The 228,970-nt window shown below is 43.2% G+C and overlaps 1 protein-coding gene across 5 annotated transcripts; it reads left to right on the forward strand.

Annotated features, from left to right (window-relative positions):
• Positions 1-37,091: 37,091 nt before the first annotated feature.
• ZNF827 (zinc finger protein 827) lies at positions 37,092-217,979 on the forward strand. 5 transcript variants are annotated; one of them, XM_033857323.2, is made up of 15 exons: positions 37,094-37,644; positions 74,421-75,446; positions 85,464-85,636; positions 91,098-91,578; positions 108,512-108,745; positions 133,103-133,342; positions 135,776-135,833; positions 152,874-152,977; positions 195,452-195,589; positions 199,597-199,768; positions 200,645-200,811; positions 209,833-210,024; positions 210,386-210,563; positions 212,554-212,586; positions 214,036-214,165. In XM_033857323.2, the coding sequence occupies exons 1-14, from the start codon at positions 37,602-37,604 to the stop codon at positions 212,567-212,569; spliced, it is 3,222 nt and encodes a 1,073-aa protein (XP_033713214.1). In that variant the 5' UTR covers positions 37,094-37,601; the 3' UTR covers positions 212,570-212,586; positions 214,036-214,165. The 5 variants fall into 5 exon arrangements, with proteins under 5 accessions (XP_033713213.1, XP_073661621.1, XP_033713214.1 ...); XM_073805521.1 differs by having other exon boundaries at positions 210,386-210,576; positions 214,036-214,126; XM_033857322.2 differs by lacking the exon at positions 212,554-212,586 and having other exon boundaries at positions 37,092-37,644; positions 214,036-217,979.
• The last annotated feature ends 10,991 nt before the right edge of the window (positions 217,980-228,970 follow it).

A 228,970-nucleotide genomic window follows, 5' to 3' on the forward strand; every position in this document is an offset into this window, starting at 1 on the left:
TGTTAGGTGCCAACGAACATGTGCCATGGACTCACCCTTGTCTTGTTGAACTGACTCTGCTTCCGGACCTGTTCTGCCCAAGACAGAGCCATCTTTTATGAAATACATCACCACCAGAGTGCTTTGTTCTGATAATGTATTACTCTAATACATCTGTTGCTTTAATGATACAGTGATGTAACACATTATCAGAGCAAGGACAACTGATGATATATGATGAGAAGAATGGTGCAATTCAGAAAATGAAGGATTCAAGAAAAGATTCATTAGAATTACAGGATAATAGCCAACACGTGGCGACTCTGGAAACTGTAATCTTGGTCTGTTTCCTACAGTTAGATATACATCTCCCTAGCTCTGCATCCCATCAGGCACCAAATTCCATAAAATATTGGTTGCTACATATTTTATAAAGTCTTTATACATACTAACAATATCTCCCATGAACCTTGGGTCACTGCAGGCTCACTGTATCCAGTTACATTGTTTTTACTAGAAAGTCCTCCTTATTTACCCCTAACCATAGGAAACCAAGTCACATTGACCTCTGGACAGTCAGAACATCTCTCATTACATCATATCATCTCTCATTACAAAAATCTGAACTCCAATCATTGTTCAACATTAATTATTGCCAAGGCTATAGCGTTTTCTTGCTACTTGACAGTTGATCTTCATCCTATCATTAACCTGAGGTCAATTTAATCCCAACCGCCATTTTCAGCACCATACAAACAATTTATTTTTGCATTTTTTCAACCACACAAAGACAAACAATGTCAGACTGCTCCACATTGTTTTACGTGTGACGAAGATTAAACATTTTTAAAGACATTCAGACATCAGAGTTTGGAAAGCACCAGTCGATGGGAGCTCTGGAAATGAGATGTCGTGGTGATAGGTTTTCCTGTAGGAGAATTACATAAGAAAGGATTCAGAGAGAGTATGAGTTGAGGACTTAAAATACATTTTATTTTAGAATTTTTATTTGGCTCTGTAGAAGCCAAGAAGAATTATAGCTAGCCTCTACTATACAAAACTATCCGCTGTGGCATAGAATACCATACGTTTAGTGTTCTTAAAGCCATGAGCAGAAATGATAGAAGAATTCAGAAATTTTATCTGCCTAGAAGATTTCCCTTTTTCCTCCTGGAAATCAGAAGTCTGAACATATAGGAGAAAGGAAGCTGGAATTCCTGCTGAGAAATTTATTTGGTGTTCTCTATTCTTCCTGACCTCATGCTTATATTGAAATGCCAGAAATAACAGTTTGACACAGCAAGGGCCATTGAAACAATAGTATTTAATGCATTTAACTGAAGAGAAAGTAAGCATTGTAAATGTAATCACAGCCAATTGCAAGTTCAACAATGCTTTGCAGAACTTTGTTGAATTCTCCTCTGCTGAATAAAATAGAAAACTTACAAAGAAAAACTGCTAAAAAACATAAAACTCAGGAAAGCATCCATTTAAAATTTTCCAGAGAATAAACACTTTCACATACAAAAATAGGTGGCTTTATATCCACGTATAAAATATTATATATGAAAAATGGTTGAAGTCAAAGAAGTAAACAAAATAAACATAAACCCCAAAACCCCCTCTGTAGCTGTATACATTAATATATCTCTATTTGGGTTATAAGTATTTATGTAGCTTACCAAGCAGTTAAGATAAAAATCCAATGTTCTCTGTTACGACTTTTCCTGGTGACAGAGTAATGACATTAAGTATAGTTGTTTAACGATGGTCCAGGCTGAATACCAGCACTTCCTTTGTCTCTTGCTGTATCCACCAGAAAGGAGAAACTGAAATGCCTTAACGTTGGCAGGAAGAGTGAAATGTTTACCTTCTCCAAAACTATTTACTTGAGCAGGATTGAAAAATATGGCATCCCAAATGTGAGATTCTGACTTGTTTCTCTATGACTATTAATGCAGAATGTGGGGTTGAGGGTACTTCACACGTGCAGCTGGCATTGACGTCAGCTATTGCTGTTCTCCTGACCTTGCACAATAAGGGACTAGTTTCAAATCTGCCTCAGTGCCTCAGAGTGATTCCCAGGGAAAGCTCTCGGTCACCCACTACACCTTGAGTGATCACGAGACTCAAGGGAAGCCGGGCTCCTCTTGTCCTAATGCCAACGGCTTTCTCACTTCCAGGAAGGAATGCGGTGCACGCACGGAGTGAAAGTTCCCCTTTGTTGCTGAACTTCGGAGTTGACAACAAAAACAGGTGGGTGATAGAAATCTTAATAGAAGTCTCCCTGCCTTTCTGGCAGGCTAACATTCTGCATTGTGACCCGGTAGACAGATCTGCCTGCCGTTCTGTGGGAACTCAAGGACAAAGGGACACAAGGCCAAGGCTTCCTGGAGCCCTCAAGTGTCTGGAATGGGGAGTTAAACTTGAAATTACCCCTTGGCCTTGGGAGAAAAGGGCTCTGTACACTAAGGCCTAGAAGTAACTGGAGACCAGAAGGGTCATCTTGTCACTCTATCATTAATTCTTAGAAAATACAAATTTTAGCAGGAAAGGAGTTAGAATTACACTTTAAACACTGAGTGTAAATTGAACTCCACCAACTCACCTTTATGCTGATGTTTGGCAGGGGTCTTCTTGGAACTTTTATTTCAAAACCATTGTAGGTAAAATTATTGTCGGGCTTCCCTGGTGGCACAGTGGTAGAGAGTCCGCCTGCCGATGCAGGGGACAGGGGTTCGTGCGCCGGTCCGGGAAGATCCCACGTGCCGCGGAGCGGCTGGGCCCGTGAGCCATGGCCGCTGAGCCTGCGTGTCCGGAGCCTGTGCTCCGCAACGGGAGAGGCCACAGCAGCGAGAGGCCCGCGTACCGCAAAAAAAAAAAAAATCATTGTCTTCTTTTCCTTACTCCTCTTCCCAAATTCTCCTCAATCCCCCAATCTAACTGGCTTTTTTTGTAACATAAAGACATGGGAATCTTGATGAAAAAAGAAGTACGTGTATGGGATCTCTAGTGGCGTTTAGCAAAGTATTATTTAGTATAGATCATGCAAACCTGCCAGAGGCAGCTGGCATTTCTCATGACAGATCTTGGTAAAGATTTCATTGGAATCTCAGAAACCTAATCAAAAATCTGAGTCAGTTAATACTGAATTTTTAAGTTATTTTAAGTAATTTCACGGTCACATACTGAGTTCTTCTACTCAGTGATGACTTCCACATTGTTTTACAAACATCTAAATTTAATATGTCAAACAGAAAATGTTATTACCATGCATTTGTATGTCTGCATACCCAGAAGGATGGGGATTTCAAGTTAGATTTGTCTCACTTCTGGCAAACCACATGTAAAGATGGCATCTGGCCGAACTTGTCTGTAATGAGGAAGCAGAATCTTGGCATTCACCAATCTCCACTGCTGCCTTGGGAACAACAGTCCTAAAGTAAACAAGGAATGATCTACACCTTGCTGGGTGCACAAGAACGTGTGATGACAAATTCTTTCCAAAATCAGGGACCACCTTTCTGCAATTCTGTAAAAGGTTGCCGAGAATCAGGTCATAAGACCTGATCTAGTTATAAGATAACTAGATCTGTCTTCTATAAGATCTATCTTCTAGTTATAAGATAAATAAGTTCTTGGGATATAATGCACAGGATGATGACTATAGTTTACAATACTGTATTGTACATTTGAAAGTTGCTGAGAGTAAATGTCAAAAGTTCTTATCACGAGAAAAAAAATTGTAACTATGTGCGGTGATGGATGGTAACTAAACTTATCGTGATGATCATTTTGCAGTATATGCATATATCAAATCATCATGTCGTCCACCTAAAAGGAATCAGTGTTACATGTCAATTTTATCTCAGTAAAACTGGAAGAAAAAAAAAGATCTACCATATTAACCCGGAAGGACAAACACATGATCTCATTCTTGGAAGACTTTGTAAGTGAAAATCCCACAGAAGCAAGATGGTGTAGGTGGAATACCATAAAATACGTGGAAGCAAGAGTTGAACAGGAGAGGAGTGCTTAAGCCTATAGCATTGAAGAAATAGTCTACTTCACAGCCTTCTCTCCAGCTGCTGACAAAGAGCCAGTGTCGAAGGAAAGAGACGGGCCTTTTGCACGGTGGGTAAGGTGCTGAGGTCTGGCTGCCCGTGAAAGTGAGTTGAGCCAGACCAAGAAAACTCTGGGATGATGAAATTTCACTCAAGAGTGGACATAATAAAACCTCAACCTCTCATCAGTGCCCTTTCCCCAAGTTTGCCTTCAATCATCACATCCTAAAGCTCACATTGGACACCTGTATTCACAGGCCAACTTGAGCACAGAGCTCCATTTTCATGCGATCTAGATTCAGTTGCCCAAACTGCATGCACACATTTATCCTGCTCTCGCAAATGTTGTTTTATTCATTAAAACATAAGCTCAATATGCCATACACAGTAAGGCCAGTTAAACAGAAAAGCGTGAAAGGATACGATGTATAAACTGTAAACAACAGTCGTCCCTCAGTGTCAGAGGAGGATTGGTTCCAGGAACCCCTCGGATACCAAAACCCATAGACGCTCATTTCTTTTATATAAAATGAGATAATATTTGCACATAACCTATACACGTCCTCCTGTATACTTTAAATCAACTCTAGGTTACTTATAATATCCAATGCAATGTAAATAGTGTCCACACAGCAAATTCAAGTTTTGCTTTTTGGAACATTCCAGAATTTTTTTCAAATATTTTGAATCCCTGGTTGGTTGAATCCGTGGATACAGAGGGCCAAGTGTAATTTCTCAACAAGCTTTCATTGAGTACCAACTGTGTGACCAGCTCAAAGAAGACTCAAATTAAATTCAAAATGAAGTTATGGGCCATTAAGGTTCTTGATATATACACACTTCCAAATTGCTTTCTAAAAGGAGTCAGACAATTGGCACTCCCACAAGCACTGGAAGAAAATTCCTGTCTCACTCTATGTTTTGCATTAAAATGACAAACTTAAGTAAAGAGAGTGTGTCACACAAATTGTATATTATATAAACCCAGAGTCCTGTAGTTTTCAATATCTGACACTTTAGATATCAGAGGATCTAGCTTGTAGCCTAGAGGATGGAGCTTCACATTTTAAAACCATAGGCACTAGTTAGGGGAGCAGTAAACAGAACTGTTTGGGTTATTTTTACACAGAAACCAAGGTGCTTATGACCACCTTTCATTTATCTCCAAAATCTATGGATTTGAAAATTTCCTTACACATCCATGATTTTCATGCAATGATAATCATTATCTCCCCTCCCATATTTAGAGATCCTAGATCCACCCATACCTTGATGAAGTAAGTCTATGTGCCCCTGTTTTTATTAGGTGACCCCAACTCCATGGCCGAACCTGATTGGACAAAGAGAGAATACCGAACCCAAGCTGAGCCAATCTGATTCCCCCTATTAAATATTGGAACACTTTAAGAATAAGTCTCTGATCAGCAGGAATCAGTCAGATGGAGTCCAAATTTGGCACCATGAAAAGTCAAAGCTGAAATGATGGGCGGGCAGAAATTCGGAGTGGTAAATGGGAAGGTCGGCAGAAAGAACTAGAGAGACATGCAGAGAGAAGACCTCACCAGCACTTGAGTCTTACTGCCCAGTGACTGCCTGGTTCTTATGAAGTCTTCCTGTACTTCCTGCCACCGGGTTCTAGGAGATCTTTCTATGTCCTTAAAATTTATGCTATTTTGTAGTTGAACCAATTTGGTAAGAACAAACTCTCTCCAAGAATTGATTTTTCTACCCCCATTTTAAGATGCATCTCTCCTTCCTTCTCCCTGCCACTTAACAAAATTTCTAAAATAAGGATTTATCATAAAATCCAATGCATATTAAATGTAATGGGGGTGTTTCCCCTTGAAAAGTTACTAGATTGATGGTACATCTTGCATGTGATGGCATCTCAGAACTGGAGTCTATAGAACATCAATGAAGGCAACCAGATAGGTTGGCCAGAGGCATGCTATTTACCCCCATGTCCACAGGTTAAGAGGGTCCTAATATATGGGTCTAGGCAGAGACATCTAGACAGCTAGACATGTAGACTGTGTGTGTGTGTGTGTGTGTGTGTGTGTGTGTGTGTGTGTATATATAACAAATTCAAATTTGGGGGTAACTTAAAAAAAACAAATTAGGAGACAAGGCTTATTATATGTTTCTGAGTTCAACATTTTTAAACCAGTAAGCCCACTTGTCACCAAAAGGTCTATATACAGATTGTCCCATCTGAAACATAATTAGGGATTAACACCACCATCCCCAATTACACATAATGAATTTTTTAAAACCCTGTTTCTAGATTTCGAGAAATTGAAACTTTCTACCAACTCTATCCAATAGAAAACAATGAAATGAAGAAACAGAGTTTGCTAACTTTGACCATCCCCAGAATTTGACTTAGCAACTTACGGCTTTCTCCGTAGATGGACAAGGGACCTGATTTAGGAATTGAGTGTCACTCCCTGATGACTACAAAAGCCGCAGCCTCTCACGCCCCGGTCCTCTTTTCAGCCCATCTCCCTCTTACCCACTGCAGGAAGGAAAAGAGCCTGCTTTCGTCTAAGGAATCTGAGAATTGGACACACAGATAGGACTGTCAGAAGCACAGAGAACACCCCACAGAAGACGGTTCTTAAAGGGAACCACATGTGTCTGGCATCTGTTTGCCATCCCTGTGCTGGTGGCTGGCTTTTATGAGTTCTAATTTCTGACGGGAGCAAACAGAACTATGAATGCATCCAGGGAATACACGTGGTGAGTACTTTTGTCGTTTCTGCATTTCTATCCGTCTGCTTGTTGTGCTTGTTAATTTCTCAAACCCTCTAAAAATGTGTTGTGAGAGAACATAATTCAAATCCAAAAAAATTAGCAAAAAATAAACATTCACACAGGATTGGTGGAATCACGCAAATCCTCTTGCTCATTTCTATGGGAGCCAAAGTTTGATATTGACTCAGATAACCAAAAAGGCTTTTTAATTATTGTAACAGAAACATGTTTGCTGCCCCGCCGGATGGGAATAATCATATACAGAGATAATGCTTCTTCATCTGCTTTCTCTCTGTCCAAAGGCCGGCAGACCTGAAACAGAAATGGAATTAGCCAACACCAAAATTAAGAAAAAGCTCACATTCTCCTTCACAACTCACCAAAAGGCATAATTAGGCAAAATCTGCCATCCAGGCCAAATGTTTAGGATCACCACTTTCCCAAAGAAGATGAAAGAAATTTTCAAAGTAGTCTTCCCTCTGGAAGTTTCCTCTAAAAGATGTATGATCTGGGATGTTCCGTATTATACCTTTGGAATTCCTCAATGTTCCAGGTAAGGAGCAAATCACTTCTGAACCCCTATCTAGTGTTTCCCAATATCTGTGTAGACTTCCCTCCGTAGAATTTAGGTTGGTGCCACAGTTCTTGCTGAGACGCCCATAGAATTGAGCAACACGCAGCAGAAACCTCAGGATGATGTGATTAGTGCTATTTTCGGGTGATGAACGGAGGCTTGAAGAGGGAGAAGTCAGGAAGGGCTTCAAAAGAGATGAGTGTTGAAAGATCCAACTCAGGTGAAGGTGTGAAGTCCACGTGGATGGCTTCGTGATGAGCTGCAGATGAAGTTCCCCACCTAATGGATGCACGTCCCCCCTTTTAGCGGGGAGACAGGCAAAATATTCTGGGGGCCAGGTTCAGTGTGTGGGCCTTCCAATTCATGCCCCCTACTTTAAAGGTGGCACAGGAAGCATTTTAGGGAGTGGGACAACATCCATAAAAACACAAAGTCAAGGATGGGCAGGTATGTCTAGAGAAGGTACAGAAGTATGGGTAGCTGGCGGCAGTGTTTCAGGAGGGATAGGAGAGAAGATGACTGTGGTTGGTTGGGATTGACAAAGGCTTGGAAAACTACTCTACTAATGTTAGGTTTTATCCTGAAAGCCCTTGCCAGCCAGATGATGTTTCTAAGCAGTGGGATGACATGAAAAGATTCCCTTTTAGTACGATCATTGCCAGCAGGGCTGTGGAAGAGAGAGGCTGGAAGCAGGAAGACTGGTGGGTGATGTCAGGGACAAAGAAGGAGGCCAAGGTAGTGGTAATGGGGGTGGAAAAGATCAGTTCAAATTGAGGGATATTTCCGAGGCAGAAGAGATAAAGCTTGGATGTGGGAGTGAGAGAGAAGGAGACGTTAGGAATGATTCCAAGGTTCCCAGCTTTAGTAAACACTTAGGTAAAAATACCCATAACCAAAATTGAGAATTGAGGAAAGGAACAAACTGGAAGAGTGGTCATTTCTATTTGAGATAAATGCAATTTTAAATACCTGGGGTTGAAGCAGGTGGCAATATTTTTCTTTCTCTCTCTTTATTGTTTTAATTTTGAAACATCCCGAACATACAGAAAAGCTGTAATTACAATACAAGTGAAAAAATCCTTTTACCCCTTTAACCCTACTAATGATGTCTAAGTGGCTGATCTGATGCCCCATCACCTTACGTAAAGAATACATAATTCTTTAGTAGGTATTGCCTACAAACAGGAACATTCTCCCACATAAGCAGAGGATAACCACAAAAATAGGAAATTAACTTGCAACACTACTACCATCTATTCCTCCACTCTCAGCAAAGTTTTGCCAAATGTCCCATCAATCGTTTTTAGCAAAAGAATCCTGTCCAGAATCCTGGGCTACATTTAGTTGTCAGGCATCCTTCAGCCTGGAACTGGGCCTCATTCTTTCCTGGACTTCTTGTCCTTGACTCTTTTGAAGATTCCAGGTTAGTTATTTTGCTGTGTGTCCCACAATTTGGGTTTGTCTGTTATTCCCTCGTGATTAGATTCAGGTTATGCGTCTTTGGCGGGAAAATCACTGTGATGTTACCTTCTTCTTATTGCCTCTTATCAGGCGGTACATGATTTCAGTTTATCCCATTACTGGTGTTGTTTGCTTTGATCGCTTGATTAAGGTGGTATCTGTCAGTTTTCTTCACTTTAAAGTTACTCTTTTCCCCTATGGAATGAATAAGTACACTTGCTATTTCTCATCAAACTTTCAATTTCTTCATTCATTAGTTTATATCAGAATGGATTCATGATTTCTTTACCCAGTTGGTTATAATCCATTACTGTTATTATTTATGGATGTGCTTAAACCATCTCAGATTTGGCCAGTGGCAGCCCCTTCAGGCTAATTTCTGTATCTTTTGGACAAGGATGTGTCATTCTTGAAACACCTCCTTGATTTCTGACATAAATTAAGATATCCCAGACTCATCTTGTACTTTCCCTACCAGCCCTGAAATCGGTCATTTCTCTAAGGATCCTTGGTCCCTTTTTGTGGAGAATAATATTTAGAAGCTACATCCTGGGGGCTAGATGTGCTCTTGTTATTGGAGTGTTCTAGGCCCTCTCAGTGTACAGAACTAGGGAATATATTTGTGCATTGTGCGTATCGGTCTACACACACACACACACACAAACATATATACATTCTCACACACATTTGTATCTCTACTTTTAATTTAATTTAATTTTATTTTATTTATTTTTGGCCTCACCGCGTGACTTGTGGCATCTTAGTTCCCCGACCAGGGATTGAACCCACGCCACGGCAGTGAGAGTTCTGAGTCCTAACCACTGGACCACCAGGGAATTCTCTGTATCTCTACTTTGTTAATCTATTCACATTTTTTGACACATATTGATACTGCTGATTCCAGTGTAATGGCACTGGGTTCCTTCTAATTTTCTCCTTTTCCACATCTGTAAGTCCATTATCCAAAAGTAAAAAACCTGGCTCTCTGGTTACCTTTGGTCAGTCTACCATGTGTAACCCAAACCCCAGCTCTCCTATTGTCCCCTCCCCTGCACGGGTGTCCTCCTCACCTGGCTCAGTCTATGACACTGGCTGCAGGCTGCCCCCATGAGTACCCTGCTCAGGCTCCTGTAGCCCATTCTGGGGCACACACACACCCCCTACCTTAGGTTCAGACACCTACCTTGTTCTGCCCCACCTAACAGCTTTAGGACCAAATTGTTCAGGAAAACAAAGGAAGAGAAAAGAAGAGCATAGAAAAGAAGGGAACAGAGGGGAAGGGAAGAGAAAGAAAAAGAGGAATGTAAAATACAGGCTTAGCTTAAAGGGGAAAGGAATTCACAGACAGAAGAGGTCCTCTCAAAGTTAAGGGAAGGGGATTTCCCTGGGCCAAAAGAGATCCCCCCAGGGCACAGGGAAAGAAAGAAGTAGAAACCACTAAATGTCATCTGGAATAGCCCTCCATGAACCTCACATAACCCACCCAATAATTAGCTTTTGATGCATTTCATGGACTTGTATATTTACAGTTAAAGAGAAGCTTGCTACAAAGTAATGATATGATTGTTATTTCTGGTGTCATGACAGGACATGGCATCTCCTTGACATTTCAGTCAACAAATCATTTGAAGACCATTTGAGGAAGAAATACAAGCCCTTAGAATTGTCAAAAAACCTTCCATTGATACTTTCTGGTAAGATCAATAATATGTCAGCATCGAAACTTGCAGAGTGGCTGTCATTGTCTTGGAAAAAAATACAGAGACAATAGTGGAACTCTCTCTCTCTTAAAAATTGCTACATCACCAATGCTGGGGATAACACAGAGGAAGATTTTGTGTGGCAAACCATAGGTATCAATGACTCTGCTTTGAAAAGTGATTCAGAAAATTCAGACACTATTGTAGTCAAGTGCCCTTACTAATAGATGCACGAGAGTGATACATAATAAAAACTATGCCTAAGTCTAGAAAAGCTCTTTCAATAAATATTAAAAAATTTTCTAAGCCGTAAGAACTCACTGTGCTGTTGTTTAATTGGCATCGTTATTTTCCCTAGTGGTTGTAAAATGATGATGTATTTTACAATCAATATCCTCTTTTTTCAGTAGCATGGTAAGAAATAGAGAAAGTGGCATTAGTGAGTTAGACTGAGAAAAGAGCCTTGCAAGGTACAGAATGAGAACTAGAGCTGAAAGAATAGGAGATTGTAGTCTAAAAAGAGAACAGTGGTGTTTCAGAGGTGGGGTGATCCTTGACGCTAATGAAGTCCAGAAGATGGTCTTGGTAAAAATTTGGGGAGAGAGAGACCAAGGTCACTGGCCTACAAGAGATTAAGGAGCTGTGAGGTAGGGTGTTTAATGGATCCTCACCTGGTCAGTGACGTAACCCATGCTGATGGCAGGAATTGGGATGGAGAGCAAAACAGCAAATAGGACTTCCAATTGCTCCACAAAAGCAGGAGGCTCACTTGGACATTGGAAGATTGCACCAAACAATAATGGGAAGAGGAGGCAAAGTTGTTACAAATTTTTTTATGAATCTTCAGATTCTTAGGAGAAAGTTTTAAAACTGTCTGTCTTATGGTAGACTAAATGCACTGCAATGAGAAAAGTTTAGTCTAACTTTCTGACAGTCATTCATTTTGATACCAAATGAGATTCCTATGGAATATGATCTTGATAGAGAGTCATGGATTAAACTGAATACACTTATGCAAATATCTGAATTTGGGTATTTTGAAACTCCATACAATTAATGTCTTGAACTGATTTTCTGTGTAAATGTGGAATTCAACAAATAACCCAGTAGCTTGACTTAATCTATGGCCATCGAAATGCCCATTTCATTGGAGACACATTTGCATATTGAATAATAATGCCAAATAGTGGCTTATTGACTTGATGGTTGATATTTAAAGCCATAGGAAGAAAGATAAATGTAGCACTTGAAAGCCTAAGACCATTCTGTACTTACATACTATTCCCTTGCCACTTTGCAAAATGAAACCACTGTGGGCTGGTAAGGAGATAAGTTAGTTGGGCCATGTCATAAATTAACTTCAAACAGCAAAGCCAAATAAGTAAACTCAACTTCAGAAATGATCTCTAGGCTTAGACTTCAATAAACAGAGAGATGGCAGAGGGTTAATCCTTTGCTTGTTGGAGGCCAAAGACAGCGATGCGGTCCTGATTGTTCCAGAAATCGTATGAGAAAGTGTGCTTGTGTGAAGGTATTCGTAATAAATAAATGGTGCAGTCATGGTCAGGAGAATAGGGACAAATGAAATTACAGCATGAGAACCAAAGCAATAGTTTTAGGAAATCTAGTATTTATGAGAATCATCACAACCACTCAAAGTGTACTCAGAGTTGGGACAGTGGTGCTTAACAGCTGTTGAACCTAAACCCTCCTCTTCCTAGGACAGCACTGGCTACAGGACAGACTACAAGGCAGATGACCTTTGGGAGGATCTAACCATGGTGTGCCCTTAGCATCTAGGGAAAGATGGTCAAAAGAGAGATTTTTTGCCTCTCCAGAAAGAATGCTGCCCAGGAATAAAAGTTGAAAACGGCACTCCATGTGGTAAATGAATATTAAAGAAGAACCATTGATGCCACATACTTTAACCATTATAGGAATAGTCAAGGTGGGGAGATTTTTTTTTCCCTTACAAGAGTAATAAAGGGTCCACTAAAAAAAATCATTACTGGCTGCATGGAAATGAAAACACTATCACTATTAATTTCTTTTTCTGAGAGAGAGGAAGACAAAGCATTCAACTTCCAAGCTTTTAAAGGAATAGTGAGTTCGATAAATACAAGTCATAAGACTAATGGCTTTAAAACTGCCCCTATTATGGTCAGTGGAGGGAAAAAGAAGGGACATGAGAAAGTTGAGGAAATGAACGAAAGTAGAGAAAATAAGATGATTATATTCGGTCCATGGCTTTTCTTCCCAGGCTCTGCTCCCTGCTCCGCCCACATGTGAAGGCCTGCGGGGGTCTCCCTTTTCTACCTACCCCACAAACAGCCCCAGTTCCCTCCTCTGCCACCCACCATCACACGTGGGTTAATAAAACGAAGTCATTCCAGGGGACTTCCCTGGTGGTCCGGTGGTTAAGACTCTGTGATTCCATTACCGGGGACACGGGTTCGACCCCTGGTTGGTGAACTAGGATTCCACATGCCTTGCGTCGGAAAAAAAAAAAATGAAGTCCTTGCAAACCCTCTTCAGGGGCCTTCAGTTCCCAGTGTCACCTAAGTGTGAACAAACAACACTTTTTTTTAACTTTCCTGAGAACTTCAAAGTGGTTAGATTTAAACGGCCCCCCATTAACGTGCCCCACTTCAGTATGTTTTCCTCTCTTCTTTTTTCCCCCTATCTCAGGAAAGATGGTGCCCTTTCCTGTGTTCCAGCCTCACCCGTCCCCCTTGATTCTGAAGACTTTCTCTGTGGCTCTGTCCTTTCCACTAGCTCCTTTCCCTCTAGAAATTCATATTCTGTAATAGAGGCAACAATAAGAAATAACATCGGTATGGAATTTTTAGTATACAAAATGCTCTTGTGTACATAATTTCCTTTGACTCCTTGCAATCTAAAAAAATAGGTATTATTGTTTTCCCACTTTTAAATCTCTGAGAGGTAAGGGGACTTGCCCACGCTCACAAGTGATGAGTGGCTGAGTAAGGACTCTAATGGAAGTCTTCCAATTTCAGCCCCATCCTGCCAGCCAGCCGCCTCCTCCTTGGAATTGCTGTTAGCAGGGCTATCCGCCTGTTGAGCGCAGACACGCTTTCCTTGCTCAGCTGGTAGGTCCCTGTGACCCTCCCAGGGGTCCTGCAAGACTGAGAAGCTGAGAGTCCCCAGGTCATCTCCTGCCAAGGCTGGTCTCACCCATCAACTCCAGGATGCTTTAAAAAGATAACCATTTTCCACGTGTCATGACTTGACAAGGTTGGGAAGTGCTAGGATGACCCATCACCCTGGTTTGCCCAGTTTTAGCACTGAGAGTTTGACACTTGGGCCTACAGGGAAGGTTAGCCACTCTGAGAAAGCTCTAACCGGCTCTGTGCCCCTCAGACCGACGGTGTTTCTTATACACTGTCTTTTATGACTAGGTTTCAGATTCACTCAATAAACATTCCTTGAGAGCCCTGCTGGAGTCAAGAGTACTACACTAGCCCTGGTACACAAAAATGAACATTCGGTGTCTCTGCTGCAAGGGGCTTGCAGTCAAGGCGGGGAAGTTGGTATGTATTCAAATGAGCACGTGAAGTGGAGTGTCACTGTAAAAACAAAAGGCAAAACAAAAATAACTCTGAGCATTACGACAGCCACAAGAAAAGAGGATTTCGGGAAGGGGAGGGTGACCAGTAGAATCAACGCTAATGAAAGGATGAGGCCTAAGAGGAGCCCACTGGATTTGGTGGCTAGAGCTGATGAGAAAGTAATTCAACCAGCACAGCCAGGGCAGAAAATAGCAGGTAGTGAGAACAACAGTCAGAGCCATCCTCTAAAATTTAAGCCACAAGACTTCCACTTTTGAGCATGAAGGGGTAACTGGTCACCAGACTAGCCCTCCCACCATAAACAACTAGAAAACTGGACGAAACGTATGAATCAACATCAGTTGGACACTGGGCAACTGCCATCCCTAAGAGGAGTAAGCCCAATGGAGCCCAAGCTTTCTGCCTGGAGATATTTACTGGACCCTGGTTCTGGCGGGAAACCCAAGCAAAACACTGAGCTGAGGAGACAGACTCAGGGCTCACAGAGGCAAACTCCTGACCTCTCTGCCTTAACTCTGCTTTTCTTACAAAGCGCAAGTCACCACCTGTCATTATAAGTTTTCTTTTTTTCATTGTTGTTATTTTCTGTCTCCTTGTGACTCCCTCTTCAAGAATGTAATCTTCATAAGGGCTGCGCAGAGATACTATCTATTTTATTCGCTGTTATATCCCTAAAACAGTGTGTGTAGTAGGTGCTCAGTAAGTATTTTTGAAAGATTGAAACAAAAAGGAAGTATGTGATGAGGAAATAATGTTAGGAAACAGACAACTCTTTCAAGAAATGTGTTGATGAGGGAAAAGGAGAGATACGTTGGAGCCACAACAGTCATAGAGTTTCAGGAAGGACTCTAAGGACTGGCAGTTGAGATGTTCCATAGGAATGAAACTGAGGGAGAGTTGGGGGGTTAGAATATGACTAGAGAGAAATTTCACAATTCAAGATGGTGTGGGTTGTCTATTGCTACATAACAAATCACTCCTTAAAAAGAAAACCAGGGCTTCCCTGGTGGCGCAGTGGTTGAGAGTCCGCCTGCTGATGCAGGGGACACGGGTTCGTGCCCCGGTCCGGGAAGATCCCACATGCCGCGGAGCGGCTGAGCCCGTGAGCCATGGCCGCTGAGCCTGCACATCCGGAGCCTGTGCTCCGCGAGAGAGGCCACAACAGTGAGAGGCCCGCGTACCGCAAAAATAAAGAGAAAACCAAAGGCCCAAAATGGAGTCAGTTATGCTCGGCCATGCCACCAAACTGGGGCTTCATACCTAACCTCACTGAAACTTCAACCTCCCCCCAGAAATGCAGTCTTACTGCTCAGTCAGGAATTTTCTGGTCAGCACCAATGAAGTAATCTGTCACATGGCATTCTCCAGCCCCCAAAGGAGGATGAGGTCATCTGCCACATAGTCCCCTTCTGTTCCCTGTAGGTAAGTTACCTAAGCCTGAAATTATCTTTTTTGTTTAGGACTTCTTTGTGTTGCCTTTAAAAACCTCTCCTTTTCTGTAACCCTTTGGAGCTCCTCTCTACTTGCTAGATGGGGTGTTGCCCAAGTCATGAATTGTGCAAAAAAAAACCCAACTCAATCCTTAAAATTTACTCCATCGAATTTGTTTTTTTAGCACATCCCCCACTTTAGTGGCTTTAACCATAACAGTATATCATTTCTCACGCTTCCGTAATTTGGGTTGGGGAAGTGTCCACGGTGGTTTCTTCACCAACATGTCTGGAGCCTCAGCTGGGATGGCTGGAACAGCTGGGGACTGGCCCAGCCTCTCTCTCTCCACATGGGCTCTCACATAGTTAGCTTGAGCTCCCCCACAACATACTTGTCTCAGAGTAATCAGACTTCTTGCTGATTCCCTGAAGGGAGGAAGTAGTAGCTGCCAGGTGTCTTAAGGCCTGGGTTTAGAAGATGCCGATGTCTCCTCGGCCACACTCTATTTACCAAAATGAGTTTCAATGCCACCTCAGATTCCAGGGAAGGAGAACTAAATTATACTTCTTGTGTGTAAGTCAGCCTGAACCTACGGGGAAGAGAAGCTTATTGGGAGCCATTTTTGGAGGCTAGCTATCATGAAGGCTTAGAAAGGAACATCCTACATGACAATGAAGTCCAAGGTTAAGGTGAGACCACATCAGTGGCCGAGTGGAGATTATCATCCCCAGAGCCTAAGAGGTCAAGAGCCTGAAGGGTTTTGTCTTCATTAACGCGAATACCAGAATGCCAATGGATGTTGGTATTCCATGGAACACAGATCTGAAGTCGCTGGGGAAGAAGGAAGCTTTCTCTAAGATGAGACATGATGGCAGAAAGGATGGAGAGAGGCTGGCATAAGTGAATGGTAGACTTCAGAAGAGAAAGCAGTGGAACTGAGTGCAATTAGCAGAGTTCAGGGAGGGGATCCCCTCTTCTCAGCCCATGAGCAAGAAAAGTGGCTTCAGCTGGAGAAATTTAGTAAGAGAATTGCATCATGACAGAAACCCAGGTTTTGGTTGCATTGATGAATAAGGGACCAAATTAAAAATGTAAACAAAATAGAGGGATTCCCCATGGCAAAAGACAGATGGCAGAAAGATGCCGTTGGGTAAACAGTAGTACTGAAATCCTGCTAATGGAGGTGGGAATAGAGATTTGCTGGGAGAGTGTTGTCTAGGGCGATATAAGAGGGATACCAGGAGGGAAGAAGTTGAACATTAGCAAGTAAGATGGAACTATTGCTCTTGCTTGCATTCATCCACTCAAGGGGGGAGAGATGGTGGATGTTATCTGATCCAGATTGGTGTCAAGATTTTACATCCTGGGGGACTTCCTTGGTGGTCCAGTAGTTAGGACTCTCAGCTTCCACTGTAGGGGGCACAGGTTCAATCCCTGGTCGGGGAACGAAGATCCTGCATGCTGCGTGGTGCAACCATGCTCGCTCGCTCTCTCTCTTTTAAGTAAAGGAAGGAGGTATAAGAAGTAAGACATTCTGCGACATTTTTGTTGGCCAAAACAAAACAGAACTAACACCGTGTTATTTCAGAGGTTTACGGGTTCGTTTGTTTGTTTGGGTTACACACCTGAGCCCAAGGATTACCAAGTATTTTACACACACTCAGCTCTCTTACTCTATGACATAGGTCAGCAGAAAGCACAGCTCCTAACCTGGTACCTCACCCCCACCCCACTCTCTAAAAGGAACACACTTACTGATTTTTAGTTTTTGCTGCTTTTACAATATTTTAACTTTGGAACAGAAAGTACACTTTTCTTTTTCATTAGGAAAAAAAGAGGACAGCAAGGAAATAGGGTGGTTGCAATCTGAATTGAATTAAATATTTTCTTATTTATTTTCTTTTGTGTTTTTCTTTCTCCTCCTAAGAGGCAAAATACACCAATTATGGTTCAATAGAACTTGTTACTCAGTGGGAACAACGATTCACAGTGTTGAAGAGAAGAACACGGGCACGTCTATCTGCTCAATCTGGTCTTCAGTGGCCTTCTCCCTTAGAGCAGGCGGAGAGGTGAGTGGACCTCTCAATTCTGTGCAGCCTATGAGCCGACGTACTTCCCAGAAACATGAACATTCTTGCCCCTCTGGTTCCAGCACCATAAAACTGGAAGAAGGCAGGTTTGCTTGTGTGAGTGGGCTGTGGCTACGAGGGGGCCTAGGTGAACATCTGTCTCCTCTCTTTACTAAATAAGACGTAATAAAATAAGACGTCTGAATGGATAAGGAAGATGTGGTACATATATACAATGGAATATGACTCAGCCATAAAAAGAAATGAAATATGCCATTTGCAGCAACACAGATGGATTTAGAGATTATCATACTAAGTGAAGTAAGTCAGACAGAGAAAGACAAATATCATATGCTATCACTCATATGTGGAATCTAAAAAAAAAAAATGATACAAATGACCTTATATATAAAACAGAAATAGACCCACAGACATAGAAAACAAACTTCCAGTTACCAAAGGGGAAAGGGAGGGAGGGATAAATTAGGAGTTTAGGATTAACATATACACACTACTATATATAAAATAGATAAACAATAAGGTCCTATGGTATAGCACAGGAAACTGTATTCAATATTTATAATAACCTATAAAGGAAAAGAATCTGAAAAAAGATAGATAGGTAGAACTGAATCACTTTGCTGTACACCTGGAACAACTATATTTCAATTTCAAAAAAATAAATAAAATAAGACATCTACCAAACTCTCTTGCCTAACACTTAAGCCTAGGCAGAAAGTTATCTGGCATTGACCCAACCTCTCTAAGGCATGGATATGACTTACTTAAGATAATCCGGTCAGAAGCAGCTGTAGAAAAACCACCTACGCCGTCTATACAGCAGCTTTCCCCGGGGAAAGATTCCTTCCCTTCCATGAAGAAAGGTAATTCACTCCCCATTCACACCCACACCCAAGTCTCAAGGTCGAAGCCGGGTTAAAACAAAATTAATGTCTTGTGTGTGTGTGTGTGCGTGTGTGTGTGTGTGTGTGTGTGTGTGTGTGAAATGTTTCAGTAAAATGAACCTCTACCTCTTCATTCCTTAGATCATAAGAATTGTTTATATAACAGGGTGCAGGAATTGTGAGGAAGGGAATCTACTTTTCCTCCACAATTGCTAATGATCTTTTCTCATTGTCCCAGGGGATTCCAATACTGCGAATACTTCCCTGCAGCTTCTTAGTTCAAGTCCTGACCTTTGATGCCAAACCAATCCATTACACTTTCTTTCTGGAGCCAAGAGTAGTGGACATTTGTTTTTTGGCCACTCAGCGTCCATACACCCTACTTCCTGTAACTGCGGTTTGGGGAGCCCCAGTGCACTCATCCCTGCTCCCTGTGGCTCCAGGGGCACTCCTACCACCCTCCCCCACACCACGGGTCACTCCACAAGGTGACCCAGGCCTAAGGACATCAGCACACTCCTCCAAGGCACTGTGATTGGCCAAAGGTAAGTAAATGGCCAAACCAAAGGCAATGAAATACAGTGAGACCTCGGGGATAACTTCTGAGAAAAAGCCCCTCCTATTTCCCATGCTGGATTTGAGAGGACAAAAAGGTTGGAGCAGTGCCTCCATTTTACTGCAATCTGGAGGCTGCCGTGAAACCACTCCAGTAGGAGGAGGGGCTGGGAAAAGACAGCAGCACAGCCCAGCGAGCTGGCAGACCTCAGAATCCAGGAAGCCGGAAGTAAACCTATCCTCGGACTTTTCAAAGAACCACGAAGTCTCCTTTTTCCTTAAGAGAGAATTTTGCAACCAAAAGAGTCATACCTGCTACTCTGAGCATCATTCCAGAGACCTGTTTCTAGATATCTGTGATATTTATAAGCTCTCTTTTTTTTGCACACTAAATGATTCTCGCATCCGCCAACAAATGTCCCCATTTTCTTGAAGCCATCTTCGTTAATTCTGTGCAATCTAATGTTACAGCATGAGCATAAGCAAGCATAAGCTCTTTACACTTTTACAGAATCTTCTGTATCTTTCTCTCCTTTGTGTTCATTCACTTTTAATTCAGCAACAATTTATTGAGTGCTCAGTACTCAATAAATTGAGTACTGAGAAGAAGAAGAAGTCATAAGGTGCCCAGGAAAGGGAGCAAGCAACAAAGTGAAAAAGCAACCAATGGAATGAGAGAAAATATTTTCCAACTGTCCGAAAGGGATTAATGTCCAAAATATATAAAGAATTCCTACAACTCAGGAGCAAAAAAACCAATAGCCCAGATAAAAAATAAACTAAATACTTAAACAGACACTTCTCCAAAAAGACATAAAAATGGCCAGCAGATACATGTAAAGACTCTCATTGTCACTAATTATCTGGGAAATGCAAATCCAAACCACCATGAGCTATCATCTCACACCTTTCAGAAGGGCTATTTTCAAAAAAAAGCAAAAGATGACAAGTGTTGGCAAGGATGTAGAGAAACTGGAACCCCTGAAAGCTGGTGGTGGGATTGCAAAATGGTGTTGCCAGAATGGCAAATAGTATGGCATTTCCTCACGAAATTAAAAATAGAACTACCATATGATCCAGCAGCCCCACTTCTAGGTATATATCCAAAAGAATTGAAAATAATATCTCAGAGAAGTATTTGTACACACTCATGTTCATTGCAGCGTGATTTATAATAGCCAAGACGTGGGAGAAAACTAAAAGCCCATCAACAGATGAATGGATAAAGCAAGTGTATATACACATGCAATGGAATATTATTCAGTCTTAAAAGAAGAAAGAACTTCTGGGGAATTCCCTGGCAGTCCAATGGGTAGGTCTCAGTGCTTTCACTGCCGTGGCTGGGTTCAATCCCTGGTCAGGGAACTAAGATCCCACAAACCAAATGGTGTGGCAAAAAAAAAAAAAAAAAAAAAAAAAAAAAAAAAAAAAACCGGAGAGAAGGAAATTCTGCAATATGCAACAACACAGATGAACCTTGAGGTTGTTATGCTGAGTGAAATAAACCAGTCACAGAAGGACAAATATTGCATGATTCTACTTATATGAGGGTCTAAAATAGGCAAATGTATAGATGGTGGTTGCTAGAATCTGGGAGTGGAGGAAGGACAGAAATGGGGAATGATTAATCCATGGGCATAAATTTTCAGTTAAGAAAGATGAATAAGTTCTAGAAACCTGCTGTACAACATTGCACTTATAGTTAATAATACTGTATTATACACTTGAAAATTCATTGAGGGTAGATCTCATGTTAAGTATTTTTACCACAATAAAATGCAATTGAATAAGGAGGAGGAGAAGGAGGAGAAGGGGAAGAGGAAGAGGAAGAAGAAGAGGAAGAAGAAGAAGAAGAAGGAGAAGGAGAAGGAGAGGAAGAGGAAGGAGAAGGAGGAGAAGGAGAAGAAGAAGAAGAAGAAGAAGAAGAGGAAGGAGAGCAGGAGGGGGAGGAGGGGAGGAGGAGGCGGCATGAGGGATGAAAACCTCAGCTTCAGCAACCATGCATAATTACAGAACAAGGTGGTGTGATCGGGAGAGGGAAATGTACAAGGCTATGGAGAGCCCAGAGCAGAGGGCCTGCGTGGAAGAGCTGGGCGATCCCAGCACGTGCCCAGCTTTTCTAAGATCTTCTGTAAGGTTGGATATTTGATCAAGAAAGCCTTTTCCTTCTCCTTTCATGCTCACTATTAATTTTCTTTCTGTATTGGACGACAAAGTGTTTGAAATCAAGAAGGCACAAATTCATTCAACATAGACAAACATTTCTGGGTATCGGCTGTGTGCCTGGCACGGTGCTAGGCCCTGGGAACAGAATACCTAGCGTCACACAATTTACATTCTAGTGGGGGATACAGACCACAAACAAGTAAAACATAAATAAATATCTAATATGTTGTCAGATGCTTATAAGAAAAGTAGAGCAGAGTTGAAGCATGGAGATGATCGGCAGAAGTTGAGGTGTGGGGTCTGCTCTAGGTGAGGTGATGAGAGAAAGCCTCTCTGAAAAAATGTCATTTTTGCAGAAACATGAATGCAACTGAGGTTATATGCTGTGTGACTGTCCAGAGGAACAGCATTTCAAGCAGAGGGAACAGCAAATGCAAAGACCTTGACAAGGATGACTTCTCCATCAGACCCAGTAGACACAGGGACACAATACTTTTAGGGGCCCGTGAAAATGTCTTAATTCCTTTTAAAATCAGAAGGAAAAAATAAACTTTCAGATCAAAGGAACTATTTTAATGTATAACATTGTACATTCATCCTTCTACCAACACAATCATAAAATATAATCTGAATTTTTTTTTAATGGAAGAACGTGCCCACAAAAGTCATGATGCAACCTTAGGCCCTGAAGAAGGAAAGAGCTGGGCTTGTTGGAAGAGAAGCAAGACTATGTGACCAGACATGTCTGAGCGGAGGGAGGGGGACCAGAAGTGAGTTCAGAGAGGTAGGTTAGGTCAATAGGCAGGGAGAGTTTCGAGTCCTGGCTTGAAGTTGGGAGTTGCAGAGTGAATGGCTAAAAGGGAAAGGAGAGGCAAAGCAAAAACTCCAACGCTCAAATTTTTGACACTTTGTTGAAGTCTGCAATTGCAACATTGAACATTTCTGGCCATTTCAAGCAAGCTGCTCTCATTGACTTTTTAACTTTTCACCAACGACTTCTTGTGGGCTACCAACTCCACCTGAATCTTGAGATCAGCCTCTGCTACGTCTAAGCTTGGTATTTTCCTTCTGCCCTTGTACCGGCTTCATTGTGGGGTAGAATAACTTAGAATGACGTTGAAGTACTTTGCAATATTCAAATGCCATAAAGACGTGTCTTGCTGTCATTAGAGTGAATAATAAGAAGTAATAATGCCTCTGCCCAGGGATGGACTTTGGCTGAGAGACAAATGACCTTTCTTGCTGGCTCATCTGTGTTGCGTCCGTACCCAGCACATTCAGGAATCCCTCAGCCACAACCAATATTTCAAGAAGGATTTGTCACAGTGTGTTGTGAACCCATAAAGTTTATGACACTGCTTGTAGCTGCTCATTTACTAATACCAGTGATATTTAAAGCTCTTCATAGCGAAGGCCTGGGCCACTTGCTGCCTCGCCCCTGTGCTGTCCTACATCCTGTTGAGACAATTGAGGTCACCTCCCTTCTCTCGTGTGCACACTCACATTGAACATGACCTAGTGGAACCGGAGCCTGAGCTGGCCAGCTGGGAACTCCCAGCATCCCCCAGACCTTTCAAGGTCCTTTGCAAAGCGGGCTGTGGGTGAGCGAGGAAGCCTTTTTTCCGCCTTTCTTCTTAGAAGGAAATACATTGAGATGCCTTAAAGTCTGTGAGGTCAAAAGGGCTCACGGATTTTGTCAGAGCGTCTTTAGAAAGTCACTTTTTATTACGTTCTCCTGGATGGGCAAATAGCAAATTAGAAATAATATTTTAAAAGTCACTGTATTCTAGGGTTAGGGAGGGTTTTACAAGAAGGATGACAATTGGTTTTATTGAGACCGAAGGGGAGGAGGAGGCCTGTTAGAAATTTCAACTTTTAAACTTGCAAGACTGCCTTTATCTTTCAGTACTGAAAGTGCCAGGAAAGGGGGTGGCAAGGTGTAGAGGGAAAAACAAATTTTGTTGTGGCATCTTTCAGTGTCCCTCCTCTTGGAGGCTCATCTGGTCGCTGATGGACACAGCTTCTAGAAAGCAAAGTCCACGGATGACCCAGAAAGCCCCCTTTGGGGCCTTTTTCAACTGCAAGTTAATTTGCAGTGAAAATGCAAATCCATCCAAGCTGCAGTCCCAGAATTCAGAAACAAATTAAAGTATTGCTTATACATGGGCTTTGAAAATGTCTGATCAGGGAATAACAGTCCTGGATGTCTCCTTTTCTCTGCTTCTTCCCTTCGAGGTTAGCCAGCATCTGCAAATAAGTGAGCCAACTTCCAAGGCCCAAAAGAAAATGAAATAAAACCTAAATCACTTGAGTCATGTAATCAGAGGCAGCCTCCCAGAGACTGCAATAGATCAGGGGTGGTAATCTTCCTGCCCCCCGTCCCCTCCCCGCTCCACCTTTTACACACGCACTAGGTTCTGGCCTGGGTGCAGGGCCCAGAGAGACTGGAAGGGCTCCAGGGGAAAGTAGCAAAGATGTAAAAAGGGAATCTGGGAAGAACCAGGGCGGCTCTCTGCCAATATTTGGAGAATAGTCGTGTAAAAGGGCAGACCTGTGCAGTATGGCTTCAGAGGGCAGAAGAAAGAACAGGGAGTGGAAATGCTAGGTTTCTTTTCACATTTTTTACTGTAGTAAAATGTATACAACATAAAATTTACCATCGTAACTGATTTTAGGTGTACCGTTCAGTGGTATTAAGTACATTCACGTTGTTGTGCATATCGTCCATGATCCATCTCCAGAAATTTTTCATCCTCCCAAATTGAAAGGCTGTACCCAGGAAACAACATCCTCCCCACAATCCCTGGCATTCACTATTCTGTTTTCTGTATCTATGAATTGATTACTCTAGGAATCCCATATGAGGAGAAGCATACGATATATACCCCTTTGTGTCAGGCTTATTTCACTTAGCATAATGTCTTTAAGGTTCTTCCATGTTGTAGCATGTGTCAGAGTGTCCTTCCTCTTTAAGGCTGAGTAATATGCCATTTGTATGTATACACTGCCATTTAACCATCAGGGGAAATTTGGATTGTTTCCACTTTTTGGCCACTGTGAATAATGTTGCTATGAACCTGTGTGTACAAATAGCTGAGTCTCTGCTTTCAATTGTTCGGGGTATGTACCCAGGAGTGGGATTGCTGGATCAAATGCCAATTCTATATTTAATTATTTGAGGAACCGCCATATTGTTTTTCACAGTGGCTGCATGTTCACACCAGAGTTCCAATTTCTCCACTTCCTCACCATTACTTATTATTTTGTTTGTTTGATAATAACCATCCTAATGAGTGTGAGCGAAATGCTAGATATTGACTGACTCTACAAAAGAACTATCTCACAGTAAGTTTTGTCCAGTTAGATAGAGTCTTCCTCATTGTTTGGGATGATCAAATCAGAAGTTAGGCTAGGTGAGTGCTAACCCACTCCCCATGTGGAGAGTGTATAAATCTGTGATCCACCATGGTATTTGAGGGCCTTATTTATTTTTTGGTCTGATGTACATAAGATAAGAACAATGTATGAGCTGCAATGATTTATTGAGAGTTATGTATGTATAAAGGGGAGATTGAAAACTGGTGATTCACAGATTTGACCTACGATGTAATTTGTTTGGTATCTATGTCCCCCTGCTTAGAGATTTCACAACAAAATTTAGATTTCCTGCTTCTCTTAAAAGATGTGAAGACATGTGAGAGAGGGTCCATAGTCCCTGGAGTGGAGAAACAGGAGGTGGCCTCACTGCTCTGTTCAACTGTGTGCAACCCACTCCCCACCCCCAGACCCTGCTGTTCGTTTAGACAACCTCTCAATTATAAATGGACTGTGAATTTAGGTGATTTATGTACTTAAAGAACTTTCAATAAGATACAAGCTCTTTGACCAAAGCATCTGAAATAAGAGATTTTATCACATTTATCATTTTTCCTGAGGTTCATACATTCAATTATTTTCTTTTGTTGATTTTTTTTTTTTTTTTTTTTTTTTTGCGGTACGCGGGCCTCTCACTGTTGTGGCCTCTCCCGTTGCGGAGCACTGGCTCTGGATGCGCAGGCTCAGCGGCCATGGCTCACGGGCCCAGCCGCTCCGCGGCATGTGGGATCTTCCCGGACCGGGGCACGAACCCGTGTCCCCGGCATCGGCAGGCGGACTCTCAACCACTGCGCCACCAGGGAAGCCCTGTTTTGTTGATTTTTAAACAAAAGTAACTGGATTAAAACCTAAGGTGTTACCATTAGAGCTTTTTTATTAAAAGGACAGTAACTTGTCATTATATTTGTTTCATGACAGCAGGGACCATGGTTCCTTTATCATACTGTATACCCAAAGCATAGGTGGCCTAGGATGATATTAGCCATTACTCTGCATTCAATGTTATTATTATTAATTATTGCATATGTTTTGTGGCGAGTTGAATGCTTTGTAACTAATAGAGTGACACAGGTACTTGAAATAGTGTATAATTAAAAGCATTCATTCATTCAAAGCACATGGAGACAACTGGACTTGTCTTGTGCCCTTAGTTCTTTCAAGAATAAGATTCCAACCTAAGACTTGGTTAAACATTATCAAACTTTGTATATGTGGGCTTTGTTTTGTTTGGGTTTGGGAAGGTTTTCTGGTATAACATTCCTTCTCTGAATTCAGAGAAAGTCCAGGTTTATAAAATAAATTTTATTTTTGATATTATATTTTTAGATTTTGTTTGCCTACCTGTTTTAGACAAAGAGAAGTGTTAAAAGGGAAAGGGTAGTCCTCATTCAGAAATATACTTTTTCCATAGAACTATAACATAGACTTGTAAGTAATCCAATGTGGGTTATGATTTATGTCAGATGAATGCCAAATAATACTGGGTCATTTATTTTGTTTCGGGCACAACGATGGGGGTGGAAGAGGGAGAATAGGTTGGTTTAAAACAAATCAAATCTTTTATTGAAAACCTCAATAAATTTTTTTTTCCTCAATAAATGTTTTATAAGTGAAATTTATAACTGAATGAATGCCACAATGCCTAAAATTCCTGCTATTAAAGTTGCTGCTCTGGGATAAAGCATGGGAAGTCTAGAAAGCAGAGGTAATATATTCAAACTTTTCCTCTAGTAGCCAAAGAAAACGAAAACTCATCCTCCGGGAATCTAGGGATAGAGCCTGAAGAGGTTTCCGGGAAACATTTCTTTGAGACCTCGCATTTTCACTTAAAATGCACTTAGAGTTTGGACCTCATAGCATAGTCTGTGCCATCAGGAACAGTTACTGTGCTTAGGGCTTCACACACTGGATTCATTTAAATCCCAATGTCCTAGGGTAAGGACAATGCTGTCATTACCCCCACTTTCCAGGAGAAAAACCAAGGCACCTGGTATATCCAAATATATCTTAATAAAAGTATGCTTTAAATTATTTAAAAGTTAAATTACATAACTCTCCGCCAACAAATATTTGAGTGAAAGGAGCATTCCAGAAAAACAGACATGTTTATTCTGTGCTATCTTGTACTTTCAGACTACTTTATGTGTATCCCTATTGGAAAAAACACAAGTAAAAGCTATTTGTACTGCTGAAGACACTGGCATAGAGTAGCTAATATACTTAACTGTTCAAAATTTTTAAATTTTAAATTCAAAAAAATCTTTAATTATGACAATATATTTTAATCATGCAGACAGTAAAAAAGAAAAAAATGAACAGCTCTCATTATTCCATTGGCTATCATTTTGGGGGGAATAAAAACATGAAGACACCTTGGGAGGTGGGGGAAAAAAGGAGCAGGTATATTTTGAATGAGAAAAGACTATGGGCTCCACCTGTCAGGGGAGGGTAGGTTTTGGGACTTCTCTGGCAGTCCAGTGGTTAGGACTCTGTGCTTCCACTGCAGGGGGCACGGGTTCAATCCCTGGTCAGGGATCTAAGATCTGGAATGCTCATTGGGTGGCCAAAAAAACAAAAAAAGTAGAGGGTAGGTTTGGTGGGCAGTGCAATCGGTACTCCTGGGTGCTAAAGGGAGCAGCACTGCTGAGAGGGTAAATGGGCACCAAATATGTGGAAGTGGGGGTGGGAGAAAAGACAGAAGATGTAAGGAATGGGTCCTGGAGAAAAACATCACCCACTTGGCAGTTTTGTTTAGGTCACCCCAAATTTATTCAGAGAGTGGAACTGAGATGGTCCTAGAGCGTGAGGGCAAAAGACTTTTCTTTGGGCAACTGATTCTGCTTTCTTTCTTTTCTTTTTTTTTTTTTTTTCCATCTACTATATTAGTCAGCTGAGATGGCCATAACAACATACCATACACCGGGTGACTTCAATAACAGTTTATTTTCTCACAGTTCTTGAGGCTGGGAAGTCTGAGATGAGGATGCCAGCATGCTCAGGTTCTGGTGAGGACTCTCTTCCTGGCTTGCAGAAGTCTGTCATCTTGTTGTGTCCTCACATGGCCTTTCCTAAGAAGGAGAGAGAGAGAGACAGAGAGAGAAAATGAGAGCTTTTTGGTGTCTCTACTTATAAGGGCACTAATCCCATCATGAGTACCCCACCCTCCTGAACTTATATAAACCTAATTACCTCCTAAAGGCACCATCTCCCAATATCATCACATTGTGTGTTAGGGCTTCAACATAGGAACTTCAGGCAGACAAAATTCAGTCCATAGCATTTACTAATTATGTGTCTAATATTGGGTCAAGGCTTATTATTACCTCTCACATAGCTTTGTTCCCTGTTCTCAGAGTTCTTGGCTGGCCTGGAGAATTTCTATACTTTAAAGAAAAAAAAAACTCCTCCTAGTTTCATGGGAAATAACAAAGAAGTGTTAACTAAAATAAGCCCTGGAGTTCTGCAAACTCTACACTGTCAAGGATAATATCTCTTTTTGCTCACTATGGCATTCCCGGTGGCTTGTTCAGTGTCTGGCACAGAGAAGCGCTCATTAAATATTTGGCGAATGAATGAAAGGAGCTTGGATCAGTCTACGTTTGGGCCGTGAGCAAAATTCACCTCAGATGATTCAAATGAAGAGCCCTTAACCAAGGGACTACTTATTGGGGTGTGGGTGAGGTCATGGGAATAATGAGGGCTGATGAGGCATCCGGAGACTGGCAATGATGGAAAGCCATTACCACATCTAAGGCTGAAAAAACAAGGGGAGGAAATAGTGTATCCCAAGTCCGGTGATGTCTGAGCTATGCTCAGAAGCTGTATTCATGGAGGGACAGAGTCACAGCCAGAGACAAAGCATCAAAGCAGGGAGGGGGAACGAAGAAATATCCCTACCCCTCTGCCCTCCTACTCTTTTCCCTCCCACAAGTACCTCCTGTTGGTTGGCCCAGCTGTACATCAAGCCAGCCAGAGAGCTTGGCTGATGCAGTCACTAGAGGTCAGTTCCTAGGGCTCAGAATAGGGCAGGGAGGGAGGAGAATGGAGGAGGCAAAGGTGGAAGAGCCAGCGCAGTGCGACCTCAACAAGGCACAGTGAAGGCACTGCTTGTCTCCATTCTGGTTACTTGCAGAGATGACTTTGCTCTCTTTAATAATGTAACAATGGATGTCTACGTGGGAGCTCATACTTGTCTTTCAGGAAACCGGAAGCAACATTTCCTGGAGAGAGTACCAGGGCATCTGTTTTACCCCTTCTCTCCTAGACAAAAAGCCAGAGTCTCTTACATATAGAATGGATGGACAACAAGGTGCTCCTGTAGAGCACAGGGAACTATATTCAATATCCTAGGATAAACCATAATGGAAAAGAATATAAAGAATAATGTATATATATGTATAACTGAGTCACTTTGCTGTACAGCAGAAATTAACACAACATCGTAAATCAACTATACTTCAATTAAAAAAAAAAAAAAGCCGGAGTCTCTTGGCTTCTAGGGCATGACGCCTAGCCCATCTGTTCCTCGGGTTTCTGCTGGATTGATGGAGGGAGATAACTGGGGCTGAAGGAGAACACTAGTCATCGAATTATAATGTCCATAGCCCCAGGTGAAAGGGGCCTTGAGCAGGGTCTTAACTGGGTGTGCCTCAGTTTCCCCAGCCATTAAGTGAAAAAAGAAGTGGGTCAAAGACCTCGCCATATGTCACTGTGTTGATCTCAGACAGAAATACTGCTGGACAGAACATTTACATTATGCAAAATGCACAACAAATCTTCTCATGGACACCCTACAAAGAAGCAAATTCTCCAAGGAGTTGGAATCTGTTAAAAAAAAAAAAAGCCATCAACAACCTAACCTTTCTCTCAAACAACCTGGCACAAACAGAGCTTGCACCTCCCGGGGTGCAAATTTCTAGAGGCATGACCTTTGGAAATTCAGTAATTCCTGCGATGCCTGTAGTCTGTTTTTCAGGACATCTTTGCCAGGAGCTGTATGGCAGCCAGTTCCCTGAGTCCCTGGCTTTCCCACAATACAATGTCCCGGTGCAGCTCCTCCGTCAGAGTGTAACTCCACACGAACTTGTTAATCCATTCACCAGAGTCTGTTTACTGAGAGGACACTTGCTGAACCAGTTGAGCTTCAGATGTCAGGACAAGTGTGTGTATTGTGGTTTAGGCTTTCTGTTTCTTCCTGTTGTTTTGAGCAATTAGTAGGTATTTTTCTGGTCCTGAAGTTCCACTTTCCCCATTGTCCTTGAATGCAATGTGGAGGGAGGATGAGGTTTCAGAAGCTGCTGCTGTAAGAGAACCTGTTCTTCCAATGTGAAAGCGACCCTTTGACCTGCCGTTAGGGTGCTGGGTTGGTGACTCATGGTTTCTGCTTTTAGGGTAATAGATTTGCACTGGTACACTGACCTCCTTCCAAGATACCTGTGACCCTCACTGAAAGACTTCTGTAAGACAATTAGCCAAGGCCAAGTGTACCACGGGCTAACACTGGAATGGGATCTGAAGTTGGGCTTCATAAGCACTCTTTTCATGAAGGTATAAACATTTGATTTTGAAATGTCTGCAATGTTTATGCTTAGAAGTGTAATACTTCTTATGCTCTGCTTTTATTTTGAAGATTTCCAATTTTTTATCAACAGTATATTCTCAATGGAGTCTATCTCTACAATTTGTGAATTTTTCTTTGTAATTTAAAAAAGTTTCTTGTAGTCCCCATAACTACCCTTTATTCATATTTAAAAGAACCTTCCAGAAGCTAGTAAACTAATATCAAACCTACGCTGAGTTTTCCAGGTCCAATATTTAAAGGCACTCAGTTCTCTCATTTTGTATGTTGCTAAATCAAATGTTTCTAAGTTCTGGTAGGTTTACTTAAATCCAATAGAATGCACAAATATACCTTCACATTATCCTATGTTTGAGCTCTAATTTTCTGGAATAGCAGTCACTAGTGAGAACTCAGCTAGAAGAATCACCCAACGTTTCAGTCCCTCTAGTTCTTCGTCTGTGAAATACCAGGACTAAACTAAGTGATCTGCAAGGTACCTTCTGACCATAAAGTTCTGTGATTCTAATTTGAAGCTTTATTTTTCCCTCTTTATTAAAAATATTAAAGTACAAGATTAAGTGATGTAAGAGGGGGAGCATCCAATAGCTAATTCCCATGGCATTATCATTTGCTGTTTTATATAAAAGGACTTGTAATCCAATGAAAAGGCATAGCCAACTGCTCAATAACCATGAAGACACAGTTGGAGCTCAGGGTAACTTGGTCTTTCCTCTCATGAGATATCTAACTACATAAAATCTGGGGAAAAAAATGGATGGAGGCAGATTGGTGTGACTACAGACCACAGAGATAGGAATCATGGAGGAAAGAGTATAGGGAAATCCACAGAAAGCTTTTTGATAGGTTTCTGTTCCTATTTTATTTGCTGATCACCGGTAGTCATGAATCGGGGTGTGTTGTTATCATTCTGGTTTTGGTAATTCTTGTAGCCACACAGCACTATAATCTAAAGAGGGAGTTGCTTGACCTGTGAGTTGGATAAACAACCTTACCAAGATGCCCTGGGTGGGTGTCCCATAGTGGGAGAAGAAGATGGGGAGCAGAATCAAGAAAGGGAAAGACAGACATTGTAGAGACACTGAATCAGAGCCAGAGAGGGGCCGTGAGAGAAGCCACAAGGCATGAGGGGTCTTGCAAGAAGAGAGCAGTATGATTTGAGGCAGGTCAGAGGGTGACTGAGTCAGGCAGCAAAGAAGTACATTAAGAGACCAGACAAAATCAGTTGGAAAAATGCATGAAAGTGGGAGCTGCCGCTTAGGGGAGTTTTTCATCCATGTAGATAAAAAAACAAGGCCCGGGGAAGCTACACTGATAGAGATGTTAAGAATACCAGCAAATGAGGCTTGGGAGACAGGAGCTTAGGACTCAGTTGGGGTTCAAGTTTGGAATAAATAAGGAGGGACTGAGTGAGCCAATCATTTCAGCTGACAGGAAGGTGAGGGAAACATAGATCGTAGAGATTGGAGATCAGGAACTTACCCAATCTAAATACCACCTGTACTCCGAGATGGTGTCGAGACGAAGAGCTATGGGGGAGAAATTTAAGGGAAAGATCCCAAGCACAAGGGTTTGGATGGAAGACCTCCAAAATGCCCAGAAACGTTACCTCTGCCAGGGTCTCTGTCAGGTCACAAGCTTGTCCATCCGCAACTTTTGAAATCATGGTTAATCCAAGTTGTGAAAAAACTTGCAGATCCCAGCCAGGCCCTGGCCTCCTAAGAACACATGTACAGATGACAGCAAAAGCCTCCCCGCCTCCGTACATGATGGCTGGTCATCGTCACCAGATACTGATTTACAACACATGAGGTCCAGGCCGGGAGAGATGGCAGACCCATATCTCTGCCTTGGGACAGGCACTCATTATTTAAAATGTCAGACGTGGAGGGCTTTGGGAGTTAAGAGCGTCCCTGTTTTAACTCTCGAGGCTAATAGCTCAGGCCCCGGGAAAGAGAGAGAGCTGGTCTTATTGTTCTAAGGGGTCTGAGGTCAGAAGAGGGTTGGGCCCTCTGGTCAGAGGAACTAGCCTCTCCACGTGGCTGGACAGCCTGTACCAAGAGCACTTGGTGAATATCCTACTTGCCCTCTGTGACAGTTCATTTTATGCGTCAATATGACTGGGCTAAGGGATGCCCAGATAGCTGGTATTATTTCTGGGTGTGTTTGTAAGGGTGTTTCCAGAAGAGATGAGCATCTGAATCTGTGGGCTGAGTAGAGAAGATTGTTCTCGCCAGTGAAGGTGGGCATTGTCTAATCCACAGTGGGCCCGAATAGAAAAGGTGGAGGAAGGGCAAATTTCACTCTCTCTCCTTGAACTCTCCTCTTTTCCTGATCTTGGACACTGGAGCTCCTGGTTTTGGGGCTTTTGGACTCAGACCAGGACTGACACCATTAGCCGCCCCCAGTTCTCAGGCCTTTTGACTTGGACTGAACTACACTCTTGGCTTTCCTGGTTCTCTGTCTGACAGTTGGCAGGTCATGGGACTTCTTGGCCTCTATACCCTGATGAGCCAATCCTTATAGTAAATAAGTAAATAAATGAATGAATAATATTTATTTCTCTGAAGAACCCTGAATAATACATCCTCTCTGCATCTCATAAGGAATCTCATCAGAGAAGCCAATCTTGGGACACACAAAACCAACTCTCCGTTCCTGGAGATAAGTGGGCTTCATTTTTTGAGAAGTGTACCAATATTTACAATTGGATTTCGAGACTAGTAAAACACCCATAGAAGTTCTTTTTTCTCTTTATTTCTAGGGCAGTGTGGTTCTCAAGCTTTTTGGAATCAGGACTCCTTATACTCTTAAAATTATTGAAGTCCCCAAAGAACTTTTGTTTATGTGGGTTACGACTTGATGTTTACTGCATTACACCTTACAACTGTGGAATTTCTAAAATATTTATTTATTAATTCCTATATAAATAACAATAATGAATACAAGTTAACACATTTTTATGAAAAATAATTATATTTTTCAAAACAAAAACTTTAGTGAAAAGAGTGGCATTGGGTTACATTTCTGCAAACCTCTACGATGTCTGGCTTACTAGAAGACAAGCTGGATTCTCATACCTGCTTCTGCTTTCCATCTGTTGTGATATGTTGCTTTGGTTAAAGACATACAGAAAGAAAATCAAGCCTCACACAGATATGTAGCTGAAAGAAGGGAGGAACATTTTAGTAGCCTTTTCAGATAATTGTAGATATTTTTCTCTGACATACCACCAAAACTTGGTGAGTGCTAATTTCTTAAAAGTTACTGACAGTGTGGAATTTGAAACCACGTCAATGACTTTTTACACTCTTACATTAAAATCCACTGGTTTATCTTGTACTTTAAGTAGATGTTTACTACAGCATGATTTTGTAACATCATGTATTGGTCATTTGGAAAATATTGAGCTCCATAGTTCTTCCAAAACATCAGCACAATATCAAAAAGTCACATTCATTAATATCACTATGAATCTCATCAGAAACATATGTAAGTATCAGGACGCTGTTAAAGTCACAAGTGATGGATACAAGTTATCTAAAATTCTAATTTTCACTTCTAACTACAAATATTATCATTGCCAAAAAATACCACCAATTGTTTTCTTGGAAGTTCCAGGCTCACTTCATTCATTTTTGGAGAAATACCCAAGTCTGAATAATCATAGTTTGCGTGTCAGTCTTTCTTTCAAGTAAAAATAATATTCCATGGAAAAAGCAGCTATATCAAACCATCTCACGAGAGATTTTCCTTAAGATAACGAAGTACTTCAGTATGCAGCAGAAGTACTTTCTATGTACCTAACATTTTGTCACGAAGAATATTTAAAAGTCTTGCACTCAAGGGTAGAGATTTAATAAAATTAATAATTTTTACTGCTCCATCAAGGATATCCTTAAATGAATCTTTCTTTCTTTAAGCGAAGATGAGAATGACTACTAATACTTTTTTTTTGGTGTCATTGCCTTGATCTGAGCTGCTAAGTTGCCACCATTTTATTCCCATTGCTTTTAATCATCAGTGCAGTGTCAACACAGATAAAAGAGCAAATAATATTTTGAAAAGACTTTGACCTCAAGGACCCCTCTAGAGCCCACACGATTCTAGGGGGGGCGGGGTTCCCCTGTCTACCACCCTTAGTGGTACTTGGGAAAGGATAGAATTAATCCTGTGAGAGTGAGGGTTTATGACACATCGTCTTAGAATATATAATTTTGAGAAAATCTATCTTAATCTTACATTTGAGAGGTGACGGAGATGGAGGTGGAGAGAGTACTATAATTATTAAGATAAAATATGCTTTCAAAAGCTTGGGCCATGGGGGTGAATCAAATAGAATATTCCACAATAATGACTACGGTCAACAGTAATCCAAGTTCATGGGTACGTGCATCCAAATGGCACGCATTCCCCAAATCATTTATCCACTCGATTTTGAAATCCATTGTAGCAACCTCCAGCTATTTATCTTCCTAATATTTTAGGTTAGTCTAGCATTAAAATTAGCTTGTGTTCCCTAAACTTCTAGGCATCAAGGGTGAGATGCCAGTGCCCTCGAAGAGTGCTTTGTAGCAGAGAGAGATACCAAGCTGAGATTGAAACAGAAGTTGTTCTGTCCTTATTTCCATTTTCTCTTGTTGTGTACTACTTCAAATAATTTTTGGAAAGACGTAGAGGTATGAACAAATTCAATTAAAAATGCTTTTGGCTGTTGATAGAACACCTGTATAATTAAACGTCGACAGCATTTGCCTGCGTGCCTTTAAAAGGTTTCAGGAAATGTACTCTACTTTGAAGAAAGCCTTAAAGTGTGTTTTCAATTATAGTGTACTAAGCACTGGAAAGAGTCAGTAATTCAGGAAAAGGTAGTGGTGTATCTGTGCAGAGTAATAGTTCTCCATATCCCAGCTAAAGGCTCTGAGGGAGCGATGGTGAAGTGTTGTGGCCGTTCTGTTGACCTTGTGTTAGGTTTAAAGATGCTACACACTCAGGGCAATGACTCTGTTTAGAATGGTAGGCTCTGATTTATCATTCATACACTAATTTCACGTCCAATGCTACTGACAGTAGTCAAAATCATGCCACCAGTTGAGTTTGATCTGAGTTGGAAGGTAGTTCTATTTCAAATTAGAACTCGGGGAAACTTAACTACCAGTTTACTTAAGCCAATTTTCAAGGAAGAGTTGGTTTAAGCGTGATGCTCCATTTCAAACTTGACTGCTCTCTGTTTGGTTTTAGATTGAATTCAAGCAGGTGTTTCAAAACCTGCGTCAGATAGCATTACCTGTCACTGGGAAGCTAGATCCTTCCGGGGAGTGGCACAGAGGGTTTCACCCTGAGATTTCACTATCAATGAAAAACATCTTTTGGGAGATATAACACTCTTTAAGCTTCTCCAATGAAAGTGTGCAATGCGAAAGCTTATTGTTATTTTTGAAGGGGGTGTGTAGGGATTTAACCCCCATGACTGTCTTGAACACCACTCCAGGTGTGATAATTCAGTCAGAACCTCAAAGAGGCGTTAGCTACCCGTGTAAGCGTACGGAGTGTCATTTTAATGTTCTGTATCTCTGCCGTGCCTCCACCTTCTTTGATGAAAAAGTCTATTTTAAAATTTCTAAGAAAATATTTAACATAATAAGATGATGAGTCAGAGGTCTGAAAAAGCTAAAAAGGGAAGATGTAGTTAAATAATGCACCTTTTTTATTTTTTAGCTACATCTGACTCATGACATATAATGTATGCGGCTAAGTTCAAAGTTTTCTCTTACAAAGAGAGTTTTATGAAACAACTCTTCTTCAGACTGGTTTTTACTTCAATTATAGTAGCAGGTTTTGGAGTTTAAATCATTAACAACCTCTGAGTGAACTTTTATCCAAATGACTGCAAGTCACAAAGAGAACAGTCCTCTTTCACCAAGTACCTTTTGTGCTGGAGTGAGACCCGTCCTTTTCTATTTTTCCCCTTTATGTCTCTCTTTGAAGAAAGATGTGTGATTTGTAAAGTAATGAAAGTATGTATCAGTTAATGAAAACTGCTATATTGAACTCACAATGCAAACTGGAATTGCTTCAGGGTAAGCTTCACATACCTGCATTAAAGCAGGGAAAAAAGTAAATTTCAGAAGTCAAGATTGCCGAAGGAGTATCATGTAGCAGTTAAATCGACCATCAGGGGTGACCTAATCTTATTTTTCCCCCTTTGTCAAGGAGCTGTAATTTTCATTTAGGCAGCCTTTTCCAGTTTTAACTCCACTGGACACTCCAAAACGGGGCACTTATTCCATCAACCTAGTTATTGATGTCACCATATGTTATTTTTTAATTTTTATTTTTGTTATTTTTATTGTAATGTTTTTGGAGAGTGCGTGGAAGACTGTCACCTCCACAGACTTAAGGTGAATGTGTGAGAGAGTAATTCTCTGAGTGCCAAAACCCTGAAGAATTTATGTAGTTTAATCAACAAAAGAAAGTTACGAGAGAAACCTATTTTCTCTCGAAAAATCAGTAAGAATAATGAAATAATCGTTGTTTCAAGAGTGGGAAAAACTTTTTTCCCCCTTAGATCTGGCGAATAGCGGGATAAATTTGAAGAAGTCCATCCCACCCCCGCACGCGCGCCCCCCATTCTTTCCAGACAGAGAGGTTGCAAATCCCAGCCTGAGTCCGCCCTGTGAGCCTTAGGGCACCTTCCTCTTTGCTGTGTGTGTGTGTGTGTGTGTGTGTGTGTGTGTGTGTGTGTGTGTATGTGTGTGTGTGTGTGTGTCTAGCTCTCGCTCTTTCCTTCAGTCTGTGCCTCTGTGTGTGTGTGTGTGTGTGACAGAGAGAGAGAGAGAGAGAGAGAGAGAGAGAGAGAGCGCGAGAGGAGAGAGAGAGAGAGCGAGAAAGAGAGCGAGAGAGAGAGAGAGAGAGAGAGCGAGAGAGCAAGAGAGCGAGCTGTGAGCTGTGCTGCCGCCGCCGCTGCCCTTTGATCCCGACATTAGTGTTAGGGGCTCGGAGACACAGAGCGCGGCCATAGACACCGACGCACCGGCACTCATTTATTTATACCTCCCATCACACACGCGAGCATAGGACACACACACACTCACACCTATTAGATCCGTTTCCATTGAAGAATATTACGCTCGGGGACAAGCCAGGTGCACGACCAAAAAATTAAAAAAAAAAAAAAAGGAAAAAAAAAAAGAAAGGAAAGAAAAGAAGAAAACCCCTCTTCTGGCTCCAGGAAACAAGCTTCAACCCATTGCACACACCGGAGAGAAGGGGTTTCCCCCTGCCCGCCCGCGCGCCCCCCAACTACCTCCCCGCTCCTGCCAGTGTCTGCCTCTCTGCCCCCACGGGGGTTTATTTGATCTCACATTAACCAAGGAGGAGAATGTGAGAAAAGGGGGAAAATGCCCAGGAGGAAGCAGGAGCAGCCCAAGCGCCTTCCCTCACGTAAGTCATCCCTTCTCCACCTCCTCTCGTGCCATTTTCTCGCCCTCCCTCTCCTCTTTCCCCTCCGCAGCCTCCTCCGTTGTTTTCTGCATTAGTTTAGGGTTACAGAGGTGAAACTGACAAAGACACAGCCCGGGTTACTCCTCGTTTAGGTCTATGCTGAGGCAGCCATGTTGGTGATGATCAGCCCCGTGCCCTTTCTATTCTCTCTCTCTTTTTCTTTCTTTCTCTCACCCCCCCCCCCCTTTTTTTTCCTTGAGATCGGGCTTTTTTCCCTTTTCCCTCCCCCTCCCCCTCCTCACTCCGGGTTGCTGGGGGGAGGGGGCAAAAGAAGGGAGGAGGGGAGTAGTGTGGATGCCGGGGTTTTTTTAATCGGGAGTGGAGGGGAGGTGGGAGAGGTTGGAATCTTTTTAAACAAGAAATTCCTTGCGGATCCCGGTGCCTGAGGGTGCGGGGGTCGGGGCGCGCGGAGGGCTGGGGGCCGTGACATGGCGTTTGGGGGTGTCGGGGCGAGGGCGCGCGGCCGCCTGCCGAGTACGGGATCCAGGGAGAGGTCCGTCTCCGGCTAAAGGTTGCGCCGGGGCTGGTCGGGCCCGGAGCCGCCGGCGGCAGCGGCGGCGGCAGGAGCAGGAGGCGGAGGTGGAGGAGGCGGCGGCGGAGGAGGGGAGTCGGGGGCGGGCGAGGCGGGAGCGGCTGGGAGGGTGTGGGGGCACCGCACACAAACACACGGGTACACACGCGCCGCCGGGCGGCTGCTCCCGGGGCGCCGGGGCGAGGGGGCGCGCCGGGGCGCGGGGGCGCGGGGCGGCCGGGCTGGGGGCGAGGCCCGGCAGCGGCGGGCGGATGTGGGGTGCGGGAGCTGCGCCGAGGCGGAGGCAGGAGGCAGGGCGGCTCGCGGCGCGCGAGGTCCCTGCAGAGCCGAGGGGAGGGAGGAGCAGGGCTCCTGGCCGCAATAAAATGCGGGGTCAGTCGGAGCAGACGGAGCCGGGCGAGACTCGGGCTCTCAGACCCCCCTCCCCGGCGAGCCTGAGCAGAGTCCAGGACTAAAGTGCATCACAGCCCTCCCCGGCTGCAGCCACACACCAACTGGAGACACACACCGCCGGCACGGCCCGGTCCCCTTCCCCTCCTCCACCCGCGCCCCTGGTCCCTCTCCGCCCTCCCTCCGGCTTTTCTTTGCGAGACTCTTAACTTTTCCCCCACTCCCTCTCCAGCTCACACCCCCCCCCCCCCCAATCTTTCTCCGCTTTGAGTGTTCCGAGATGCTGCTAAAGCTAAAAGTGAAGGAGAAAGAAGCAACTAAAAATATCCCCCGGGGCCGCCCGGCTCCTTGAATGCAGGGAGGAGGGGGCAGGGGAGAAGGCGTGGGGCGGGGTGACGGGGAGGAGGGGACGCCGGAGGCGCCGGAGGGAGGGGTCGGGGGAGACGGAGGGTCAATTTCTCTTCTCTCCCCCCGCACTGCTCCTCTCTCCCGGCGGTTTGGCGCTGCTTGGAGCCCGATCCTGCAAAACCCGGGCTGGGGGCGGGAGCGGAGCCGGAGCGCCCGCCCGCCCGGGTGTCAGGCCGACGTGGTCGGTCACCTGAAGTTCACGGAGGGTGGGGGAAGGGTTAAGGTTATGGTGTCTCGGGCTGGGGTTGTGTGTGAGCGTGTGCGTTTCCGCTGCAGACAGGCAGCGCGATCGATCTCCCCCTCGCGAAATCTCCGCGGCTGTGCCTGCCCGGGGGACGGGCAGGGGGCGCGGGTGGCTCGGGCCGGGCGCCCCCGTGCCTCCGTGTCACCCGGGCCGCGGTCGAAGTGGCGAGCAAGGGCACTCGCAGGCAGCCCGCTCCGCAAACATTCCTCTTTCTTTCCCCTTCCCGGTACGCAGGAGTCGACGCACAGGGCTTGGGTTGTGCTTTTTTTCCCCTTCCTTTAAAAAAAAAAAAAAAAATGCCCCTGTGCAGTCCTTTCTTCGCCTGCCCGCTAGAGGTTCTGAGGATAATATCACATATGTAATATATATGCACATAAAATCATTCGCAGGCGCCTGGGTGTGTAGGGAAATTTTGTGCGAGGAAGGAGAAGGCGGCGGAGTCGGGGAGGGCGAGTTGGGAGGCTCCGCGCTGCGATTCACAGAAAACTCGCAGCAGTTGGTGGAAGTGTGTGCGTGCACATGGCCGGCCGGCCGCAGTTCCCAGCTCTTTTCGGGGGCGTTTGGGGGCAGGGAGAGGAGGCAGGAATCCTGGGGGGGCGTCGGGGGAGGTTTGCCCTGCTCGGACAAAATGGGCTTCAGTGTTCTCTGCGAACTTGCCCTTAGATGGCAACTTTGGGCGCTGATGAGCTTGTGTGCGAAAACCAGGGCGGTGAGGTTATTTGGTCATTTTCCTTTCTTCTTAAAAAAAAATCTTGGCGGGGTGAGAGGGAGGGTAGGAGGGGAGAAGGGATTTATCTGCTCGGTTGTGACGGAGATGGAACGCCTTCCCTCCCGTTGTGGGTAGTGCAGTCGGGCAGCTGCAGCCTGCCCTGCTGCTGACCTTGACCCTGACCTCGTGCGACTACCCTCTCCGTCTGAGAGGAAATTCAGGCTCCATTTTAGCTCGTGTGTTTTGGTGGGCCTCTCCAGTGCGCTGGGGCCTGGTGATTAAGTTATATTTTGAGAGTGGTCTCTCCCACCCTGTTCTCTAATTGAATACTGTTATCCACTCAAGTTAAAAAAAAAAAAAAAAAGAGAAAGAAAAAATCAACTCTTTCTCTCATTCACATAAAGCCACTTTTACTGAAGTAAAAAGCAATAACCTTTTGGAAACACCGTAAAAGTCCCTCCGGTTTTTAAAGAGAAGCCTAATTTGTGAAGCTTTCTCCACTTACCTTTGGTTTGAATGGATTTTTGTGGATGTGTGCTGCCTGTTTTAAGCATAGTTTACACATGTTTTGTGAGCAGTTTGCATTTGAGCTAAGAGCAATTTCTGGGCAAATGGTGTATTTTGCAATTCAGACATAGTAACCCAAGGCTTGCTAAGTGCTGAGTGAGTCTTGAAAGAACTTGCAGTGGGGTGGACTTTGGTCAAATTAGTGTTAATTTGTATTTAATGTAGAATATAATTGTAGCCCTAAATTCCAGTTTTAATGCTAAGTTCTTTGTTTATTTGTTTGTTTATTTGTGTGCGGTGGGGGGGGGGCGGCCGGATTTTTCTTTCCCTGGAGAACCGTTTTGTATCAAAGTTAAAATATAGAGCGTTGGGAGTTGATTGCTGTGATAGACTGTCATCCTGAGTTTTTAAGAAGTTATATAGGGGCCGACTTAACATTTCTCCATAAAAGAAAGGAGTGATATGCGTGGGTTTCAGGGTGGGAAAGGTGGGAGGGGGAATGAGATGGGGAGCATTGCTTTTGAAACCAAAAAGCCTTCTGAGTAAACACAAGTACTTAAGAGCCACTATTGATGTAACGTTTTTAGAATTTAGAGAACCTGTAAACCCATTTAAGAAGTTCAAATTAGAATACAAGAAAAGAAACTTGTGATAACTGCATCTCTAGAAAATTTAGGATGCTTTCCACTTCCTCTTAGGTCCCCCCCCTTGCCTGTGTACCCCTCCCCCCATAAACCATTGCTACTAATAAACTCTATGTGTTATTAAATATGATACTAGCCAGCCACAGTGGGGAACCTCCAAAGCCCACAGTCCTCCCACCCTATAGCACAGACACCAGGGAACCTGGAAGTTCCACCCTCCAGTAGATTAGTCCTGGAAATCCAGACTAGCACTTGGTATTATCTGATACCAAGTCTGGGGTGAGCCTCAGCCCCTGGCACGGAGTCCCAGCAATTCCCCAGGCTGGGCTTCGTTCTGCTAAGGTTTCCTAGCTCCTTCTGTTCAACTAGACACCCATGGGACTGTTCAGAACCGAATTAGCTTTGGGGATGGGCGAGCCTTTAACCTGACACTACTAACCTAAGCGTTAGATTTCTGATTTAAAATTCTACACAGTCCTTTCCTCCTGGGCCTCTGAAGTAAGTGTGTGTGTGTTTGTTTTTGTTATGTGGGCCTCATACATATGCAGAAAAACAAATGGACTGTCCTATAGAATTGAATGGTGATCCTACTGGCTGCCAATCAAAAAGGCGAGCGGCGCTAGCTTTCGGAGGTGACCCCCAACCAAGGGTGTTAAACCTAAACTATTTTTGAGAAGTGGATTTCAAAATTATTATTCGAACTAAAGCCTTTATTTCTTGGCCTAGAGCAGTAATTATCATTTTGGGATTTAAATACGACTCTGCTGCAATTGATGGCTCTTTTACAAAAGTTCTTTCCACTAACGGGGTCCGATACCATGTTCCAAAAAAATGTCCTAGAGGTCCTTGGAGCTATACGATGTGCTTATCTTTAGCAGAATCCCGAACTGCAGAGTTTAAAAATGTTTGTCAGCCTGAGAAAGAGGAAGAGAGGGAAACTGATACGGTGACTGTTTGCCAGGCCCGGGGCTCGGCCCTTTGTGAACATCGTTCCATTTGGGATCACAGACTGGAGAGGGAAAGGGGTGTGTTTGTTGCATCTGTAAAACCTTTGACCATCGGTACCATCAGCACTTTTAAGATTTCCTCATTAGCTTCAACTTACCCCTAAACGGGTATGAGTTTAGATTCGCTTCTGTTTATCATTGGAAAGCTGCCCGATGCCTATTCCCGAGGGGGAGCACAAAGGAAAAGTTCATAAAACAGTTGTTTTGTTATTCCAGTATTTTCACTGTTTACTCAGTTGCGGGTCAAGACCAGAACAGGTTATTGTGTTCGGCATGAACAAAACTTTAAAAATTCTTTCTTGCTTTCTAGTAAAATTGGGAAACAAGATGACTGAAAAGAGACAGGATCCCTTATTTTTATATTTTTATGGGTCTTTCTATGTCTATTGAAAGACAGAAGGTAGAAGATTGAACCCTTTCCCTTACTTATTCTTATTAAAGTTTTTCAGTGACCAGACAGTACCTCCTGACTAGGACAGGAACCATGGGGAAGTTTTTAAAATCTGAAATAGAAAAGTATTTCACTTCGGATGGTTCTGGGGTACCACAAAGCTTGATGCTGGGCAGAAGTGTCTATCTGTTCTCCTGAAAGAAATCCATGTATTCCTAATACAGTAAGTAGGGTCCACTGAGCTTTGCTGTTAAAATAAGGAAGATAGCTCAAAATCGCCTTCCTTCTAATGCTGCAAAATAGTTTGTAATAAAAAAATTGATTTTTAATTTGTCTACGTGTTGCCATCTCGCTCTGGGGATGACACAGCTGGTGTGAACTGACAAGTCTCCTGCACCAGGTGTTAATAAATCACGTTGGGGAAGTAGAAATTGGACAGCTTTCGGCCAGTGTTAGAGCTTGCTGTGCATTTGAGTTTTCAGAGTCTTTGAATGGCCTGTTAGGAGAGTTCCTAGGGAGGTGTGGAAAGTCTTGATCTCGCGAGGCTTATAAAATTAGATGGACAAAAAGGCTGTGGAAACAGCCAAGGGATCTTGTCGTACTGATGGAGTAACCAGGCAGGCTTCTCCTGGGGTCACAAGTTGGTTTACAATACAAGGATTAATTAATTAATGTCAAGATGTCCTTGTAGGAAAGACCAGATTCGAAGTGTGTAGGTAAAGCAGTTTATTTAGTAATCCCGGTAGTTCAGATTGTGTCTGAATGACTTCGTTTCCCCGGAAGAGAAAAACTCGTCCGGTAGCACTAACCCTGGTCACTTCGTGCAGAGTGGTGTCTTTGGACTCAAAAGATGGTAAGGTGCGAAGGAAATGATGGTGGAGCCCAGATTGTCAGAGTGGAAAAAGCTCTCTTGGTTTCCGTGACTGGTCAGTAATGCCCTCTGTGAAAGCTGAGGGCAGCTTAGTCTTGGGAGGAGGTTAATATATCCTTTCGCTTTCCTCGTTTGAAGTTGCCTCGTCTCTCCTCCACTCTTCCTTTTTAAATATCTGCTGGAGTATTAGGACAGGAGGACCGAAAAACAAACACAACAGGCTGGAGCTCATCTCTCTATTCTGAGTGATGTGTTAGTAATTTTCTATAATTTAATCAGACTGATCGCAGAACAAGATAATGAGAGTGTGACCTACAAAATAGGACTTTTGGGGGCGTGAAAGGCTTTCTAGCAGAAGGTTTTTACAAGACCATGAGCTTTGTGGTGAAGGAGTAGATTTTGAGTTTCCTCTTATCTGAAAGAAATCCAGACCAGGCCTAGTGATGGGAAGGCGTGTGGGGGGGTTTTGTTTTTTGGTTTTTTATCCATCAGATTTCGTTACTGCTTTGGCCTCAGTAAAGGCACTCTAGAATCACATTTTAGAGATGCAGATTGTCAGGGAAGATGCTGTGTCCTGTTTCTGATGGGCTCTTTTCTATTTCCTACTTTCTAGGTGTAGCTCAGTAATGCACACCATCTAGGGCCATGTGTACAAAATACTTTATGGTTTATGGTAGCTGAAATGTCTTTCGTCATATTTTATAAGAAACTAATGTGCAAAGCACAAACCTTAGAAATAGGTAAGAGATTTCATGGGCTGAAGTTTCTAGCTGCTTTCCCCCTTCTGTTTAGGAGCAAGTTTTGTATTTCTCTCCTCCATCTGTACATTACATTTTTATGATATTAGAGAATAGTATATATGTCTAGGTGCTGAAGCAGGGGCCTCTCAGACGGCTTTATCATTCCCCAAGGACCCACCTTGGGATAGAATCACTGTAGCTACAAGGTAGTTTCATAAATTAAAATCAGACCGGCTTGATACTAATCTTTAGCTGCATGGGTGCATATCGTTGTTTATTTTATAAAAGTCAGCCTCACTGCCTGTGTACACACACACACACAGACACACACACACACATACACAGAAGCTGCCCTGTAGCTAATTTTATAAAATGTACAGTGATACACGCCCACGGTCTGAAATCAGCATGAGGCCTTTAGCCACTCTGTTTTTCACAGACTGACCCAGAGTTATAGTAAATGCAGCAGATTCTGTGTGCCTAAAAAGGATATTGTTTCCAGCCTTCCCTTCCCTTCTTGTTAAAAAACTTCTACCACTGAAGCTCCCTCGAGTTCTTAAGTGACTAAGGCTTAGGTACTCTTGCTTCTGTTTTTAAGAAATTCCAAATTCAGCCAAGTTCTATCTCCCAGCAAGGAAGGAATGTGTGGACCTTCTCCGAGGCTTGCGCCTGAAAAAGCCAACCCCAAAATAATCCCTCTCTCTCTCTCTCCCTCTTTCCTGTAATTTCTCCATGGGTCAGAAAAGTGGTTAGAGCCCCATTAGAAGTGAGCTGTGAAGGGAAAAAGACGGAGGGTGAGAGAAATGTGCGTCTCGGGATGAATCGTTTGGAGTGCTCTGAAGAGGTTGGCTTTCAAAGGGGAACGGAGAAGCCCAGGGAAGATGGTCTTTTCCACGACAGATCAGCAGCAGCCTGCTTATCTGTGCTTTTGAAACAAGCTGCTGTACTTGAGGAGGGGGAGAGATTTTTCTAAAGTTACGTAGTGCCAGTGTCTTGGGTTGTCTGGTGGTATATTTTATTTATTGACTTGTTTTTATTATTATTGGAGTATAATTGCTTTACAATTTTGTGTGAGTTTCTGCGGTACAGTAAAGTGAATCAGTTATATGGATACCTATATCCCCTCCCTCTTGGACCTCCCTCCTATCCACCCCCCATCCCACCCATCTAGGTGGTCACAGAGCACCGGGCTGAGCTTCCTGTGCTTTATAGCATGTTCCCACTAGCTATTTTACGCATGGTAGTGTATATACGTCATTCCTAATCTCCCAATTCGTCCCACCCTCCCCTTCCCCACTCTGTGTCCACAGGTCCGTTCTCTACGTCTGTGTCTCTGTTCCTGCCCTACAAATAGGTTCATCTGTACCATTTTTCTAGATTCCACATATATGTGTCAATATACAATATTTGTTTTTCTCTTTCTGACTTACTTCACTCTGTATGACAGACTCTAGGTCCCTCCACATCTGTACAAATGACCCAATTTCGTCCCTTTTTATGGCTGAGTAATATTCTATTGTATATATGTGCCACATCTTCTTTATCCATTCATCTGTCGTTGGACATTTAGGTTGTTTCCATGTCCTGGCTATTGTAAATAGTGCTGCAATGAACATTTTGGTACATGACTCTTTTTGAATTATGGTTTTATCTGGGTATATGCCCAGTAGTGGGATTGCTGGGTCATATGGTAGTTCTATTTTTAGTTTTTTAAGGAACCTCCATACTGTTCTCCACTGAGGCTGTATCAGTTTACATTCCCACAACAGTGCAAGAGGGTTCCCTTTTCTCCACACCCTCTCCAGCATTTACTGTTTGTATATTTTTTGATGATGGCCATTCTGACCAGTGTGAGGTGATACCTCATTGTAGTTTTGATTTGCATTTCTCTAATGATTAGTGATGTTGAGCATCCTTTCATGTGCCTCTTGGCCATCTGTATGTCTTCTTTGGTGAAATGTCTATTTAGGTCTTCCACCCGTGTTTTAATTGAGATTTTTGGGTTTTTTTGATATTGAGCTCCATGAGCTGTTTGTATATTTTGGAGATTAATCCTTTGTCCGTTGCTTTATTTGCAAATATTTTCTCCCTTTCTGAGGGTCGTCTTTTTGTCTTGCTTATGGTTTCCTTTGGTGGTGTATTTTTAAAAGTTTTTGTTGTTGTTTTGTAACGAGAGAGAGAAAATATCATGTGATTTTTGCCCTCTTTTCACTATGTCTACTGTATACAGTACATCTTAAGTAAAAAATGGAGACCGTACATGCTTTTTAAGGTCATAGAGTAGTGGTCCAGTGTACAGGCTCTGCTGCCAAGCTGTTTAGATCTGAGCTCTGACACTAACTAGCTGTGTGACCTTGGGCAAATTACTTAACTTCCCTGTTCTCTGGTTTCCTCATCTTTCAATAGTGATAACAGTCCCTATATCATAGGGATATTGTACGTATTAATTGAATACCTATATAAATGTCAATATTATGTACACACACAAAGCCATACCTAATTAGTGGCTGCTTTGTAGAAAGAGCTCAAGAAAGATTAGCTATTATTAAGTATACGAAATGTTTCCATTTGCTTAGTTTGTGATTACACTGTAGGCATATCTGCCTCAGAACTTTTTGGTGATGTCTGTGTTTATTATTATTTAAAAAGAATTTCCATGTATCTCATAGAGTAATAATACGATATGGTAAAATTCTTTTATAAGGCTATATAATAGGGCTTGACAAGTACTTGTTTCATAGGCCAACAATATTACTTTAGACTTTTACTAGAGGAACAAGTTCCTCTGTGTGTATGATTTGACTGAATTATATCTAAATTGTGTAATAATCATATGAATTTTGACTGGGTTTTACTGTAAAGTGATGATAGTAAATCCACATTCCCAGACTTTCACTGAGATTCAAATGAGAAAATAAGTGTTTAATAAAAGTTTATTTATTCATTGATTTACCAGTCAGTCAGTCCACTGATTAAAATTACCCAGGGGAAATTTCCATTGGGTTTTCTATGTGTTCCATAGGTAATAGTTCACATTTTGCACAGAAAGAAGGAAAGACAGGGTCTGCTGTTTCTAATTGCAGAGGACCAAACCAAGAGAACATTAGCTGATTTAGGGTTCTTTTTAATTTTAATTTTATATTGGAGCATAGTTGATTAACAGTGTTGTGTTAGGTTCAGGTGTACAGCAAAGTGATTCCGTTATACATATAGATGTATCTATTTTTCAAGAATTTTAAAAGAAGGATTGGGGTATGTGTGTGTTGTATGTGTGTGTTGTGTGTGTGTTGTGGATGATATTAGAAGTCACAAGCTAGTGGCCCACTGATATGTTTTGCCCCATACAGTATGTTTAAAAACTCGAGACAGCATTTGGAAGTGGTCGGTTTCACATACAAATCCAGATTTCCAGCTTCTTCTGAAAACTTGGACGAGCAAGCAGCACCAGGCCACCTCCCCACATGGCAACAATCTGCTGCCGTCGGTGGCGGCTGTCTCCCTTCCCTGGCATGTGCTCGTCAGTCTGCCACAGTTCCTGCCACTGGGCTGCCGTGTCCCCGTCTGCATGTACATCTGTCCACCCCCGTGAAGTGTCTTATCTCCCAGCCCCCACAGGCGTTTGGATTAGAAACTGTTCTATATTCCCCAATATTCTGTAATCTTTTAATTCATCACTGAAGCTAGGGCACTATAAACCACATCCTATGACAGTATCAGGAATCTGTCTGCGGTCGGGATTAAGATCCTGGTGCTAGACACGTGAGTTCGATCCTGGCTGTCCCACATTTTGGCTGTGACCTTGGCACGTTTCTACAGTTTGCCTGTTTTCTCATCTGTAAATTGGGAAAACGTCGTAGGTCCTATGGGGACAAAGTGAGTTCATACGTGTAGATATTTTGATTCGTGTCTGGCACATAGTATATGCACAGTAAATGCTGGCCACGTGAAGACACCCGAGGTGTGAATTTCTTTCTTTTCTTTTTTTTTTTTTTGGGAATTTCTTTCAACTAAGGATCCCAGTACGATTGCTTTAACTGTGCTGTGTAATCAGTCAGTGACAACTATTGTTGCCTCTCAGTTTCTGATCATAATCTGCCAACCCAGTGGTTCTCTACCCTGGTAGCCCATTATAATCACCTGGGAGATTTTAAAAATGCAAACACCCCCCAGATATTTAAACTTAATTGGCCCAGAGTGGAGTCTGGGCATGGACATCCTTTAAAAGCTCCCCAGGTGATACAAATGGGTAGCAAGAGTTGAGGACCCTTGAACTAACCAGAACTCCCACTCTGGGCTGATGCCATGTCAGCCAAAAATAAAGGTATGATTTTGAGTCTGGGCGGCTTATTGATGAGAATCTGTTAAACTCTTAAAACCTTTAAAAATAGCTCATGGATCTGAATAATTGACTCCAACTCCTCCGGATCAGAAACCAGAGGTTCAGGGAAGGACCTGTACTAAGCAGGAGACACAGATTCTAGTCTTCTCTGTCACCTTCTCCCACCACAATCACCAGGGTTTCTCACTAGCGTTGTGACCTTGGGTAAGTCACTTGGCCTCTCTGTACTTGGCGGAGTGCCGTCTTGTAAAATGGGTAACAGTACATTAGCCACACCTTCTTTTTATATAATGCTTATATAAACATTTTCGTCGATACCATCTGCCTGTGAGGCAGGCAGGGAAGAGCCCCTCCTCTTACCAATTGGACAGACCTGGAAACTGGGCCACAGGGAGGAAGAAACCAGCTTGAGAGGTCACCGGCGCGAGTACTATGAAAGGCTGGAGCCCTGTGAAGGGCGGGTCTCTGGGCTCAGAGCTGCTCTGAGGTCTGTGAAACCGTCACGGGGTCTCAAGCTTGAAGGATATACCTTCACCACCTGCACCTCCTCTCAGACCCTCCACTGCAGGAGGCCCCCTAGGTGCTGATGGAACACATACGTTGCCCTGTGATTCACAAAAACTTGTGCCACCAATCATATTTCTTTCCTCAGAGATTTATTTTGACCTTAGACTAAGCAGAGGGTCATAGAATAGAGTCACATGCAGTGATGTACTTTCTGGGGTCTGAATTATGTGCTCCACGTGGAGAACATTGCCTTCATGTAATGGCCTAGAATTGTGAGTTGTTTTCTATTCTGTGCTTGTTTGGCCCTACTTGTTAACCCAACAATCCTCTCTGGAGCATGAAACACAGCTGTATTTGGAAGGAAACAGAGTGTGGGACACCCTATGCTTCAGGAAATTTTCCGGAAATGTGCTATAGGATTTCTCCCTTCTAGGGGAAAGCAAAACTCCAATAATAACTTACTGGGTTTTAATCTGACCTTAAGAAAGAGGGAAATCAAATTATAGTGAACTGCTTTCTGACATTTATAGGAAGAGAGGAATTTCATAATCTAGAAGTAGGGCTTGGGTTGGCTGGATGGCTAGATCACAGTTAGAAGTGCTGTGTACCAGTGGCTACTCAAATACACGTTGATAGATGAGAAATATATACAAAAGAGAAGAAAAAAATACATGTATTTTATTTTATTTTTTTTCCTTTCTTTTTTTATTAATTTTTATTGGAGTATAGTTGCTTTACAATGTTGTGTTAGTTTCTGCTGTACATTAAAGTGCATCAGCTATACGTATACATATATCCCCTCGTTTTTTGGGTTTCCTTCCCATTTAGGTCACCACAGAGCATTGAGTAGAGTTCCCTGTGCTATACAGTAGGTTCTTATTAGTCATCTATTTTATACGTAGTAGAGAGTACACATATTTTAAATATGACTTGTGTACTCCATGAGACTGGAACCATGGAAATCACAGATATTAACTGTTTATTAATTTATTCTTAAAAATCTATATTGGCTTTTAATGACAAAAGGAGTGCATGTTTAGTATAAATAATTAAAGCAATGCAGGAATATTTATAGTAAGATGTGAAAGTCTCGTTTCCCAACTTACACCCCCAGAGATAACTGCTATTAATCAACAAACAATATTTAAAATTCAGCCATCATTTGAAAAATGGATGCATTTCAGCAGAGTTGGCTACATTAATGTAAGTACTGAATTCAGGACAAGGGTGATAACATTGGCCTTGTGAACTGATTAGATCACATGCATAATAGTGAATCCCAGATTGAGTGCCCTGATTTAAAGGGGGACATTGATAAACTGCTCACCAGAAGGGAGGCAACTAGAATGTTGCAGGCTCTTGAAATCATCATGTGAGGAATTTACTATTGAGGCAATTGGGAGTACTTAATTCGAAGAAAAAAGTGAGGGTGGATAAAAATTGTGCATGGTAGCTACATTGAAATATATGAAGTTCTGTCAAGTGAAAAAGGGAGTAAACTTACTCTGAATTGTCACTCATCCTAAATTCTCACCTTGTGTCTGCTAACTGATACTTGATTCATCCATCCACCCATCCATCCATCCATTCATTCATTCAGGCAGCAGTAACAGTTTCTGTGCCAGGGATTAAGGATCTGTGGAGCTGAACGGAGCATGGTCCCGGCTCACAAGGATCTCAGAGCCAAGCAGGCAGAGAAGGAGATGGAAACAAATAACTAAAATTCAGCTTGAAAAGTATTTTCATAGATTTCTGAAATGCTGAGCAGAAAACAGAGACTAGGACCCACAGGGTAGAAGTTATAGGGAAGATAACTTTGGTTTCTTAAGATAAGGGCCTGTTGAATAAATAAAACTGCCCACAAATGAAACAGAAGATCTTGTGTTTACAAAGAAGCTGGTTCCACCAGCTGTCAAGGGTGATGTTTTTAAGGACTGCAAGTAAAGAGGGGGTGAGACGGGGTGCAGAAATGTTGAGAATTCTATCGAGCAAATGCTTCTTTGCTTGGTTTCTCTTATAAAACAGGAAAGCTGCTCCTACAGCGGGGAGAGAACATCTTTCAGTATGGTGAGTTGAAAGCCTTTTGGGAATAAGGATACGTGGATGTCGACACACATTAGAGCAGCGAGGATTTGTTCAGCTGAGGGTTGGAGTCCCTACTTGGTGCTCATTCATTAAGAAAAAGTTTTGAGCATTTACCCGGCTCATAAAAGTTGTCTAGAATGCAGTCTGTGCTGACAGTTCTTTCAAATGTTGACACGAAACAATCACAGAGGATAAGTACAAATCAATATGCCAACAGGTACAAGACAATAATATATGAATTAGGTGTGTAAATGTTTGAGGAAACTCAGAGGAAGAGTGATGGGTAGAAGATTCTTGGAGAGGATTGGTACCTAAAGCATCCTCAAGGATGTGATGGATTTAGATCTTGAGACGAGAGAAGAACGTTCCAAGCAGAAGAAATAACATTAGCCAAAAGAGGTTGAAATAAACCAGAAGTAGGCAGGAGACACTAAGGAACTTCGTTCAGCCGGAGCGGGCATATTGGTGATGTAAGGATAGGAAGTAGGAAAAATGTAGTAGGAGCTGGCCCAGGTGATAAGAGATTCTGCTGGTTACGTTCAGTGTTTTGGATACAGCACAAAATCAACAGTGAAATTTGGTAGTTTTTCATTGTGCTGTAGATGGAGATGGAGGATGATGGCCTGAAGGAAGAAATGGCCCTTTTAAGTAGGGAGGGCTATTGAAAAACCAAAGTAGATGGATGGCAGTGGCTGTGACCACTGAAGGTGCCCGAGAAGAGACCTGCCCCAGTGATGGGGTTCTCTGGGGCCGGTGCTGCAGACCCTCCGCCAGGGCTTAGTCCCTGCCCCTCCTCCAACCACCCCTTCCGTACGTCTTTGGTTTCCTTTGGCAAAGAAAGCTCTAATGCAGCGTCTCCCTTTGGAGGTTGCAAAGTATGTGCCATTTACAAAAAATAATGTAGCTAACATTCATACATCTATAATGAAGCATTATGGTTAAACGAACATTAATAAACCTACTGCCCAATCTAACGGATTTCAACGCTAGCAAATTTCTCCCGCTACCTGTTCCCATTTTCCTAAATTTTCTGTTGATCATTCCTCTAGCTTTTTCTCTATAGCTTTACCGTATTTAGTTTCGCTTGTCTTTGAAATTTATAAAATATAAATGTATTAAAAAGTTGGCAAATAACACGCATTCCGCACCTTGGATTTTCATCCAACTGTTACCTTTGTGCGATGTATTCATGTTGATGCATTTAGCCGTGGTGCATTCATTTTCACTGCTCCCTAGTATTGTACTGTAGAAACATACCACAGGGTGTGTGGTTTGTTTCTACTTTTTGCTGTTAGAAGAGTGCTGCTGTGAGCATACAAGTATATATCTCTTTGGCCTGAGTGAAAATTTCTCTAAGACACTGGTTCTCAAATATTTTGGTCTTGGGACCTCCTAAAAGTTATTGAGGACTTCGAAGAGCTTTTGTGTATATGCATTGTATCCATCTCTATATAGCATAACAGAGATTAAAATTGAGAAATTAGGGCTTCCCTGGTGGCGCAGTGGTTGAGAGTCCACCTGCCGGGGCAGGGGACACGGGTTCGTGCCCCGGTCCGGGAAGATCCCACATGCTGCGGAGCGGCTAGGCCCGTGAGCCATGGCCGCTGAGCCTGCGCATCCGGAGCCTGTGCTCCGCAACGGGAGAGCCCGCAACAGTGAGAGGCTCGCGTACCGAAAAAAAAAAAAAAAAAAGAAATTAAATATTTTTATTGTTAAAAATAATGGTTATAACCCATTATCTGTTCATTATAAATAGGATATTTTTATGAAAAATACCTTTTTCCAAAAAACTTTAGTGAGAAGAGTGGTATCATTTCATAATTTTACAAATCTCTTTAACGTCTGACAAGATGATCATATCTGCTGCTGCATTCAGTCAATTGCAGCGTGTTGTTTTGGATGGAATATAGGAAGAAAATCTGGCTTCACACAGATGTGTAATAGCCTTTTCAGATAATTACGGCTATTCTTTGGTACTTTGCCAAGACTCAAAAAGAGGGAGCTTCTTAAAGCTATCCCTTAGCTTAGTTCATTGTAATGTGGAATCTGAAACCATTTCCATGAATTTTTTGTATTCAGTTTCATTAAAACCTACTGGTCTATACTGCAGTTTGAATGGATCATCATGTATGTACCATCACACGTGAGTTATTTGCAAAGGATTGTTTCACTAAGTTCTGTAGCTCTACCAAATGTTGAAACATTTCATTATACAGTATAAAAAATTTATTAATGTCAACACTGGTCTTATTTGAAAAGTCTATTGGGAAACTGTCAAGTTCACAGTGTAGGGTACGGGTTTTCCAAAATTTTAATTCTTGCTTGAAAGCTTGAATTTTATCGTTGGCTACAAATGCTGTCAGCTTTTCCTTGAAGTATCAACCTTACTTCATTCATTTCCAAGAAACTGCCTGCCACATACCCAAATTTGAATGACCAAAGTTTGTCAGTTAAAAGTGATATTCCAGGGCTTCCCTGGTGGCGCAGTGGTTGAGAGTCCGCCTGCCGATGCAGGGGAGACGGGTTCGTGCCCCTGTCCGGGAAGATCCCACATGCCGCGGAGCGGCTGGGCCCGTGAGCCATGGCCGCTGAGCCTGCGCGTCCGGAGCCTGTGCTCCGCAACGGGAGAGGCCACAGCAGTGAGAGGCCCGCGTACCGCAAAAAAAAAAAAAAGTGATATTCCAAGAAAAAAGTTGCTGGTTCTGCTCCCAACTCAATCACACACGTACTTTTCCTAGATACAGCCATCGTACTTCAGTCGTGGCAGAAGTGCTTTTTGCACACATTTCATTACATTTAATATTTTTTAAAAGTTTACTCAAGGGTCAATCTTTAATAAAATTAATAATTTCTACTGCTGCTTCATCAAAGATACTCTTTTTTTATATATATAATTTTTTTTTTTTTTGCGGTACGCGGGCCTCTCACTGCTGTGGCCTCTCCCGTTGTGGAGCACAGGCTCCGGACGCGCAGGCTCAGCGGCCATGGCTCACGGGCCCAGCCGCTTCCGCGGCATGTGGGATCTTCCCGGACCGGGGCACGAACCCGTGTTCCCTGCATCGGCAGGCGGACTCTCAACCACTGCGCCACCAGGGAAGCCCTAATTTTTTTCTTTTTGACCACTCTGCACGGCTTGTGAGATCCTAGGTCCATGAGCAGGGATCAAACCCACACCCCCTGCATTGGAAGCTCAGAGTCTTAACCACTGGACCGCCAGGGAAGTCCCCCACCAAAGACATTCTTAAGTGAAACTGGCAGGGTTGTTTTGTTTTCTGTGTGTGTGCGTGTGTGTGTGTGTGTGTGTGTGTGTGTTTACTGTGAGTGTGTGGTGGTGAAGAGGGCAGTGATTATTAGGATGCTTTGGTGCCACTGCCTCTATTCGAGCTAAGGTGCCAGCATTTTACCCGCCATTGCTTTTGTGTCATCAGCGCAAATGTTAACAGAGTGAAAAGGGCAGATAATATCTTGGTATTGCTATGAAAACAGTTTTGATCTTGAGGATCCCTGAGAGGGTCTCAGAGACCCCTGGGGGTCCACAGACCACACTTTGAGAACCACCTCTCCAAGGTGCCTGCACGGGAACGGGAATGCCAAGTCTCCGTGTTTCTGCTTCCTCAGCTTTGCTTGATAATGTTACAATGTAGCACTTTGTGGCTGTTTGCACTGAAGAACCCCAAAGGCAGGGGACCCTTCTCTCGCAAGGGTTCTCAGCCTCTAGGAGGTTTCTTTGAAGTATCTTCAAAGTCTTTTGTTCCATCTGCAAATTTGGATGAAAATAGGCATTTTACTCTATAACATGTGTTGTTTTAAAATAATGTTTTAAATAAACTTAGCAGTTAAATTACTTTTCTTCCCCACAAATACATATGTCCAAACGTTGATCTATGAAGATGCTCCGTGTTCATCCTGTGACCTCCCGGTACCCCCTTAGAGAAGGAGAACTCCTGTGGATACCACGGGTTCAGCATGATTTATTGTGGAGAGTGTATTGTTGCGTACGGAGATGCCTGAGATTTTCAGGCCTGGGGAGCTGGGAGGATTTCTGGTCTTCTTGTGATCCCTTTCTGGGCTGCTGTCCCCACCATTCATGAACCCACCGACCCAAGTCAGAAACCTGGGTGTAATCCTGCATGCGACCCATTTCCTTTCCTCCCACATCAAATGGACCACCAAGTCTTTTAATTCTACTTCCAAAATATCTCTAGCATTCATCACGCACCCTCCCCACCACTGCTTTCATTTACGTTGTTATCTTCTCCCCTAAGAATTAACATCTTTTTTGCCTCAGTCTCATCTCCTCTTCCCCTACCCCAGCCTCTGTATAATCCAGTCTTTACACTGTAGACTTTCTAAAAGACTCATGTAATCCAGATAATCCTCATTTAGGATCTTTTAGGCATTCCCTGAAAGGATAAAGTTTGCTATTCTTAGCAAAGTATAGAAGATGCTTCATCTTTTGAGCCCCCTTTCTTCTGCCCTCCTGTATATCCCTCCTGTATGCCCTCCTGTATATCCCTTATTTCAGTCATATCGAGTGATCTCTTTTGCAGACCGCCATGCTTCTATCTCCTTACCTTGGCATATTCTTTTCCCTACTTCTGGGATGTCTTCAACCCATCTGATTGGCCTGATAACCTTCTTCTTATCCTTCAACACTCAGTCCTCTGAGAAACCTTCCCTGCCTCCCCTCCGCCCATCATTGTCCCACCTCCCAGCCAGAATTAGGCATATTAGGCATCCCCTCCCATGTTTCCCATGGATCTCTCATAATACCTCCCATGTCACATTATAATTGCTTATTCGTCTATGTCCTTATTGACTATAAGCTTGGGGCATGGATTATTTCTTACTCGTTTTTGTACATCCTTGCACATAACAGTACTTGGTATATAGTAAGTGGTCAGTGAATATTGTTGAATAAGTGAATGAAAGGAGAGGTTAAGAACAGGTCACAGAATCAAAGATAAGAGGTGTTCTATATACATTATTGAATATATGAATGAGTGAATGAATGCATGAATGAATGAAAGAATGGGTCACAGAATCCAAGACATAGGAGGTGTTCCATCAACATTGTTGAATGAACGAATGGAGAAGTTAAGAATGGGTCACAGAATCAAAGGGTTATAGGGGTAGAAAGGACTTGGGGGACTATCTCCTGCTATCTTCCTCTCTCAGAAATGAGAAAACGATTTGCCTGAATTGTTTAACTGGGCTGGGTGGAGGTGATGAACAGTGCCACGAACCTTCCCATGGATGTGGCCTAGCGATGACTGGAGAAAGTCATGTGCTTCTGGAGGAGACTTGCCGACAAGAACAGGGGCCATGGCCTGCACCACAGGGGGGTACCACAATCTGAGTGCCAGAGAGCACTTTTGTGGTTGGAAGTTTGTGGCATTCCAGACTGTAGAGTCTCCCCTCTGTTACTGGCTGCTGCTCTCCATCTCTGTCCTCAATCTGTGCCAAGACTGTAAGATTTTCCTGATGACGGGGCATATTCTGCATCTGGATTCCATGGTCATAACAACCAGAAGTTTCCTGCCCTTTTTGGTTGAGGTGATTATGATATAGAGCTGGGTAGTAATAGCAACAATTTTGAGGTAAGCTCTGCTATTTAAAATACACTGTTCTGTCATCTGAGATTTCTAGGTGCCTGGGAGGGAGAGAAAGGGAAAACTATATTCACTACGTGCTAACTCTATATGCCAAATACTTTACTTACATAATTCTGATTTACCTTGACAATGACCCTATGAAATTGCAGGTATTAATATCCTGTTCTACACATGAGACAGTGGGCCCGTAGATGTTGGTAGGGTCTAGTAGGAGGCACAGTGGGATTCGAGTGGCATTTTCTGGTGCCAAGGCTTGTGCCCTTTCTGTTTTGCCATGCTGCTTCATGTTCTAGAAATGTTGTGGTTTTTTTGGTTAGGCAAAACCTATTGTCACCTCATTTTATCAGCTGGGTGAATTCTTGAAGTTTCATATATGTTATGTACTTAAAAGGAGGAGAATCTGTAGTTGTCTAGTTCAGTGTTGTCTGTGCTTGGCGGTTTGCACAAGCCTTGCCATCTCTGCAGGACCACGGGGCCTGGGAGAGGGAGCAGGTGTTATTATCCTACTTTACAGACAAGGGATCTGAGTAATGGGAGGGAGTGTCCCATAACTGTCTGGTTCATCTCTGTGGTCATAACATCCAGTCTATGGATTGGTATTTAGTAGGCCGTCCAGTTTTTGTTAAATAAACATCAGGAGTTACATACCTGGTAAGTTCCAAATTCAACCTGGAACCCAGGTCTCCGGATCTGAGCTCAGTGCTCTGTCCGCTGCTAAACCATCCTGCTTTTTCCCAGAGCCCTAAGCAGAGAGATACAAGAGTGAACTCTCATTGGCCTGCCTGGCATTTGGGAACCCTCTGATAAGGCTATCTGGTGGATTTCCACAAATATAAATAAGCACATCTGGCCCCTTAGAATAAGATCTCTTTCTTGTTTTTGTTGCTTTTCCTTTAAATACTTCAATATAGGGTTTTAAATCATTTCCTATCATAAATTTGGTAAAGTAGCAGGATACAAAATTAATGCACAGAAATCTCTTGCATTCTTATACACTAATGATGAAATATCTGAAAGAGAAATTAAGGAAACACTCCCATTTACCACTGCAACAAAAAGAATAAAATACCTAGGAATAAACCTACCTAAGGAGACAAAAGACCTGTACGCAGAAAACTATAAGACACTGATGAAAGAAGTTAAAGATGACACAAACAGATGGAGAGATATACCATGTTCTTGGATTGGAAGAATCAACATTGTGAAAATGACTATACTACCCAAAGCAATCTACAGATTCAATGCAATCCCTATCAAACTACCACTGGCATGTTTCACAGAACTAGAACAAAAAATTTCACAATTTGTATGGAAACACAAAAGATCCCGAATAGCCAAAGCAATCTTGAGAAAGAAAAACGGAGCTGGAGGAATCAGGCTCCCTGACTTCAGACTATACTACAAAGCTACAGTAATCAAGACAGTATAGTACTGGCACAAAAACAGAAATATAGGTCAATGGTACAGGATAGAAAGCCCAGAGGTAAACCCATGCACATATGGTCACCTTATTTTTGATAAAGGAGGCAAGAATATACAATGGAGAAAAGACAGCCTCTTCAATAAGTGGTGCTGGCAAAACTGGACAGCTACATGTAAAAGAATGAAATTAGAACACTCCCTAACACCATACACAAAAATAAACTCAAAATGGATTAAAGACCTAAATGTAAGACTGTAAAACTCTTAGAGGAAAACATAGGCAGAACACTCTATGATGTAAATCACAGGAAGATCCCTTTTTGACCCACCTCCTAGAGAAATGGAAATAAAAACAAAAATAAACAAATCAGACCTAATGAAATTTAAAAGTTTTTGCACAGCAGAGGAAACAATAAACAAGACAAAAAGACAGCCTTCAGAATGGGAGAAAATATTTGCAAGTGAAGCAACTGACAAAGGATTAATCTCCAAAATTTACAAGCAGCTCATGCAGCTCAATATCAAAAAAACAAACAACCCAATCCCAAAATGGGCAGAAGACCTAAATACACATTTCTCCAAAGAAGATATACAGATCGCCAACAAACACATGAAAGGATGCTCAACATCACTAATCATTAGAGAAATGCAAATCAAAACCACAATGAGGTATCACCTCACACTGGTCAGAATGGCCATCATCAAAAAATATACAAACAGTAAATGCTGGAGAGGGTGTGGAGAAAAGGGAACCCTCTTGCACTGTTGTGGGAATGTAAATTGATACAGCCACTATGGAGAACAGTATGGAGGTTCCTTAAAAAACTAAAAATAGAACTACCATATGACCCAGCAATCCCACTACTGGGCATATACCCCGAGAAAACCATAATTCAAAAAGAGTCATGTACCACAGTGTTCACTGCAGCTCTATTTACAATAGCCAGGACATGGAAGCAACCTAAAGTGTCCATCAACAGATGAATGGATAAAGAAGATGTGGCACATATATAGAATGGAATATTACTCAGCCATAAAAAGAAATGAAATTGAGTTATAGGTAGTGAGGTGTATAGATCTAGAGTCTGTCCTACAGAGTGAAGTAAGTCAGAAAGAGAAAAACAAATACTGTGTGCTCACACATGTATATGGAATCTAAAAAAAAATAAAATATTGTTCTGAAGAACGTAGGGGCAGGACAGGAATAAAGACGCAGATGTAGAGAATGGATTTGAGGACACGGGAGGGCAAAGGGTAAGCTGGGACGAAGTGAGAGAGTGGCATGGACATATATAACACTTCCAAATGTAAAATAGATAGCTAGTGGGAAGCAGCCACATAGCACAGGGAGATCAGCTCGGTGCTTTGTGACCATCTAGAGGCGTGGGGTAGGGAGGGTGGGAGGGAGACGCAAGAGGGAGGAGATATGGTGATATATGTATATGTATGGCTGATTCACTTTGTAATAAAGCAGAAACTAACACACCACTGTAGAGCAATTATACTCCAATAAAGATATTTAAAAAAAATCATTTCCTATCTACCTGACATTTCTCAATACAATGATTGGAAAAGGATCGATTATCCAATAATAGACTCGTGGAGGATGCACACCAGGAAGATCCCCAAGATCATCTAATGCAGTGTTTTTAAAACTAAAAAGAAAAAAATTAGTGAACCCTTGTCTTTAAGGAGAGCACTCCTGTATAGATAAGATCAAAGTTGGGCTGCAGGTTAGCTGTGTGCTGAGGTGAAAGATAAATGGATGCACACAACCGTGACCTTCCCTGGAGTCCTAGGGTTTTTGAGGATATGGTTTATAAATCACTGATCTATTCTAAACCCCCTTATAGATGAAGAAACTGAGGCACCAAGGTCCTTAGTGACTCACAGAAGTGGCTGGATCAAGAAGATGGTGATGAAACTTGTTGCCATCTGTCCGAATTTCCAGTATTGTTTTAAGCACCATTCTGCTTTGACTATAAAGAAAAATTACCTGTTTTTCTGCCTGTTTCTGTGCAGCCGCTTGAGCTAAGAATGGTTTTACGTTTTAAAGCGTTGTTTAAAAAAAAATAAGCAATGGCAAAAAAAAAAAAAAAACAAAGAATATGGGACAGAGACCGTATGTGCACCACAAAGCCTAAAATATTTACTGTCTGGCCGTTCACAGAAAAAGATTGCTGACCCTGCTTTACAGGATTCACTACTATTGACGTTAGTGTGGAAATACCAAAAGAATTTGGCTTTCTTCTAAGGAGCTTCAAACCACGTAGATTGAAAACAAAGCCTGAGTCGTTGAGAATATTTATATCAAAAAGCTTTTCAAATGAAAGCTTTAAATGGCCCTATAGCTTTTCATCCTCCTTTTCAAATACCAGTTATTGGTGGAGGATAAGCTAGGTAACTAAGTTCTTATAACATGTGGGAGAATATTGCAGCCAGAGGGCTGCAGAGAGTTCTAAGTTCTAGAAGATGAAAAAGAAGTGGTGTGGTTCTTCAAATAGAGAATTGGGGCATCTTACAGACTCCCAAAAGTTTAACAACGAGAGGAGCTGACATACGAATAATGTCAGAGGTCACTCCTGGGAAATGGCCAGGATCATTTTGGGGCCATACATCTTTGCGTCAGAGGGATTTATTACTGTTGTTGAGCACTTACCTTGGGGTTGAACCTTCATCTGAAGCAACAGTAGACATATTCCCTGACCTCAGCCTTATCACTCGATGCATTTCCAGAAGGACTGAGCTTTGTTGGGAAGTGGAATGGATGTTTTCTTCTCTGGAGCATTGCTCCTGGTGACAGACAACTAGAAAACAGTGCCAGGTTTCTTTCAGATGAAAGACTTAGCAAAGTTTTCTTAGTGAAACCCTGAGTGGGCATGCCTGAGGAAAGCCCGAGAAGAAAGGAAATCACCCCTGGAATTCTTCAAACAGAATTAAGTGGACGAAACCGGTGGACTCCGGGTTGTTAAGGGGCTTTTAATCCAGCTCCAGGGTATTCTGGCCCTTGGAATTGCCCTGGTTTGTTGGTTGCTTGTAGATTTTGTTGTATCCACTGTCTTTTGCCCTTCTATCATTGACTTCGTATGTGTATGCCAGAAGGTGGGCAGGGAAAAGAAAGGGAGAGAACAAATAAGAGAACATTTGACCCCTAGATAGCAGCCCTGGCACAAAGCCTGGTTCCAGTAAAGGTTAAAATTGTTGGCCTAAGCCAGTGTTTAAAGTTGACTTTTGAGTTAGGGTTGTCCTTGTGAGTGGTGTTCTTTGGTGTCATGGATTCTCATGCATAACCCAAAGAAATATTCTCCCACAGTTCCATAGCACCATCTCCTTTTGTGAGTACGTGGGAGCTAGGAGCTGCTTCCTCTGCAGCTTTTGTTTTATGTGTATTTAATCACTAAATAAAAAGCAATTTCCTCTCCCTTGCTAAATCTCTTATCCCCTAAGGCTCTTTTCCTTCTGGATATACATGTATTTTTAGTCAATAAAGGGCTTACTGTGTGAACTTTTCTGTGGCAGTCAGAACAATTATGACTGTGATATGTTTCATTCCAAGGTGCCTGCTGTCGACACTTGGTAAATGTGCCCACAAAGAAATGTATCATTTTATGTATAAGCTAAGATTTTACTAAGTAGCCATTTATCTCTCTATAGAGGGCTCTTCTTAGACTACAGAGTGCATTATTATGTTATTACGGCTTTTTGTTGTTATTAAGTTCTTTTTTGATCTATTAAGAATTTCCTGGTGATTTCAGTAGTTTGGTAATTTATCGTTCATCTTAGAACAGGTATTGGTAACGTTGGGATGAAAACATTTATGCAAGAGGAAATAAAAGTCAAGGAAGCAGATGAGCAACCTATTTATCAGCCTTAGCAGACAATTTTTCTGGTAACACCATGGTAGCCATGGTAAATTTACTATTACTACTGATTGCTTGAGGGGACAAATTCTATACATGGAGGTGCCTGAAAGGGTTAACCATCAAGGAATCAATCTGTGGACTAACCAGTCCTGTTTGGGTCTCTCGATTGGCTTCCTGGCCAGTGGGTTCATACTCTATTTTCAAGTATCCCCTCTTTTTTAATTTGCTACAACATATGTGGTGATGAGTACATATATACACATATAGATAGATAGATAGATGATAGATAGATAGATAGATAGATAGATAGATAGATAGATTTGTTTGTTTGTTTGGAGATTTCTAAGTTGCTCTAATAATAAAAAGACTTCTCTCGCTTAATGTCTTTTTCAAAATCTTACATTTGACAGAAATTTGGCTAAAGTTTAGAGAGAAGCAAAAATAACCTTTTAGTCTGTAATCTCTGCAGCCTCAGGCGACTTCACACTGAGTGGCAGGGTGGTCAGTTTTGTGCAATAAACCCAGCTTATACAAAAACTACAGTACCAGCTGAGGCTATGGTTTAGAATTCAGAGGTGAACAACCCCAGAAAAAAGTCTCAGGCCTTCATTCAAACGTAAGTGTATTTGTTTTCTAGAGCTGCCATTACAAAGTACCACCAATTGGATGGCTTCAATGACAGAAAAAAATTTCTTCTAATAATTATTCTTCATCGATAAACTCCTATGACAATTATATGCAATAATTTAATACAAGCAAAGCAAATAGATAGTGTATTCCCATGATTCAAAAGAAGGTCAAACGAAAGTAATGTATTGTCTCACTGTTCTGGAGGCCAAAAGTCCAAGATCAGGGTGTCAGCAGGGCCATGCTCCTTCTGAAGGTGCTAGGGAAGTATCTGTTGTGGGTCTCTCTCCCAGCTTCTGGTAGTTTCTTGACTTGTGGCAGCACAACTGCAGTCTTCACATGGCTTGTCTGTCTCTGTGTGCAAATTTCCCCTTTTTGTAAGGACACCAGTCATATTGGATTAGGGCCCACCCTAATGACCTCATCTCAACTTGATCACCTACAAAGATCCTATTTCTAAAATCGATGACATTCACAGGTACTGGGGGTCTTTTGGGGGGATACAATTCAACCTATGACACTTGGTTTTCATCTTCAGTGTGCACAGTTTTAATAAGGCTGGTGATTGTTTTTTCAGTTATGGCAGACAAAAAAGCTTCAAATTTAGAAGGAAGGGACTCTGTGTAGGGCATAACAGAAAAAAAAAAAGAAGTCAAAAGACTATTAAAGTAGGAATAGTAACTTAAAATACCATTGCTTGGGGCTATCTAATATGGAGGCAAGCTGCTGAAAGTTTCTGAGTTTCTGAGACACATCTCAGAACATAATAATCATGTTACAAACATAGTGATTATGTTTCACACATCCTGTTTGAGTATGTATGCATTTTTAAATCCCATCAAAACAAAATAAAAATATGCTGACTACATCAAGGTACTTCGGTACTTTTTGATTACCTGAAATATGACTTTTTTGTCAGGTTACTCATATTCCGAAGGTATGAGTTTGAACCTCGCTTTGTCACTAAGTGTGTATATTAAGTAAGCCTTTTGGAAACTTGGTTTCCTGGTCTGTAAAGCGAAGAGAGTACAGTCTACCACGTAAAATTACTGTGAGGATCAAATTTGCTGGTGAATATTAAAACACCCGATATAGAAACAGGTACCTTTCCAGTGCTTTATACATGGTTGTTTACTCGTTCAACAAATGTTTATTGGGAACCTGCAGTGTTCCAGGCTTCATTCTAGGATTCATTCAGTCACTCAGCGATGATCACTTAGCGATTTAGTAGTAGAGGCACTGACCTCTGCATTGGGACATCTGAGCTCAAGTCCCGTCTTTTTTGTGAATCAGTATGGGACCTCGGACATATCACCAGCTCTCTCTAGGCCTCTGCCTAGAGGCTAGACCTATGAACTCGACCTCCAAGGCTTTTCCATCTCTAAAATAAAACCTATAACAAAATTCAGTTTCAACAAATAGAGTTGTAGTTCTTGATATCCTACGGGTCCATTGTATCATCCCGGGAAGTTACCTTCTGGGCTTCTGCTTTGCTCTCTGAAGTGGGGCGTACCAGGATGAGTGCTGTTTTCTGATAGCAATAATAGTAACACTGACAGCCACCCCTTACTGAGCTCTTGACAGTATGCTACATACTTTTCATACATTCTTGCTTCTCCAAATAGGGTACATGTTTCTCCAAAGCAGGTGGGTATCCAGAGGGAAATGGTGCACCTTCCAGGAGAATAAATGTTTCTGGATGGTTTGTGAGAAATACCCCCATATTATTAAGTAAGGACAAGCACAGCCATAGTATAGGGTGCAGAATTCACTTGAAATGTTAAGCTAAAACTCAAAGAAATTTGGGGCTTCCTGGGGGGGGGCATCAGCTTCAGTCCCCCGTTTCCCTAGGCTACTGTTGTCTTTTCTTGGCCACCAGGGAGGCTCTGGTGGAAAAGTTTGCAAAACAGGCTCTTTTCCCTATTCTGTGTTTGACTCACATGAGAAAAATAGAATTGTCATTTGTAATTTGGAAAACAGTTCTCATTTCCAGTACAGACATGGGCTACCTTTCTGATTATTAAGCCCATTCTTCCTTCTTTTTTAAAATATTTATTTATTTATTTTTGGCTGTGTTGGGTCTGCGTTGCTGCTCACGGGCTTTCTCTAGTTGTGGCGAGTGGGGGCTAGTCTTCGCTGTGGTGCGTGGGCTTCTCATTGTGGTGGCTTCTCTTGTTGCGGAGCACGGGCTCTAGGTGCGCAGGCTTCAGTAGTTGTGGCTCATGGGCTCTAGAGCACAGGCTCAGTAGTTGTGGTACACGGGCTTAGTTGCTCCACGGCATGTGGGATCTTCCCAGACCAGGGTTCGAACCTGTGTCCCCTGCATTGGCAGGTGGATTCTTAACCACTGCGCCACCAGGGAAGTCCCAAGCCCATTCTTCTTTCTCATTCATACATGTGGCAAATATTTGAACATGTGCTCCAGTGAGTACCATTCTAAGTGCTGAGGGTACAGCAGCAAGCAAAACAAAGCCTTCTCCCTTATGGAGTTTCTATTCTAATAAACAGTTATGTTTGAGGGGAGACCTGAGGAAGTAAGGGAATCATCCATGTGGCTCTTTTGGGGGGAAAAGGCTTTCAGGCAAAGAGAATAGCAAGTGCAAAGGCCCTGAGGCAGGAGCCTACTTTATTAACAAGGCAGAGTGGTAGCAGATGAAGCCAGAGGGATACAGATTATGTAGGGCCTTGAGGTCAAGGTAAGGGTTTTGGATTTTATTCTGAGAAATGTGAGAGGCCATTGTGGAGGCTTTGTGGATGGAGTAGTGGAATTGGAGATATTTTTAAAAGCTTAACTCTGGCTGCTGGCTAAGAATAGTGGGGCAAGAATTGGAAGTAAGGCAACCAGTCAGAAGGCTACTGCCAATCTCCAAAATATACAAGCAGCTCATGCAGCTCAGTATCAAAAAAACAAACAACCCAATCCAAAAATGGGAGGAAGACCTAAATAGACATTTCTCCAAAGAAGATATACAGATTGCCAACAAACACATGAAAAAATGCTCAATATCACTAATCATTAGAGAAATGCAAATCAAAACTACAATGAGATATCACCTCACACCAGTCAGAATGGCCATCATCAAAAAATTTAGAAACAATAAATGCTGGAGAGGGTGTGGAGAAAAGGGAACCCTCCTGCACTGCTGGTGGGAATGTAAATTGATACAGCCACTATGGAGAACAGGAACAGTATGGAGGTTCCTTAAAAAACTAAAAGTAGAACTACCATTCGACCCAGCAATCCCTCTACTGGGCATATACCCTGAGAAAACCATAATTCAAAGAGTCATGTACCACAATGTTCATTGCAGCTCTATTTACAATAGCCAGGACATGGAAGCAACCTAAATGTCCATCGACAGACGAATGGATAAAGAAGATGTGGCACATATATACAATGGAAGATTACTCAGCCATAAAAAGAAACGAAATTGAGTTATTTGTAGTGAGGTGGATGGACCTAGAGTCTGTCCTACAGAGTGAAGTAAGTCAGAAAGAGAAAAACAAATACTGAATGCTAAAGCATATCTATGGAATCTAGAAAAATGATACTGATGAACCTATGGTAGGGCAGGAATAAAGATGCAGACGTTGAGAATGGACTTGAGGACACGGGGGAAGGAGAGGCTAGGATGTAGTGAGAGAGTAGCATCGACATATATACACTACCAAATGTAAAATGGATAGCTGGTGGGAAGCAGCTGCATAGCACAGGGAGATCAGCTCGGTGCTTTGTGACCACCTAGAGGGGTGGGATAGGGAGGGTGGGAGGGAGACGCAAGAGGGAGGGGATATGGGGATATATGTATATGTATAGCTGATTCACTTTGTTATACAGCAGAAACTAACACACCATTGTAAAGCAATTATACTCCAATAAAGACGTATAAAGAAAAAAGAAAGGCTACTTCCATAGTCCAGGCAAAGGGTGCAGTGCTGTATACGAGGGTGGGAGTTGTAGTAATGGTGAAAAGTGGCAACATTTGGGATGTATGTTGAAAGTAGAACCAAGAGAATCCACAAATGAATTAGACGGGGGGTGGTGGTGAGAGAAAGAGGATAGAGGAGACTGGCTGTGGCGTTTTGGTCTAAGCAGCTGCAGGGATGGAGTAGTTGCCATTCACGTTGAGATGAGTTTGATGGAGGAGATTGGGTAGTTCCTCGGTCACTGGAAGACCTGGCCACTTTATATGAGAATATTGAAACTGGCTTAGATACTGTTTGGAACTCACTCTGAAGATAAGGAGCGATGTGTTAATTTGTGATACCTTTGTTTTCCTCGTGGACACTTCCAACAACAATTTGCAAACACGGCTGTGGGCAAAATGCTCATTTTGACCCAGGAGGCCGCTCTGCTATCTCAGTCTGCGGACGCTTATCCTCTCCAGACTTCCTCTCACTTCCCCATGCCCTCACGTCACCTTTTCCTCAGCTGGACTGGTGACAGGGATCTGGTTGTCTTCTCCACCCTGGCAGTTTAAAATAACTAGCAATTCTTACATTTTATTCTTGGCCACGCTGACAGCGGATGGGTGCCCCCGGGCATCGGTGTCCTGTAACTACGGTCTCCGCGGCTTGGCCCTGCAGAGCCGATTACCTGTCCATGCCTGTCACTCAGACTGTGGACTTGGAGCCCCGAACCCCTGAAAGATCTCTTTGTTGAGGGCAGAACCGGTGTGGGGGGATGTGCTGAGGCTTTCAGGCTACAAAGGGACAACTGAAAAATTGGCAAGTAAATCGGCCTAAAGGAGGATATAGTTTATGCTCAGAATCACAAAACGGGTTCCAAACCGCCTGACGTGCAGCATACTAAACCTTTATGAAACATTACAGAGGTCACTGCTTTTGTCCTCCTGGTGCCTCTTTCCTCTCGCTTCTTCTGTGACCCACATTGAGCCATTGCTAAGCCTGCCCTCTAGCTTCAGCGATAGGTCCAGGGAGTGGCACATGACCTGCAGCAGTCAATCAGAGGAGGAAAGACCTTTCTCCCATGGTACGTCATTGAGAGTGAGAACCCAGAACCTGCGCGGCCAGGGTTTTAGCCTCCTGGGAAAGGTGGCCCGAGAGGAGGATGTTAATCTCCGAGAAGAGACTAGAGGCCAATGAGAGGGAGCCCTCCCTCTCATTTCCACACCCTCTCTGGTGCTAGCAACATTGTGTCCCTCTCAGTGATGTAGGGACCAAGAATATTACCTATGGCTTCCTGCAGTCCCGGTTGTCATTTACAACCAGAGAAGCCCTACTACCTACCCCTACTACGGGCAGGGCTTGGAGGGGAAATACAAAAGTGACTTGATCACAGTCCTGCCCCAGGAATGTACAACCTAACAGTTTGATTTCAAAAGTAGTGGGGACTTCCCTGGTGGTGCAGTGGTTAAGAATCCGCCTGCCGATGCAGGGGACTCGGGTTCGATCCCTGGTCCGGGAAGATCCCACATGCTGCCGAGCAACCAGGCTGGTGCGCCACAACTACTGAGCCTGCGCTCTAGAGCCCGTGCTCCGCAGCGAGAGAAGTCACCGCAGTGAGAAGCCAGTGTACCGCAAAGAGTAGCCCCCGCTTGCCACAGCTAGAGAAAACCCACATCTGGCAACGAAGACCCAATGCAGCCAAAAATAAATAAACAAGTAAGTAAGTAAATAAATAAATAAAACAAAAAAAACCCCAAAGTAGTGAGTAGGGTAGGTAGTTGGTCAAATCTGCCCTTATCAAATCAATAGACGGTGAGTTTTTAAAATGTGAAGAATCTGGAAACATTTTCCTTAGGTGAGTTTATCTAACATTGGTCACCAGAATATTAGCTTACTCCACAACTGGGCTGTTTCCTGTTTGATAGCTGGCAGAGGAGTGGGCCCTCTTATGAGTGAATTTCCAGCATCGTCTGTTGAAATCCTTTTCATCCTCTGAGGTCCATTTCCAAAGCCACCTGCGCAATTGGAATGATTTGCTCTCTTACGCACACACGACTCTTGCTTGATGGTGCTAGTCATTGTGTTTCATAGGATTGTGCATTCCTGGCTTCCCTGTTGATTACAAACTGTTGGCCTAGAAATTCGAGGCGCCCCGTTGCAGAGAACAGTTCCCTGAACATGGTAAATGCTCAGTAAATGTTGAATTAAACCAATTATCAGCATTGGTTTTATTAATAACTTTTGTACACGGCTCCATAAACTTTGCAAACTGCTTTTGTATACAGTTACAAGGAAAAGTCTGTTGTATGATTTAAGGTTTGTATCCAGGTATAACTGATAATAGTGATAGTGATGTGTGGCCTTTAGCTACGGATGTGCATTAGGTGGAAAGTGAAAACGTGGAAGATTTGTAGATGAAAATCAACCAGAAGGTTAGGGACCAGGTGAACACACCTGTGGTCACAAGAAGAGGGTGTTGGCTGCCAGAGGACTGACCATGAGTCAGCTCCATCCAGGCGAGTCCTGAGAGCTTAATCCTCGTTCTCTTCAATACCTGCTGGTGAGATTCATGTGGACTGACTGGTGGGAATGGTTTGTGGGTAGATTTAGAAGTGAGGCTTTTCGGCTTCCATCTCCACTTTGCTTTCACCTCAGCCAAAAGGCGTGAAAATTAATAGGCGACTCCTTATATATTTTTTTCTCTCTCCTACCGATCTTTCTGAATGAGGACCTTCTGAGTTGACTATCAGTCCAATTAAATGCATCTGATTAAAACCGTCAAACTGAAAGGGAAGTGAGTTGAAAAAAATGCAGCGAGAGTTGTGGCTCTCAAGTTCCCCAGTTTCTCAGCTTGAGGACTGAATTGTAAATAAATGTGTTAGGTAGTGAAATTTGGTTTTGTTTTCCCCAAAGGAGAAGTATTTGCCACATGGAAACAAAATGTATTCAGCATAATCTCATTCTGTAATTGCACCGTTTCTATTCTTAATTCTTCGAGTTTCTGATTTAAAGGGAAAAACACCAAAACAGACTGTTGTGTAAAATTGACAGGAATGAGTGTGAACCTGGCTGTCAGAGACATAGCAATGGAAATAGCTTCCTGTTCTGGAGGTTAAAAATAATGGATCTAGGAAGGAGTTATTTACACGGGCAGTTCGGAGGCTTCCCCAGGAGCCTCAGTCAGGAGAGCTGTTAGATCCACGGTGGAGGCTGGATGTGCGGGGAGCGTCTGCAGGAGAGTGGCCTGTACGCTGCCCTGTGATTACGTGCCACTGTTCCCTGCTGGTGACAGACCAGGAAACAGAACAGCCTCGCAGCCCCGGGTGGGGCTGGGGGATGGGGTGTGTGCGTGGGGGGAGCCTCAGGTTGGGAAAGAGCGTCAAAAGTCAAGCCTCACTTGTTCTGAAGTTCGTGATGTCCGGCAGATTAATCCCCTAGATTGCAGGAATGCTACTGGAGCATCCCAGCGAGAGAACCTTTTCTCATCATGCGGTGTGAAAGGCTTGGGGCGGGGGGTGGGGGTGGGGGGCTTGGGGGTGGCCGTGCAGACCCCGCTGAAGCGGAGCTCCCCGCAACTGGACCAGGGAGAATGAAACTGAATGTGAAAATAGAACAGCCCAGAAGAAGGGAAACAAAATTAATATTTGTGGGAGAAAAATCCTTGTTGCCGCCGTTTTATGAACTGAAAGCCTATTTATCGAAGCCTGTCAGGATTTTTCTCTAAACCTCTGCAGGTCCCAACTTCTCTTGCATTCATTTCTCTGCGTGCATCTCCCACCTTTTGCTTGAACTCAGGTGATGACAGAATAATTCCGGACATGTTTCTCCTCGGGTCTCTGGTCTGGCTCCTTCTAGGTCATGCCTTACAATTGTTTGCTGGTTTCTTACTTGAATAACCTCGATTTCAGGAGCAGCATTTTTGGAAAAGTGATTAATAGAATATTACGAGTTTTAAAATATTCTTTAGGTAGCCGAGTTTCCTTGCAGTGCACAAGAGAGTGTATGTATCTCAGTGAGCGTGTCTGCAAAGCAGGGAGAAATGAATGGTTAAGAAATATCCCGGGGTTTTAAAGGACATAAATTGGTCTGTTTAAGAAATGCTTTGTTTGATTGTTTGCTTTTTCTGGGCTGTGTTTTGGTGAGGTTGAGGAAGTTGCTTTAAAAGTGGATATCAACTGTTTGTATCACTCTTTTTTTTTTTTTTTTTTTACTTTTTAGTTTATGTTGGAGTAAAGCTGATTAACAATGCTGTGATAGTTTCAGGTGCACAGCAGAGGGACTCAGCCATACATATACAGGTATCCATTCTCCCCCAAACTCCCCTCCTATCCAGGCTGCCACATAACATTGAGCAGAGTTCCCTGTGCTATACAGTAGGTCCTTGTTGTTGTTTTTTTAACACTCTTGAACGTTTGGATCTCCTTATCACTGCTTGATGGGATTAGAGCCTGAATTCTTTAGTTTTTGACCCACTCACCGGCTTCAGCACTTTTGGAGGGGGAATATTCTTACTCAGTTAGGGTCTGGAGGGGGCAGGAAATTAAACTTTGCCTTTGGGGCTTTGCCAATAGATGTGTTGAATTCTTCAGGCGTTCGAAGTCAATTTTTGACGACAGCAACAGAGAAGAGGCAGAGAGGGAATGGAGAGATCAGAGTATAGGAATAATGGATGTTTACCTCTTAATGGTTTATCTTAAAATAAAGAGTAAATACAGTCCTTATCACTGAGAATTCTCTTGCTGATTTCTGTTTCCAGAGGGTGGAAGGATAGCTGGCTGGGGGTGGGAGGACAGCTGCTCAGAGCTTTCTAGAAGTTGCTATTCAGAAGGCATCTGGCAGGGGCTTTGAAAAGGAGCCTTGGACCGGGTGTTGAGAGATTTGGGTTTTGGGTTCCAGTGTTAGCAGTAGGTTAGCTGTGTGCCTTTGATGCAACCAGGTAACCTTTACAGTATTTAATAGTCTCAGTAAAATGACAAGACTGGACACGGATGTGGTTGTAATTCTTTGTGGTTCTCAAAACCCCGATTTTCTGTACCTTGTTAATTGCCTCATACTACAAAGTTCTGGACCAGTCTTGACTATCTGTAGCTACTCTAGTTTGACAAAAAACGTAATCTACAAGTGTTGCTTTTTGAAACATACATTTTCCTATGTTAGTTCATATAGTGAGTGTTAATAAAGATCAAAGGAGAGATCCTTGAACAAGATCTTCAACGATTCTTACTGGAGTGATGTTTAAATCTTTTAGCTCTCTTACTATTTATAAGATGGTTCCCATGTGATTTTTATGAAGGATGAGGTATTTAATCGGAAATCAAGACAGGGGCTTTGCCAAAGGAACGTAAAATTAGCCCTGTTGTTGAAATGGATGTTGACTGTTTGGTAAAAGCGTCCCTACGAGAAGCCGTGGGGGAGATGGGTCGTTCTGTGTCCCGCCACTTCCAGGAAAGATAAAAAATGTTGAAATCAAATGGGAAGAAGGAAATGTGGCAAATCACAAGGAGCCGGACTGTTCTTAACAGAGAAAACTCAATTTTGTCTGCTTTTTTCCAGCAAATTCCATTTGATATTTTATATCTTCTTGATAACTTAATAAGGAATCTCAGGAAGGAGTTGCAGAACTTTAACTTAGTGAAAGAGAATTTGTCATTTGTGACATTTCTCCTCTAAAGAGCAGGGGAAGATCAGTGTATTAGCTTGTAGTTGCAGCTATTTCTATTGGGAAAGGAAACAGCATGTTATACAGCAAAGCTTGGCACAGTGGGGCATTTTGCCTCGATCCCTAAACCTTCACGGAACTCTGCTAGGGACCAGGCATTGTGCTAGGCATAGGTGGGATCTGTACATAATAAGAATATCCCCGCCTTCAAGGAACACCACCCCTTAATTTTTTAGAAGATAGGTTCGTAGCAGACAGTTCATTTAGAGTAATATAACACCAATATTTAAAAAATGGGAGTGTTGGGTCTGCATTCAAAATATGCACAGAATCCGGCTACTTCTCCCCACCTGCGATCACCTTGAGCTGGCCTCCCCGTTCCCACCTTGTACCTGCGCTCTCTTCCACATGCGGCCAGAACAAACCTTTGAAAACCGGAGTCACAGCATGTCACTGCCCTGCCCCTCCCCCTCCAGTGGTTCCCAGTTGCACCAGATGCAAAAGACCTTTCAGTTGTTTACAATGTGCTACTGATTGATAGGCATGGCCTCCCTCCTTTATAACTTACACACTCTCTCCCTCTCTCTCTCTGTGTCTCTGTCTCTGTCTCTGTCTCTGTCTCTGTCTCTCTCTCTCTCATTATTTCTCTTTCTGTCCTACTGCTCTGACACTCACTCACTCCACTCTCCCCACGCTGGCTTCCTTGCTGGTCCATGCACATACCAGGCAAGTTCCCACATCAGGGCGTTTACAGTGACCCCCTCTGCCTGGGCCCCTCTCCCAGAGATGGCTGCCTGACCAGCTGCTGGCGTCTTTCAAGTCTTTGCTCAAATGTCACCACCGCCTCAGTGAAGCCTCACCCCAACTACCTTATTTAACACGACAACTCACCTCCTGCCCCTTACCTCCAACCCTCCTTGTTCTGCTCTGTATCTTTTCCCATAACACTTACCACCCTCTGGCTTACTGTAGGATTTACTCATTTATTCATTTTGTTTAACATCTGTCTTTCTCCACTGGAATGTAAGCTCCAAGAAGGCAGGATCTTTGTTTAGTTCAACGTTGTTCAGTCTAGAACAATCTAGAACAACGCCTGACATGCAGCAGGCACTCCCCTCATTATTTGTTGAATGAGTGAGTGAATGAATGAGAAGGAGAGACTAATGCTGACTGAGAGTTCTAGGCAGAATCAAGAGGAAGAATCCTTTGAGCTGGCTGTTGAAGGATGGGCAGAGTTGGACCATCGGGTTTTCTGGGGAAAGACATTCCAGATCAAAGGCATATTTTGAACAAAGGCAGAAAAGTGGCAGAGCTCACCTGTGCTCCTGGAACGGCAAAGTGTCCCAAGTAACCGGTGCCGGAGGCCAGTGAGAGCAGTAAGGGTGGATAGATAAACTAATGGATAGAAAAATAACGAAAGGGGACTGTGGGTGGAGTGAGGGAACAAATTACTAATCACTGTCCATGTTGAGAGGGCAGGCGAGTCGGGGGTTGGAATCTCAAACAAGCAGCATGTGTTGTCCCTTTAAGAAATCAGGGAGAGATTGTCCCTTTTAAGAAATCAGGAATGTGAATAGTGTTTGCTAATGAGATCTCATCTTTATATAGTACTTGACTGTTTTCAAAACATGGTCACATGTTTATTATGATGGAGGCTTCAGAACAACTATGTGAAGTTGGTATAATAGCTAATAGGCAGGTTTTTATTTACATGATTTGATCAACTTAAAGTTAATTGCATTTTACTGTATCAAGCCAGCGAAGTGATTCGTAGTTAGAAAGTGGAGAAGCGGCTTCCCACTGCCTTGGGTCTCATCACACTGTGTTTCTCCTTCTGCCAGTCTGCCTCTTTCATTCCCACGCAATCCTAAAGATGTCATGCTGGGATTTTTCACCAGGGTACAAGCTTCTTCCCATTTCCCCCATCATTGAAAGTAGCGGTTTCTTCTTTACCAGATCCATTTTTCTCTTTCCTCCGTTTCCATTTCACTTTATCTGGAATAATTATGAGAACGATGAACACATGTAGAAGGTGGGTGTGTTTTTACCTTGGCCTGTTCAGCATCCTTTCAGGCTTAGGCCGAGACGGTCTGACCCAGCACCTGACGTGCTCTAAAATTGTGTCTGTCTTTCGTGTGGTTCGTGGGTGGAAGGGCAGAGGAAGCATGTCCACGACTCCGTGTGAGTGTCTTCAGGCTTGCTTGTTGCTCGCTTTGGGAGTAAACCTGATCTTCTTAATTCCCCCAGATATTAGTAGGCAGGACGAGGCGGAGGGAGAACTCAGTGAAGGAGAACACTGGTATGGGAACTCTTCAGAGACGCCGTCGGAAGCATCCTATGGAGAAGTCCAGGAGAACTATAAGCTGTCCCTGGAGGACCGGATCCAGGAGCAGTCCACTTCCCCCGACACCTCCTTGGGAAGTGGGACCCCCAGCAGTCACACGTTGGAGCTGGTGGCCCTTGACGGTGAGGTCCTGCGAGACCCACTGCAGTGTCCGGATCACCTCTCCCCCGGCGTGTCTTCTTTGTGTGATGACGATCCCGCGGGCTCCACCAAGCCCTTGAGCAGCAACTTGAGGCGGCTGCTAGAGGCCGGGTCCCTCAAACTCGATGCCACGGCCACGGCCAACGGCAGGGTGGAGTCCCCTGTCAACGTCGGCTCGAATCTCTCCTTTTCCCCACCGTCCCACCATGCCCAACAGCTCAGCGTGCTGGCCAGGAAGTTGGCAGAGAAGCAGGAACAGAATGACCAATACACTCCAAGTAACCGTTTCATATGGAATCAAGGTAAGTGGTTGCCAAACTCAACCACCACCTGCGGCTTGTCCCCGGATTCAGCCATCCTCAAACTGAAAGCTGCAGCCAATGCTGTCCTGCAGGACAAATCGCTGACCAGGACGGAGGAGACCATGCGATTTGAGTCCTTTTCCTCCCCTTTCAGCTCCCAGTCTGCCAGCTCCACCTTGGCAGCTTTATCCAAGAAAGTCAGCGAGAGAAGCTTGACTCCTGGCCAGGAACACCCGCCCCCGGCCAGCTCTTTCCTTTCCCTGGCTTCCATGACCTCCTCGGCGGCCCTTCTGAAAGAGGTCGCAGCAAGGGCTGCCGGGACCCTTCTGGCTGAGAAATCATCACTGGTGCCTGAGGACCCTCTCCCGCCACCGCCTTCAGAGAAGAAGCAAGACAAAGTGACCCCGCCGCCACCTCCGCCACAATCCTTGGAATTATTGTTACTCCCAGTTCCTAAGGGAAGAGTGTCTAAACCCTCCAACTCAGGTATGGATGCTTTCATTTCCATCATCTTGTCAGTCTTTTTTTTTTTTTTACCTGTCAGTTGCAACGTCTAATTCATTGCCTTCTTCACTTGGGTTCCCCATCGGATCTGAGGCAGGAAGAAAAAAGCAGGAATACTTTAAGTAAGCAGCCTAGGGGGTTCTTTCATGTATGTGTGACACAAAAAACTTCACCAATAGCTTTAGTTTTGAAAGGTAATGAATAATCTTAGAGACATACGGTACTCCTCCGTTGCATAGAAATGATTTTTTTTTTTCTTACCAAGTTCAGGCTAGGTCCACACAAGATGTATTTAATAGGGGAAGATCAAAGCACCTTTGTCATGGAGTGCATGGCATCCCTGAACAGAGGGGAGAAGAAAAACTCACTGCTTTTGAAACAGTTGACAAGACAGAGCTTACCGTCCTACTGCCTCCATGACAAATGGACTTTTGTATCATCAGTAGCTATTCTGCCCTAATTTACCACACTGTATACTTTCATGTTAGTATTTATATTAATTTTTCGTGGAACGTAAGCCTTTACTTATCGTGTTCTTCCATAATATCTTGTCACACAAGAACTCTAAAGAGTATTGTCATTCAGATGTAATCAAAGCATTTCCTGCAAATGCTTTATTTTATTCCAGTCCAATCAGATTCTGAAGGAATGTGCATGTGGAAAATGTGAATCATGGGTTTTTCTTGTGGAGACGGTCTTTCCAAAGGAGAAGTGGCCGTTTTATAGAGCCTTGACATTCACAGTTATTCATCTGAGGGAGAAACTTAGTCACTTGAGTCCTCACAGTGGAAACATCATTTCTTGTACTGCTTTGTTTCTAAATTATGCCCATGGTAAGTACAGGGCCCCAGAGATGGATATATGGAGTTTCGGATGTCTCTTGAGGATATCCTGCCAGACTGGAACAGGAAGTGGGCCATGTGTGTCCTCATCAGTAGAAACGCTGCCATTGTGTGCGTCTAGCCAACTTTTGATTATTTGCAGCCATGTTGATGACAGGGGCTTAGAATGGCAAATAATTGACTGAACAATCACAGCTAACATCAGTTTGATGCATTTATGACAAATTTCCATTTAAATTGCTGAGTGAGCTATATGCACTCATTATAATTACTGGAAAACTTGTGTAAACAGCAGAACAGAACTAGGCAAATGGATATGTGGAACTTTTATGACTCTTTAAGTGATCCAAACTGCTCAGTCCAGGGTTTCTGAAGTGTCAGTAAAATCCTGGAATGTTGATCAATTCTGAGTTTCCCTACTCTTCACTTCTCACTCGCCATCTGGGGAAATAAAGAGAAAAATGGCTAAAATTAGGAAAAGGGGGACAAGCAGAGGGAGTGGGGTAATTTTGCAAGGGAATAAATCACTCCTGGTTTATAGAAATTTCATTTGGGGTAGCAGCAGAAAGAGAGGTATGGCTATCTGTGTAAAATGTCACTTTATAAGTATTCTCCATCTGGTTATTAAATAACTGTATTAATGATGTTTCTCCTGTAAATTCACCTGGACATTAGTTACTAGGAAAAGCTTACACAAATTTAGTAATAAACTTTAGTTGGCTAAAGGCTTGGAAAGAGGGAACTGATAAAACTGTCTCCTGACGGCAGACTCTAATGGCTTTGTCATTTTCAAGTGTCTTGGGTGTAACCAGCAATAGTTGTGAAGTGTGATCTTTTCACTCAAGTGACTAGATGCACGTGAAGATGGGAGAAAGGTCATGAGCTTCCAGGGTGGGCGACAGACTGTTTGCCTGTTTCGTTGTAGGATCTACACTCTAGGGATGAGATGTGCTCCCTTTTTGGTTTAAATGCACTTAATCCATGCCCATACCTCCACAGGCTTCTCAGCGGAATTGAATATGGAGATCTATACGAAATTGATTTTTTCTTTTTTCTTTACTGAATTTATTCTGTTGCTGAAACACTTAATATTTGAATCAATGAACATGTTCCAACTGAAAGAGGAGGGAAAAGAACTTCTCAGAATGGGGCTCTGCCACCCCTTTTGCTGATGGACAGGGACCTGTGTCCCCTGTTTTCCACATGCCTCTGTTCACAGTCCAAGACTTGGCAAAGTGGCTCCATTGACTGAGTGATTGCATTAAAAAACAAAACAAAACAAAACATTCATTTTGTAAAACTCACGCAAGAGAAAAGATCGCTGCAAAGAGAAACACGAGGGCTCTTGAAATGATCCCCTGTGTGTCCATGTGGGCGCATCCTAAATTCAAGTTATGTTTCTTTAAAACTTTTATTTATTAAACCATAGTTGCTTTACAATATTGTGTTAGTTTCAGGTGTACAGCTTCAGAGTCTTTTCCATTATAGGTTATTACAAGATGTTGAATATAGTTCCCTGTGCTACACAGTAAATCCCTGTCGTTTATCTATTTTATATATAGTGATGTGTATCTATAAATCCTTTACTCCTAATTAATCCTTCCATTCCTTTCCCCTTTGGTAACCATAAGTTTGTTTTCTATGTCTGTGAGTCTATTTGTTTTGTAAATAAGTTAGATTCCACATATAAACGATATCATGTGATACTTGTCTTTCTGTCTGACTTTCTTTACCTAGTATGATAATCTCTAGGTCCACCCGTGTTGCTGCCAATGGCATTATTTCGTTCTTTTTAATGGCTGAGTAATATTCCATTGTGTGTGTGTGTGTGTGTGTGTGTGTGTGTGTGTGTGTGTGTGTGTGTGTGTGTGTATATATATATACATACACCACATCTTCTTTATCCATTCATCAGTTGATGGACATTTAGGTTGGTGGACAAGTTCTGTACCTTATTGCATGGACTGGAAATAGGAGAGGGGGTGCCTCTGTGCACTTTTCACTTAAAGTGAATGTCATCGCCTCCCAGCATCCTAACTGGATTATGGGTTAAGAAGTTGATAGAATATCTGACTTTGTTATTTACTTTGTACCATGGAGAGATAATTTGGCTGGGGTCACTTGAATCACTGGTTTTTGAATCTGAGGAGTGGAAGGGAAGGTGGGTCTTCTCTGTCTGCCGCCTCCTCTCCCTTTCTCCACACGGTACTGTTGGTTTCAGGGCCACCTGGGGGCTGGATTTGGATGTGACTTGACTTTACCTAAAAAGCATTATGGGAATGCAGTGAGAGCTGTCACCCATGCTTCTAAACAGTTCTCGTGATTATTTTTTTCCTTTACTTCAGAAAGAAATCTTAGTTTAATTCAAAATAGGCAGGTGGACCGACTTCTCACAGCAGGGAAAGGGTTCCTGTTGCCTACTACTTAAATAAACAAATAATAACCACAGAAATTAGTTACACACCATTCCGATTTCAAGTGGGGCTTTACATTTTAAAGCTGTTTCTCAGAATGTTGCAGAAAGGGCACATAAAGTTGATTCTGGAGTTACAAAGGGAGATACGCTAGAAAAGCCAGTCCTGTCTTGAGTCATTTAGACACTAGCATTTCTTTAACCTTCTTTAGGTCAAGGGAAGTCCAAACCATGAAAAAAAGAAAGTGTCTTTTAGGTCTGCCCTTATTTGTCTTTTTTGAACAGGATTCGGTTGTTGCCAGGTCATGGTGTATTTAATTCCTTAAAGAGTCCACCACTCGATAGCCTTTCCCCCTGCAAGGAGAGGTGACACTGGAGGAGGAGGTTTCTTTCATGTGACCCTGTGCCCCGGCACATGTGACACTGCTCCTCTGAAAGGGGACACGATAGACAGAAGATCATGTCCATTTGCTCTAAAGATAAATGTCACACATTGACTCAATTCTCTTTGAAGCTACTGTTCTGTTGCAGCTCAGAACAAAATAAATGGTTTTTATTTTAAAGACAAAGTTTCTTGTAGAAGCCCGACAAGATTCCCAGGATGCCAGGCTCCTGGTTAAAAGAAATCATTAGGCGAGTTTCCGAGAGAGTGTCTCCAAGCATCTTATTTTCCTGAGTAAAATTTAAATATGCTTAGAAGCAAGCTGGTCTCATATAGCTGAGAGCTAAGAATATTTCCTGGGTCAATAGATACGGTTTTCTGGCTGCTGTTTTTATCCCTGTTTATGAGATGTTATTAACATTATTGCAAAAGCAGAGAAAGTCCAGAAAGTCAGGTCACCTCTTCTGATACTCCCCTTAGGTCCATCGTTATTAGAGCCGTAATCTGGGGATGATGGCATAGAGGGACTTCCTTAGAAAATTCACTTTTTAATCAAGATTCAGAACTATCTGTCACCGATCTCACTTATATTTCCCCAGTGATTTAAACTTAGACTGCTTCAAGATATCAGACTTCTCTCTTAGTTTTACTGAATGCTTACCAGTTGTTAAAATATGCATCGATTATCTTGATGTCAGTAACAGCAGAAAGACCCAGTGACATCCATTGCCAACATAGGTTTTGTTTCCCTGAAATAGGAGTTGAGAGACATGCCCAAGAAATTCCATGGAAAGATGTTAAATCCATGTATATTGCTAGGAAGGAGGATGATGGCTCATCCTACGGAGATACGCACTAGTAGGTTAGTGGGCCTAGAGTGGGGACGGATGGTGCAGGGATTAAACACACCCAGGGCCACCTGGCGTCTTAAACTCCTTCGATGTGTATGGAAAGGTCTGTTTGCGGAAACGACCCACTTGCAAATTATCTTGCCACTTAGGATGTAACAAGGCAAAGTTTGATTTCAAAGCCTACAAAACAATTACATTTGTTTAAAAAATTACCTACCTTGAGTTACAGCGATTTAGTTAAAACCCTCCATGATTTTTTTTTTTTTAACCCAATGAAGTTTTTATGTATAGACAATGGGGCAGAGCACCAACCGGACATGAAGAGATTGGCTGTCATCCCCACCCTTCCACTAATGAGCAGAGGGACCATACTAAGCATAAATCTCAGTTCAGTTTCCTCAACTGTACACTGAACTGCTCGGAATTTATCCTCCAAGACTGTTCCCCGCTTTAAAATTCCTTGCTCTTACTTTCTTTATTTGTCTATCAACTCAAAATAAAACTTTTTCTGTTTTTGAATGAAATATGTTGCTTCTTAAAATTCCCTGTCAAACCTTCTGCAAGATTGTCTCTCTGCCTTGGACAGATCCTGTCCATTGTAAACAGATGACACATATCATTGTACTTTATTAATGAGGTAGTCACACTCCATGCATTGTTAACATTAGTTGCTCCATAATTCATTTTGAAAATAAGTGAGCTATGAGTATGTGAACATCTCTATAAGTATGTGATCATCATGGTTTATATACTCATTCTTTCAAGATGTGTATGGGCATACTCTGTGAAAAGCATGTGCTCTCGGGTTAACATACTTCCGCTGGGACTTACTGGCAGCTTCCTGGACCTTTTTCTTCCATTTCCAGCCCGTGTTTCATTTTCTGATACTCTCTCGACCCAGCCCCTTCCACTTAAGTTCATTATGGCCCAACACACAATGACTGAATTGTACTTGGTCCCCAGCATTGTTTTGGATGCTAGAGACACTAGGTAAGGACTTCCAGCTCTGCCCTAGCCAGTTCCTGCCTCCACTCCCTTCTTCTTTTCTCCTTCCATCTTTTCCATCTTTCTGTTTCCCCTGCTGAGCTGAATTTGGCCATCAGAGTTCTGCACAGGCTGAGCTGGACCTACCTGAATAGCACAGTGGATTGCTGCTGAATTTTATTTCCTCTTGGCTCCAGGAATAATCTGCCATGTTGGGCCAAGCCCTGAGCTACATATTTCTCATGTGATGTTAATTGTTTAAATTTACATCTGCTTGGGGGCTTCCCTGGTGGCGCAGTGGTTAAGAATCCGCCTGCCAATGCAGGGGACACGGGTTTGAGCCCTGGTCTGGGAAGATCCCACATGCCGCGGAGTAACTAAGCCCGTGTGCCACAACTACTGAGCCTGCACTCTGGAGCCCGCAAGCCACAACTACTGAGCCCTTGCACCACAACTACTGAAGCCCGTGAGCCCTAGAGCCCGTGCTCTGCAACAAGAGAAGCCACCGCATTGAGAAGCCCGCGCACCGCAACAAAGAGTAGCCCCCGCTCGCCGCAACTAGAGAAAGCCCGCGCGCAGCAACGAAGACCCAGCACAGCCAAAAATAAATAAATTAATTAATTAATTAAAAAAAATTTACATCTGCTGTGGTGGTAAGCGTTCTGCTTTGGAGGGAAGAGTTTATTGTCACTACTATTCTTACCATAGCTACTACGGATAGCCTCCATTTACTGCATGACAGGCCTTTTACACACATTTAGTATTGCTTTTTATTCCAATAATATTATTGCTTATAAAGAGAAAATGTTTTCTCCAAGGGAGCAAATTAGCAGCTATCCATCCCACCAGGTCTAGTAGCATTTGGTGGAATTTAGTTTTGTTTGCAGTGGTACTGACTAGTGGTGTATCTGGGGGAAGTTGTTCATCGGACAGTTGTAAACTAGGTAAAATTATGAACACTTCAATCCTGTTGCCTCGAGAATGTGTGGTTCATTCTGAGGAAGTGGTCCTATTTCCTTAGGCTCGAAATTTGAGTGAAATTTACAGCTATCCGTTCCTTGAAAATATTTTGGCATACAAAATAGAGTCCATCCTTACTTCGCCTTTCTCTAAAGCAGTTAACAACATCGTATACGTGTGGAGGGCATCCTACTAAAATATGAATTTTTTTAATAAATAAAAATGCAAATATTACCAGGGGAAGTTACTGGCCAATTTTTAAACTTGATCTTTGTATTCTGGTTACTTTGATCATTGGCTTCTGTCTTCCTTTCCCGCAGCGATCAGTTAAAAATGTCAAACAGTTACAGTAGTGTAGCTATTTGACCACCTATCTTGCTGTTAGTTTCTCTTCAGTATGAGTATTTGAATTCTTTTTTCCCAGTCAATCCAAGGACACCCTAATTTGTGCACGATGCATATATATTTTGATATTAATTAAAGCTCAGGAAGCATAGCTCCCAAATAAAATATATTTATATGAAATATGAATATGCAGGGTTCAATGTAGTGTATGTAGTCTGTGATCCATTTGCTATGTCGAATAGGTGATTAGGGTAGGGGCTGGGAGGGCATCAGAAAAAATAGGAAGCCTATAGATCACATTAGGCAAAGCAAGTTGTCTGGGGGAAGCCAGCAGCGTTCCTCTTGTCAGTAAATGGCCTTTGATGGCCTCCTATGATGTGCAAGGAAATCTCAGGTCAGTGGAGGACATCTCAGTTTTTCTCTCCTCTCCCAGACAATCGTGTAAAATTAGGCCATTTAGGGTTTAGACGGTAGGAAATACTTCCTGAAGATGGGAATTAGTGGAAGCCTACTTTGATGTTCTTACAACCCCAAGTAGACATCGTCATCATTTCCCCCCCTCTGGCTTATGACACTAATCTCACCTAGGGGCCTGATTCAGTCTTTTCTCTCAAATCTGTTGGTCAACATGTCATCTTTGTGATCAGGATATCAGAGCAGAGGGAATGACAATGCAGGATAGAAAATGAGAGGCCGAATTAGGGATAGGTCAGGAGAGGTCAGCAGAGGCAAGCAACAACGAGACACAGCAGGAAAGCTCGTGTGGGTTTATAAAAAGCGTGTTTATAGACCTCTGCAAAGTGTGCTTTTCCTAAAGTAAAAGGAAATCCTCAGTCCCCACCTCATCCCCCAATCAAAAAAAGGAAATACTTGTGATGGAACACATCACAAGGAGAATTTCCAGACTTGAAGGTTATATTTTGAGGTAGAGGATTCTCTTTCCAGGTGCTTGGTTGAGCTAACCAATATTGCTTACACCTGTAAAAACGGCATCTTGGGAGTGCCCTGACTTTATTCCAGAACTCTTCTGATTCCATCCATTTTAAGTGGCTCTTTGCATGTGGAGATTCAGTTGACTCCATGAATACATTTTATGATTATTTTAAAGTTTACACTTGGGAATATTTCCTTTTAAAATTATGAAAGTAATGTGTATATTAAAAAATTCAAATGGTACAGACGAATATACAATGAAAACAAAAGTTTCCCACCGTGACCCCTTCCCTTTAATCCACAGTGCTTTAAAATGAACTGCTTAATGTTTTCCTGGGTACGCTTCTAGACAATTCTCATACAAATAAAATATCATTTTTTAAAAATAAGATATCATTTCTTTCGTTTCATTTATTCATCCCATTCTTCCTATTCCCCTCTTTTTTTTCTTTTTGTGCTCAAGTATTTAAAAGCAAATCCCAGACCTCATATTCATTTGCTTGTAAATATTTACATATATATAAGGGCTTTAAAAACAAATAGCCTCGATAACTATTACAACATTTAAGAGGATCAACAATTGCTACATGATATTATGGAACACCCGGGCTATAATCAGTATTTTCTTAATTATCTCAAAAGTGTCTTTTTATAATGCTTTGTTCAAATCAGGAGCAAGATAAGCTTCACACCTTGCATTTGCTTTATATGTCTCTTAAGTGTCTTTTCATCTATAACCTCTTCCCTTCTTAAAATGCCAGTTACTTGTTGAAGAAACTGGGTCATCTGTCCTACAGAACGTCCCACATTCTGAATTTGTCTGATTCCATCCCTCTTGGTGTGTTTAACATTTCTAAAAAACAACCTGTATTTCCAGTAAATTTACTAGTTATGTCGAAGCTTGATTAAATATTTTGTAAGAATATTTCATAGATGGCACACAATGTCTGTCCCATTTTTAGTGCTGTTGAGATGAATGGTTTTAGGTGTTGTCAGCTTGATTCATCCTTTAGAAAGTCCCCTACCAACCTTTCACCTAATGGTCTGAGAAGCAATTGATTCCCATTTTTTAGAAAATAAAAATAGAATCTCCCTAGATACATAGTTTCAATTCTTGCTTTATCCACTAAGTGTAATAGCTTGGACATGTTTCTATATTAGCATCTATAGATCTAGTTCATTTTAAAAAATGGTTTCTCATGTTCTATTTCATGGGTGTATTACAACTTATTTAATCAGTTTGGAAATATTCCTGATTCCTCATGATTAAGAACAGACAGTCTGTGTCCTTAACTCTACTCGTTTTCCTATATCCCTAAATCGCAGAGGCTAGTGTGGCCCTGAGCAGTATAAGTTGATAGACTAGATGTGTAGCAACACAGTGTCACAATGGACACCCTCCCCTTGGGGGCTGGTGGAGGAGAGAGTGATCTCTGCTTTCCTTGGAGGAAGTAGTTGGTTTGTTGGATTTCCTGAAAAATGGAAGCATTGGCAGCTGCCCGGTTGTAGCTCTTCCCAAAGTGAGTGGTGGGGCCCAGTCTCTGTGCAGAGGAGGGCAGTGCATCTGAGTGGCCACCCGAGGGACAGAAATAAGAGGGTGACAACCCCTGACCTTAAGACCCCCTGATGGCCAAATTGGCAGCAGAATCTGCTGGAGCCGAAACTAAACAAGTCAGCAGTAGGAGCCTGAAATTTGTCTCCACTGGAGCTGGGCTTGTGAGGTTTATGACGGCTGTTTGGTTTTCACTGTGGTGTTGTTCTCCGTCCCATTTGACTTGTCTTTATTTCTTACCCTTTTCCAAGTTCAGGAATTCAGATGTGAACTTGAGTCTGGCAGTTTCCTTCAGGAAACAAAGGCTCTGAAGCCAGTCTTCTCTGGGCTGAGCTGGGACAGATGCCCTCCGAAGTGTGGGATGGCCTCTGGAAGCAGGGCTTTCCCCAGGCAGGTTGATCAGATTCTAAAAAAATGGAACCCAGATGGACGTAATGAGGTGAACGTGGGTTTCTACCTGAAGAAAAGCAGTAATAAAGCTTCCTCATAGATATAAAGTCTTGGAATGGCAAAAAACAAAACAAGATGAAGCAAAAACAAACAAACAAAAAAACCCAAAACCCCACAGAACCCCAAAACCCAAAAAACCCAAAATACCCCAAAACCAAACAAAAAACCCCCTCAAGCCCCCCAGTTCCTTCTTAGTGTTCTTTATAGAGCAATGCATGTGAATTAGCGCTGGACGCAATGTGCCTGTTTGTTTTCCTTAATTTTCCTGTCTTTCTCCTTCTTCCAAGCTTCAGAAGAGGAAAGCGGAAAACCTTTCCAGTGCCCCATATGTGGTTTGGTTATAAAAAGGAAGAGTTACTGGAAGCGGCACATGGTGATTCACACGGGTTTAAAAAGCCATCAGTGTCCGCTCTGTCCATTCCGGTGTGCTCGCAAGGACAATCTCAAATCCCACATGAAGGTAAGCCACCTGTGGATGGGCCTCACGGAGAGGCAGGTACAGCCCGGGCCCTTGCTCAAATCCATGCCCAGAGCTCCGTGTTGAAAGGTAGATTGCAATGCAAATGAAGCCCATTGCAAAGGATCTTGTAAAGGATTTCATTATAAGCATCTTCAAGTCCATCTGACAACCCAGAACTTAAAGCAGAGAGCAGCTTCAGTATCCAAATAATATACGTAGTGTAGAACCGTCCTTTCCTATTGGGAAGCAACAGCCTAACTGGCCTTGCACGGTGATGCATTTTGGGGCACTAGGAGGAAAAGTTGGGGAAGAGCAAGAAGCAGGGAAAGACGGGCTCAGGAAGGATTGCTGGACCTGCCCCCCTTCCTGGAAGGAATGCCCTCTTCTGCTGTTGCTTTGCCGTCCAGCTTACACACCCAGAGACATCTTATAGGGAGCGTGAGGACATTGAAAGACACCTGGGCTTTAACTTTCACCCTGTGGGAGGCTTGAGGGCCACTCCTGACAAACTGAGTCCCCTTGAGGCTGACAATGTTTGAGCCGTCATAATTCCCGGGATCACACTTAGCAAACATCTAAAGACGTTGTTTTCAGTGTCCTATTAGGAGCAACTGGGGGGCTTGCGCCTGTAATGAGCATATAGGGAATTGACTAGACTATGTGTCACTCTTATGTGAGCTGGGGGGAAACTTAGTCATCTAGCAGTCTTTTTAGCAGACCCTATTAATGCTAAGGAATGCAAAGAGGAAACCCAAGAGATCAAAAAAGCATGGCTTCTGAATTTGACAGGCTTGCCTTTAAATCTTATTGTATAACTTACTAGCTAAGTGGTGAGCAAATGAGTCTTTAGACTTAATTTTCTCATCTGTTAAGTGGGAATGATTATGTTCATCTGGAAGGGATATCATTAATATTTAAGGAGGTATTAGCAAAGTATCTGACACAGAAGTGTTCAGTGGTGGTTATTTCATTTCAATAGCTATTGTTGAACACCTTAATAATAATAACCATCATTTTCACTGATGTTTGCAATATTGTCTCACTGTTGACATTACTTATAAAGCGTTTACTTTCCTGCCGTAAGAGCATGTGTACATAATTGAGGTATTTGCTTTTTTCAAAATGTTGCAGTCTTATCCTTCTGAATAGATCAGTAATCACTGTTTAGAATTGTGGATCTAAAAATGTATGATCAGACAGAACCTCTACTGACTTTAGGAAATTGCTTGGAAAATTAAAAAAATAAATTAAAGCCATGATATAATTTGTTTTCTACCATTTGCCTTTGTCTCCAGGGAGTAGCAGGCCCTTCATTTTCAGAATCCATTTAACCAGGGGTTCTGGTTGGTTGAATTTTACTGAGCTGACTCAGTGTTTTACTTGCATCCCTCTCATCCTCTGTCAACTCTTCCCAGCGTAAAATCTTGTATTTTACACCTGCAAAGTGGATTTGATTAGCAGGATGAGCCTTCCAAAGAAATGCCTTTAAAACTAAAATTTGTTTTTGTTACCGTGTCCTACTCTGTGTTTAGAAATCAGTTCTGGCAAATTTAAAGCTTCAGTGAGCAGAAAACTTGCATCTGGCCTGACACCTTGTAAGCCTGTTTTCAGCTCAGGGTCACTTAAAACAACCTATTTATAAACCCATGGGAAAAAAACAAACAAACTGGGTTTTCAATAGCAAGAACTACTGACCCTGAAACTACAGGGAGATGAGTTGGGTGCCTTGATGATACAGACCGTCGGCCATGACAGCGTTGCAGATGAGAGCAGCCAGGGCTCTGTGGGTCGTGGGGTCTTAGAATGCTTTCAGAACAAATCAATAACCAGTACAATAAAGCAGTGGTGTGAAATGACTACTTTCTTCAAACTCATGGTGTCCTAACCTGTTGAGCTTTTGAGGAGGGGAGTGTGAGAGGGGCTTATGCAAGTTTAATTTCATCAGATGGTGTCCGCTTTCTTTTCTGTTCTCCACCTCATTTATGGGCCCGTGTTTCTTGCTTTGATCAAAGAATTCATGATTTAATTTTGATGAGGCATACTTTCATTTTGGTAGATTTTGAGAACATAGTCTACAGAGAAACATAATAGCTGTGGCCTTAGGAACACATATTCTTTGCTCTGTGCACCAGAGGCTACGAGATGGATAGATTTTCTAAAACAAGTCCTACCTCAGAAGTAGGGACAGTATAGCCTATAGATTAGGATCTCAAACTGTGTGGTAAAAAAAAAAACACCTCAGTTAGAATCTCGGTTCCATGACTTTCAGTAGCTGCGGAGCTTTGGGTGAATCATTTAACCTCTCCAAGGCTCCGTTTCTGCTCGTGGAGATAATAATCATACGATCTATCTCACGGACTTGTTATAAGGGTTAAATGAGATAACAGATACAAAGCACTTAATATGATGCCCAGCATGGAGAAACACGCAATAAATGCAGCTACTGTAGTAATTATTATCCGAAAGCCATCTGAATATATATTTACATTTAGAAATAAATCGATGACATGGCATGAAAGAATTACTCTAAATTTTATTGCTTTTCTCTCTTCATGACATAGCTTTCGTGTTGAGAATTTAGAAAAACTGATAAAAAGAATCTGAAACTGGCCCTTAATCCCATCACGCAGAAATAACCATTATCATCCTAATCTGTATCCTTCTATATTGATTACATAAAGCTACCTAAGGAAGAACGGGATTCTACTTTATTTGTTCAACAACTACAGTACTTACTGGGTTCAGGCACTGTACAATTTTCTGAAAGCCTGCCTTTCCTCCTCCATATATCACGCAAATGTTTTTATGGCTTGTTGCGGAAGGAGCTTGTAAATGCCTCCAGCTTCCTCGGGGTTATCTTAGATTTCCATTAAGTCTTTTACAACTTTCCTGGATGAGCGAGCGTACAGGAATTAAATGCGGAATTCATAAGCTAAAATTGAACAGAGAAGGTGAGGAGGGCTGAGATCGGGAACATGGGTGAAGAAACGGCAAGAAATAGGCAAGGGTCAGGGCGCCGACTTTTTCTAGTCTCAGGCCTGCCAGCTAAGGAGCTGACTCCTAGGTAAGCCCCCTCCCGGCCTGCCTTGTCCCCTCAGTGAGGTGGAGATGTTTCCCGAAGTGTCCTCGTGTTTGTCCAGCTGCTACCAGGAGGTAGACCCAGTGATGCAGTAGCCCTTATACTTCCCACCTCTTGGGGTGGTGACAGGCTCTCTCTGTGAAGGATGACCTGCAGAAAGCAGGTCTCTATGGGACCTGGAAAGAATGACACGCTTTAGTCAAGTGTTTCTTGACAGTAGCCGACCAAGAGGGGATTTTAAGCTGATGTCGGGCTAAAGAGAGTACAGATGATCCCTTTCTGTCGGGAGAGCAGGGGAGAGCCTTCCCTCCAAGGCCAAATGCGAGCTTTCGCCCCTCCGGGAAGGTCTAGCTCTAATAAAATTCTAAATGTGACCGTCAACACTTCATCCACTGTTTTTCTTTTCAACGGTCACTCATTTTTCTGCCACTAAATACAGCCAGGCCAGTATCGGGTGGAAGAGGAACCGCATACAGGACTTGGGCACAGACGCTTTTGAATCCAGGGCTCCCTGTTTGATTTTAGAACATGGGCTCTGTCCTTTTCCTTTTTCCAGAAGCTGCTTCCGGAGCTTCTGTTCTTGGATTAGCTCCTGTCCTCTCCCGGGGCAATAGATGTCAGGACACTCCTGAAATGGAATCTGCCCCACCGCACTGCTCCCAGGGACGCCGGAAGCTTTCAGCCTCATGACCTTTGCCACCTGGTTCCGGGGCGAGCTGTGGCTGGCACCTGTCAGGGTCCCCTGGGGCTGTGACCTGAGGCCCCCCCGCAAGGTGCTTGCTCCTGTGTGAACTGGTTGGAGGAGAGGGTGGGGAATCTTCCCGATTCTGTGAGTGAGAAAGTAAATGAATTGCTCCGCTCCAGAGTGAAGTCCCTTTGTTGAGAAAGAACAGAGACAGTTAACAGCTGGTGACCAAGACTGTGTGTCCCCCCATTCCAGCCCCTCCCGAGGTTGCAGAGGGGAAGCCTTTTAATGAGCACGGCTTTGCTGTAACTGAATTTAAGTGTATACGGTTATTTCTGTGGAGAAATTCAGGCTTTGGGGGACCCAGAATCTCTTCTGTTGTTTTTTTCAAAAAGCCACAGTGGGGTGCTGTAGCGACAGGATCTCACCATTAACTTTTAATTTCTTTGCTTTTGTTGGTCACTCAACATTATTTAAAAGTATGTTTTGGCTGGTGAATAATGCTTTTGGATTGCACTCAGAACGCATAAACGGCTGTAGTAAAACTTGCACTCTTGGAAAGGAAGCCCGCGCAGAGGGGCCAGGTGGCCCAGTGGATTAAGGAATCTTTAACCTTTAACCTTCCTTAGACCTGGATTCAAATCCTGCCTAGATCACCGCTCAAAGATGAGAGGTCGGTTTGACTTGGGTTTTGAATTCCAACCACTCGTTTGTCCAAAATCACACAACTCCCCAAATCTCTTGGCCCAAATCTCCACCATTGGCAGTTTCTACTCAAGGGAGGGCCAGTCCTGAAATAGCAGGGTGGAGCAGGTCAGCCCTGAAGTACACTGGCAGAGATGAATGGGGAAGTTACAAGCTTATGAGCACCTGCCAGCTCGGGCCAATGCAATGATTTCCTCACTTTTTCAAGCACTAAATTTGATTGTGACAGGAAGTAAAAAAAAGGTTTCTAGCCATTTTTACAGGTACTGTGCAGGCCAGGCTGGAACTGTGTTTAAAAGTCTGCATTCTTTCATTGCAGACAGAACCACGTTTGGAAACACTGGTTCCATCTTGCTGAGACAGCTTGGTGGGCATCAACCCCTGGTTTTTGTCCCCCTCTGCTTCCTTTATATGTCATTTTGCTCTAGCCACGTGCTTTGGGGTCTCAGTTTCTCTGTCTGTGAAATGGGAATACCCTGGAGGCATTATTTTCCACATTCTTAATTACCTGGAGAAGCATTTTTGAAAATGGAAATTATGTTTGCAAAATGTAACTAATTCTCTGGGTGGTAATAATTGGGTCCCTGCAGTGTATTTATATTACTTGACAGGTTACCTCTGTTGACCCCCAACTAGTAAGTATGTAAGTTCAAATCGTGCTGGGTTTATAATGTTTTCTCTGAAGACATCAACCGAGATGGGATGACTAGAATATTAGGAGGATTCTACCCCAGACGGCCTCCATTGGCAGACAGCATCCTCAGTCGTGAGTATGGCTTTACTAATGGATTCTTAACCAACGTGGACCTGCTTTGTGTTCAGGGATGGCCCTCACGACCTGAAGCACATAATGAAGTGCTCCTCTAGCGATGAGATTCCCTGGGCCGGCCCTTTGTACCGTGAGGAAATTGTTGCTGAGTAGCGCGGATGTACAGCAGGGCGTTTTGCATCAGCACACGGTGGCTAGCTCACTCTCCTTGCTTCTCCGCCAGGTTCATCAGCACCAGGACCGGGGAGAGACCTTTCAGTGCCAGCTCTGCCCTTTCACTTCCTCCCGTCACTTCAGCCTGAAACTCCACATGCGTTGCCATCAGCACTTCCTGAGGACAGAAGCCAAGGTGAAGGAGGAGATCCCAGACCCCGATGTCAAGGGATCTCCCCACCTCAGTGACAGTGCCTGCCTGGGGCAGCAAAGGGAAGGAGGAGGGACAGAGCTAGTGGGGACCATGATGACGTCCAGCACTCCAGAGAGGACTAGCCAGGGTGGGGCTGGCGTCTCGCCTTTGCTGGTGAAGGAGGAGCCCAAGGAAGATAATGGCCTGCCAACCTCCTTTACTCTGAATGCTACCGACAGGCCGGCCAACCACACGAAGCTGAGAGAGCCCTCCGAGTATGCAGCCAACAGTGCGTCCGCATTGTTCAGCCAGGACATCTCTGTTAAGATGGCGTCTGATTTTCTCATGAAGCTGTCAGGTACTTGAAGAGGGTTGTCCTCTCTCTCTCTCTCTTCTCTATCCCTCTACCAGTATTCTCATCTATAGAATGAGCTGGTAGGACTAAGTGATTTCAAGATCGCTTGAGATTCCAGTTGTCTGCACGCTCATACATTTTCTCCTTGAGACTTGTTTTTTGCAGTCCTTTGGAAGTAGGCGTGGCTGTGGTTTGGGTCTGAAAACAACGGGGATTGTTGATTTCTTTCTGGTTTTCCCCCTTTATGAGTTCTTGTTGTGGGGGACAGGCCACAGCGTGAGCCAGGTTGGTGACAGTTCTTGGTGTGACCTTGAGTCATTTTAACTTGTCTCTCCGTTGGGTTCTTTAAAGTGCTTGTACGGGTCATCTTGCTTTGTGTTATTCGAGTTCTTTATTGCCTTGCTTTAAAAGATTTTTAAAGGACGTGTACACAGAGACTACTATTAGGAATTATAGAGTTTTAAAATTTGAGCAACTGATAAAATTATCTTTAAATTTTGTTTTTTCTAATGGAAAGTTTTTTTATCACGGTAAAATATACCTAACATGAAATGTATCGTTTGAACCATTTTTAAGTATACAGTTCTTTGGCATTCAGTACATTCACATTGCTGTGTAATCATCACCACCATTCATCTCTGGAACTTTTTCATCCTCCCAAACTGAAACCTTGTACCCATTAACCAAGAATTCCCCATTCCACCCTCCCCTCTGCCCCTGGTAACCATTATTCTATTTTCTGTCTCTATGAACATAAGTACTCCAGGTACCTCATGTAAAGTGTAATTAAAAAAAAAAATTTTTTTTTAAACATTCTTTTGCAACTGCCCCAGTGCCTTTTAGAAAAACGATGGAGTATGTTTTCAAAACTTATTACTAATTGATATCACTTTCACCATCAAATTATGCATGATGTTTCTTTTAGTTTTTTTCTTTTTTTTCCCCTCAATTCCTTAAGTTGTGGAGTTGAATGAGGGGGGTGTAGAGATGCTGAGGGAGCGCTGTTTTCCCTGACGTTTTGGAATGAGAAAACATGTTGTGGGTCTGTGCTGCTACTCATTATATTTTTTAATGTCTGATTTTAAATTTTAAAAGAGATGTGGAGGGTGGGGAAAGGTCGGCTGAGAATTGGTTCTATCTTTCAGTGAAGATGGCAGTCCCCAGGATGATTTCCAAATGCCATTTCAGCTCTTTGGAGATTGACAATACCCTTTTAAATGGAGAATAATTGGTCACCACCTTCCTTTAAATGGACTGTGAATTGCATTTCACTAAATGTCATCGCCAGGTGAATTCGAGGTTCTGCTTCACTCTGAAGTCCCTTTGCTCAGTGACACTTCAGTCAGGTCTTCTGGAATGTCCCCATCACCCCAGGTCTTTGCCCCTCAGGAGTGCACAGCGCTGGTTGGGAGAAATGAGGAAAGGCAGGGGATGGAAATGAGGCACCGCAGAAAGAACTGAGATGGAAATGTTACAGGGAGGCATCCCACCCTGCAAGATGAGTGAGCTCGTCCTACACCGGAAATGATCGGGTGTCAGAAATTCAACCGTGGCAGTGAAGAATGGTCTTCCCTTGTCTTCTCCTCTTGTATCCCAACCTAGGGGGACGTGTGATCTTTGAGACTCTGCTTTTTGTATTTAAACATTTTTGAAAATGTGGGGGAAATTCAGGCTTCTGGTTTTCCTTTCGCTGCTGATCCTTTAGTTTTCACTTCTGGGAGATCTCTGGTTCTTCTTTGATGGTCTCTCCCACCAATGTCAGAGCAAAAAGGGCCCTTTTTCTGGGCTCTTCTAGCACTTTCCCAAGGAATGCAATAGCATATTCACTTAGCATAGCTTAGAAACAAACGGGGACATTTCCTTACTTAGCAGACAGGGGAAACTCAGGATGGGGTTAGTAACTCTTAGGAAGAGGGTACTCCCTTTACTCCAGGACTCCAGAAAGTTTTTAATCCTGAGGAAGGTGAGTGGGGGTGGAGGAAGGTTTGATGGGACACAATTCCTGCTGAGCTCAGCTGTGAGTGCCCGGCATCAGGCTGTAATTAGCCCCAGACCCAGTCTCAGGGAGCACAAGATAAGGCCTGTGGCTTCTGGGAGCCAGGCTTGCAGACAGGAAAAACACAAGAGGAGAAGCCAGTCGGTACGTTGGGGTGAAAAACTGTGCACCCAGGCCTTATACTGTGATCTGTTTTCTCAGTCGGCTATTGATGGGGACTTGTTTACGGGTTTGGCAGTCGCAGTATTTACTGACTGATCAGTTGGCATAAGAAAACAGATAACAAATGCATGCTGTTTATGCAGAAGGCCCGCGCAGCTATTTTATGGTGGCTTACTAGAGGTCCTGAAACCTGACTTGTGTGCACTGTTACCTAGCAACCTGTTACAAAGTCACCGGGGAGTGAGATGCATTGGTAATTTTTTTGTGTGTGTGCATATTTGGATGTAAATGTAAACTTGGTGACAGTGGCAACGCAGCCCACGGGAAAAGGAAAGGAATACATTTTCCAGAGGTGGGGAGGCATTATTTATTTCTTTTTCTTCCACTCACTCTCTCGTTGGTCAGGCTCTAGAATTGATAGCTCCCGTCATTGTGGTGTTCTACCTGGCTGTGTCTGTGACTGTGATCCCGGGACCACAAGGCCAGATCCCGGGGAGCTGTGCCTGAGTTTCTAGCTCTTTCCCTTATCAGATGTCGGGTTAGCATCAGGCCTTGTCCCTAGGCATCATAACGGCGCCATTGTTCTTGCCATGAATTTTTGAGCTGGGCTCTGTGTGTGCACCTGCTGGGACTCTAGGGTGCAGCTGTTTGTGGACACGGGGGCTGGGAGTCTCTGTGCCAGCCACATCACAGTCTGCAGAACCGGAGCACAGTGGCAAATTCAAGCGTGTCCATACCTTCTTGTTTCCAAAAGAGAGATGGAAAACACTTGATTCTTTCTTGCTTGGTGATTAAGGGGAGTCTTTCTTGCTCCCACTGGATTAAAAATCACTGGTGGAATCCTCTTTTTTTTTTTTAAACCTTATAAATGTGTAAAGGATGCTTACTATTTTTTTTTTTAATTTATTTTATTTATTTATGGCTGCGTTGGGTCTTTGTTGCTGTGCGCAGACTTTCTCTAGTTGCGGCGAGAGGGGGCTACCCTTCGTTGCGGTGCGCGGGCTTCTCACTGCGGTGGCTTCTCTTGCTGAGGAGCAGAGGCTCTAGGTGCACGGGCTTCAGTCGTTGTGGCACGCGGGCTCTAGAGCGCAGGCTCAGTAGTTGTGGCGCACGGGCTTAGTTGCTCCACAGCATGTGGGATCCTCCCAGCAGAGGGCTCAAACCCTCGTCCCCTGCATTGGCAGGCAGATTCTTAACCACTGCGCCACCAGGGAAGCCCTGGAATCTTCTTTTAAAAGGACTCTAAATCCTTCCCTCCCTACCCCCGTTTTGAGGTTTCCTAGTGTCTGTGATTGTGAAATCAAACCCCTTCCCCGAACCGTCTACTCTTCTTCTGCCTGAGCCCACACTTAACATTCCTTCGTCCTTCAAGATTAGCCTTGTTCCCTAGGACCAAGGTTTTCCAGGCTCAGCACCATAATTGATTCAGGGAAGAGGATGGGACAGTCCCTGCTGCTGGCTTTCTGGGCTGTTGGAAAAGATAATTTTGCAAACTCTGCTCCAAGTTTCAGCCTAGGAGGCAGGCCTTTGAGGGCTGCAGCCCTGCATATTTGCATCGATCTTTCTTGAGAGCCAAAAGGCAGATGCAGACTGTCGCATGTCAGGGCAAGGGATTCAGTAGCCGCGTGACTGGGGCTATGCAGGGGAGAGGAGATTAAATTCCTACTGTTTCTGTGCCTTCTCTCCTTTATCCAGTAGCAGTTCTCACCTTGACTAACATTAGACTTACCTGGGGAGTTTTTTTTTTTTTTTAAATGCCAGGGTCCAACCCCACTGCCAGAAATTATGATTCAATTGGTCTAGGATAGGACCTAGACCTAGACATTGGTGTTTTCTTTTTCTTTTCTTTTTTTTTTGGCCACACTGCGTGACATGCGGGATCTTAGTTCCCCAACCGGGGATTGAACCTGCGCCCCCTGCAGTGAAAGTCTTAACCACTGGACCACCAGGGAAGTCCCTAGACATTGGTGTTTTCTTTAAAATCCTCAAACGATTCTAAAATGCAGCCAGGACTAAGGACCACTGATGTGGAAGATAAATTTGGTACCTGTTTTTGTGTTTGTTGTTTTTTCAGTGCACCTATAGTTTTTCAGTGCAACTCTCTTCCCTCACTTTCTATCCAAGACCATGAAAAGGTGCCTGGTGGTTTGGGATGGGTCTGAGGCATTCACTATAGGTCAAGGTTAACATGAACTGGAGGCCTGGGTGAGTCATGGTCATTCAGCCCCATGTTTTCCCTCGTGGAGCCACATGACAGGAGAATTAAAAGAAGCATCTTGATGTTCTCCAGTTAGAATTAGAAAGTCTCGAGACTCATCTAGAACATCTAGGAACTGGGAGTATCATCATTAGACGCCTGATTAAAAGTTGCCTGCTGTGGGCTTACATCATTTCTCTTTCTGAAAACTACACTTTTCAAGATATCACATTTAAGTCTAACTCTCCAAATTAGAACCAAGCAGTTGACAGAAACTTGGCACCTCAGTTGTTGGCTGGGAATATCTTTTTATCTTTTTGTACTTGGTTTTTTGAAAATAAAAGATACAAGTCATTTCAACTATTTTTAGTTTGGAAACTGGCCCAAAAAATGTATCCTGTCTCCCATATTCTATTAATTTCATAAAATTGGGGCCGAAACATCTTAACCGTGAGAGGTGGACTTCGGAAAACAGTGACTTGCAAATGGGTCCAAGCTGAATTGTTTCGAATGTGTTAGGAGCTCAGCGGTAAAATGGCAAAGGTTCTCTTGAATAAACGAAGGGGAGCTGGTGCATGTTTGTGTTGTATCTTGCGGTTTCCCGTGGGCCTTTGTTCTGCCACCTTCATCTCTTTCCCATAATGTTATGCATCTGTAGTTACGGTTTGTCTGTAAAGGGCAGCTCCTTATCCTGTGATACCTTTGTTTGTGCTGCTGAAGAAGGAGGGGGCCGGGAGACGCCCGTTAACTAGGCATCCTTATTACCGGATGGCTCTGATTGGCTTTCTGTCAGACATCTTAGCATCCTTCTACCAAGGAAGTGCTGGCCTTCCGCCATTCACGCCCTCAGGCTTTGGTGCCATTAGCTGGGGCCCTCCCCACGCCCAAGTGTGCCTTCCCCCAGTGGGTTTATTTTTGGCAGTCTTCCTCTGTATCTTCAGTTGGGCCCTCTTCTAACCCTGCCTGGCTTTTCTCATGATGGGCACTCACTGATCACTTGACTAAAATTCCTGGTGTCAGAAGCCACGTTGTGGGCCCTCATGTGTGCAGGCAGCCCGAATGTCCTATTGAAATCCTGGATTTACCGAACCTGGTGGGTGATCCGTAGGAGAGGGAGAGTGTGACTCTTTCCTGTTTTTCAGTGACTTGCTACTCCACGGGCTGAGGGCTGATCTGAGTCACAGAAGGGAGCAGGTGGCGTAACAAGAAAGTGGGACCTGGAGTGACACACTCACGTGCTCAGGCCTCCAGGGATGGAGACTTTGTGACACTGACTCATTGTTTATGATTTTTCCTTAACAATCACTTACATAGTGCCTGCTCCTTGCTGTTTAACCCGTTTGAACTTCATAACAACCCGAGAGGAAGATACTGTTGGTATTCCCATTGCACAGATGAAAACAGAGAGGTTAAGAAACTTGCCCACGTTTACACAGCTAATAATGGTGGGACTGGGATTCTAATCCAGGCAGCCAGGCTCCAGCATCCCCTCCCCCAAATCACAAAGTAAGGAAGTGGTGAAACTGGAAGTTAGCTCTGTTCTCTGCCCTTGTTTTTGTAGAGTCAGAGTCCCCAGCAAGGGAGCCATTCTCTGAACGTCGTATGTTAGATGCCACCGGAAGTTGTGCTCATACTTGTGGGCTTTTCAGGCATTGCTTAGTGCAGATAGAGTAGTAACAGTAAAGCCAGTTACCGTGTGTCTTCAATGGCTCGTAACAAGCATGTAGTTGAGGAAACCAAGACTGGAAGTCAGTAGTGTTAGAAGGGTTGCCACTGGAATCCAGACGTTTCTTTCCTCACCGTGCTGGATTGAGCTCATCTCATTCCAGAATTGTCCGCACAGTGGTTGTTTAATCTTGATAGACTCTTGGGAAAATGGTTCAAACTCTATGTTTCTGCACAACTGAATCCAGGTCATTTTCTTCCTTCCCTCAGAAGTACATTTTCTTCCACTCACTACTGTTGTTACTGCTGTTACAACTTCTACTATTGTTATCCTGAGCCTTACCTTATTACTAATCAAATGGGTTTCCAGTGAGCCAGGGGCGGTGCCAACAACTTGATGTAATTTCTCAGTTAACCCTCCCAACAGCCCTGTTAATGTTAAACCTATTTCATAGATGAGGAAGCTGAGGCTTAGTAGGTTTCGGCGACCGAGGGGTAGAGCAGAGATTCAGCGCTGCCTAACTGTGAATCTTGGCTCCTAACCACTTAATAAGCTATTACCTAATATTTTTTTTTTTTTGTCAATTGAGTGAACTGTCTTTTGACCTCCGTCTGCTTCACTGTTTATTTTCCTTGGCTTCAAACCATGACATCGTTTTTAATGCATGCTAATTCAGTCACTAATCTGGTTAAATTTTTGTGTGTCTTCAAAATACACCCACAATCCATCCCTCGAGGGCGGCCTTTCCTGGCCCACCAGCTCTCTCCCGGATGCTTCCTCCACCCCAGGACCCTCCCTCCCCTCCGCCAGGCTTCCAAGGTGTAAATGGACTCTTCTGATACCTCTGGCATCAGGTTGTGCTCCTGCCTGGCTTCCTTCTCCTGAGTAATGGTATCCCCACTCCTCTCAAGAAAAATGCTGAGTCTTCACCAGCTGGTACTCACTCCCCCTGCCCCCCATTTCCATTTACCTGCCTTCCCTCATGTTCCAGGAGTCCGGTCACTGGAACCATGGAGTTCCATAAATCTTCCTCCTGTTAGGTAAAATGGGGGAGGGGGGTTCTAAAAAGAATTAATAATGTTATTTAAACCAAAATAACTAGGGACTTCCCTGGCGGTCCAGTGGTTAGGACTCTGCGCTTCCGCTGCAGAGGGCACAGGTTCGATCTCTGGTCGGGGAACGAAGATACCTCATGCTGTGCGGTGTGGCCCAAAAAACCCCACAAAATAACTAGTTTAATGCACCTCTGACCCCCAGTGGTTCTGTATCTTTGTAGAGAATTTCTAGCAACATTGCCCCTTATTGCTGTGATATCCACTGCTACTGCCTGCTCCAGTGATACTTAGAATCTTAACATCCACGTTGATCCTTGCATTACTGCTCGTGTCTTAGCCTTGCCTCTTCAACTATGTTTCAGATTGCTAAGGGGGGGGGGGAGGGGCAGCGGCAGGGGATGATGTTTCCTTTATAATGTCCTTATCTTTGTATCATCCACAATGTATTCTGTGGTAGATGATAAGAAAGGTATTCCATTAGTCATATACACTCTGGGAGGCAGGTTTTCAGAGGATGTGGTATTACTTCACTTAAAAAAGATTTAAAGGGCTTCCCTGGTGGTGCAGTGGTTGAGAATCTGCCTGCCAATGCAGGGGACATGGGTTCGAGCTCTGGTCTGGGAAGATCCCACATGCCGCGGAGCAACTGGGCCCGTGAGCTACAACTGCTGAGCCTGTGCTCCGCAACAAGAGAGGCCGCGATAGTGAGAGGCCCGCGCACCGCGATGAAGAGTGGCCCCCGCTTGCCGCAACTAGAGAAAGTCCTCGCACAGAAACCAAGACCCAACGCAGCCAAAAATAAATAAATAAAGATTTAACTTTAAAAAAAAAGATTTACAAAGTCACAACCAGCTCCTAGTGCCATAAAGAGTACGGAAGAAAGAGGTGGTCCATGGGAAGAAAACAGGCTGTTCAAAGGGAGCCTCAAAGGGTGTGAGCACCTTGGCGTTGGCCGGGACCTCAGCTTCTGGGGCCAAATCTAGGAACTAGAGTCGGTCACACAGGGAGTTAAGTAACAAACCGGTCCACAGTTTAGCAGCTCAACACAATAGCCATTTACTTAGCTTACGAGTTTGGGGACTGGCAGTTGGGCATGGCTGACTGGTGTGCTTTTCCTGGTCTCTTCTGGGCTGACTCATCCATCTGCAGCACCTTGCCAGGTTGCCAGGGCATGGCTGGTCTACGTGGGTCCCAGCTGGGAGGGCTTCTTTCTGTCCCCCAGGGTGTCCCATCCTTCAGTGTGTTAGCCTGGGCTCGCCCACATGGCAGCTGGCTTCCAAAGGAGAGAGCAGAAGTGCTCCAGGAGGCTGGGCTCAAAGCTGGTCCAGCGGCATCACTTCCACCACCTTCCAGTGACCAAATCCAGCCACTTCAACCCAGATTCAAAGGGTGGGATAATCTGCTCCACCTCTTGATGGGAAAAGCCGTGGAGTCACATGGCAAAAGGGGTGGGTTTGCAGGCAGAAGGGACCATGAGGACCATTTTGCAGTCTCCTTGCAACGCCCAGAGTGCCTCAGACTCACTGGGTGCTCCACAAAGACAAAAACACATTAAAATACCAATGTATGAACCAGAATGTCAGTACAGTCATTTAAAATGACAAGTGTAACGATCAAGAGCAGATGTCATTTGGGGCAGATGGTCACTGACTTCCCTGAAGAGTGTTGGAAATATATGATCCAATCTTTAGGCTTTCTTTTTTTCCAGTCTCAAGTCACCTCAAGCTGTTCTTACATGCAAATCACTCCACGGCTGTTCCTACAGCTCATTCTTTGGATGTGTTAATAGCGTGAATTTCAAATGCAGTTTTCTCTCCCCTCTCCTCCCGGCTAGAGGCTTGATCGGTTTTCCAGGACTGGTCCTTCCTGCTTTTGACAAGGGAGATATCCTGTCTGTTAAGTGGATTCCAGCAGATAGCTGCTCTTGCTTATTATGTGCGGCTTCTAGTAGTTTCGTTCACGGAGAAAAGCCTTATTTATTTATTTTAAAGTTCGGTGGCGCTGCTTATCGTTATTACCCTCCCTGCTCCAAAGGCTCTTTTGTCTTCCCTTTGTCGCTCTGTCTATAATCTCAGTAGCTGTCACAGGGGACCTGCGCGGCCCTAGTCTGCAGACACAGACACTGAAATGTGACCAAGGATTAGCTCAGGTGCGGATGAAAGATATAATGAAATATAATGAGAAATATAAGATGGTTAAAACTCCGCTAAACACTAAGTATAAAACTACTTAAGGCCAATTAAGTAGTTTACCTTATGAGAGAGCAAGGTTTGAAAATATTTAGCTAATGTTTTAAACTTTCTATTTGAATATAATAGGCTTCACTGTTATTAATTATTATTTAATGAAATCTCGACTTTCCTTATGATTTCTGAAGGCAATTTATTTTCTTCTCACCCAAAGTGCATCAAGTTGTCAAAAAAATCCCAGGTCCCCAGACGGATCATACATCCTTACATACACTTACAAGGGACCTTGGGTAGTTATAACAGCCCTGGTTTGTAATCTGGAGAGTTGAGCTCTGACTCTGATTCTATCATGAATGAGCTGTGTGGTTTTAGAAAGGTCATATCATTCTCCGAGACTGTGTTTTCTTATTGTAAAATAAGGGAGTGGAAAACAGTAATGGTTTTCATTTTGTTGGTTGGTTTTCAAACATGAAACCCATTTTTTCCCAAACAAAATCTTAAGGGCAGACTCAATATACAAAACACGAAGAAGATGTAGTTTAATGTATTTTTAAATTTAACTTTAGTTTTTAGGTTCTCATGTATTATATTTATTTATTTTAAAAGTCCAGCGATTAGAAAAAAGTTGCTAAGTGATACTCCCACACACATGAAATTAGTGTTATGCTAAGATGAGGTCTTACAGCAGTATAAGCATCTAGTGTATTTCTAAATTTATTTTGCTGATTGCAGCTTCAAGAAATACCATTTACACAGGGACATTGTGGCAAATGAGATAAGATTTTTAACAATTCACCTTGTAATCTCAGGATCCCTTTAGTTAAATGTATTCAGCTGCTTGAAAGAAGAGTACAATAATAAAAAGTTTTTGCTTCAAAGCTGACAACATTTAGCAATTGCCCTTATTCCTTATCATAATAAAGGGCAGACAAAAGCACCCCAAACTTTCAGCAGGTACTAAAGCCATCGATAATTCTATTTTAGCTACTTGGTTATCACTCAGTTAACCGTTATTTGGAAGTTTATTTAATCTTGCTAGTTTCAGATTCTTCACCCACAAGATGGAGATAATGATAGTAACTACTTCAGAGGGTCGTTGAGAGGATCAGATAAATTAATCCAAGGAAACAGCATACTCCCTGGCCCATATTTTGTGCTCTATAAATAACAGAACCAAATATGTGTCTATCTACATATTTCTGTGTGGCTGTTAGCCACGATCAGAAGCTTCACCAAAGCAGATACGCTTGAAACTACCCTGGCACCTAATTTAAGGCAGTGGTCCTCAACCAGAGGCGTGCTCAGGGGAGAGTAAGGCAATGTCTAGAGAAACTTTTGTTTCCACGACTGGGAAGTGCTGTTGGCATCTAGTAGGTAGAGACCAGGGATGCTCCTAAGCGTCCTACCGTTTGCAGGACGGTCACCCACAGCAAATTACCCAGCCTAGAATGTCAGTGGTGCTGAGGTTGAGAAAGCCTGATTTGAGGCATACCTATAGACTCTAGTCGTACCATAACTGTACAGTTTTAACATGCACAGTCCTGAATTTTTGGAAAGATTAGTGTATAGCCAAGCACTTCCTTATTAATGACACATTACTAGAACTCTGTCACTCCTAAGAGGCAGGGAGAACTGCATCACAAGTGATACACAAAACTGAATTAACTTGTTAACTCAAGTTAACCCATCAGTGGTTTCCAGTGAGTTGACATTTTATATATAACAGAGCTGAGGGTCCACATTTTAAAGTTTTAAATTAGTTTCAATAATTTTAAAAGCTTACATTGGAAACCGACATTTATTGGAACCCCAGAAACTTATCCTAGGGTTGGTTCCTTGGGACACTGTTTGAAAACCACCAAATCTGCGGTCCGTTCCAGGTCCAAGGGTCATTGGCTCTGCTTTAGGGGGAGCTAGTAAGTAAAATTCTCAATGGCCTAGCTTTTTCATGTACCAGTTCAGCAGACTCTGAACTGAAAGAGAGCTCGGTCTTATTAAACTCAAGGAAAGTGTCGTTTTCCTTCCCCAGAGGAAACAGACAAAGCAGAACAGTCATGTCGCAGTCCCTTCTTTCTCTTCCACCCTCTTAGATCTTCATAAAATTCTTCCCTACCAGAAAACATGCCTTTCCTTCAGGTTACACGCCACCCTTCCTCATTTCTCGTTCACGATACTTAGTTCACACCGTATCACTTCTGCCCAGAGTCCACAGTGCAACTGCTTGAGTTAGTTTCCTTCTTAAAGGCGCTTGGACTATCTTGGAGAGAAAGGAGAGCGCTTGGGTGCGTTTTCAGCCAGAAACCCTGAAGTCCAGTGTCTCTGATTTGGAGAAGTCAGTCTGTTAACCTCTTGGGACCTTAGTTCCTTCTCCTGCAAGATGAAGGTAGTAACAATGCCTGTCTCCTGTGGTTGATGGAAGGATCAATTCCTGTATAACTATTCAAATGCTAGTTGTGTGCGTTATTGAAGCAAATAATGGTCTTTAAGGAAGTTATACAGCATTGTCCTGGGGGTGGGGATGAGAGGGGCTTAGACAGAATCTCGAAGTGTACTGAGGACACCTCGCCGGAAAGACGGGTTCCTTTTACAACTCATTAATGCTGGCCTATTAGAATTAGAAACTTGGAATCATTTTATCCCAGTGGCTTTCCCGTTCCTTTCGCATATTAGCCTTTGTCTTGAATCCTTTCTAAATCCTGATTTAGAAAAAGCTGATTTGTTTCCTTTCAATGGCAGCCCAACTCCATCGAGCACATGGACTTACAGATGTACATAATTTTTAATCGTAATTTTCTCAGGTCGCAAAATGTTTGAACAGTGAGAGAAGGGACCTCTTGGTTAGTGGGACTTCCTCACTGAGTTAAGTGGAGTGTCTGGAAGCTTGACGATACATAAACGGAAGTCAAGGTACTTGCTGTGAAAAGTCCTTTACAAACTGAATTCCATACGTGCACAGATCTTCTTGTTAGTGGTAAGAATGAAGTAAAGACCAGGCAGTGAGTCATAAATTACTGCTTTTCTCTTAGCAATTTCCCCAAAGAGAAAACAACTTTAGTTTCACCTTTCCCTGTAGAAAAACAATTTTTTTAATTAAGATAAATTAAAAAAGATGGCAATTATGCAGTCATATTAATTTTAAAATATAGGGCTTTATGCACTATTCTCAGTGTAAATATTTCTGGTAATTGAAAAAAAGCAGGGTAGCCTTCTTATTGCTATTTTTACATCATCTATTTAGATCCAAATGTTTGGAAACTAAAACTTGGACAAATGAGTGTTTCCCAGATATTTTTTGATATGTCATTAGCCATATTTACATTTCCCTAGCACATTACTAGTTTTATGCCATTCTTGACATTGTCAGAATGAAAACCAGGTATGAAGTACCTTGCAAATTTATAAAACAGCAACATACAGCTTGCCTATTATTTTTTAAAAGTGTCTTATTACAGTTCTGTTAAATCTGGGTTGTACTAATAATGCCAAATATCTTTTTTTTTTTTCTTAAGTCTTATGTAGCACATATTCTGACTAATGCCCCCAGAAGCTACTTATATCTTCAGAGAGCATTGGCTTCATGGTTGCCCTCTCCAGCAGTTAGGATTTGCTTCCAGGGCCTCAGTAGTTTCTTATCTCTTTCCTAGGCTCACCTTAGAATTTTTTAAAGTTTCAAAAATAAAAGATGCAAGCCTGAAGCATTTTTAAAAATATATAACCATTCACTTTATATTGTTCCTACCCAAAGAATCAAAATTAAAGACTTAATAGAAAGCACACCATTTTTTTTATTATTATTATTTTTTAAAATTTTCTTTATTTTTTTGGCTGCGTTGGGTCTTAGTTGCAGCATGCGGGATCTTTCATTGTGGCGCACAGGCGTCTCTCTAGTTGTGGTGTGCAGGTTTTCTCTCTCTAGTTATGGCGCACGGGTTCCAGAGAGCGTGGGCTCTGTAGTTTGTGGCATGCAGGCTCTCTAGTTGAGGCACACGAGCTCAGTAGTTGTGGTACGTGAGCATAGTTGCCCCGCAGCATGTGGGATCTTGGTTCCTCGACCAGGGATGGAACCTGTGTCCCTGCATTGGAAGGCAGATCCTTTACCACTGGACCGCCATGGAAGTCCCCGACAGCACACCATTTAATTACTCTATCGTGACTAACTTAGGATGCTCTTGGAAAGGGTTTTATGAAGGATTCTGGAAGAAAGGCTTAGGGTGAGAACAGCTTTAGGAGGTGGACAGCAACGACTCCCTCCCTCTGGAAGTGGTTGAAAGGGGAGAAATGTGCTAGATAAACAGAATCCTCTTGGGAGCTACCTTCTGCAGAGGCCCAAAATACCTGCTTGAAGATTGCTCTAGACACTGTCTTTGTTCCCTTGGGCTCAGATGCCAATGGCACTGTCCCCAGAGGGCTAGATTTTCAGCACTTTCCTTGAGATTTTTCTGGGTTCCTCCTTTAGTAATGCCAGAGTCCAAGTGATCATTCAGAGACACCTCAGTAAGCGCTGTGGTGTAGTAGCAGAGCTTTTAACTTTATCTGGAAGGTCTTATCCCCAATCTCATGATCAGACTTGAGGAAAGCACTTCCGATTGCCTTTGGTGGAATATTTTGGGATTTGTAGCTTTTGTTTACCACAGGTAATAATGGAGTGCCAACAGATGTCACTGATTTGTGACCAACCTATTTTATTTATTCAACAAATATATGTTGAGCTCCTGCTACGTGCCAGGCCCAGTTCTAGGGACTCGAGACACATCAGAGTTAAAACAGAGATTATTGCCTTCATGAAGCCTACCTTTGAGTTGAAGGAATAGACCATAACATAATAAATAAGAAAATTATGTAGTATGCATTAGTCTTTGGGGCTGTCGTAGCGAAATACCACAGACTGGGTGGCTTAAACAATAGAAATGTATTTCTCACCGTTCTGGAGGCTGGAGGTCCAAGATCAAGGTGCTGACAGGTTTGGTTTCTCCTGAGGCCTCTCCTTGGCTTGAAGATGGCTTCCTTCTTGCTCTGTCCCCACATGGTCTTTCCTCTGTGTTTGCACATCCTCTGTGTCTCTCTTATTCTCAGGACACCAGTCATATTGGATTAGGGCCACACCCTGATGGCCTCGTTTAACCTAATTTTCTCCCTATCTCCAAATACAGTCCCAGTGAGGGTTAGGGCTTCAACATTTGTATTTGGGGAGGTGGGGCAGACACAATTCAATCCATAACAAGACGTTTTCTGGTGATAAGTATTTTGGATAAAAAGGAAAATTACGGACTTCCCCGGCAGTCCAGTGGTTAAGACTTTGCCTTCCGATGCAGGGGACACAGGTTCGATCCCTGGTCAGGGAACTGAGATCCCACACGTCGCAGGGCAACTAAGACGCGCACCACAACTACTGAGCCCACGTGCTCCGGAGCCACGTGCCACACCTAGAGAGCCTACGCTCAGCATCGAAAGACCCCGCATGCCGCAACAAAGACCCGATGCAGCCAAATAAATAAATGAATAAATAAAAAAAAAAAAAGGAAAATTAGAGTAGGGTAAGAGAGTTTGGGGGACTGCGGGTACTGTGGGGTGGGCGTCGCAGTTTTGATCAGGATGGTCGCGGTCTTCATTGAGAAGGTGGTATTTTAGCAAAGACTTGAAGGTGAAGTTCCATTCAGGTGTTGTTATAACACAGGGACCAGAGATGGAGGAGTGGTGTAGTGGAGCTAGGCAGGGGACACAGGGTGGGCAGCCTGTGCACGTGGGTTCTAGTCTCAGCTCTTCATCTTTCTGGTAGTAAAACGACCAAGTGTCACGTTAGCCCTCTGGGGTCCAGTTCCCAAATATGCTGGTCTGTGTGAACTTGTGACTCCAGCAGGGATATCCTTAGAAGGGCGTAAGGTATAAAGAAAGGACTTTGTGTCTATGTATTGGCTGGAGGTAGATGGTGGGCAGGGGGTTGATAGGCATACCCTTTGGGGCTTTATTTTCATCCTTTTTGTCGTTGTTGTTGTTAAGCAAGAGTGGGCTTAAGGCTCATTCTTTTTTTTATATATAAATTTATTTATTTATTTTTATTTGTTTATTTTTGGCTGCACTGGGTCTCTGTTGCTGTGCGCGGGCTTTTCTCTAGTTGCAGCGAGCAGGGGCTACTCTTCATTGCGGTGCGCAGGCTTCTCGTTGTGGTGGCTTCTCTTGTTGCGGAGCACGGGCTCTAGGCGTGGGATCTTCAGTAGTTGTGACGTGAGGGCTCAGTAGTTGTGGCTCATGGGCTCTAGGGCGCAGGCTCAGTAGTTGTGGCGCGCGGGCTTAGTTGCTCCATGGCATGTGGGATCTTCCCGGACCAGGGCTCGAACCCTTGTCCCCTGCATTGGCAGGCGGATTCTTAACCACTGCGCCACCAGGGAAGCCCAAGGCTCATTCTAAGAAGCTTTTCTAAGAACTCTGTATTAGGATGAGATCTTGTTTCTTAAAATACCAGCACACCTAAATTAACCAACTTAAAGGTCCTACTATGTGGCCCTTTAAAGGGGCAAGATGGCTGTGAAAGTGCAAGTGGGAAAAGCGGCTGCTAGTCTTCCTTCTTGGTTTTTCCCAAGAAAGACCAGGAAGTAGTATGTAGCTCAGTGAGTGAAGGCCTGGTAAGGTGTAGCCAAGCCACAGAAAGAATCTATCCCATAATAGGCCAGTTAGCTCTGCCCTGACCACACACTCCACACCAGCCAACCATGCTAGAAATGGAAAAAGGACATTAGTGGAAAAACTGGTGAAATCTGAATAAAATTTGGATCTTAGATCATAGTAATGTGAATTTCTTCATTCTGACACATGCTCCATGTGTTACGTAAGGTGTTAACTTTAGGGACCACTGAGTAAAGGGTGTATGGGAACTCTCTGACCCCTCTTTGCAACTTCTCTGCAAATCTAAAATTATTCCAAAATAAAATTTTTTTCTCTTAAAAACGCCCATTGTGGACTCGGAGATAACTTGGGCTACAGATAGTGACCAGAAAGACGATGACAGGTGCATGCCCCACTGTTTGTGGGACAGTGGCATCAGCTTATAATAAGGCAAAAGTGTTATATCTCCATTCTGAGCTTTTCTCTTTGGCAAATTCTCCATCCTCACCTGACCACCGCATTCTAGGTTTTTGCTTTGGTTTTTGCCCCTGACTCATGTGTATATTCGATATTTTATGGCAGAATAACTGTCTGAAAGCATTATTCTATAATAGGATTAGGTAGGGAGAGTGCTAATAGGTCAGAGAGGCAGCAGCGTATACAGGAAAGAAGACACTGGAAACCACAGAGAAAATGCCCAAACACTTTGTAGAGGCAGCACTTCCTAAAATATGATAGGTTCCGAAGATTCAGAAGCCCGCACTCTTCTAAGTCCCACGCTCATGGAGTGACTTGTATTTTTGTGCTCAGGGCTCAGCCTATTTTGATTGGGTTGTGGTCCCTCCTGTGTTAGCAAGATATGATCATGCATTACATACTTCATTAAGTTGGGAGCAGCTAAGAGTGGGACTGGCCTTTCATACAGGTATATGTGGGACTGGCCTTTCATACAGGTATATGTGGGACTGGCCTTTCATACAGGTATATGTGGGACTGGCCTTTCATACAGGTATATGTGGGACTGGCCTTTCATACAGGTATATGTGTGTAATCCTTTTCTTCTTTTGACAGCTGCAAATCAGAAGGAACCCATGAATCTTAATTTTAAAGTGAAAGAGGAGCCTAAGGAAGAGGAGGCTCTAAGTGCCACGTTGCCTCGGTCCAACTATGTGTTCAGCCCCGAGTCTGAAGTACCAGCCCCGAGCATCTCTGAGGACACACTTAAGCCCCAGGAAGCAAAGGGCAACGTACTAAGGCGGGATATGTCAGTCAAAGCAGCATCTGAACTTCTCATGAAACTATCAGGTACTTGATTTCTTCTAAAATATTCACATTCTGATACCGTCACTTGCAAGCCACCTGGGCTGCTTCCTGCATGGGTTATAATCAGCCTGATGGCGGCAAAATCACATTATTGCAGTGAATTCAGGAATGATTGGATTACTTGGCTAAAATTCCTGTGTTGTGTGTGAGTTTGTTTGCGGATGTTAGCCGTGTACCTGTCTTATTAAATACACTCCCCCTTTCCTGATTATGCCTGCAAATTGTTGGAAAACAGTGCTGTTTTCTAAGATGCTGTAGGTCATAATTTTAAATGGGTTCTAATGACATTCAAAGCACTTCTGTTAATTGATCGAAATAGCCATTCTTTCCTAATAGAGGACCTTGCACTGTTTGGTGTTTTTGTACTATATTCTTTAAGAACCATTAAAAATATTTTTCTGTACCAATAGAATAGCAATAAGATTTTAGAAATAGAAAAATCTCATAATGGAATGTTACAGTAATTAATCTAAGTTCTTAAGGCAAACAAATAATTTGTATTAGTATCCAAATGTCATTTCAGCCTATCAAATGTTGGCAAAATGGGTTATAATTTGAAATTCATGTATTTTGTATTTTTTCCCACCCAGTCTCCTATCTGCCCCATGCCCTTCAGAACAGATAGAAATTTAGTGTGTTTTAAAATTCAAAGGTATGACTTTAAGAACATGGAAAGAAAGAAAAAAAAAAGAACATGGAAAGAAAAGTTATGTAAATAATAGTACTTACCAAGTCATATCCCATCCTTAGTTCGCTGCTGCTTAAAAATAATTTTTAGAGACTCTACTCAAAATACTAATATGAATCAAAAGCTGTTTTCAGTTCTGTAACTTGGTGTGCTTGGAGGATGAAAGCAAGATATGTATTAGGGAGACCCCTTCCCAGTGTAATTTCATCAGCAATTCTGTGTTTCTGGTTGACCAGTAGGTTGGAAAGTAAGAAATTAATAATTATTTACTTAGGGTTGTTGTATTAGAACAGTTGAAATTCCTGTATTTGCCATTTGGTGGGGTGAAGAATTCTTTCCTTTGACGTTAATTTAAAATACACTGGAACCTCCGGGGGACATGATTTGTTACAGATAAAGCATAATACAGTTGTTACCTTGTCGCCCCATTTTTCTAAACTTCGCAGTGATAACGCAGCTTCTCCTATGTAAATGGGAGTTTTAGCAAGATTGTGCTAATTGCTAAAAGCTGCAAGTTGAAAAAAATGACGTTCGAGCCCACATACTTTGAACCCTCCCCCTGTGTCAAAAGGTCTCGGTGACATACAGTAATCTGTCTGTTGGTTTTCCAGTCAATTCAGAGAGGTTACACAGCTCTCTAAGGCTTCTCCCATAACATAGACTTTCACGCTCTTCCAACAGTGACTCCTATCCCCTCCTGGTGGTAAGATTCCAGTGTGCAGTATTTCTATTTCAGAGTTTACTGTGCAGCCAGCATGGTGAGCAGAGGAAACTAGGGTGGCACCAAAAGATAATATGCAATAATGAGATTTCAGGAAAGATGTTCTCGAAGGAAAACATTTTATCTTGGTTCTTTTGGATGATGCAGTTTGAGACAATGAAGTATGAAATCATTTCCTAGGTAATAAGAGATTCCCAAAATAGAATATAGCTAAGCAGCCATGCACATTTAATGATATTTGTGGTCAGCAATGGCTCTTCTAAATGCTTATGTTGGGTGTTAGTGAGTACACGTGCTGTGGGGTTCAACCGTAGTTGAATCTGGAATTCCCTGGTCGTCCGGTGGTTAGGACACCACGCTTTCACTGCCGAGGGCACGGATTCCATCCCTGGTCAGGGAACTAAGAACCTGCAAGGTGTGTGGCGTGACCAAAAATTAGAAAAACAAAACACAAAAACAAAACAAGAAAGGCAATAGTTGAATGGATGACATGGTCGTGTTTCCAAAGGGCATCTGCCCTGCTTCATGCTGTGGAAATGAAAAGTTGTTTGAAGACCTAGATAATTATTGTTTTGCCCTGAAAAAATTTTCCAGTATTCCGTATGCTTTGACTTAGGTCAAAGAAATATGCATCACAGACCCTACCTTCTAGATGCTTGTGGTCTAGTCAGAAGTCATCCAGGGCAATGGAATTCATTCAATCAGTGCTTTGCCCTTGGAACTTCATACTTCGACAGTCTAGCAGACTGTGGTCACTAAACTGCGAAGAAGTTTCCAAGTCAGCCCTAAAAATAGGAATGTGACTTAAAAAAAAAACAAATGTCTTTTCATTCTGAAGCCGCAAGGTAAAAGGGGACTCACCCTTTATTAGGTTTAAAGTGGATATTAGGGTTTCTAATCACGGGTGGATCGGTGCTCTTGGAAGAAGGAAGATGTTAGGAAAAAACCACCTATGCTGTCTTTCCTCAAGTTATAATTTTAACAATTTCCATGTTTATGCCCTGAAAGCCATCTGAGGAAAGGACCTGTCAGTGTCTTGAAGCCCCCCTTTCCATGCTATTTCCTGTCTCTGTATAGACAAGAGTAGTCATGCGTTTCTCAAAGCATCTGTACAGGTAGTCAGGGCTGCTCCCCATCTAATACCCCAAAGCCCTGATGCAGGTATTCCTGTGGGTGGAAGTCCCTGCCTTGCTAATTTTCATTTATGGTCTTCTGTCCTGCTGGGGAAAATCCATATGGTTAGGAAGAGCTAGGTGAGAAAAGTATGTCCCATGTATTCTCATACATTTTTCTTCCTTCTTTCAGTTTTGACCCAAAGAATAGCTACCATGTGGAATAAGAGGATTTTTCATCTCTCTTACTTATTTCCTTGAGATTCAATGCTACGACCTGTCGTAGTTTAGGCCCTTTCAGTCTTTTCCTTGAATTAACAAGAGGAAACTAGTCAACAACTTGGCTGCCTCATTTCCGGTTTAAAATTCATTTATGTTAACTCCTTCACGATGGATGTTGGGCACATGGCCAGGTCAAATATCAGGTGAAACTTTCCTAGGTGGAGAAGCCTCTGTAGGCATATTGTTTTCCGAATTAACATTTATGTTTTATGGGGAAAACACAGATGCGTTAACAACCAGGTGAAATTTTTCATTAACTGTGTGTTTAGGAAAATCTGAGGTTTCTTCCTTCCTATTTCCAGTTGTCAGTTGGGCAGTCAAGTGCTTGACAGCTGGGCCAAGTAAATTGATTACCATAAAGAAAGCAACCCACTCTAAGGAAACCACTGGGTGTCTGGGACTACCTGTTGTTACTTGACATGAGAAAGCCAAGATAATCAGACTTTTCTGCTAAGTGTATATTTGCCAAAGATAATTCCCAGAAGGCTTGATTTAAGGAGGCCAAGATTCTGAAGTCCAATAGAGAGGCTAGGTAACATCAGACAGACTAAGAGAATCACGTCAGTCTTAATCTCTGGTTTTGCAACGTCTAGTGACTTTGAAAACTTATAGAACAAATGTGTGATCACAGATGTGACGTAATGCTCGAAGTGACCCAGAGTTTTATCTGCTCTGTCTCTGTTGTGCTTTAAAAGAAGTAGCTATATTGTAAATTGACTATACCTCAATAAAGAAAAAAAGAGAAGTAGCTACGCTCAAAGAAACAAAGAAATGCCCTCTTCTACCTCGGTCATGCATGTATAAAATGTACCACATGTATGGTTGAACCAAGAAGTAGTAGATAAGAATGCTATTTAAAAAGATGAATCCCACAAAACATAAGTAGCTGGAAAGCTGGAGCTATTCAGAAACATTAATGAAAAATTAAACATTTAAATTGATCGAACATGGTAAATAAAACCTCACATTAGACCTTGATTCAAAACACATCTATGCGTTTTCCTTTTTCTGTGCTCGCAGAGGGAAAGTGCATCGATTTATATTCATTGCTGATTTATATTCATTTATCCCCACCTAGTCTTGGAGAGAAATATAAATTATAATTGCCTCTTGTAGAGGAATCCAGGCAGGTCCTGGATTTGAAATACATAGTGATGTAGGGTTCAGGGAATCACCTACGTAAGAAAGGGCTTTAGTGCAGAGATATTTAGAAGCAGGTAACTTGGCTAGGATGAAGTTTTAAGGTGAATTCAGTCTCCGAGGTGAACTGAAGCAGAGAGGAAAGGTACCCAGAGAATGACTTTGTTAACAGTTTTAATTAGGGCCCTTTTGGTTGTAAGTAACACATCCTCTCCAGCTAGTTTAGGCAGGAAAGAGGAATTTAATAGAAGGTGCAGGTTTGGGGTTAACTTCTGGAATGAACGCATAGGTAAGGATGCAGCAGGGTGTCAGGCCTCCACTGAAGCCAGGGACTGGAAGACCGAATGGAGCCCAGGAGGTCCCTGCTCATCCCTGCTTCTCTGCACATACAGATGGACGTTTTCTGATATCCAGCCCACATGGTGGAACATGACAGTTGCCATCGGCTTCTGAGTATACCCCCTGTTCAAAAGAGCAGCTAAACAGAAATGTCTTTTTTTTTTTTAAGATTTTTTTGATGTGGACCATTTTTAAAGTCGTTATTGAATTTGTTACAATACTGCTTCTGTTTTATGTTTCGCTTTTTTGGCCGTGAGACGTGTGGGATCTTAGCTCCCTGAGCAGGGATCAAACCTGCACCCCCTGCATTGGAAGGCGAAATCTTAACCACTGGACCGCCAAGGAAGTCCCTAAACAGAAATTTCTTAGTCCCAATCCCAAATTCCAGCTGATTGCCTCAGCTCCAATTGTGGCCTACCAGTGGAAACTTCCACTGTATCTACGAATAAGGGCATGTTGAGCAGACGTGGCTGCTGTCATGTAGGATTGCTGGGAGGAGAAGAATCCCCAGAAACACACCTTGGATGGGCAAGAGTGACGGTAGTGTGAGACCAGGAAGATAAGCAATATGTCCTAACCCCAAAAGTTCGAGGAGGAGATTATGGTCATTGCTGTTATTTAAATATTGAATGTAAATGTGTTTAGGCCTTTGGGTGATGCTTGCCTTTCCTTTCTGGTGGAGAAGACTGCCCAGCCAGGACTCAGCCTACCCAGCAGCAACTCTGTATGTGCTGAGGCCCTGCTTCTAAGTGTGGTCCCCAGACCAGCAGAATCAGCATGAGTTGGAGAAGATAGGGAAGTGATAGAGATGCAAATTCTTGAGGTTTACTGTGGACCCAGCTGAAACTCTCGAGTTCTTTATAACCCTACAAGTGATTCTGAAAGCTAAGTTTTGAGAAGCATTGTGCTGAGGAAATGGTTAATTGGAGAAATAAGTTTGGTCCATCCAAAAAAGAGTGCCTTGGGTTGAAACTGACAGAGAAGAAAGCTCTCTTAAATGCACATTTTGCCTTTTAAAAAGAATCATCTGTCTTCAGTGGAGATTCTTTTTCATTTATTAGGAAATAATGGTATCTGGGAACCTTTTTTAGAAGGGCACATGTACCTAATAAATCAAGATAGCGATGGTTGTTAGCCTCAGATAATGCTGCTTTTTTCCCATGTGCTTTGCTGTTAAATTTCAGGATTATTCCTGGGCAACGTGTGCATTCCTTTAGGAGGGACAAGCTCCCCGCCCTCAGCCCCAACAAGAGACTCTGCTATTCTAAAGAATTCCTTGAGATAAAGTAGGGATTTTAGCTAAATAAGTTCTCAGGGCACAAACTATTCACTGTTCTATTTGATACTTCTCCCTTGGAAAATCGTAGTCTATCAAACTTTATAAGCTATGACTTCAGTAATTATCTGCAAGGATGGAAAATAGGTGTCTTCAGTTTATATTCATGTCATCTCTCGTTTCCCTGCTTCACACTTACGGGTTATTTAATTGGACGGTGGAAGGAACATGGGAGGCCTAGTTTTACCTAGTTCCTGTGATTCTCCTTGCTTAGCACACTCCTAAAGTGAACAGGTGGACACGTTAGCCAACTATAAAAGAGTTAAAGAGTAATTTAGAAGCATCAGTTAAAAAAGTGTTTTATTTAATTAATATTGTCTATTTATCCCATTGTCAAATAGGTGGTGCTGAGGAATTTGAAAGCATGAAAATGTCAAAATGGCCTAGTCTAATCAGTCTGCAATTGAAAAATGCTTTTCTTCACTTCAGCTTTTTTTGAGCACCTGGAGAAACCTACTGAACCCAGTACTCTAATTTTCTAATGATGTATATATATATATACACATATCTCAGATTGTTATGTCTCAGAGGGGACTTCTAGACTGCTTTTTTAAATACCATCCCACTTTCTCAACATCCTTATTGAGATATAATTCACATACCATAAAATTTACCTATTTAAAGTGTGCAGTTCAGTGGTTTTTAGTATATTGACAGAGTTGTGCAAACATCACCACATCTAATTACAGAACATTTCATCCCCCGCAAAAAGAAACTTTATACCCATTAGCACTCACTCTTTACCTCCCATCTACACCAAATACTCTCCCAGCTCCTAATCTACTGCCTCTCAATAGATTTTCGTATTGTAGACATTCCATATGAATGTAATTACCCAAGAAGTCTCTTCTTCCACTTAGCATAATGTTTTCAAAGCTCCTCTATGTTGTAACATGCATCAGTACTTTATTCCTTTTTAAGGCTGAATAATATTCCATCGGATATTATTGGAATGGATATACCAATAATGCAATACTAATTTTATACATGGTATAAAATGAATATACCACATGTTGTTTATCCATTCATCCATTGTTGAACATTCGGGTTGTTGCCCAACTTTTGCTGATAAGGACATCTGAAGTTTTTGTGTAGACATATGTTTTGTTTCTCTTGGGTATATACCTCAAAGTGGAATTCCTGGGTCAAATGGTAACTCTACGTTTAACATTTTGAGGAACTGCCAAGCTGTTTCGCAAAGCAGCTGCACCATTTTATATCCCCACAGCAATGGACGGGAGTTTGAATTCTTCCACATCCTTGCCAAAAGTTGTTATTGTCTGTCTTTTTTATTATAGCCATCATGCTGGGTGTGAGCTAGTATCTCATTGTGATTTTGATTTACATTTCCCTGATGACTAATGACGGTGAGCATACTTTCATGTGCTTATTGGCCATTTGTATATATTTCCTGGAGAGATGTTTACTCAAGTTCTTTTCCAACTTTTTAATTGAGTTATTTGTCTTTTTACTCTTGAGTTGTAAAAGTTCCTTATATATTCCGGATGTAAGTCTCTCATCGGATGTACGATTTGCAAATATTATACTTTCGCTCATTCTGCTGGTTGTCTTTTCACTTTCTTGATGGTATTTGCAGCTCAAAAGGTTTTAATTTATCTCTCTTTCCTTTTGTTGCTTGTTGCTTGTGATAATTAAGGAATTATCGCATTTCCATAATTCCAAAAATTGGGTAAAAAATGAAGACTTGTTTAATATTAACATGAAAACCTGTCTTTATGTATATTAGCACCATATTTAGTTTTCAGATATAAAGCCTATGAAAGCTAACTTGACCTCCCTGATTTCTGTTTTTGCTATAGCATTCTGTACTTCAGCTGATGGCAAAGGATATCCATATGTCCACTTTTTAAATGACTTTTAATGAATATAACCAACAGTGGTCTTACAGCTAATGAGGAGATCACTTTGTCATTGCCATATATATCCTAAGCTACTCTCAGGATATACGTGTGTGTGTGTGCGTGCACACACACACACACACACACACACACACACACACAGCAACCCATAACTGGGGGAGTTAAATCATAAATAAGCAATTAGGCTCTTTTTTTTAGCGCTTGAAAACTCAGTGAGAATTGCAGATGTTTGGAGTGCAGAAACTCTTACATAAACGGAATAGATCACTTTAATAAGATAAAAATGTAACCTGTGTATATATCCAGAGAATTCCTTTCTTGAAGGTCTAGATTTTGTTAAGCTCAGAGGGTATACCTTGGTGTTATTTATCTGGTTGTTTAGACAGGACAGAGTGGGAAATAGCTGTATGCAGCTCTGGAAGGGCCATTCTCTTCCCAGCAAGAAGAGGGGACTTGCTTCTAACAGAAGCTCCCACCATAACTGGTGTTACCTTCACTCCTTGACTAGTAAGCCCCCTTCTACTTATTTTGGGATTCCACACACAGCTTCCGAATCCCCGAGCCCATATACCTGAGTGGCGGCTTCTGCTTCCCGCACCTCCCGGGGAGCTCTCTGGGCTCACACCCCAGGCCAGCGCCTCTGTGCCTCCTTTTCCCCTTAGAGCCCTCACCCTTTGGCCACCCTTTTGCTTTCTTGACCTGGCTTCCTTCACCTCCCACAATGAGGCCTGGGCCTCAGAAAGGCCGGACTCAAAAGGGCTCTTGTTTTACTATCATCTCCCCGGTGCAGAGCACATAGGTTAATATAGCTACAAAAATTTGTATTGGCCTGTGTTTCAGAAACCAGGCAAAAGCTCAGAAAGGAATTTCATAGGCTCCAGCTTCATTACAGATGCCGTTTCTGTTTGGCTGGACTGGGGCATGGAAGGCTGTAAGGCAAGGGGTGCAAGGTGGGGTTGGGCGTGGTGAAGGGGTTCCAGATCCTTTACAATACTGAGCAAAATAACTGAGAATGGCACCTAGGAGATGTGATCGCAGTTGGCCTAGCGTGCCCGTCTCCTGTATTCCTGTGTCATTTTCTGATAGAAATAAAAAAAACATTTCTACAGACATGACACAAACAGTAGCACAGAGAGGCCATTAGTAAGTACTATTTGATGGTGACAACTCTTAACAAGAAGCTTTATTTTCTGAGGGAGCCGATTGCAGTGTGAATGCAAATATTTGTGTAACCAGTCAAACATTCTGTTCCATTTTTCTCTCAGAGGACAAATTTCCCTGCCAGGTAGAAGCTGTGCATCTTGTCACTGCATTAGAATCTCTTACACCACTCTTTGCTTTTTATGGCTCCTACCCTACCCTCAGACTCTTTGGCTATATATTACCACAGTTACGGTCTTGTGAGGGAGAGCACGGTCATTATTTTCCTCAGTGAGAGATCTAAAACATTCTCATTCCACGATGGTTTTTCTTCTCATTGCCATATTAACCTTTAACTTATCCATGTCAAAGAAGGGGAACATTTGCATGTATAATTAAACCCCATGGTTTCTGTGCCCATCTGGCTACAGGCTGGTATCACAGCCCTACCTCTGGAGAAGGGAATCCTCTGTCTGCTGCTGAGTGGCCACATCCCACCTGGAGCCCAACTGGGTGATGGTACTCGGGCCCATCAGCCACATTGAGCACTGGAAGATACACACAGGGTGAGACTGATGGAACCCATTTCCATTGGGCCGGGGAGTGTCTATATTAGCCCAAGAATGGAAAACTTTCCTGAAGAGAACTATTTCTCCCTTTTGACTTCTGTTACTCTGATAGGAAGATGGAGGCTTGAAGAGTGGTATTTTCTCATTATCAAAGTGTGAGGACCTATGACATTCTTGGTCTTCTTCCTAATAAGTCTTCTATTTACTCCACCCATGTATCCATTTCCCCATCTTGAGGCCATCTTGAGTTCGTGCTGTGAGTTGATTTACTTCCTGTTTTCTAAATATGGGATTGCAGTTGGATTCGAGCACATTTCCTGGTTTCTCATGGCTTCCACATGCTTGTATCACTTATCTCCACAGCTGGAGACGTGGGGGGCAATGTTAGAATATTCGTGTGACCCACCATCTCTTATCTTATGTCCAGAATCAAGTGGTGAGGATCACTCTTTAAAGAATACATCACGATTGTGTTTCCTTATGTCCTCTGACTGCCAACCTTAGCCCCGTAAACCCAGCTACACGCACACACACACATACACACACACACACACTTGCTTCTCTCCTGTCGCTACCAAAACTCTTCCTACTGTTTTGGAGTCGGAGCAATCCGGGGGACAGCCTTTCTGGAGGCTTCCTGTGGTCCACGTCCACGTTGCCAAATGTATATTTAATCGCCCTCTGGTCGAGAGGGAGAGAGACCCTTAGCAGAGCTGAAGGATTAATGGGACTAAAGGTGAAATGGCAGTGATTTGTGGGACTTACCATGGAAGCAGAATCATTGTGCCTCACTCCACCTTTAAATAGTGGCAGAAATCTTCACTTGGGATTCATCAGTGCTTACATAGCCAACCTACTGTGTGTTATGTAGATAATTTTCTTCTGCACTTATTTTTTTTTTTTTGTGGTACGCGGGCCTCTCACTGTTGTGGTCTCTCCCGTTGCGGAGCACAGGCTCCGGACGCACAGGCTCATCGGCCATGGCTCACGGGCCCAGCCGCTCCGTGGCATGTGGGATCTTCCCGGACCGGGGTACGAACCCGTGTCCCCTGCATCGGCAGGCGGACTCTCAACCACTGCGCCACCAGGGAAGCCCCGTCTGCACTTATTTTTTGAAAGCTGTAGAATAAAGAAGAAAACTGGGGACTCGGAATAATTTAATCGAGACAGATGGTTGTCTCCTTTCAATCACTTGTATTAAAACCTTTATTTTGGGGACTTTCCTGGTGGCGCAGTGGTTGAGAATCCGCCTACCAATGCAGGGAACACGGGTTCTATCCCTGGTCCGGGAAGATCCCACATGCCGCAGAGCAACTAAGCCCGTGTGCCACAACTACTGAGCCTATGTGCCACAGCTACTGAAGCCCACGCACCTAGAGCCCGTGCTCTGCAGCAAGAGAAGCCCCCACTCGCCGCAACTACAGAAAGCCCGCGTGCAGTACCGAAGACCCAATGCAACCAAAGATAAATAAATAAATAAAATTGATTCTTTAAAAAAAAAAAAACTTAATTTTTAAATTTACCTTTATTTAAAAATTTTTTTTTCAAAACAAAACGTTTTATTGAAGTATAGTTGATTTACAATGTTGTGTTAGTTTCAGGTGTACAACAAAGTGATTCGGTTATACACATATATATGTACATCTATTCTTTTTTTGTTTTGTTTTTTTGTTTTTTTGTTTTTTTTTGCGGTACGCGGGCCTCTCACTGCTGTGGCCTCTTTCCCGTTGCGGAGCACAGGCTCCGGACGCGCAGGCTCAGCGGCCATGGCTCACGGGCCCAGCGGCTCCACGGCACGTGGGATCTTCCCGGACCGGGGCATGAACCCGTGTCCCCTGCATTGGCAGGCGGACTCTCAACCACTGCACCACCAGGGAAGCCCTATTCTTTTTTCGATTCTTTTCCATTATAGATTATTGCAAGATATTGAGTAAAGTTCCCTCTGCTATACAGTAAGTCCTTGCTGGTTATCTATTTTATACATTGTAGTGTGTATGTTTATTCCACCCTAATACTGTATAACATAGTTTCACCTACAAAACGTTGTTCATGTTAGACAGATTTTCCTACGTGACTCCTCAGCTTTCTTGGAGATGCCCAGGGCTGAAGTCCTCAGCCCATGTGTAACAGGGAGAGATCAAGCATGAGGGCCTACTTCTCACTTAGGGGTCCCGCCTTCTTGTCCCCATGCTCCTGGTTCACTGTTTGTCACTCTTCACCACCTGCACTAGAGACGACACAGGAACAGAGAGAGGAAGGGACATTGAGATGAGTCACTTACGTTACTTGCAAGTAGCTTTGATTTTTCAAACATTTGGAAACATTCGGAGACTATCCGTGTACTCCATGTCTCCAAGAAGTATGAGGAATTAGAGCCCAGAGGGAACGTTTCCCACCGTCACATGGTCTGGTCCCCACTCCAAGGTTTCCCACAGGCATGGTACCAAGGATGTTGCCCCATCGTAAGCAGAGGCTCATGTATCATTGGCCATGAGGGCTTTGATTTTTGGCAAAAGTTTGTAAAGGGGGTTAAATGAACTCTGTACCTTAGCTCTTCTCTACTTCTCATCATAGCTTTTCTTTTCTTCTTTATGGTCTTTCTTTTTGTTGTTGTTGTTTTCGTTCATGTACTCATTCATTCAGCACTATTTATTGAGCCCCTACTATTTTCTAAGCCCCATTTGGGGCACTAGGGACACCAAGGTGAACAAGACAGTGTCCTCTCCTGCGTGAGCCTGCGTTCTCTTCCCACCCCATCCACGGCTGCCCGTGCTTACTCTGGGTCGTGCCTGGGTCCCAGTCTCTGTTATTATGCAGTGTTCTGCTCTCTGCACCATCTTACCAGCCCTTCCCTGCCTGCTGGAAACACTGACCGATGGAAGAAAAGCAGTCAGGGCTTCTCAACAGAGATATCCTTGGGACACGATTCAGTAATATTTAGCACCACCTAAGAAAAGCATTTTAAACTTGTCTGCATATACTAAAGCCCTTTTACCATCTGTTAGTGGAAAATATTTAAAAGTCTGGTAAAACTCTCAGTTATTGAAATAAAACTCTTCATTTGCTCCTTCCTTTCCTTGGGCATTAAAGACTCCCTCTTCCTCCCTGAGTATCAAGCAATGGCCAACCCATCACCGGACAGAGATGGATCCTGCTTTTTGGTCATTTTTTTATGTCAGCAGGAATTCTGCTGAATCTTTCAGAAGTTCTGTTTAAAATCTACATGCACACACACCCCCCACCCTTCCTGCATTCAAGTTCATAGAAAGATATATAAAGGCCTATTAATCACAACAGATGAGGTGGACAGGACTTAGATTTATTAAATGGCAAAGGATAATGATGTTAAATCGCTTTAGGCTTAGATCAGATACTTTAATTGACCCTTTTTCTTTCTTTTTTTCTTTTTTTAATGTGAGACAAGAAGAGTATATTCTGGACGTTAGATGAAAAATAGGTTAATTTTTTAAAAATGAGATCATTTGGAACGTTACCAAATGGCAGACCTACAGTTTAAATGCACATCTTTAGCTAATTCCTCGTGAAATCATCAAATGAAAAGAAAACAAGACGATTGGGAGAGATTTTACTTTAACACCGGGACACTCAGAGTTCAACAGATAATGACTGGACCCCTCCACGTCGTCTGCTGGTTGGAGAAGCTGATCTCCCGGAGCCCCCAGTGACTCAAGGATTTTAATTCTTGTCCTTGGGACAAAAGTGAAATTGAAGGCAGCGTTTGTTATGTGTGATGGACGTATTCTGACTTGTGATCACCTTCCCCATGGCCGGTCTGAGGGACCTTCCTTTACGTCAGGGAGCCCCCTGTGTAGTTTAACCCTGGGCAGTGTCATACCCTGAATCAATTCCAGAACTTGTGCTGCAGCTCTGGGTCCCGTTTTATGGCCAGTCTGAAAACACTGGCAAACGCCCAGCTGAGTTATCTCAGACGAGGACCTCTTACGTTGCTTGCTGATGTCAGGGAGGTGAAGACTAATTGAAGAATGCTCAGAAGAATAAACTTCAAGTGCTTTGCTCTGATGGAAAATGATATGTTTCTTGGATCCCTGAAAGTGAACTTCCAGGTCTCACTCACTCTTTATGATCTTTAAAGTTTGAGTTCTGTTGTTTTTTGTTTGTTTGTTTTAGGGCAGATTTTTCCTTGCAGACACAGAACAACTAATAAAATGGAACACTGGGTGTTCCTTAGTTTGTCTTTCTGGGTTGACCTCCTGCTTACCCCTGTCCACTTAATTGTGAATTCTAGTGTGCACAGCTCACTCTTCAGACATTTGTTAATTCTCCTTCCTAAGTTGCCAGGTAGTGTACTGATAAAGAGGGGAAATGCAAGTTCTCTTATGGTTTTGCTGATCCAATTCAAAGGGCCAATTCTGATAAAATGTCTTTGAAATTGTTATAGGAATAAAAAATGTGGGGTGTGTGCGTGTGTGTGTGTGTGTGTGTGTGTGTGAGAGAGAGAGAGAGAGAGAGAGAGAGAAAGAGAGAGAGAGAAAGAGAAAGAGAAGAAGGAAGAAGCATACAAAAAACCTAGACCCATGGTTTCATCATTTTAAACAAGATTCTCCTAATGTTTAGATTACTGTGCAGATTGGTTTCACCACCTGGGAAAGATGGTCTGATTTAATTAATCAATTAATTATCTAATGAATTATTTAAGTTTGTGTAGAGCTTTGAGTGTTTTCCTCATAGATACTGGCTTGGTCTCATGATTTGCTCAGTTCCTTCTGTGCAGTTCTGGGTGAAATGTGTGTGTGTGCGTGTGCGTGTGCGTGTGCGTGTGTGTGTGTGTGTGTGTGTGTGTGTGTGTGTGTAGTGGAGGTCATTGTAAGGTTCTTCTGTTGAAAAATACTGTTTTTTCCTTTTTTTTTTTAATTGAGGGGGAAAAATTCAATTCCCTACCTCACACCATTTAGCAGCTGTGCCCTCAGCTGTGCCTGTTACCCTCAAGTCCGGAGACCATGCATTTTATTCATTCCGGAGAATGTCTCCCATTGTGCTGTTCCAAGAAGAGGCAGTGGAATGCTGTTCTTGAAAGTTCTTGTGTATTAGGAAAACTAGAGAAAAACTGCTGCACCACTGTTTTCTTTTGTGGAGAGCGTTTCTTCTCTTTTTCCCCAGGAACAGATGACCGATGTGTCCAATAGGGACAGTAGGAGCCTGTGTTGCCTCTCCTGGAATGTGGCAGCTGCCGTGGATAAGCCCCAGGCATGGGTTTCCTTCCTTCCTTTTACCTCCCCAAGGACCACTGCAGAGACAAATGAAGTTTATTTTTTTTAATTGAAGTATAGTTGATTTACAATGTGTTAATTACTGTTGTACAGCAAAGGGATTCAGTTATACATACATATACATTCTTTTTTCTATATTCTTTTCCATTATGGTTTATCACAGGATAATGAATATAGTTCCCTGTGCTGTACAGTAGGACTTTGCTGTTTATCCATCTATATATAATAGTTTGCATCTGCTCACCCCAGCCTCCTTCTCCATTCCTCAGCCCCCTCCCCCGGCAACCACAAGTCTGTTCTCTATGCCCGTTATTCTGTTTCTGTTCATTTGTGAACAGATAGGTTCATCTGTGTCTTTAGATCTCACATATAAGTGATATCATATGGTGTTTGTCTTTCTCTTTCTGACTTACTTCACATAGTATGATGATCTCTAGTTGTATCCATGTTGCTGCAAATGGCATTAATTCATTCTCTTTTATGGCTGAGTAGTATTCCATTGTATATATGTACCACATCTCCTTTATCCATTCAGACAAATGAAGTTTAATATATAACTTCCCATGCAGAAGCATGTACCAATCTAGTCCTCTAAAGAACTCCAGACCTGTCTCAATGTGCATGTCCTTCTGTTCCATGTGATGGCTCCTGAAGAGAGACAGCGTAGGAGAAGAGAGAGGGAAGGAAGAATCCCACTCAGCATCTATGCATCAGGTTCCTAATTCTCATAACAAGAACGGAGCTGTGTTTATGTGCCTTGCACTGGGGACGCAGCCCCAGTTATAGGGTGAGGGCGTGGCTGCCCAGAGGCTGTTTCACCCCCACCTTGCTGCTCTCTGAGAATGCAAAGCATGATGGAGAGCATGAGACTTCTGGGAAATAACATTTCCATTTCTGCTCGAGCAGGGCTGGGGCTCGGTCTTTTCCCTGTGCCACCCAGGAAACCCAGCCCAACTCTTCATGCGCTCTTTGTCCGAAGGGTATTTATTTTTTTTTTTTTTAATTTTTATTTCCTATTGGAGTCTAGTTGATTTACAATGTTCTGTTGGTTTCATGTGTACAGCAAAGTGATTCGGCTATACCTATGCATATATCCATTGTTTTTCAGATTCTTTTCCCATATAGGTTATTACAGAGTATGGAGCAGCTGTTTTTAGCAAGGACAAAGTTAAGTAAGAGAAAGCAAAGGGAGACAGCAGCTCGCCTTCATCAGATTCCAGCGGTGAGCCAAGCACTGCCATGGCTGGTGTTACCATGCAGTCTCTTTTCTTGTTCCTGGTCATCTGTTTCCCTTTACTTGGTCTTTTGACCTGCATTGCCATTCACAAAGTGTTAAGTAATGAACCCGACACCTCCAGGAATCTTTTTTTTTTTTTACCTGGACCATGTGTTTGTGCCCAACCCAGAACTTTGTATCTTTCAGGATGGCAAGTTGGAGATAAAAGATTTTTAATTTATCTGATTGACAGGGGTATCACTCTAGAAAGTGAATTGTTTCCAGATGGCATCGTTGGCATTGCTTCTAGAGGCTCTTTTAAGCTTCTTGTTATTCAGAAACACCAGCTCAGGATCATGATGGCAGTTCAGAGAGAGAATGGCCAATGTTTGTTTTTTATTTCAGTGCCACTGCCAATGCTGCATCCTTTCGTATTTTGTTTCAAGTTCATAGCATACGTGAGTGTCTGCAGCAGACAGAGTGTCTCCGGCAGTCAGGGAAGGGAGAGGAGCATTGCACACCTACTGTGTGTTCTGACTCAGGTGATGCATGTGACAAACAGCTATTAATCGCATCAAATGTGCAAAGTCTGGGGATGAAAGATGAATCACAACCAGGCTGTCACTGAGCATTCGGTCCACAGGGGAAATGAAATCTGTAGACAGTAACCACAGCGCAGTACAATGTTGGCAAGATCTGAGCAATCCAGAGGTAGGACCGAGGAGGGAAAGGGGTCATCTGATGAAAATAAAGGAAGGCTGCTCAGAGAGGAGACGTCTAAGTTATTTTGAAATCTATATAGGGAATTATCCGGGTATTTAAGAGGGAATAAGGTGAGGAATGGCCGGGCGTATTCGGGCAGCTGGCGTAGTTCAGTATTGCAGGGAGAGTGGGGCTGGGGCTTTTACAAAGGGCAGAAACTAAGGAATCACTGTATGGGTGCAGGAGCCCAGGGGCAGGAGTGGGTCGTGCCTCTGCCCTCACCCCCCTTCTCTCTGGCTTTCTATGCACACGGCTGCTGTGCTGGACCACTCCCTCTCCGCTTCTTCTCGCTTCTTTTTAATTAAAAAAAATTTGTTTTTCTTTTTGGGCTGCGTCGGGTCTTCGTTGCTGTGCGCGGGCTTTCTCTAGTTGCGGCGAGCGGGGGCTACTCTTCGTTGCAGTGCGCAGACTTCTCATTGCGGTGGCTTCTCTTGTTGCGGAGCATGGGCTCTAAGTGCGTGGGCTCAGTAGTTGCGGCACACGGGCTCTAGAGCACAGCCTCAGTAGTTGTGGCGCACGGGCTCAGTAGTTGTGGCACACGGACTCTAGAGCACAGGCTCAGTAGTTGTGGCGCACAGGCTTAGTTGCTCTGTGGCATGTGGGATCTTCCCGGACCAGGGCTCGAACCCGTGTCCCCTGCATTGGCAGGCGGATTCTTAACCACTGCGCCACCAAGGAAGTCCCTGTCCTTGCTTCTTTTCTTCTTCCTCCTCTGTAGGAGTAAATGGTAACATTTCCTCCCCATCCACCGCTCTCTACTCAACCTCCCTTGCTGATCTCACCCAGTCCCTTGGATTCAGATGACTTCCAATCTGTCTGTCACTAGTGATTCTTATCTTACTGCCTCTAAGCCATCATGACCTCTACTTCCTGCAGGAATTACAGATACTTAGCCAAAATAGATATGAAAATCTTCCTTCATGTTTCTCCCCGACCGAACTTTTCTGTTTTTCTACTCTTATTGATAGCATTTTCCAAATCTCAGAGGCTTAAAAGTCAGAGAATTGTTATTTTCCTTTAATATCACCTCTCCCTTGTCCAGATCATACGCAAGGTTTCTTCACAATTACTCTCACATTGGTCTCTTCATTCCTGATTCAGACTCTTATTCGGTCCACCACCAGTGCCTCTGCATTCAACCTCTGGAATATCTTGTGAGTCTTTTCTACCCTCATGACGTTTAGTTCAGGCTCTCAGCACCTCGTTGCTTGGATTACTACAAGTCCCCATCAACGGCCCCGTTTCCGTTTCCTCCAGTCCCTTCATCCCGTACAAGTGCCCCTGCCAGATTGTCCTTCTGAAATGTAATCTGATCATGCTGCTTCTCCAAGCAAACCCCCCCCAAAGGCTGGGTCCCCGCCGGCTCCCCATTCAGGACAGGCTTCTGGACCCAGCATCTTAGTTTCCATATTCTGCCCTTACCTACCTCTCCAGTGTAATTTCTCTGGAATATAATCTGACGCTCTTTGTTAAACAGTATGTTAAATGGAAGATCTGGCTTCGGCACCAAGGTTACTGCATGAAGAATATTTTTAAAAATACGAAAACTCCTGGCCTAGAGTCAGAAAGTAGAATGGTGGTTGCCAGAGGCTGAGAGAGGGGGGAAATGGGGAGTTAGTGTTTAACGGGTAAAGTTTCAGTTGGGGAAGATGAAAAATTCTGGAGAAGGTTGCACAACAATGTGAATTACTTAATGCCACTGAACAGTGTGCTGAAAAATGGTTAAAAAGATACATCTTATGTTATATAGATTTGAACACACACACACACACACACACACACACACCTCTTGGACCTCGTGGTCAAATGGAGAGAGTATAAAAGTGAGAGGTTATTGAAGATTGGGCAAGGGGATTTTTGGAGAGAACTGGTCTGTGATTCCCCCACTGCAGGGTACTGGGGATGGAGGAAAGGGTACCAGTCTCTCATCGCAAATCTAGAGAGCGTGGCTTGAGGGACATCATCCGGGAAGTTTGTCCCATGTTTTCCTCAGTTGGGAGCCTGGTGGCCTGGTGCCTGATGTCAGCCTGGGGAATCGAGAGGGCAAATTGCCTTGGTGTCTGAGTGGAAGAGAGAGGCTGCTGGGCTGCATGGGACCTGAACTCCCCCTTTTTGTGTGATCAAATAAGGAGGCCCCAGTGTGGACCAGATTCTCACAGGAGGGTCAACAGGGGTGTTGTCTTAAATGCTGTCTTGGGGTGCTGCATAGAGAGTTGAGGGTACCCTTGCCTGCCTTGAGATGGAGGCCCACAGGTGGATCCCCACAGGCGGTGGAGGAAATCAGTGAGCCCAGGCTAGAGGCCGGTCAGCCAGGTAAAGGAAGCGCAGGGAGAGATCACCGCCAGGTTAAAGGTCTCTGAAGACCCGATGGGAGAATCCCATGAGAGAAATGTCTGCTTGCCTCCAGAGGGTAAAACCACTCTAGATCAGGTCAGCAAGGGAAGAGCTTTGCCTCCCCTCCCCTCTCCTGCTTCTCCAGCTGTAGGTTCAGGAAGGGCAGCTAGAGTGCTGGGGAGGGTGTGAGAAAACAGGGAGAGGGTGCAGAACCCACTGTTTCCCCCCAGTCACAGGCGACCTGTGGGCCCTGCCAGGGAAGAGCTGGGATCACCTTTGCGGAAAGGCTGAACTGGGGCTTAACCTGTGGGGTTGGGCCTTCCGGATTCCGAATCAAGACCGTTCCTTTGCTGTTTAAAGGGCTGTAAGGCTTTGTATTACCTAAGAATTATCGGGTTATGGCCTGACTGACATTTCACCCAGGACCAGGCGAGGAACATTTGTCTCTGAATCCCATGAATCATCTATCATAGTTCTGAGTACATAGTAGACGTTGATAAAAGATTACACCTAGGGACAGGACAGGAATAAAGACGCAGACGTAGAGAATGGACTTGAGGACACAGGGAGGGGGAAGGGTAAGCTGGGACGAAGTGAGAGAGCGGCATGGACATATATGCACTACCAAATGTAAAATAGATAGCTAGCGGGAAGCAGCCGCATAGCACAGGGAGATCAGCTCAGTGCTTTGTGACCACCTAGAGGGGTGGGATAGGGAGGATGGGAGGGAGACGCAAGAGGCAGGGGGTATGGGGATATATGTATATGTATAGCTGATTCACTTTGTTATACAGCAGAAACTAGCACACCATTGTAAAACAATTATACTCCAGTAAAAATGTTAAAAAAAGAAAAAAAAAAGAAAAAAGATTACAGAATGGCCAAGTGACTGATGAATGAAATAATCCAGTTTGATAGCTAATATATATTGTGTTTATGAAGGCAGGAAAGAAAACAGTATTATGGCATTCCTGTTGCTTTCTTCCCCTTCTGTTGCCAAGCAGAGTTTGAATAGGGCTTGTTGGAGCCACGAACCAACTCTTCCAATGCTACCAGACATGCACACTGTTCTGTACACTTCCAAAGAGGAAAGAGCATCTTTTTATGGGTGTATGTGTTTTCCATTTTAAAAAAAAATTAGGTGAATGACAAGATATCCATATTCATCACAGAAAAATTACAGAAGACAAATAAGCGTTGAAGTAAACAGTCACCTACACCCCCTCCCAGGCATCAGGCACTGTTAACACTCTCATCTCTTCCCACATGCCAGGTTCTCTCTTGAAGTAGCAGTAGAGCCCACTGGAGTTGAATTCGTATTTGTGGCCTGGGAGTCAAAGCTAAGAGCGAGTGGAGTGAGGTATTCAACCATTGCTATGTTAGGACGTCCCAGGCAACAGGGAGCGAGCTGGCCTGGGGACCAAGTGGGATCTGTAGCAGAAACTCTGTTCCCAAGTCAGCTGCCTCCCGCATCCTCAGCCAGCTGGCCTGAGATGGTGATCAACCAAGTTGGAACTTAGGAGGAGCTGCCTCTTTCTGCTTTGCCTTGGGTCCTGATTAATTGGGGGCGGGAAGAGGAGAAGGGGTGAAAACAAGAGTGTGGCAAAAACTTTACAGCTGTGGTTTTGCCCTCCAGAGGACATTGGAGATGTCTGGAGTTACTTGTAGTTGTCACAGCTAGGGGGCTGGCACTCCTCGTTTGTAGAGAGTAGAGACCAGAGATGTGCTAAACACGCTACAGTGCACAGCACAACCTCCCACAGCAAAGAAGTATCTGGCTTCAAATGTCCATAGGGCTGAGGCTGAGAAACCTGCTTTTTTAAAAAAGACAAGAAAACACTTGGCAATGATGCTATTGCATACAAGAGCAAGGACTATAAAAATATTTATTGAATCATGTCTCACTTGCCCATTGAGATGTCAGTTTGAAAAGTCTTCTCGGTGAGTCTGGAGTCTGTCGGGTAGATTACAAATGCTAAAGGGTTTGGGGGGTTTTTTAAGCATCTTTATTGGAGTATAATTGCTTTACAATGGTGTGTTAGTTTCTGCTGTATAACAAAGTGAATCAGCTATACATATACATATATCCCCATATCTCCTCCCTCTTGCGTTTCCCTCCCACCTTCCCTCTCCCACCTCTCTAGGTGGACACAAAGCACCGAGCTGATCTCCCTGTGCTATGCGGCTGCTTCCCACTAGCTATCTATTTTACATTTTGTAGTATATATATGTCCGTGCCACTCTCTCACTTCGTCCCAGCTTACCCTTCCCCCTCCCCATATCCTCAAGTCCATTCTCTACGTCTGCGTCTTTATTCCTGTCCTGCCCCTAGGTTCTTCAGAACTTTTTTTTTTTTTAGATTCCATATATATGTGTTAGCATGTGGTATTTGTTTTTCTCTTTCTGACTTACTTCACTCAGTGATCAGTGTTTTGTGCATAGTTGAAAAGTCAAGAGTTGTCATAAGGAAGAGCAGAAAGCACTTCATGGAAAGTCATATTTGAAATTATCCCAAGTAGCTTTTAAAAACAGATTTCATTAAATCCGGTGGCACAAATAGCCAGGTGGGTTTTTTGGTTTTGGGTTTTTTTTAATTAATTTATTAATGTATTTATTTTTGGCTGCCTTGGGTCTTCGTTGCTGCACGCGGGCTCTCTCTAGTTGCGGAGAGTGGGGGCTACTCTTCCTTGCGGTGTGCGGGCTTCTCATTGCGGTGGCTTGTCTCGTTGTGGAGCACAGGCTGTAGACGTGCAGGCTTAAGTAGTTGTGGCATGTGGGCTCAGTAGTTGTGGCTCGCGGGCTCTAGAACACAGGCTCAGTAGTTGTGGCGCACAGCTTAGTTGCTCCGCGGCATGTGGGATCTTCCCAGACCAGGGCTCGAACCCGTGTTCCCTGCATTGGTAGGCAGATTCTTAACCCCTGTGCCACCAGGGAGCCAGGTGGTGTTTAATCCAGGGGCAAAGCTGGGGGAAAGGGGGTTTGGGGGATATAAATAATGGAGCTTCTTTCTAGCTTTGCTCTTTTTATGTTGTTGAGATTTTTATTTTTTTAACAAAATGAATCTCTTTCTAGTATCCCTTTGTGTTTGTCTTCAGGCCTTGGAATGACTTGCAAGGTTCAGAGACATCATTATGTACCTGTGACAGTGACTCCACTGTTTATTTTCCAAATCCTAAGTAGCTTGAGGGGACACAAACAGGGCACTGTGTGGGGTGACTGTACCTATGGGTGATCTAAGGGAAGGTCAGGATGGCTGTCAGGTCCCCAAATCCCTAAGTGGACAGGGAGTGTCGTCAGTACTCAGGAAAGAATCAGGGACTAGAAATAAAGGCAAAGAAGCCAGGCATGTAACTTGGAAAGCTTTATATTCTTCTTTTTTTTTTTTTTTTTTTTTAGCATGATTGAATCAATGGACTTGGTTTTTCTGAGCTTCACAGACATGCAGAGAAAAAAGAAGAAAACAGCTTGGCAGGAATACAGGAGGGGGGAAAGGATTTAAATTAAATATAACAGTTGCCTGAAGTTTAGTTGCTGACAAAAAACAAGTCGTTTTCTCTGAGAAGCATGTGTAATATGTCAGGAAGAAAAAAAGCACAATTAACACACTTCTTACATGAGATCTTATGGATAGCACCACATTAATTTTAATCATTTAATTTAAAGTACTCCACTGTCTTCTTTATTGCAAATCAATAAAGTACGCATGTACTTGACTTTCACCTGTCTCATCCTTGGCAAGGAGAGCGTAGCTTTCTCTGACTACCCAGCTTACAGCAATGAGATTTCCCCTGTCGTATCTCCTAACTGTCCCAAGATCAACACCTGCTTTATGTTGCCTCTTATAGTTAGTTATATCTGTCTGTCTATCCATCCATCCGTCACAAATTACCACAAACTCCGTAGCTTAAAACAACAGAAATGGGGGCCAGGAGTCTGAAATCTGAAGGTTCTAGGGGAGTATCTTTCCCTACTCCCTCCAGTTTCTGGTGACACCAGGCAATCCTTAGCTTGTGGCAGCAAAACTCCAGTCTCTCTTAGTCCGTTCCAGCTGCTGTAACAGAACATCACAGACTGGGTAGCTTGTAAACAACAGACAGGTATTTCTCACAGTTCTGGCATCTGGAAGTCGAGGGTCAGGGTGCCAGCACGGTCAGGTGAGAGCCCTCTTCCTGGTTCATTGTCAGGCATCTCTGCACTGAGTCCTCACATGCAGGGAGGGGTGAGGGAGCTGTCCGGGATCTTCTTTATAAGGGCATTAACCCCCATCCTTGAGGACGCCTCCCTCATGACCTAATCACCTCCCAAAGGCCCCACTTCCAAATATCGTCACATTGGTGATTAGGTTTCAGTATATTAATTTGGAGGGGAGACACAGAGAGTCAGTCTGACAGCACTGTCTCTGTCCTCACGTGGCCTTTTCCACTGTGTCTGTGTCTTGTCCTCTTCTGTCTATTATATGGACACTTGTCATTGGATTTAGGGCCCACCTGGATAATCCAGGATCATCTTATCTTGAGATGCTTAATCACATCTACAAATACCTTTTTTCCATATAAGGTCACATTCACAAGTTCCTGGGGTTATGACATAGTCATATCGTTTTGGGGGGCCACGATTCAACCCACTACCCTATCTATCTATCTGTCTGTCTTGTCCATCTATCAGATCCTTTTTGGTTTCTGTGTTTTCCAGAACGCTGAGGACACAGTAATAACTAATAATTGCTTACCAATTTGAAAGTGTGGCCTTATTTTAAAGTGACCCAAATTAATGCGCTAATTGTCCCACCTTGTTTCCAAGATGTTCTCCCATTAGCTCTAAGGAACGTATGAACATAAAGACACTCCAGCCTTGCAAAGTAAACGTATGTTTCAAACTAAAGACCAAACGTTCAATGGCCACACCTAAAGCCAGAGCAGTCAGTAAGTTGAACAGTTATTATAACTTGTAAGATCGCTGTTTTTCTAAGTGTTAATCCTTGCGCTGCAATTAACATCCTAGGTGGTCTTGAGGATTACTAGCTCCCAGCAAGGTGTAAATGTCTCAGTTGAATCAACCCTATTTATCCTTTATTAATTTAGGTGCCCTAGAAGAGAAAGAAAAAACATTGATCAGAGCTTTCAAAATAGAGGGAGAAAATCATAGTATGAATATGCTGGCTCTTAAATGATTCACTGAAATTGAGTACATTATAAAACAAGGACAGATATTCGTTGTGTTCTCTGTAAGTCCTGGAGGCATCGTGGCAGAGAGGAAGGAGTGTGTGGGAGTGACTGGGAGACTTTGGTCAAGAAACCTGGTTCTAGATCTGTAGCAGCAGGCCTGGTTCTGTTGCCATTTGTGTGGCCTTGGGCAAGTCCCCTGATTTCTCTGAGCTTCAGGTTCCTTCCTTTTCTGGAAACCAGATCGATTAAAGTAGAAGTTTTTCAAACTGTGTTCCAGTGTGCCACGGCGCTGTCTTCTAAACTGCTCCCTGACTCAAGCCTCGTAGCTCTCTCTGTGATTAGAAACTGGGTTTGGTTCAGAATTAAGAAACTCTGGCGTTTTTGTTCTTCATTCACCTGTTTGCAGCGGAAAGCTACAAGGACACTCAGATGGTGAAGATCAAAGAGGAACCCATGGAGGTGGACATCCAGGACTCGCAGGCCTCAATATCACCCAGCCGCAGTGTCGGCTATAGCACTTTAATTGGGCGAGAGAAAACTGAACCCTTACAGAAGATGCCAGAAAGCAGAGTCCCCCCAGAGAGAAACCTCTTCAGTCAGGACATCTCTGTGAAGATGGCTTCCGAGCTTCTTTTTCAACTGTCAGGTACGTTTCCTCGAGGAAAAAAAAAAAAAAAGTCAATAATGGGGACTAATTGGAGGGAAAGCCACTCTAACGAAGTGAAAACACCAGCATTATAGGATTTTTTAGACAGAAATCCATTTTGTTACTTTAACGTGTATACGACCTCTCAAACGAAGAGTTCATCAAAGGCTGCCAGGTAGGACTCCTGCCAGACTTTCTTTAGTAAATAGTTAAGAATCATTTGAAACTGGAACCTATTCAACTGCGTGCAAATGATCCCTGTTGCCTGGACTAAACGTCTCACCTCTAATTTTGTTTAGGCAGTTGATCTGATTAACGGCCTTTTTTTTGTTTTCCTAATGTGCAAAAGATAAACTTCAGTTTACTCCAACAGTGACTGAGTTACCGTGAATTCCAAATTAGTGTGGTCGGAATTAATGAGATGTTACGGTAGCTTGCCAAAAAAAAAAAATCAAGGCAAGGGGAAGGCAAAAGATGAAACTGTGAGGGCTCTTTTCCAGCTATAACATAGTAGGACATTTCCTGTAAACCAACTTTTTCTACTTCAAATACTCAGAAGTCAACGTTTAGGAATCAGCTAAGTGATCACCTATTAAAAAGCTAAGGAATCACCTATTCCAGCTCAGCTAAGTGTCTTGATGGAATAGGTGAGGGTTCTAGAACCTAAGTTGTTCTCTTTATCACCTCATTCAAGCTGCAGGCTCTTTGTCAAATTTAATGTGCCGTTATTGCTTGAATGTGATTGAAATGGATGAAAGAGACTCATATAAGATTCAGACTTATATAGAAATACAGATACTTTGTCCTTGGTCAAGCATTGGCCTACATACTGAAGTTCAGGCATCCGTAGAGTTTGTTACTATTATTTGATAAACTCTGTTTTGTTATGGCTAACAGATTTAAAACACCCATTAAATGCCTCATTATTTAAGTATTGACTTTTCTCCCCTAAGAAAAATACCAGAAAAGAGGAAAGAAGCTAGAATCTGCAAGGCATCGTGATAGCTCACCTTCTCGTTGGCCTCATGACACGCCCCCATAGCTGTAAAGTTATCAGTCGGTGCCGAAAATGGCAGCCTCGGAGTTCTCAAACAAGGACCGTGTTTGTGCAGAGCTCAGAGAGGTGGAAACAGTTAAGTCAGTAAACTGAATAGGCCACATAGATCTTTGCAAGTTCCAAAAAAACTCCAAACATGCAAGATGCTTTGCTTTAAAAAAAAAAAAAAAAAAAACAGGCTGAAAGCATCTCTAAAAACAATATAACTTTGAAAATGATTTAGCAGTTCAAATCTGCAAGAGTGAGGCCAGTGTGATTCTTTGAAAAACGTCTCTGTCTCTAGCAGTACATTATCATGGTCTACTATCAGCTAAAAACTTTGTGTCTGAGAGTTCTCACCCTGGCGCTGTCACTGACTGCCTGGGTGACCTCAAGCAAGTCATTTAGCCCCGATTTCCTGCTCTCTGAAAGAACACTGCCTGTGAATCCAGATTCACCCTCATTGTCACTGTTGAACGGACAGAAAGGAATTGTCCACGCAAATATGCACACAGCAGCTTCAGACCAGTGTTAAAAAACACGGGACAGCGTATATCTTTGTTTAAAATTGTCCCCCAAATCCGTAAGATTAGGAGTTTTTCACTTGCCCTGCTGTTGAAATCTGAAACCCTTGTAGAGGTGGCCAGGTTTCCTCTGGAGACTTAAAAGAAGCCACCCAGAGCTGTGAACGTCAGGGCAGAATCCTAACATTTGAACTGGACGGGGAAGACCAGAGGTCAACTTTTGTGTTCCTGAAAGCTAATTTAATAATTTCTGACAGCTGGTAGATTCAGACCTCAAGACAGAGTTTACCTCCTCTTGTCTAATGATACTTTTTGTCCCCTGTGACATTTATCAGAATGTGCACTCGATGACTCTCGCACCCAGAGGTCTTACGTTTGTTTTTAGATCCCGTCTCACAAAGGGGCCTGACAATACAGAATGCTTAAAGGTTGTCATCCAAGTCAGAAGCGGAACAGTTGCAACAACTGCAGTTTTCATGCTGAATCAGAGAAAAGCAGACATTTTCAGCTGGGGAAAAATATAAGAGAAATAACTATCTTTATGCACATCTCTCTGTGTGTGTGTGTGTGTGTGTGTGTGTGGACATGTACTTACTGAGGCCTGATGAAAATCAGACAACACAGTTGTACTTTGTTAGTAATTCTTTCCCTTTGATTGGTTTTTAATAAACTATTTTGGTGGATGCTATCGACATGCTTTTGTTGCCTGTCTTTACCAGTAAGACAGGAATGGTTTGAATGTTTAAAAAAGAAACCAAAAGAAAACCACAACAGAGAAAGAGGAATGTGGAGGATGTTTCTGCTTCAGTCTTAAACACACAAATCGAGTCAGAACAACCTAAGAGGTGTCTGTTTCATCCTTTCTCTTTACAGAGAAGGTGAGCAAAGAGCACACTCACACGAAAGAAAACACCATCCGGACGACCACCAGGTAGGCCACTGTGGAGTCCCCTCGGAAGACTCCCTCTGGGGACCTTGAGGCCCACGTCACAGTTTGAGCAACATTCCTCAAACCGTTCTCTCCCACTGGGTTCAAAAGTCACCCCTTTATCATCATTTTGTGTTTGAACTTTGGTTGGTGGAAACAACACAAAACGCAAAGGACACCAAGGGGGAAGGCCATTCACAGTTATTAAACATCTAAATGTATCACTTTGCTGGAGAGTTTTCCTTATGCTATTATTGTTTATTCCTTACAATGATTGTGTGAAGTAGACAATATTATCCTCTTGACAGAAGTTTCCTGACCGGAGGGTTGAAGTGGGTGGCTGTATTTGGGAGCTGGGTCTGTATCTCAGGAAAGCCTCAGTCGGTGGGTAGACCGAGGTTGAACTGTGTTCCTAAGTAGCTTTGCAGCTGTGGACTGATAACTTGTCACCAGGGACATCCCAGCTTTTTAACTCACTGCATTGTTAGGAGGGCAAAAATGTAAAAAGCAGAAGAAAGACAATGCTTTCAGAAATTGCAGGAAAGCTGACATCACTAACAACTGTAGGTTAAGGAAGCTTTCCATTTGCCAAAGGCAGTTTAAGAGAAGGTCAGCCAGGGTGGGCTGCCCATCAGTCTGCCGCCTGAAAGGAAAAGAACGGGTCAGTACTGCCACCCATCCTGAGGCTCGTAACCACCCAGACCTGAACTGTTGCAGGCAGGTGCCAACAAGTGCAGACCCACTTGTTGGAAAGGGAGCTCAGGGGAGAGGCAGTGGAAAGGGAGCTCAGGGGAGAGGCAGTCTCCCCCTTGGCAGGCTTTAAGTCAAGGAACTTCACTTTCCTGAGCAAACTTAGATTCTTCCTCCTGGGAGCCGTTGCTTGGTTTTGTGATTTAATTCTTGCGACGGAAGATCAACAGTGTTTTTCCTTTGGATGTGATATGAGTCGACCTCGTACCATCACCGGGCACATGAACGGTGTTCATTTGAACACTGTTAACGCGAGTCTTTGCTTCTTTTTAACTCTGTGAATCGGCGTTTGGGACTATCAAATATTAAACAGTAATTAAAACAGAGTCGCACAGGGTTCATATAGTGTTAGGGACAGAACCTGACTCTAACCCAAGCATGGTGTTAGGCTTGCCTCCGTGTACAAGTACGCAGATGGGGAATGAGTCTTTCCATCTGGTCTGTGCGTTGTGTTGGGAAATGGGTCTGGGGGATGGAGAGGGGACTTTGTTCAGTTGGATGCCCAAATAGGAGATGTGAGCTACTATAGATTCCAGCAGCCTTCTCCATGTAATCCTAAGGCTATTTTTTTTTTTGGTATCTATGCTTATGTTTGTGAGTCTAAACACATGAAATGGGCCAGATTGGTAGACATCGAAAGACGGCAGATTAAAAATAAGAGGTGTCCATTTTAAGTTGCTTCCCTAGGCTTCCTGAAGTGTCACAGGTCAGGTTCCCTAGAAGCAGAGCCCGAGACAGGGATCCCTGTGCCGGTGTGTTATGGAGGGCGTGCTCTCAGAGGGACCTGCAGGGATGGGATGGGGCTGGAGAGGGAAGGGGAGCTGAGCAAGGATTCTAGGGGTGGTTGTCTCCCGCAGAGAATTCTGGAGAATGAATTGCACCACAGAGTAAATCCTGCCTTGAGGTAAGGGGGCCCCCTCATTATCCACTAACTTCATCAGGGGATGTGTAGCCTGCCAGGTGACGGGGGGGGCTCCAACGGGGAGGGCAGTTCTCACTACGAGCAGCCGGCACCCCTGGGGATGCAGGGTGAGTGCACCAGTGCGGTAAAGGGGATCTGGGCAGGACCCCAGCCCCATCTCCTATGGAGGCTTTCTGCCGGATCTTTAAGATTACACGATCATATTTACCTAGCAGAAAGGTATGCTGCGAGACCCTGTTATTATGCTTTTCAGGGGACGAGGTTCTCTGGGACGAGGTAAGAGGAGGTTTGAACTAGCCCCAAACAAGTGAAATGTACAATACCTCCTAGCCTCGGTTGCCTTGGCTGGAGCTGAAGCATAATTACAGGGTAGAAGAGAGGGTTTTTTTTTAGCCATTTGGCAAAAAACGAAGCAATCCTTAAATTCTCCTGTTGCTGGGAGATTATGCGTAAGAAGAGATCCAAATCAGATCTTTTGCCCAATGCGACACAAGAGGTGCTTCCTATGAGCTTCCCCACCCCTACAGTGTGGTGTGCAGAAATCCGTGTTATAGGTTTCTTGGTTTATTTTTCTTCTACAAAATCCTTGGTGTGTTTTTATTTTCCCTTTGAGTGGGCAACTTGCCCAATTAGCCTCTCCTCAAAGGGATCTCTTTTTACCTTCTCACCTCATTACTTCAGGTGGAATAGAATCAAGCTGCCTTGTGCCAGGACATCCTCTTTAACCCGAGTTAACCGATAGCAGAAATAAGGGAAAAAACACCAACTCTCTTCTTTTTTGATTCCCGTTTCGGAAGAAACTCTTATTTTTGGAAGAGGTCTGCCCAAGGTCAGCTAATGGGGTTATGTTTTAAGGTATGATCTGTGATACTTTCCAGAAAGATTTACATCGCGCCTCCAACTTCCCATACCTCCAGATTTTTTAAGTCCTTAGTGGGATGTTTGGTTCGTTATCAGATCTCCCACGTTTCATTTCCTGGAAGAAGCTGACTGTCCAGAGCGATGGCTCATCATGGGAATCAAAGTTCGGAATTGTCCATGTTTCAGAGTTGCTGGGCACATTTAAGACAGTTGACTTGTGAAGGGCAGCCTTGGACGCCGGCCTCAGCGCAGTATTGAGATCAGGCGCTTCCAAATGCTGATGGGTGCCTGAGCCCTTCCACTCAGTGAGATCTGCCTCTGGGATTTGGAGATCCAGGGGAACCAGAGGAGAAAAGAGATGTGCAATGCTGAAAAAAGAAACTGATTCTCTCCAATTCTCTCTCTGTCCTTTATCAACCCACAACTTTCCCCACTGTTGTTAATCATTATTAATCTTGACTCTTATGCCAAACACAAGAATGAAGAAAAAGTGTAGCAACCCAAGTGTGAAACACTCTGTCTCTGGCAGTTCCAATATGTGCTTACCAATGAGATATGGGGGTGCTGGTTTCCATGCCCGGGCACCAAGGCAACAGGAAGCCCATGGATGTGCGTACAGGTAACTCCCCATCCCATAAGGGCTGATGACTGCACCTCTGTCGTCATCCAGTCCTCCCTCGTCACAGCTGTCCATTGGCCATTCTGCTGTTTGTTAATTCCTCGATTATAAGATGGGGAGACATGGAAAGAGAAAATGATGTTGACTCCTTGTTAGCCATTTTTTTTTTTTTTTTTTGTGGTACGCGGGCCTCTCACTGCTGTGGCCTCTCCCATTGCGGAGCACAGGCTCCGGACGCGCAGGCTCAGTGGCCATGGCTCACGGGCCCAGCCGCTCCGCGGCATGTGGGATCTTCCCGGACCGGGGCACGAACCCGCGTCCCCTGCATCGGCAGGCGAACTCTCAACCACTGCGCCACCAGGGAAGCCCCGTTAGCCATTTTTTAAAAGAAGTTCTAGGTAAAGCTAAGGGTTGAAACTAATAACTAGCAAGTTTCTGGATCATTGGCTCTTGACCTCATTTTTCAAAAACTCTTACAATGGAAAATTTCAAACAGATACAAGAATAGAGAATGTACCCATGATCAAGTTTAAATAATTATCAATTCATGTTTCATCCATCCCTTCCTTTTGTTCTTCTTCCCCGTAGATTATTTTGAAGCAAATCCTAGACATCATTGGAAGCACTGGTTTGAGAACGCCTTTTTAAAAAATTATCCTAAGAGCTTAGACTCAGCTGCTTCAGTTAGGATCATCTTCCCAAAAGTAAAGGAGAAAACCATCCACCAGGGTATCCCATGTGGCCAGGCAGAGAAATCAATCTACTTAGCAGCCGGGATGATTGGGTCCCATGGTCCTGCTCACCAATGCCTTGACCTTTCCCTTCCTTCCACCCTTGTCTGTGCCCTCCTAGGAGCACCTCCACTGAATCAGTCCTTCAGATGGAGCTTCACTGTAAATGCTAAACGGCAGTTCGTCTGCCTGTTTAACCTTAGAGTCTAGAAAATTCAACCTAAGTGTAAAGAAGTCTGTGCATCCCCTTTGAGATAGCCGGTGGCATTCTTAATGCCATTCTACCTGACAAATGAGATGGGGAGAAGGTCCGCCCAGTCCCATGAGAACAGAAGGACTGAATGCTTAAGAGACTAATGCAATCTTGATTTTTCGATTTCCTTTCCCAGCACAACCCTAGGTTCTGCTGGGAGCAGATAACCAGCTAATATGATCACTTGTAGATGAAAATATATGAGGCATGCTATCATAACCAGATCCCAAAGTTTAATGGAATAAAAAGAAGATCTACATCTTCTGACATGGACCATCACCCAGTCAGATGCTGGATAAGATCGAAATAGGAAAATGGAACCCTAGAGTAAGAATCAGATGGCTCCTGGCAGGTGAATTGGACATGCTCGATGTTGTGTAACACCATGAACTTCAAGCAGTGGCTGCCAGGAACCCTCTCTTGGTTATTTGTTCTCTCTCTTCCCCATTAATAATTCAGCGTCCATGGGGCTATAAGATTGCAGGCCTATAAGAAAAACTTCTCACACCTGGCTTGCTCTATTCCAAAAGCAAGGAAGTCTTTACCTGAATTGGTTTTTTTCTCCATTACTAGACAGAAAGCAGAAGTGGGAAAATCAGAAAGGTAGAGTCCTATCGTGCTGTGCCGACCCACATTTAATTTGCCCAATTTTCAGAATTTGAAATGTGGGCTATTTTTCTGTGATTTAGATAATGGCACTTACAGAGTTTACTAAAAGACATACATACTTGGAGGTGTCCAATATAGAATTTTCCAGTGTGATTGTTTGGGTGCCTGTCCTTAAATATTTATGAGTCGGTAATAGAAATTGCACAAATTTGTACGAGCGTGATGTGCGGCTTCAATCTGTGCAATTTCCCCTTTTCATTTTTTAGAAGGCGTAAGAGAACCATACTCCATTACCTTAAGAAGTAAAAGATTACACATAAAGAACACTGGATTAGATGGAAGCAATTAAGAAAATAAACAGGAAACAGAGCAAATGAAATTGGTGATTTTGGAGTAGCTCTCCCTATAGTCTCTTTACCCTTTATATTTTCTTTTTTTTTTTTCTTTATATTTTCTAACGTTAAAATTAAAGGCACAGAATTTTGTTTCTAAAAAATGGAAATTGCTACTAATTTCATGGAATCCCTCCAGTTAGGACATTCAGTGCTTTTTTGGTGAAGTCAAAGCTGGTTGGTGGGCCATTGAAAAGTTTTAAAAGCGCCTTTGCTCAAGACACTGCCATCTACTGGAATACTGACATAATAAATATGTAAATCTTTGTTGTCTGTGATGTTAAGTACCCACGCCCCCCACCCACCCAGTAAGGTACCTTTGTGCAGTGCACAGCCTGCACCACTGTATGTAGCTGCCCTGACACAAGTGTTGACTGGAGAGTTTTTCACTGGCAGTCAATCCTTCTCAACTTATCTTTGAGTTTTCAAAGAAGTTAAAACTCATCCTTTAAACAGTGGATCTTTTTTTTTTTTTTAAATACATATAGCCTCAAACTACTTTGTGCATTGCTGCCATTTGAGGTTTCTTCCTTCTTATCACACCAAACTTTCCTCGGTACTTTTCTCTATTTCTATACGCCATTGTCCTGTAGGTGTCACGCTCTGCCGTTTTTCCTCCCACCCATGACCTCTATGTTGAACGGTTATAGTTGAGACACTGTGCTTCCGGAACTCTTTAATACGGTGTCACTGTGAAGAGTTTAAATCTTCTTTTCAAGGATCTAAAGAGGGCTGTGCCTTTCTTTTCTTCATTTCCCTGGGTTCTCCCACCTTTATTTCTGCTGGCTTACAACTGTGTTCCATCTGTTTGTGCAGCTCAGAACAGTCAGGAACGAGGTAGAAATGTGTAAGCCTCTGTAAGTAGACATCCTCCTTTGACAGGTCATGCACAGGTGACGTGTGACATGTGGCTCAGATGCCAGCTTCTTCTAATCTGGGATTTTCTCTCAAGGGTGTCTCCATGGTTGTTACTAGAAATATCTCCAATATTCCAGGGTTGACCTCTGTTTAGCAGGGAAAGCCCTGGTGGATGATGCAGCAGGCCAGGGCCCATCCACATTTCACTGGGGTCACCTTCAACTTCCACTGGACAAAGGGTCTCGCATCGCTGCAGAGAAGACTGAGTTAGTTCATCTGTGCTCTGCTCGCCTCGGCAGAAGCCCATTGTCCTTGTTTATGTACAAAGTCAGATTCCTGCGGGAGATCCAGGTCCCTCCGCGAGCTGACATTTCACGGATCCTGACGTGCAGGTTCACTTCCGCGGCTGCGCCTGGCTCCAGCTCCCCGAGGTCTGGCCTCCCGGCCGCAGCCGCCCTCGACAAGACCTGGCATTGTGCTACTTGTCCTGAGAAGTTTCCTGGCTCCGCGGTGGATGAATGCTCGAGCCGCAGCAACAGGAATTGTTCCTTGAAAACGTGGTGTTAGGTTGTACGGATTGGCCTGCCTCTAGGACAGCCCTAAATAGAAGGCATCTGTACTTTTCAGAGAAGAAAATTTAAAAACATTACCCAAATGAATTCTCCCTAAAATGTTCTACTTTTCTTCTACAGTATTTTAAACAGCGTTTTTCTTCCGTGGCTCTCAGCCTTCTGCAACTGAAGTTGACTGATATGAATGGGATCAGAATTTAGATACAGTTGCCCCCGCCTGTGTCTTTTACAACTGCCTTCAATTATATCATCCTTCAGATTACTCTTTAAAAGACTAAGAGTCTCTTTAAAAAATAAAGGATACTGAACAGTAAATCTTAATCATTTGTTTTAAGTTTAAAAAGTAACTTTTAGGGCTTCCCTGGTGGCGCAGTGGTTGAGAATCTGCCTGCCGATGCAGGGGACACGTGTTCGTGCCCCGGTCCGGGAAGATCCCACATGCCGCGGAGCGGCTGGGCCCGTGAGCCATGGCCGCTGAGCCTGTGCGTCCGGAGCCTGTGCTCCGCAACGGGAGAGGCCACAACAGTGAGAGCCCCGCGTACCGCAAACAACCAAACAAACTTTTATTTTCAGAGAATATAGGAGAACATAAAGAAGAAAAAATACCCACTTATAATCAATCCTGCTACCTAGAAGCAGCCACTGCTAAGTTGGTGATGTGTATCCTGGCTGAATTTTTATCTATTTATAGATGTATCCTTTCCTATCAAAACTGGATCCTACTATATATACAGTTTTATAATGTTCTCTTTTACCTAGTAATATATTAAGAATTTCTTTCCATGTCAGTAAACATAACCCAATATTATTCTTTTCATATTTGCATGTCATCATTTATTTAATACGTCTCCTATTATTGGATGTCAAGGGTTTGGTTTGGTTTGGTTTTTCAAGTTGTTGCTAATTCTGGGATAAATTGACTCAAGAAAGCATTCACAGGTTTCAGGCATTTGCTATGAATTGTCTAACTGACTTTCAAAAAGGTTGAATCTACAATTTTACCAGAAGCTAATGAGAGAATATTTTAAAGGTCTCTGTGCTTTATCATTAAAAAAATTTTTTTTTTACCGATTGGGAGGTTAAAATGTATATCTTATAGTTAAAACCTTTTCATTTATTGATTCCTGGTGATATCAAGCATTTTATTCATGAAGAGACATTTTTATTTGTTCTTTTTGGGGGTTTTTTTTTTTTGGTTTCTTTTTTGGTTTTCTCGCGGTACGTGGGCCTCTCACTGTTGTGGCCTCTCCCGTTGCGGAGCACAGCCTCTGGACGTGCAGGCTCAGCGGCCATGGCTCACGGGCCCAGCCGCTCCGCGGCATGTGGGATCTTCCCAGACCGGGGCACGAACCCGTGTCCCCTGCATCAGCAGGCGGACTCTCAATCACTGCGCCACCAGGGAAGCCCCTTATATTTTTTTTAATCGTCACTTATTATTCTGTCTGGTGGTTTGTCTGGGTTGAACTTCTTATTTGATTGTTGATATTGATTTTTTTATTACGAAAAATTTTAAAACAAAGTGAAAGGAATAATGCAATAAGCCACCATATTCCCACCACCCAGACTGAACAAATGTTTGCTACACTTATTTCACCAATCTTTTCTTCCTTATATTTTAGATCACATCCCTGACATGACACTCACTCCCACATTCTTTGATATATATCTCTCTAAAAAATAAGGACATTTTCTGCAATACCATTGTATACCTTACAAATTAACAACACATTCGATTGGTTTTTAATTGCTAAGAAGGTTCTGTTTGATAAGTGTACAGCCTTGTCAATGAGGAGGAGAAGCACATCTTGGCTTTCTTATGACCTCCAAACATTAAAGAAAATCTGGTGCCTATATGCGCAGCCGAATGATGGAGTGACCTTGGTTCTCCATCTGCCCACAAGCCCCATTTAGAAACCCACTGAATCTGCAATGCCAAGTCTCAATTTGTAGATAAATGCCCCGGCTGAAGCTTGCCAGTGTATAACGATTCATTCAAGCTTTACCCACTACAGTCCTTCTTTCTTTGAAAATGTGTGTCCCCAACATGATGGATGACTGGGTTTCCAGGCCTAGCCCCCTGGGGTCATGAGAGGGCTTCTCTGTTGTGTCCCTTTTAAGCTTGAATAGGGAACTTGCTGTTTCAGATGCTCAGAGTTGTCCTCAGGTCAGGGACTCGCAGTTGTTTTTAATCTCGAGCACTCTGCTCCACCGCCACATCCCCTGAGCTGCCACCCAGGGTTCTTTTATTAAAATAAGTAAATAGGGCTTCCCTGGTGGCACAGTTGTTGAGAGTCCGCCTGCCGATGCAGGGGACGTAGGTTCGTGTCCCGGTCTGGGAAGATCCCACATGCCGTGGAGCGGCTGGGCCCGTGAGCCATGGTCGCTGAGCCTGCGCGTCTGGAGCCTGTGCTCCGCAACGGGAGAGGCCACAAGAGTGAGAGGCCCGCGTACCGCAAAATAAAAATTAAAAAAAAAAAGTAAATAAATAAAATCATTCAAGAGTAGGGGTCCTCGGGAGGGACAGTATACATGAGCGCCACTAAAGCTGTGTTTTCTTTCATTATAGATCACCTTTTTAACTGACTGCAAGAAAGTTAACAGGGAAACTGGCACTGACTTTTATATCTAAAATGTTGATATCTGGGCCCGTTTCAGAAGAAGCAGCTACCCAATGTCATCCAAAATGAAATGAGGGCCCAAGCGGGCAGGTAGGATGACCACCTGCTGTCTGCAGTGACACATAGAGATCGCTATACTGGAGCAAAAGGACCTTACCCGGGTTGCAAAGAGAGCTCAAAATCCTTTTACAAAAATCGGTAGACCTAAGCAGTTAATGTATTTCAAATACGATGATTTATAAATATGTTTCAGAACATACAGATATGTAAATATATACAAAAGAAAGAGTCAGCATCCATTATTCTATTACAAATTATTAGCAAATACCCAAGGACAGTAACATTTGAGAAAAAAATAAGCACCACCTAAAGAAAATTGCATTAATCGTGAAAATTAACTTGAAATAATGTTATTTGATCTTTTTTAAAAAATGGAATATCTAAAAATAAAGTGTGTTTGTTTTTCAGTTGTGAGCATATTTTCATGCAAGCTAGTACAGCTTCTCAGAAAGTTTCTTCTGACCTTAAAGTACTTGAAGAAATTTTGAGAAGATAGTTATAACTAATCCAAATATTTCCCCTGTTCCTTATTTTCGAACAATCCTATCTGGATATGTTTGAAAAGCTTTAAAAAAAAAAAGGAAACCGCAACGCTTTGTGTTCTGTGTCAAGGACTATAACCTGTTATTGTTAGCAAGGTGTAGTTTTGTTCAAAGACAATGTTTCCAGTTTGTTCTCATTTCCTTTGGTTGCAAGATGTATACCTGGAGATCCCATGTGGAAGTTACCTGTATCCATTTCAATCTGCAACATTCGTATAACATGTAGTCAGAAAGTCTTGGGACTAGAGTGAGATTTATTCTTGGAAGAATTTAGTCTGTCGCCTGTCTCTGCTTGAGGCTTTTGGCGGCATAGAGGATTGTTTTCTTGACTAACGCCTCTTGCTTATTTCAAAATGTTAATGCAATGTGTCACTCCTGGGTCTAAGTGATTCAGAGGTCAGTACAATGGTTGTTGATAAATGTATGGAATTTCAGTTCTTAAAAAAATTAACCTGATACATCCATACAGAAAACAATTATTTCAGTGTCCTGACTTGAGAGCTGGGGCTAAGTAGAGATTGAGGCAGTCCTGTTACCAGGACGGACAGATGGCCATCTGGTGCGGTGGCCCAGGGGCTGGGGTCTGCTGGGAGGCAGGTAGCGGCTGCAGAGGGAAAACATTGGCTTCCACAGAACTTTCCCACCCCAGAAGGGGGCTCTGGCTCTCCTTCCGCAATATATAGCTTCTCCGAAACATCTAAGTCAGATAATTTGGTCTTAAAATTTCCTTAAAATAAAAAGAAATGAAATAAAAATTAACCAACATTCTTTTGGACGTATTTAACCAGCTCTTAGAAAAAAATCCAGAAGCCCTGTTATGTTATATGATACATAGCTGAATAAATAATTAAGTACTTTTACTTGAAAAAAACACCATCTTTTTTACTGATTAAAGAAAATTTTGTCTATGTGCGGATTGAAGTCAGAATATCACTTCAGGATGATTTGCCCGAAACGCTTATATTTAATAGAATTTCATTCTACTCTGAAATATGAAGATCTTTCTAGAGTCTGAGGACAAATTCATTGCAGAGCAAAGTCTTTTTGTCTTATTTAATCTTTCTTTTCTATTTGCCATCCCCAAGTTCAGTCCTAAAAGTTATTGTCTTTTAGAAGGAAAAAAAAAATGATTTCTTCTTTGGTGTTCCTTTTAAATTATAGTGCCACTACTAAGCATAAAGTTGTTTTTTCTTAACTTTCTCTTACATACTATATCCACCTTATTCTTTTCCTTTTTTGTCTTGTTCTGCTTTGCTATTGCCATCAAAACAAGAATTCCCGTAACGTGTTGGTTTCAGTGGTGGCACCCCGGGGGGGATGGTTTGTAAGTAGATGGGCCTTCTGTTTTTCACGAAGCCGAACTCCCTGTCGTCACGCAGATGTTAAAGGTGGAAATGTTTGTGCCACAGTCAGCAGTTAGCAAAATGTATCCCTATTTAGAGCCATAATCTTTTATGGACTCTTATTATTTATTGTAAATCTTTTCTTTCTGCAGCGCTGAGCTGTTGACCTCACAGCGCATGCCATCTAATGCCTGGAATTGTCCAGTCACTGTGACACCAGTGCCCCTTCATATTTTAACCCTTAGATTTTCTGCAGGAGAAAAATCAAAATATGCATTCATTGTCCGTTTCATTTTTATTCAGAAAAGAAACTCGAATAAATAAACATTTTGTCTTTTCCAAGTAACAAAAGGCAGGAAAAGTAATGGGGGTGTTTGGCAGTTCGAAGTCTACACCAACATCTTCCAGATGCTGTGTCTGAGTATTTATCGATTATACGAGTTAGCTAGTCTTCAGGTGGCCTGTCGTTGTACAGGACCAAAGGGGAGCCACTGTGGTAGGTGGTGATTTTGTTAAATGAGAATAAGTGACAGTCCCTTCCGCCATTAGCTATTAGTCAACCTGCTTCTCTACCAACTTTTTTTTTTTTTTTTCTCTTTTTTTTTTTTTTTTCTTTTTTTTTCTACCAACTTTTTACCGAAAACTGTGGACTAGAAATAAATCATTTTCTGGACAGATTTTGCCTTTTCCACTTCCTAAGCTCTCTTTCTGGTGGAGGGGCTTCTTCACACTAAAATGACTAAATTGAGTCAGGGAGCACGAACCACGCGGCATTCGCAAACTTGCTCCTTTTTTCCTGGAAGAATTGGTGACTATCTAAGCAGTTGAAGGACGGTACACACACGCTTCAGAGTCTAGTACGTCGTAAAATCTGCAGTTCATTGACTCTTTTCCTCCCTGAAAAGTGCAGACCCGCTTCATCCTGAATCGGGTACCTCCGGGGCCTCCCCTCTCTGCCCGCCACCCTCTCCCATCACCCACAGTCCCTGTGGCCTGAACGAGGGGCCGGTTTGTTCACCACAGAGCTGGACGTCCTCTGAGAGCAGATGGGCTTCTGCACTTCACAGACCCTGTGAGGCACAGGAAAAGAAAGGGGACCTAAGGATGACCGTCTCCACATTCTGAGAATGACAGTGCTTGGGGCCAAGTTATAAGTACAGCATCTTCTGTTCTCAGAACACAGGCAGAAAGTTAAAGATAACCAAATCATTTTTCACATGTTCTATTTCTCAATTGAAAAAGCCTTTCTTTGGTGACCTAGGATCCTGCGTACTGAAACAGTACTCCCACCCCACTTCCCTCCCTTCTTCCACTGTCTCTTCCTTTTGTTCTGTCAGTTCCAAGAAGGATCCATGACTTTGTATTGTCCATGTGTTCCCTAGATGTTAAGAGACCAAGCAAAAGGCAGTGTAGCTTAGCTTAATGGGCAAGGGTGCAAAATGCGATGCCAGCATGCCTGGGTTCAAATCCTGTCTCAGCCCACGGGCATGGACAACTACTCACCTTCTCTGTACCTGAGTCTCTTCATCTGTAACATATGGATGATAATAGTAATTGTCGACACCCTATAGAGGGTCCTTGTGAGGATCCAATGGAGTTAATATACACAAAGCCCTTTAGAGCAGGGCCAGATACTTAGTAAGCAATACACGTGTTTGTTGCCATTTTTATTGAGCATGTATGATGTACTAAGAACTTTAACATGAAATATCTTATTTAACCCTTTAGAGCTCCCCTATAAAGATGGTATTTTATTTATTTATTTTTAAAGGTGGTATTTTAAAAGCTTTTTTCCAATGATGAAACAGGCTAGGGAGGTTGTTGACAAAGATCACTTCACCATTAACTGGCCAATATGGAATTCAGACTCAGATCCTTCTGACTCCAAACTCAGTGCTAAACCCCTGCACTCTCACTTCCCAGCGTGAATGGATCCGAACGCGGAGCATCGCCCCGGGCTGTCTGGTCTGAGACATGCTCTGTTAACGTAGTGTCTTCTCTTTATAGATAAGAACTTACACCGGTCTTAAGCTGCTTTGACTTGTCAAAGTTTCTCCATTGACTCTTTGCCCCTAACATTGCCAGTCCTTTTGTGCTTTTCTAGTATCCAGCCTGATTCCCTTCTAATTCTCCACTTCTTCAGGAGAAATCTTTTCTTTTCTATACAGGAGAAAGCTGGCCTCCAGGGTAGAAAATTATTTGCAATGTTGTTTCCCTCAGCGATTGCCTCCGTTTCTTCTGAGCGGCTAGATGGTTATAGGGCTTCACTCCGCATGTGCGTGAAAACCTGTTGAAGAGAACACGTGACGATGCAGAGCTAGCAAAACCTAGGGTGCTCTTCCCAGCACGTAGCGTGGCCGCCTCTGCCTGGTTCACCTGGAAACCTTCGGGTTGGTTGGAAATATACCTGTGGTCTTTACCTGCCCTATTTCTTAAACTATTTTTCAATCTGCCTGTGTCGCTGCCGCTTTGCAGTGTTGGCCACCAGAGTCACCACGTCCCATATGGACTGCTGCTCTGGCCACCTGCCTTGGGTTCTCCAACCCACCGGGCAGAGCTTCCTGAAACTGAAATCATACTGCGTCCCCGCCTTACTGAACACACCGCCGGGCTTTCCAGGACTGTTAGGGCAAAGCCGGGATCCCTGCACTCGGTATGCCCACCCTGCCCGGCACTCCAGCCTCATCCAGCTCTGCAGACTGGCTGTGTCCTCTCACTGTGCAGGGGACACTTCCCCCAGCCCCTGGGAACCCTGACAACCCTGCTCTCCATTCAGGTCTCAGCTCAGCTGTGGTTTCTGCAGGAAAAGCCGCTCCTGGCCAGGCCCGCGCTGTGACCCCACTCCCCTCTCTTCCACAGCGTTAGTCTAGCTGTGGTAGCCACGCAGGTCTTTGAGCCCTCTTAACATTTGCAGCCGTAGCCAGTTTTGCTGACCTTATGTTCCCAGTGCCTAGCATGCCCAAGCACTCACTAAATGGTTACTGCGAAACTGAGGGAAGGAGGGCAGTGCACACCTTTCTCTGTGGCAAGAAGGGTGATATTCCTAGGTACCTTAGGGGGCCTCTCTAGGGGATCTGGGTGTCCCCAAAGGAAGTCTCCACATTTCAGACCAAACAGTTCCATGAGCTTCCTGAACTCTCAGATTCTAGCGTCATTCCAGGGTAACCGAAGGCCCATTGCCTGACGTTTACCCTGTGCCCTTGGGCCAGCAGGTGGTGGTTCCCATGTGAACTGTCCACTCAAACACGAGGATGTCATTGTCACCTTGTATAGATGCTTCAGAGCTAAGGAGGTGGGATTCGAGAAATCTCACACTCTGGGTCTGACCAACAATCCTCCAAGGGCTCTACCTCCTTAGAAGTTCTTTGATTCTAAACAGTTTTCTTTGTGGAAGAGTTAGAAATTAACCGAATCTCTCCAGCAGTCAACGGACCCTTCAATATCAGAGTGACCTTTTCTTCATGCATTTTCTGCAAGGAAACTCTATCCTTTTTGTCGACTCGTGAGGAAAGGTTGATTAATTTATGCTCCCTTTTGAGCTAGACAGAGATACAGATAAAAACAGCTTACGCTGATTGAGCGCTTACTGGTTGCCAGACACTGTGAAAAGCACGTTCCATGAACCATCTTACTCAGTCCTCCTAGAGGGGGTATAGATGCTATTAACGTCCCGCTTTATAGACAAGAAATGAAGGCTCAGAAAAGTTAAGCGATTTGTGCAAGGTCACACAGCCGTAAGTGGTGGAGCTGGAGTTTGGACCTAGAACTGCCCACTCTCAAGTGCACTCTCTTAGCCTCCATGCTGCCTTGCCTTATCCTTTCAGGAGTTTTGTATCACTTGCAGGTTTTGAGTTGTTTGGCACAAAACAACGTGTCTCCCCACTCCCCATCGCTGACTAGCCTACAGCCAGTTCACTTTTTAAGCCTGTTTAAATTGTTTTATGTTTAAGATACAAATAAAAAGCATGCCACACATTTTCAAAACTCTGATGGAAAACTGATGAATTCATAAAGGTGCTAACAAAAGATCAAGATAAAAAAAATGAATTACATGGGACTGAGTGAACTGATGAGGATGATTATAATTTTTGTGACTTTCTGTTTGAATTAAAAAAAAAAACCCACAAGGACTCAGAGGCAAAAAATATACAAATCAGTTTTCACTGCAAAGTAAAGGAGCTGTTGCAGTGGAGGATTACTGGACTGAATGTCAATATTATGACATAGTATGGGTGTGTTTCGTGTTTGGTAATTGCAATCATTGTTGCTTCTGTTGTGGTCGTCCATTTACAATGCTTGGTGTCAGTTTATTTATCTCTTGTAAAAATAAAATACAGTGTGTGTGTGTGAAAAAAAAGAGATAAAACAGTCTGAGGAAAGGGTAATGATTAAAATTTTATTATCAGAAACAACACGAAAAAAAAATCCAGAAAGCATGCCACACAAAGTTGCATCGAACCTAGCCTGAGTCATGTGAAACTATACTGTTAACTGTGTGTCTTATTTTTAAAAGATGGATATGTCTTCCATTTTTATCGTAATCTTTCCTTTTTAATATTTAATAACAGTAACCGGTAGCCTCTTGGCATGTTTAGAAAAGCAGCACCAGTCATGGGAGTCCTAGTTTCGCGTGACCCCAGATCTGTTCCTTCCCCCATCTGCAGTTTTGCAGGAGCCGATCCGGCAGGCTGTACGTCTCTGACTTCCGGGAAGGTTCAGCCAATCAGAGCCTTTGATGTCGTGGGGGTGGGGCTTAAGAAAGAGGCGGGGTATTTCCCTCCTTCCCTGCCCTTTCTGTCTGCCTCCTGCTGGGGCTGCACCTCTGTGGTCCCAGCTCCCTGCTGGGCAGGCTCACCTTGCCTCCAGCTTCCACCAGGTGACCTCAGTTCCCTGGGCTCCATTTACCTCTGCCTTTTGTCTCTCCAGCCTCAGCTTGCTGGTGGCTTCCTGCTAGCTCTGGGCTGCACTGCTGGCGCCTATGAACCTTCCACCACCTGTGCACCGAGTGAAATTTGCTCTGTTGTACAGTAATAGGGCTTCCCGTGCTCCATGTTGGACTCTGTTGTGTATTCCAGTATTCTCACACGTGATCGCAATATAGTTTTCTTTAGAGGCATGGGAGATGGAGGCTATGACTGGGTTAAAATCCGCTGATTAAAAGCAGCCTAAGTGTTTGTGTTCACTATGGCTGTGGTATAAGGGGAAAACCCTGCCTGGGTGTCTGGTGTCTAGTTCTCACTGAGTCACTAGGGGAGCTTAGAATCACTCAAGTCAAAGCCTCAGTTTCTTGAAAAATGAAAGTGCTCCCCGGGGTCCCTTCTGGCAGCCCCATTAGCTGGCTTTAACTCCTTCCAAACCAAGACAGTTGTAGGATGCAGACTCAGTTCCTGTGGGGACCAGCGAGTTGTCTCCATCGGCTCGGCGGACCCTGACTCCAGCCATCTGCCCTTCGGAGGGGTGCCATTGGTCCCTGAGGGGTCAGGTGACACAGTGTGGGCGAGCTGGGGCAAACCTGTCACCACTCTGGAAAGACCTCCAAAACAGGCTTTTCTGATCTGACACATGTGCTTGGTCTTCATTCAGGCACAACTCCCTCCCAGATCATACAGTGCAAAAGTAAAATTTACTGCTCAGCTGTCCTGACAGTGGGTTCAACAACGTATCAAAGATGTTGTTTCATCTGTTCACCTTAAGTATACAACCAATCGGCAGAATGTGCAGATGGTACTTGTCTGATGTAATATAGTCTCTCTTTCTCCATTTTAAGCACAATCTTATAGTCTCTAAACAGCATTTTAAAAATACGTTGACCCACATGTTGTTTGTGTATACGTATGTATTTGGGGCCAGATGCTCTGGGTATCTTAAATAACTTTGATTTACTAAACTTCCCTCCTCCTTCCCCACCCCCAGCCCTTTCTTTTCAGAAGATACCTTTAGACAATCACCATTCACCTCCAACTCAAAAGACCTGCTGCCCAGTGAATCTGTGCTTCACGGAAGAATATCAGCTCCAGGTATGGAAACATTGTCGATTTTGCTTCTACTAATGGTTGCTTAAAAATTACTTTTCTGGAATGCGTGGATTCTCAGGTACTGTTGGTTCAGTTTACAGGCTGAAGTTACTCATCTGAAGCTAGGCTTTTGAGAAGAGAGAGAATTTAAATAGCCACAAAAGTTTGTTAAAAGAAAAAGCAGACAGTAAGAAAGCTCTCCGCTGCAGGGGGCTTATTGTTCTTTATCGGCTGATGTTTCATTCGCAGAGTGAATTCCTTTGAAATAGCGAAGTATAACCTGGAAATAATTTGCTTTCCACGTTGTCAGTATTTTAGGCAGGCAGCCAGGAAGATGTAGGAGGGCGGTGGCAAGACCGCTAGTCGCAGACCGGGAAGATCATGACCCTGGGGGTGGGCCACCACAAAGAGCACTTCGGTTTCCATGGCAGCAACACAGCTTGTTACGACAGTCTTGCCACCCAGACATCACCTCTGTTCTGAGAGGATCCGCATAGATCCATCTACCACTTCCTTTTGCCACGTCAGCCTCAATGTACAATTCCCTATCCATGCTTCCTTTTTCGTTGCTCCCTTCCCGAGCAGAAAGAAAGACGTGCCTGCTGTCCCCTTACCAACAGCATGGCCATCCCTCAGGACTTAACATGTGCATCTCAGAGTGGTCATGAAATGAGAACGTTTGAGAACCCCTGCCCTGGAGTCTCTCCTCCCTTCCCACCCCTCCCCCACCCCAGTGCCACCCGTCCAGCTGCCAGGAAGCTTTCAGCTCCCAGTCACTAAGAGAATTTCAGAGGCTCCTGGTGGCCTCCACACCCGTGCACGTGTCCAGGAGAGACCAAGGCCACATGTGTGCACGAGGGGCTCACAGCAGGGTTGTTGGCCAGGAATTCCTGCAAGAATAAAGTCCAGTGTCCCCCTCACACGCAAGGAGCCCGTGTCACAGATGCAAACGGCTGCAGAGCTGAGTGTTTTACGATTCAGAAAGAGCCAAGGAGCATCTTCTGAGATACCGGCTTGTGGATGTCACAGGTCGTTGGAAGTGGTCCGTGACAGACAGTGGGGAAGAGGCCACTCTTTGTCGTTCTTTAGTCTTGTGATGGCAGATCCATTTCTTCTCATCTCCAAAGAGTCCAGGTACCTGCAGCCTTGTTAGCCTGGCAGGGCTTTTCTATTCAAACCCCATCAATAACATGCTTACACAAAAACACGTTACATAATACCTGGTTCTGGAGGTGGAAAGAAATTCTGGTTAGTTGATGCCTTCATTCTCAAACAGGGGCTATTGGAACTGCTGTTTACTTCCCACAGTGTCTTTTTGAATAACCATCTCCCTGTTCCCCAAATTATCACCCTGCTGTTAAGTTGATGGATTGTGACTTTCTAATGTCAAAATAACTGCCTAGTAATTGCCTGTCAGAATGCTGTGACCCATACAGCCAAGCATCCCGTGATGTATATAGAAACCCTGCATTGCTGGCTTAATGTGCAGCTTGGCTATATTTTACGAAGGGTTTATTGGTCAAGTTACAGCTCGCCCTCAAAAAGTAATATGTTTAACTATGTGTGTTGTGTTGTCGGGTGGGGAACTTGCTATGATGCGCTTCACAGACTTTTATTACAAATTAGATAAACTCACCCTTAAAAAGTTAACTCTTATTTTGGGGGGAGAAGTCAGCATGACCGGGATTTTTTTTTAATGTAAATGCACCATTCTTGAGGGGTGATCAGTCTCTGTTCTTGAAAAAGCCTTTCTTTAGGCAGAGGATAGGCAAAATGACTATATTTAAATTTTGCCAAAATAGACAACTAAAAAGGGCCTATTTAAAGCAAGCAAGGTAAAAATGCTTTAGAAATGGAGTTAAAATTAGAAAAATTAAAAGCGGTAAGGACAATCTGGTGATCACAAAGTTCTCGTAATCCGAAGATATATTTTGTAAGGAAAACCTTGATAATTTGGACGAATTGTGGAGAAGACCAATCTGAACTAACAAAAGACTGCAGTACGGAGACTTTTCAAGAAAACATGTGTTTGACGTGTTAATGGCAGTGATAAATGGCCATGGTGTACTACCTACTCAAACTCCCCAATCCTTTACCCACAATCCTGAAACCCATAATTTTTTGAATAAGTTGTTTGGTGGCAAAACCTAATGGGAGGCTATTTATAGCCTTTATGTATTACGCCAAGGATGAAATCCATACATTTTTGTTGCAGAAATATCAATGTGCTTGATTACGAAGACCCATCGGAGTGTTACATCAAATAATACCTTATGCACCATATTATCATCTGAAATCAGAAAAGTATGAATCCCAAAATACATCAGGCCCCAGGGGTCTTAGATAGATACGGTGAACATACGTCCGTTCCAGGACTCTGCTAAATGCAGCGCTGGGAACAAAGAAATTTTGAAGCCAAAGATCTTAAGATTCTAGGGTATAAGAATCATAAATTCCTATAGAAGATTTCGGAAGACCAAGTGGGCAGCAGATTTCTGAATCATTGACGATGTGGCAAGAACGAGTTGTCCGAGGCAGATGCTCTCGTACTACGACAGCATCGTTAATGAGGGCCTGGATTCGAGAAAAGGAGGACGGGGATAGGACAGGCAGGAAATGGGCTAGTTGACTAGTTTGGTTAGCTTTGTCATCAGCAGGTTGAAGTAGGGACCTATGGTGGCTGTGCAGAAATGGGGAAGCCAGGAAGGAGATAGCTGGCTTTAGTGACTAGGCAGAAAATCATTTGTTGTTAGTATATAAATAAAAGCGTCAGCATCCTTAGACATCTTCTCTTGGGTAATTTAAATGTCACCATTAAAATATTATTTCCATTCTTTATTTACTTAGCAAACTTCTTGCCACACATCATGTCAGGATAAATGTCAGCCTGGAGAATGATCTCAGAGTCCCAACTAGTGGAGACCATAATTAATGAGGTTTAATGTGCCTAGTTACGATCCAAGAAAGCCCTTGCAAATGCTGAGAACCCACAGCATTAATTCAACAATAGATATTGGTATCTATTTATACACCTCTATCAGTGGGATGAAATTCTCTCCCGTTCGCCTTTGGAGTGAGACCACGGGGCAGGGGAGCGTACCACGTGAGAGTATCGTTGAAGGCCTGGCAGCTCCAGGCCAAAGCGACGCTCGCGGTGGGTTGTGATTGTGTTTCAGGCCTGTGGAGCACGAAGCGAGCGGTGTGGGAGAGAGCAAAATGGGGAGAGGTGGTAGCACCACGGATCATGGAAAAATTGAGAATAGCACTGTTAACTAGGCATTTGCCTTCGGCAGATGGTCTCTAAGACACACAGCTGCCACCATCCCAGAGAAACAGAATAAACACAGAGCTTCGCAGTGTCCTGGACCCGGTTGTTGCCACTATTTCTAGACTGACTTTCCTGTGAACCAAAAAATGCTCACGAGCCAAGACCTAACATTTTTACTTGCTGTGAATGTCTTAGGCGGAGGTAACACCAGGAATCCTTAATAAAACAATGAGTTAAAAGCTGCTGTCATCGTCTGCTGGAGGGATGTGAGGACAAAATAACCTGAAGGCCGTGAATAGATGACTGAGTGCACCCTGGCTAGTGCCGGGGCTGGTGGGTGATTGTACAAAAGAAATAAAAGAGATTTCCTATTATGGGGGAGATAAAATTACAGACTCTGTGTAATTTAATGTACTTTGTCTAATTTATAGTTGTCTCACTTTGTAAAAGATTTATACTGATAGAGGAGAGATTCTGAGGTCAGGTGTGTTTCAGGGCACGAAGGGCAGTTCTGTATAAGCAGTAGACCCATTGCCATGTACCTGCAGCTATTTCTGTTTTCCCGTCGTCTTTCCGAAGCAAAGGCTTTTAAGAGAAGGATTTACGTCTCGGCACTGCTTTTAAGCAGTGTGGAGCTTCAATTCTGTTTTATTATGATTTGAAGTCACAGTATGTTTGCTCTGTATTAAGCCAAAACACAAAAACACAAGCAGAGCGGGTGTGAAGGAAAATGCAGGTCTCCGTGGAACTCTTTCACGGTGTTTGGAGTCACCGATGCTTCTGTTATTTCAGATGGAGCTTAGAGTCAGACAATGTAAAACATATCAGCAATTGTATTTGTAAATCCCTTCACCCATTACTTGCTAAACTCCCTTTAAAAAAAGAAACTCTTTTTGCTGTTATTGTTCATAACATCCAAACAAGAAGAACATGGGCAAAATTTAGTTCAAGACTTGATTTGCCAATCAGGTTTGATGTTAAATAAAAAGGCACGTTTAGAATGGTCTGCCTTGTCCCCAGGCCAATTCTTGATCCATTTTCCTCTATCTGTTCTGCCAATCACTCTAATACAAGTGGTACCATGTCATATACACTTTTCTGAAATCTAAATTAATGGTGCCTTGCATTAGAGTGCCACCAGTGACTAACTCTTGGCCTGCCGTGCAGCTGCCCAGATAGGAATGACCTCTTTCAGGCAGTGGGTTTAAAAGATGTGCATGTCACCTTTGTTTATGTTAAGACTTCCCGACTCATATCTCGAGAGAGAGACATATCAAGCTTTCCTGGATTACAGCAAAGTGTTTTCTTCAATCCTTTTTCAAACACAGCAGATTCTTTTAAAATTCAGACTAAGTCATGGATAAACAGTAGAACATTGGGTGTTGTTTGGTGTGTATCATTTTGTGGCTTAAGCTCCTTTTTGATTAAACAGATTCATCCTGTACAGAGGAGGAAGTTAATAGTTATCAAGGACCTGCTAAATTGTCAGGCCCGGGATCTGTGTCATCTCATTTAATTTTGAAAACAACCCGTTGAGACATAGGAATTATGCTCAATTTACAGGAGACTAAATGGAGGTTCAGAGAGATTTAATACCCTTTTTCCAGTTTTATTGAGATATAATTGACGTATAACATTGTATTCGTTTAAAATGTACAACCTAATGATTTGATATACGTATTTTGCAGAATGATCACTGCAATAAGTCTAGTTAACATCCATCACCTCACATTGTTACAAATTTTTTTTCTTGTGAGAACCTTTAAGATCTGTTCTCTTAGCAGCTTTCAAACCTGCAATGTGGTATTGTTAACTACAGTCACCGTGCTGTACATTTCATCCCCAGAATTTATTTATCTTATAACTGGAAGTTTGTACCTTTTGCGGAGACATTGCAGATTTCACGGGTTCAGAGATATTGTGGGTTCAGTTCCAGGCCACCACAATAAAGCAAATATTACCGTAAAGTGAGTCACACAAATTTTTTGGTTTCCCGGTACATACAAAAGTTATGTTTACACCATACTGTAGTCTATTAAGTAAGCATTATGTCTAAAAAACAACATGCATGCCTTAGTTAAGAGATATTTTATTGCTAAAAAATGCTAACCATCATCTGACAAGGCATAGTTGCCACAAACCTTCGATTTGTTAAAAAAAAAAAAAAGCAATATCTGCGAAGCACAATAAAGCAAGATATGCCTGTAATAACTTGTTCAGAATCATCCAGTTGGTGAGTGGCAGCCCGTGAATTCAAACCCAGAACTCCATGGTGCATTTTCTCTCTTTCTGCCCTGTCACACTGCCTCCTAAGTCAGATATGCGTCACCAGCAAAGCAGCACATCTCTCCAGGGTTTGCCCATACGTACTCCCAGTTGACATTTGACGTATTACTGATGGATGGCCTTCTTTTAGTTAGGAATAAAAAGTAGTCCTTTAAATAAGATATTTCAAAGCAGTGACAAGATAAGAATGTACTGTTTATTAATATAATGCTAATTTTGTCCTCTTCCCTTTTAATTCTTTTCTTTCTTCCCTTAATGCCTCGATATCTAGTAATCATAGTCACTTGGAATGTTTCTTTCAGTCAAGAAACTTAAAGAAACAATGTTTCTTTTCAGTAACCTTTTTTTTGCGGTATGCGGGCCTCTCACTGTTGTGGCCTCTCCCGTTGCGGAGCACAGGCTCCGGACACGCAGGCTCAGCGGCCATGGCTCACGGGCCCAGCTGCTCCGTGGCATGTGGGATCTTCCCGGACCGGGGTACGAACCGTGTCCCCTGCATCGGCAGGCGAACTCTCAACCACTGCGCCACCAGAGAAGCCCCTCTTTTTCTTTCTTTCTTTTTTTTTTTTTTTTTTTGTGGTACGCGGGCCTCTCACTGTTGCGGCCTCCGTTGCGGAGCACAGGCTCCGGACGTGCAGGCTCAGCGGCCATGGCTCAAGGGACCAGCCGCTCCGCGGCATGTGGGATCCTCCCGGACCGGGGCACGAACCCGTGTCCCCTGCATCGGCAGGCGGACTCTCAACCACTGTGCCACCAGGGAAGCCCGCTTTTCAGTAACCTTTAATGGATTGTCTGAGCTGTAGAAATAGTTTCATGAACCTGGTTAAAACCTCCTGGTTAAATAAGACACATAACACTGAAGTGAGTGGTGATCTGATCAGCGATGCAAAAGGAAAAGTTCTCCACTGGGAATCAGGAGAACCCGGGTTCAGCCCTAGCTAAGCTTCCAGTAGAAAGAGAATAGACGAGCTTCAAGCTTCTTCCACATCCCCTCTTTTTCAAAAACTGCCGTCTGTAGTGGTACTGTGACCTCAACTCAGGTTTCTTTATTTTCCTTGTGGAGCTAAAACTATATGCTGGTATGCGGAACAGCAGTTTAGTCTACTAGAAATTCTACCACACCCACTAAGAGTTGGGGAAGGGACATAATCCTCGAAGGACAGTACTGGGGATGGTAGTGACTGAGAAGTGGGCACAAGAAGGGCATCTGGGAAGATGGACCATTTCATTTCTTGATCTGGCTGCTGATTACATGCATGGGTAATTCTGTGGAAATTCATCAAGCTGTGTTAGGGCTAACTGTCTTATTCACAAATAGGTGGGTCTTGATGCCACGTGGCCACCTCCAGGTGGCCTGCATCTTCACTTCAGAGACCGAAAGTGATGATGACGCCAGCTGTCTTTCAAGTAGACAATTTTTAGTTTATAGGAACATTTCCATTCGTAGCACAAAACTGCCCCGAATTAAGTGACATATAGGTTGATATCTCTGATTCCCGTTCTGTTTCAAATTGGGAAAGTATTCTGCACTGCTTATAGCATTTCTCTGATGTACTTACAAAAGGTGAGCTATGTAGTCTGTCCAGCTGTTTACTAGAGGGAGAAGTTTTTGTTGTTACACAGCTTCCTGACCCAGATAATGTTATTTAAGGCTAAAAATGATGTGCTCGCAACTAGTTCCATCTGTCCCTCAGCAGACTAGTTTGGTCTCAGTCAGAGTGTAGGTGAATTCCAAAGGGGAGCTGTTGACTCCATTAAAAATTCTTTGAAGAGAAAGGTCTTCGTGTCCGAGTTAGTCCTTCTCAAAAATGTGACTAATCAGGTCTCTGCAGACCAGCGGTTGTGGTGTTCACATACTGAAGGGGTTTAATTGTGGTAACCTTTCCAAAGGAGAAATTTATCTCCAGTTTAGATGCCTCACCTGAGCTATCTGTGGAAAGCCACGAAGACAGAGGACAAAACTGTGGTCGCTGTGCTAAGTCCCTTTATCTATGCCCAGATAGCACCGGGGTTGAGTCACTTGGTATTGAAGATAATCATCAACTCTTTCGTGTTTGTACTTTGCGGGAAATGGTGACATCCAAAAGCCCTTTTAAAAACCCAGTTTTTTGGGCTTCCCTGCTGGCACAGTGGTTAAGAATCTGCCTGCCAATGCAGGGGGCACCGGTTCGAGCTCTGGTCCGGGAAGATCCCACATGCCGCGGAGCAACTAAGCCTGTGCGCCACAACTACTGAGCCTGCGCTCTAGAGCACACGAGCCACAACTACTGAAGCCGCGTGCCTATGCTCCGCAACAAGAGAAGCCACCGCAATGAGAAGCCCGCACACCGCAACGAAGAGTAGCCCCCGCTTGCCACAACTAGAGAAAGCCGGCACACAGCAATGAAGACCCAATGCAGCCAAAAATAAATAAATAAAATAAATTAGTTTTTTTTTTAAGCCAGTTTTTGTTATGTAAATTAGTTCATTTGTGTCATATTTTAGATCCCATGTATAAGTGATATACGATATTCATCTTCCTCTGAATGAGTTACTTCATTTAGTATGATACTCTCTAGGTCCATCCATGTTGCTGCCAATGGCATTGTTTCATTCTTTTTTATGGCTAAGTAAACATACTTGTGCTTACGAAAGGGGAAGGGGGGTGGAATTAGGAGTTTGAGATTAGCAGATACACACTACTATATATAAAATAGATAAACAGCAAGGACTTACTCTATAGCACAGGGAACTATATTCAATATCTTGTAATAAAATATACAGGAAAAGAAAAACTCCAGTTTGAGGACTGTGTTTCTCAGGTGTTTCTCAGGTTAGGTCCCTGAGGCTGTGACCACTTCGGCCCTGGCCTGATATCTTCCTGTGAGCAGAACATAAAATTTTCTGCACGCCATTTATAAGGCCTCTGCGGTGCCTGTGGTTGTGTTTTTACTTTTGCAGAGACCATTGAGATGCCTGGAGAATGAATAGTGCTGTAAAAGGTCAAATTCTTGAGTATGTGTAATGGATGATGGAGAATATTTGTTTGAAAATTGCCATGTGGTGACCCTGGCTTCAGTTTGGGACCGGCTAATTCAAACTACAAGGCCTTTTCTGTATATACAATACGTTCTTCCATTCCTTTGCTATCAAAGATACATATTTTCATTTCATGCAATTTCTTCTTTGTGTTTATTCCTTTGCAGGGCAGCAACTGCCCTCCGGTAACCAGTGTAGAAAAAAGAAAAGCCATTCCGCTTACAGACTAGACCATCTATTTTTCATTCAAACGGATCCATTCTGTATTCCCACATGTAGGCCCAACGGGGACCTCTCTGCAGTGAGAGAGACACCCCTGCCCCACGTCACACCACAGCCCTTCCTCCATGTGGTTGTTGGAATGACTGTCAGGGCTTCAGCTAGGGGCTGTTCTCTCTCATGCAGTGTGTTTCCTTTAGCAAAGTCCTTACCATTTCTCTTCTCCATCTATCATCCAGAAAAGGAAGGTGTGAATTAGAAGCGCAAAAGTATGGACAGTCTTTGCACTGGCTTCATGAGATCCCTGGTTCCTCACGTCCTCCTCTGGAGTTCTACTGAGACGTCCCGCACAGGGGTCTCGCAAGTTCTCTGAATTCAACAGGTCCCAAACTAAACATATTCCCCACCCGACCCCTGCTGTCTCCATCCCTCCCCTCCCCAAATAATTAAAACTGATTAAAACCCTCTGCTCTGTCTTTTTTTCCTACCTTGCTGAGTAGCATCATCGCCTCCCATGGCACAAATCATAAGGTTCGATACCATTTGTTTGCATTCCTCCAGAAACAGACCCCAAGGCAAGGATTTACGCAAGGAGTTTTGTAGGAAGCAAGACCAGGAAAGCTTGGGAGAGGGACGGGAAAGCGGGCCAGGGAACGGCAGGCAGTCAACAAAAGGTTCCTTCTCAAACAGGTTACCTATGTAGACAACTGGAGATTAATGTCACTGGGGGACTCTGGGAAGCCATGGAGGACACACACCTCAGAACTTTCTACTGGAGGGACTGAGAGAGGTGAGATTCAAGCTTCTCCCAGGAGAGTCAATTCCCCAACACCCTGGTCTTACTACACAGGTGGTCAAAGCAGGCTCCCATGGCCAGAGGAAGCCCTTGGCAAATGTTGGCACATGCTGGCAGTGGGAAGGCAGGTGCTGAAGTGATAAAGGCAAGGCGATGGTGGGAGAGGGGGCAGGAATGACAGTATTTGCTGCATCGTTTTCCATTACTGCCTCTTCTCCACCTTCCACTTCTAACCAGTTACCCTGCACGATTCTTCCTCTTACCTCTCTCCTAAATGCACGTTTTCCTTTCTTTCCCAACTGCCAATAAGCTTGTTCGAGTCTCCATCATTAGTCCTCTGGGTTACAACAGTGGCCTCTCTCAGGTCTTCCTGTCTCCAGTGTCACCCCTGATGGTCCCGTCTTCCCATCCTGCAGCCGTAATCTTTCTAGAAGGCATATCTCATCATCTCACTCTCAGGCCTAGTGGCTTCCCATTACCCTCAGGATAAAGTTTAACTGACACCTGCAGTCTTTCCCTATAGGTTTGTTTTTCTGTTTTCTTTTTTAATAGCCTCTGCATTCCCCTTCCACTCCAAAACTGGATTAGGTGCTGCTTCCTTTGATCTCCTGGGGTATTTAGAATTTCCTGTTTATTTAAGCATCAGCCTTCTCCCTTAGCTGTAAACTCCTTGGTGGGCATAAGCTGCCTTGTTGACCATGGTATCTCCCAGAAGCCACCACCAAGTGTAATCGCTCATCAATCTTGGATGAAGGCATATTGTTGAACAACTATGTTGTTTGTAGAGCTAGTGTTAAATGTTCTAAGAGATATCTGATGAGACTTTGATTATGACACAGATCCGATTTTGACTGTAGGTTAAAATGGACCTCTTTATAAATGTAAGGTGTGCAATAAAGCTTTTTTCAAATACAGTTGGTCTCCCTAGCTAATGTGGGTAACTGCCGTGACATAATTGTCTTTTTAGAATTAAACGGTTAAGCTTGACAGGAGAAAGATTGCAGGGCTATTGTGTTCATTTTTTTCACCTTAGGTATAGATCTAACTGCCACAAATTTCTGAGGGCAGAGAGTGGAAGGTGGAGGTCCAAGAAGACTAGATGGTTTGATGTGAAAGGTTAACACGGGAATTAATGTGAAAACCCAATACTGATTTTCATGCATAATAATAAAACTTCCCAGGCATAAAATTCCCTACGTCATTAGTCTCATATTAAAAAGTTTGGAATTATTTCAGATAGAATTGTTTTCCCATCCGTGAGCCAACCGCTTTATGAGATAAGCTTCTCTTTTAATGTAAATTATTTTATTGAGAGACAGTGTTATATTTTGATCCAAATAGGGCAAAAGTTCACATAAGAGTCTTTCATTCATACTAAGGGGAAACTGTGTGCGACAGATTTGAATTCAGGCCTGACGCTCTCTGGAATTTGGGCAGCCCATGAAAGGGAATTTTTTTTTCTTGCAAATTATTAAAAAATGATACATGGCTTTTTCCTCTTGCTTGGGAAATGTCCCCCAAATTTTCTGACACTTCCTCAGTTGTTTCTTACACCTGAAGAGAGAAACAGTTTTCTACAGCTGTCGGGCTACACCCCTCCCTACTCTTACACCTTTCTCCTCACCTCTGCAAGAATCAACTGAGATGAGCCCCCTGGAGTTGGAGATTCCCACACATACACAGCCGTTTCTGCCCTCAGCTACCTGTCTTCTCCAGGGCACTCTGTCTCATCCCCATCTTTTCCTTCTCTTTTTCTATCGTGAGCCATTGTGGGGTTTACATGAGGCAAGCCCTATGTTAAATATTCTACTAAAGATGTCAATAAGAAATGAATTCTCTAAGTTACAGAGAAATACAGTGCTCCCTGTTATTTTGTGAACTTTAACCTTCACGTCCCATTCTAGGAATTTAATCTACCAATAAACTTGAGCAAGCAACACTAAGGTGTATGGACAAGGCTGTGCTCTCCACATAAATATATGAAAACAAATTAAATGTTCATAGGTAGGGAACTGGTGAAATGAACCATAGGACATTCGCTGGAAAATTCCAGAGCTATTAAAAAAGGGTAAAGGAGATCTTTGAGAATTTATATGAAATGATGTCTAAGATATATTGTTAGATTTTAAAAAACAAAAAGCTGGCTACAGACAATATGTGTGACATGATCCCATTTATATATTTTTTAAAGAGGTGGTATATATATATATATATATATATATTTTTTTTTTTTTTTTTTTTTTTTTTTTTGGGTACACGGGCCTCTCACTGTTGTGGCCTCTCCCGTTGCAGAGCACAGGCTCTGGACGCGCAGGCTCAGCGGCCATGGCTCACGGGCCCAGCCGCTCTGCGGCATGTGGGATCTTCCCGGACCGGGGCACGAACCCGCGTCCCCTGAATCGGCAGCATCAGCAGGCGGACTGTCAACCACTGCGCCACCAGGGTAGCCAGAGGTGGTACATTTTAGGTGCACATAAAATGCTTGCATGTGTGGAGATAATTTCCCCACAGATAAATTCTGAACGGTGATTAGCACAGGAGTGAAAAGGACTGAGAGAAGAGGGATAGTAAGTGAGAGGCGTTCTTTCATTTTTCAGTTTGTATCCTTTGTTCTATTTTTTTTTACCATTATTTACACTTTTATAATTTTTTAAAGTTATCAAAAGTAAAGTGAGATACTTATGTGTTCAAATCAATTTTTTTTTTTAGAATCCATCGTTCTATGATTCATAGGATGACTTGGAGCCCTAATGAATAATCTCTAAATTAAGTGAACTGCTAAAAATACGGATAAAGCAATGATTCTTAGCCATCTTCCCTCGGTGAACTCCCCCAGCTAGAGGCCAGAGTTAAATGAGTGTTTCATACAGTTCATGAGAATGTAAATCAAGTTACAAATCTGCATGAATGGTGTGACCGCATGGTTTGTAAAACTGTGTGCATACAGGGGAAAGATCAAGAAGGATAGAAATGTTAACTGTTGTCTCAGGGTAATTAGGATTTCAAGTGACTTTTACTTATATTTTATGGACTTCCATTTTTACCATAAACATGCATTATTTTTATCATCAGACACATCATTTGAACAAAGGTGAAGCTATCTTGTTTGTTCTGATACTGAATGCTTGACACCACTTGGAAGTTTTTATCATGAGGTTAATGCCTGGAGCTTTGGACAAGGAGACCAACTTCAACAGAACCATGTTCAGATGTGACCCCAGAAAAAATGGTAGACCTACAAAAGTGAACGGAGATATTTTCAGCTGCAAGAGATGAAAATGTTGGAAAAAGTCTTGTAAGGGATGTTTGGAACGTAGAACCTATCTTAAGGTATCAAAGCACTTCAGACTAAGGGATACCAGCCATTCGCACGTCTTGCGCTGATTGGCAACTACTGCCTTCATGATTTCCTCATCCTCTGTTACATTCACCCTTGGGTACCTTCTTCCCAAGGTAGATGCAGGGCTTTCCAGTCAAAATGACTCATCCATCTGCAAATTCTAGGTCCTTGCCTTAAGTATCCAGGAATGAGTCACTCAGATCAGTTGCTTCTCTTTTAACTTGAATGGAATTAGACTCTGGGATGTTCAGTTGAAAGATTCATGAATGAGTAGGTCCCAGGAAAAGCAGTGGTGAGGTTATCAGGGAAATCAGCTCTATTATAGGAACAGGAAACAGAATAATTAGGGAGTCAGATAACCCAGAGGTAGAATGATATACAAATAAATTAATTAATTAATTAAAAAGATTAGGTCCAAACTCTGGTTGTCAATCTTTGCTGGAGTGTGGAGGCAGGAATTAATGGGTTATGCGGATTTGAGGTAACTATTTTGTCTTAAAGGCAAGATGACTCATACAAATTACTTTTTTTGCTCACTAATTTTGTATGTACTGTGTAGGTACTTGCCAAAAGAAAAGCAGGGGAAAATTTTACTCAGGAAAAAAAAAAATGTGTACTCTTGCAAATGCTTTTAACATGTAGGCATGCTTTCGGTATGTGAAAGTTATTTTTGACACTATTTTTGGCCAAATTGTTTTTCATTTTTATGAAAAATGTTAATTTTTAAAGCACTCCGGTCTATCTCCCAACTGTTACTTTTATCACTCGAAAATGTGGTATTTTAAAAATATCATCACTGGTGTCATACTAAGACTTGCCTTGGATTACAAGCCTTTCATAGTAATTAATGTCTTTTTTTAAAGGCATTTGGACATGAAAAAGGAATAAAATGAAAGTTCACCAAAATGTTCATAGCAGTTGTCTTTGGGTAATGATGGGAACTGTCGTTGTGGTTTGGGGTTTTTTTTTCCCCCACTTGTCTGTGTTCTTCTAGTTTTCTATAATGAGCATGGAACACTTATAAAGAAAAAATCAAATTTATTAGAGGGAGTAAGTTTGTTAAGGGAGAAAGATAAGAGTCATGTTGCTTTGAGTTGCACTATAGTCATTCTCATGGTCACACACAAGATGGGCCTTTGTCCAAGGCTCCCAAACATCTTGTGTTACAATGAATAAATATTGGTAGAGTTGTTTCAAAAATTTTAAATTACGTATCCAGTAAATTATTAACAAAGGGCTGTGAAATCCTCATATGAGATACAAATATGACCGTAGTCTTTTAAGTAAATATTTCAGTTTGGCTACTTACTAAGTTCACTTGAGGAATGATTGAAGTTTGAGGATCGTTCCTTATTTTCAACCTTACAAGGGAGATTAATGAATTAAATTTATCTTAGGGCACCAGCTGTTGGAGAAGAAGTGCACACCATCTTATTTAACTGGTCGCTGAAAACGGTGTTTAATAGAACAGCCCTTTGTACGTTACATTGCACTATTGGTCTCATAAATATCATTCACTTAGGTATAATTAACAAAATAATAGCTGCTGATGGAGAATGTTTTCAGTAGTTTTATCAAGAAGTAAAATGAGTGTTCACATTTTTGTTGCATCTGTTTAGTTTCCTAACAGAAGAGGTCAATTAGAAAAACGATCTTCATGGCTACAGATTCACTGCCCCTTAGATAATTTTCATTCTTCTCCATTAGCGTCAGAGGACATTGAGATCCTATGAAATGGGGATTAAATATAAAAGGATCTGAGAGCATTAAGTATTTGATGAGCAGTCTGAGGAGCTATTATGAGGTGTATGTACCCCTGGGGTAAAAAGAAAGTTTATGTATTCATTCAACAAACACTTATGAAGCAGCTATGATACGCTGAGTACCTTTTAGGTCTGGGGAACAACAGCGAACAGAACAAAGTCCTTGTCCTTATGGGGCTTATGTGCTAGAGATAGAGACAGATGATATACAAATAATTATACAGTGTGTATATAATATATACACACATATAATAACATTGTAGAAGTATATAATATATATTTTTATGGAATATATAATTTTATTTCTATATTATTTAATAACATGAAAAAACTAAGCTATGTAAGGGGGGTTGGAAAGGGACCATCAAAGGTAGGATGGTCAGAGAAAGTTCTCCCTGAGAAGGTGCAGTTCTGGGTAAAGGGAGCAGTTACTACAAGCCCCAGAGGGGAGGATGGGCTTGGCTTGGGGAAGTGACAGCAGGAAGAGTGGCTGGCTGGAGGGGAGGGAGGGAGAAGAGCTTACAGAGGCTGGAGGAGACTAGCAAGGGCTTGGGCCTTCCTGCAAGTATCCTAGGAACCACTGGAATGTTTGGAGCAGAGAAATGACAGAATCTCACTTCCATTTTAAAAAGTTAATCTGACTTCTTGTTTAATCTTTAAAGCCTTAATAAGGTCCCCTGAAAGGCTTAATGGAAACAGAGAGGCCCTGAATCAAGATAAGAGAGGCAGAGAAAGTTAATTTAATTTGCTGGATATTCTTTTTATAGTGGATGGAATCTGTGCAATCCCTGTAATAATTAATTATTGGTGGTGAATATTGCCCAATGTTTATCTCATTTCATTTTTCTTACTATTAAGTTATGAAAGAGAGATTGTATAGCACAGGAAACTATACTCAGTATTTTCCAATAACCTATAAAGGAAAAGAATCTGAAAAAGAATATATATTTGTGTGTGTGTGTGTGTATAAAACTGAATCACTGTGTGTGTGTGTGTGTGTGTGTGTGTGTGTGTGTATAAAACTGAATCACTGTGCTGTTCACCTGAAACTAACACGATATGGTAAATCAACTATACTGCAATAAAAAATAAAATAAAAATTTGTTAAAACTAAAATAAATTTTTAATTAAAAACTCAAAAATATATATATATATTTTTATATATATAAATTTATTTATTTATTTTTGGCTGTGTTGGGTCTTCGTTTCTGGGCGAGGGCTTTCTCTAGTTGTGGCGAGCGGGGGCCCCTCTTCATCGCGGTGCGCGGGCCTCTCACTGTCGCGGCCTCTCTTGTTGCGGAGCACAGGCTCCAGACGCGCAGGCTCAGTAGTTGTGGCTCACGAGCCCAGTTGCTCCGCGGCACGTGGGATCTTCCCAGACCAGGGCTCGAACCCGTGTCCCCTGCATCGGCAGGCAGATTCTCAACCACTGCGCCACCAGGGAAGCCCAAAATATTTTTATTTTATTATGTTTAGTTGAATGTTTTGGGTTTTTTCTTAATCAGTTAAAATGACTATCTAGATAGTTAACTGGATATTTATGGAAAAAAGTCTACAAAACTCAATAATAATAAAACGCTTGGAAACTCACAGAATTTGAGATCAGAATTCTTTTTTAAAATGACAAGACAAATCCATTATTTAGAATTCATTGTAGAAAAGAGAATGCCTTCATAAGAAAGAGGAATTTAGCTTCACCAAGAATTGCTCCAGCATTATTTATAAAGAGCTATGTCAGGGAACTGTGAATTCACCAATAAAAACTGCAAATTACTCAAACAGATGCTCACAAAGCATGCCTAGAGGCTATTGTATGTGTGTGTCTTGCCAGTTCTGCCATTGGAGAGGTGATGTACAGTCGTAAAACCACTAATGATGGTTCTTTACAAATGTTATACCAAATTATATTGTGTAAGACAATAACATCCGTTATTTACAACAGAAATCCTAAATGTTTGTTACCTACATACATTACTGACAAGCAGAAGAGCTTATATTTGCTAGTACATAATATGACTCTTTCGGTGTGTGTGTGGAGCAGGGAGGGTGCCTTTCCCCATTCAAGGAAATAGCACTTAATAAGGAAATTTCTCAGAAACACGACCAAGTACTAAACCATCAAAAACTCAGGTTCGGGCTTCCCTGGTGGCGCAGTGGTTGAGAATCTGCCTGCTAATGCAGGGGACACGGGTTCGAGCCCTGGTCTGGGAAGATCCCACACGCCGCGGAGCAACTAGGCCCGTGAGCCACAACTACTGAGCCTGCGTGTCTGGAGCCTGTGCTCCGCAACAAGAGAGGCCGTGACAGTGAGAGGCCCGTGCAACGCAATGAAGAGTGGCCCCCGCTCGCCGCAACTAGAGTAAGCCCTTGCCCAGAAACGAAGACCCAACACAGCCAAAAATAAACAAATAACTAAATAAATAATAAAAATAAAGGAATTCCCTTTAAAAAAAAAAAAAGCTCAGGTTCGAGATGACCTTCCCGCTAAATATGTGCCTCTTCCCACCTCTCTCCAGCAATCCTCAAATGTTGAAATCCCTTTTTAACAATATTTTGTCATCTGTAATATCTGAGGCAATGGAGATTCTTCCTAGACTTTTTGAGACTTGCATCATATAAACACATTGTTTGGCTAAATTTTTGTTTTAAGTGCTTTCCAACCACCAGAATAGAGTAGATGATTGTCTAGACTGGACCTGTTACCATACAATTTTTCAGCCGAGTCGTTCAGAGACAGTTTGCTGAGATAGGGAATGAGATAATAAGATTCAGTGATAGAAAAGCAGTCCACTTCTTGCTGGCAAGCTGTGAGGTTGACTACTTAATATTGAGCTGAAGAGTGAGTCTGAATTACAGTTTCCTCCAGGGTGATGCAGGCTTCAGAATTCACTGGGGGAAGGGTTGAGGGTGGAGACAAGAGAAACCTTTACAAGCGGTCCGTTTACATCTGTTTACACTCATGAGTGTGTGTGTGTTCATTTTCTTTTGGCGTGTGGGAAGAAACTGGTCAAAATCTCTAAAAGGGCTTTGCTACTTTACTTTTTTAAAGCATTGTTTTTTTATTGAAATATAGTTGCTGTACAATATTATATAAGTTACAGGTGTACAATACAGTGATCCACAATCTTTAAAGGTTATACTCCATTTATAGTTATCATAAAATATTGGCTCTATTCCCCATGCTGTACAGTACATCCTTATAGCTTATTTTATACTTAGTAGTTGGTACCTCTTAATTTCCACTCTTACGTTGCCCCTCCACACACACACTGGCAACCACTAGTTTGTTCTCTATGTCTGTGAGTCTGCTTCTTTTTTGTTATAGTCACTGTTTGTTGTATTCTTTACATTCTACATATAAGTGATATCATACCGTATTTGTCTTTCTCCATCTGACTTAAGGGCTTTGCTCTTTTAAATAGAAATGTCCACTTAAGAGATTTCATAGTTAGAAGGTTCTTAATTGACTCATTGTTCCCTAGCCATGGTGGCCCCTTTTCAGGGTAGCACACCATAGGTTAGAACAAGTAATAACAAAGGGAAATGAATTTGAGAAAAACTGCATACATTTTGAGAAACTGGATTGTTTTGTGTGTGTGCATCAATAACCCAACCAGGATGTTCCTGTGTGCTTAGCGCACTGAATACATTTAAGTCATTTTCATTTTACTCGGGAGCTGGGATAAAGCTGCAGTTAGACCTTTGGGAAATCATTACTGGCTCAAGCTAAATGATATTGCTGTCTCTATTACAGTCTTGGAGTCTTGGGGAGTAATATACACTGATTCATAAGGATTCCTTTGATCAACTGGAAAAACTTCTCTCTACTCGGAAGGAGGACAGAGAGGTCTCATAGGTCAGATTGTGTGGTTGACATTCTCAAGGTGATGCTATCAACTCCTCTCGGATTAGATCCATGACGCTTTCTAAATCCTTTTGCAAACAGCTGAATTCCAACACGACTACCTTTATTTGTGCAATTGAAGAACGAGAGTGATCCCAGTACACCGCTAGCAAAGAAGTGATTATCTTACCCTCTTGAAGGTGATAACCAGCTCGGACTCTTTTTTGTTTTGTTTTCCAATAGCTCAGGTTGATGGGATTAAAGAGATTTTTAAAGAAAGAATTTTAAATATGCACGAGGTATGATATGTGCAGCTATGTTATGTATTGGTTTTAATAGACTTCGACTCTTAAAATGCTTGATCATAACAAAATAGGTGGAAACGTGTACTGAGTTGGTGGCCTTCAAACTTTTGGACAAAAACCCAGAGTAAGTTTCATGTGTTTACAAACATGCATGTATATGTGTGTGTTAAATGACAGTGTAAAATATATAGAGATAGGTTGGTTGATCGATTAAGATAGGTAAATGACACAATGTTCACCATGTACCATGTCTGGTATTTTCTAGTCTATCCTATTTTATTTCACCTTTTTTTTTTTTTAAAGTGCTGATTGAGCCCAGTTCATTTCATGATCTGCTGGTGGGTCACACCCAGCAATTTTATCATCACTGGGCTAACCGATAAGGATAACGGGAGTGTTCTCCTCCTTTGAGTTCCCTTCTGGCAAAGTCAAGAAGGACTAACTAGGTGCCAACTCCTTTAGTCTTTTTTTTTTTTTGGCTGCCTTGGGTCTTAGTTGAGGCACGTAGGCTCTTTGTTGCCGTGCGTAGGCTTCTCTCTAGTTGTGGCACACGGGCTCAGCTGCCCCGCGGCACATGGGATCTTAGTTCCCCGACCAGGGATCGAACCAGCGTCCTCTGCATTGCAAGACTGACTCTTAACCACTGGTCCACCAGGGAAGTCCCAAATCCTTTGGTCTTGACTCAACAGGCTGGTTTGTGCCAAACAGTTTGCAGATCCAAACTCCCATCCTATTGAGATGATTGGATCACTCCTGAACCAGACCTTTGAAGCTGTGCCCCACTGTACTAAAAACAAACAAAACAGAAGAGAAACCAAACCTTTCCCAGAGTGGTCTGGTGCTATTGGTCTTTGTATCTCAGTAGGAACTGGAAAGTAATGATGTTTTGCATGTGAGTGAATCTCATTGAATAACAAATGTCTCTAGATTGCTTTTCAAAATTTTAAAATAATGGCAAAGTGAACTTAAGTGGGAGGAAAAGGATAGAAGAAAAATTTTGAATTCTGCATTTAGCCATTAATTGAATCTAGTCCTTAGTATCTGAAACCAGTCTTTGGTTTTGTACCTTCTTGCATATAAGTAGCTATGACAGTGTCCATCCTTGATTCTTATTCAGTGTGTTAGACAGGGGCTGAATGACCCCCCTCTCCGCAGTATGTTGCCTTTAGTTCCCATTTTTAAAAATAATTTCCTATGAATAGCAGATCACCCTTCCTGCCTTCCCCCCACTCCTCCGCCTCCCCCATGAATGGTAAAAGACTCAGATTGAAATAATGGAGTTTTTCGGTTGCTGGAAATGATGGATTACAGTAATCAGCTAAGCTTTTTAAAGCATGTGTATTGAAAGGGAGAAAAAGATATGTCTTGGATTCCACCCACTCCAGGAATCAGCAAAGAGAGAATTCTCTCAATTAAAACAATGAAATTTCATCCCACCCTTGGGGTATTACTTCTGCTCTGTTGATGATAATGAACATCAAGTTGATTGGCTTCCCACGCCCTGACAATCATTAGTTATGCCAAAGGTGCTGGGGACCTTCCTAATGAGTGCAGTGATCTGAAAGAAATGTAAGGTGACAGCATTTTCCTCACCTCACCCCCGAAGCCCCATCTCAGGACAGGTGACGGGCCTGACGTATCTTTTTACAGTACACTTCCTTCTCACTCTCTCTAATAGGAAAGAGATTTTGAAGATATTATTTGCTTGGAATGAGCTGATTCCGTGGAACATAGAAAAGTTTCTATTTGTCACCTACTGTATAGCACAGGGAGCTGTACTCAATATTTTGTAATAACCTATAAGGGAAAAAAAACTGAAAAAGAATAGATACAACACCTGAAACTAACACAACATTGTAAAGCAACTCTACTTCAATGAAAAATAAAATAAAATTAAAAATAGATCCATATGTATGTGAAGTATTGCGAAGGCTATTAAGGTAGAAGAACTTGACTGGTAGGGCTAAAAAGGCTTACATATTTGAAGATACCTGCAAATAATTCTCACTTATTACACATATTCAGTGTCCAAATGTCTGAAAAATATGGTGCCACAACATAGAAAGGCTAAAGGAATTGGAAGTTTAATAGGGCAATGTTCTCCATTCTGAAAGGGTCAAATTTTCTTCTGTCATTAGAGTTTCTACAAAAGAATCCCATTCAGACATGGAGGATTTTTTTTTTTTTTTTTTTTACTTCACATAGGCAATTATTTCCATCTTAACCTTGGATAGAGGAAGTTGGACTAATAGTTAAGTGTGATTGGAATTATGCCTATGACTTTTTTTACTGCCTTGTGAATTTTCTTATCGAAAGCTCAGAGAACTTCTTAATTCAAAACTTAAGAATCAGCTCGTGCTCCTTGCCCCTGGTAATCACCAGGGTACCACTATCATTGAAGGTATATTAAGGACCTACCTGTCTGTGTCCCAGCTAGAATTTAAAGTCCTAGTCTGCTTTCTCAAAATCTGCAACCTAGGCTGGATGAGATCTGCGGTTCTCAACTGGGGTTGATTTGTCCCCTGCAGGAGACGTTTAGCAGTGCCTGGTGATATTTTTAATTGCCACTGGTACCTATTATCTAGAAGCCAGGGATGCTACCAAGTATCCTGCAATGCACAGAACAGGCCCAGCAACGAAGTATTTTCTGGGCCAGATGTCAGTAGTGCTGAGGTTGAGAAACCCCACCTTAGCTGTACCTAAAGGGCATGTTGAAAACTAAAAGTCATAGACCAGATATACAAATTAAGTGGTATTGCTTCAACTGTGTATAAACACAGACTTCTGGAAATTTTTCAAGTTTCTAAGCTGGGGTTTTGTTGTTTAATAGCTCTATGATTAACACTTGCACTTGTTTCATAGTAGACAACTGGGCAACGGTGACACTCTTTCATTATAACAGTGGCCTGAAAAACAAGCATCAAACGTGAACAGAACCTTGCTCATGAATTCTTAAAATCTCAGGAAATGGAGGATATGCATTATGGGACGGGAGTCCTATTCCCTGTGAAGTACCTGAGCCTACTTTAAATGATAAAAAAAATTACATGGATCAGTTAGGATGAAGTTTTGATGGCTGTAAAAAAAGGCCAAAGGAACAGCGGCTTAAATAAGGTAGAAGTTTATTTCTCTCTGATATGTCAGCCGGAGTGTGAGCAATCTGGGGCTGTTATTGTGGCCCCAGGGTGGCCAGGTTCCTTCTGTCTTGTTCTGCCAACCTTGGTATATAGCTTCCATTTCACCACCTAGGATGGCGGCTCCATCTCCCACCATCACGCCCACATCCTCAACGGCAGGAAGGCAAGAAGAAAGTCAAGGGCATGGCCCTCCTTTTAAGGGCATGACCTAGAGGTTGTGCACATCACTTCTGCTCATCTCATTGTCTAGAACTTAGTCACATGGCTACATGTAGCTGTTAGGGAGACTGACAAAGTTTTTTTGTTGGGCAGACATGTGCCCAGCAAAACCTCAGGGGTTCCTTTATTAAAGGAAGAAGAAAAGCATGCATGTGGGAAGACAGCTAGCAGCCTCTGCTTCAGATATCTTGTCTTCGGTTAATTCAAGGTCAAGGAACCCAAAGACTGCTTAATGATTCCAGCTGGCCTTTGGTCAGGATAGAGGGCACAGACTGTGATGATGTCTACAATGGCTCGTTATTTCACTCTGTTACATCAATCCTCAATCTCACGTAGGGCAGTACTAGCTGAGGAGCTGAACTGCCACGGTTCAAATCTTAGCTCCGCCACTTGCCAGCTGAGTCGATTTTAGCAAGCTTCCTTCCACTCTTTGTGCCTGGATTTCCTCCTCTGTAAATTGTTGATGGTAGTAATACCTAACTCACAGGCTTGGGGTGAGGTTTAGCGAAGTCATACACATAAGGCACTCAGACCAGTGCCCAGAGTGACCTACTAAGATTTCTACACATTGTTATCATTGTGGTGGATCCCTGCTCCCGACTAGCTGATTTCCTATCTGCTGATTTGAACCTTAACTTTGTAAACACATACATGTCTGTCAATTTCATTTGGTTTTAAAATCCTAATACAGATTTGTTGCTTTGACCTAATTTTGAGTCGTAGCTCCCACCCCCAATAAAGTTATCAAAACGTGGGATTTGATTGGGGATGAAAATAAAGCTGACCAGGATTGATGTGGGCTTGAGCCAGCTCATGAACTAGTAGACTGCCGGCACTTTACATCGGAGTCACATCGGTGGACAAGCTAGAAATTCAGAGTAGACAACTAATGTTCTGCGGCTTTGTCAACTACCTGTGGATTTCTCCGCAGATGTCAGAGATTTCTGCTTTGATCCGATCAATTTCATTAAACTCGAGGTAATTCTTCTCAGTAAAGGAATTCACGAACTCACAGCAAAAACATTGCAACTCAGAAGATCTACAAATGGCAGTAATTATCATGCTTTCTACAGTATTTCATGTGTCAACATCGTACAGCAGATATCCGTCCCTGAATTCTGAGCAGATCACTAAAATTAAGGTTAGAACATTTTGAAAGCTGATGAATATACATACGTATCTGTGTGTGTATTAGAGAAAATCCTCTGCAGGTGATAATATAGTTTGGCCCCTACGACACACATGTTCTTTGTTAGGTCATTTCCTACTTTTTACTAGTATAAATTTTGGAAGTAGATTAGTATTTTACCTCTATATGAAGTAATAGAAATGCAAATCATGTATATTGTTTATGGAATGCAGGGTGTATTTTCTATAGGCTCTAACATACTCTGATGTGAATATAGAGTTAGTGGGGGCAGCCATACTCCAGTACACAAACATTTGTCTTGATTTTCTTCTCAAAGTCCCTTTGGTCCTTACAACATAAATGTAATGGATGATTCTACATCCATTTACTCTTAAATTCAGTGAGGAAGAATGATGGTGACTCATTATAGCAATTCTTATTATCGTATCAACAGAAAATGGTAAAGAAAACAATTTCACCCAATCGCATGGAAATGGAAGTTATTTATTTTTTAAGGTTTTTCAGTTTGTTTGTTTTTTGGCTGCGTTGGGTCTTTGTTGCTGCACAGGGGCTTTCTCTAGTTGCAGTGAGCGGGGGCTACTCTTCATTGCAGTGTGTGGGCTTCTCATTCTTGTTGCGGAGCACGGGCTCTAGGTGCTTGGGCTCAGTAGTTGTGGCTCGTGGGCTCTAGAGCACAGGCTCAGTAGTTGTGGTGCATGGGCTTAGTTGATCCGCAGCATGTGGGATCTTCCCAGACCAGGGCTCCAACCCGTGTCCCCTGCATTGGCAGGTAGATTCTTAACCACTGCGCCACCAGGGAAGTCTGAAATGGAAGTTATTTAGACTGACCTGTATCAAAATATTTACTAGGCAGGCTAAAACTTTAAGCACTCAAGAGGGCATGTGGGTTTAACAATGTGAATATACAACAGCTAATGATGCCCAACCCTAAAAAAAAAAAAAAAATACAACAACGATTTCCAGAATAAATCATTTCCATTTCTGCCATAGAAGTTTTGGTTTCTTAAAACTCAGCATATTACAGTATAACGCTTTTAAAAATTATTCAGGACTTAAGGAAGCAAGCCCTAGAGTGCGGGTTCCTCCAAACAGAAGGATTCCGCTCTTTTTCTCTTTCTTTTTAAAATAAATGAATACAGGAAACAGAAAGGCATAGAAGGAACATGGGAGAATGAGGGCTAATAGCCTTACTGGTGAACAAGCTCCAGAGAAAAAGGGGACAAAGAACTTCTCCTGTGATGCAGCATTTTGGGGCAGGGGTAGCCACTGTGAATCTCTTAAAGTTCAAGGACTTCACAAACCTCTCCTTGGCCAACTGGAACGAAGCATAGACTCATGTGAGTCACTAGGTGAACAGTTGTAACTTGATAAAAAGATAATCCTCTGGCTATTATTATATCAAAGCAGTAGACGGAGTGTCTGTAAAGGTCAAATGTGAAGCTTTCCACAATAATTTTACCTAAAGGCAAAGAGTTTACCTTTAAAAGCAAGATCTGTACTTTGGTCTGTAGGGTCTCTGTTATCCAGTACAGAGATCGTACCCAGCACACCGTGGCTTGAGCCAGATATAGTTGGTTTGTGGGATACTCTTCAAGACATTTGGGTTTTGTTTTGAGCTATTATATAAGGATTCCATTGATTAATAATTGTTGCAAATGTGGTCCCAGAATTGTGTGACTCAGGGCCACTGCCCCTAAGAGACCAAAATTCTTGATCAAACACTACACGGTTCCTGCCTTTTGACCTTGCCCTGACTTGGGAGGACACCCCCAGAATGCGTGGTTTGGTTCAGTATCTGTGAAAAGGGGACAGAACCTACCACAGAGGCTGTTGGGAGGAGCCAATGATATAATTTACTTCAGGTACTTTACAGAGCGCCTGATGCCTTGCTAGCTCTCAGTAGCAAATTTTATTATTGGTGCTGCCGCCATATTTCCTGCCCAGGTGTTAAGAGGGTAAACGGAGACATGATATTAAATGTTCACAGTTGGGGCTTCCCTGGTGGCGCAGTGGTTGGGAGTCCGCCTGCCGATGCAGGGGACATGGGTTCGTGCCCCGGTCCGGGAGGGTCCCACATGCCGCGGAGTGGCTGGGCCCGTGAGCCATGGCCGCTTGGCCTGCGCGTCCGGAGCCTGTGCTCCGCAACGGGAGAGGCCACAACAGTGAGAGGCCTGCGTACCGCAAAAAAAAAAAAAAAAAAAAAAAATGTTCACAGTTGGTTAGAAATTCGATTTGCCACTGATGAAATAAGGTATCCCCCCACCCTTCTCCCCACCACCACTTCACTACTCCCTGCTCCTGCCCTCTCCCTCTTCTCCCCCTCCTTCCCCCTTCTCCGCCACTCAACCAGTGTTACCAGTTCCATGGGCATCCCTCCAGAGATACTATACGCACAGACAAGTGAAAATGTATCTGTATATCTGCGTGTATCCATATTTATTTTTGGAACATTTATTCTTGAACAGCCCTCCACTTGAAAGGATAAAGAACCTCCTTTCAAGCTGATAATTGAAGTAGGGAAACGAAGTTAAGAGTCTCTTCCCTGCATGGTTGCAAATGGCAAGTTTTTCTACCCTGTGGAATCCAGTGGTTACATCCTTCTTGATTTAACAAGATAAAGAGGACATTGGATATAGAGGATCCTTTTGACAGGGTAGACACTGAGGCCCCAAAGGGTGGTTCACACTGGAGCTTAGTACCGCATTCAGCAGGCCATTTTATGTCCACATAGAGACATGATCATTTAAGCATGTGGGCCAAATATGTGGGTGCCCAGAATCAACAACCAATTCTCTTTTACATATTTTTATATGCTTTGTTAGCTGACTGGCTCCAAATTACACTGACGGGGAATTAGAAGCCTTAGTGGAGGAGTCAGTGGTGTAAGACACCCTACTCTAGCTAAGCAGATAGAGCAAAGAATTTCAGAAGAATGACAGTTGCTTCCACTTCCCTTCTTTCAATCGTTCCCATTGCCCCCCACACATGAACCTAGTCAAATCAGATTTAACTCTTCCACATTCCATCAATTAGGGCAAAAATGATTGGGTTAAAAGGGCATACTTCTGATTATCCTGGTGCCTAAGTAATAGGGTTATGTTATCTATAAGTAACACAGAGAGAGAAGCAGACGCAGTCACTCCCCATAAGCAGTGATTCTGACATCCTTTGACACGCACAGATGGTGAGTAGGCTTAGTCTAGGTATCAGAGTTTGCCATTTTGGTTAAACCTTTACTTTGAAGAGGAAAGAGGTGTGCCGTTCCATTTGAAAGCCTTTGGAAACTCGCTTTTTACCCATGGTTACCCGCCAGACCAGTATTTGGGATTTGACATTTTTCAGTGCTCTGTTCTCCTGGAGATATTACTGGTTTCCTTAACGGTAGAAATAGTTCTGTGAATTGGGTCTTGACAGGTAAAGAGCTTTCCCATTGGCCTTTATGGGTTTGGGGTATGTGTACGTTTTTTAAATGAGAAATGTAGATCTCTAGGAGTTTCACCTGACATTATGTCCTGTGAGATTAGACTGTGACCACATTTTCATCTCAGACAACACCGAAAGGACCTTGAGGCAAATCATATGCTCGTACACTGTTGAAATCAGAATATGGCGGCATTCCGATGGGAGGAGCATTTGTGAGTTCCCATATTAAGATTAAATGTAAGAATCTTTGTTCATGCAACGTTAAGGTTACAGATGCGCGTATGCCGAAACTGGGAAATAGAAAATGATATTATCATGGTGACGTCTGTTCTCCACTGTAGTATGTGTTCTATAGGGCAGTGTACAGGTTGAAGACTGATTAGTTATGCAAAGCCATTGGTAGGTAGTGTGATTAAGCACTTGAACTTCAGCCTGTGGGGAGGCAGGGAGAGGAGGTGAGGAGAGCACTGAGCTAAGACTGGTTCACTCCCAATCTGGATTTTACTGTATGACTCCAGGCAGGCAATTAGCTGGCCCACACCTCAGGTTCTCTATAAATTAGAAGCAGTAATAGAAGCCTTCTCCCAGTTCTCCCTGGTTCACAGAAGGTGAGGCCAAGATTCTTCTGAGGCGAAGTCTCCAAAGAAAGTTGAACCTCCATCATCATAGTTTGAGGTAGTAACTTTCTGTTATGGGGTAGGCAGTGGTGCAACATGGGACAGGCTAGGACTTCTCAGCCTTATCTATTTGCAAGTGGTTTACATTAATTTACATATATCATGCATCAATGCTTTTCTCTCCTTTGCCTATAATTAGTGAAATTTTAATCAAATCAACCAATATTTATTGATTGTCTATTATATTTAAGATCTATGTAAAACAAGAAGCTAGGAAGAGATGCTTCTTGACCAAGTCAGGGACTTCCCCGGAGGTTCAGTGATTAAGACTCCATGCTTCCAATACAAGGGGCACAAGTTCGAGCCCTGGTCGGGGAACTAAGATCCCACATGTCGTGTGGCACGACCAAATAAAAAAAAATAAAAAAAAATTAAAGAATAAAAAAAAGATGACCAAGTCAGAATATATGAGAAAGATACATACATACAACCTTCAGTAATACAGGACATATAGTTAAAATATATTGCATTTCCATTATGGACTAAGGTTGTGCCTCCACACTTCCAAATTTATTATTTGATCTTTCTCTATTTTGATTTGTAACCAAAATATTGCACTGATATTTTTGTATTTAATTTATTTGATTTCCTTTTCAGTTTGAAAATTGAAATGGAAGGAAAACATCTTTTTTTTTTAGATTTCTCCTCCTCTCGCTCAGCTACTTTGGAGTTGTATCCCTGAGTATTTACTGTTCCTTAACACATCCTTAGGCTACTGGATATTTGCATTTTTTGGTTTGTAAGCTGAAAATCCTCTATTTGCTCTAACCTTAAATGATTAAATAGAAGTGGTTTCGAGTTTTCATTTAGTTATATTGATAATAGTAATGCCTTAACTTTCATATTCAAGTTCAATTCTTCAGACTCCTTGTCCATAGGATATGTGTTTGGAGTAGGATTAAACTTACATTAAACCTTCCGTGCTGTAGCTACCTTCTGTTCTTTAACAGGGACATGTGTGTTTAAGGCAGCTGATAAGGTTGTACTTTCATCTGAAACCATAAAATGCAGCGACACTTGCCATCTAGGAAAGAGAAAAATTAAACACACAACTTTGGCCTCCTTAGGACCCAGTCCAAAATCCGCTATCAGCCTTTTTCTACTTTGACACAGAGATTAAAGATCCTTCACAAAAAAGGGGTGACGCATCCCATGGACACACCAAGTGTTACGTGCAGTATGAGGAAAGCCAGTGTACGTATTCTTCCAGGTTGGGGATACTGGGTTCAGATCTCAGCTCCACCTCTTACCAGCTGTGTGAGAACAGGCTGATTCCTTAAGCGTCTTGAGCATTGATTTTTCTCATCGGTACAATAAGGATAACAGTGAGACCAACCTTAATGTGTTGCTTTGAGGATTAAATGATATAATATAAGTAAAGGACTTAGCCACAGTGCCTAGAACAACATAAGTGCTAAGTAAATCTTAACTGGTTGTATGTATAATTCCTCTTTCAGCTACATCTAAATCCACAGGTTTCTCCCCCATTAAAGAAAGTACATGGATATTCAAATAATTGACAATAATATTATTGTGGAGATGGCCTGTTTTATTTATTTTAAAAATAAAATGTTTGGCAGCTGTGTTACTTATTATTGTTGTTAACAAATTATCAGTGTTGCCAATCATTCAGACACACTTTCATAGGAAAATATTAACAAGGTATGTCCCAAACCCATGTTGGTGTGCCCTACCTGGGGAAAAATAATTAAAGAAACCAACAAGCAGAAATCTTCACCATATAAAAACATACAGCTCAGCTTAATCAAATAGATAGTATTTCTGGGTCCAGGAGAAAAATATTTGTGATGAGTGTTGCCTTCAAATGTTAAATCTACCATCAACTATTGCAAATTTTATAATGTGCTAAGACCCAAGGTCAAGAGAAAGGCAAACTGGAAGAGTTATATTTTCTGTTAATACAGAATTCAATAGATTAGGAAACAGAGAGAGAAGACCGAAAATTTGAAACTGGATGTAGTCACTCAAGAATACTGCAGTGTCTGGGAGCTGATAAGGGCTTTAAGGAAATTTAGAAATCTTTAAAGGAATGGATGATATGATCAAGGCTTGTCCATAAGAAAAGAGAACTAGAATAATTGAGAATACCAACGGATTCCAATTCAGTGAAGGGAACTACAGAATCCCTAGGGGCTTACTTGAATAATATTTGGAAATGACTGTGACTTGAATTTTAAAAGAAACATATTAAATATTTTAAAAATACTCTATAGGTGTGGTGCATAGCACATCATATAATATTAGAAGTAAATGAACATCAACATTTTTAGTATTTTAGAAGTTAGTTTACAAGGTCTGAATTTTCACAGTCTAGAATATTTTATAAAGTTTAAATTTTTTAACAATGGTGATTTGCTTTTAGTTTATTCATCCCCTCCTTTATTCACTAAATAAATATGGAGCACCGAGTTCAGCAATTTACAAGGAGAAAAAGAGAGAATTCTCCCATTTGCCCAAGGAGTGTTTTCCCTCAAGGTGTTTTCATATGTGCCCATACTTTATGATAATTTGTAGAAGAAAATTTTTTTGATTTAAAGATTCACCATTACCTAATACAGTCATGGGGTAGCTCCACACTTGAATGCCTGTTCTTTTACTTCGCTGGGACAAGTTGAAAGAACAGTCATTAGAGGGGCTTATTCTAAGACCAATGAAAGCTGACCTGAAAGGATTTAATTAAAATTTACATAACTGGTGCTCAGATTTTTGATATCCAGCAACCCATCAGCGTAAAAACCTAGGAGGAGACCCGAGAGGAATCAGGCAAGAGAAGGGAGTTGGCGGGCTCCAAATTCCACCATTCTCTCTCCATCTAGGTCCTGGGGTAGGCATTTGGGTCGCCCCAGTAAAGCCTCCTTTAAATTTATGCAATCACGGATGCTTCTTCTTCATGGCTGGTGAATATAGGAAAATTTAAATTGGAACAAATCGAGATTGTAGCAGATAAATTTGTCTTTGGTGAGATAAATCCGAACTCTTGGATTTTCTTCTTTGATCTTGTACAGTAGTATCATGTAACGAATGGTTAAGGGTTTGGGCTTTGGAGTCAGACTTGGGTTTGGGATAGACTGTCACTTACCAGTTGCGTGACCTTGAATTCATTGTTCAGCCTCCCTGAGCCTGATACATCTTTTTTTGTAAAATGGAAAAGGTAATAGTATCTAACCATAGTGCCATTATACGTTTCAATATAATATGTGTACATGCATAATAGAGTACCTGGCACAATGGTAAATCCTCTGTACCTGTAGCCTATGGTTTTAATTATGCATTATCTCCTTAATATACTTTTTAAAATTAAATTTTATTGGAGTATGGTTGCTTTACAATGTTGTGTTAGCCTCCACTGCACAACAAAATGAATCAGCCATACACATACAGATATCCCCTCCCTTCTGAACGTCCCTCCCATTTAGATCACTACAGTGCATTAGGTAGAGTTCCCTGTGCTGTACAGTATGTTCCCATCACTTGACTATTTTATATATAGTATCAATAATGTATATGTGTCAATCCCAGTCTCCCAATTCCTCCTTCCCCAGCCCTTTCCCCCTTGGTATCCATACATTTGTTCTCTATGTCTTTGTCTCTATTTCTGCTTTGCAAATAAAATCATCTATACCATTTTTCTAGATTCCACATATATGCGTTATTATACGATACTTGCTTTTCTCTTTCTGACTTAGTTCAGTCTGTATGACACTCCCTAGGTCCATCCATGTCTCTACAAATGACCCAATTTCATTCCTTTTTTATGGCTGAGTAATATTCCATTGTATATATGTACCACATCTTCTTTATCCATTCCTCTGTTGATGGACATTTAGGTTGCTTCCATGTCCTGGCTGTTGTAAATAGTGCTACAATGAACATTGGGGTGCATGTGTTTTTTTGAATTATGGTTTTCTCAGGGTATGTGACCAGTAGTGGGATTGCTGGGTCATATGGTAGTTCTGTTTTTAGTTTTTTAAGGAACCTCCATACTGTTTTCCATAGTGGCTGTATCAATTTACATTCCCACCAACAGTGCAAGAGGGTTCCCTTTTCTCCACACCCTCTCCAGCATTTATTGTTTGTAGAATTTTTGATGATGGCCATTCTGACCAGTGTGAGGTGGTACCTCATTGTAGTTTTGATTTGCATTTCTCTAATGATTAGTGATGTTGAGCATTCTTTCATGTGTTTGTTGGCCATCTGTATGTCTTCTTTGGAGAAATGTCTATTTAGGTCTTCTGCCCATTTTTTGATTGGTTTGTTTGTTTTTCTGATATTGAGCTGTATGAGCTGCTTGTATATTTTGGAGATTAATCCTTTGTCAGTTGCTTCGTTTGCAAATATTTTCTCCCATTCTGAGGGCTGTCTAAATGGAATCCAAATTGGCAAAGAAGAAGTAAAACTGTCACTGTTTTCAGATGACATGATGCTATACATAGAAAATCCTAAAGATGCCACCAGAAAACTACTAGAGCTAATTGATGAATTTGGTAAAGTTGCAGGATACAGTATTAATACACAGAAATCTCTTGCATTCCTATACACTAACAGTGAAAGATCAGAAAGAGAAATTAAGGAAACAATCCCATTTACCATTGCAACAAAAAGTATAAAATACCTAGGAATAAACCTACCTAAGGAGGCAAAAGACCTGTATGCAGAAGACTATAAGATACTGATGAAAGAAATCAAAGATGACACAAACAGGTGGAGAGATATACTATGTACTTGGATTGGAAGAATCAATATTGTGAAAATGACTGTACTACCCAAAGCAATCTACAGATTCAGTGCAATCTGTATCAAATTACCAGTGGCATTTTTCACAGAACTAGAACAAAAAATGTTACAGTTTGTATGGAAACACAAAAGACCTCAAATAGCAAAAGCGATCTTGAGGGAAAAAAAAAAAAAAAAAGGAGCTGGAGGAATCAGGCCTCCCTGACTTCAGACTATACTACAAAGCTACAGTAATCCAGAAAGTATGGTACTGGCACAAAAACATAAATATAGATCAGTGGAACAGGATAGAAAGCCCAGAGATAAACCCACACACCTACGGTCACCTAATGTATGACAAAGGAGGCCAGAATATACAATGGAGCAAAGACAGCCTCTTCAATAAGTGATGCTGGGAAAAACTGGACAGCTACACGTAAAAGAATGAAATTAGAACACCCCCTAACACCATGCACAAAAATAAATTCAAAATGGATTAAAGATCTAAATGTAAGACCAGACACTATAAAACTCTTAGAGGAAAACATAGGCTGAGCACTTTTTGACATAAATCACAGCAACATCTTTTTTGACCCTCCTCCTAGAATAATGAAAATTAAAAATAAACAAATGGGACCTAATTAAACTTAAATCATTAATATACTTTTAAGAAACTCTGATATTGTTTTGCATAATGGAGATATGCTGCCCAAATGGGGTGAATCTCATTGGCCAGAACTATGTTTCAGGGCAAGGCCCTAACAGCAGTGGAAGTTGTGAAGGGAAGTGCATGATTTTTAACAAGGCACAGTGCTACCCTAAAGAAAAAAGTTGTCACTCTGTTGGATATTGAGTAAGTAATCAGCAGTGTCTGCCACAAAGACATAAGAATGACACAGCTCCCAGGCCTAATGGTTTTCTAACAAAGATTTATAAATGTTCTCAACATTGGGACATTCTGAGGGCATTTGCTAAGACTTTACATCTTACCATCATCATTAAGAAGAGAAGTGGTTACCGGTGTATGTAAGTGGCAAGATAATAACCAAAGCCCTGTAGATGTCACTCCTGAATCAATATTGTCAGTTTGCTTCCCTGTTGCAATGTAAAATTTGGTTGCCATTTAGTTCACCAATCATGATCTTGGTGATGTGACTGTCTCATTTATTCAGTAAGCATTTATTGAAGGTCCACTGATCTTGGAAACACAAGTAGAGGGAAAATATAGAAGCAACATCCAAATTCCCAATGGATTTCTTGTTAAGCTGAAGTTATACAGAGATGACAGACATCTATTGGCTAAACTCTGCCAGTGACTCTCTCTTTGGATGCTTACAGAAGTTCCCTAAGATGCTCATGTGATCAGCCTCACTGGAATTAGGGGTACCAAGTCCTAGCCATTTTCCATTACCAGAGGAATCCAGGTTCTGTTTTCTTCTATTGATTTTAAATGAAAAAAAGCAGGTGTAGAAAACATTTATGGTTCTTTACCGAATTAAAAGTCCATTAGTAAGGATTCTTTGAGGCTAACTCTTGCCCAGAATTATGCAAAAAATGCCATAAGACTTTTTCTAAGTTGATCCCAGGATGTTTACTAATAACCAATTCCACAAACCCATGTTGGTTGTAGACGTTGGCATAAGTCTTATGGTTGAGAGGAGCTTGAGTGAGCCTGTGGGACAGTTACTTCCATTCTCTGGACCTTGGTTTCCTTATATGTATTGAATAAGAAGAGACCATTGAACAAGATAATTGTTAAGGTTCCTCCCTGAAGTGAGATTTGGGGCAGGATGGAGATGTAGTTACTCTGGAGACCTTGACTCTGTTACTCAACCCTGTGTAAGTTTTAAGTTGTGGGGTGCATTGCGGTGAGAGAGGTCCTCGAATTTTATGCCTTGGTTTCATCTTCATGGAAGGGAAGCACTTAGGGTTAAAGAAAGACGAGTCCTCTCCTGGATCCAATGTTCTGTCAAGTAGAGTTTAATAGAGTTCCCTCCCAAATTCTACCAGATGGATTTATTTCATGAAAACTTTTGGAGAAATACTTCTTGGACATATGCATGGACTTTAATGCTTAAGTATGTTAAGCATTAAAGTTTGAAATGAGGCCAAAAAAGATCAAGGCTGTGAACTCTTTTATGCCTAAAAATCTCTACCCACTATTTTTAATTGAGCACAGATTGACTCTTACTAAAATCTGCGATCTTAGCTGTTCCTTGATCTGACATCTTAACCAGCAGAAAATCCTATATTTTGGCAGAGTGTTTGGAATGGTCTTTAAAGGGGAATTTGGTTGCACTAAGACCTGCAGAGAGGTGGTCATAGGGAACCTAAGAGTTGTGTTAGAACCTGCCATATTCCCCTAAGTTGAAGTGACCCTTAAAAAGAAAAGGAATTTGTAAAGGATCTAGAACCGCAAACACTAGAGCAAAGATATTAACCCCCAAAGAGTCCTAAACCACAGCTGACTCCTTAACTCACAAGCAGCCCTCAGAGGGTGGCAGCTTGTCTTAAGCCCCTAAAACCAAAGGATAGAGCCAGCAGGGAAAGGACTAACCAGAGAAATCACACGCCCTGCCTGGAAATGATTGGATAGGTTTTAACCCTATAGAAGAATACTGACTCTAAATGCCGAGGGTTTCAGAAGTTCATTTGCGATACGCCTCGAAACTCTCCAGGCTTGATGATGAAAGAAGGAAAGATTCAAAATACCATCTGTCATAATGGAAAACCCATGTGGCCCCAGAGCCTCTTCCTCCTTGAGCAGCTGATGCAGATTAGTCAATCTGGACAGTTATTTATGTGTTGAGGTCACATTTTGGCCAATCTTTTGCTTATGGCTTTAACCAAATAAAGCCTTCTCTCTCCACGTTTCTCTTGCCAAAGTCAGGTTGAGCGATGATTCTTTGAGAGGATTATTTTGGCAGGAGATACAGGGATCTTCTCACACAGCAAAACACAGCGACAAAGCCAGATGATATACCAGTCAGGGAGCTAAAAGATGTTAAAACCGGAAGAAGCAAATTCAAGTCCTTTCCTTTGCCCCTCGTTTTGTTTGTTTGTTTGTTTAACAAAAATGTTCCCCAAATGTCAATGAAAGGCCCAAGGGAACTTTCTGTAGTAATAACTAGTTTACCTCGGAGGGGCTTGGCTTTTAGGATTTTCCCGTTTGATCTTCCTCTTGTTCCTTCCTTATTCTACTTCATGACATATTACAGTTTCTAATTTCTCTGTGGCTGGAAATACTCTAGGCTGACACCTTCAAGAAGAGAGACGGAAAGAAATTCTAGTGTCTGTGAATTTTTGCTAAATCTACACATGTCCACTTGTCACCAAGAAATTAAACTCAGGGCCAAAACACAAGAGGAGAAAGAAAAGTCCCTTCCTTGTTTGTGGTCACCTTTGGCAGTGATCCCATATGGCTTGGAGGAGCGTCAGTGAGACCCATGGTCTGCTCCCTCCTCTCCCAGCGTCACTAGCCAGGTTACCTGGGCCATCAGTTCAGTCCTCTGGGTCTCGGTTTCCTTATATGTAGGAAGAGAACATTGAACAAGACGATCCTTCGGGTTCCTCCCTGAACTAAGGTTTGGGGCAGGAGGGAGCCTTCGTGACTCTGGAAACCTTGATTCTATTATTCAATTCTGTACAGGTTGTGGGGTGCACTGAGGTGGAAGAGGTCCTGGAATTTTATACCTCAGTTTCATCCTTATGGAAATGAAGGAGTTGGATTCAAAAAAAAAGCTGAGTCCTCTACTGGATCCAATGTTCTGTCACGTAGAGTTTGATGGAGCTCCCTCCGCAAATGTACCAGATGGGTTTCTTTCATGGAAGTTTTTGGAGAAATACTTGATGGATGGGTTTCATCTTCCCAGGATCTGTGCATGAAATGAGACCTTTCCCCTTGGATGACTAGGTCACAAGAGGAGGAGTTTGGCATCCTGTCTCTTGGCTATTGGGCCTCACCATTATGAATGAGGGGCCTCAGTTCACCAAAAAGGGGAGGAGCTAAGAGCCTTGCATTGGGACCACTAAGATGAGGTGACTTTCCAAATGCGCTGGTCCCATATTCCCGACTGTACTGTAGGGGATAAAAGTGCTTGCACCTGGGGCTTCCCTGGTGGCGCAGTGGTTGAGGGTCTGCCTGCCGATGCAGGGGACACGGGTTCGTGCCCCGGTCCGGGAAGATCCCACGTGCCGTGGAGCGGCTGGGCCCGTGAGCCATGGCCGCTGAGCCTGCGCGTCTGGAGCCTGTGCTCTGCAACGGGAGAGGCCACAACAGTGAGAGGCCCGCGTACTGCAAAAAAAAAAAAAAAAGTGCTTGCTCCTGCACACCTATTTACTTCGTTTAAAACAAAAATGTATTTAAAGAAGAGGCAAAGACCCAAATGGCATTCAAAGCAAAGACCGTGAGTGGAAAAGTAGAGAGAAAAACATCTAATGAAATAGTACCAAGTAGCGAGGAATTTATGGGAAAAATTTATGGCTATCTCAGGAATCAGAGTATAGGAGGATAAAGGGAAATCAAATGCTTTGTAGGAGACAGAATCCTCTGAGACACTGTATAAAAAATATATAATCATTAAATAAGTATTTTGCTATAAAAGAAATGAAGAAAATCATTTGCATCTTTTTAAGATAATGAAACAAATATTAAAGGATATGGGAATAAAGATGAAGAAGAGCAAATTTTTTTTCTTTTTTTTTTTTTTGCGGTACGCGGGCCTCTCACTGTTGTGGCCTTTCGCGTTGCAGAGCACAGGCTCCAGACGCGCAGGCTCAGCGGCCATGGCTCACGGACCCAGCCGATCCGCGGCCTGCGGGATCTTCCCGGACCGGGGCACGAACCCGCGTCCCCTGCATCGGCAGGCGGACTCCCAACCACTGCGCCACCAGGGAAGCCCAAGAAGAGCAAATTAAAAAAAATAATACCTATATTCCAAAATTTTTTGTGACTTTGGACTGATTGAAAAGGAGTTAGTGTTATGTGAATTTTTCTGTGATGTGTTATGCTTCAATCAGAAGTTTTTAAAAAGTATATTCCTTAATAATTTAAAAGAAACTTCTTAAGTTTTTTGAGCGGAACAAAAGAAGACAATTAAGATGGAAATGGGCTCAGATGTCTGTAAACTTATTGCTGTTGACACTGAACATGGAGAGTTCTTCACAGGATGCAGGTGTTTTGGAATAAAGCTTGTCAAAGGCCAGACCTAACTTCCAAAGTTCCAAGACCAAGAGTAACCATAGGAGGGTTTCAATTAAGAATGTCATAAGTTAGAGAAAACCCAATTAACAGTGGCTGAAAGAAACAGGGGTTTATTTTCCTCGCATAAGAAGTAAGTCCAGAGCGGTAGTTTCTGCCATTTTTTCAGCTACTGGAAGATGCCATCAAGGACCCAGACTTTTCCCATCTTTCCCTTCCTCCATCCTTGGCAGGTTGCTTTTCATCCTCAGGTCTCATATGCACAAAATGGCTTCCATAATCCCAGGCATTTCCTCTGTGATCAAGGCAAGAAAAAGAGAGAAGAGGGCCAACACCAAGCCTACATTTCTCTTTGTCAGGAAAGCAAAAGCCTTCTCATTGGCCAGAAGTTTAGCACATGACCACCCCAGCTGCCTGTACAGTGGGAATAGACAGGGGAGAAGGAAAGTTGAGAATAACTATTGGGTTAATGAAAACACAGCATCTGCCACAGAATTTGTCTTGAAGAGAATAATCCGTGGCTTGTTATTGGGAGGAAGTAAGGACAGAAGACCTCTGAGGATACGGCTCAGGACTGCAAACATTTCCACTAATAAAATCATAAAATCACCATTCTTGGGTTGAGTTAAGACACCATTCAGAAGGCAAGCAGCCTTATTTTTCACCCTGAATTGGCCATTAGCCTTAACCAATGGTATTTCCAGGCCTCAGTCTTTCCCACTATAAAATAAGAATCATGTTTATTCCCTGCCTCACTTGGGTCCTTTCATTCAGTCATTCATTTCTTCAGCAACTATCTACTACCCACCTGCTATGTATCAGGCACTGTGCCCATACCGAGGATGCACAAATAAATCCTGCAGAACCCCCTCCTTCAATGAGTCACCTTCGAACAGGCAGAGGAGGCCAGCGAACATCGTTACTGAGCACCACCGCATGTTGGACTTGCTGGGTACTCCGTATTAAAAAGATGCATATAGGGCTTCCCTGGTGGCGCAGTGGTTGAGAGTCCGCCTGCCGATGCAGGGGACACGGGTTCGTGCCCCGGTCCGGGAAGATCCCACATGCCGTGGAGCAGCTGGGCCCGTGAGCCATGGCCGCTGAGCCTGCACGTCCGGAGCCTGTGCTCCGCAACGGGAGAGGCCAAAACAGTGAGAGGCCCACGTACTGGAAAAAAAAAAAAAAAAAAAAAAAATGCATATAATATAGAAGATACGTAAATAAATAATATAACAGGTAAAGTGGTGCAATAGAGTATTCATAAAAGTGCTCTGGGACAGAGAATGGGAAACGACTCCTTACCTGGGGAACTGGGGAAGGCTTTACCGAGGAGATGCAGTCTGAGATAGTGCTTGAAAATGAGCTGGAGTTTGTGTGCAGAAAGAGGTGCCAAGGTGGGGAGTGGCTGCTGGCGGGGGGGGCATAGTTGGTTCAAAAGCACTGACGTCTCCAAAGGCACTAGCTTGTTCCCGAAAAGGCGAGTCGCTCGCTCCGCGGAGCCCTTGGATGGTGGGAGGTGAAGTGGGGAGCTGAAGCGGGGAGATGGTTGGAGCCAGAGTATGAAGGACCTCAGGCTCCATGCACAGGAGTTTGGCCTGGGGAAGCCATTAGAACACAGGACGAGACATAACCTGACCTGGGCCTCAGAAAGATCATTCTGGAACCCGTGAGGAGGGGCTGTTGGAATTGAGAGAGGGGCTGTTGGAATGGTACCCATGAGGCTCTTTAGGAGGCTTTCGCAAGTCCTGGTGAGTGATGATGACTCAGTTAAGGCAGTGGGATTCCAGAAAGATCTTTGAGGTCTTTGTGGTTTTTTGTTGTTGTTTTATTTTTTTTTTTTTTTGGTTTCCGAAGTTTATCAAAAATCAAAGAACAGGAAACCTTTACATTAAAATATGGCAATTTTAGCTTTCACAGTGTCCACACACACACAAATCAACTCGTGATATCTTTTTGTTAAACCTGTAGCATGTGACCGCAGAGGGAACCAGGCCAGTTCATTCGGTTCCTCCGAGACGGAGATGGAGAACAGTACCTGTGACTATGAATTGAGCTTTAAGATGCACACCCTGGGGACACTCGCCACTGTCCGTGCAGTGATTTGCTTAATGTAGGCTTAGTCTGTATTGCTAACGCCTAGAGATTAGTACAGGCCTACGCATCTGTTTTTATAAACATTTATCAATAGGTTCACAATTTAAATAGTTTTCAGTATTTTTGGCAACTTTCGATCCTCAAGAGCTGCAGACAGAGTGCGCTGCTGTCTTCCAGAACGCTTCCTGGAGAGCCGGTATCCCGGCTGGCAGCCCTCCACGGTGATGGGGCCAGTCCAGCTTCCACAAGGCAGGCTGTGGTCGTTCTAAAGCCTGGCCTTGCTGGGTGTCCATCACATTCAGATATCACTCTGGAACCAGATGGACAGCTTTTGGTGGTACATACACAGAGACAGGAAGAATCAAAAAATTCTGTGTTTTTCTCCCATGGCATGTGGCTGACACCATCTCCAGGAAATGTGGGAGAACGTAGCATCTGCTGAGCTCCATTTCAGCTCCAGGAAAAGAAGAGCAGGCCTTTTACTTTAGTACTTGTTTAGGCAGTAATAATTCCCCTCTCGCCCCTGCACCTCCACCTCCAGCCTCACCCCACTGTGGTTTCAAGGTCGTGTTCTGGGATGAGGCACCTATGGCCGGGTTGCCTTGCTCCTGCGTGTGAAATGACAACGGGCGGCCGTAGCAAATGCAGACAGCAAGCGGGGTGAGCCTTGGGGTCCAGGCCCCAGGGGTGTGGCTGACCAAGCCTGGCCACCCCCGTGGTGCCTCTCCTGCCTCCGCGGCTGCAGGTGGGCCTTCTGCTTGCCCACAGCACAGCCTTCATGGTTCGAACCATTTTCTAGGCCACTGGAGGGAATTGGACTTTTCACGATGCTTCAATGTCTCAAGCGTGTGACTAATATTATTAAGAGATGTCTTTCTTTTTAATTGCATCTACTTGTTCAGTCTGTGACCCAATTAGTTCATTCTTGTTGTGAATGTATTGGAAGACCCTGTACCCTCTTGATCTCTCCTTATAATTATTACTATCATCCTCCTTTGAAGCACTGTTTTGATTACACACTTCAAAGGAGCTGCTAAAATACCCTCTTGCGCCATGGTGGAAATGCCCATGGCTTGGACTCAAGGGCAGTCGTCTGAGAGTGGTTCCTGTCCGCACATCTCAGAGCCCTGTACCTCCCTTTTCACCTTCCTTCCCCCAGAATTCCGCCCCTTCCCCTGAAGACGTTTGTAGTCACACATTCCTACTCTAATAAGACTAGCTCTTCTCTCTGAGGCCCAAAAAGCTACGTTTAACAAACACAGGTAAATCGATAAATGTGTCTTATCAGTGTTAGGATTGCTGGCAGGTGCCTCACAGCAAACATTGTTGCAATTTCATCATCAATCCCCCACCCCGTGCCAAACACACATTCGTATTTACTTCTTTCCTGAGATCACACTATCTGGCAAGCCTGAATTCAAATGAAAATTGATCCAGTTGACTCACCCAGATCCAGGTGGAAGCCTGTATTTGTATATGGGAAGCAGTTTTAACCAAATTGTGTGAAATCAAATTCTTTGTTCTGATGCTGTCTCTGCCCAGTGGTCTGAATGTTTTCATCTGCTTGGTTTTTATGAAAAGTTCTTTCCACGTGGTATCCGGTTCTATAAAGCACTACCGTGCTGTAGGAACATTCACAAGAATTTACTGAGGCAAAGGACAAGATATTGACTCCGTAAGTTATTTGTCTTTCTCTTCAGAGTTGAGGCCAAAAGCCCTATTAGTGGCCCAGACAAGTGTCCTCGTGGAAGTGTCCCCTTCCCTCTTTTTGGTAGTCTGTCATCTCTCTCCTTATCTTACTGTAGAAGGAATGTTTGTAGAATCCATTACAGTTCGGGGAGAAGAAATAAGCGTGAGAAAATTAAAGGTAACTCAATGAATGATGACAAGAAAATAAAAACTTTTTAAGATGACAGGAGAAGGTATTAACGCCCACTTAGAGCATTCATGGCTATGAATTAGGTACAGAAGACCTTGTGGTTCTCGTCATTTTCCCTAATATGATGAGACTTTGGGGGAAATTCTGGTTGTGTACTCTTGCATTAGGGAGTTTTATGTGGAGTAGTGTCTGAGTCCGTTCAGGCTGCTGTAACAAAATACCATAGACTGGGTAGCTTATAAACAACACAAATGTATTGCCCACAGTTCTAGAGGCTGGAAGCCCTAGATCAGAGTGCCAGCATGGTCGGGTGAGGGCCCTCTTCCACGACACAAACTGCCTACACCTTGCTGTGTCCTCACATGGCAAAGGGGCTAGGGAGCCCCATGAGGCCTCTTTTTTAAGGGCACTAATTCCACTCATGAGGATCCACCCTCATGACCTAATCACCTCGCAGAGACTCGACCTCTAAAAACCACAGCCTTGAGCACTAGGGTCTCGATATATGAATTCAGAGGGATACACACATTCAGACCATAGCCAGCAGTACGCAGTTGTCATCCCTGAGTCTGTGTAACATTAAGTTCCTCATTAAGGATTCTGCACAACCCAGAAAATAGGGCAATGCCTGTTTTCATAAAGGGCAGTGAAAGTGTATTTCCTTTCAAGGATGGAACCATCTATTTTTACATCAGAATCTAAGCTTCGGCCCCCTTGATTTACTGTCTGGTGGCGAGAGTCTGCATTTCTGGAATGTTAACCTGCAACTCAACCATTCACTCATTCAGCACCTATTTATGGAGTGCCAACTGTATACCGAGCACAGTGCTAAACCAAGCTGTCAACCTGCTGGAGGTCCACTAACCTTTAGTGAGGAAGGAGAGAAACCACGGGAGACTTGACTAAAATTGGAATCCATGTGCCACCACAGCTTTCAAGAATGGCCTTCTTAGAGACAAGAGCTGAGCGTGAAGACCAGAGGTTACTTGGACTTATCAATACTTGCAGTTTACCGGTCACATTCTTCAGAAGGAAGTCTTTGCTTAAGTCCTGAATGTTGACTAAACTGAAATGTGTTCACGTTGCCTTGTTTATTCCTCATGCTGCTTTGTTCTTTTGGCCCAGAAACAGAAAAGATAGTCCTCGAGGCAGGAAATGGGTTGCCCTCTTGGAAATTCAACGACCAGCTTTTTCCCTGTGACGTGTGTGGGAAAGTATTTGGCCGACAGCAGACATTGTCCCGACATCTGTCTCTGCACACAGGTGAGTCAGGGTCTCCCTGCCGGGCCTTCCTTCCCTGGACCACCAGCTTCTCCATGAGCAGGAAGCTGTGTCTCTAAGAGAATTAAATCAGGAAGTGGTAGAAATGTTTTTATCCGGACCTTTTCAAGCCATTTTACCTGGCATGTTCAAATAAGGCTCTGGAAAGGGTTTTTTATTTGTATTGAAAGGGTCCATTGAGTTCAAGGATGATGGATGAGAAAAGCTACACATGTTTAGGTGTGTTCAGGTGAAATTTCTGAACTCTGAGGAGTTTATTGCTGTCACCTTGAGGGTGCAGGGCATGGGGCTGCACCCCATCTTATTGGCTTCATCTCATTGCGGTAGGTGGAAGCAGAGGGGAAAAGAGCACCTTGATGGAGAAACAGTCTCTGCCTTTATTTACATATAATAATGGAGAAATGTGGTTGATTCTGAGTGCTGGGAAGCGGAAACCCGAATAAATAGTAACTTAATCAATGCAGCAATAATAAGCAAGGACAATAAGAAGTGAGGTAAAATCAATAGCAAACAAAAAGCAAGATGGAAAATAAAAAATGAACTATTTCAATTTTTACACCGTAGATCAGCCTTGTTAAAAATTCAAATGTGTCTTATTTACAGGAAACACAAAACAAAGTGGTAAAGAAAATAAAAGTTTTGTATCTCACACAAAGTTAAAAAAAGCAAGACAGTATTAGTATGGCAAGATTAATTTCTTTTTATATATATATATTTTTTTAATATTTTTAATCTTAACTATTAAACCACTAAAGACAAAATTTAGTCATATACTTAACCACAAAGAAAACTTTCACATGTTAAAAAAAGTAGAGGGGGCTTCCCTGGTGGCACAGTGGTTGAGAGTCCGCCTGCCGATGCAGGGGACACAGGTTTGTGCCCCGGTCCGGGAAGATCCCACATGCCGCGGAGCGTCTGGGCCCGTGAGCCATGGCCGCTGAGCCTGCGCGTCCGGAGCCTGTGCTCCGCAACGGAAGAGGCCACAACAGTGAGAGGCCCGCATACCGCAAAAAATAATAATAATAATAAATAAATAAAAAGTAGGGACTTCCCTGGTGGCGCAGTGGTTGAGAGTCCGCCTGTTGATGCAGGGGACATGGGTTCGTGCCCCGGTCCGGGAAGATCCCACATGCCGCGGAGCGGCTGGGCCCGTGAGCCATGGCCGCTGAGCCTGCGCGTCCGGAGCCTGTGCTCCGCAACGGGAGAGGTCACAACAGTGAGAGGGCCGCGTACCGCAAAAAAATAAATAAATAAATAAATAAAAAGTAGAGGTTCTATAAGCCACATTCTCTGAGCATACTTAAATGAAATTTAAAATAACCAAGGAGCCATAAAATGTCCTAATTGTATCAAAGGAAAGGATCACAAATTCTAGACATCTAAGAGGAATGAAAGGGGAACATTCATCCTTAACCTGGAATGAATAGCTACAGCTCTGGTCCACGGGACGTTTATAGACTTAAACATTTTAATTGGAAGGGAAGAAAAACAAAAATAAAGGAACTTAGCACTCATATTAAAGAATTAGTAGAAGAACAAAATCTAGGAAGAAGACCATAAAATAGATAAATCACTTTAAGTCTGATTAAGAAAGGAAAAAGAGGGCTTCCCTGGTGATGCAGTGGTTGAGAGTCCGCCTGCCGATGCAGGGGACACAGGTTCGTGCCCCGGCCCGGGAAGATCCCACATGCCGTGGAGCGGCTGGGCCTATGAGCCATGGCCGCTGAGCCTGTGCATCCGGAGCCTGTGCTCCGCAACAGGAGAGGCCACAACAGTGAGAGGCCCACGTACAGCAAAAAAACAAAAAAAAGGGAAATGAAAAGAAGGCTGAAATATTCAAAATTAGCAATGAAAAAGGAAGCCTAATTCTTTTTATACAATGTTTAAAGATTACTTTCCATTTACAGTTATTACCAAATATTGGCTCTATTCCCTGTGCTGTACAGTACATCCCTGAGCCCATCTTACACCCAGCAGCTTGCACCTCCCCCTCCGTCTCCCCCTCCCCGTATTGCCCCTCCCCGCTCACACTGGTAACCACTAGTTTGTTCTCTATATCTGTGAGCCTGCTTCTTTTCTGATATATTCACTAGTTTGCTGTATTTTTTAGAGTCCACATATAAGTGATATCATACAGTATTTGTCTTTCTCTGTCTGACTTATTTCACTAAGCATAATGCCCTCCAAGTCCACCCATGTGGCTGCAAATGGCAAGATTTCATTCTTTTTTATGGCTGAGTAGTATTCCATTGTATATATGTATCACATCTTCATTATCCATTCACCTGTTGATGGACATTTAGGTTGGGAAGGCTTATTCTTAATACAGATGCTGTTAAAGAATTATTGGAGAATAAGGGCAACTCTATGGCAAAAAAAACAAAAACTGAAAACTTTAGAAGACATAGATAATTTAAGCAAAATTTCCAAAATTGACCCAAGCTGGGTAGGGGGGAGGTGGTGGTACTTAAGTAAATCAGTTACCAAAGGGGAATTTGGAAAGATGATGGAGATACTATTAATAAAAGCATCAGGTCCAGAAACTTTCCCAGCTGGGTTCTTTTTTTTTTTTTTTAATGTCAGTTCATTGGTTTGTTTTTTTATTTATTTATTTTTGGCTGTGTTGGGTCTTCGTTTCTGTGCGAGGGCTTTCTCCAGTTGCGGCAAGCGGGGGCCACTCTTCATCGCGGTGTGCGGGCCTCTCACTATCACGGCCTCTCTTGTTGCGGAGCACAGGCTCCAGACACGCAGGCTCAGTAGTTGTGGCTCACGGGCCTAGTTGCTCCACGGCATGTGGGATCTTCCCAGACCAGGGCTCGAATCCGTGTCCCCTGCATCGGCAGGCAGATTCTCAACCACCGCGCCACCAGGGAAGCCCCCAACTGGGTTCTTTTTAACTTGTTGAGACTAGGAAATTCTGATATTATTAAACTTTTCCAAATGATAGGAAAAGAAAGCTCAACAATTCACTTTATGAAGAAATCATAACCTTAACACCAAAACTTAACAACCTCACTTATTAATACAAATGCACAAATTCTAAAGAAAAGACTCTCTTCTATCTGTACCGTAGGGCTCCTCCCCAACCCCGCAAAGCCCAGGTCACCAGCACCTTGGATGCTGGGGACCACCTATAACAATAATGATGCCTTACATTTTGTTGCAGACAAATTTTTTTCCACACTCTTTCCCGTGAAGTAGATAAGACAGGTGTTTTCTTTAAGGTGAGCCCACTATTACAAATTCAGAACTAAGGATAGAAAAGGAAGTTGTTCTTTCCTTCCTCTGCTACCATCTGTTACCTTGATCTGTACCTAAAAGCAAAGCCTGCTCCTTTAATTTCCTTAATTAATCAAATGAATTCAGAATGCCACTCTGGAAACAGCCCTGAAACATCGTCAGTTTTATGAAAGGGTTTCTATTAAGAAATCAACTAAAGTTTTTTTATTTTATTTCTGTAGCATGAAAATTTCCAATTAAGTTACGTCATCTGGAGTCCCTTTAACGTCATTAGTGTTTATTTCTTGGCTAACTCAGGCCTGGAGCTTAGGAAAAATGAGGGGCTTCTCTTACACACCAGTCCTGGGAAGGCTGATCACATCCCCTTCCTCAGCTCAGCACCCACCCTGGACTGACACATGTCAGGGCTTGGACACACACACACACACACACACACACACACACACAAATTATTCTTGTAGCCTGCATGGAGCTCACGTTATCAGGAAGAGGGGCCTATAGGTACCCAGGAAAAAAGCAGGTGGTCCAGTTGCCCCGGAACTTTCTTTCATCTTTGAAAGTCTGAAAGCAGAAGCGACCTGCCACGTGAAGACTTTTTAGATATTTAAAATTCCAAAGTGTTCCCTTTGTCCCCATTGGAAATGAGATTTGAACCCTCCTTTCCTGATACCCTTAAGTGGTCTTTGGCAAGGTGTTGGGATTTCATTTCTGAGAGTGGTTTGGGTTTTCTCCTGTCCCTTCTCCCCCAGAGGAAAGAAAATACAAATGCCACTTGTGCCCGTATGCTGCTAAGTGCCGCGCAAACCTGAACCAGCACCTGACCGTCCATTCGGTGAAGCTGGTGAGTACGGACACCGAGGACATCGTCAGCGCCGTCACCTCTGAAGGCAGTGATGGGAAGAAACACCCTTATTATTACAGGTGAGCGCGCCAGTGGAACCTGCTGGTCCAGGCTGCCCAGAATTTCTTGAACACTCCCTGCCCATCTGCGAGGGCACACGTGACAAAGTGTCTTTTCCCAGTCACAGGGCTGAGCTTCCTTTCAATATTGGCTTTGCTTGGATTGAACCCTGTGTTGCACTGACTCCTTCCTGGCTTGGGTGGCCCTGGGAGAGTTAATTAAAAGGGTGGAGGTCTTAGAGGTGGCTTTGTGGAGCGGAGTCCAGAGAGTGGCAGGGCTCAGGGGTGATGAGCTGTGAGGTCTGGGCAGCTGGGAAGCTCCCACCTTTGTCACTGAGCACCTCGCTGCTTCCTGAGAATTATCCTAAGGAGAAATGAATCTGAGAACCCTGAGGGAATAGCCCTGGAAGTATTGCATACTTTCCCCTGGCTGTGCTATCCTTTAGTACCTGGAATGGTATGTTTCTCTTCCATATTCAACCGTGAATCAATATTTGGTTTGTTTGCTATAAAATCCCGAGTTTTCAGGCTTGCTCTCGAATCCTGCCCGAGTGTATCAGCGCACCAGCTCCGCTGATATCTTGGCAAGGCTGCCCCGCATCTCTTGGCCCGAAGGAGTCAGTTAGGTTAATGTACAACATCTGGAATCTGTAATTTTTAATTAACTTTATGATTATTTAGCATAGTTATAGCATGAATGGGATTGTTACATCATGCTGGCACTCAGCCTGTCTGGCACAGTGACCACTTCGGAGGTGTCCCAGAAAGTGAAGGAATTTTCTAACGCAAAGCCTTTTGGTGGGAGGAAGACACGTGTCAAGGTCCAGATTTCGGAGTGTACCGCGTGCAACGGGGTAGCCTCCATTTAGAAGCTCACTCTTCTCTCGTCCCGTACAGCTGTCACGTGTGCGGATTTGAGACGGAGCTCAACGTCCAGTTTGTCAGCCACATGTCACTCCATGTGGACAAGGAACAGTGGATGTTTTCCATCTGCTGTACGGCCTGCGACTTCGTCACCATGGAGGAGACGGAGATCAAGGCGCACATCGGCACCAAGCACACAGGTGACCCTCCCTGTCTGCCCTTCTCACCCGTCTCTCCTCCATCCCCCGCCGCCCCACCTGGCATGGGCGTCCTCATCGCCATGCGACGCTGACACTTCCTTCCCGAAGGAGGGACTTTCTCAGGGTAGCAGAGCCACATCCCTCTGTATCCACAAGGCCACTGCCTGGCCCGGCTTACGCCTCGCCCATCTGACAGGTTCACCGGCTCAGGTGCGGTGGAGAGGCGAGGGCTGTTTGCTTGTTCCTCATCCTGATATCATCATTGTAGGTAACAGTCATGGAGCTTTTATGATGCCCCAGGCTTGCACCTTTGTGCCCCAGATCTCATTGAAGTCTTAGAACAACCCTCTGGGGTCAGTACCATCGTGGGCATACCATATAGGTGAGAGACGGAAGCTTAACAGAGGTCAGGTATTCTCTCCAAGGTCTACAACCAGGAAGTGACTCCAGATACTCAGACCAGAACACTTTCATGCTAGAGCCACTCTCTGTGACCCTGCTGTTCTGACAGCCCCAGGCAACCCTGGGCAGAGGGCTGCCCCTTTCTGTTTTGTGGGGCCAGAGCCCTGTGCACCTCGTTCTGCAGGCTCTGCCCCTCTTCCCTGAAACTGCAGCCCTGACCCCCTCCAGAATGATGCATGGCGGCTCTGTTCAGGGGCAAAGAAAGCCAGCTTCTCCTGAAACAACTCAGTGGCTCTCTAGCCTGCAGCCAAGACTTTGCCAGCACTTTTCCTTTCCTATAAAGCTCCGGCCATACTGGTTAACTTCATCCATTTCATGATGTCAACATTTGGACTTCACCACGCAATCGTCCTCTCCCAAGTAATGGTTACAAATGACACCAGCGTGGCGTCATTAAGTGACAGTGAAGAGGAGCTCCCCCTGCGTTTTGCTTACAAGTCATGAGCTCACGTTGCTGACTGCCAGCCCTGGGCGGTGGATCAGCCCCTTGCATCCTCGGCCCTTGAAGGATTCGGGAAGGGGAAATTCCCTGGCAGTTGTGCTGACAATGTGCACGGCCGAGAAGCATCTCTCTGTGCTTTACTGGCCGCTTTGGCTCCATGGTACCAGCAACAATAAACGCTTGCTTTTGTCAGTAAGTGGAGCAGCTATGACTCGGAGGTCTGCAGAGAACCGTTATGCTGAGTGAGGAGGTGCCGTTTTTACAGTCACTTGTCTCACCATAACCATGTTAGCACTGTGGGCAGCGGGTGAGCTGGGAAACCCATGTGGAGACAAATGAAATTCAGCATTTCTGGAGTAGCCAGTGGAGGGAAAGGCCAGCCTCTCTTCTATTTCCACTGGCTTTCAGATTTTTTTTTTTCTCTTGTCTGTTACACTTCCTTTCTTCTAACTCTTTCCACCCCAAAGTATGCCTAAACCCTGTTGAGAACTTTTCTCCTCCCTCCCCTATCCACAGCTCTCTCCACCCCACCTCAAGGAAACTATAGAAACCATATGGCTGGAAAGATGTTGGACTTAGAACCACTTAATTGTCATCACTGGAAACTTCACATTCACAAGCAACCGACGCAAAGTCACTGACCTAATTGCCACAGGGAACACGGTGAAGATCTTGTTCCCTCTGATATGGTGGGACCCCTGCTCTAGCTGGGAAGAACATTCTTGCTTGTTAGCACAGAGAGCCCAGAGTGAAATGCATTGAAGAAGTTTCTTTTGTAACACAGTAGAAGCCTTTAGTGCTGCTGCTATTAAGGAATAAGGTTCTATCCTATTTTATAATCCCGGGGTGCTAGCAAGGTTTTTGTAAGGGCCAGATAGTAACTGTCTTAGGCTTTTCAGGCCATACAGATTTTGTCACTGCAATTCAACTCTGCCATTGGATGGAAAGTAGCGGTAGGTGATATGCAAATGAGTGGGCGTGGTAGCCTATGTGATATGCAAATGAGTGGGCGTGGCAGTGTTCCACTAAAACTTGCTTTACAAAAACTCAAGGCTACATTTGGCCCAAGGGTTATCGTTTGCTGACCCCCAGTTATAAGCTTATGGCCCCACAGTTTGGGTTTCTCGTATTTAGCTGCTGCTTTGAGGTTAGAATTTAACCCAAAATATGTCAGCCTACATCTGTAATCAGTAAGCTGTGTAATTGCAAAGTTATGATATAAAGCAGTATGTATGCGATATAATATAGATAACAATATATATTCCTGAGAATAAGGAGCTTATGTAAGGCACTGCTGTGTCTCCAGCACCTGGAGCAGTGGCTGCACAGTGTAGGTGGGGGAGTAAGCCTTCAACCAGTGAATGAATATAAGTGTGCACGCACATCTACACACACATGTGCACGCCAAGTAAGAAAACTACTGAAACGTGGCCCTTGCCTGACCTTAGAGTCCACTAACTTACGTATATATGGGCATACCTCGCTTTACTACACTTTGCCTTATTTAGCTTTGCAGGTTTGGGCTTTTTTTTTTTAACAAATTGAAGGTTTGTGGTAACTCTGCGTCGAGCAAGTCTAATGGTGCCATTTTTCCAACAGCATTTGCTCACTTCATGTCTCTGTGTCCCATTTTGGCAATTCTTGCGATATTTCCACCTTTTTCCTTATCATTATATTTGTTACGGTGATCTCTGATCAGTGATCTTTGATGTTACTCTTGCAAAGAGATCAAGACTTGCTGAAGGCTCAAATGATGGTTAGTATTTTTTTAGCAATGAAGTCTTTTTAAATTAAGGTTATGTACATTGTTTTTTTAGACATAGTTCCGTTGCACACTTAATATACTACAGTATACTGTAAACATAACTTTTATACGCACTGGGACACCAAAAAAATTCTGTGACTTGTATTATTGCAGTATTTGCTCTGTTGGTGTGGTCTGGAACCGGACCATCAATGTCTCCGAGGTTTGCCTGTACTCTATGTGGAAGACGTTACTTGGGATGGAGGAGAGCACACGTTGAATTCTAGATCCTGGCTCTAGACCCCATGTTACTGTAAATAGCTCTGGGAATGTAAGAACTCATTTAACTTCTCTGGGCCTCCATCTGTTCCCTGAGTTTTTTTAATGAGTAGGAGATGCCAGACAGGCCTGAGATTCTCTAATTCTGTGAGCCTTGTTCCCTCATTTGACTTACCTGTCGTAGGAATGGGCATCTTTTATTTCAGTACCCTAGGAGATCTGAAGTGCTTTCTTGTTACCTAGTAAAGTTGTGATCTACGGGATGAGCTTTAATAAACAGCAGATTTTTACTCAGTCTCTCTTAGAATCCACATCCTTCTTCATACTTCCTTACTGGCTACTCTTACCCGAGGCACCCTGTGAATGAAGTGCTGAGCGGGTATCTGAGGAACTGTCCTCTGTTTAGTGTTTCTTCAGTGACTCTCCCTTACCCTCTTCCTCCACGGCTCCTTGTCCCTGCAGAGAACATCGGCAAGATAAAATATTCCCTCTGGTGCTTCCTAAATGCAAATTTTGCTGCAGTCTTTAAATGTCGCAATAATGGCATTGAGGAATTTGAATAGCTATTTGGAAAATACAACCATCTGTATGTCACGCCACATTGACACCAAAATAAATGCCACATGACTTACCCAATCCCTGTTTACAAATCACCCCTAGAAAGGCTTGAAGAAAATAGAATATTTTTCAAACTTCCAGAGTGAGAAGGATTTGTACAAGCTTAAGTGACAGAAGAAATCACGAAGGAGAAGAATCAAGAGATCTGACACAGGAAAATTTCTCCTGTTTGCAAAAGCAAAGCAAAAGAGAAGGAAAAGGAAAAGAAAAACCCACAGTCTGAAAAAAAATGTGTTTGTAAAAATGACAAAATGTTAATCTATTTACAACATGGAAAATTCATATAAACTGGTAAGAAACACTTTAGGTCTCCAATTAAAGGATTCACAAAGGACATGAACAGTCAAGTCACAATAAAACAAAGAAAAGCTAATGACTTAACATCAGGAAAAATGTTCAACCTCGCTAGCCGTCAAACTAAAACTCAAAAGTGGCTTATCTTTCACCTGTTAAGTCAGGAGCACGTCTTATAATGTTACCCACTGTTACCAGAAGCTGCTGATCCGCCTGTGGCCATGGCCTTGCAAAGTGGTAGAACTTCTGAAAACTAATTAGTATATACCAAGAGCCTTGAAACTGTAATGCGCTATGACCCAGTAATCCTGCTTCTGGGAATTTATCTGTAGGGGAAAAAAAAAAAAAACCAGCCAGTGGAATATTAATTTTAACTTCAAATGCAATTTTAAGGAAATAAGTAGAGTAGGATAAGTTTACCCCATGGATATAATAATATCATTTAAAAGTATTAATTCATAATTATTTTCATAAATTTTTTGAGCACCAACTGTCTGCCAGGTATATAAAACAGCATGGGAAAATACAAAGTGTTAGTTATCATTATTATTATATTTTATAAATATTATATGTTATATTTTATAATATAACAATATATTCTTCAATAATGCTTACCATGAGCCAGGCATCGTCCTTAGTGCTTTGCATGTAAAAACCCATTTGAGCCTCACCACAAACATATGAGGCAGGTGCTGCTATTGTCCCCATTTTTTAGATGAGGTAATTGAGGCACAAAGTACATACCTTGTCCCAGGTCATACAGCTACTGAGTTGAACAGATGGCGTTCAAACTCAGGTATTCTGGATCTTAAGTCCTTATTCTTTATTTTTTAATTTATTTTTTTATCAGAGTATAGTTGATTTACAATGTTGTGTTAGTTTTAGGTGTACAGCAAAGTGAATCAGTTATACATATACATATATCCACTCTTTTTTAGATTCTTTTCCCATATAGGTCATTACAGAGTATTGAGTAGGGTTCCCTGTGCAGGTTTTTATTAGTTATCTATTTTATGTATAGTAGTGTGTATATGTCAATCCCAAACTCCCAATTTATCCCTCCCCCGACTTATCCCCTGGTAACCATAGGTTTGTTTTCTACATCTGTGACTCTACTGCTGTTTTGTAGATAAGTTCATCTGTACCCTTTTTCTTAGATTCCACATATAAGTGATATCATGTGATATTTGTCTTAAATACTTATTCTTAACCACTATGCAGTTAACAACAACAGTTTTAAAGTAAAAATGCTTACTTTTTCAAAAATAAAAAAAGAACACCAAAAATGTAATGCTGTTTGTATTGAGGCAGCAAGAGGGTGGGTACTTTTTTCTGGTCTCAATCTCTCAATTGGTGTCATTTTAAATTACGAAATATTTAGGGTTTTAACGTTCTCTTCAATTGGCTGTCCCAGTGTTTGAGGTTGCGTTACCTGTGCACAGGTGTCCTTCACCAAAAATCTTTGCGATGCTGAAAATCAGTGATGGCTTGGATTGCAGTAAGCCTTGGATTGGGTTGACAAGGGCACCCTGGCTCACTCCCTACAGATACAGCGAGGGGAGATGTGAACTGAGGGGAGAGGAAGCTGTGTAGATGAGGGATTATAAAGAGCGTGGGCTGGACTGTTTCCCCATGCTGTAGCCCAGAGCATTTGCCGCGGCACCTCTATATTTATACATTTATTAATTTAGGGAGCTCTCCCCAGTGCCGTAAGCCTGAGGGTACTTGAAGCTATTCTTAAAGATGGTAATTAAAATTATCTGTTTTAATTCTAAGAACTCATTTAAAATAATCACTCATAATATTCTGTTAATAAGACTAGTCTTAGAGGATGGATTTGGTGAAGCAATGTCAGGGACTCAGGGCCCCCACTGAAAATATTCTATTTGTCTCCAAACTGTGACTGAACTGGTTCAATATTTAGATAAGAGACTGGCAATCATGGTGCTCGCTTTCCTTTTACCAAGGGAGGAATGTATCCTAAAAGCGTGTTCCATCCCTTCTCGTGGGTCAGTAAGTGAGATCACCTACTGTCTGTCCAGGAACCAAGTTCACTTCTGCTAAGGAACAAGATCTTAAAGATTGTCAACTTGGGACTTCCCTGGCAGTCCAGTGGTTGGGACTCCGAGCTTCAATGCAGGGGACGCGGGTTCAATCCCTGGTTGGGGAGCTAGGATCCTGCATGCCATGCCGTGGGGCGTGCCCAAAAACGAAAATAAAAAGGAAAATTAAAATTGTCAACTGAAGTAAGGGTTGGATGCTCTGGGCATAAGTGCAGCTCTGACAGGAACTGGACTTGAAAACATTGTAAGCCGGTAAATATTTTCCCTTCCTCTTTTTACAAATTTTTTTTAATTAGACAAGTAATTTATGGTCACTCCAGAAAATGTTGAAAACCCAAATAAAAGAAAACAGGCATAAGGCTGATCATTTCATATGCTAGATGTAGCCACCATTACAGTTTTGTTTACTTCTGGATTTTTTATGCCTATATATAAAATATGATTTCTATTTTTAATCTCCTAATAAAGGAACTTTGTTTCTAGAGTTTACAATCACTAGATTACTTAACTGGTTGATCTGAAGGGAATGGAAGCACAGTCTCCCTACATTTTCAACCCTAGCCTAAAACTATGGGCTTAATTGGATTAAATTGGCTTGGGGAGAATTGATGTCTTAACAATACTGAGTCTCTTGAACATTTACAATGGATAGCTCTCCAGTTATTTGGGGTTTATAATGTCCATTTTTATTTATTACAGTTTACCTTCAAGTGATATTATACCTCTTCATATGTAGTATAAGAACCTCACAATAACTTCTTCTCTCCCAGCCTTTATGTTATTGTTGTCATACATTTACCTACTATAAACCTTATAATACTTTGTTATTATTTTTTAAACAAAATTACTTTTATTATATTTTAAAGAGATTTTAAATAGAAAGAAAAATTCATCTATCTACCCATGCAGTTATCATTTCCAGTGTTCTTCATTCTTTCTGTGTAGATCCATTTTTTTATATTTGGTGTCACTTTCCTTCTGCCTGAAGAATTCTTTTTTAACATTTCTTGTAATTTGGGTCTGCTGGTGATGAATTCTTTTGACTTTCTTTTGCCTTCATTTTTGAAATATATCTTCACTGCGTATAAAGTTTCAGGTTGACAGTTGTTTCTTTCAGTACTTTATAAAGACGTTACTCCACTACTTCTCACTTGCGTTGCTCCCAGTGAGAAATCTTCTGTCATGCTTATTTTTGTTCCTCTGCACGTAATGTAGCTTTCCTCCTCTGGCTGCTTTTAGGATATATTTTTTTTTAATCACTCATTTTGAGCATTTTGATTATGATGTCCCTTGGTATAGATTTCTTTATGTTTGGGGTTCATTGTGTCTCTTGGATCTGTGGGTTTGTGGTTTTCCTCAAATTGGGGAAAATTTTGGCCTTTTCATATATTTTTTCTGCCCTCCCTACCCCATTAGGGACTTTAGTTGAACTTATATCAAGCTACCTGCAGGCGTCCCATAGCTCACTGATGCCCTTTGCATTTTTGTGATTCTTTTTCCTGTGTGTTTCATTTCAGATCATTTCTATTGCTATATCTTCAGGTTCACTAATCTTTTCTTCTGCCATGTCTAAATTGCTGGTAATCCCATCCAGTGCATTTTTCATCTCAGACATGGTAATTTTCATCTCTAGAAATTTGGATTGGATCTTTTTATATCTTTCATGTCTCTACTTAACTTTCCAAACATGTGGAGTACAGTTCCAATAACTGCTCTTATGTCTTTGTCTGCAAATTCTAACAGCTTTGTCGGTTCTGGGTCAGTTTTGATTGGCTGATTATTCTTTTCGTTTGGGGTGTGTTTTCTCGTTTCTTGGCATGCTGATAATCTTCGTTTGGATGTCAGACATTGTGATTGTTACCTTGTCAGGTGCTGTACATTTTATATCCCTATAAATAGTCTTGACCTTTGTCTTAGGATTCAGTTAATTACTTGGCAACTTTGATCTTTTGGGGTCTTGCTTTTATGATTTGTTAGGCAGGTCTGGAGCAGTGGCTAATCATTACCCACGATTCAAAGATCTTCCTCAGTTTTCTACTCAATGCCTTGGGAATTATAAGTTTTTCTAATTTGGCCAGTGGAAACAGACACTGTTCTCTAAGCCTTTCAGATGGCTTTTTTCCCCTCTAGCTTTGGGTAGTTTCCTCACACACATGCTCTGACCCCTACTCTGCTGAAGGTCCTTGAGGGACCCTCTGCAGGTCTCCGGGTTCCTCTCCTGTGCTGCTCTTTCCTCTCTGGTGCTCTGTCCTGCAAAGTCCAATCTCCTCAGACCCTCAGCTCTATCTCCTCAACTCAGTGAGTCTGCCAGGCCCTTCCCCAACCCTGTACTGCAGTCTGGAAAGTAGAATCTCTCAAGGCAGGAAGCAGGTTAAACCTAGAGCCTGCCTGTTTTCTTTCCTCTCTCTCAGGGGTCACTCCTCTTTATTGCCTCATGTCCAATGTTGTGAAAACTATTGTTTGATAAATTTTGTCTGTTTTTTGTCAGTTGATAAATAGCAATGGTAAATCCCGTCTCTGACACTCCATCTTGCATGGTAGCAGAAGTCTCCTGACACTAGATTTCAATGGCCTCTTGACTTGTTTACTCCTGGTTTTGAGGGAGAGTCCAGTGCCCTGATGAAGAGTACGGACGTTAGTGAAATCTCTGCTCCACCACTTCCTAGCCACGTGACCAAGGCCTTGTTAACCTGGCTGTGCCTCCCTTCCTTAGTCTGTAAAATGGGGGTGATAATAGTCATGCCTCATTGGATTTTTGAGAGGAGAAAATGAGATAGCGCATTTAAAGCGTGATAACCCATTTAACGCATCTAAAGTTTCTAGAACTTGGTAACACATTCATCTTAGCTATTGTTGTCATTTTATTTTAATTCTTATAAGACGCCAATAAACACTTGCCAACTGAATATCTACTCTTGACCCGAGAACCACAAGTGTCATCACCATAGGTGACTGGGACCTGGGATCCAGCACTGGGAGAGCTGGAAACCTCAGCTTGTGCTCCCTGAATGATGATGTAGACATGAGGCCCCAAATCCCCAACCCATAATTGCTATTATTCTAGGGTTTTCATCTCCTAAATAACAGACCTGGGTTTGTTTGTTTGTTTCATTTTTCAGGGGAAGACAGGAAGACCCCCAGTGAATCAAACAGCCCCTCTTCATCCTCCCTCTCAGCTCTGAGTGATTCAGCCAACAGCAAAGACGATTCAGACAGCTCCCAGAAAAACAAGAGCGGAAACAACCTGCTGGTCATCTCTGTCGTGCCTGGGAGCCAGCCCTCACTGAATAGTGAGGAAAAGCCAGAGAAAGGTAAGGGAGGAGGTGGGCTGGTCTACTCAACCCTACCCACTCTGGGGGGGATGACCCAGTCTTGAGAATAAGCCCTTGACAGAAGTGATGTTGGAAAACAGATATTAGGCCTGGGAACAGTATTGTATGTAGCATCTAAAATTTACGTGTGCTTTTTGGCTTGCTTGGCATCTGTATATGGGGTGGAAAGATGGGGAGTGTGACATTGATTCTGAAGCTGTATGTTTAACACCTTTTAGCCCGGAGATGCAGGGAACGGTGCCTGGAAGGGTACAGCTGGAGGGTGGGGGGTCTCTGTCCTACTCCTGCCCTCCTGTCCCTCTGCCCCATGCACCCGTACACCCAGCCTCGGTCCTTTCAGGGTTCGAATGCGTTTTTTGCAACTTTGTCTGCAAGACGAAGAACATGTTTGAGCGCCATCTGCAGATCCACCTCATCACCCGGATGTTTGAGTGTGACGTGTGCCACAAGTTCATGAAGACCCCCGAACAGCTGCTGGAGCATAAGAAATGCCACACTGTCCCCACCGGTGGGCTCAAGTAAGGAAAGCAAGTACAGAACCTTTTACTGTGTTGTTTATTAAACACCCTTTCCCCATCCCTACCCCATCCCCTCCCCTGAAGGTTTTGGGGTCATGCAGAAGGGGGGCTTGGCATGGGGGGTGGTTAGTCAGGCACCTCTGCTGCCTTTAGCTGGATAGGAATTAGATCTGCCCCCCAGGAGGTTGGCAGATATCAGCAGGAGACTCCATTTCACAAGACGACTTGCTGAAGCAGCTTGGCACAGGCACGCAAGGGTAGACCCATCCTACACGGCTTGAGTTTCACTCAGACTTGATTTTAAGGGACTTGGGGGTTCGTGTCCCCAGGTGTAAATCATTACACTGACACTGCACTTCATCCTCTGTTTTTTAGATGATTTGCCGCAAGTCTTTTAAATAAGCATTACAGCTACCCCATACACACACCCACCGCCCAAATATCGGATCCTTGCCAGTGTGAACAGGAAAGAGGCACCGTTTTTCATGCAAAGATCATGTGCCTCGTGTCTTCCTGCACATATGCCTTACGCCTTCCCAGGAGCTGGCATTGGGATCTCCCTGGTGTAGCCTTCGTGAGATCTGACATTTCCGGTCACATGTTCTCCACAGATCCCCAAAGACCTAGACAATGAGCATCATCATTAACCAATATTTGCAACAAGCCCTCTGGTCTGAAGAGAGACCCATCCGTTATTATCAAATGCACTGTGTGTCTGGCTTGATAATAGGTGCTAAAGGGCAAACAAGGAATAAAATATAATTTCCACCCTTGGGAAATGTACGTCCGAGCACAATCAGAGTTTAATCTTCCCAGTGGTTCTGAAATCAGAGTCCCTGTTCAGGAGGCACTCATGGTCTAGTAAAGAGAAAAGCATCTGTCACTGGGCACAGAAAGACATACCACTTTCAAAGCATAATTATTCATGTTTAGCTGAAATGATCCTGTTATTAAAAGAATGAAAAATGACATTGTACTTAATATAAGAACAAAAAACCTTTTGTTTTTAAACATTTTTATCTTTGAAACTCACAACTTGCCAGAGAAGTGGCATGACTGTCCTGAATGGGTGAGGGGTGGAGAGACCCAGAAGGAGCCTGGGAGTCGAGTCGGGGGGGCTCCTTGCAGGGTGAACTCCCCGGGCTCCTGCCGGGTCAGGGGGACCCTCCTCAAGAACTTGCCCAGAGGAGCAGCACCTACTGTTGGATCCCATTTTATTTCACCCTTGGGGATGATTAGGTGGGAGGGGGAGGGGTGGGTAAATGGGATGGGGGGAGGGGCGATTATCATTCCCGACCACCAGTAAATGGGAAATGCCTAGCACGAGCTTATTTGGGAATTTGATTTGGTTTATTCCCACTGTCCCTTTCTAAATATTTGTGTACTCATGTTTAAAAAAAAAAAAAAAAAAAGCCATGTATTTCCGTGGTTAGACTAACACTCATTGCCCTGCCCAGAAGCCCAGTCACACCCATTACCCGCGGCCCCTGCCAGTTGTGGCTTTGCCAGTTAGGCCCCCTTTCTTCGGGGACCTAAGGAGTCCCGAGCCTCCGACCCACTGGGGAGGATGCAGAGTGAACGCTGATGCTTTTGCGGGTATAGACACTTCCCGTACAGTACTAATGGTCCCCTATGTAATAGTTTATGTTCTAGGATGACCAAGTAGAAGAATACTTTGAAAAACTTGCTAAAGCCTTCTGGCTGTACAGTGAGTCTTTGTTTTGTTTTGTTTTGTTTTCCCTTGGCCGTATCAGAGCTCTAATTTGCCTGAGAGAGTGTCTTTACAATAAGTAACGGGAGCACGGAAAACCCTTAGCACTCTGCCTGAGCAGCGAAGGAAAGACTGAGCCGTGGGTCACAGAAATGTCCTTAACATGAAACAGACTGCCGATGTCTAAATTGCTTTTCTGTGATGGGACTGCTTGTACTCTATATCCTGTTCATAATGCAGATCAAATAAGATTATACTATTATTTTTCTTTTGCCGTAGCTCAGGACAGTGGTGAGTTTCAGACTCCTCTAGGTAAGGCCCAGCTTGGCGTAGGGGTTGTGTGTGCACCTGACCTGGGAATGGGCTTTATATTTCTCTCGTGTGCACTCTTCTGTGAGCTGAGGTTCCGAGGCTAACGGCGGGCTTGGTGCTGAGGCGCAGCGCACGGGCACTGGGTGTGTTGGGCTCTGCTGAAAACCTCTCCAAACCCTCCGAGGACAATTCCCTCCCAGGCCCTGCCCTGCAGGTGCCAGGCCAGAGCCGAGGCAGCCACTTTTGCATTTGCATTCTTTTGGTAAAGAGAGCACACACAGGCTACAGCTAGCGTATCAGCCACCGACTCGAGCCCGGCAGCTTCTACAGAGCGAAACCTGCCCTCTCTGTTCTCCCCGCCCCTCCGGACAGCCGGGAGGCTCGCGGGTAGCGTAGCCTCACTGCCTAGGATGGAGAGACCCAGGCTTTGTCCCAGGGCACAGCCAGCCCGATAAGGTGGCAGAGCTGGGACTGAAACCGTCCCTTCTAGACAGACTCCGCCTAAATGACTTGCAGAGACCAGTCCAGTAATGAATCAGCGCCCACCATGTGCTGAGTACTCTACCGAGCACTGCAGAGAATGCAGAAGAAAAGGGGGATACGGTCCTGCCCGCTGAGAGTTTATGATCCCTTTGGATGATGATTATTTCCACGATGTAATAACATTAATCATTAATAATGCATTAATAATGTCTTCGAGCTCCAGATAGCAGTCGCCTCCCTCCCACCATCCCCCATTCCTAACCGGGCTGGTGGGTGGGCTTCCTTCTGCCGAGCCCACCCCTGGTCCTCCCCTGCCTTCCCTGATGGAGACCCCAGGGCTGTAGGAGGCAGGTTTTAGGAGCACAGGTCTCTGCATCTACACACACACACTCCCACACACACACCCAGGCCTTCTCGTCCTAACCACCCTTTCATCAGCACGATTCTGACCCCTACGACTTTCTGTTTGCTGGAGGTAGCTCTCCCCCTATAAGCTGTTCTTCAAAACTCTTAGCCTTTCTGCGTGTGCTTGGTGTGGTGCATGAAAAGTCGATTCTCTGTGTTGCTCCCATCTCGAGGGGAGGTCGTGAGGGTTAGCCCTCGGCCGAGGCCACTGGGGGGGGGGGGGGCCGGGGAGGGCTCCGAGGGGCCGGGCGGGGAGGACGGAGGGGAGAACAGCTTAGCCGGGCGCCCCCTCCCGCACTGGCTCTGCTCCCCTTCCTGGGGGCCGGCGTCCGCGGTCGCAGCCAGGAGACCCCGAGCAGGCCGAGGGACGGCTCCAGAAGAGGGTCCTCGTCGCCCCCGCAGGAGGCGGCAGGGCCGGGCTGGGCAGGGGGCAGGCCGGGCCTCGGAGCTGGGAGGGCGGCCGAGGGCAGGCTGGTGAGGCGGGGAGCAGCCGGGCGGCCGCCGAGCCCGCGTGGCTGACCCTCCCCTGTCCTTGCTTTCCCCCCCGCCCCCCGCCCACAGGTGCCCATTCTGCATTTATTCCACCAACCGCCCCGCCGCCATGGAGTGCCACCTCAAGACCCACTACAAGATGGAGTACAAGTGCCGGATCTGCCAGACGGTGAAGGCCAACCAGCTGGAGCTGGAGACGCACACCCGCGAGCATCGCCTCGGCAACCACTACAAGTGCGACCAGTGCGGCTACCTGTCCAAGACCGCCAACAAGCTCATCGAGCACGTGCGCGTGCACACCGGGGAGCGGCCCTTCCACTGTGACCAGTGCAGCTACAGCTGCAAACGCAAGGACAATCTCAACCTGCACAAGAAGCTGAAGCACGCCCCGCGCCAGACCTTCAGCTGCGAAGAGTGCCTGTTCAAGACCACTCACCCCTTCGTCTTCAGCCGCCACGTCAAGAAGCACCAGAGCGCGGACAGCCCCGAGGAGGACAAGAAGGGCCCGGCTCCGGCCCCCAAGGAAGCCGCCGGCCCCGGGGCCCCGCTCCTCGTGGTCGGGAGCGCCCGCCACCTCCTGTCTCCCCTGTCGGTCATGTCCGCCTCGCAGGCTCTGCAGACCGTGGCCCTGTCGGCCGCCCACGGCGGCGGCGGCGGCGGCGGCGGCGGCGGCGGCGGCGGTGGCGGCGGCGGCTCCGAGCCCAACCTGGCACTCAAGGCCTTGCCCTTGAATGGCTCCCCTTTGCGCTTTGACAAGTACCGGAACTCGGATTTTGCCCATCTCATTCCCTTGACGATGTTATACCCCAAGAACCAGTTGGATCTCACATTCCACCCTCCCCGACCTCAGACTGCGCCGCCCAGCATCCCGTCCCCCAAACACTCCTTCCTCGCCTATCTCGGACTGAGAGAGAGAGCGGAGACTGTCTGAGGGCAGCCGGGCTCTGTACCAAAAACCAAGAGACAGAGACAAAAACACAAAACTCACAAAACTTAAACACAACCCCAGCAGGTGTACGTTGCTGCAAAACCTACAGACCCGCCCGGGTCTGACCACGTGTACTGTATATCTTTAGTGAGGAATAGAGAATTGGCTCTGTGTGTATACCTATTGCATTGACCTGAAAGCTGCTTTATCCAATCTTCAGAGAGGTGACCTACTGCATCCGTCTACCTTCAGAGGCATGCCTCCCCAGCCACACACTCCCACCCTCAGCCCTCCCGTACTTTGAAAGGAAATTCGTCTTGTTAAACCCTAAAGAGAGTGTCCTTAATAGCAATCAGCACTTGTAAGCTTCTGTACCGGTGCATTTTGTTTTCTGTTGGGTGAATGGGGCGTGTGGGCGTTTGTGGATTTGGAAAGAGACAGCCGTGTGTCGTGTGCCATAACATTTGCACATCCTCTGTACTGGCTTCTTTCGCGGGGATGAACGTTCTTGGCCCTCCTGGGTGGTTCATCCACTACAGTCGCACCCCGAGCTCCTTCATTACCTTTCCCTCTCTATCTTGTGGCTACAGAGTGGTAGGGCCTGGTGCTAAGGCGACGAAGGAATGGTAGACATCTCAGTGCTGCCTGAGATTTCCGACAGAGTCCTGGAGACCTTGTGCTCGCATCTCTGGTTAGGAAGATGCGAGCCGTTGAGAGCCCCATCTGGGAGAAATAGCTTGCAGCACTGCAGCCGACATCACAAAACTTAAGTGTGTTTTGTGTGTGTGTCCATACGTATGCAGTGTGTATGGTACACACACACAGTGCATCATTTTTTTAAGGGCAGATTATATATATATATGTATGTGATGTATTAAGTCAGTGGTTACCATTTGTTTGCAGGAAAAGAAAAACTGTATGAGTGAAAATTTTTATGGTTGATAAATCCAGCCAAGGAGATTAAAAGGGGTGTGGATAAATTCTGGGTATAAATGCTCAGACTAAAAAGAAATGGCGGTTTTGCACAGTGCTTTTGGTCTTGCACTAGCTTTTGTTTCTCATCTGCAAAAAAGAAAAGTAAAATAAAAGGAAGAAAATGTACCTTTTTTATGGAAAGAGTAGACTGTACGTTTGAAACTTTTGTCATAACCTCTTTGACATATAACGACCCAACAAAAAGGTGCTGTTTTGTCCTACCGTTCAGTTTATGCCCCTGAGACGTTTCCATTGTGTTTGCAGTTCGTCAGGCTATAGCGGTATTCTCCATGTTATTAATAATTCTGTATTCCATTTTGTTAACACCTGGTAGATATAACCTGCTAGGAAGCTAACTTTATACTTATTTAAAGCTCTTATTTTGTGGTCATTAAAATGGCAACTTATGTGCAGCACTTTATCGCGGCAAGAAGCAGATATGGATTGGTTGTACAGCCCTTTGCTATTCTTAAAAAGTAATGGGTGATTTAAAAAGAAGAAAAGGAAAAGAATCTTTGGCTAAACATGTTAATGGCTTGTATTTTTTAAGACAACAGAATTTCCAGTATGAAACAGGCTGAAGAGCAGGAAGAAATGTGCTTTGTATAATAATGAGAAGTTTGGAATATAAAAGTTTATATATTATTTATCTATTGAAGAAGTGGTGTACAGGAGGAATGCTTTCTTACTGCGTTGCTGTTTTTCCATCATGTGTTATCCTAGGGTTGGGATTTTTTTTTTTCATCTATTCCACCGGGGGAAAATAAAAGCATCCCTAATTTTCTTCCTCTAGTCAGTTTGCTTCACTGAAAGCTCCCCTTGAAATTGGTACCGTTCTACAGGAAGGAGTCCAGAAGTCTTCTGTCCACACCATGGTCCTCCCTTATACCCACCCTTCCTCCCCCAGACCTAGCAGGTGTGCTACACTTCCCTTGCCAGTCATCCAGCCCTGGCAACCTGTTTACACTAAGGAGATGTCTCCAGGGGCGGGGAGGCTGAGCCAGCTAGGGCAGGAAGCTCCCGCACCCTGGGTCATCTTCCAGCAGAGACGTCTGTTCTTGGCCACGTTTGAAACGTCATTCAACGTCGCCATATCAATGTCTCAGTAAAAGACACTATAGACAGTTATGGACGATACACTCCAAGAATACCGGGCTTATGGGTGGATTGGTTTTTTTAAAGTCACGTCCTTTTCCCCATATGATGGAGAATGTGCCACCTGGCTAATCACGTGCTTTCACAATTACAAGTTCAGTGATGACAGGAAAGAGGGCCATGGTGATCCCACAGAGGCTGGCAGGAGGGCGAATCCCACGTGAGCACCAGCAGGTTAAAAACCTGAAGGGTGGCCCTGACAATTAAAACTGCGGATTTTACAGCATGCCACTTGTGCAATACGAGGTCCTAGGGTGAAACTTTCAAGATCAAGAAGGGTGTCGGAAGGAGACAATTGCCGCTCAGATGCTTGCCACTGAACTTGTATTTGAATGACTTAGTCATGCTTAATGTAATTGGGCAACTTTTTTAGCACTTTGGAAAGAGTCATCAATCTTTCTGGTAAATTATAAAAGTTTTCTGAGTGAGAAAAGGTGTGTTTGGAGTTTGTTTGACTTTTTATATTATTATTATTGTTATTAATAAAGAAAAGTCTACAGCATTTTTCAGACTCCACCGAAGTAATATGTACCCCTGAATTTGGTTTGCAGTTTGATACTCAGGGAAGGATGTATTCCATAGATATCCTTTCCGTGTAGAACACTAATGTCTTTGAGATAGTCACCTGCCAACTAACTTCAATTCTGTTTTCACTATGCATTCTTCAATGAAAGCTAGCTTATTTTTCCATATAGTAATGCAGTTAGAGTTCTCAGCACTTTCTTCTCTCCTTTTTTTAACTCCTCATATTACGTTCAGATGATCATACTGTCAAGGTTTATGTACATTACTGAAAATTTGTATTGTATAAAGCTTTTTGCATTACAAGGCTGTACAGGGTCATTTTGACAGTAACTGGTATATTCCTTTGCATCTTATGTTGCATTGCCAATTTCTAGTGTATCCAGTTTGGAAGTATAATATACTCTAATTAAAAAAAAAAAGGTTGGCTATACTCTTGTTTCTTTTTCTTTCTTGGGTGCCATCCTTGGCTACTTGTTAATCTCACGGTTTTGTCTTGCTTTGTTCTGAGTTTCACATTTCAGTGTATTTTAGATACGTTCAGGAAGTGTCCACTACTAGTTATAACTATTGCAAAATGCAAGTTTTGAACAACCATGGTTCTAACGCAAACTGGTATTATGTAAATCACTCATGGCCATTAGGATCGAGAGCATGTCCATCAATCAGTACAGCTGCAGGCCGGCTCCTTCCTGAAAATACTTAGTGACATTTAAAAGTGTTCACCAGCCTTACCCTCTCCTGCTTAACAGCATTTTATTGACCCCATAGCCATAGCGGGGGGGAAACAGATGAGTAATTCCATTTGTCTTAATGAAGTCTGGCAACTGTGAGACGTAATGAGGGGGAAAATGATATGCTTTGCAAGCTAAATAATAATCTATCCAAATGCAAGTAAGAGTTCCCCATTCAAAGGAAGGTACCAGAGAAAGAAACTGAGCCCAAAAGAGAGAAAGAGAGAGAGAGTGAGAAAGCACACTGATACATTGAAACAACTTTTTTTTAAATCCATTTTAAAGTTCTGTCCCTTAGAGAACTTCCCCATGAATCCTTGATGGCTGGTGAAACATACAAAGGAGCAAAAGAGAATACTTTGCCTGGTTCACAATTTGCCTGCTTCTAAGTATAACGTCCTTGGCTTGTTGGAAGAAATTATGAACTGCTTCACTCTAACATTCACAAAGATCAAATTTGCTTTTTATAAAATGAGATAATGTAGGAGAACCCACTTTGAAAATGGCCAGTCACTTATCAGACACTATTCTCCCCTTCATTTGTTCATCCAGTAACTGTGTTTAAGTGATTGAATCAAGTTCTCTCACTTGATTCAAATACTCACTTTGTTTGGGGATGGCTGGTATTTATTGAAAATATTAAAGTAAGTCAGACTTCTTGGCTTTTTGCTAGCACTACAGCAGGCATGGCATCTCATCTTGTGTACGTATTCTTTTCCCTTAGATTCCACACCTACCTCACATTTTCCCTTTGGGTGAAAAAAGCCAGAAGTAGAAAGAAAATAATCATCAGTTTGGCAATTGTTTCCCCTGTTAATGGGCTTCCAGTGGCGTTGAGGAGTGGCTGGGATGGGAGCCATCCATGAGAAGACAGACCTCATCCGCCTCCTTCACTTACCCAGAGAGCGCTGCATGTGGACTCCAAGGCAGTTATGCGGCCCCTGTTTGAATTTAATACCAGATCATATATACTTTTCCTACTGTCTTGTTAAATAAATAAGACTGTAAGCGAAGACTCAAGGCCATGTTTTCTATAACGTCTCTACAGCTGATTGGCCCCATTTGGTGGACACCAGAAACCATCCTTGACCGTTTCATAGAGCCGCAGTGCTGGTCACAGGGGAACAAGGAGAAATGTCAAGGCTTGATGAGCACCGGTACATCCATACCCACAGTCAGGGCGTCACATTAGAAGCCTCGCTTGCCAAAGGTCACGTGGGGCTCATGAAGGACTTGCAGGGGAAGGCACGTCTCCTTAGTGGCCAAAACACAGAATCAAGTCACCTCGGTGCTTTCAGTCCGTGGGGAGGAGCTCATACAAAAGGGGAGGGAGGGACGGAAAGGGACAGCAGCTGAGTGATTTCATCTGTTTGAAGTGGGACATAAACGGTCAGGGGGCTCGTGCAAAATAAACAAGATCTCATCAGTTTTTCACTCAGAGAATGTAAAGCTGGAATCTTTCCCAACAGTGACTTAGAACCTGTGAGCAAAATCGCAGGATCAGAGAATACTCTTGGGATTCGGACTCCATTCCAAGGAGCCGTCAACCACAGATGTTCAAGAGACCCCAGCCAACACTCTTTTACTTATAGAACTCTCTCAAAACAAGAATCCCACTCAAAGTGAGGTTTATTTTGCAAGTAATTACAATTCACTAAGAAAGCAAATACCCATCATGCAGGCCCTGGAGTAAATAAAATGTGGCTCTGGGGACCTAGGGGCCCATTCTTCTCCCGTCCAAGGTCTGAATGATATGAGGTTATCAATCAGGGCCTCTTCTTTATGAGGTAGGAGTTCTCCCCTTCATAATTCTTTCTTTTTTTTTTTTTTTTTTTGCGGTACGCGGGCCTCTCACTGCTGTGGCCTCTCCTGTTGCGGAGCACAGGCTCCGGACGCGCAGGCTCAGCGGCCATGGCTCACGGACGCAGCCGCTGCGCGGCATGTGGGATCTTCCCGGACCGGGGCACGAACCCGCGTCCCCTGCATCGGCAGGCGGACTCCCAACCACTGCGCCACCAGGGAAGCCCCATAATTCTTTCTTGATAGCTGGATCTGTAAAAGAGGAAAATGTAAATTCTGCTCATGTTCATAGGAGCTGCAAAGGAGAAAAGGAAAATCAATTGCTGTATCCCCTTAGAATTCCTTTTTTGATGGAGTTAAGGTAAGTATAGTTAATTCGTTGTCAGTTTTCAATAGAACTGTAGAACTAGAACACAGAATCTATCTCAGTTCATACTTCTAAAGTATTTTCCCCTACAGGTGGCTTTCTACCCTATTTAGTGAGAATATCTGGATTACAGATAATGTTATCCAACCACAAAAGACATTCCCGTGGAGTTTGATCACCTGAGTTTCAAGTCTGACTCGAAAGCACCTTATAAAAAGAAAGATTGAACTAAATGGTCTCTAAGACCCCTTTCCGCCCTAACAGATAACATCTAATATACGCAGATTCCACTACTCTTTCTAAACAAGCAAAAGTCAGTAGTCTTTGAAGCAAAAGTGGTCGCAAAGCAGAATCCTTGCAGGGCAGTTATAGCGAAAAATGACACCTCAACATTTTCAAGCCACAACAGACTTAAGGGAGAAAACAATGACTAAAAATACTTTTTTGCCCGCTTCAGAGTTTGGGAGGCCTAAAATGTGTCTCTTCTGATTAAACACCAAGTCATCATGCTTGGATTGCCTGCAGTCATCTTGAGCGTGGCTTAAACATATTTTACCAAACTATGGGTACTTAATCTGGTGAGATGAGTTGCGGGTAGCCAGGCGGGGATGGAAAGGTCTTGCCCTGCCCATCTTCATCTCTCTGACTCTGCACCCTCCTTCTCCCACCACCTGCTTCCAACCTCCTCAAGTGCAGCTGTGCCCGCTAAGCTCCTGCCGACCATGTTTCAGATGTTTTTCTGGGGAAGAGCAAATGGTTTCTTTTAACAGGTAATGAAAGACATTTTAGTTTTAACATAATGAAAGAATATATTGATACTATTCTCATTTTGCCACTTTTTGAGACAGACTCTCAGCCCAAGAACTCTAAGCACATTATCAAAGCTTCCAGGTGCTTCCATTGGATAGAAAGGCTCCATGTGTCTTACAGAGACACAGGAAAATAACTGATCGGTCCCCATCATCAGACAAGCAAAACTAAAAGAGTAAACACTGGGCTAGGACCTGAGAAATTTATCTAGGCATCCTCCAGCCTGAATTCTAGAATGATGTTTCTCCAGTCTCAAAGATTTCTAGATAAGAGATGCCATCACTTGGCTTCAGTGTTCTCATATTTATTTAACTGCAATTCCTAATTAGTGGTCTACAGACTTCTCAGTGTGTATTACAAAGGACCATCAGGGACTTCCCTGGCGGTGCAGTGGTTAAGTCTTAGCTTTCCAATGCAGGGGGTGCGGGTTCGATCCCTGGTCGAGGAGCTAAGATCTCACATGCCTTGTGGCCAAAAAACCAAAACAGAAAACAGAAGCAATATTGTAGCAAGTTCAATAAAGACTTTAAAAATGGTCCACATCAAAAAAAATCTTAAAAAAAAAAAAAGAGACCATCAAGTCCCCTTTCCCCTTATGTCCCACTTCAAACAGAATGTCTATTAGAACGTTCTCCATGCAATGGGTTTAATCAGCATTTGTAGCCTCTCTCTCTCTCTCTTTTCTGGGTTCCACTAAAAAGCTGAACCCTGACATTTATTTTGGAAAGAAATTCCAGAAATAAAGGTGGGAAACTAGATGAGTGAAGCAAGTAAGAGGGGAAAGCCAATCCCAGGGCACATCGGTGAGCTAGTCATCGTTGTGAACAACTGGGATGCAACCCGTCTGGGAAACCTCAGGCGGAGCTGTGTAAATGTATTTCAGAATTGACAGCCCAAGGGAGAGAAGGGAGAAGCAGCCGGAGTAGCCGCAGAGAGTGTGAACTCCCTTGCACTTCCAGCTTTGCCCATGATTTGCAGTGGCTGAGTCGGTCGCCACAGACAGCCACAGAGGTGGCCAAGAAGCCAGTGGTGCAGAAAGCAAGAGCTGCTTGGTGAAGCCGAGGGAAGGTGCTATCAATCCCACCTGACCGTAGCTGGTGGCTACAGCAAAGGCTGGAGTCAGAAGGTGAGTTTGTGAGACGCAGAACAATAGGTGTCTTATAAAATGGTCATATTTGGCTTAAAGGTTGGCATCACTTTAGCCTCTAAACCAACGTTGGCTACACATCCAACCTATTAGGTTAGCTTGAAGCTCTTCTCCTTTCCTCCACTGGGAGCTGGGCAGAGGCAAGGCAGTGTTGGGTCCTGGCGCTACGGAAGGGAAGATGTGGCATATGAGAAGCAGATAAAGGCCCTCTCACCTGTATGGCGCAGTCTCTTTAGAGTCCTCCCTCCTTTGGGGTTTGCTTTTTGATTTCTCTAACGAGATTGAGCCCTTCTAGGACTTGATTAAGGGGAAATCACTTGACAGGGACATGGGCTGTCTCCCACCTCAGAGAGCCTCGTTGACCTGGGAGAGCCCCGTGAGAGCCCAGAACGAGGCCAGCAGCGAGGGGCCATCCCCCAGATTTGGTGGCCACCTCAAGCCCAAGCAAAAGGCATCCTGGTGGCTCTCCTAGGTCCCAACTTCTCGTGGATGCAGGTCCAGCAAAGGGGTTGGTAGCCGGAACTCATTGAGGAATAAAAAAGTTACATTCGCCTGGCATTTTCTTTGTACTTGTATCTCCCAGGGGAACCTGGGGCTGAACAGCGAGGTATCTGTCCTCATGGAAAACAACTGACTGAAAATTGAAATGTTCAGATATTTCACCTGTTTCTTTCCATCTCTAACCCACAACTGGCAGTCCTTTCACTAATGGAAGATTGGGCTAAGCGTGGTTACATAGAACATAGAGAGACTGCACAGAGAACACACACAGTACAGATATAAACATTATAGATATGCATTTGTGTGAGAGCATCCAGAAGGAAGACCATAAATTTTCTTATTCTGGAATTCACAATATTAAAAGATAGTACTTTTCATTTTTCCTTTGTACTGCTGAAAATAAATACAGGTTGATGAAAGAGTAACATATGAAAAGAATAATTAAGGGTCAAAGAAATCTCGTTAATCAGAATATGCCCTTGCCCATCTTTTCTACAATTAAATAAACGGGCATAGCAATGGGTCATCACCATACTATCGGTCAAGGTCCCGTCTCTTTATGGCATCAGACAATAGACATGGCAGCAATCACTGAATATGCAGGAATCTTGGTTATGCAAAGAGGCCAATGTGTCTTTTTAAATGGGCAGAATAATAATTTCCCGTTGATGAAGGACTTTACAGTTTGGCGTGTCTGCCTGTGAGGAAGGCTAAATTGTGTTTACGTGTGATCTTGTGTCACGGGATCCTGCCTTTAAATATGAGCTCCTCACATTACCCATAATCCACCGCCTCCCTCATTATTATTCTCTGCATCTGTTCTCCACAACCCAGAGTTTCCACCCCAGTTGCCATGTTCTAAAGCAAGCCCAAGCCCATCCGACCAATCACTTCTCCCCGCAAACCCCAGACTCCGCTTCCACTCTAACCTTGACCAATTTCTCTCCTTTTCATTCATTATTAAGTGAGCAACCAATATGCGGAAAGTCATGTGCTGGCAGCTGGTAAGAAACAGAGATAAAGTAAGATACATTCCCTAGCTTTAAGACATCTACCAACCCATAGAAGAAATGCACGTTTGAGCAAATGCATTATAATACCAGGAAAAAGTACTCATAAATTGCTATAGAAATATTGAATAAAGAGTGACTACTTCCAACCAGGGTGACAGGAGGCTTTGTGGGGGACGGAGCATGCCAACTGCAATCTGAAGGCTGAGTAGGATTCTCAGAGGCGGGAAAAGTGGGGAAGGCATTCCAGATTGAGAGAACAGCTTGAGGAAAAGCAAGAAGGTGAGAAACTGCATGGTGGGTTCTGTTGTGCTAGAAGATTATAATGAAACCAAACAAAGCCAGCTTGTGCAGGGCTTCGAATCCCTTGTTAAGGAGCCTGAACATCTAAACGACTCTCTAGTTAATAAGAGCTAAGAAAACATTTTGAGGAGGAGAATGGCAGGATCTGACCTGTGTTTTAGGAAGATAATTCTAGCAGCGCTGCAAAAGGAGGACTCGAGAGACAAAAATGAACCAGAGAGATGTGGTAGGTTCAAATATCCTGAACTGAAGCCACCATGTTCTCCCTTAAATCTGCCCCTTAGCCATGTGTTCTTTAGACCAAGAAGGGCACACCCACCCTCCAAGTTACTCGAGCTCCAAAACTTGGGGTCAGCTTTGCCTCCTTCTGTCTCTCCTCTTCCTTTCTCTTCCTCCCTTGCTTTGGACCGCGAATCCATCAAATTCCTGTTCATTTTATCTGCCAAGACTTGTATGAATCTCTCCTGTATTTCCCCTCTTCACATCTTGGCGCAGGTCCTCGGCATCCTTGCCAGGTGTCTCACAATAATTTCCTCTCTGAACAGGACATTCTCAGGTAGAAAAGCCTGTGAAGAAGGTATTCTAGAGATTGGAAGAAAGTTCATGATCAGACTTGTAGACACAATGGTGGTATCTGGAGCCAGCGGCGAAGGTGGCTACACGATGGCAGCAAGAGCAACAACAACAAAGGCACCAAAGACAGAACCCTGGGAGACGCCAACTTTACAGGAGGAGGAGGCCACACAGGAGACCGAGGAACAACGATCAGAGAAGTCACGGCCAAGCACAGCACTTAGAAGGAGCCGCGGGAAGAGGGCCACATATGCAATTCCACAGAAGGTTGAGGAGGCCAAGGTTGAATTGCACAGCCTTTACCGATGTGCTGGTCCTTGGTGATCTTTCAGGATGCAGTGTCAGTGACAGGTTCGGGGTGGAAACCAAATTCCAACAGGTTAAAGAATGAATTGATGGTGAGCAGCTGGTGACAAGGAGAAAAGTCTACTCTTGTATGAAGTTTGGTAGTGAAAGAAAAAAAAAAAAATCATGCGTGCCTCGTACTTGCCCAAAGATGTCAAACCATCCCTTCCCTCTCAGGGAGATCTAACCTGTCCCCATCCCTACTTCGCAGTCCTTCGAAGAGAAGAGAAAGCTGCTGGCCTTACAATCCCAGCCGTGCTTCAAACCAATTTTCCTCATCATTTTTGGTATAATTCATCCTGTGAAGTGCAGGTGGTCTGTCTTCACACCATCCCTGCTCTTGCTATCTGCCTGGACCAGTTTCTGTCAGTCAAAGACATCTGCAGGAAAAGGGCTGCATGGGTGAAATTTAGTGGTACTTCCCCTAAATACAAGAGTCTGGAGAAGTGCAAAAAAAGAAAAATGGTCAAGGGGTGGAAAGCCACCCCCCACTACTGTGGCCAGAATGATCAAATAATAAGGATTCCAGTGTGAAAAGATGAAGGCTTAGAAAGGAATATGATAGGTCTCTTAAGCGACATGATGGGGGGGACTTCCCTGATGGTCCAGTGGTTAAGACTCCACGCTTCCACTGCAGGGGGCACAGGTTTGATCCTGGTCGGGGAACTGAGATCCCACATGCAGTGCAGCCCGGTTAAAAAAAAAAAAAAAAAAAAAACCACGTGATGCATATGGCCAGAGAGGACAGACTCAGTCACCGAATTCCAGAAGATTAGACCTCAGGGGTAAATCCTGAAGCTTAAACGTTATTGTTTATGTCAGAGCCCTGGTCTCACGCTACCCTGACTGTCATTTTCTGATGCGTTGCAAACCCCACCTTTGTGGAGAGCAGTGGGTCTCCAACCCTTCCGGGATGCACACCACTCAGCTGGGCTAAAAGAGCTACAACTCAGTGATCCGCCCCATGCCTGCTGCCAGCTCACCAACAGGAAAAAAATAACCCTCGTCAGACATAATGGAAAGAAAGGTACGGGGTTTTATGAGCTGGAAGTGAAATAATCTGTTTCTTATTAAATATCATGAGAAAATTATTAATTCATGCCAGAAACACAAATATAAATATTATCATATTGAAAGCGTTTATTCTGAAGGAGACCATCTGGCAGGGCCTCACAGACCACACTTTGACAAGCAAAGTGTATGTGTCACCCTGGCGGGCTCTTCCATTAAAGCAGTGAATCCAGAGGAAGTGAAAATGGAAGGGTTTTTAAGGGGAGTACTTTGCAGTAATGACATCATGACATCTGCTAGATACTTATCACGTGTTTCTCTAGAGGTGGGCCAGCTTGTACAAATGCTATTATATGAAAACTTAAATTTTCAAAACAAGGGGTAGTGATTATTTCAGAACCTCTCCCCTTAAAATTGGATTCTCTTCTTGGGTACCAAATTCCAGAAGAGTATATACCTGCAAATATATAGAGCATTCATTGTTTAACATAAATGTGGGAGGGAAGATGAAGGAAAATGTAGGAAAGAGAAGACACAATTATAGATGAAACAAAAATTGAAAATACAGAATCCTGAAAATATAAAGTAAATGCATGGTTCTTAATGCAGTTTTAAAAACCTCACACTGTCACTTTGTTGCAGGAAGGCAGGGGGATATCTATAATTTGGAAAACATCCCCGTCTCTGGAGACAGATGGAACACTGGTTGCACACAGAGTGGAGGAAACCCTGCACTCCAGAAAAGAAGAAACGCTGATGGCAGCTTGAAGAAATGCCTGATTCCCTTGAGGATCCATGCGGACCGTTTTCATCTGCCTGCCCTATATTCTCAGAAGACTCTGAGCTTAATTTTGTTCACATCTTCTGCCTTCACTTGCTCCAAGGTGCTACTGTTGGTTGAATATCAGTGCTGTGTTGGAACCTTTCCCAAATCTCTCTCCTCTATGTCACAAATCAAGTCCGGTGGGGAGTCCTAGAGAATCTCTGAAGAACAATTCCTCAGTCTAGAATAACGGAGGTCAGCAGAGCCGACCCTGATGGGCTTCCAGTACTTGAGAGTTTATTCCCATCTTGGCCCTAACTCAAGACCACCAGCCATCCACCTACCAAAGTTCAATCGCTACATATGGAGTCATCTGAAAAGGGCCACATGACACATCAAAACGATATTAATAGGATATACTGCATTCTTACTTACTTAGGCCTGTCTAACATGCTAGTGAGAATGCCAGCACCTATCAACGAGGAGCTCCGTATCTGTCAGGGGTTTTGAGGCTACGTGGTAGTTGGGGTTACTCAAGCCCTGATTACCTTTTAGTTAGGAAAGTGAGTAATTCAGATTACATTCTCTTCTCTTACCGTCTCTTCATATCAAACACTTCAGTGTGTATATTAGAAGTCGAAGAAACGGCCCCCATGCAACCCAAATCTCCTAGGAGAATTTGGAAGCTCAGTGTCAACACCTGTATTCCTCATATTTTTAAACGTTTAATAACTATCTGTAGTCCTTTGCAAAAGGTAAGACACGCACACGATAAGTAAAAACCAACCCAATGATTATGTTTCAGGAAGAATAATTTTGTTTGCATCTTCTGCTTTTCCTTTGCTCAAAGATACTCTGGGTTGAGCCTTTCCTAAACCCCTCTCCTGTATGCCACATACAAACCCCAATGGGTGGACTGAGAGAATTTATGGAATGAATTCCTCAGGCTAGAATAGTAAGCTTCTGGGGGTGGGGCGGTGAGGCGGGGGACGGCAGAGCTTCGTACACCAGAGCTTAAGCCTAGGGTCCTGACCTGCTATAAGCTTGGCCGCTGTTTTGCCACGTTTGTCCAAATGTATGATCTATTCAGGACAGCTCATTGAGTGACAAATTAGATTACAGGAATGAGGGAACAAACTATTTGCCTATGCTTCTTATAAGCTATTCGTCATGAAAAGGCATATTTAGGTAGGTAGTTGAAGGATGAGTAAGAGAGAGAGAATGAGAGTTACAGAGAAATGGCAGGAATTTGGAGCATCTAGTTTCATTTCCTCATTATATAAAAGAAGAAACCGTGGCATGTACGGGGTGGGGGGAGGTCAGAGAGGAGAGAGAGACACAGAATGAAACAAAGATATTTGCTTAAAAATTTATAAAAATAATCATGTCTTCTATAAGTCATATTAACCCAAGGCGGTCTTATGGTTCAGTTTCAGCATCAAATCCCAGAAGAAGAGTCCCACAGAAAAAATATAATTAACAGCAATTCAAGTAAAACACCAAAGAAGGGAGTACATTCTTGATGTATATCCAAAGATCTTAAAGATCTTTTTAGGACATTTTCCTCACCTCATTGACAAACTCCTCCAAACCTAATCTTCTCACTCTCTCAAGAACCCCTTAAAGTTCTGCCCAATGTTCAGGCCACATAGCCACTTCTTTCTCCTCCTCAGAACTTTTATATACATCAATTTAACCTTTCCGGTTTATTCCTCACCACCCCACATCCTAGAACTAAAGGTGTGGGGCTTCAGATTGAAAGAGCCTATCAGTATCAAAGAGGATAAACTTAAAAAATAAACTCACACACAGAGACATCATAATAAAACTCCAGAACACCAAGGTGAAAAAGACAGCGCTAAAAGAGTCTACAAAGGAGTGAGAGTGAGATCAACCACAGAAGTTTCAAGAAAATAATGGAACAATAGCTTAGAAATGCTCAGGAAAAATGAATTTGGACTTAGAGTTCCATAACAAGCCAAACTAACACTGGAGATGAAAATAAATTCTCAGGAAAATGTATTATCCACAGACACTCTCTGGTGGAGAAAGGAGAACAA

The sequence above is a fragment of the Tursiops truncatus genome, chromosome 5 (assembly GCF_011762595.2).
Source record: "Tursiops truncatus isolate mTurTru1 chromosome 5, mTurTru1.mat.Y, whole genome shotgun sequence".
Taxonomy (NCBI): domain Eukaryota; kingdom Metazoa; phylum Chordata; class Mammalia; order Artiodactyla; family Delphinidae; genus Tursiops; species Tursiops truncatus.

Bases quoted from the DNA above. Each gene is read 5' to 3' on its own strand.
- ZNF827 (XM_033857322.2), top strand. From the start codon at position 37,602: ATGCCCAGGAGGAAGCAGGAGCAGCCCAAGCGCCTTCCCTCAC. The intron at 37,645-74,420 runs GTAAGTCATCCC...TAATTCCCCCAG, and splicing joins GCCCAAGCGCCTTCCCTCAC to ATATTAGTAGGCAGGACGAG. The intron at 75,447-85,463 runs GTATGGATGCTT...CCTTCTTCCAAG, and splicing joins GTCTAAACCCTCCAACTCAG to CTTCAGAAGAGGAAAGCGGA.